The sequence below is a fragment of the Peromyscus maniculatus genome, chromosome 22 (assembly GCF_049852395.1).
Source record: "Peromyscus maniculatus bairdii isolate BWxNUB_F1_BW_parent chromosome 22, HU_Pman_BW_mat_3.1, whole genome shotgun sequence".
Classification (NCBI taxonomy): Eukaryota; Metazoa; Chordata; class Mammalia; order Rodentia; family Cricetidae; genus Peromyscus; species Peromyscus maniculatus.
In genome coordinates, this window is record NC_134873.1 from 57,793,473 (window position 1) to 58,081,830 (window position 288,358).

Genomic DNA, 288,358 nt, shown 5'->3' on the forward strand with positions numbered 1-288,358 from the left:
CATCATCTAATACAATAGAGGGATCTTTCGTCTGTAACAAGCTATACTTTGATTAGGCTTTTGATATTTTCCACAGCAAATAACAAATTTTGATTCTTTAGTTATATAGTTAGTGTGTGTTATTTGTATATGTGTGTGTCTGTTTGTGTGTAGATGCATGTGCTTGTGGAGTGTGTGTGTGTGTGTGTGTGTATATATACCCATGGAGGGTAGAGGTCAAAGTTGAGTGCTGTACTTAGGATCTGTCCTTGTGCTTTTGAGATAAGGCTGCTCACTGAGTGCTCCATGGGGTTTTTTGGCCATCAAGCCCAGAAATCTGCTTGTCTTTGCCTCCTGGCTCTGGAACTATAGGCGTGTATGCCATCCCACTTGGCTTTTTACGTTTGTCTGAGAATCAACCACAAGTCTCCAAGCTTGCATGGCAAGCATTTTAAAACTGGGCTATCATTCAAACTTTACACCAAGCAGATGTTTTCAAATTCTGATATTTTATATCAAATTGACAAATTTTCATATTTTCAAAAGTGAGCTTGTTTTATACAGTTAGACTATCATCAGCGGCCCCTGTGAGCCAGGGATCCAGAGTTAGGCTCTAAATCTTCTCTGCTTTCTGAAGCTGCTGGGGTTCCCAGCTTGGTGGTGCAATGTGAGACAGCTCAGCATGGGTTTGCGTGGAGTACTCAAAATGCAGAAGGCTGTGTGCAGCGTGCAGCGTGCAGCGTGCAGCGTGCAGCGTGCAGTGTGCAGCGTGCAGCGTGCAGTGTGCAGCGTGCAGCAGAGCACTGTTTCCTGATGTTCTCACAGACCCTGGCCTGGATATGACCCTTGGATACCCAGTGTGAGAGGTCAAGCAGTGGAAAAGAGGTCTTCCTGAGCACATAGCTCAGTACTCACAGTTTACAGGTAACAAGACAAAAAACAACAAAACAAAACAAAACACCCTCCAGAACTGATAACTTAAGTAGGGCCACACAGTTTGGTTACAGCTGAGTGGGACCTCAGACTCCTTATGCTGAGTTCAACATTAGCAAGAAGATAATGTGGCATAAAAGGCCTCACTGTGTCCGTAGCTGCCCATCTGAGTCAAATATTCTATTGCTGTGAAGAGACACCATGGCCAAGGCAGCTCTTGTAAGAGAGAGCATTTAACTGGGGACCTGCTTACCCTTTCAGAGGTTTAGTCCATTATTATGATGGTGGGGAGTATGGGTGCATTCAGGCAGGCCCATCCCCAGTGACACACTTCCTCTAACAAGACCATACCTGCTCCAACAAGGCCACACCTCCTAATTCTTCTAACCCTTTCAAACAGTGCCACTTCTTGGTACTAAGAATTCAGATACATGAGCCTATGGGAGCCATTCTTTTTTTTTTTTTTTTTTTTCTTTTTAAATGTATTTACATACTGTTCTTAGGTTCTTTTAATACTAGTCTCTGATATTATAAAACTTCAGCATTGTTTTTTGCCCTTTGAGAAATTCTAAATACAAATTGAATTAAAAGATTGTTCCAAAATCTGCTTCACCAAAAGGCATTAAAACATTTCCTAGGGCAGGGAAGCGTTCTACTGTCTTTAGTTGTTATTGTCTGGGATGAACAGGAGGAAGTGGTTAACACACCGGAGACACCTGCACACACCAAGACACTGCTATTTCCCTTCCCTTGCACCTACACAGTCCTAGGAGGCATCCCACTGTTGGCAGCTGCCAGCTGTGCACTATAGACTGGCTCCGGTGATCTGGCCATTATATTCTGCTGTCTCCATCTTGAGGATGTAGGGAATTATGCTGTCTATTGAAACATTGCCAATGAGACCAGTAAAAAAAAGTTCCTCTGTTATGTTGGAGCTCATGAGCCTGAGTGCTGGCAGGCGGACAAGGATCCTGGCCAATCTGTATGTGTCTTCTGAGTAGGTTTTCTGCACATAGTCCTGTAGCTCCATCTGTGCCTTCTCCTGAAATTTCTCAATCTGGTTTGTGCCTGTCAAACCTGGATGATCGGGGCTAAAGAGAACTATAGCTTTAAGGTATGCGTACTCATAGCCGTCTATATCCAGTTTCGCCATGCTGTTACAGAACTCCTGCAGCTTCCAGATGTGCTCCATGACTTGCTTTATCCGGTCACCAGAAAGCTTATCTTCCTGGATGCTGTTCTGCAGATGGTTAACAATGGCTGCCAGGATGGTGGAGAGACTCATGACCTGGGCGCACTGGGCCAGGCCAAGAGTGAAGAGCTCATTCCAGCAGGCCCGTACCAGGCTGGTATTGCAGTCCTGTCCAAGTGCCTGGAAGGCTGGGATTGACCTTGCCCAGTGCATGGAGAGGAAAAGCAGGCGGGATGCAGACTCGCAGATGTAATGCACATTGAGGTACTCTGGCATAGGGCTGGGCATCGTAAGCTTAAATGTGACGTGTGTATCTGAAAGGAGGGGGCCTTCAACTTCAATGATGGGTGTTGACTGGTCTCTGCTGATGACATGGATGCTCCCTCCTCCACTAGCATCCATGCTATCTGCCAGGCTGGGAGGTGAAGCACTATCTGTGGTATTAAGTGCTTTAGCTAAGGTGTCGAATGCCCGAGTAATCTCACTTGCAGATTGGTCCTCTGGCTGCATTTCTGAAGTGTCACCATTGTTCAAAGATTCACTCAGATTGGCCAGAGAGGTCACTACATTTGCCAGTGTACCCAGAGCTCCTTGACTTGTTTCAGCCTTGGAATCCGTGGCCAGGAGAACCGTACCATCTTCACGAATCAAAGGCTGCTGGATGTTCACAAGCATCCCTGGATCAAGAAGACCTGTTTGTCTTGCTCCATCCTTGTCTGCCACAAATGTGGGAGTGGCTATCAGAGGACTTCTCAGGTCTTTCCAGATATAGATCTTCTCAGTCGAAGCAGCACAATTGCTTGGTTTCTCCCGTTGCACATCAAAGGGCTTCCGTTCACTTTGTACAGATTCCATTTTCATGCCCATCTCCAGGCACTTTTTCAGCCTGCAGAACTGGCAGCGGTTTCGGTGATGCTTGTTGATGATGCAGTCTTGGCTGCTCCGGCAGCTGTAGGTCAGATTCTTCCTCACGCTCCTTTTGAAGAAACCTTTGCAACCTTCACAACTGACAGCCCCATAGTGACGGCCAGAGGCTTTGTCACCACAGACCACACAGTACTCCACCACCTGGGGCCGCTGGACGTCTGCCTTCCCCAGCAAACGCTCCACAGAAGCAGAATCCGTGACGATCTGGATCCTGCCAGGGACAAGGTTGTCCGAGGTGGTGAATATGAGCTGTTTGGCACTGGATGTCTCTGGAGACGCCAGGATCACCTTCCCAGTTCCAGCTCCATCTGGGCTGGTCAGGATGAACTGCTGTTTGGAAGACCCAGAGGCGTCCACTGCGGTGACTATCTGGATCTTCTGTCCTGTCTGCTGGTCTGTTACAATCTGAATGCGCTGAGGTGAGGCTACCGCAGAGTCGGTGGAAATTATCTGGATGCGCGGGGAGGGGCTGGTCATCCCTGGAGATTCCGGCCGAGAGGTCTGTGTACGTGGTACCAAAGGTGAGGATCAACGTGCTGAGTGGTCACCTGGGTACCTCCAGGAATGAGTCTTCACAAGGAAACATGCATGGACTTTCCTGATAAAAATCCTTGCTCAGGGGGCTGGAGAGATGGCTCAGCGGTTGAGAGTACTAGCTGTTCTTCCAGAGGTCCTGAGTTCAATTCCCAGCAACCACATGGTGGCTCACAACCATCTCTCAGCCACCTGCTGGGTCCCCACTCTGTGCTGAACCAGCCCCTCCATATTTGTAGCCATGGTGAAGCAAGATCATTAGAGAACCTATTCAGAGGGCCTGATCCAGCTGGGAGCCCCTCAGTCTTTGGTTCATAGTTCATGTGTTTCCATTCATTTGGCTATTTTTTTTTTCAATAATTGAGTAAAACTGAAATTTATTATATGCCACAGTCGTCCTAGGGACCTCCATGCTATATATATAGCCTCTATGGTTCTATGGGTTGTGGTCTGATTGTTCATTTTATATCTAGAATCCACCAATGAGTGAGTACATACCATAACTGTCTTTCTGGGTTTGGGTTACCTCACTCAGGATGATTTTTTCTAGTTCCATCCATTTGCCTGCAAATTTCATGCTTTCATTGTTTTTCTCTGCTGAGTAGTACTCCATTGTGTATATGTACCACATTTTTTTCATCCATTCTTCCGTTGATGGGCATCTAGGTTGTTTCCAGGTTCTGGCTATTACAAATAGTGCTGCTATGAACATAGCTGAGCATGTATCTTTATGGTATGTATCAGCATTCTTTGGGTATATGCCCAAGAGTGGGATGGCTGGGTCTTGAGGTAGTTTGATTCCTAATTTTCTGAGAAACCGCCATACTGATTTCCATAGTGGTTGTACAAGTTTACATTCCCACCAACAGTGGAGGAGTGTTCCCTTTGCTCCACATCCTCTCCAACATTGGTTGTCATTGGTGTTTTTGATCTTAGCCATTCTAACAGGTGTAAGGTGGTATCTCAGAGTCGTTTTGATTTGCATTTCTCTGATGATTAAGGATGTTGAGCATTTCTTTAAATGTCTTTCAGCCATTTGTAGTTCTTGTTTTGTGAATTCTCTGTTTAGCTCTTTAGCCCATTTTTTAATTGGACTGTTCAGTGCTTTGATGTCTAGTTTCTTGAGTTCTTTATATATTGTGGAGATCAATCCTCTGTCAGATGTGGGGTTGGTGAAGATCTTTTCCCAATCTGTTGGCTGTCTTTTTGTCTTATTGACTGTGTCTTTTGCCCTGCAAAAGCTTCTCAGTTTTGAGAGGTCCCATTTATTAATGGTTGTGCTCAGGGTCTGTGCTGTCGGTGTTTTATTTAGGAAATGGTCTCCAGTGCCAATGCGTTCAAGAGTGCTTCCTATCTTCTTTTCTATTAAGTTTAGTGTAACTGGATTTATGTTTAGGTCTTTGATCCACTTGGACTTGAGTTTTGTGCATGGTGACAGATATGGATCTATTTGTAATCTTTTACATATTGACATCCAGTTATGCCAGCACCATTTGTTGAAGATACTTTCTTTGTTCCATTGTATAGTTTTGGCTCCTTTGTCAAAAACCAGGTGTTCATATGTGCATGGATTAATGTCAGGGTCTTCAATTCGATTCCATTGGTCCGTATGTCGGTTTTTATACCAGTACCAAGCTGTTTTTATTACTATAGCTCTATAGTAGAGTTTGAGGTCCGGGATGGTGATGCCTCCAAGGGTTGCTTTATCGTATAGGATTCTTTTAGCTATCCTGGGTCTTTTGTTTTTCCATATAAAGTTGAGTATTTTTCTTTCCAAGTCTGTGAAGAATTGTGTTGGGATTTTGATGGGGATTGCATTGAATCTGTAGATTGCTTTTGGTAAGATTGCCATTTTTACTATGTTAATCCTACCTATCCATGAGCATGGGAGATCCTTCCATTTTCTGATATCTTCTTCCATTTCTTTCTTTAGAGATTTAAAGTTCTTATCGAAAAGGTCTTTCACTTGTTTAGTTAGTGTTATCCCAAGGTATTTTATATTATTTGTGGCTATTGTAAAGGGTGATGTTTCTCTGACTTCTTTCTCAGCCCTTTTATCATTTGTGTATAGGAGGGCTACTGATTTTTTTGAGTTGATCTTGTATCCTGCCACTTTACTGAAGGAGTTTATCAGCTGTAGAAGTTCCCTGGTAGAGTTTTTGGGGTCACTTATGTATACTATCATATCATCTGCAAATAGTGAAAGTTTGACTTCTTCCTTGCCAATTTGTATCCCTTTGATCTCCTTTTGTTGTCTTATTGCTCTAGCTAGAACTTCTAGTACTATATTGAATAAATATGGGGAGAGTGGACAGCCTTGTCTTGTTCCTGAATTTAGTGGTATCGCTTTGAGTTTCTCTCCATTTAATTTGATGTTTGCCGTTGGCTTGCTATAAATTGCTTTTATTATGTTTAGAAATGTTCCTTGTATTCCTATTCTTTCTAAGACCTTTATCATGAAGGGGTGTTGGATTTTGTCAAAGGCTTTTTCAGCATCTAGGGAGATGATCATGTGGTTTTTTTCTTTCAGTTTGTTTATATGGTGTATTACATTGACTGATTTCCGTATGTTGAACCATCCTTGCATCCCTGGGATGAATCCTACTGGTCGTGATGGATGATTGTTTTGATGTATTCTTGGATTCGGTTTGCCAATATTTTGTTGAGTATTTTTGCATCAATGTTCATGAGGGAGATTGGTCTGTAGTTCTCTTTCTTTGTTGCATCTTTGTGTGGTTTGGGTATCAGGGTAATTGTAGCCTCTTAAAAAGAGTTTGGTAGTGTTCCTTCTGTTTCTATTGTGTGGAACACTTTGAAGAGGATTGGTATTAGTTCTTCTTTGAAAGTCAGGTAGAATTCTGCACTGAAACCATCTGGTCCTGGGCTTTTTTTAGTTGGGAGACTTTTGATGACTGTTTCTATTTCTTTAGGGGTTATTGGTCTATTTAAATGGTTTATCTGGTCTTGATTTAATTTTGGTATTTGGTATTTATCCAGAAAATTGTCCATTTCTTCCTGGTTTTCCATTTTTGTGGAGTACAGGTTTTTGAAGTATGATCTGATGATTCTCTGGATTTCCTCATTGTCTGTTGTTATGTCTCCCTTTTCATTTCTGATTTTGTGAATTTGGGTGTTCTCTCTTTGCCTTTTGGTTAATTTGGCTAGTGGTTTGTCTATCTTGTTGATTTTTTCAAAGAACCAACTCTTTGTTTCATTGATTTTTTGTATTGTTCTCTTGTTTTCTATTTCGTTGATTTCAGCCCTCAATTTGATTATTTCCTGGCGTCTATTTCTCCTGGGTGAGTTTGTTTCTTTTTGTTCTAGAGCTTTCAGTTGTGCTGTTAATTCATTGGTATGGGATTGCTCCATCTTCTTTATGTGTGCATTTAGAGCTATGAATTTTCCTCTTAGCACTGCTTTCATAGTGTCCCATAAGTTTGGGTATGTTGTACTTTCATTTTCATTGAATTCTAGGAACTCTTTAATTTCTGTCTTTATTTCTTCCTTGACCCATTGATGTTTCAGGTGGGTATTATTCAGTTTCCATGAGTTTGTGGGTTTTCTATAATTTTTGTTGTTATTGAGTTCTAACTTTAAGGCTTGGTGGTCTGATAAAATACAGGAGGTTATTCCAATTTTTTTGTATCTGTTGAGATTTGTTTTGTGTCCAAGCATGTGGTCAATTTTTGAGAAGGTTCCATGGGGTGCTGAGAAGAAGGTATATTCTTTTGTGTTAGGATGGAATATTCTGTAGATATCTATTAGGTCCATTTGAGTCATAACATCTGTTAGGTCCTTTATTTCTTTGTTAAGTTTCAGTCTGGTAGATCTATCTTTTGGTGAGAGTGGTGTGTTAAAATCTCCCACTACTAATGTGTGGGGTTTGATGTGCGTTTTAAACTTTAGTAGTGTTTCTTTTATGAATGTGGGTGCTTTTGTATTTGGAGCATAAATGTTTAGAATCGAGACTTCATCTTGGTGGATTTTTCCTGTGATGAATATGTAATGTCCATCCTGGTCTCTTTTGATTGATTTTAGTTTGAAGTCTATTTTATTAGATATTAGGATAGCTACACCAGCTTGTTTCTTAGGTCCATTTGCTTGGAAAACCTTTTCCCAGCCCTTTACTCGGAGGTAGTGTCTGTCTTTGGAGTTAAGGTGTGTTTCTTGTATGCAGCATATGGATGGGTCCTGTTTTCTAATCCATTCTGTTAGCCTGTGTCTTTTTATAGGTGAGTTGAGACCATTGATATTGATGGATATTAATGACCAGTGATTGTTAATTCCTGTTATTTTTTTGGTTGTGTTGTGTTGTCCTTCTGTGGTGTATGTTGGTGTAGGATTATCTATTGCTTGATTTTTCATGGATGTGTTTAGCTTCTTTGGGTTGAATTTTCCCTTCTAGTGCTTTCTGTAGGGCTGGGTTTGTGGACAGATATTGATTAAATCTGGTTTTATCCTGGAATATTTTGTTTACTCCGCCTATGGTGATTAAGAGTTTTGCTGGGTATAATAGTCTGGGTTGGCATCCATGGTCTCTTAGTGTCTGCATGAGGTTTGTCCATGATCTTCTATCTTTCATAGTCTCTATTGAGTAGTCTGGTGTTATTCTGATGGGTTTGCCTTTATATGTTACTTGGTCCTTTTCCTTTGCAGCTCTTAATATTTTTTCTTTATTCTGTGTGTTTAGTGTTTTGATTATTATGTGGTGAGGGGACTTTTTTTTTGGATCCAGCCTATTCGGTGTTCTGTAAGCTTCTTGTATCTTCATAGGTATTTCTTTCTTTAGGTTAGGAAAGTTTTCTTCTATGATTTTGTTGAATATATTTTCTGTGCCTTTGAGTTGGTATTCTTCTCCTTCTTCTATCCCTATTATTCTTAGGTTTGGTCTTTTCATGGTGTCCCAAATTTCCTGGACGTTTTGTGTTAGGACTTTTTTGTCTTTATTGTTTTCTTTGACTGACGAATCTATTTTCTCTATCGTGTCTTCAGTGTCAGAGATTCTCTGTTCCATCTCTTGCAATCGGTTGGTTATGCTTGTTTCTGTAGTTCCTGTTCGTTTTGTCAGGATTTCTATTTCCAGCATTCCCTCAGCATGTGTTTTCTTTATTGTCTCAAATTCATTTTTCAGATCTTGGAATGTTTCTTTCATCTGTTTAATTGCTTTTTCTTGGCTTTCTTTGATTTCTTCCCATTTTTTGTTCGTTTTTTCTTCCATTTCTTTAAGGGAGTTTTTTATTTCCTCTTTAATGGAGTTTTTCATTTCCTCTTTAAGGGAAGTTTTTATTTCCTCTTTAAGGGAGTTTTTTATTTCCTCTTTAAGGAAAGTTTTTATTTCCTCTTTAAGGTAGTTTTTCAATTCCTCTTTAAGGAAAATTTTTATTTCCTCATTGAGGGAATGTTTTATTTCTTCTTTAAGGGCCTCTATCATCTTCTTAATGTCATTTTTAGGGTTGATTTCTTCTGTTTCTTCTGTCATGGTATGTTTAGGTCTTGCAGGTGTAGAATCACTAGGTTCTGATGTTGCCATATAGGTCTTTATGTTGTTGCCTGTATTTTTGCACTGGCGCCTACTCATCTCTTCCTCTGTGAGGTGCAGGTGGTGTCTGTGTCTGAGAGTGCCTCTCTTGTTCTAATTTTTAGTCTTGGTTTAGTAGGGGTTCTTGGTTAAATTGGTGCTTTTGGGCTATTTCTTCAGGGGCAGCTGATTTCGATCGGTGAATTATATACTTATGATTCTGGTGATCTGGTTTGGTGTCTGGGTAGCGCCTTCTTCTGTGTTCTCAGGTCACTTTTTGTTCATTTGTCAACTCCTCAGCTGATCTTGTTTCTTCAGACTTTAAACTGTAGGCATCTGAATCCTCTCCCAGATGGTTTTCAGCTGAGCAGGGTAGTCTCACCAACACCTCCAAGTTGTTGGGTTTCACAGGATCAGCAGCTGGGCCCTGGGTTGTCCTCAGACGGAGTGTTCAGATTCGTTCTGGTTCTGACCCACGGGGATAGCTTCTTCCCCAGATGTTGGGGTTAGGGGCGTCCCTGTTCCAAGCTGTGTCTGCTTGTCTCCGTCCCTGGGCCTGTTTACCTCTGGGGGCCGCCACCGGGCCTGTATGTCCCTGTCGGCCGCTGCACGTCTACCTCAGCGGGCTGCTGCTGGGCCCGTCTTCCTCCACAGGCCGCCGCCACAGGCCTACCTGCGTCTGCTTGTCTTCGCCGCAGGGCCTGTCTACGTCTGTGGACCGCCGCTGGGCCTGAATGTCTCTGCCGGCTGCCGCCGGGCCTGAATATCTCTGTCGGCTGCCGCCGCTGGGCCCGTCTACCTCAGCGGGCTGCTACTGGGCCCGTCTACCTCCGCGGGCCGCCGCCGCAGGCCTACCTGCGTCTGCTAGTCTCTGCCGCCGGGCCTGTCTACCTCTGTGGGCCGCCGCTGGGCCTGAATGTCTCTGCCGGCTGCTGCCGGGCCTGAATGTCCCTGTCGGCCACTGCCGCCGGGCCCGTTTACCTCAGCGGGCCGCCGCTGGGCCCGTCTACGGCCCGTCTACTTCTGTGGGTCGCCGCTGGGCCTGAATGTCTCTGCCGGCTGCCGCTGGGTCTGAATATCCCTGTCAGCTGCCGCCGCTGGGCCCGTCTACCTCCACCAGCCCCCGCCGCAGGCCTACCTGCGTCTGCTTGTCTCTGCCGCCGGGCCTCAGGGTCGGGCGCCACAAGAGCCGCGGAGCAGGTCCCGTGTCTGCGGCGGGCGCCCCCGGCACGGAGGGCCAGGCGCGGGCCCGGGCGGGCGCCGGAGGGCAGGAGCCTGGGGGGCGGCTCGGGCGGCCGGGACGCCGCGGCGGGCCGGTGCAGAGCGGGGCGGCGGGCCGGGCCCTGGCGCCGCCGGGGTCGCGGAGGGACCGCGCTTTGTTATTGTTTTTGTCAGTGAAAGGTCAGAGTTCGTGACCCCGGTGCCGCTGCCGCCGCCGCCCGCGCGCTGGGAGGAGGAGCTGGGAGCCATTCTTATTCAAACCACCACATGCCCTGACAGAGTACCTCTCCTGTGGGCTCCGCTAGCTTACTTTGCTTTCATTTGGCTGTTAACTAATCCTCGGCCAAGGCCTGTCAGCAACTCAAACAGCGGTGGATCCTATCACGGCTCTCAGAGGAAAGGCTGTAAGCACAGCGGAGGCCTGGGGACAAAAGCGGCTCGGGAGCTGAGGAGCGAATGAGCCGCGTTTCCCCCTAGGTGCTTCCTTTGCACAGGGTCTTCCTCTTTCTGGCTCAGACCCGGCTCTGTGCAGAGAAGCCCGCATGCCTCCCTCCAGCCTCCTACCTCCACACAGGGGCTTGCATGCTGTAAGAGGTCAGGAGCGGCTTGTAGGTTAACTGCAGGATCCTCAGCAGCTCTCCCACAGCAGCTGCGGTTTTCAGAGGATGCTGAGTTGAAACTTCAACTCAAGCTGCTGTCGCTTTCTCTGGTTCCCGTGTCATCAGAGAATGGATCAGTGACTGAACCGTCAAGTGTGCCGAGTGAGCCCCGATTCGCTCATCCCACGCAGTTAAAATATCAGTCGGACGATGATGCTTCTCTCACAGCCGTGAAAAGGCCTCTCCATGCTACTGGAACAAAAGGCCAACTTCTCTGCTACCCTCAAGGCTCTGCAGGTGGGGCCCTGCTAGGCTCTCCTTTCTCCATTGTCTTCTTTCCCACGGTGCTTCTTAGCGACCGAAAGCCGTTTCCACCTCAGCGACTTCCCATATGCTCTCTCTGTCCCATGCACTGCTTTCTTGACATTTTGATGGACCGAGGACACTTTTGCAGGAAAGCACTCTATACCAGACCCAAGTTTGATCTGTCTTTAGTGAGGCTGTATAACATGTGTTCCCTTCTGCTATACCCACCATGTGTATAGGCTTGTTTATGTTTTGGCTGGTTTAATATTTTTCCCATACATACTGCTGGTACCATGAAGACAAAGTCCATGATTAATTATTAAGTACCCAATCCCACCACTGTGCTTACCAGATACACACAGAATGAATACAGGAAATGTTAGCTCATTGTATTTTTCCAATGCCTTGTGTCTGTCTATCTATCTATCTATCTATCTATCTATCTATCTATCTATCTATCTATCTATCTATCTACCTATCCATCTATCTACCTATCAATCACCTACCAATTATCTATCATCTATCTACCTACCTGTTACCTATCTTCTATCTATCTATCTATCTATCTATCTATCTATCTATCTATCTATCTATCTATCTATCTAAATGTCTCATTATCAAGAGTGCCTCATACTGTTTGTATTTATAGATCAGAATTTCTACCTCTGCTGTTTGTAGAGTGAGCCATGCATAGAGATCATTTCATTGCTCACTGTAGCCCTCTTCTCACTATGTAGAGACAGGAATTTCAGGATCATGGTTCAGGGACAGGATGTTCCTCTGTTTCTAAAGTTTTCCTGCTTAGAATATAAGGGAGTTTAAAAAGCAGGTTGATTGATGTAGGTTCTTTTTCTTTAGCCTACTCTGCCCTGGAACTAATAATCCTCCTGCCTCAAGCTCTCCAATGCTGAGATTTCATGCCTGGAGGAGCCTTTAGTGAAACGAGCTTTGATCTCACAGCAAACTCCTTGGTGCTCTGGCTCTTTCTACCCCCTCTTCTGCCATTGTCTCTGAGCCTTCGCTGTGGGAGTTGCGTTGTAGATGTCTCCGCTGGGGCTGAGCTCCACGACTCTGCATTCTGACTGGTTGTGGGTTTCTCTAATGCTCTCCATCTATTGCAAAGAGAGGTTTCCTTATTGAAGGGTGAGGGTTACACTTGTCTGTGGGTATAAAGACAAATATTTAGTGTGGTTGTGGTGGCGCACACCTTTAATCCTAGCACTCAGGAGGCAGAGACAGGTGGATCTCTGTGAGTTTGAGACCAGCTTGGTCTATAAAGTAAGGTCCAGGACAGCCAGGGCTGTCACACAGAGAAACCTTGTCTCAACCCCCACCCCATGACAGATATTTAGAGTGTAGTCGGGGTTATGCCGGTTTAGGAAAGTGGCAGTTTTGGGTTCTGCTCCAAGATCAGTAACTTCACCAGCCCTGGATAGTTGGCTAGGTTTCCAGTACCGGGCCTGATTTCCCTCTTGTTGATATACAAGTAGCACTATGTACACTGATGAGGCTGTATTTATACCTTTAAGAATACACAGACGGACAGACAGACAGACACCCCAAGTAAAGAAAAGGAGGCCATGGATTTTCAAGGGGAAAATATATGGGGGCAGCAGGATAGAAAAGAGGGCAATGATGTAATTATAATTTCAAACAATAAAAATATTATATTATTACTTTTAAAGTAACCCATGGCCAATTAGATTGGAACCTGAGTGTCTGTTTCTCCTTCAGGGGAGTCAGGTTCATAGTGGCATTATTAGTATTTTTTTAACCTATTGTTGCCTCAGAGACGCTCCAGTTAGAACTAGTAGTTACTTGCTCTGGGCAGAGTCCATGAAGCCCTTTCCTTACATGCCCCCCATCTTACTGTGCTGACTCTGACTCACCCACCCGGTGGCTCTGCTGGGTTATCTTTAACTCTTGGTGGAAATAGTATTGTCAAGTGCCCCACAAAACGGACCTTTTCTAGCAGTACCACATGCTCGGTGCCAAATTTATCCCTCCATATGTTGCTGTGGTAACCGCACAAATAGTCCAACACCAGATAACGCAAACGGGCAAGCAGAATTTTCTTTTAATGAATTCATGGCTGCTGTGGAAAACCAGGCACACTCATGCTCTGTTAATTTAAGGCCTTAGAGGGACTGTGGAATGGTTATCTGTTTGGAGTCGATTCGTACATATGTCTGCCCATATTGTACATATGATCTTTGGCCATTTGAGTACATGTCCAACAAGCTGGGATGGGAAACTGTCTGACATCTGTTCGTTTTGGGAAAGTGTGCCACTGTGTTGATAATTGTGCTCATTCGAGAGCAGGATCACTCTCCGCTGTCTGGAGTGGGGGCTCCTACATTTCCATGTGTTGGAACTTGCTTCTGTGGGGAGTGTCCCATTCTGGGGGCACGTCTTTCTTTCTATCTGTCATACTGTTCTGTAATTCCAGCGGGGGCACTCACAAAACCCCAAACCCAAGCTGAGCCTCTTTGTTTGGTGAAGTTTGTCTGGCTCCCACCTGCCCCGTTCCACAGAACATTCCACACAGAATCTCATCTGAATTTCTATTTATACTTTTCATCTCTTAAGATTTCACAAATCCTTGTTATGCTAGGGTGCAGATTTCTTGAGGACAATTATGACATTATGTTTCTATACTCCGAAGTCCATCCATGCCTGGCCCATAGGGGACTATTGTGCAAACAACCAGTGAGAAATAATGGATCAATCAACCAGTCAATCAATAACTTATATAAAACCTTATAAATTAGCAATTAATATTGGGACTACGACTAAGCACAAGATTTACTGATTGCTTTTTAGGCTTCATAAGCATCAATTTGATGAGCTAATTCTTCCAAGTATAATAAGCATAATTTAAATTTTTAGGTTTCTAGCAAAATGATCAAAACAGGGCTGCATTGCTAATTTGCCTCCTAGTAACAAAAGCTGGTTTTTGTTTCACAGTTTTAGCTGTGGCAAGGCACACGGACCATTTTTATTTTGCCTAATTAGTTCTCTTTCCCCTCAAAAGTTTAGGAGTTGTTAATTTATGAAAATGACTTTAAAAAGTTAAGTAAGACCTGAGGTTGAGGAAAACAATTAGGTATTTGCCTTTCCTTCATCTGAAATCAACCACATAAAACTCTTCTCGGGGTCTCCGAGTTTCACTATAACTTGCTTCTTGGGTAGCATGGAATAGGGACAGAGGATCTGATTGTGTTGAATAGAGGGTGAGAATGCTCAGTTCTTTTTATTCTCTCTCTCTCTCTCTCTCTCTCTCTCTCTCTCTCTCTCTCTCTCTCTCTCTCTCCCTCTCTCTCCCTCCCTCTCTCTCCCTCCCTCTCTCCATCCATTTTTATTTCTTATTCCTGTAATCGCTCCAAAGCTCTGGCTTTTCAAAAGGTTATTGTCTTGATGGTCTCTGTCACTCTCAGGACCCAGCCAACACCCGGCACGTGAAAGGCTCCCACCAAGCACATTGAGAACAAATACTTGCTGGAAGCCCTGGTCAGAGTGGAAGAGGAGCGGATGCTGGACCACTGTAGTGATGGGAGGCACTAGGGGATGGATGGGCGGGATGATGAGTCCTTTGTCGTACACGGCTGGCTGCCCTTGGGTCTGGCTAGGGCGAAGGCACCTGGGGAGAAGGAGTTAGAGTCACTGCTGAGTGTGGGTTTGGACATGAAGGAAGGAAGTGGACTTTGGAGGTGAAGTTGCTCCTCTCTGATTTAGCTGCAATGACTGGGAAGCCACAAAGGGTCTAGGTAGTTGAAAATGTGGGATGAAAAGCCTAGAGACATTTCTCACAGATGAATGTTTGGTGAGCAGAAGCAAGGTTGCTAGAGGACTGTTTAAGTATTATCGGAACAGATGGGTGGACTTTTTGTAAAAGCCACCTGTCCCATTGGGAGAACTGTGTGAGTCTTCCTGTAGACAGAGTAGAAGAAGGGATGGTTGAAAGCGGAGAGGAAAGAGTGCTATAGACTAGTGCCTGCACATGTGTGCACACAGATGTGAGACCGTAGGAAGGCAGAGAGAGAGGAAATGCCCATTATCACTAAGGATTATCTTAATGTTAATGATCAGTCATAATCTTCATGCCATCTTTGTAATATAATGTTTTTATGTATAGAGTTCCACACATGTATACCATGTATTTTGATGGCACTCACTTAATCCTTCTCCAGCTTTTCCCAGACCCGCTTCATGTGCCCTTCCCAATTTCTTGTCTTCTTCCATTTAGTAATCCCCACAGCCAGCATCCAGTTAGTACTGCTCCTCTGTGCACCGGTGTAGGGCCATCCACCGGCCCATGGACGACCTACCAGAGGCCACACCTCTGAAGACAAATGACTCTCCCCAGCAGCCATCAACTTCCCATAGCTGTGAGCCTCTTCCCACACATGCTGGGATGCTGACTGGCTCGAGTTCATGAATGTGCTAGTCCCATTACGTCCACAAGACACGGTTTCCCAGCTGTCTTCCCCAACCTCTGACTCTTATAGTCTTTCCATTATGTTCCTCCAGTTGTGCGTGCGTGCGTGTGTGTGTGTGTGTGTGTGTGTGTGTGTGTGTAACAAATAATCATGCTATTACCATCTGTACCCTGTAATAGGTGTTCAGTAAATACTTGTTTGAGAGAAGAACCAGAATTCACATAATTTACAAGCAGCTATTTTCGCCTGACATGCGTTTCTCAGGAACTCGCTAATGTTGACTCTAGAGCCACTTTAATGAAAGCAGACTAACATTTACCTACAGATTTCACTTGCTGCAATTATCTGCAGCGTGGTCTATCTGGAAGCATGAGGCTGCGGAGAACTGTTGTAGTCTGCTGGCAGGGTAAGAAGTGTACTGACTTAGTAAATGCCTACATTTAAAAATAATTTAAACTTACTTCATATCTTATATAATAGGAAAATCTTGATTAGCTTCAAAAATTATTTTTGGAAATTTGCTGAAAATAAGCTGTCTGGGATAAGTGCATTTAGGGATGGAACTAGGGGGGTGCGGAAGAATCTAGGGCGTGCTGGGTAACCTGCAGTTACTGCATTTGCCGCTAGATGGTGATCTTGTACTTGCTTGGTGATCTGCCCACTGACAAAGGATGGCATTAGTCAACTCTAGGTAGTTGAAACCCAGGAGAGTGAAATTGGGAAGCTTTATTGGAGTTGTGAAATGAGATGGTTGATGAGATTTGAAGTAATAAAACTTGAGGGACTTTAGTATCTTTCTGACCTGTTCATACAGAATGTGATGTGTTGAGAATATATGAGCATGGGTTAAAAGCCTATGGTATGGACAACGTGGTTTCAGGAGCGTAAAGCACACATTTGGGGTCACCTGCTCACACTTGCTTGTGATGTATTTGGCAAGGCATAGACCTTTGCAGGGTGTCGATAGCTTCACCTGCAAAACTGGGAATGTTAGGACTGGATTTGTTAAGATCTGGGTGAGTTTCCCCCACAGCCCTTCTTTGTTCTATCTGTGATTGAGAACAGTTCTTTGGTCTGAGGGCACCAAGTGTTCTCAGTCGGTCCTTGTCTCCATTAAATAATTCACTTTCCAGGTTGAGTGGACAGAGTGTTTGTAAAAGACATCATTCCCTTTGGGAGAAGTGTGGGTACCGGTGTTTGCTGTAGACAGAGCAGAGAAAGAGATGGAAAAAGTCCTATGTGATGCATGCATGTCTACATGTATGTACACCCAGGTCTATGACCATGGCAAGGTGGAAGGCAGGAAATGCCCATTATCACTAAGAATTGTCTTAATACTGTTGATTGATCAGTCTTAATTGTCCTTAAACCCAACAACTCATGATGATGGTCTTGCATCCCAGAGAGACTTAGTGTAGGTCCTATGACATCAGTATAGTTAGTGTGAGCAGTGATTTGATCTCATACTTAATCCAAGGGCCTTGCACGTAGGACACTGCTATGCATTTACCCAGAAAGGATTTGCCTTAAACATTGACGCTGTTTTCCTCAGAGAAAATAATATCCCTGGAAGGGTAAATTGATTCTGTGGAGATGCTGAGCCGCTGGTGGGACAGGAGGGACTCGGTTCTTCTCCCGCTCAGAGTTTCCCTAAGTGTGCCACAAGAAGTGTCTTGCCTTATTTCAGAGTAGTTATCGATGACTCAGCATTCACCGAAGCAATGGAAGGCTCGCTTTCCGGTAGTAGAACTTAGTAGAACTTATCACGTGTCTTACCCTGCTGTTACCCGCGTCCTTGTACTGGCACAGAAGAAAATAAATCGAGAGCAGTGGGGAGGTGGGAAGGTGAAGGAAGAGAGAGACGGAAGGAGGGAAGAAGGGGTAGAGAGTGTGTGTGGGGTGACCCGAGAGAAAACGTGAAGGGGCTGGAGAGATGACCCCGCTCTTGAGAGCACCTTGTTCTTGCCGAGGACTCAGGGTTACTTCCCAGCACCCACGTGGCGGCTCATCACTTCTGTAACTCCACTTCCAGGGCATCTGACTCCCTCTTCTGGTCTCTACAGGCACTGCATACACATGGTGCAAACAAAATACTCACATAGACAATAACTAATTAATGTTTTTTTAAAGGAGAAAGATGAACTAGATGAGACTGGGGACTGTGTCCGGGGGGGGGGGGCATCTGTCTATGAATACATATTCAGTCCTCTCAGGGGTTAGTGCTTCTGAATAACTGTCAAAAGTAGTCAAATATTCTCTCTCTACCGTCCCCTGTGAGTATCGATTAAATGAAGTCGATTCTGAAAATCTGTCTTTGCTTTGAGGATGGTCAGGAAAGCTGTGCACTCTGAGTTGAGAGCCTTTATATGATTTGACTCCCCCTAGACACATCTCCTCTTGCTTATAATTTAATTTAAAAATTCTTGACTAAGTATTTATTGTATAACCTTAGTGTTCCCGAAGTTCCATGTGGAACCATGGTATTGGTTTTCTTTTCTGAACCCCACAATGAAAATTTTTCATTAACCACCCAAAACAGGATCCTCCAGACATGTTTGGATGAGGGAGATGTCAGACTGGAGATGAGAAAACCAGAGATACACAGTGATCGGCTGAGACAGCCTTCTAGTACGTCCCTTCTTTCCTTTGGGTTACTTTTGGGTGTTGCCTGTTTCTTGCAAAGGAGAGCAACAGTACCAGGTGGGGTACCAGGGAGCAGCCCAACCCAGAGGCCAGTGTCAAGATAGCGGGATGCAGCCGGGCGTTGGTGGCGCACGCCTTTAATCCCAGCACTCGGGAGGCAGAGCCAGGCGGATCCCTGTGAGTTCGAGGCCAGCCTGGGCTACCAAGCGAGCTCCAGGAAAGGTGCAAAGCTACACAGAGAAACCCTGTCTCGAAAAAACCAAAAAAAAAAAAAAAAAAAAAGATAGCGGGATGCTCCTGAACATTCTGTTATCCTGCCTTCCTCTTCCTCAACATCAGTCTTCATAGAGACTGCCCATCCTTCTGAGAGCCTGAGAAGACACCAGCAGGAGTCCAGGGCAGTGCTGGGCAGTGGTGGTTTGGGAATAACAGTGCTGTACCTTTGCAACCTTGAGACCATCTTCTTTCAATTCATCCGAAGAAGAAACAGAGCAAAAGCCCCACCCTTCTCCAAGGCAGATGTTACTTTCGAAAGCAGTTGATAGTCCTAAGGGAATAAAAGATTAGCTAATAAGAAAAAAAATTAACTAGACACGAGAGGAGGAGGAATTCTTTGGGAGAAATACATTAAAATAAACAAGGTAAAGCAGAGGAAACAGAATGAACGTAATTAAAAAATAAGCCTAGCAATTATCTTTAAAGAGATAAGAGACCACTGAAAAACAAAGCGAAGAGGAACAGACACAAAGAAAAGCCGACTGGAGTCACTGGGTAGCTACAAATAATTTACACAGTAAAGAACTCTGTGGATGGGCTGTCTGTCAGAACGATGATAGCCAAGGAACATGCTAGCAGTTTGAAATTCTGGAACAAGAAACTTTGTTGGAAGGCCCTGGAGAAGGATACAGAAATGCAAGGAGTGTGGCGAGCATCTATGGCGGGCTGAGGTAGCTATAACATCCATCTAAGAAGATCACAGAAGGAGAAAAGGGATCCTGTACTGAAAGGACACAGAGCGTGCCGAGCAGCGGAGGTGACCTCACACAGAGACATTCTTCAGGAACATTAAAGGATATCAAAGGAAAAGAGGAAAATTTTACAAGCTTTCAAAGATAAAAAGCACATTACCCAAAGGAACAAGAAAATCAGATTACAATCATCCTTTACAAAATGGCACTAGATGTGGTAGAGCAGTGAATTAATATCCTCAAAATGTGGAGGAAGCAGATAGTAAACCCAGGATTCTATAGTGAGGAAAATTGTTATGTACAATAGTTGGGCTTTTTTGATAGTCCCGGGGCATACCAGACCAGCTTTCACTGTTTCTTGTTGCCGTGACAAAATACTTAACATGAAACAACTCAAGGGGAGAAGCGTTCACTGTGGCTTCTGGGTCTATGGCACACAGTCTCTCATGGTGGAGAAGGCTTGGTGCTGTTGGCAGGAGGCATTTGGCGGTGTTGTGTCTACCATCAGGAAGCTGAGAGATGAACATGGTGTTCAGTTTGCTTCCTTGGTTTTATCTAGTCCTGGACCTCAGGCCATGGGATGGTTTTACCCACAGTTATAGTGGGTCTTCCCACTTCAATTCACTCAAACTAGAAACTGCCCCACAGATGCGCACAGAGATGGGACTCCTAGGTGACTCTAGATCCTATTCCATTGACAAAATTAACTGTCTTAGTCTCTGAGCTACCAGCAGTCCACAGCAAAGTTATTATTCTAATGTGGGGTTGAAACAGGCATTTGGGGGCATGCATGGTCTCATGTGATTTTCATACCAGGAGTATTTCCTAACATTTGGAGAATGTCTGAAGGTCATATTCCAGAGAGTAGGGAAGTGAGAATTGTGGGATGCAGTTACATAGACTGGGGTTCAGTGATTCCTGGAGTAAAAATAAGTGAAGAATAAACACAGAATGCATATTGGAGCACACAGCGATTACTTAAAAAAAAAAATCAACTGTGAGATTGGCCTGCAGAGAATTTATCATTACATCCTAAAGATCCAACATCATACAGACTAACTCACCAACTATAAAACAGTTCAGTACTCAAACATAATTAAAAGCAACTTACCTATTTATTGGTGTCTTAGAATAGCACGGCTGGGCATGTTAATGTGTCCTGTAATTCTAGCATTTGGGAGGCAGAGACAGGAGGATCACAAATTCAAGGTCAGTCTACATAGCATAGTGAAACTCTGCATCAAAAAAAAAAATCAAGGGATGTAGTTCAGCAGTAGAGCTACTTATTGCCTAACATGTGCAAAGGTTTGATCTCCAGCAGAACACACACACACACACACACACACACACACACACACACACACACACACACACATACACACACACACACACACACACGAACGCACGCATGCACGCACGCACACACACACGTAAAATAAGTCTTCTTATGCGTGAAAATGAGACTTTTCCTTGGGGTATGCCCCTAGAAGGGAAAATTGTAGCCAAAATGATCTCCAAAAAAAGTCAGCCATCTCTCTATTCTGAGAGATTCTATTAAAGTTGGGAATTTCATTGACATTGGATTGAATTTGTGCATTCACTTACATGGGGAGTAGTTACCTGGGCAATGTTGATCACAGATGATCACATTGGTCTCTCTCTCTTAGGTTTTATTTTGGGTTTTCTAATTGCAGAAGTCTTGCTGTCTGTCTGTTGTATTTACTCTGTTACCTGAGAGTTTCCATGGCTGTTGTGTGATTCCCTGTCCTCTCCACTTTAGAGATTGAAAAAAACACACAGATACAATGAATATGTAAATAAATATCTCATAGTATAAACATACTGCAATTCATCCACTCACTTTCTGAGTAAATTTCATTTACAGTTTGGGGTTTTTAGAACTATGGGTACTATATTCATATCTGTTTTGTGATGTATTTCAAAACTTCCCTTGTGTAAACTTCAAGTGGGGTTTCTGGATCAAAGGGTAGATGGGGTTGCCCTCCCATTATTGTGTACATTTTTTAAAATAGTGATTTTTATTTACATATATACATACACACATACATACATATAATATGCTCATGTGGAACTGGAATCATAAGCAGTTGTGAGCTGCCTGATGTGGGTGCTGGGAACTGAACTGAGGTCCTTTAGCAGAGCAATGGGTGCTCCTAACCACTGAGCCACCTCTGCAGTCCCTGTTACACGTTCTTCAGTGTCCATTTGTAGGCATTCTTTATGTGTCCTGGATATGAGGTCACTGTCAGAGATGCACCTTGGGAAAAACCTTTCCTAGGGTTTAACTTGCCTTTTATTATTGTAGCTGTGTCTGTTGAGGAGCAGACGTGAATTTTTACTATGTTTATTTTCTTCTTCTTCTTTTTTTTTTTTTTTTTAATGACTAGAGCTTTGGGGGTACTGACCAGAAAATTTTGTCTTGCTGGGCGTGGTAGCACACACCTTTAATTCCAGCACTAGGGAGGTGGAGGCAGGTGGATCTCTGTGAGTTCCAGGACAGCCTGGTTTACAAAGTGAGTTCCAGGACAACCAGGGCTACACAGAGAGACCCTGTTTCAAAAAACAAAACAAAACCAACCAACCAACCAAACAAACAAACAAAATGTCCTACCTAAGGTCAATTTTTTGTTTCATTTTAAAATTTTGCCTTCTCTGGTTGAGCTGGGGAGGGATGGAGTGGGAGAGCAATGAAAGAGATATCTTGATAGAGGGAGACATTATGGGGTTAGGGAGAAACCTGGGGCTAGGGAAATTCCCAGGAACCCACAAGGATGACTTCAGATTAGACTACTGGCAATAATGGAGAGGGTACCTGAAGTGGCCTACTCCGGTAATCAGATTGGTGACAACCCTAAGTGTCATCATAGAGCCTTCATCCAGTAACTGATGGAAGCAGATGCAGAGATCCACAGCCAAGCACCGGGTCAAGCTCTGGGAATCCAGTTGAAGAAAGGGAAGAGCGATTATATGAACAAGGGGCATCAAGATCATGGTGGGGAAACCTACAGAGACAACTGAACCAAGCTCATAGGAACTCAAGAACTTTAGACCGACAGCTGTGGAACCTGCATGGGAGTGGACTAGATCCTCTGCATGAGAGAGACAGTTGTGTAGCTGGGTCTGTTCGAGGGGCCTCTGGCAGTGGGATCAGTATCTATCCCTGGTGCACAAGCTGGCTTTTCAGAGCCCATTCCCTATGGTTGAACACTTTACTCAGCCTTGATGCAGGAGGGAGGGACTTGGTCCTGCCTCAACTGAATGTACCAGGCTTTGCTGACTCCCTATGGGAGGCCTTACCTTTTTGGAGGAGGGGATGGGGGGGCTGAGGTCTAGGGGAGAGAGGCTGGGGGGAGCGGGAGGAGGGGTGAGAGGAGGATCTGTGGTTGGTACGTAAAATGAATAAAAACATTTTTTAAAAATAAAAACTTGCCTTTTAGGAGCTCAAACCTGTACATATATTTTCATACCTAGTCAGTGATTTCTCTTTGATTTTAAACTAGAATTATTATTTTTTATTTAAAATCATTTCATCTATCTTACCAAAAACATCACAAGGGTCTTAATATTCCATGCAGTTTGATCATCTTGGTATTGTTTGTTCAGCAATTTATTTATTTATTTATTTCGGGTTTTTCAAGAAAGTGTCTCTCTGTGTAGCCCTGACTGCCCTGGCTGTTTGAGGCCAGCCTGGTCCACAGAGTTAAGCAACTGATTTTTAAAAGAGTAAGAGTAAGCACACTGACTCACATGTTGTTTTTCTGTGTAGCCTTAGTCCGGGAAGCCCCGCCCTCTTTGCCTGCCGAAAGGCCTCTGTTCTGGCGCCGGTTGGCAGGGTTCACAGTTGCACACCTAGGGTGATCGCTGTGGTGATGCTAAGCTGATTGTCTCTGACAGCCCTGCCCGCCTGTGGATCCCCCCTCATGACTGACTGTGAGGGGGCCCACACTGAGCTCTGACGTTCTCCTGGGGGCTGCTCGGCTGTTGCTGGTGGTCTCTACACCAGATGTTTCCTGGTTTTGGGCCTCTTGCTCAAAGAATTGAGGAAGCACACAGCAAATTCAGAGCATCGAAGGATTTTACCCAGAAGCTAGGTGAAGCACAGGATAGAGACACAGGATAGAGACAGGAAGCAGCCCTGAGCACGCATAACGCTCTGGAGTGCCGGGTCCCTGACCAGGGCTTCTTCCTTTTGTGAGTCCAGGAAGAAGGGGAGTTGGTTGCTAGAGGCAGAGTACAGGTGGTTTTCCGTTTGGTTTGTTGGGCTTGGATTGTGTGGGTCTTTGTTCACTGTTCATGCCCTTTTCCATGATACATTTGATTTTATTTATATGCACGCTCGGTCATGCATGGTTGTAAGACAGTAATAAGGAATTTTCCCCAAAAGTCCATTCAGAGACACATTTTGCATTATTGAGTATGTACCCTAAACCAGTCCAGGCTGGATCTTCAGGACGTGTTTGATCTTAAAAGGGGGGGTGAGGGGTGGAGGGCGTTTCTAAGGCTAGCTAGGGAATTATAGGCTGGAGTGATTGGTTCTTTTGTTTGGAGAGGGGTGTGTGTGTACAGTGTGATTCAGGGAGGACTCAGGTTTCTAAATGCTTTGTAGGGAGAGAAGTGTGTGTGTGTGTGTGTGTGTGTGTGTGTGTGTGTGTGTGTGTGTGTGTGTGTGTCTTAAGGTAACTGGGGAACTGGGGCCCTGGGCTGCTAAGGCTAGCCCTGTGCTCGAATTCGATATTTCCACGGAAATGGTCTAAGTCATGTGACCTGAGCTAACCTGATCTTCAATGCTCTTTCACCTTTTTTTTTTTTTGGCTGCTTCTCAAGTGCTCACAAAAGTCTATGCACGCCCCAGCAAGGGCTGATTCTGTATTTCCAGCCTGGCTCTTGGCCCCTGCCTTCCTTCCTGCACCAGACAGCCTCTAAGTTCTATTTTCCCAGGGTGAAAAAGCAGCAGTGGGCGGGAGGAGATCCGCTGATTCCACCCCACGAGTTGACACCTTCCCGAGAAACCGTTGCCTTTCAACGGGGCCAATATTTACAAATAGGCAGTTTCAGACACTCTGACTCACACATCCTTCCTTAGCAGGGTGTCGTCCCAATTCACAGTCACAGAAATTGAGTTACATAAGCGGCCAGTGACTTCTTCAAGGTTGTAAGTCCAAGAAATTTCAAACTTTAGACTGGCTCTTTGGGAACATTATATTGTGTTCTCTGCGGCACAAGGCATTTGACTGATAGGCTAATGCCATACCTTGTCCACATTGAAGGCCTCATCCAAAGGGCATGTGGGGTGCTACCGGGAGTAGAGAACCTTTAGGATGGGGTCCATGGGAAAGCCTTAGGTCATTGGAGGCTAGCCCCCAAAGCACCCTGTGCATACCCATCTCCTCCTCTGCCTTTATGCTCCCTGGCTCATGTTATAAGTGGTTTTCTCTGCAACAAGTTCCCACCAAAACCTTAACCAGACATCTGAAGTAGACTCACCTGGTCTTGTTATGGAAACTCCAAAATTTTGAGCCAAATGTTTTTTTCTCTTCAACTTATTTTTTTACGTGTGTGTGTGTGTGTGTGTGTGTGTGTGTGTGTGTGTGTACTGGATGGCTTTGTGTGTCAACTTAACACAAGCTATAGAGTCATCAGAGGAAGAAACCTCAGCTGAGGAAATGCCTCCTTGAGATCCAGCTGTAAGGCATTTTCTCATTTAATGATCAGTGGGGGAGGGCCCAGCCCATGGAGAGTGGTGCCATCCCTGGGCTGGCAGTCCTGGGTTCTATAAGAAGGTGAGCTGAGTAAATCACGGGAAGCAAGGCAGTAAGCAGCACCCCTCCATGGCCTCTGCATCAGCTCCTGCCTCCGGGATCCTGCCCTGTTTGAGTTCCTGTCCTGACTTCCTTCAGTGATGAACAGCACTGCTGAAGTGTGAGCTTAATAAACCCGTTCCTCCTCAACCTGCCCTTTGGCCATGGTGTTTCCTTGTAGCAATAGAAATCCTAACTAAGACTGTGTGTGTGCGTGTGCGTGTGCGCGTGCGTGTGCGTGTGCGTGTGTGTGTGTGTGTGTGTGTGTGTGTGTGTGTGTGTGTGTATTGGTGGCCACAGCACATGTGTGGAGGTCAGAGGACACCTTGCGAGAGTTAATTCTCCCCTTGTACCTTGAGGGGCCTGTGAAAAACACCCATCTTCACATAATAATGTGGGAGACTCGGAGCAGCAGAAGCGAGACAGATGTGTTTTTGGCTCTGCAGAAGCTGGGCTTCAGCCAGGACAAAACATAAAAATGACTGGTATGCTGATTTGGAGCAAAACAGTGGTTTTTACACTCCTGTTTGCGTTTCCTTGATCCTAGTTCCCCATTGGCTGAGTCTTTGGAGAGGTATAATCTTTACGATGTGTCTAGCACAGGCCTTACCCAAGACTTTCCATCTACCCAGGGATGAAGATCCCGCACCCTTTTCTGATTCCAGGTCTTGAACTCTGGCTGTTAGGTTTGGTGGCAAGTGCCCTTACACGATGAGCTATTTATCTCACTGGTCCCTCTCTAAGTTATTATATTGTAGTGATGAAAACACGATGGTAAGGGTGCAGGCTTCAGGTACTGGAGAACACTGACAGCTGAGCTAGGGAGAGAGGAGAACATGCATTAGTGATCATTAATCCCTTTCCATCACATCATGCAGGAAGGGCTTGCTCCTGCATAGACCTGCAACCGGAGCATTCCAGTGCCCTAACTGACTCACAGCCGGTGAAGCATGCATTCATCCTGACTTGCCCCATGACTTCTCCACGTTACTAATGCACTGACACAGACGCAGGTGTCCTTTACATCCTCTTCAAGATAAGAAGCATTAAGTGAATTCTGCAGCATTTTAGAAGAAAATATTTGAGAACCAATGGACACAGCAAGGTTTGTAAACCTTTACCAGACCTGGAGCATGTGGGAGAGGAGAGGGGCCAGGATTGGTTGTCACATAAAGTCCTGAAGCATGGCACAGGTGCAGTAGGGATTCTGGAAACATCTGTGCTTCCAGACTGCAACCAGACAGATCCTTAACTACCCTGTCTCAGACAGCATCTACCTCTTCCCTCTACCCTCTTCCCACACCCCTTGATAATACTTATTGATAGACTGTCATATGTCCATTTTCCTGACTTGGTTACTTCTTGTCTTTGCCACCAGAATGCAACTTGGGGTGACGGCTGTCTTACCTATTGTGTCTATATCCACAGAGGCTTGCATAGCATCTATACACACTGTGAGCTCCTAAATATGAAGGAAGGAAGGAATGAAAGAATGATGAATTCCATTGTTGTGGTTTGAATACAAAGGAGCTATCAAAGCACATGTATTGAAGATTTGGTTCTTCAGATGGTAGATCCAATAACTGAGAAGGTATTGGATCATCGGTGCTCTGACCTGACCCATAGATTAACTCATTAGTAGATTCATTTTTGTGGGATAATGCTTTTGTACATTGGTTTAATAGAATGCTGATTGGCCAGTAGCCAGGCAGGAAGTATAGGTGGGGTGAGCAGACAAGGAGAATTCTGGGAAGGGGAAGGCTGAGTCAGGAGTCATCAGCCAAACAGAGGAAGCAAGATGACAGGGCAGAACTGAGAAAAGGTACTAAGCCATGTGGCTAAACATAAATAAGGATTATGGGTTAATTTAAGTGTAAGAGCTAGTCAGTAATAAGCCTGAGCTAACAACCAAGCAGTTATAATTAATATAAGCCTCTGTGTATTTATTTGGATCTGAGCAGCTGTGGGATCTGGCAGGACACAGGGAAAGTTATGACTATAATTCAATTCATAATTAGCGTTATTGGGAGGAGGTGAAAACTTTGGGAAGTGGGGCCTCATTAGAGAGAGGAGGTCCCAGAGGAGGTGATTTTTGCTGCGAATATTTTGACCCTGGCCATTCCCTGCCCCTCTCTGTTTCCTGGCTGCCTCAAGGTGAACAGCCTCCTCTACCACATGTTTTTGCCATATTACATTCTGCCTCAGCAATGGTCCTCAGCAGTGCAACAGCTGGTTATGAGCAAAAACGAAGCTTTTTCCTTTAAGTCATTTTTCTCAAGCATTAGTCACAGTGATGGCAAGCATGTTACATCCTCATTGACCAGTTACTCACCATGACATGTTGTTAAAAATCTTCAGTTCTTGAACACATAAAATTGAATAGTACCAAAATTCTTGTGTTGTAGAATTACTGGAACAGCTACCTGAAGTCAAGGTGTAAGGTCATAGAGTAAAGTAGTACCAGACAGAGAACCAGCCCTGTATTAATATGAATTCCAGTGTTTAAGATAAAGTTCTTTTTAAAATTCATTTTTATTATTTTTAATTATGAGTATATGTATGTATCTACATATGGGTATGTGCATGTGATTACAGATGCCTCAGAAGCCAGAGGCTTCAGACCCCTCTGGAACTGGAGTTAAAGGCAGTTCTGAGCCATCGGATGTGGGTGCTGGGAACTGAAATTGGGTCCTCTGCATGAGCAGTACATGCTCTTAACTGGTGAGCCAACTCTCCATCCCCAAGATAGGCTTTGTTTCAAGTAGTTTAATCAATGGAAGAAATCAGACAGGATGATCACATCTTGCTTGCACACACACACACACACACACACACACACACACACACACGCACGCACGCATGCACGCACGCACGCACGCACGCACGCTGTTCAGCCCATACAATATTACTTGTATATATGTTGTCAGTGCTGACTGTCTGGCACTGGACCATCAATTGGTGTACTTTTCTCTGAAGGGACCACCTTTCAGGCTCCTGGCTTTCCTCAGTTACCTATAGATTGTATGTAGTGTTGAGGCATCCTGGGATTTTCTAGGTCCGGTATGGTGTGCTCATCAGCGTGATCCTTGGTTAGTTCACATGTGGGCATTGACTAAGCTTTGTAAAACTGCTGCCTGACATAATGGCTGCTTTCTAGTAGGTGCTTAATTGGTGCACCTTGAGTGAGAGGCGAAGCTTCAGCTGAATTTGCATAGAGCAGGGGTTCTGCCCAGCACACAAATGCAGGGAGAGGCTTTGGGCAGGGAGCATGGTGTGCACAGAGGTTTGACAGCTGGAAACACATCATGCTCAGGAGAAAAGCCTGAACAGACGGCAGAATGAAAGATTGGGGGGGGGGGTTTCTTGAGACAAACATTTCAGAAGGGAGAGGGCTGTTTCTAGAAGCTTCAAGATCAGGATTTGGTCACAGGGTACCCAAGTGTGTGGAAGTGCAGGGCTCTGGGAATGAGTAAGTCATAGTACTAGGAGGCTGGAACTGAGTTTGGTCGGAAGATGCTGAAGACACCAGGGAAGAGTGGGAGTGGAATAGGAGGAGATGGAGGCTGAGTGAGTCCTAGTCACCCCCTTTCCCTCTGACAGAATGCCTGAAAGGTTATAAAGAGAAGATTTTGTTCTGGCTCACAATCATGGAAGTTGCAGTGCAGGCATGATTGGTCCTGTTGCTCTGGGTCTGTGGCAGGGCGGCATGCCACAGTGGGAGCACACAGCAAAGTAGAAACCACTCACCCTATGGTCGGGGTTTGGGGGTGAGAGGGGGGAGGGAGAACAAGGAAGTGGGGCCCCACTGTCTCCTTCAAAGGCACTCTTCCGAACATTGAAAGGGCTATTTACTGTTTTCCTTTTCTTTGAAGTTTTCATGGCCTCCCAATAGCACCACCCGCAGGAGCAAGCCTCTGTCACCTGAATTTTTGGGAACTGAATTAGACTCCTTTGGAAGTGCAGAGTCTACCATCAGTCACTGAGCCATCTCTCCAGCCCCCACTTGGGTTTCTGGGAACAAATAAGATCTAAACCAGAGCACGTGGTATATGATAAATATGGTGCAATGAGAGAAATATGGGCGGTATGGTGTAGGAGCAGGGGCAACATGGGTGTGCTTCAAGAGAAGGTGACCCCACAGACCAGACCTGCCAGCTGTGCTCAGCAATGGGCAGGAGAAGATGGGGTTCACATCCACTCCTTCGGGAGTTCCACCAGTAAGATCTGCCAGACTCAGGCAACCGTGGGAAGGAGGTCCTAACCCACAGCATTCTCTTTCCACCCAACTGCATCCATCATCCGTGGGCCTGGCCCAGTCTCCCCCTCCACATTTTGTAACAGAGTGTGTTGGGTGGGCCGTTGGGTGGTCATGGTTCCTTGGCTGCATGGGCTTTCAGAGTCCTTGGTGGCTGGGGGCAATACAGTCACAGAGGGCCAGGGTGGGACTCTCTACAGTGCTAGGCCTAGCTTCTTAGGCCAGAGTGCCTCTGCTCCTGTTCTGCTTCAGTACCTACAAGCACGCATTTGTGAAATGCGTGATTGCAGCGGAAAAACAAAAGGCCGCAGGATTGTCTGCTTTCTTCCAATCAAGGGGCTCTTTAGAGATGAACAAAGATACACTTGAATTAAAGGTTATTCTCCTCTGGAGGGAACACCTCAGAGCTGGCAAACGCTTTCTTGACTGTGTCGGCCCGGAGCCAAGCTTGGCCCCGGAGTTAGCACTCTCCTGGGCCAGAGCCTGTTTCATGGCCTTCATTTTTCTCTCTCCCTGGCTTTTGCTGAGCTCAGCTGCGTGCCAGTCAGGGGGACACTCAAGATCAGGAGAAATGATATTCTAGGGAATTAGTAAAAACGCTGCCACCCGAGTGCTGTGTGGTGCCTTTTCGACTGCATTTTCCTTCTTCACTTGATTAAATGTAACCCTCAGAGGCCTCAGCACCACCAGGGAGCAGGGGCCAAGCAAGCACACAGCCACTGCTCTGCTGTGGGCCCAGTCTCGCTGTGAGTCGTGTCCTATCGAGGGCATGGCTCTTTCTTTCTGCTAAGGCTGGTGTTTGTGACTCTTTCCAGGGGTATCAGTTGTGATAGTCACGAAGGAGACAGTCTAAAATGGACCCAAGGGACTCTAACTGTTTTCCCATAGCTCAGCGTCACCACCCTAGCTAGATGAAGAGGGGATTTAACAAGGCAACTCCATGTCGTTTATCTGGTAGTTATAAGGTTTATTTCGGGGTAACTTATAACCAGTAAAGGGATCGGTTACAGGTTCTGGGAGAGGTGAGGTGCAGTCCAGCATGGTTCTCAGAACTCTGACTTGGTCTGTAATCCAGCATCCAGGATCATAAGGAGCCAAGAGGACTGGCACATTCAGATCTTGAGTCTTAAGAACTCCTGTCTTGGCCACGCCCCCAGGGCAGGTCATAGGCAGGCGTGGCAGTTACGGGCTGCCTCACTAGGGGCAGTGCTTCAAGGTCAAAGCTGGAACAGCTACCCATTACAGCTAGGTCACTCTGTCCTACCTCAGTGGGGTGCTTTAAGGATCTTATGAGCCATTGCAAGGCCAAGTCTTCCCGTTGGAATGTAATAGGAGAGCATTATCCCTGTAGTGTGAGCCATTGACAGTTCCATGGAAAAGGGCTTTGCTTTGGGAAGGTGGAGAGATGAAGGTGCAGAGGATTAAGATGGGGATCGGTAAGCCGGTAGGATGGAGGAGGGTGAGGAAGAGGAAGAGGTGGAGCAAGCTGTTGGAAGAAATGACTGGACTTCAAGATGCTCTAGTAATAAATACCAGGTTAGGCAAGGTACACATCAGCATAATTAATGCGGCACCATTCAGGAGGGTTTTGTTGTTGTTGTTATTGTTTTCGAGACAGGGTTTCTCTGTGTAGTTTTGGTGCCTGTCCTGGAGCTCACTTGGTAGCCCAGGCTGGCCTTGAACTTACAAAGATCTGCCTGGCTCTGCCTCCCGAGTTCTGGGACTAAAGGCATGCGCCACCACCACCCAGCTTTTTTTTTTTTAAATTAAGTTTACTATTTTACCATTCATCTCCCACCTTTATAGATACAAAGAAACCCAAATGATCTAGCTTTCTGTATTTTGTCTCACTTCTGTACCCTCCTTGGCCTCTTTTCCTTAGTTCTAACTGCATGATGTTTTTCCAGGACTCCCTAGACCTGCTCATCTGAGTCTGAGAGCTTTCATGGTCCTTCTTTTTCCTCTGGAGCCCCCTTCTCTCAGTTTGCACAAATATCACCTCCTATTTTTTAATATCTGTTGATAGAAGTCCCATCCTTAGGGAAGCCGCCACCTTCAACAACTCCGACATTACTCACCATTCTGTTGGAACAGGACATAGAAACGGGCCAGGTGGGGCAGTTCTAAGAATGTTCTTGCTGGAGGCTGGGATTCTAAAAGAGAGTACTGGCTCCTGGTTTCATGTCGCTTCTCACCATGCCTGGAAGACATACACGAAGGCATGGTTAAAACGAAGAAGAGACACCTGGACACCTCGTGTCCAGGCCAGGGATACTGACCAGATCACTCTCTTCCCCATGTTTCACCCCAGTTCCTACCATAAGGTTTTTCAAGCACCCCCAGAATCGCAGCTTCCCCACAGTCAACATCCTTATTTCCTCCTGCCCAAGAGCTCTGCCTTCCTACTTTCTCTCATGCTCCTGTCTGTGACTCTACAGTGAACTTCTCTCTACAACTCTCTCTACAACTTACCCTCTGTGCCCTGTGAAACAAGAACTCAAAATCCTCTGGCTCAGGATGGTGTGATAGATTGAATTTTCTAGAACTCTAGTCACCTAAGTCTAACTCACCAGGAGCCAAGAAAGTCTCTATTGAACTCAAAGCCAACTCTGCATCTCAGTACCACTTTCTTGATTTATCATCATCATCATCAATTTTTTTGTCACCAGCCCTTGTCTCTACTTAGCATGAATGAATTTTAACTGTACAGCTGGTACTGCCTTTGCCACCATGGCTAGAATGTAAAGTCTTTGAGGGCAGAAGTGTTCGTCCACTTAACTATTGTACTTCCAGCTCTAGGAATGGCACTGTGCTTGTAGATACTCAGTAAATATTTACTGAATGAGTGAGGGAGTGAATGGAAAACAGAACTGTGTGGGCTTCTTCAGAGTTTGATTTGGTTTCTGGAGGTGGCCACCAATGATATAATTGAATCCCAACACCAAATATTTGCACAATTCCAAATGCTAGCCCTTATGTCTTTTGATTAGACTCTTTCCTGCAAATAATGTGTTCTTGAATTTTGATCTAAAGCTGTTCACTGAAGTACACAGAAATCTAAACCTCCTTGAGAACCATGAGTTTCCAGGGTTGGATAACCCACACCTAATGTTTCCCCAGTGGAAGACAGACTGAGCCCTTTATGGGTCCTTTCCTGAAGGAGTATCCCTTGGCTTGTGATACTGGGAAATTACATTGGAAGTAGATGCACGGGAAATTCCTAGTGAGGAGAATTTTGTGGATGTCTATGAATGACCCTAAGCTTCCTTTCCCCCTTTCATTGAAAATAGATTTTTTTTCTTAACATAATATATCCTGATTACGGTTTCCCTTTCCTCTATTCCTCCAGTTCCTTCTCACCCTCCCATCATCAAGATCTACCTCCTTTAGAAACAAACAGGTTTCTAAGGGATAATAATAAAATACAATAAAATAATGAAAAACAAACAACCTAATAACTCAGAATAGGAAATCAAACAAACAGAAGGAAAAGAGCTCAAGAGAAGGCATATGAACAGGTATAAATGCAGAGACTCACTCTTTTACACACTCCAGAATCCCATAAAAACACTAAACTGGGAGCCATAATACATACACAAAAGACCTGAAAGAGAAAAAAAAAAGAGAAAAATATATAAATGAAATAACAAAAAATAAAAAGCCCGACAGGACTTTATGAGACAAGGAACCTCCAATTATGCCGTTGAGTTCATTTCCTGTTGGCCATTTACTGCTGGGCATGCAGTTTTCTCCTAAGAGTAGTTGTGTCCCCAGTGAGAATCTCTTGGAGGAAACAAAACTTTCATTTGCAAGTGGTTATCAATGCTTCTGGGCTAGAGACGGGACATGTGTCCACTTCTCTTCTCAGCTCTAGGACTCCTTTGGTGCAGACCTATGCAGTCTCTGTGCACGCTGCCTCAGTCTCTGTGAGCTCATATGAGCATTGATCCTGTTGATTTAGAAGGCCTTGTTCTCCTGGCATCCTCCATCCCCTCTGGCTATTATACTCTTTCTGCCTTCTCTTCCTCAGGGTTCTCTGAGTCTTGAGAGGAGAGATATGAGGGAAACATTTCATTTAGGGCTGAGTGTTCCAAGGTCTCTCTCACTCCTTGCATAATGTCTGGATGTGGGTCTCTGTATTTGTCTCCATTGCAGCAGGAAGAAGCTTCTCTGATATCTAAGCAAGGCACTAATCTATGAGTATAGCAGAATATCATTAGGAATCATTTTATTGCTATTTTTTGCTTGTTTTAGACCAGCAGTATTTGGGTTTACCATAGTCCCTGTGCTGTGGGCCTTAAGTCAAATCAAATATTGGGTGGTTGTTCCCGCAAGCTTTGTGCCACCATTGCACTAGCGTGTCATGATGGCAGAACACTAATGTAGAGTTTATGGCTGGGTTGGTAATGTGCAGAGTACCTTCCTGTACCAAAGGTGATAGCTAACAGGGGTAAAGGCTCTATGTAGGCACCAGTTCCACTTCCCTGTGTTCAATCAGTTGTATGGGTGTTGTCTTCAGCAATGGAGTCTTGCTGTTAGTTTGGGGAGATCAGCCTATAGTCTTGGGAACAGCCTGGTTTGTTTGAGCATTCCCATGGGACGCCTTTGGCCAACAACTCAATTAGATGTAACCCAATCCTGGTACTGGATACTTCATTTGGTGACAAGAGATGTCCAGTTGAGACTCTGTCTCCCCCATTATTTGGCAATTTTATTTAGATTACCTTCATATATGTGTATATTTTATTAAGCTTTTACTGTATTAGGTTATTATCCCTTATATGGCCCTTAATTTTAGTTGTCTCTCTTTGCCTCCCAACCTGAGCCTCCTGTGCCAGTCCACCTTGATCCTTTTATAACTATCTATTCTATTTCCTTTACCTAGGGAGATCTATCTGTTCCCCATTAGTCCTTTACTGTAAACCAAACCTTGGTGGTTCAGTGGATTGCAGCTTGGTTATCATTGAATTAACAATTAATATCCATATATAATCAAACACGTAATATATTTGTCTTTCTGGGTCTGGTTACCTCACTCAGGATGATTTTTTTCTAGTTCCATCCATTTACCTATAGATTTCATTTTTTAAACAGCTGAGTAACGTTCCATTGTGTAAATGTACCACATTTTCTTAAGCTATTCACTATTCAGCTATTGAAGGGTATCTAGGTTATTTCTAGTCTCTGGCTATTACAAATAGAGCAGCAATGAATGTGGTTGAACAAGTATCTCTTTCATAGGATAAAGTGTCTTTTGGGTAGATGCCCAAGAGTGGTCTAGCTGTATCTTGAGGTAGATCAATTCCATTTTCCCCAGGAACCACCACACTGATCTCCATAGTGGCTGTAAGGTTTGTACTCCCACCAGCAATGGAGGAGTGTTCCCCTTATTCCACATCTTTGCCAGCTGAGCTGTCATTTGCCTTATTCACCTTAGATATTCTGATGGGTGTAAGATGAAATCTAAAAGTAGTTTTGATTTGCATTTCCTTGATGACTAAGGATGTTGAACACTTCTTTAAGTGTTTTAGTCATTTGAGTTTCATCTTTGAGAATTCTTTGTTTAGATCTGTACTCCATTTTTTGAGCTATTTTCTTGATATCTAAATCTTTGAGTTCTTTATATATTTTGGATATTAGCCCTCCACTGGCTGGATAGTTAGTAAAAATGTTTTCCTGTTTAGTAGACTGCTGCTTTGTTCAAATGATGATGTCCTTTGCCTTACAGAAGCTCTTCATTTCTTGAGGTCCCATTCATTAATTGCTGATCTTTGTGCCTGTGCTAATGGTGTTCTGTTCATGAAATATTTTCTTGTGCTGGTTAGTTCAAGGCTATTCATCACTTTTTCTTCTATCAGGCTCAGTGTATCTGGTTTTATGTTGAGGTCTTTGATCCATTTGGAGTTGAGCTTTGTGCAGGGTGACAAATGTGGATCTATTTGTGTTCTTCTACATGCAACCATCTGGTTTTGCCAGGACTATTTGTCTTTTTTCCAGTGTATATTTCTGTATTCTTTATAAAAAAATATCACATGTACATAGGTGTGTGGATTTATGTCTGGGTCTTCAGTTATATTAGATTAATTGATGTGCCTGCTTTTGTGCCAATACCATGCTGTTTTTATTACTATAGTTCTGTAGTATAATTTGAGATCAGGGATGGTGATACCCCCAGAAGTTCTTTTACTATTCAGGATTGTTTTAGCTATCTTGGATTCTTTCATGTTTCCATATGAAGTTGAATATTTTCCTTTCAATTTCTGTCAAGAATTGTGTTGGGATTCTGATGGGGATGCATTCAATCTGTAGATTGCTTTTGGTAGGATAGCCATTTTTACTATATTAATCCTACTGATCCATGATCATGGGAGATCTTTACATCTTCTGATAGCTTCAATTTCTTTCTTCAGTCTTAAAGTTTTTATCATATGAATCTTTCACTTGCTGGGTTAGAATTACCCCAACATATTTTATGTTATTTGAGGCTATTGTGAAAGGTGTTGTTTTCCTGCTCCCTCACCACCCTTAGTCTGTCATTTGTGTATGCGAGGGCTACTGCTTTTTGAGAGTTAATTTTGTATCCAGCTACCCTGGTGAAGGTGTTTATCATCTGTAGGAGTTTCCTGGTTAAAAAATCACCTACAAATCAAGATGTTTTAACTTTCTAATTTGTATCTCCTTCAGTTGTCTTATTGCTCTAGCTAAGGCTTCAAGTGCTATATTGAGTAGATATGGAGATAGTGGCCAACCTTGTCTTATTTCTGATTTTAGTGGAATTGCTTTGGGTTTCTCTCCATTTAAATTCATGTTGGTTATGGGCTTTCTGTAAAAGGCCTTTATTATGTTGAAGTCTGTCCCTTGTGTCCCTAATCTCTACAGAAGGCCAAGTCTTCCCATTGGAATGTAACAGGAGAGCATTATCCCTGTAGTGTGAGCCATTGACAGTTCCATGGAAAAGGGCTTTGCTTTGGGAAGGTGGAGAAATGAAGGTGCAGAGGATTAAGATGGGGATCGGGAAGCCGGTAGGATGGAGGAGGGTGAGAAAGAGGAAGAGGTGGAGGAAGCTGTTGAAAGCAATGAAGGGTGATTGAACTTCAAGATGTTCTAGTAGTAAATACCAGGCTTGGACAATCAACACATCAGCATAATTAATTCAGCACCATTCAGGAGGGTTGTTGTTGTTGTTGTTGCTGTTTTTGAGACAGGGTTTCTCTGTGTAGATTTTTATCATAAGGGGTATTAGAATTTATCAAAGGCCTTTTCTGTATCTAGTGAGATGATCATGTGGTTTCTTCTTTCAGTTTGTTCATATGGTAGATTTTATTTAGGGATTTATGTACATTGACCCATTCATATGTCTCTTGGATGAAGCCTACTTGATCATGGTAGATTAGATTCAGTTTTCAGGTATTTTATTGAGAATTTTTGTATGAATGTTCATAATGAAAATTGGTCTGTAATTCCATTTTTTGTTTAGTCTTTGTATGGTTTATGTATCGTGGTAACTATGGCTTCAGAAGATAAATTGGACAATTTCTTCTGTTTCTATTCTGTTTCTAATTTGAGAAGTATTGACATTAACTATTCTTTGAAAGTCTGGTAGAATTTTGTCCCTTTGGCCCTGGGATTTTTTTGGTGGGTAGGATTTTAATTACTGGTTCTATTTCACTAGGGGCTATATGTCTCTCTAGATTGATAATCTGATCTTGATTTAATGTTGGTAAATGGTTTCAAGAAAATTATCCATTTCTTTTAGATTTTCCAATTTGGTGGGGTACAGGTTTTTAAAGGATATCCTTATGATTTTCTGGGTTTCTTTGGTGTCTGTTATTATGTCCCCCATTTTGTCTCTAATTTTGTTAATTTGAATATTTTCTCATTGCCTTTTAGTTAATGTGGATGTGGGTTTGTCTGTCTTACTGATTTTTCTCAAAGAATGAACTTTGTGTTTCATTGATTCTTTGTATTGTTTTATTTTGATTCTATTTTGTTGATTTCAGTCCTTAGTTTGATTATTTCTAGCCATCCACTTCTTTTGGGTGTGATTTCTTCTTTTTGTTATTGTGCTTTCAGGTGTGTTGTTGAGTTACTAGCATGAGATCTTTCTATCTTTTTATGTAGGCACTTAGTGTTATGAACTTGGCTGTTAGAAATGCTTTCATTGTGTCCTGTAAGTTTGGGTACATTGTGTACTCATTTTTATTTAATTCTAGAAAGTATTTAACTCCTTTCTTAATTTCTGTCTTATCTCATTTCTCATTCAGTAGAAAGTTTGTGGGAGGCCAGCTGGGAGACTGGCTCCCACATTTAACCCCAGGGTACTCTTGAGGGGTGAAGGGTAAGAGACTTAGATAGAAGGATAGATGGGAGAGAGACTGATAGAAACACAGGCCTTGGGAGGGCCTGGATCCTTATACACTGGCCCCTCCTGTCTCTTCTAAAGGGCTATTTATAGGAATGCCAAAGGATGGAGCAAAAGATCTCCCCCTAGCTCAGCCAAGTGTAGACCCTTCCAATCACCTAGAAACCATGCACATGGTTAAGCAATCCTTTAATGCAGCTATGCTGGGTAAAGCAAGCTCAGATTTCACTAGGAAACCTTTGTGGGCCTCCACAGTTTCCCTTCTTGATATAAAAAAAGCCCCACCACCCTCTGCCAGGCCCCTCAGAGAGACTGTGCCTGTATTAGGTCATCCTTCTTGATTAATTTAAATTCACACATTCAGGGAGTTGTCAAGAAGAAAGTTGGCTACCAGCCTCTGGCAAGAGGGGATAGAGAGCTTAACTCAGCTCTGGCCCAAGTCCCTACTAAGAGCTTGCAAACATCCACAGTGATTTCCATAGCTGTCACACCTCCCAGTAAAGGAGTAGAGGATAATAAAAGTGGAATATCCTAATTGGAATGGGTCTAAGGTGATTACAGCAGTCTTAGCTACAACAAGCCCTTTTCCTGGATCAAAACTCTCCTAACAGATGTTCAATAAAACTTTCAAGAGACTATTTTGATTCCCAGGAGAAAACAGTCATTTCAAATCATTTCAAAGTATCTACTCAAATAAACAAAAACCCATACTAATTACACACAAACACACACACACACACACACACACACACACACACACACACACACACTTTTAGCTGTTTAAGTAGCTCATCTATACATGTGTCCCTACCACAGCAGTAGAATTTCTATATAAACTAACATTATTGTGAGAGACCTACCTCTTTGTGGGAGGCCTACCCCTTTCTAAATAGAAACAGAAAGAGTAGAAACTTCTAGGAAGAAGACAGAAAAGCTCCCCTAATCATGACACCTTCACTTAAGTTTTCCAGTGGTCACTGAGATCATAAAATTATATTGTAAGCTATCATAAAAAGTACTCAAATATATCTGAAGGCAAAGAGTAATAAAAACTTCAAGATGCTTCTAATGTGATTGATTTGGTTTATCCTTTAAAAATTAATGTTATCTAATTTGTCTGGACTAGACAGATATTGATGGAGTAATAAAAACAATTTTAGTATAAACTTACATTAAACATTTGACACTTTTTATGGACTCACATTCAACATTTAGACTTACATTCAACATTTACATTTTTATAAACTTATATTCAAAAGGAAACTCTATAGGACTATTTTTACAGACTTTAGCATATATCTAGAAGCGATTTCTTAGAAAAACTATTTACTAAACTTATATTCAAGAGAAAACTCTATTAGCAAACATTTAGAAAGAATCTGTTAATACAATTAACTTATTTTCTTTCAACAAGACAGAGAGTATGCAAATCATTCGTTATCATACTAAAAATTACAAGTGAACTCAACATTGCTTTATTTCTGAAAGTTCGGAGTTCAGGATCAGCTTTAATATTATTCTGAAAGTTATTCCAGTTCTTCTAGAGGAGCGTCACTGGAGCTGACATTTCTATGTTCCACACATCATACCAAACTCAGGCAGCCAGCAAGCTTCTGAGGTTACAATGTCCCCCTTCTTAATTTTTTGAAGCTGTTTCTTAAGATTTCCCTGGGCTCTTTCCACTATGCTTTGTCCTTGAGGATCATAAGGAATGCCTGTTTTATGTTCAATTTACCATCTTGCTTTTTCATAGCAGATAATTCCCTCCTGACAGGTAAGTTGTTCACCTGTTTTACATTCCCAGGAGGCAAGCTAACAAAGATTGTGGAAAAAATGGTGTTTTGAGTTTTTTTTTTTTTTTTGGGGGGGGGGTGTTTATACTGGCAGTATTTCCCTTGGGCATTTTTCTGCTATGTTATCAGGAAGGAACATTTGAAAGTTTTTTGTCCCTGGAGAAAATGTGCCTTTTCTCCAGGTCTGCTTGCCTATGCTGCCTTGCTTTTACGCACTACATTTCCCAAGCTGCCTTTCTCTATAGCATCATGCTGTTATGTTGTGGACTACATTTCCCAAACTGCCTTTTGGGTCTGCTGCACTCCTGTTTCCATTTGCACAGTTTGTTTTCATACTGAAAAATCAAGATCAAGCAAGCTTCTTTTCACCACAGGTTTCTCTTCCCCCTGAACTGGCATTGACAGCTGTATTTCCTTCACCTGACATTTTTCCCAGAGTGGTCTGTGCCCACCCATGTGCTCTTATTGATTGGCCTTTGTCTCCCACCTTACTGGGTCAGTGAAAGAAAATGAAAGTACTTAAAATAAAGCTTTTTCAATAAGATTTTTTTTCCCTGGATAGATCCTCTTCTTGTCCTTGTTTGTCCCCTCCCCCAAGATGTAGAGTCCCTGATGCCTTAGCCGAGGCTCAGTTTCTCTGCTAACTGCTTCCACACCAGCAGCCCCTCCCTGGGTCCCACACTTCCTCTGCTGTAGCTCCACCTTGAAGGATGCTGTCCCTGCTGGGCTTTCTGCCTGCACTTTCTCGGGCATAGGCTCTGGCAGCAGGGGATTTTGGCTGCTGTTTTTCTAACACTAGCTCAAGGGAGAGACAGGATTAGCAAAGAGGATTTGCCATGTTTTCAAGAGGCTTTTTGTTTTTTCTAGAGCAATTACAGTTGATTTTCTCATTCAGATAGATACTATCTCCAGATAAATCTAATTTTGCCCTTACAGGAAGAAAAGAAATCTGACAATGAAAGACTTGAAAAACTTTGTTTTTTTTTAGAGAAAGATTACTAAGTTTTTCCCAAGAAAGCGTTCAATTTTTGAGAGAAAGATTACTAAATCTTTCCCAAGACTTCTGTTCTCTATTCTTGGCTTCTTGGTCAATAGGAAACTAATTCTGATGGTACGATGTTTTCATACAGTGGTGATGCCAGCAAAGTGAAGAGTTTTATTTCATCCATATCTGCCTCAGAGAAAATTCTTTCCTTGTAACTCAGGGCTTAGATCTAAGCTTTCCACAGGCCAAAATCTTCCACAGGAATCTTTTTCTGCCCATTTTCCTTCATAGTATTTTTTTCATGACTCAGATTCTTCTCAGGAGTTTGTGTTCATAGTCCCATAGCTAGAAATCAAGGACATAGTTCCTCTGTATTCTTGCTTATCTTATTCTAACTTACCCTAAGTTTCTTTTTACCCAATATTCCTAATTCTACTCTTATTCTAAATTTCTTCTTCAATATATTCCTATATTCTACCCTATGTTTTATGTTAATTTTTATAGATGGAAATTAAGAGAGAAAGAGAAAAAAAGAAAGAAACCTAGATAGAGAGAAATATATGGTACAACCTCATCTTTCATTGTCAGTATTCCCCTGCCTAACTTTCGCTCCTGAGGATAAAATACTGTTGCTTTTATATTTCAGTTCCTTATCAAGCATGCTTCTTTATACTCAAAACATCCCCTTATACTCCTTCCGCCAAGTCCCTGGTTCCTGTTCATGGCTCCATCTGTGGGAGCCCAGCTGTGTCATCGGCTTCCACATTTTACCCCAGGGTACTCTTGAGGAGTGAGGGATAAGAGATTTAGATTGATGGATAGAGGGGAGAGAAACAAAAACACAGCATAGCATGGGGAGGGCCTGGACCTTATACACTGGCCCCTCCTGTCTCTTCTAAAGGGCTATTTATAGGAATGGCAAGGGGTGGAGCAAAAGACCTCCTCCTAGCTCAGCCAAGTGTAGACCCTTCCAATCACCTAGAAACCATGCACATGATCAAGCAATACTCTAATGCAGCTCTGCTGGGTAAAGCAAGCTCAGATTTCAGTAGGAAACCTTTGTGGGCCTCCACAAAAGTTGTTCAGTTTCCAAGAGTTATAAGCTTTCTGTTTTTGATATCCAGCTTTAATCCATGTGGTCAGATAGGATGCAGGGTGTTATTTCAGTTTTCTTATATATGTTGAGACTTGGTTTGTGTTCAAGTACGTGGTCAATTTTGGAGAAAGTTTGTTGAAGTGCTGAGAAGAAGGTATATTATTTTGTGTTTGGGTGAAGTATTCTGTAAATGTCTATTAGGTCCATTTGGTTTATAACATCAGTTAGCTGCAGAATTTCTCTACTTAGTTTCTGTTTGGATGGCCTGTCTATTGGGGAGAGTAGGGTATTAAAGACTCCCACTATCAGCGTGAGAGAGTCAGTATGTGATTTAAGCTGCAGCAGTGTTTCTTTGACAAAGTTCAGTGCTCTTGCTTTTGTTGCATAGATGTTAAGAATTGCAATGTACTCTGGGTGGATATTTCTCTTTAATGAGTTTGTGTCTTTCTCTATCTGTTCTAATTAGTTTTGATATGAAGTCTATTTTGTCAGATATTAAAATAGCTACAACAGCTTGCTTTTAGGTCCATTTGCTTGGAATATCTTTTTTCCATCCTTTTATATTGAGGTGATGTCTATCCTTGATGTTGAGGTGTGTTTCTTGGATGAAGCAGAAGAATGGATCCTTTTTTTGGGGTATTTATTCTGTTAGTCTGTCTTTTTATTGGAGGAATTGAAACTGATGATGAGACATATCAGTGACCAATGATTGTTGATATCTTTTATTTCACTGGTGTGTGTGTGTGTGTGTGTGTGTGTGTGTGTGTGTGTGTGTGTGTGTTTGTGTGTGTGTGTGTGAATGTGCATTTCTCCTCTTTTGGTTTGCTGATCAGGGATTATTTATTACTTGTGTTTTCACTGGTATAGTTAACCTTTTTAGGTGGGAGTTTTCCTTCTAGTACCTTCTATAAGGCTGATTTTGTAGATAGTTATTGCTTAAATTTGATTTTTATCATGGTATGTCTTTCTCCATCTATCTATTGTGACTGAAAGTTTCGCTGGGTACAGCAGTCTGGGCTAGCGTTTCTGGTCTCTTAGAATCTACAGAACATCTTTCCAGGCTTTTAGAATCTCCATTGAGAAGTCAGGTGTTATTATAAGTCTGCCTTTATATATTACTTTGTCAATTTTTTTTTTTTACAGTTTTTAACATCTTTCTTTGTTTTGTACATTTATTGTTTTCATTATTATGTGCCAAGGGGACTATCTCTTCTGGTCCAGCTTATTTGATGTTCTGTGAGCCTCTTGTATCCTTCTTTAGACTATTGAAATTTTCATCTATGAAAATATTTTCCACATCTTTGACCTGGGTTTCTTCTTCATCCTTTATTCTATTGTTCTTAGATTTGGGTTTATCCTGGTATCCCAGATTTCCTGAATGTTTTGTGCCTGAATTTTTTCTTTATTTAGATTTATCATGTTCTCTAACGGAGGCATCCATTTTTTTTAATCTTGTCTTCAGTGCCTGAGATTCCCCCTGCTATGTCTTGTACTCCGGTGGTAAACCTTGGAAGAGAGGAGGGAGCGTGAAGAGCTGAAGCTAGCCTACCTGTTTTGCTGGCCTGCTTTTTCCCCTGGCAGCTTGCTGGAGAATTCCTAGGGAAGGCTTGCTGGAGTTGGGGACTGGGGTCACAGGATGAGTGGGGAGGATGGTTGGTGGAGAACATCTGTAGGATCCTGTGGAGGGTGGAGGAGAGAGTGGGGAGAGGCTGCAGCAGGTATTCTGTTACTGAGCTGGGGCAAGTCTGGAGCTTGGATCTGGAGGAGAGGAGAAAGAGAAGATTTGCAGTTAGCCTACCTGCTTCCCTGTCCTGGACTGTGGGCTCCCACTTCTTAAACAGGAGGCTGCTCTTCATGGTGTCTTTCGCATTGCTTTTTCTTCACTTTACCTTCTCCCCCTTTCTTTCATTTCTCTCCTCATCCCTTCTTTCACTCAGTCATCTCTTATGCCTTTCAATGGATGAGGCAAAAAGTCACTGTCACCTTAGTAATTCTTAGTATTCTCTGTTACCATGGCCCAGGAACACAAATTTAGTGTACCCCCAAATACTGCGTTCTGATGTGTTAACAGTTTCATGGAGTTTTTAAAGAGCAAAGAACATTGTAAATCCTGATACCTTACTGAAAATAGCAGAGCATTCTCTGCTACAGGCTTCAGATGCTCTCCAATGACATTCTTAGCTTCTCTGTTGGTGGAAGTTAGGGTCCTATTTGTATATTGCAAATGAATTTACCTTGTAGGCACAAGGATTTTATATCACACAGAGGTGGTCAATAAATGCCTATTTATGTAGCTAAGATAGCCTGATAATTTGGCTCTGAGTCTTTGGTATCCCACCTCTCCTTAATCACAGAAGCTCAATTCAGTCAATCAGGCTTGTAGACTATTTAATGAGTTATAGCTTTCTTTCTGAGAACTTCAGTTCACATCATTCCATTCTTAAATTTGATTTTATCATGGAACATCTTTCTCCGTCTATTGTGACTGAAAGTTTTGCTGGGTATCGTAGTCTGGGCTGGCGTCTCTGGTCTCTTAGAATCTGCAGCACATCTTCCCAGGCCCTTCTGGCTTTTGGAGTTGCCACTGAGATGTCAGGTGTTATTCTAATAAGTCTGCCTTTATATGTTACTTGCATCTTTTCTGTGTAGAAGGGATGGCCTAAATATATTTGGATGTGGAGGGTTTGCGGTTGCCTCAGGGAGACTTACAGGCACTTGTAACTAAGGAGATAGAATTAGTATACCTCCTTGTAGCTCTCTCCAAGGTCAGGGCACCTGACTTTTCAGTAAACAAAACCAGTAAATCATCACAAATGGAAGGGGAGGACCGTGAATTCTTACAGCTGTTTTAAAATTACCCTTGATACTTAGTAACCATGAATAGTTAGCTTGAAAGGCCAATTCCCTCAGTTCAGAGAAGTTGGTTTTTGTTCTTTCTAAAAAATACTTATTATTTTTATTTTATGTGCATGAGTGTTTTGCCTGAGTGTGTGAAGGTGTACTGTGTGCATGTGCTATGCCTGAAGAGACCAGACTAGATTCCCTGGAACTTTAGTTAAGGACAGTTGTAAATTCAGTGCTAGAACAGAACCCAGGTCTTCTGCATGAGCGTCAAGTGAGCTGAGGCTGGGCCATCTCTCCACTCTGAAGCTGGCTCTTCTCAAGTATGGAGTCACTTATGCATGCCTGTGGGTGTTCATGCTTCAAAGTTCCTTGGTTTAAGGAGGGATTCTGAGGAAAGGGCTGTAGCTGGAATATAGCTGAATTTGACAAGCCTCTTTCTCTTCATTTTCTCATTTTTAAATCAAGTTTTTGGATAAATAATTCCTTGGTCTCCATAGCTTTTCTTCCACAACTGCACATAGCAGAAAGGGAAGCTGGGCCGTGCAGTGCGTGCTGCTGGGCACAATCTTCACACTGCTCAAGTCCCTCCTCCAGCCTGAGCTGCAAGGCCAGAAGGTAATGACTCATCCAATCCCAGGGATACAATGCCTTCTGACTTGGCAAATGCACAAAGCAAGGATTTTGGAGGTACCCAAAGTCTTCCTAGGAACCCTCCCTGCCCTTGGCCTTGGCCTTCTTTCAGCTTCCAAATTTTAATAAAAGGAGCAAAGCTGCCTGGTAGGTCCATTCTCGGGAGATGAGAAGCCCATACTGCTTGGGAAACAATGGCAAATCTTCCTTGGCCAAACAACATTTTTATGCAACACATTAATACCTGGTGGTTTAAATGACCCCAGCTAATGATACGTGGGGGGAAGACTGCCTGAAAGCTTTCCAAATGCCAAGCTGGAAATGTTCTTTGCATCTTATTATGTAGCGAATATCACTAAAAATAAGATGATCTTTAATGATATTCTTTTTGTGTGTGTTTGTGAGAAATGTTTCAAGATTCAGTTGATTCTGTGCTGTAAATAAAACAAGAAGAGGAAGCAAGAGGGAATAGAGGAATACTCTCACAGACTTTGGGATCAGTGTATCATGAGGCCCATCTGCTGGAAAACAGCATGCTTGGGCTGTGGCCCCTGCTGTTGGGGGGGGCGGGAATAGAGAATATGGTTAAGATCTTGGGCCGTGAACAGGACTGATCAGGCTCTGCAGTATCTGAGGTGAGGAGGCTTTGATGAAGGCCTTCAGCAATATTTCGCCATTACCCACCCTTTCCTCCTGGAGACCCACTCCATGGCATGAGAGGGGAACCTGGAGCATCACGGTCCTTATGACTTTCTGTGAAGTGGGGCTGAACTCTTTCAATCCTGGCCACCCTGCAGCAAGTTGACAGAGTTTTCTTAAGACTGAGATGAAGAAGTACTGGAGCAGAGGAACAGAACTAAGAGTCGGCTTCCTTCCACACCGCCCCTTCTTTGATTTGCCCGTTCATTCTCTCTCTCTCCACTCCTCAGGCCTTGCCTCTTCCTCTCCTAGTCTTTTTTTTTTAACAGCTTCTTGTATTCATTACTTCATTTTCCATTTATATCTTTCCCCTTTTCCTTTTGTCTCACACAGGAAGTTTCTTGGGCAATATCTGCCTCAAGTGATTATATTCTAGGGTTTGTTCGTGGGGGGATGGAACAAACTAACACAGGACAGTGGAACTGGAGGGGACAGCAGGACATGAGAGGTGTGAAGCTTCGGTGCCTTGACCTTGAACCTCACTGACTTCACCTCATGAGAGAGGATTTGAGATGATCCAGGTTGGAGGATGAGGATCCATCCATTACCCTAATCCACACCCCCCTTCCACCTTCCTGGCTGGAGAGCCTTCCTGCCATGACGGAGGCTATATGGTGCAGGGGCTTATTTTGATATATACTTTGCAGCCAGGGTATCAATCTTGGATACTGTGTGGGAAATCACACTCCCTTAGGGTCTCTAGAGAGATTTTTTTTCCCTTTTGAAAAGAGATTTATAGAAAGATCCTGACTGGCATATGGACCTGCTGCAGCAACCTTGATGCAAGGAGGGAGGACATGCCTGCACTCTTGGGATGACAGAGCTCAAGGATGGAAGGATCTAGAATGGACTAGTTTATATCTTAACCAAATAAAGCACTATGTGTTTGTCTCTTCTCTCAAGTATCCCTTCCTATGATGGAGCATGTGCCTTTAAAATTTTATTTTTATTGTCTATTTATTTTCTGTGAACTTCATGTATTTTTTTTAAATTATATCTTCCCCATCCCCCATCCCCTTCCAGGTCCTGCTCACTCCATACCCACCCAAGTTCATTTTCATTCCCTCTCTTTAAAACAAAAATAAAAATCAAACACACAAACAAGCAAACAAAGGACACTGTACATGGCCAACTTCTTCTGAGCACAGAGCCTGCACTGGAGTGTGGCTGATATACTCAGGGTCTCTTAATTAAAGAAAAGGGATTTTTCTTCTCCCAGGGGCTATCATTTATGAATAGTCTCTTGATCAGGGGTGGGAATTTTATGTCCACTTCCCCTCTTCTATGCTGGGCTTTTGTTTGGCTTGAGCTCATCATGGGATCTGTGAGTTAATATGTGCATCTGCCCTGCTCTGTCTAGAAAATGGCTTCCTTAAAATCATCTATTATCTCTGGCTCTTATCATCCTTCCACTTCCTCTCTCACAAAGACCTCAGAGCCTTGATGTGAGAGGTTTGATAAGGACATCCCATGCAGGGATGAGTGCTCCAAAGTCTTACTCTCTGCACTCACCCAGGTGTGAGTCTCTGTGTTAATGGCCATCTACTGCAAGAGGAAGCCCCTCTGATGAGGGCTGAGGGATGCACTGATCTACGGGTACAGTGATGTATCATCACGAGTCTTTTATTGCTATGTTCATTTATCAGAATGATAGTTGTAGGTTTTCCCCTAGGGCCTATGACACGTCTAGCCTCGAGTTCGCGGCTTCATTAACAGTGTTAGGTGTAAAACTTTGTGAACCCAAAGCCTTGAGATCATCAGAGGCAACATTCTCTTCTAACGTTCTAATGAATACGGTGTGATGTCAAGCCAAATAAAGCAGGTATCATGTGTGGCAAGAGCTACGGCTTCTGGGCAATGCAAGATTTCCGCTGGTGGCTCTGAAGGTTCTGCTGTCCCCTGTCGCAGCTTGCTGGCAGCCATGGTCAACCTCACTGTGTTTTTAGATTTCACTGTCAATGAGCCCCTAAGGCCATATGTCCTTTGAGCTGTTTATAGACAATTTCCCAGAGAGCAGGCAATGTTGCTGCTCCAGGCAATTGGGAGAAAGGATTTGGTTACAAGGGTTCCCCTACTTACCTAATTATCCAGGATTCATGTGCCCCAGGGGTGACTTCATCTGTCATAATGGCACCCACCAGTGGTTAAGTCCATCTGTGGGGTGAATTTTGAGGATGAGAACTTCATCCTGTGTGTACAGTTCCTAGTATCTTGTCCATGGCAAGTGATGGGCCAAACATGAACAGTTGCCAGTTTTCAGTGTGAACTGCTGAGGCTGAATGGTTGGGTGGCAAGCATGTGGTCTTTGGGAAAGGCACGAGCATTATGGAAGCCATGGAGCACCCTGGGTCCCGGAACAGCAAGTGTGACAAGAAGCTTACTGCTGCTGACTATGGACAGTGCTGAGCGTCCTGACCGGCATGCACCTGGACCCTCCCGTCTACAGCCCACAGCCCAGGAGAGCACATCTGCTCAGGAAAGTCTATGGTCATCAATATGCTCTCACTGCAGCTCGATGGCTTCAGATTTTACCGACTCCTCGTCAGCTGGATTGCAGAGCTAAGTTTATGGCTACGCATAAAAACTAAATATGGGGGAAAACGTTTCTTTTTCTATATTTTTTTTCTCTTCCCGCTGGAACAGGGGTCTGAAGGGTTCCCTCTTTCAGCACACTCTTGGTGAAACATCGCCATCAGTTTCCTCTCCTCATCATTGCTGGGAGTGGCGAGGTAAACTCCAGCGCCTCAGCTCCCTCTTCGCCTGCCCTGTACAAGCTTCTGTGGTTGCCTAGTCTCTAACTGCATCTCTCCGCGATGGCTCCTACCATGTCTACCTCCTTCCTGGTGTTCGCGAAGGGAGTATCTGAAGGAGAAAGGACAGGGAGAGGGGAAATAGAGGCCTGCCGTGATGGGACTGAGGGAGTTTAAGGGGGTTAGCATTTGAAGACATATGAGCAGTCCCAGGGTAAGTTTCAGACAGCATTGAAGCATGCAGAGTTGGATCTGTTGTGTGTCAGGATGTCAAATCGAAGGTTCACGGTCAGTATCTGTCGGCAGAGGTTGGCGCCTGGGCTGTACCAGTTGTTTCATATTTCAAATAGCAACCCCAGGCATGTGGGGATGTTAAGAAGTCTCTGGAAGCAACTAGTCCTCTTCATGGCATGTAAGAATCAAAATAAAACCTTAAAACAATGAACCAAAGCAAACTTGTAGTTTATTGTTTTGCGATTCCTCTTCTCCCTCCTCTCCAGCTCTTTTTTGTGGTGTTAGATTGAAGCCAGACTCTCAGACATGCTGTTCAAGAACTTTGTGATTGAGCTACAATCCCAGCCCTATTTCAAAAAGCTTTTAAAAGAAGAAAAGGTAAAAGGTATGGTTTCCTGAGTCACTCTGAAACCTAGCAGGCTCTGTAATGATGCATGCACAACGGAGACTCTGCGAGGACCCGCCCCCAGATGACGAAATTCTTCTGCGGAATTAGACTGAATCCAGCTCAATGAGCTATGCTCTCAGCCCCATTTGAAACTCCTCTGGGTTGTGTGTGTGTGTTCCAGGCCTGTTCCTGGGACTGAACCCCAACCCCAGGGGCAGAGCTTCCGAAGGGCTGCCTGAATACTCTTAGCAGAGGAATGGGTGAACTGGGTTCTAACCTGTTCTGTTGACATGCAGAAAGTGTAGCCACGTCTCTTTCCCTTGAGACTTGTCTAAAGGGTTTAGAAGGACTGAGTTTAGTGACCCCCAAATATGTTGGCTTATTTAAGAACTGTCCCATCTCTTGGCAGCAAGTGCTGTGTTGACAGTGGTAGGTGGAGCATCATTGGAGCGTCTCCTGCTGTGGGTTTACCTCTGACAGTCTTCGTGCCTGTCAGAGCAAGTCTTAGACCAGGGTATCATTAGCAGCCATGCTGTGAGGTGATTACCCCTCGATCGTATTTATAATTCAGCTTTCACTTTTGATTCTAAATTCAGAAATACACTGCCTCTGGCCACAAACAAGGAAGAATAATGACTGTCGATGGCGCTGGACAGCCCAGCAGTGTGACGAACTGGTGTGCTGGGTGGCAGTGTGGAGGGTTGGAGGGGGGTGGCGGGCGGAGAGGGGGGGTACAGGGGAGGGATGAGGGAAGCGCCGCGCTTTCTTAGGGCTTTAGATCAGCTCTCCCACAGAACTTGAAAGCAAACCACATGTGCAATTTAAATTTTATAGAAGCCACCATAAAAATGTAAAAATAGCCGGAATTAATTTTTAATTGTGCTTGATTTGTCCCAATACATCCAAGCACATGTAACCAATATAAGAATTATTAAACTATTGCTTTTATTTCTCTCTCTCTCTCTCTCTCTCTCTCTCTCTCTCTCTCTCTCTCTCTCTCTCTCTCTCTCATTTGTTTGCGGTCCTTGTAATGCAGAGTGTGCGTTATACTTTCCAGTCATCTTAATTCAGGCTGGCCACATTTTAAGGGTGGTGTAGTGACATGCAGGCTAGCGGCTGCTGCCTCAGACAGCAAAGGTCTCGGCACATATATGTTGGAAGACTTATGGAAAGTTGCATTTGATTTTTAAATATTATGTGGATGATAATGATGACAATGATGATTGTGTGTGTGTGTGTGTGGTGTTAATATAATAGTGAAAATGGGAACATATTAGTATAGCTGTGTCTCAAACATGGAGATGAGGGGAAACTAGAGGGCTTCGCACGGACTTTGTCTTCTGCATCATCTCACTGATGCAGACTCAGTTTTCAAAGCGGATGCCTGTCTTCCTCCCTCCCTCCCTCCTTTCTTCTCTTCCTTCCGCTTCCTTTCTCTCTTTTTGCCCCCTCCCCTCCACCTCTTCTCCCCCTTCTCTCTTTCTTCATGCTCTAAAATATTTGCAAGCAATACTATTTTATCTTTTCATTTTCCACTCACACTATATTGAAAGAGTGCCATGGCCGAAGGACAGAGATGACTTGCATTTTTGTCTGGCTCCAACAGAATGTCTTTGTTAATGCATTTAGGAACAACCTTTAAAATGTTTGCCAGGGCATTCTTGCACGTAGGGGTGTGGGGGGGGCAGCTGTGGAGCCAGGGTGCAGCTCGCTTTGCCTCTCTATTACTGGGGTTCAGCTCCATCCCTCAGCCTGCTGGCTCATCCCCACTGAACTATCCCTGTCCCAGGAAGCTCTGGGACAGCTTTCCCTAGTAGACCCCCCACCATGGGCAGCCAGAGCTCCAAGGCTCCCCTGGTGATATGGCTGCCAGGGAGAAAGTAGGGGCTCCCCGTATACCAGTGAGAAGGCCAAACCATAAGGTCACCACCCCAAACAGGCAGCTCAGACCATCAAGTCAACACCATCTTAGTTAGCCAAGGAGCTGAGGCCAAAGGGGAGGGTTCTCCCAAGAAGATCCCTGAGAAGAAGAAATTCTCTTTTAAGACGTCTTTCAAATTTCTTCAAACACTGTGCCACAGTCCGTTTGCAAAGCTCTGAGGGTCCTCCACAGTGAGAAAGACAATTCTTTCCCCTCTTGCTCTTTGGCAAACATTTATTTTTAAGGGACAATGTTTATTCCTTTTTCAAATGTTACAGCACATCTATGTGCAAGAGAATGATTTTTAGCAAGAAACAAGGCAGAATAAAACAGCCCCAAGTACAAAGCTGGGGTTTGGCTATGGAACGTTATCTACAACCGTGGTAGGAAAAGACACAGGTTGTTTCACATTACAGACCTCCAGCCCGCCCCAATGCCTGATACTTGCTTCCTGAGTCAAAGGGACGCACTTGATTCTCAAGCTGGAGGTTTGAACTTCAGAAAGACATTTATAAAAACCCAGACAGGGCAACGTCGTCCCCAGCCCCCATGCCACTAGGCATGGCACCAGAGACTGAAAACTCAACACAGGGAGGCTGGGCACCCAGGGATTGGAAGTATTAACCCTCCACCCCCCACTTCTGGCTCAGAGGTTTAGGCAGTAGGAAAAACAAACCTAATTGAAAAAGAATTGAGAGGAAAACCAACAATTGCCTTTTGCAGGGGTGGATCCCAGGAAGGAGGGAGAAACAGGGGTATTTCATACCATTAATCTAAACTGGGAAATCCTAAAGGACCATATTCAACTGGCCTTAAGAGAAAGACCAGATTGTTAATGGGAGAATCCATAGGAGGAAGGGGAGAGGAGAGGAGAGGGGAGGGGTGGGAAGGGGAGGGAAAAGGAAAGGAGAAGAGAGGATGGTAGGGGAGGAGGAGAGGAGGGGAGCCGAGAGGAGGGGAGGGGAGGAGAGGGGAGGAGGGAGGGAAGGAGAGGAGGGGAGGGGAAGGGAGGGGAGGGGAAGGGAGGGGAAGGGAGGGGAGAGATGACCTGATTGGGAGGGGCAGCAAGCCCCTTCCTTCCTGGGCACAAGAAGGCAGCCAGGGAACCAGCTCCAGGCAGTGACCTCACAAGGACAGCCCAGTTTTTAATCCTTAGAGGTCACCCTAGCCCCTACCCAGCTATTCATGGTGCTCAGAGCTTTGTGGACCAGCCCTGGCACCACCTGGAGGAATTTGTGGTGGTTCTGTATCATCTAGTTATTCAGGTGGGCTTATTTCTGAGAACATGTGTGGGTAACATATTCATTTTTCAGAATTGATGTAGTATAATGGACCTGAGGGTCTAGGGGTTAGACAGATCCCCTGATAGGCAGACAAATAGGAAAAGGGGGCCTACTAATAGACAATAAAGATGGTAGACTTCCAGCTTCTTCATCATATTCCTAATGGGAAACAAAGGCCTGGTGGGATTTTTCTCCTGACAGTAGGGTCCTCTGCCTCTGGACCAGTCTCACAAGTTCAAGGTTGGATCAGGACATGCTTATTCCAAAGTCGTGGGCCTGTCAGCCTCTCTGTCTTTAGCTTCGAACTAACCAACACTAAATTAGGGAGGAAGACCGTTCGAAGATCCTTAAAACCCCAGGCCCAAGGAGAGAGCAGACCCCAGGCTTCCAAGTGTCCCCTCTCTTCCCCAGAGGGTCTCTCTGCTTGTTTGCTGTGTGTGTTTTCTCCCACCCCTATTAAAAGCCTTTCTTCACAGGCTGGCTCCGCTGTGTCCGAGACTTCCTCTGTTGCTACCTGCTAATGCTCAAGATTTTTCCTGCCTTTTTTATCCTTTCAGTGGGAGAGGAAACGAATTCCATCAAGACCTTAGAGGGTAACAGAATGAATTCTAGACTGAGGGCCATGAGAGCTGGTTACTAGGCCTGGAACTGGTCTGAGTGGAAAGACATAAACTAATGTACACTAAACTTGCTACAGCACGAGGCATTTTATAATGGCTCGTTTCCTTCTCACTGGCAGCCTAAAGGTTAGAGACACAGCTGGTGCATCTGTAGAGGAAGAAGCCGAGCCTGAAAACCTTGAGCCCCGGCTTATTACAGAATCCGAATAAAATCTTAACTCTGATTTCAAAGCTGCTGCGTCCTTAACATTGTAATCTATATGCATGCCATATAATAGGTGTATTTTCCATTAGAGTTCAGCCAGAGCAGCAGAAGCAATCATACATATGTATGAATGCAAATATGTGTAGGTGGTAAATATTTGTTACCGGGAATTGTCTCTCCCACGTTTGGGAGGCTGGTTAAGCAGGATGTGTAAGGATGTTGTTGTCCTCACATCTGACGTTGCAGCTCAGTGTCCTCAGGGCATCTGTCCTCATAATGGAAAGATCATGAGCATATGCTCAGCAAACACAGGGTGTTACCCCAGGGAGACGAACTGAGCCCCGTTTCTATTCTGGTTGCTTCCGACCTTGGTGATAAAGCATCCTACCGAAGTCTTGTGCTTCCTCATGGTACTAAAACCTCACAAGTGGCCCTGAACTCACTCAGAGAACCCAAGGGAGGATCCAGGGGGAGGGACAGTGATCGCCCACCATGTGGCCTTGGCAGCCTTGAGTGGAATCAGCTACAGCAGTGTCGTGCTGATCACAGCAACAGCCGTTGCTTATTTTATTTTATTTTTTTGGATGTTATATTTTCCTAAGAATTCTCTGGGTGGCCCACCCTAACTGAAAACACACACGGAAGGGGTTTCTGGAAGATGTAGCTGAGTCTGTACATGTTGACCCATGACAAAGCTGTCATGGGCCCTCAATAAATATTTGCATGATGTTGTGACATTTCTCTTGGAAATTCTTGCAGAGCTGGGTTACTCCATCCTGGCTCTGCCTCTCATACACCAGGCAGTCTCAAACAAAGTCACTGAGCTCTTGGAGTCTGTTTTCCTCATTTGTAAAGCTCCAAAAAGAAAAAAAAAAATCCCTGCTCAGCCTACTGAACATGAGTTTTACCAAATCAGTTGAGACAAACCGAACAGAAGCATAAAACAAGCATGCTGCTGTATTGTTTTAATTGCTGTTACCAATAATTCAGTTCTTAAATGAGTCACGTGAGAGATGAATAGTTCCTGACCTATTTGCCATGCACACAGCCAGGAAGAATAGGTAGGTGAAAGTGTAGAAACGCTGTCAGCCATTCCATGGCCTATTCCTCATTTTCATTGTCATTCAAGGTGATGGTCCATTTTCACATTACTTTTTAGCTCCGGGTTGAATGACTTAGACGGACAAGCATGTAGCTGGAGCTATTGGTGGCTTTGGAAGCTGAGGGGCAGTGGCCCTTCCTTGCGTGGAAGTTGTGGGCATTGGAAGAGGTTTCGGTCCTGTAAATCTGGGCTTGCATTTCATAACAGCCGAACTTGCTCATCAGGATGAAGAAATCCCTGCGGAAGTTCTTGGTGAAGATGGCGTAGAGGAAAGGATTGGCACAGGAATTGATGGGGTAGAACAGAACCAGGAGGATCTTGGCCTTGGACACAGTGATGAGGGGCACCTTGAGTGAGGCGGAAATGGCAAAGAAAGAAATGGGGGCCATGCAGAGAAAGTCGGTGAAGATGAGTGTGGCCATGCGCTTGGCGATCTTGGTGTCGCTTGATGAGGACACAACGTTAGGGTTCCTCACTGTGAGGTAGATATGGGTGTAGCAGCCGCAGATGACTACAAAGGCCAGAACATTGAGCACAAGGAGGGCCATAACATACAGCTGTGACAAAGGGCTGTCAATGTCCATGGGTAGGCAGATGCTCACTTTCATGTAGCTACTGATTCCGAAGATGGGGAAGAGAGCGGCTGCAAAGGCAAAGATCCAGCCCATCACCATGACGCTGGCAGCATGGCGGAGCTGCACCTTGCATTCCAGTTGCATGGCATGAGTGATGGTATGCCACCTTTCCAGGGTGATGGCTGTCAGTGTGTAGACGGATAATTCACTGGCAAAGACAGTGAAAAATCCAGCGGCGTCACAGCCCGGCCCCGTTTGCCAGTCAATGGCGTAATTGTGGTACTGGCTCTTGGTGTGGATATCAACTGACGCTATGAGCAGCAAGTAGATTCCAATGCAGAGATCAGCGAAGGCGAGGTTACACATAAGGAACCGGGGCACGGTGAGTTTGTACTGGCTGGTAGTCAGGATCACCAGCACTGTGATGTTCCCAGTGATGGCCAGGATGCTAATAAACCATATCAAGACTCTGAGGATGTTGTACCCCATGATATCTTCACATGGATTGAAGGCATCTGGCTTTGGGGAGCAGGTCACGTCAACAACTTCATTACATAAGTCATAGTCAAATTCACCGTACATCATGTCAGATTCTTTTCCATAACTGGGTTCATCATCTATCACAGAGACACTCCGATCCCTAGCCTGAGTCACATAATCAGTATCTTGCCTTAAAATAGATTTGTTGCAAATTGGATGAAGTTCAGAGCTAGAAAAAAAAATACAAAAAGGAACAGAATCAACATCCGGGTACAGAATGGCAAATATATTATCATCTTTGTACAGCACCTTCTTGAGATTGTTTTACTTTCCAACATCTTGTCTGCCCTTGAGGCTGACTCATGGGTTAAGGCTGCTTACTGTAAATGAGCACAACAGTGTGTGTATATATATTCCTAGAGTTGGATAGCCCACGGGGGAAACCATCTGGCCACAACCTGAGTGTGGGGAGGAAGGCGCCTGGGACTAGCTAACCTTTGCTGTTAAGTGCAAATAATTTACAGACTTGATATTATCTCTACTTCATTCCTTCCTGTCTCCATTCAGGTATCTTCTAGCCTGCCTGGGCGGACATACTCCTATTTCTCTAGTCTAATCACTGGGAGATTATGTTCTCTGACATGAATGAGAGCTTATTTGCTAGTTTTATCTGCACGAACCAGAGCATGAGAGTCTGGAGTTAATTCTTGGGCAGCCCCATCCTTTGGCTCTTGGGTCCTCGGGCTATTGAGAGGCCAGCTAATTTTCCCGAAATGCTACCAGGATCTTGCGTTTTATCACCTCACTCCCCAGAGGTGACAATAGGTCTCAGGCATTCATTTGCCCTGCAGATTAAGCCTGGTTCTCTCATATGAAATAGTTCCCTTGGGGGCGGCCAGCCAAGCAAATGCAGGTCTTAAAGGAGCCTCGTTTATTCACAGGTTGTAACATCTCCCAGCAGCCATGAGTCCTCTCAGGGAAACTTCCTGTCTTTTCTTTTTCCTTTTTTCTTTCTTTCTTTTTCTCTTTTAAGCCCAAATTTATGACACCTTGTCATCAGGATAGAGGCAGTTACAGAAAGAATTGAATGAGACCCGGGTGGTAAATATTCAACCTACAAGTGTATGCATAAGTATCTACTAAGACTCTCACGTGGACAGAAGCGATACTTCGGTAATGTAAAGGCTTAACCAGTGTGACTCTTTCACACGGGAGAATTCTTGATGGAAAAAAGAAATCAAACATACGTCTTTTTTTCTTCAAAAATATATCTTTACTCTTCCTTCCCTTCCTGCTCCAGGGGAGAGTTCACAGGAACGTTAAATGAGAGCGTTTTCTCAAATTTAACATGAGCTCAGACAGCAGGGAGGTGAGAAAGAGCACCAAAGCCCCTCAAAAGCCCCCCCCCTCTCCCGCCAAGCAGAAGCAGGTGGCTGGGGGAGGAGCAGCCCTCATTTGCTTCCACAGGACGGGAGCTTGTGTGTCCAGTGCGGTAGACTGAGCTTTTCCCTCACCCCAGTGAGATAGGGCATCCTGGAGAAAACCACTCTTTTCTCTCACTGGGAAATGAACTAAGTGGCCAGAAGTCAGTTTATCTTGACCTTAGAGATTCTGTCTTTCTTCTTTTCTTTTCGGAGTGTCATCTTTTATTTTAGACACTGAAAAAATCTCTCAAATCTGTCCCAGCTACGCTAATGAGTACAGTTGACACACATGACTGAAAATGGCTGGAATGGGAAGCCGGGGAATCATTGCGTTTAGTCAGTGAACCGAAGTGAGGTGAGCTCCGGGATAGGTGTAGAGGAGACAAGAGGGCCATTTTGTGGTGCTTAGTTTGAATCCTGTCTCTGGGTTAGTGGGAACCCAACTCTAGGGGCAGAAAGGAACTTCTCTGGTGCTTGTGGATTGCAGTCTGGCTCAGTGGAATCGGAGCTGATATCACTGTGGAGAGAAAGTCTCCCCTTCCTGGGGTTACTGGCTTTAGTAAAGAGGATTCTAATCACCGGTGCTAACACTGATCTACTTAATAGTGAGCTCTCCTTTTCTTGAAACAGAAGTCACCCACTGACACGAGGTACTTATGAGATAACAGTTGAAACCAGAAGAGGCAGGTGGCTGGGGGAGCAGCAGCCCTCATGTGCTTCCACAGGATGAGAACTTGTGTGTCCAGTGCCGTAGACTGAGCTGAGGAAAATCAGTATCTTGGCGAATCCTCAGTAGACTAAGGAATGGGGAGTTAGCACAGCAATGGTTTAAAAGTGGAACTTGAGGATGCCAGCCACTGATGGACAGATGCTAAGTGGACGGCACCAGGGAAAACCCTGGAGCCTGAGCTCTGGAAGCAGGTAGAGCTGAAGTTTGGGAGCTTCATTTGGTCAATGCTGATCCAGTTACTCAGTAGCTCTGAGGCCCAGTTTCTGCCTTTGTCGGAAGGGAATCATGCTGAGAATGATGATTCACTCTGCAATGTTAGCAATAAGGATGGAAGGTGCTATTATGTGCGGCAGGGAGTGCTCTGTTCCGCCAGCAGTGTGAAGACCAGCTGACGGTGCTCACCCGGTTCAAGGTGGGCTCTAGGCCTGTGTGGCTATCTGGAAGCGTGTGCCACTGTGCACCAGTTTCAAATACAGTTGTAAGAAAATGGCTTAAACGCAAGGGAACTCAAAGGACAGAGGAGAAACAAAACAGAGCTAGATGAGTGTAGAAAATACCTGACTCAGTTAAGGGGTGCGGTTGACCCAGGACTTCAACAGGAGTCCAGGAGGGCTGTTAGCCCAAACCCCGGGGCATCATGGGGCTTGTATTTATATTGTGGGTATTATTTCTTAACCAGGACCAGAAGCACAGTTTCATGAAACAGCTTAGAAGACAAATCTTATTACCAAACCTCCGTTCACATGATAGGTAATGAAATGACACTACATTCGGAAGAAATTCTGCTATTATCTTCTAGACAGCACAGTCATTTTGTGTTTGTTGGTGTGTGTGAATCTGTTGGGTGAAGAAATAAATAAACAAACAAACACCCCCAAACACCTGCACTTGGGTACATGGTGAGAGACCTGTGGGCCACATCTTTGGTGTACCCCTCCAGGCCTTGATGAAAGCTATAACAGGGACCCAGATGGTACAAAGACCAAGTGACCTGGGGGGATCAGAGAAAGCTTGATGGCATGCAACACCTAAGGCAAATTTGAGGTTTCTGGTTGAGAGAGTCTTAAGGTTTGGTCCACATAACCAGGAGGTGGCAAGGTCAGGGGTCTCTTAGCAACAAAGTTAAGAGCCTTTCCTATGGTTCACAGGCATAGGGCCATCGAGCATACCAGCAGCCACTCCTACAGTGACCTTAATATTCTTTGAAATTTCTCCTGACGGTGCTCTATTGTAGGGTCTTTGCAGACAATTGGCTAGAAGAATTTTTGTCTGGAATATAAAGGGGCAAGCCATTTGCCTAGGCCAAGGCCCTTAGAGCTCTAGCTGTTGGGAAGAAATTCTCCAGCTGTTGAGCCGATCTGTGTGATGCCTCTAAACCCGGGTAGTTTCCCAGTGATGCTCACTGACTCTGAGGAGCAGCCCCCTTCCTGCTGGACCCTCATGTGGGTCTAGGTACTTTCCACTACTTTGGAAGCATTGTAGGGCACGGACTGTCTTGATGCTCTTTTCTTGCCTTTCTTTTGATTTGAGCAACTGAACTAGCTACTGCAGCTTGGTGTATGTCAAAGGCTGGCTAACTGACGAGAGTGCATTAAACAGTAAAATAACCTGTCAGGGGTGCTGCCTCGGTGCTGATGCTGGGCTCCTGCTGAAGGACGCCGGAAAGGCCTTGTTCAGCTGGGTAAGACTGCATGGAGCGGCTCCCATTGGTAAGTTCAGGGGGAAATGAGAGGGCTGAGAACAGCTGATATTCAGTAACTTCCTCCCTCCAATAGACACTTTTAATGTCTGGAGTGTATGGACTCTTTCTCCGAAATTGCCATGTCTCTCCCCTTTCCAGATCCTGTCTATGATTACTGCAACCTTTAAAAGAGTTACCACCGGGTCCTGGCTCTGTTTTGGTTATCCCGTTTAGGTATGTGCCTCTGTAAAGGCCAACTTTTGTGCTCTCTGTGAGTTGCTGAAGTCTGGGGGTGGATCCGAGGGGCTTAGTGTGCTTGCGAGATGTTACAGGTGTGCACGCACTTTTGGGAAGACATTTTTGCTTCCCTCCTTCCCAGCAGACTTTGATGTCAGCAGGACCGAGCATTTATTTATTTTATGGGACAGGACATTTATGAGGTATAGAGTTTGACACTGGAAAGACAAATCAATGTTGATACAAAGCAAAGGGGGTGGGTGGGTGGGGCTAAGTATCAGTATGAGTCAGGGACCATGCTGGAAGTTTTTCATGCTTTCTTGTTTAATATTTGGTAGACTCTCCACCATGTGACTCAGCCTTTTCTCTGCAATCATTTTTCAAAGAACTCAAGAGCCCAGCCTACTCTTGCCCTCCACAAGACTGACTCTTTGATCCAGAAAATGCCTCAGGCCTCCCTTCAGTCAGAAACGCCCCCTGTGTGCGGATTTTCACACCACCTGTCTGTAGAGGTTCTCCGAGGCGGGACGGCCTATGCCAGACTTCAGGGATGGCCATGGAAGGACTCACGTTTGCAGTCTCCAGTTCGCGAAGGCGCAGCAGTGACTGGGGTAGGTGAGGCTGGCCTCCACGAGAGTGACAAACTTTTCCAGACTAGGAAGCTTCTTTAAGCTGTAAGTTGATCTGGCCTTCAGCTTCTTCAGGTTTTCTAAGCCATGGCTGGGCAGGGACTGGACCTTTGTCCTTGAGATGTCTCTATAAGGAGAAAAGGTAAAAATATAGCACAATCACCTTGGGTCAAAGATTTTCTGCTTCCAGTTGATAGATAAGCTAGCAGACATTCTAGTAAGGCGAGTTTTATTTTTGTATGGGTGAGAAAGGAGATGCCAGCTTAGCAGCACACCTGGGCCAGGCCAGTATTCAGCTTAAAAAGGTGTTTGGCTTGCACAGGAGGAGTCCTGGTCCTTTTGGTCCTGATGGGAGGGTTTAGTTAACGGGCTGCCCAGATAACTGGACAGACCTGTGCATCCTGGCTGGTTTGGGCGTAATCCTGGCTGGTGAGTAGAATCAGTCATCTCTCTTCTGTAGTTGATTTGTGTCCAACCAAGATTAAGACCATTATCATGGTCCAAGATTAGACCATGAGGGCAGCTATAAAAATCTCTCTGGTGAACTGTGCTAGAATCATAGAACATGATGAGAAGGGAGCATGCCACACAGGGAAGAGGAGTCTGGCAGGCTCAGCCTCAGCCTCAAGTCCAGGTAGATAGGAGGTGTGAGCTGGGCTTTCATGGCAGACTTATGTGCATCTATAGCTTGCCCCTGTGCCTATTAGATCTGTGACCTTGGTCAAACTACGTGTTTTCTGTGCCTCAGTTTCCTCAGCTGTATAGTGAGAGGATAGAAACCATAGCGATCCACAGTGAAGGAATACACAGGCAGTACTCAACGCCTGGCAGTTATTAGGAGTAAACATCACACACATGCATGTCCGCACGTGCACATGCTCACGCAGGGGCCAGCTTGGTAAGCGTGTCTCTGGCTGAGTGAGCTGGCAGAGGTTTGGTGGGAGCTGGTACAGTAGACTGCTTAACCTGGTTGCTATTCCTGGAAGCCCCTGAGACCCGTCCTTTCTGGCTGCCCCGCTAGTGATGGGGGTACACTTCTGGTAACAACCCTGGCAGATTAACCTTCAATGCCAACACCACCTGGTAAGGCCAAGGAGGTTTAAATGACATCATCTTAGCCCTGTAGAGACCACGGCTTGGTTGTGAGTGGGGGCTCCCGATGGGGGCTGCAGGGCTTGGATGGTTCCTTTCCGCACCTTCAGGGGACCCTTGGATGGACTTGAAGAAGAATCTTTGAATGCTGACTCTCTCTGTAAGTCAGAGCAGTAGGCGCTCAGAGCACCAGAGCGCCGAGTGTGAACATGTCTTCGCTGCCCCGTATGTTCTCACAGGCGGGTGAAAATGGCAATCTCGCAAAATCCCCTCCTCCCTTCCGCGCCATTCTCTTGCTCAACAGTTTACCATGGCTTCCCAGTGTCCAGTGGGACCTGCTTGACTGCTGTCCCCTTGTCACCTCTCTCTCCCAGCCAAACTTAGGTCGGCTGTCTATATGTGATGTCACTCGGCTGCGTTTACCGCTAATCTGCCTCTTCATTCTTATAGGAATAGTGCTGACCAAGGCCTCCTCGGGGTTCCCACCGCCTTGACCCTTTAATTGTCTTGTGAAATGCTCTATTTTGCACTCTGTTCTCCTTAATTTCTTTCTGATTTTTTAATTTTATTTTATTCCTCTTCTGTCATTTGAACATTGGCATTTATCCAAACTTGTCCCTCGTCGCTCAGTTTCACACTATCGGGTATGTGGCTATGGCTTCCAAATGCATATGCCGGTTCAGAGCTCCAACAAGACACCCCCCTTCTCCATTGGAGCCCATGAATTTGATGATGTGCCTGAGCATCAAAACTGGACTTTTCTTGTAAACATGTTCCTCTTATTCCCCATTTCAGCAGGTTTCTCCTGTGTTTCTTCCCCTGATATTCAGACAGAAACCTGGGAGTTGTCATTGATTCTCCCCTCTTCTTTCCTTGGACACCAGTGTATCTTCTCAACTGGCTTTTAGTTTGCTTTTGTTACTTCAGTGACGGTCACCAGAGTTTCTGTGTGGTCAGATGAAATGGACCATAACACTTCTTCCACGACCATCTATCTACTTCTCTTTCCAGTACAGTCTTCACACCATAACTTGAACAAAAATTTTAGAAGGCTGGACAGATTATGACCTCAAATTCTTCAACAAGTTCCTGTGGTTCTTATGACAAAGGACAAATCATTGGGTGTCTTATGCCTGTCCCCTGCCTGGTTTATATCGTATCTATTCCATGCCCTTATCTGTGCTCCGCTCAGCATGGCAGGAGGGCTGACCCCTGCCAGGTCTGTTTTTCACACATCACCTTGTTAACTGTGGGTGAGAAGCCTGGGGGTTGGCAAGAGAGCATCTCCTCCTATTCCTTCTTGTCTTAGGCAGCATCTGAATTACTTCTAGACACTACAGAGCAGATCAGTTGAAGATCTAGTTCTTTAACTTTCTCTAGTTCTTTGGCTACAGGAAGTCTATTCGTCACTTGCTCTTTGAGTCCTGGGATCAGAAGTGGCTATCTACTACTAATGATCTCCAGGCTGTTGATCCCCTATTAGATAGTCAGGTAGAAGCAGCAATTGCCTTTTGGTAGTACTTAACTTTGAATATTTTTTTTTTTTTGAGACAAGGTTTCTCAGTGTAGCTTTGGAGCCTCTCCTGGAACTCACTCTGTGGACCAGGCTGGGTTTGAACTCACAGAGATCCACTTGCCTCTGCCTCTTGTGTGCTGGAATTAAAGGCACGTACCACCACCACCTGGCTACTTAACTATGTTATGTGTTTCCTCTTGTCAATTAAATCAAATTTGCTTATTCCAATTCAAATCCTCTATACTTACTGATCTTCCCGCCCCCATTCTGTCATCACTGAGGGAAGGATGCTGCAGTCTCCAGTTGTGATTCTGGATTTAAATGCTTCTTGTTTTGCTAATTTATGCTTTTATACTCTTGGTTATTTTTAGCTCCATATAAATTTAGAGTTATCTTCCTCATGATTTTCTCCATATCTACTATTATCTGCCTCTTAAGTCTGAAACTTCTCTTATTTTCAAGGTCCTCCTGACCATCACCTGTTGGGACACCCGAGGACTCAGTACCTACAGTGTTCTTTTCTGTCTTCCCTTATGCTGTACATGAGCCTGGCAAACCTTGGGAGTCAAACACTGTGTTCCTGTTACTTCCCTAAGACCACCCCTCACTGCAGCCTCTGCTTGGATGCCCACTTAATCAGCATCTCAAGCTTTAGACACTAAAGATTAAGCTCTGGATTTTTCAAAACAAACAAACAAACAAACAAACAAACAACAACAAAACCCCTGCTCCACTTGCAGCAGGTTGAATGTTCCAACTTGTCGTAGACAGATTTTGATGGCATTCTTGACTCTGTGTTTCAGATCCCGTATTCAAGCTTAGAAAGACTTCTTGGTACACCATGTCTACAAACCTAACTGTTAACACTTCTCAGTCATTGTTATCACCAGAAGGAACAAATCCAGGGGTTCCAGGTATGTTTTCTAGTCTTCATCTTCGAATTATAATTTCTCAGATCGGGGGTTCCTGTAGATTGCAAGTCTGGAGCATCAACTGTTGCCCACTGAAGAGCCTTCACTCTGCCGCTAATGAGTCGGCTATGCTGGCCTGCTCCCCATTTCTCCTCATTGTTTTACAGCTTTTCGGCTTCTGTGCTGAGATCTTTCGGTTATTTTTTTTCCTTTCTTTAGGCAAGCCCTCGTTTGAGCAGCTCTGCTACAGACATAGGCGCTCCGTTCTCAAACTCCCACCCCCTCCTTTGGGGTCTTCCTTTTTCTCTCAAGTGTAGAAGAGGCGCAAGTGCAGGGACCTATTCTTTATGTTCCAAAATCTGTCCGTGGAATAAGATGGAAGCATTAAAATTGATCAGGGACAATTTAAACTGGGCTGCTAGTTTAAGGACATTTCCCCAAAGCCGGCAATACAAAACTGAAGAACAGTTTTTTTCTTAGTTTTGCCTTCCTACTTGAGTTTGGAATATGTATGTAAATCAGATTAATTTTAGATAGCCAATGAAACAAACTTCCATATTCCAAAGAATTCTATCCTGTTACCTAATGTAGTTGCTGGTAGATTAAAGATTATTGCAAACTCTTTAACTGTCTTTCTATTAACCATCTATTTGCCCTTACCTGGAACCCGAACTGAATTGTGAGGCTTGGAGGGAGCAGAATATGAAAATGTTGCTACTTGAGTTCTGGACACAGATTTTAAGAGCACCGTCAGCTTCTGAATTGGTTCTGTAGAGTCCTGTAAGGTCCTGTTAGAGAGCTCTCAGCATTCAGTGGCAGCACATGTGTCTAACTAACCTTTAGACAATGCCACATTGTTGCCTACAAAGTTCAAAATCACTCAGAAAGTCTCATAATGTTTTAAGTAAGTTTATATACATTTCTATCAGCAGGATCAAAGTAAGTAAGTCTTGTTCAGTGTTGTTTGAGACATAACTACACTACTATTCCCATTTTTGCCCTGTTCTTCTGCACACACACACACATACACACACACACACACACACACACACACACACACACACACACACACACACGTGCGCACACAAACATTTCCTGACTATGTTTTGCTATGGGATGTCTTTCTGTATGCTGTGAATATGTGTTGCTCTGATTGGCTGATAAATAAAGCTGTATTGGCTAAGGCAGCTTAGAGGCAGGCAGGAAATACATGCAGATAGACAGGAAGAGAAAGGCAGAGTCTGGAAGGAGACACCAGCCAGTTGCCCAAGGAGCAAGATGCCAGCAGACCGTTAAAGTCATGGAACATGTGGCAAAATAAAGATTATAGAAATGGGTTAAGTTGTAAGAGCTAGCTTATGAGAAGCCTGCCATAGGCCATGCAATTGGTAATTAATATAACCCTCTGAATGATTATCTTATAAGCGACTGAGGGACCACGGAGCCAGGTTGGACTGGGGAAACCTTCATACTACATTTGGCTTCCCAAGATGGGATAAGAGTTTCCAGCTAAAACCTGAGAGAAAGCTTTAAAAAAAAAAAAAGATTCTAAAACGGAGCTATAAACAGCTTCCTAGTTTTGTCTCTCAGGCAAGCTGTGAGCTACAGTATGGAAAGTTCACAGCAGCATGTGGGCTTGACTGCATCATGGCAGATTCCCACCTGGGTACACAGAGGTGTCTCCATGCCACTCAGTATGCTGAGTGCTGGTTTCTGGGCGACACTCTGCTTTCGTAGAAGCATAGACCCACTGCCTCCCAGAGTCAACAGACAGCATGGCTCCAAGAGCTGGTGGTGAATTATCTCTACCATATTGAAAAGCTGAGATGGGCGGAGTCAGCAGCCAAGGTTGCTGCTTCATTACTAACCACTGCAGTTTAAACCAATAGATTCACAATAAGGCAGATTCAGATGGAAGAAGACTTTACATGGTCTACAGTGTGCGTAAAAACGTATGTAGGCTTGAAAGAGAGAATAAAATGAATATAGACAGTTGTATAAAGAAGTAGTTTTGAAAAATAAAGTCTTTAAAGAAGCAGTAAAGGTAATATAAAAATAAGCCACATAAAGATGGAAATCAAACAGAGAGGATGGATTATATTGTCTTTGGGATTTTTAACTGCAGAGAGACATTTGATTGTAAAAGCTACTAAGTTAAACCAATATGTATATTTTAAAGGTATCTTGACTTCAAAATTTGTGTCTAAGGATACGTTACTTTGCAAAAGAGGTTCTACTTTTGTTTCCACAGAAGATGAGAATCTGTGGATTACTTCTAGGCTAATATAGTTTGATCAGCCAAGACCCCCTGAGAGGTCTCCAGATGATCCAACATCCAAAACAGCTTCAAAGCAACTGGCTGAGACAATGCAGCCTCACAGACTACTCCAGTAAGGACTTGAACATAATTCTTAATTTTCTCAGGATCCCCATAAGATTATCAGTGCCCTCTATCAGCAGAGAGTAGTATGAGAAGCTATGCCCAAATTCCCAAAATATTATTTATGAATGTTTATTTTTATTTAAAGCATGTTGATTATAAATGCAATCTCCTTCTAAAGAAAAGGGGATATTATAGATATGATAGGATAAAGAGTAACAACTTGTTTAAAGTGCTTTACATTGCTATGGATTTTAGTTTATTGATACAAATTAAAAGTTAATTTTGTTATACTGTATATATATTTCTACTCTTGTTTAAGGTATGTTTGTGCACCTCACTTGAAATTGAATGTATAATTAAGAAATACAGATTAATAATTAGTCATCTATGATAATCAAACTTACAGTCATGTTAGCTAAGTTTTCTAGATATAGATATATTTCAGATAGATAGGTAATCTTCAAACACTTCAGAATATAGCATTTAAAATGTTTTAAGAACTTAGATTTTTCTGGACAATGAGAAATGTTTGCTCCTGGAAGCACCAATTGTTTCAAGGAGGAGATGGACATTGAAGAAACTAATTATGGAGTTTGCCTTCTTTGTGGCAAAAATTAGCCACTGGGCAAAAAAGTGCCCTTGCATCAACTGATTGAGAGTATGTTGTATAAATTGGACATGCAGGACCCATTGGAAGGTGACCACTGGACTTTGCAAGATGAAATGGTCCTTCAGATTCCAGCTTTACAGAAGAGACTGCCAGACATTCTACAGGTCACAGAGAGAAGTGATTGAGAGACTCTAGGCCTACGGACTGAAGATAGGTGCCACAATGTTGCAGAGGAACTTTGGATGACTGTCCAGGCAGTCAGCTGTCTCTGTCATTTCCAGAGTTTTGGAAATTGCTTATAATGCATTTCCTATTTACTTGGGTAATATTCTTTCCTTCTGATGCCTTTGATGTAGTTGAAAACTAGATAGTTATAATTTTTCTTGGTTATGATAAAAGATAAATTAGATATGAAACTTTAGACTCACAAATATAGGATAGATAGCCGGGCGGTGGTGGCACACGCCTTTAATCCCAGCACTCGGGAGGCAGAGGCAGGTGGATCTCTATAAGTTTGAGACCAGCCTGTTCTCCAAAGTGAGTTCCAGGAAAGGCACAAAACTACACAGAGAAACCCTGTCTTGAAGAACCAAATATAGATATGATAGATAGAATATTTTCTTTAAATTTGCCAAATATAAATAGACTAGATATTTTAACTGTAATTCTTGCTTGATAACTGTTTTGTTATATATAATTTTACCAAATTTTGCCAGGTTAAAGTTAAAACCTTCCTTTTTGAAAAAAAAGAAAAGGGGAAGTGCTATGGGATGTCTTTCTATATGTTGTGAATATGAGTTGCTCTGATTGGTTAACAAATAAAGCTGTATTGGCCTGTGGCGAGGCAGCTTAGAGGCAGGCAGGAAATACAAGCAGATAGACAGGAAGAGAAAGACAGAGTCTAAAAGGAGTCACCAGCCAGACACAGAGAAAGCAAGATGCCAAAGTAGAACTGAGAAAAGGTAATAAGCCACATGGCTAAACATAGATAAAAATTATGGGTTAATTTAAGTGTAAGAACTAGTCAGTAATAAGCCTGAGCTAATGGCCAAGCAGTTGTAATTAATATAGACTTCTGAGTGATTATTTTATAAAAGGCTGCAGGATTGTGGGTGAGAGATTTGTCTTGACTGTGGACCAGGTGGGACACAGGAAATCTTGCAGCTACAATGATTTTTCCAGATAACTTAGAAATATGATGTTTGATTTTATAATTCCTTTATAAAAATGCTTTTCACTTCTCCATGGCAAATATCTATGGAATGTAACAGAACAGAAGCCAGTTATTCACGTCTTTATGAAATAAGCGATTGTGACTGAACTGGCTCATTTTAGCTCTTAATCTGGAATGGAAGGATACCCAGGGAGCTGGGAAAGCATTATTTCCAAGCTTCTATAGGGATATTCCAGAAGATTGCACTTGAATCAGTAGAGTGTAAGGGGAGATTTGCCTCAATCAGTATGTGTGGGCTTCATCCAGTTGGCTGGTTTCCTGGCTTGAGCAAAGAAAGGAAAGATGAATGCACTCTTGCCTCTCTCTTCTAGAGCTAGCATAATTTTCTTTTCCTACCCCAATACCCCATACAGCAAAAGCCCAGGTTCACCAGCCTTTGGACTTGTACCAGTAATTCCTTGAGCTCTCTGATCTTTGACTGAGGACTCTAATTTGGACGATGCTATGCCACTGTATTTCCTGGTCCTCCCTGCTGCTGATGGCCTACAGTGGACTTCTCAGCTTTCACATTCACATAAACTAACTCCCTTGATGAGTCTCATCTCATGCATCTCTGCATCTGTCTATGTCATAGGTTATGTGTCTCTGGAGGATTGTGATTAATGCCATCACTACATGCTTAGTGACATTTTGGTTAGTATTTCACGATAACTCAGAATACAAAGCAAAACACAATGAGGGCCATTCTGGGCAATCATGTTATAAAGAATGCAGGGAACCATGGGATAGGATTAGAACTCTGAGCTTTGAAAACCAGACAGAAACTTAGAATTTCTAAAGATGGAAAAATGACTCACTGAAATTTGGAGTTTTTTAGTCTCGAGTACTGGAGACTTACACACATTATGTACTCAATAAATTGTATATTAAATAAACTGTAAAGAAAGGGGATTTCAGACAGAAAGGACATAGAGTGACTATTACAAATTCAGGCCTGGATTGAGGAACTCTGTCTTTTCATACTGTTACGTTGCTGGTCACTGTTGTCAAGTATGGTGGCCCACGCCTATAATCTCAGTAGTTGAGTGGCTGAATCAGGAGGACTATTTGAATTTCACGGTAGCCTGAGTTACACAGTGAGTTCCAGGCCAGCCTAGGCTACAGTGTAAGACATGTTTCAAAACTCCAACCCGAAACCAGAGTCATGGTGTTACATTTAGCAATCTGTTCTGTTACCAAAGCCTACATTGAAAATTCCCAGCGTGGTTATTGAACTAGCAGGTACCACCTATCCTTCCAGCAAGTACTTCAGGGTAGGCACTGTTTCAGTTCAAGTCTCTCTGTTCCTTACACCTAGCCTAGTGTTAGACGCACAGTAGGAGATTTTCTATTGAATCCTCAATGAGAATATTCAACTCTGCCCTTGTTCCTGGTGGCCGGACAAGGTGGCAGGAGCTGTGGGCTGGTTTGTTTAATCCTTGTCTTTTAGTCTGGTTGGGTTGAATGGCCATAGTTTTTCATTTTAAAGTATCATTTTGGTTAGTATTTCAGCACATGCTGTATTTTGGCAATGAATGGTCTTGAAATTTTAGATCCTTCCAAGTAACAACAGAGATACCACAGGCTCATGGCTGGGTCCCCAGAGACTGAGTCATCCTTAATTGTTTCAACTTTGTTGGGATTCTTGGTGTTGAGTTACAGAATGGCAAGGGAGAGAGCAGCTGGTACTGACACCGAGGCGGGACACGCAGGAGTTAAATGGCGCCCCGTGCCCCTTTAATAAAGTCTGTTAGCCACTGCCACAAATTCGATGTCAACAATTTCTATTTTTCCCAGCAAAGATGTTATTACAGGTCAATCATTTCCATAAGTGAGAGCACATTTCTGGTATATTCTACATTGACAGATGGCTAGAAGACCGCTCTTTCATGATCCCAGGCGGGATAAAAAGGCAATTTACTATCTATAGGACTGTGGGTACACTGGTAATGGAAGAGAATCATTCTTATACAAATAACTCAGTGTTTGAATCTGAACTATCAAATGAATCTGAGCTATAGCCAAATCAATTTGATAAACCATCAGAATATGATTGTACTGGCTCCAGCCTGCAAAGGCAATACATTAAATTTTCCCCACAGGAAACTCTTTCCCAAGGAAACAGCAATTGCTTGATTGCTTTAAAAAAAAAAGAGAGAGAGAGATAGAGAAAGAAAGCTCAAGTGAGTTAAGAATATCAGGTGAAAACTTAGATGGCTGCTGATGTTCAAGGTCAAGATTTATAAGGGGGATTGGGGCTGCTGTGCCTTTGAAATGTGATGGAGCTTGTCGGCACGCCCCCGGCTTCCCACACTCTTTCCTCTTCGCAATCAAACAGCCTAGACTCGTGTGTTCCGACACTCACTGTTCTTCACGTAGCTAGAAATTTCACCTTCAGGAAAAAACAGCCAACAGTTTGGGTGAGCTCTCCCAATTCCCTTAGAAGCTTTTGGACTTATCTGCTAGAGATAAAGGAAAAGGCATTGGGAGAGGAAGATCCACCATAGCCGGGACTGAGCAAGGCTTTTTCGGTTCTTTTCACTGGCTCTAGAGCAGGGATGTTTAGAGTCATTCTGGGTCTACCTGCAACAGCACTGTTGGGGGACATTGTTAGAGATACCAGTTCTTAAGGTCTGGCCCCGAAATGCTGAACCACATCCTTCCCCACTTTTGAGCCAGGGTCTCCTGTGACACAGGCTGGCCTCCAACTTGCTATGCAGCCAGGGATGAACTTGAACTTCTGATCCTTTTGCCTCTACGTCCTCCTTCTATTTCAGCCCTGGTTCAGCAATTACAAATGTGTGGCACCATGCCCGATCTCATGGGGTGCTTTGTACTTGGTAGACAAGCATTCTACTAACTAATCTATTCCCAGAGTCAATGAATCAAACATTTTTAGGGTGCAAATTTTCAATCTTTGGTTTAAAAAGCCTCCAGATGGTTGCAGTGCTCAATCATATTTAGAAAGCCCACTGCAGCTCAGTTGAAAACCACTCACAGCTGCCCTAGGCTGACTCACATAGTCTGGCTCCTTCCCAGGGTCAACTACACTCAACAACTGCTTATGTAGAGGCATGCTTCCTTGCTGTATTGCAGTAGAGCTTGGAGGACCCATCTTCATTCTAGGGCTCCCTGTGGGATCCACTGACCTGTTAGAGATGCTTTGCCAGTCAGTTACCGACTCAGCCAGATTGGGCTTCCTTCCACCGGGTACTCCCCATCTACCCAGAGAGCACTTTGTAGTGACCCTCCTGGATCCAGAAGCCTGTAGCACTCTTGTTTGAGGTGGGAACTGGGTATCTGACCCAAGACACAGCTCAGGCTGTGGCCCGAGCAGCGGCTGCTGGGCTGTGGGCCGTCTGTGCCTAATCCTGTTTCTACTCCCTTGTTTAAAGCACTGGAGGAAGCTGGCCATCCAAACGAGGAGCCCACTGGGCAGGTTTGATTGGGTTGCTGCACAACACTGCAGAGGTGGGAAATGAGACAGGCTGCCATCTGCCTGAGTCCAAGTTATCGGGCAGAGAGGCTTGAAGGGCATCCGGAATAACCTGAATGCCCCAGAGAGGGAGGCTCGAAGTGAAAGTGATAACGTGTCCTTGAAGGGACAGAAGGAAATGAGCAGTTACATGCTGGGGTCTTACACACATATCCTCATGCATTGACACAAAAAGGCGTGGGGTATGTGGAATATTATTCTTGCTTAATGCCATTTGGGGCGTGCTTTTTGAGACAAGGCCTCACTCTGTAGCTCAGGCAGGCCCCAAACTTACTACGTAGCCAACCTGGGCCAACTACAGCTCATGGCAATCCTCCTGTGCCTGCCTCCAGAGTTCTGGTCACCATACCAGGCTTCCCGACCATTTTGAGTCAATCAAAGTGTTTTTGAGTTCCCTTGAATTTTCTACAAACATTGCTCCCTTTGTCCTGTGCATCTACGTTACAGCAGTAGTGGGGATGGAAAGAGGCCTGTGAGGGCCCTGCGGAGTTGTGTTTGCTGGTGCCTTCTCTCCTGCCTGCTTTCACAGCAGGCATGGACAGGAGACTAGTATTTTGTGATCTCTGTTAAGTTCTGAGGAGACACAGTGTCAGTGCCTGGCCGGGATCCTGGTTATGCAACCTCAGCACATGGTCATTTGTGGCGTGTTTCCGTATCACTGACCCGTGTTCCTTTTTACTTTAGTTGGACACCAGTTGTCGGGGGTCTGGTGACTGATTTTCAGACGTCTCAGTAGATGCATTTATGGTGCGTACACATGGAGATGTGAGAGGTCAAGGCTAGTTTATGCTGCAAGCTATTATGTTTCTGTCTAAAGTACGGCCTTCAGTGGGCCACTTTCCTCCTCCGGTCCTGGATGTCTCAGCTGGATGATGAGCCAGCTGTGGGTCACATCCAATGCTACATTTGCAGCTGTGTGCAGTAGGTTATGGCTCTACAGATCTGACAGGTTGCATATTGAAAGCATATCCCACCACTGACATGTTCTGCCGAGAACAGCTAGCAGTCCGCATGTAAGAACAGCCAAGGCATTCAGGGCCATTAGCTAAGTGAAGTGGACAAACCTCTCCCCATCCACAGAGCATCAGAAGTTCTTTGTCAGAGTCCACTTGTGTTCCCAGAACTCTCAGAACAGAAAACATTAAACGTGATGGCTTCCGAAAACTCCATGTGCTTGAGCTCTTCGGCCACATTCCTGGTTCTCTCCACTGTGTCCCGCATTGTACCTCAAACCAAATACCATCATCTGATATATTAAGCTATATGATTATTACCTGACTTCCCTTCCATGAAAATAGAATGTCCTTGGGATGAAGAACTCTGGTGTCCTGTAGTACACCAGGGTGGTGCTCTGTTAAATACCACCAGTGAAAGATATTCATCCATGCATACACATGCATATGGACATATCTGTGGATCTATGCCTTTAAATCTCAGACAGTAATAAGAAATAGATACCACAGGTTTTTCTGCTTTTTAGATGAGGCGGCTGAGACTTACAGAGGGAAAGGAAAACCTAGTTTTCACCAGGGCTGTCTGCTCTGACACCTCTGCTTCAGCAAGGCCATGCTTCCTGTGTTTGCTCAGGTTGCCTGTCGCCACTCAGGCACTTTGGATTAATGCTGGAACTTCCTCGGGAGGATCGATCTATCTTAACACATACTTTCTTATCTTCCAAGGGGAGAGCCTCTTTCATAATGACAGCATACCCCTTGTCCTCAATAACAAACATTTGTGGAGTTACCGTTCTGCTGCCATACAGAACAGGATTCTGGGAGTGCAAGATTCTATCACAGTAGAGAGCACAGGCCATTTGTGAAGGTGAGAGTGACGTTGGCGGATGGTAAGGAGGAAGGTAAATGACCATGCGTGGGAGCCGCAGTGACCGGCAAATAAGACGACAGGTGTGTGACCAATGTCTGCATAGAACTTAGACGGGTGGGGGTGGGGTGGGGGTGGGGGTCGCCTTAGGTGTGGTAGAGGTATGTTTATTTGTTCATCAGCCTTCCCACACCTCTTTTCTTCTTTTTAAGTGGCTTTCTTCCTGAGGAATATCCTTTAGTTAATTCAGTGGATCTTGCGTAGAGTCCAGGAAAGCATGTTAAAAAATACCCTTGGTAATTGTGATACAGAGTCCCCATGCGCTCCCCGCCCACACAGGTAATGGGAGTCACAGGGGGAAGTTACTGTTGCCTGAGGTCTTTAGAAAGACTTGGACTGGAGGCAGGACTTAGAAGATCCTCAGTGACGGGGGCATGGATAAGAAGAGAAAAGGGCAGAGCCACTTTTTGTGCAGGTTAGGGGTGGGGAAGTGCTGGTGGACAAGACGTTCCCATGCAGCAAGTGAGGTACTGATGCATCCCACTGGATCTGGAAAGAGGATCCAAAAATAATGTGTACATATATCTCACTGCACTGAAGACGTGTAGATACATATCCTGGGTCCTGAGCATAAGGTAGGAGAATCAAGCTTTCCATGTCACAGGAGAGATAAGGAGCAGAGTGACTGGTGTGTGTTGTGAGTCAGACAGTTTGTTTTGAAATCCCTTCTATAAAAGTTGCATTACTGTTGAGTGAGTTGGTTGACTCCTCCAGGTAATCCAGTTTTTCTCTCTTCAAAATGGCAATAACAGCTCTTACCCCAGAGGGTTTTGTAAGGATTGAGAGCACATTTTAACCTCTTAGTACACTGGCACTTGGGACATGCTCATTACATGTTATTATTGTTGCCACTTTATTTAAAGTCATATTGGAGAAAACCCTAAATTGTCCCCACACATCTTTGCAGGTATCGTAGATCAAAATTGACCCTGTTTGCCTCCCCTTCTTTAAGCTGGACTAAGCTGATTTCTAATTTATATAAACTGAGCTCTTCTGCATGGAAACAGACGAAGTTACTCACAAAATGACTGGCCCAGAGGCTCCCCGGAAAACATCATTAGGCAATTCTTCCAAATTATTGTTATCGCTTAGATTCCTGGGGATGGAGTTGGAGACAGAATAAGAAAAAGAAAGCCACATAAATATCCCTGTTGTAAGAGCCATTTCCCTCTAAATGGCCTGGAAGAGCAGCCAGGGCTACTTACAGCTCATCTAGCTGGGTTCCGTTGAATGCACAGTTGTGTATTTCTTGAATCCCATTCTTATTCAGCCATCTGAAATAAAAGCCCATTAAAAACTTAATAATGTCAGACGCAGACGATACAGGGGGTTTGTAATTGGAAACGCTGGAGCAAGGTCAGACAGCACGGTGGTTAGTGCCATAAATAAGATGCAACCCTTAGGCCCAGGAATGGGAGGGAAGGGAGACCGGGCCTGGTTTACTGCTCTGGAACCTTTAGTAAGCTCTGAAATTTGTATTATGTCTGCACATTATCTATTCACAGGAATAACTGAGATTCACAGAGAAGAATGAATAAATGGAATTTAGTTTTTTTTTTAAAGGCACACTCTCTGGATATTATACTTAAAAGAACTTTGTACACTCTGTCCAGGTATAGAGAAAATTCTATAGGAAGATCAAAGCTCTCCCCGGCCTTGAAGGACGGAAGTCTTAATTAATGAGCAAATATTTCTTAGAGAAAGAACATTTTACGTCACCTTTCTCTAAGGCTTTATGTTTTTCACCCATGCTCACCCACAGCGGCAGGCCTGGCTGTCATCAAAAAAATGATCTAATTAAGTTGTCAGACAACCTGAGCATCTCCAGTGACCCGTGGGGCCCTGGTTATTGGAGGTTTGTGGAGGTGGCTCCGGGTTAAGGAAGAAAAGAAGAGAAATTAATTATAGCAACTGTGGGCTGTGGCAGTTTGAGCGTGTGTGTGTGTGTGTGTGTGTGTGTGTTTGCGTGTGTGTGCGTGTGTATGTGTGCACGTGCGTGCGTGCGTGCGTGCGTGCGTGCATGCGTGCGTGCGTGCGTGTGTGTGCATGCGTGCGGCTGTGGCTAAGCTTTCGGGGAGGTGGGATTGGTGTACATAGTTGTGCTCACCGTCCTAAGATGCTGAGAAGCGGGTTTGCTTGGACAGGGGTGTCTCAGGTCACCTTGGGCCATTGGCTCTGCCCTGCTCTCCTCTTGAGCGGACTTTCAAACAAAAACAACTCCCCAAGGTCAGGAGTGGCCCAGCTTTGAGCCTCTGACCACGCGCCCTTGTTTACTTACACCTTCTTTCCCTGCTGGGTTTGGTGGGTTTACTTAGAGTATTGTCCTGAGAGCTGACCCAGAGAAACTACTTGGGGACTCCAGACATTTCTTGGGCTGTGATGAGCAGCTAGAAGATGTTTTCAAAAAAAAAAAAAAAATCACAGACTAACAACTGTGTGTCTTTTTCTTGCCTCTTCCTGAAATCCAATGAGCTAAAAAAACCTAGAGAGAAGAAAAGTAAATCTTTTCGACCATCAGCCAACAGGTGGCTTCTTGTGACAAAGGGGTGACTGCATTCCATGTTGCTCCCCAACCCCCATTCTCTACCTGCACTACCCCAGAAGGTCTCTACCAGAAACATTTAGATTGCAGATACATCAGCCTGTCCAGGGTGGCCACAGTCACTGAGACAGCAGCCTCTACCCTGTGGGATGTTTATCCCTGGGGTTTTAACACCAACCACAAGTGTCAACAAACTTTCTCTACTTTATGGACCAAGAGGCAAGGGTAAAGATGTCATTTGCTTTAAAATGTTGCTACAAATGTTAATGAACAAATACAAAATACAGTAATTAAATAAAATTGGTTTTTTCCTTTTAAATATATATCAATTATAAATGCCAGTCTTAGCTTCAAGTTGGATTTGGCCTGTATACTTTAGTTGACTGATCCTGCCTCTTTGCCCAAGACTCTGAAGGCCTGCATAGGCTCTACCTACTTGTCTGTAGATTAGATAACTAATCTTTCCTGCACAAATTGCCCTATGAAAAAGTAATGACATAATGAAGTAATATATAGACTACAATAATTATGGTATTCAAAGAAGTATATTGTCTTTATTGTTTTCTTGATTAGAGGGTCACAACATGAAGGAGAATATGGGTATTTTTATGTAAATGGTATATCATCACACAAAATCAAATTATGTCAAAACCCCTTTCCCTTGGCTTCATATTATTAGGCTGTTGGACTCTACTAATATGGAGAAACCAACAACTATAAAGTGTATTCCTAATCTCTTTCTTTGGTTATTTTGTGGTAGACTCAAGGCCTTGGTGATGTTAGACATGTTCTCTACCTCTGGGATAGATCCTCAGCCATTTATAAATATAACAGATATATTTAAATATTCATGTCTTTAAAATTTGAGATAAGTTGCTTCTGCTACCCTTGATCTCACCCTGCAATCCAGGCAGGCTTGAACTCATAACCTTCCTGTCATAGCCTCCTAAGTAGCTGAGATTATAGGCCTGTATCACTAGGCCTGGTTCCTAGTTTCTTAAGAAGGAGTGCTTGCTTTAAAATCCAGCGATAATGATTGTGTTTGTGATGATGATGAGAATCACAACCATCTGTGAGGTTGTCCTGCTGAAGAAAATCCCTCAGAAAAATCCTGGGTCCTGTGTCATCCCTAGAGTCAAAATGGTTATCTCACTCAGTGGAGACTTCTCTTGTAAGCATGAGGCCTTGTCCATTAAAACTCATGAAGGATGGGAGCCAACTAAGGAAGAGCCACAGAACGCTGGGAACAGTGGCCCCAAACAGAGCCTTAACTCGGGTCTCCTGAAGCAGGCCATTCTTCTGGAAGGCCATCATTAAGTCCTTTCTCCAGGAGCCTCTCTGCTTTTTGTGACAGGTGGATGAGAAAGGGCTCAAAGGCCATAGAAAATGTGTTTTTATTGCTCATTTTTTTTTCAAGTCAGTTGCCAAGGGCCTGATAACCTTAGGATTTTAGAAAAAAATAAATATGTACATTTGTCTTTAGAATAGGACTTCTGAAGTTTTGAAGATGTGATGAAGTAGAGAGCTTTTCAGTGCTCAGCACGAGTTTGTTATATTTTCCCCGAGTGCACTGAATGGCTCTCTTAGGAGAAAACATGTCTGTATTAAAAGTATCCTGACAAAGAACAACCGGAGACCTTCAGCTGTGTTGAGTAGGAATCTTCTGACTCTATTATCTATGGATTAAGGAGCAGACAACGTAAGAAAATAGATGCTGTCCTCACAAATGTGGATTTATCTCTCAGAGACACGACTGGAAAATGTTGACTCTCAAGAGAAAGGTATCCTCTCTTAAAAGTGTGTTGTTGGGCTCTGGGGAGTCACACAGTGCCCATAAACAAAGTGGTGAAGAATCGGTATCTGTGTAGCTTTTACTGCTTTGGGAGAGATGCACACAGCGAAGTCCGTTTACAAAACAAAATCATGAGAAATCACGGTATAAAGCGAACCCATAGCAATTTATCAAACAGGAAGATGAAACTCTTTTCTCACAGGTGTAATCGCAATCAATGATTCTCCAGCTGTCACTCAGTGCATCCGAGTGGCAAGGATTCTGTGAACACTTGGGACGCGTTCACAATCAATGACTATCCTGAGGAGAGAGTGGACTGCCATACCAGCTACCAACACAGAGGATTAGAAGGCCACTCAGTGATGACTCTGAGTGCATTCAAAAACTTTCCCGGAATTCAGACAGATTAACTCAAGCTCATTAGCAAGTGTGATTATTCCAAGCAAAGAAGACCATCATTGCGAGCTCAGCATGGGCCCGAATGGGAGCTGCTTCCTGTGATTATGAGGAAGAAGTCCTATCTCCAGAGTCCATCTCCTTCCCCATCATTCTCTTTAGGCACCAGAAGCCTTGCCAGGCAGTAATGAGCTTTATTGACACACAAGCTATTCTGTCCTTTGGAGCAGATGCTGCATCACGGGAGACCATCATTCAAAGAGCAATTTTAAATACTTGAATCACACTACAGAATCATGAATTATTAACATGACTCCATGTTGTGATTCTGAGATATAAAAATGAGAGGAACGCACGGGAACCATAGAATGATTTAGATGGTGAAATGCCAATGTTATTGCACAAACAGACAAAGGCATGGGCTGTTATGAGGAAACCGGAGATCAATAAGCAGACACTCAAGTGCGAGGCCATTGGGTGTCCCCTCTTACTTACAGAATCACACTTTCAAAACTCAGCCCCATGAAGGCATTCCTGGCAATGGTGTGGATGTTTATGTTATCTTGAATGTCTCTAAGAAGAAAGAGCAGACAAATTAGATGTTTGTGTGGGCTCCACCTGGGTAACCTTTGCACATTGAGTTTGCTGGCACCAAATGAGCTGCAGCTGCAATAACATTTTGATAGAATTGTGTTCACAGGACAACAGCTCAAAGTTTGGGCAACAGATAGCCTGTTTATCTGTCGTGCGTCAGTTCTTCTCGAAGACGAAATTGCACACCCATAGAACCTCTTCTCTTTGGAGGATTCCTCAGAGGGGGTCACTGTGTCAAGGTGCTCTTCAATCCAGTTCTTTTTTAGCTTCCTTTCCAAAGGGGGTCTCCGCTCAGTAGGCCAGACCCAGGAACGGACCTGTTCCTTACAGACCACCCACTCTATTCATTTTGTGTCATCTCTTCCTTTCTCATCCTTCTAGTACTTTCTTTGTATGTGTGTGAAGGCCAGAGGACAGCCTCAGGTCATTCCTCAGGTCATAGCAGCCACCTTTTTCTTGAGACACCATCTGCCACTGGCCTAGAACTAGCCTAGTAGTATAGGCCGGCTGGCCAGCAAATCTCCAGTGTCCTGCCTCTACCTCCTTAGTGCCGGACAACAGACATGGCGGTGCATGCTTGGCTTTTAAAAAGCAGGGATTTGGGGTGGTCAAGCAAAGGCCCTCATGCTTATAAGTCAATCACTTATATCTGAGTTATCCCTCAGGTCCTTTTCCTTTTTCTTACTTATTGTTTTATTTTCCCATCATTTTTTTTTTCTTGAGCCACATAAAAAATTTCTTGCTGACTTTTTCCTTCTCACATTAAAGGACAGAGAATTTTTTTTCTGTTTGTTTTACTTCTCCTACACTCAGACTGACCTATTAGGTCTGGTGACCATATAACAGCAGAAGTGCTAACAACTGGAAACAACTCAAGAGGTCTGGAGGACTCTCATTGTCCTCCATCCTCAGCTCCTTACACCCTCCTGCCCATTGCCTTTGGGACCTATCTGCTCAGATTCTTACAAGTTGACTATTGGAAATAAAGTCTCTTCCTTCCTTCCTTCCTTCCTTCCTTCCTTCCTTCCTTCCTTCCTTCCTTCCTTCCTTCCTTCCTTCCTTCCTTCCTTCTTTTCTTCCTTTCTTCCTCCCTCCCTCCCTTCCTCCCTCCCTCCCTTCCTTCCTTCCCTTTGTCCCTCCCCCTTCCCCCTCATCTCTCTTTCTGTGCTGGCAATAAACCCTGATACTCATGCCTACTAGACAAATACTCTACCATGAGCTCTGTCTTAGCTCCACACACTGTCTTTTCTCCTCCTCTTTTAAACTACAGGTTTCATAGAAAAAGGGAAAATAGTTGTTACTAATCTTTAGTAAGACACTCTCAGGCAGGGAAATATAGGGACTCTAGAAGTGAGGGGAAATGATGGAGGAATATGGGGAGTTGTGGGGATCTCACTGTATGATTTGGTTCTAAGGCTGTTAACTCCATACAGATGGGACTTTGCCAGCCCAGAGCTGTTTACCTTCCTCCCTCTGGTCACCCAGAGCCAGGTGTTTGGAGGAGGCACTATGAGATGGATGTTAGGGATCCAGAAGGCCACAACAAGTCCAAGGCCAGGGACCAACCAACCATTTACTCAAACTTGGGAAAGTGAACCAAGGCAATCTTTTTCTCTTTGTAAGTTTGTTATCTCAGGCGCTGGTTAGATGGAGGGCTGATTGACATCCTGTCAATCAAAACTTACAATAGAACCTTTTGAAGAGACTGAATCTTATGAACCACTGGCAAGTGCTTAATGCCTGTGTTGGATATTAACCTAGAGAGAGAAAGAGAGAGAGACAAAGCAAGAGTGAGGGGACATAAAACTGTAATATAAACATTTGTCAGAGCCCGGACCTTCCAAATGTAAAATACCAATTGTAGACTGTCAGAAAAACCTGTTAGAGTACGCCAATATATCTAAATTATACTTTTATTATCTGCTTTATGTTTTAAGAATCTAACCAGGAACTAGTCAGTGTCGATTCCTTGGAGCAAAGAACTTTACATTGTTTTGTTTTGTTTTTTGTTTTTGTTTTTTTTACAAGGTGGAGATATCCTGCTGTCATTCACATACTGTTTTATTTTTGAACATTGATAAATTAGCACTATTCAGACGTAACTTACAATGAGATAACCAAATTACCCCAGTTTCCAGCCTTGGTATACTTGATGAAGAACTAGCATTTCCCCTTTCAAAGAAGTTCTGTTGGGGTTATGGTGTGAGAGTTCCACACTCTTTGACTGCAGGGTACACAAGTAAGCTAAGAAGGGTCAATTCAACTCCCTCTTGGAAAGTGGTTGTTGTTGATTGGAGACAAGTTTTCTGCTCTCACTAGTAGAGAGATGGTTCTAAAAAAAAAAATCCCTCCATCTGATGACAGCAGACCTACCCTGGATCCTTCCCAGTGTTAAGCTTTCATGAGAATCAAAGCCTGAGAGTCTGAGATGAAATCTGTCCATGGCTGATGGAATGGATGCAGTAAATTCAGAGCATCCAAGGCAGGAAGCAGGAAGCAAGGGAGAAAGCCAGTCAGTGCCGGGATGCGTGAATGGTCTTGGCCACTGCTACTGGTGCCGGTTCCTTAATCTCAAGGACCTGATTTAGGAGATCTCCTGAACCTGCATCAGAATTATTGCTCTGATGGAAGAGTGTACAGTGAGGGAAGGGATTCGTATCTCCTGATGGTCAAAGGCAGTAGCATGTTACTAATACCCTACTTCTAGCTGAGGTATTTGTGAATACCCAGTGAGTTTTGGATGGGTATATCTTACCATAGTGTTGATGATCCTCCAGAGTAGAAAGTGAGTCAGAGGAAATGCTGGGTGAGGTGGTGGTGTCCAGCTACACCTTCATTAAGCTGGGTGACATTTTGGAGGAAGTGATTGCTATGAGTTGTCTAGTTGCTCAAAGCCTTGCCAGTACAGCTCTGCTTCCACATCTTTTTCTGTGTGTTTCTTGGCTAAATGACAGCCTGTCTTTGTTGCTTGCATCCTGAAGAATCCTTATCAATATCCACATCATTGTGAAGGACCAAGGCTCTACACTAGATTTTGATGTTTTGTTCCCTGCATCTATATTTGAGTCAGTACACCCTGTCTATAGATTTGCAATGATTCTCAGAGGCTGTGTTCCTGCTTGGCTCCTAATGTTTCATGGAGAACTCATTTTTGATAAGCTTTTCTTTTGAATACTTCCATCAAAATCAGAATGACCTCTTGCCTTTTACTGGACCAAAGGGGTTATTCAAATAATCGGTTGGAGGATTTGTTATGACATTAATTTTCCTTTAAAAATTAAAAGCTGAATATGATGGCACAGGCCTGGAATCTAAGTCCTTAGAAAGCTCATGCAGGAAAATTGCAATTTGTGGCCAATCAGGGTTACATAGGTGAGACCCTGTCTTAAAATAAATAAGCAGAGGTATGGATATTTTGGTGTTGAGGTCAATGAGTGAAAATAAGTGCATAGAGACATGTGGTCGCCACCACATCCCGGATACAGTGCAATGCCATTGCCCTGGTTCCTTCCCCTGTGTCTTCAGCTTGCATTTAACCTCTTCCTAACCTCCAGATCCCAACCACCAGTCACCAGTTTTCTGTGGCTGTGATTTTGTCTTTTCTACAAGATCACATTTTCCAAAATAGAATCAGACAGTGGATAACTTTTGAGGCTGGCTGGCTTTTCACTCAGCGTGGTGTGTTCGAAACCCTCCCATGGTGTGTGTTTTCGTAGTTCCTTGCTTTTTGTTGCTAAATAAGGGTTTCTTTGTATGAATGCTTCTCAATTTGCTTATTTATTCCCCAGTTGAAATTTCAGGGTTCTTTTTTTTTTTTGGTGTGGAAAAAAATATGTGGTTAAATGCATTAATGTTCCTATGTTCATATAGTGTATCACATACATATAAAAGGTGCTTTAAATGCAAGTAAATGGCTGATGTCTGTTGGGTAAGGGAGAGGAGAGGAGAGGAGAGGAGAGAGAGAGAGAGAGAGAGAGAGAGAGAGAGAGAGAGAGAGAGAGAGAGAGAGAGAGAGCTCGAGTGTGAAAGAGTGAGAGAGCGAGAGCTAGAGAATGAGAGAAAGAGAGAGAATATAGGCTTCTTTTTTTTCTTGGGTAAATGCCTTGGATTATGATTTCTGGGTCAGATGGCAAGCATATGTTTAAACAGGAAGCAGTTTAGCTTTTTTTAAACAAGTGGACCATTTTGTAGTCAACCAGCAATGTGTGAGAGTGCCAGTTGCTCTACATTCTTTGGTTATTCAAAAGCTATACATATTATTTCATACTAAAGTAATACATATACTTATTATGAGACTCATGAAAAATATAGAGAGACATTTACAGGAGAAAATAAAAGTCACCCCATGGCCCAATGTCAGCTTCTGTTAGTATTTGAAATCAGAAGTGTCCGTCAAAATAGCTTTCACCATTGCTCTCCAGTAACCCCTGAGATTCTACTCAGTGCTGCCAGGAGTACTGGAGTAACTTTAAGACCCACGACTCAACACAGTCCTCTTTCATCAGGTCCAAACTTCTCTATTTTTAGATCTCTTCCCAAATGTTCTTCCAGTATTCTCCAAAGGAGACATCAGAGCACCTACCGTATTTAAGATTTTCTGACAATCTTCCTCTGTGTCTAGGTCTGGAATGCACTGTGTGCTCATAAATACCGGGATAATTGCTTGATGTTTGTGAAACATTGCTTGTTTCTGTCACCAGGACTAGATCAAAACTCTAGTTTGGCTCATTTGCTTGTCAGGTACCTGCTGTTTGGGGGTAATTGGTCCTAAGCAGAGGCAGGGAGGCCTGGAGGCCAGTAGTCATGAGAACCTGAGCGTCAACTCCGGCAGGAAGGAGACACGAGTCAGTTTATCTCTCCAGGCCAGGGAACTGCGGACTGTGATCAGCAAGGTAGACACTCTACCAAACCCTTCTTTGCCACTTCACCTCCTCTTAGCTCAACTTTTACTCTAGCTGTTGCCATGGCAATAGGCGGCTGCTAGATTTAACATGGCAGATGCTTGCCTCAGCTGTACTGAGTGGCTTTCATTTTCTGTCCTGGAATTCTATGCTGCTTTTAAGGTTGGCATTTATAGAAACCTGATAAGACATTCTGAGGCCTTGACAAGTCCAGAAACGCTTGGGAGTTAACACTGAAGTGGACAACTCCTGGTTGGTGTGGAGCTCTCCTCTTCTGTTTCATGTATGAACAATTCTACATATATTTTACACTGTATCTTAGAGGGCTGCAGCATGACTGAGGCCCAGCTGTCTGCCACTACACTACAGCATATAGGTTTGGGGCTGAGCGTGCATTCTTTCCCCTCGTCCCTTTAGAGTACTTGGCCTTGACCTTAGGGCATCATGCATACAGCTGTCCTACCACTTAGTAATACCCTGAACAATTTTTCACTTTCTATTTTGAGGCAGTGTTTCTCTAAATTGCCCAGGCTGACTTTGAACTCATGCTGTAGTCCAGAAAGGCCTTGAAACTGCCATCCTCCTGCCTGAGCCCTCTGAAGTAGCTGGAATTCTAGACCCACACCACCGAGCCTGGCCGTGATAATACATTCTTGATTTAATGTTTCCCTTTTCTCCATTTCTTTCGTGTTTTGCCATCCATATCCTTTCTCTGAGTTTGTATGCATACATAAAGCACTCACATGTAAGTCCTTGCTCGGGCATTTTTGGAGACCCTAGGTTAAGGTAGACACCAACTTGCAATGAAGTTCACATTCCTCATAGATTCACAGGTAGTTTACTCTGTCCCCTGACTTTATGTCTGTCTTTAAGTGCAGTCCAGTCATGTTTCTCTTCCTTCTTTCTCAGCAAAACTTTCAGAGAGGATTATCTGCAATACCATTTTTGTTGTCTCTTATCTCTCATCTATATGGTCCAGTCTGCTGCAATCTGATTATTCAACCTCCGTATCTTCACCTAAAACTACTATTGTGTCCCAAATTCACCCATCTAACAACTACCCAAACTAGCAAACATTCAAGTTTATGTTTTGTGAGAACTTTCCAGATCATCCAGTGCTCTGGGCCAGTCTCTCTCTTCCATTTCGGTTCTGTCACACTCGTTAGTTTTCCCTTTTCTCTAGTACTCCTTTGGATTGGATTGTTTTCCTTCTTTTCTTTGTCAGTTTTTGGAACCTTCGTCTTCTTCTATAGTTATAGCTAAGTAGCTTTTGTTTCTTGTGCTTTCTGACTGCGATTATGGTGAGTTCTGAGTTCAGACCTGCAACCTGATCTATCTAGTCTGCCAGAAGTGAGATTTTACTTCCCACAGCCTCCTGAAAGATCCATTGTCATAGCTGAAGTTTGTCCCTCACAGTCACCTCTGTCAACCAAATCTGTCCTCCGTGGTTCATTTCCAAGAAGTACATTGGTGTCTGTCAATCATTCATTGAAAAACTGATAAAAATTGGCTGCTTATTCCTCATCCTCCAATAGCCAGGCCATCTCAAAGCCTTCTTAGAACCTTATCTTGATTCTATGTAATTTTGTCTACATCCATTGATAGATTCTAAAACAAGCTACTCCCACTTCCCGGCATTATTAAATAATAATTAAACAAGCTACACCGCCGCCGCCCAGCTGTACCTTTTCTTTTTAGCTGTTCATCAAAATTCCAAAGCAGGGAGTAGAGAGATAGCTCAATGGCTAAGACCACTTACTGCTCCAGAAGAGGACCTGGGTTTTATTCTCAGCACCACATAGTGTTGTAGAATATTATTTTAAGGTGTGTTACTTTTGTTTATGTTGCATTTGTTTAACTCTGTGAACCTGTGTTACTGTGCCTGTCTAAAACACCTGATGGTCTGATAAAGAGCTGAACAGCCAAGAGCAAGGCAGGAGAAAGGATAGGTGGGGCTGGCAGGCAGAAAGAATATATAGAAGGAGAAATCTGAGAGGAGAAGGAAGAAGTAACCAGAGAAGGAGGAGGACTCCAGGGGCCAGCCACCCAGCTACAGAGCCAGCCAGAGAGTAAGAATAAGATTTACAGAACTAAGAGAACAGGAAAGGACCAGAAGCAAAAGGTAGACAGGCTAAGTTAAGTTAAGGAAAGCTGGCAAGAAACAAGCCAAGTTAAGGCCCGGCGTTCAAAAGTAAGAATAAGCCTCCGTGTGTAATTTATGTGGGAGCTGGGAGGCGGGTCCCACAAAAGAACATAAACAAACAACAACATTGCTGCTCACAATGGTCTGTGACTCCACTTTCTGGTAACTTGATACCTTCTTCTGGCTGCTGCAGGTACAAGGCATGTATGTGGTACATACACATACACGCAGGTAAAATACTCATACAAATGAAGTGAAAATAAATTTAAAAAAATTCCAAAGCATATATTATTCAACCACATTGTGAATGGTATAAAGGCAGAATCTGTGTTTGCCCAGAAAACTTAACATTTCCACCACACTGGATGGAACACAGACTGTGCTTGATGCTTGTCAAGCTTTTTTGTTTTGTTTTGTTTTGAGATGGGGTTTTGCTGTGTAGCCCTGGCTGTCCTGGAACTCACTATATAGACCAGGCTGGCCTTAAACTCACAGAGATCCGCCTGCCTCTGCCTCCTGAGGGCTGGCATTAAAGGTGTGTGCCACCACCAAACTTTTAAGGAGGTATGTGCTATGTGCTGTCAGTAAGGTGGGCACATGAGAAAATTATGTCCCACCTGTAACCAAAGCACACAGATTTGACATGGTATTAGCATCTGCAAATGGTTATGAGTTTTGTGTAGTTGAAGAAATGAGAAATCATGCTTTTCCAACGAGGATGACACAAGAGCAAAACATTTAGCTAATGCCAACAGAATGAGCTCCCATACCCATGTTATGGAATACATACAGACATCCGCAGCAGCACACTGAAATCTTTGGTCTTTATAGAAAAGAAAATACACAGTGAAAGTGGCTGAAATTATTCCAGTAGTGCTGGGTTTAAGACACTTAAAAAGATCTAGTGACCATCTAGCTGGATGGATTATTGCTTATAACTCTGTAGCTGAGATTCTCTATAACCCCAAGATAAGGCAGGAAATGGAGTTCTGATGAACACTTAGTTTTCAATTCATTTTCCCCCTTCTGATCAATAAATTCACGTCTGATGGAGTCTGGAAGTGGGTAATCAGCTAGGAGCCCTGTGTCTCAATGGGTTTGCTTTGGTCAAATGATTGTTTGCTGCAAAATTATTTTGATTCACTCAACTGTGGTTTATCTTCTGGAACAGTTAAAGGCCTAAGGGTAAAATGTCAGCAAATTTAAGCTCTGCAAATGAAAGCAAAGAAAAGTAACCAGCTTGGAGCTCTCCTCCCTCAGTCGCCAGCTCCACACCCTGAGCTGGCGTTAGTGCCTTCGTATCCCGATTGCCCTTCATCTTTAGGTTATAATAATAAAATTGTCCCTCCTTTCAGGATAAACCTAGTGGGGTCCTTGCACTTGGTGGGAATCATCGCCACCTCTACTGCCACAGGAGAATATACTTGCCTTTCACACACAGACCACCCTGTGACTCTGAAGCCCCTGGTATCATTGACACTTTCATTAATCTCCACTAGCACCCATGGGTTCCTCTTTCTTTGTCCCCCCCTTTAAGTTAACGGGATCTGTTACTTACACCTGTATAAGTATCATCCCCCTAACAAAGCATCATCATGCCCCAGAGACAATGTCTTGGTTTCAGAGAGTTGGAAGGTGAAACAGATTAACATGAACACAGGTGAAACATTCAAGGAATGGACTAGTGCTACACTGTATGCTCTTGATCACTAATGTCTTAAACGTTCAAAAGACTGCAGAAAGCAAAGGGAGCTGGAATGGCCAGTTAGGACAACATCTAGAAAGAACGACCAACCAGATGTTTATAGAGGGAAGAACCTTCATCTGAGCTAAGTGTGGTAGTGTGTAGAGTTGGGTCACGGGGTGAATATGGGAGGGTGGGAAGCAGAGAGGGTAGAAAGGGGAAGGGGGAGGCTGTATCTCAAGAACTGTTGACAGCGCAAAGAGAAGTGTAGGGTGGACTGGAAATACAGGAAGTCCCTTTAGAATACTGAAAGGAGAAGTCTTGAGGCTTCTCTGAGTAGAGCAGGTCCATGTTTTCACTATCTCATCACCTCATGTCTTCATAGTACTAATCAGGCCAAACTCGTGAGGGTCACTGAGATGCTACCATGGAAGCAAATACTTATCCTGCCAAACTGAGTAAAGCAGTTCTAGAAAAACGACAGGATATTCTTGACTTCCCTTTTGCCAACCAATTGTACATTTCTTTATATCATTCCCCATACAGCATAGTATAGAATGAGCAACTGTGAGACTATGTGATCCAGCCCTCTTTTAGCATAGGACATGAGGAAGGAACAGAGCTTAGGCCATGGCTTGAACATTCTACAAAGTGCTTTAGGGAATTTAATTTAGGGAGGGGATTCTGACAGCTGTGGGTCCCCCCCACCCCAGACAGGGTTTCTCTGTGTAGTTTTTGGTGCTTGTCCTGGAACTTGCTCTGTAGATCAGGCTGGCCTCAAACTCACAGAGATCCACCTGCCTTTGCCTCCTGAGTACTGGGATTAAAGGTGTGGACCACCACCGCCTGCCTCTGACAGCTGTTTTACAACTACTGATTTGGAGTTGGAAATAAATGTTAGCAAGTCAGTGAAGCAGCAGATATGGATTCTGCAAAGAAGAACTAAGTGTATCCAAAAGAAGCCATTACTTATGAAGGTTTCTGATGTCATGTTGAGTTTTAACTGCAAGTCTTTATTTTCTGGGGAATTTATATATAAGTAATCAATGTGATAAAAGATGTTGATGCATGTTTTCTGAATCACTCAATAAAGATTTGGCCAAGTTGAGTACCACAGAATCTTAGTGCTAGATGGAAAAATGTATAAGATGCTTTAGTACAATGAATAGGACCCTAGATTCAAGGATAGTGACCATAGCTAGTGACCATTTCCAACTAATGGACTGATTTTTGTAGAATCCTAGTTTCTCACTATAAAATGACTGTGCATAAAAAACGTTGTAGGAGACAGCCAGAGAGTCTCATTTCCTGCCATCCCAATTTTATACCTTCGAAACTGGGATTATCTAACACCCATGTTCAATTCTAATATGCCTTAATCTCCATGGAAACAAGGCTCTGTAGTAAACACAGGGGATTTAATTAGTTCAAGAGCAGCACTTCCAAGAGTTTAGCCCTCTATGGCTAGGGATTGTTCTGACCCAGTGTTCCAGGTAAGTAGCAAGCTTCTTCTTTGGGTCAGAGCATGTAGTATTGTCTCAAGGGAACTGACCAGCACCAGAGAATCTGGTAGAGGTCCGGCTGAGCCTCAGGGGTTAGCTTATTTCTTTCATAGGTCCCAGGGAATGGATTTGCCTTGTAAGTGAGCTTCATCTGCTTTCTCTGCAGTGTGACTTCCATGGTCAGCTGCCAGCCTTCTGTTCTAGTTGCCACACCAAGACTGTCTTTTTTTCTCTCAGTCTTAGCTTCCATTTCCCCAACTCCCTGGGAGTGATAACATGCTATTTCCTTGACCCCTGTGACATCCAAGTAGCTGGCCATACCTGAGTTTCTCAAATCCTTACTTGACTCCTTTTCTGCTATCTTCTGCTTCCTTATGCTATGCCTCACTCAATCACCCTTCTGCCTGACTGATTTTGTTTACTCTCTGAATCTTAGCTTTTGTTTTTTGGTCAGTACTATATTATCACATAATTTTTCAATGTATGCTGCTTAGTTTTTGTCAACTTGACACAGACTAGAGTCACCTGGGAAGAGGAATTCTCAATTGAGAAATTGCCTCCATCATATTGGCCTGTGGGGGCATTTTCTTGATTAATAATTGATGTGGCAGGTCCAGCCCATTGTGGATGGTGCCACTCCTGGGCAGGTGGTTCTGGGCTGTAAAAGCCAGCAAGCTGAGCATGAGACCAGAGAGCAATCCAATGAGTAGCTCATCTCCACGATTGTTGTTTCAATGTCTCCTTCTAAGGTCCTACCCTGAATTCCCTCAAGAATGGACTGTGATGTGGGAATGTAAGTCAAATAAACCCTTTTTTCCCCAAGTTGATTTTGAGCAGTGTTTTATCATACCAAAAAAGTAACTAATACAACATATCAAAGAATATTAGAGTTGACAAAGATTAGAGATGACTCACAAGACTGACTCATTTTAAGAGCCAAGTGACTCAAGTGTGACTTTTTCTGTGGTGATGAATGGCCACTGGAAATAATATTACAAAGCAGATACTTCTGAATTAGATACATTAAAAATTTTTCTTTAAGGGCAAAGAGTATATTAACAATGAATAATGCAATAGCATTTGAAAATAATCTATGTTACATAGGGAGTTACAGGAAAAATATATATGTATGTATGTATGCACGCAAATGGCTATTTTACTAACAAAAATGATGTATGTCACTATATGTGAACAGTCTCATATTGCATATTTTAAAAATAAGAAAAATATACATTTTCTAGCCAATTTAAACTTTTCCATGTGATTTTGAATGTTTTCATCAAAAACATGAAAATGCAACATCTCCCAGTAGTTTGAAAGAACATCTGATTGACATTAAGGAAGAAAATTTACTAGATGAATTTTGCAAAAAAAAAAAAAAAAAAAAAGACAACTTGCATAAAAGAGGTATAAGATAGAATACTAAGTGAGATAACCTAGGGGCTGCAATTACAGAGTTCTTCTTTTGGATCAACTTATTTTAATAGTTTGTTTTTGTTTGGGGGCAGCCATTAAGATCCAGTATTAATATGATTGGTGGATTGCCTTTCTTAGTGTTAAAATGTTAAAGTAAGCATTAGAAAAATGACAAATCACATCCCATGACACTGTTTCTCTACAGTATAGGTGTAGGTAGTGAGTAAAAAACAAACCAAAGAACCCACAAACAACAAACAAACAACCTTTGTACCGTGTAGAACACTGTATAAGCTAAAGTGTAGAAATCCATTAGTTTATTTATCTTCGTTTCAACCTTCGCTAGTTTTGCATATTTATAAAGCACATGATACTTTAGTTGTATGCATATCCACTGTATAAATCAATCAGCTTATTTTGGAACATACTTGTAAAGGGGGTGGTTAGGGGGAGGAATTAGGACCACCCATTCTAACGTAGGGTGTTTGCTTAGAAAAAGCCACCTGTAAATTCTGAAGAGTAGCCAAGTGGAAATGGCAATAGATTTGTGCTGTGATGTTCTGGAAAATAGGTATAGATTCATAATAATAATGGTCAGCATTTATTGAACACTTCCTATGAGCCAGGTACCACACCACGCACTTACCATTGATTATTTTATTTATTCCTTTATACCACCTTAGAAGACAGACCGAGAGAGATCCATGATGTTTCTCAAAGCCACACAAGGAGAGGCTGAACTGGAGGTTGGACCGGGTCTCTCTTAATCTAAATTAAGCTTGTACATCTCTGATGGGCACAGACAGAGTCTCATTATGACAGCTGTCCACCAGAAGAAAAGATTGTACTGATGAGTTCTGGGTTTCCTACCCCCGGCAAAGTGTCCAAATGGTGGCAGGGTTTCTTGGTGAGAGGGACCTGAAATATGATCTCTGAGATGGCTTCCATTTTAGAAAGATTGGAGGACAGATCTCCTTTGTCTGAAAATGAAAGGCTACAATGGCGATAAAGGGGAAATGCTGACTTAACAGGCCGAGCTTTTCTTGGCATCTCAGCGCCCTTACCATTCTCTGGAAATGCCTATGACAAGGAAAGCACCTGCCAGCTTGCTTTCTCTAAACTTTAGAGTCCCTCTTTTTCTGGAGTTCGATGTGCTCTACTCAGCCTTGTTGTCCTTAGTGGAAAGCAAAGCATCTCTACGAATTTCTTTAACTACAGGTTAATTGCTAAAAATACCATTACTTACGAGGGCATTAACTGATAAATCTGTCTTCTGCAAAGCACTCATTAGTCAGTTGGTCTGTTCCTTGCCCCGTGATGTAGATCTGAACTTGATAGCACAGAGAAGTAGAGCTGCGTGAGTGAGAGGGAGGACTCTGAGGTCCGGTTTGGGTTCATTTCTACCGGTGTTGGCGGACGCTGTATGGTGGCTCCTCTAGATTGTGATGAGGACAGGTAAGTCAGGAGCCTCTGCAAGTCACCTACAGCTGCGGAGACTCCCAGCCTTGGGAGGGAGTCCCACTCCTTCCCACCTCAGCAGCCATCTATGTTGATCTGGGTCAAAGAAAACAAACCATGGAGAACTGAGCCAAAAGAACTAACCCGAGAAGCAATCCCTGACCAGTGGGCCTGTTGATGATGTAATAATAAGACTGGAACTGGTGATGGACGGGTTACCTGCAGCTCTGCCTGTTGATGTCCCTTGACCTTTTATGTAGAGCCTGCTGCAGGGTACCACTGTCCTAAAGGCAGATTTGGTATAACCCAAGATCACAGTCAGAGTTCTGCTCCGACACAAGGGATGCTCTAGTCTAGGTTTCTGGAAACATCTCACACACACACACACTGATTATGAAAACTGAGTGAAGAATGGGATTCGGGATACATCTTTTGAGAAGCATTCCCGGAGGTGATTTTGAGTTTCTCCATCTTGACAGCCCATCCTAACTGGGGCTGCTTGGTGTTCCACATAGGCTGAAAGAGGGGATTTGAATTTAAATTTGGCCACGTGCCAAATTTTATACACTATACAGACTTGGGCCACGTGAAGAAGCTGCCTGTGGTGTCTAGAGATCAAGATGCTACTACTGAGGCTGTAAGTGAACTCCTAGAAGCTGGTTACACTAGTCACAGTCCCAAGAATTCTCTCAGAGGAATATATAACCTAGGCTACTTTATAATTCCCATTTTGATAGTTTAGGAGGGACAAGACTTAGGCACAGCTGAAGTTCTAGACTTGTACCAGGAAGAAACAGTTGCTAGAATGCACCTGTCATCTGAGCCTGTGACATGGCCCAGTGCAAATGTCTCACTCTCCTTCAAGCCAGTGAAGAAGGGACTATTATCCGCCACATTTTACAGATAAGGAGACAGGATGCGGGACTTCAAGGTGATCTGTCTGATAGAAAGTAGAAGGGGGGGTGATGTCTGAAGCCAGGCTTCATGCTGCCACCCTCTCGATTATATTCTTCCCAGTACACTTCATTGTCTACATAGAAACTCTCATAGCCTAAACATCCCTGAATTCAGTTCACGGCTAACGCTGTTGCCAAGCATCAACCTTTGGAGACCTTCTTGGGTGCTGAAGTAAGAATAAGTTTGATCAAATGACCAATTTGTGGCAAGCAGTTACTTTTACATCACATTTGGGAGCTGCCAAAACAGTTAATATTTTAAAGAGTTTGCACACCCTTTCCCACAACTCATTTCCAAGATAAATTATTTAGAATGCTATTTCTTCAGTACACTTCAACTTTGCTCAGGTGGGTGATCACACATTCTGAATGGCAAACACATTATTGAGGTGTCAATGTGCTTGGAACACTAGGCAGATTTACATTGGCTTCCTCTGTATTGTACACGGCCCTGATTGTGGGATGGACCGGGTGACAGTCACATATTGACGGCTTCGGTTCTTCATTCTACCCATTATATAATCTCTGGAGTTTCACAACCCTTATCTGTGGATCGGGAAAGGTACCTTACTCTTTCGGGAGAATCAAGGGCAAGACACACTGGTGTGATCAAAATGCCCATTCCAGAATGTGCCCTGTGATACATGCACAATAAGAATTTCCTTGGGCCTCCTGCTCCCCCAACAATTTGGGGAGTCCAGCTTTTGACCCTGTTCAATTCAGTCACTGTCTCAAAACCTCAGGCTTCCACCTGTGATGTAGATCTGTCACTAAACAGTCCACAGGACTTTTGTCAGCAAATGAGTGCAAAGTGTCAGTGTTTCCGGAGTCTGATTCTTGTCACCCATACTGGTGACCAAGGCCTTTTGACTTTAAAATGCTGCACTTCTTAATTTTTTTATCTCCCCTTTGTTACAGCTGTCTTTTGCAGGAGATGAGACAGCTATAGTTCTCCAATTTCCTTTTTTTGATGTGTATGCCAGCACAGTGTAGATACACAGTGCACGTAGATACACTTATATAGATGTGTCTTCACACCAATATGCATATGTGTGCTCATGTAAACATGTACGTGCAGAGGCCTGGGGCTGATGGGGGGAATTTTCTTCAGCTGCTTTCCACCTCGTTCTTCTGAGATGGGTTCTCTTAATGAGACCTGAGGTTTGCTGCTATGGCTAGTTTTGTTGGCCAGCTTGCTCTGGAGATGCCCTGTGTCCACACTCCAGGGCTGAAGTTCTCACTGAGCCACCACACCTTGCTGGCATGCATGTGGTGTGATGGTTATTTAAGTGGCAACTTTACACCACCTAGAATTACCTGGAAAGTCCGTCTCAATGACAGATTGTCTGTCTTGGTTTGGCCTGCTGTAGTATGTCTCTGGGTGACTGCTTTAATTTAGTTAATTGATGTGGGACGACCCAGCCCGGGGTGGGGGACACCATTCCCTAGGCAGGGAGTCCTGAACTGTATAACAGTGGATAAATCAAGCTGAATACAAGCAAGCAAGTGAGCACGCATGCATTCCCTGATCTCTGCTCTTGGCTGCATGCGGTGTGAGAAGCTGAAGTGTCAGCATTGACTTTCTTTCCTACAATCACGGGCTGTCACCTGGAGTTTTGAGCCACAGTAAATCTCCTTACCCCTCAGTTACTCTTCTCTGAGTGTTTTATCCCAGCCACAGAGTGGGAATAGCGTAGGAGGGCCTGGGAACTCTGACTCTGCTCCTCTGACTTGTGCTGCAAGCCCTTTCATCACTGAGCGGTTTCCCCAGCTCCTTCTCTCCATTTCTCTAGAGACCCAGGGAAGTTTCTGTTTTCCTAAGTAAGGCCAGGGCTGGAACCTGGCTCTTGGACTCTTCTGTCATGGAAAGGGTTTTTTTTTCTTTCCTTAGCATCTGGTGAGTGAATCTGTGTGGTCTGGCCCTTACCAGGGAGATGGTGACGAATGAACTTTATGAGGAGATTGACAAGATCCTCCTCTGACAGGCCCACCAGCCATCTGCTCTCTACCCGCATCTCTGCATCCCAACTAGGTGAGGGAGGAGCTCACCGCCTCTTGAACTAGGCATTATCTGTAGGTTGATCACCGTGGGTGGGTTTGGGATGAAACCGCAGTGGAACATTTATGCAAGGTCTGCGGAAGATGAAAATAGTCCTCCTTAGAGCGTTTGTCACTTTGGTGTTCACACTCTGCAAAGCCCCAAGATATTTCCCTCAAAACAGCAGCTGCTGCTCTCTCACCACGCAAACACAGAGCTTCCATGCCAGGCCCATACTCCCATGAAGGGCCTACTGTGCACTGATCTTGGCTCCATGAAGACTCAGCGATGTCTGGGACGACAGTGTTTGGTCTAGCTAAGTGCGGGTACAACCCAAGACAGGCATCATCTGCCGATTCACTGCTCTTCAGTCGTGAGCCAAGCAATTCTACTGTCTGATCAAAGTATGCCTTCTTCACATAGTCATGCCCTCATAGAGGATATCAGCCTTCCCAGGCAAAGCCAAGGGCTTGGGGCCCTTGGCTAGAATACTCCTGTTGTAGGAGCTCACAGCCTAACATACTATTAATGTTAATGTAGATGACAGGGGTGAGTATTTGGAAGCAAGGAGAAAATATAGCTCTCCCCCCCAACAAGTACTACAGAAGGAGGTGAGAGCCTAACCAGTGAGCCTTCATCACAATGAGGCTGCTGTTGACAGAATGATCTCCCCCTTTCCTCCTTCCTTCCTTCTCCTAGCCTTCCCAACTCTGCTACAATGTACTGGGGATCTATCTCCTTAGGTGTTGGGGATTCGGTGCTCAATTCTTATCCTGGAAAAAAGGAAAGGAGGAAGGCAGGCAGGCAAGGAGGAAGGGAGGGAGGGAGGGAGGGAGGGAGGGAGGGAGGGAGGGAGGGAGGGAGGGAGAAGGGAGGGAGGGAGGAGGGAGGGAGGAGGGAGGGAGGGGGAGGGAGGGGGGAGGGGGAACCAACTCGTCTGACTCTGTGCCTTTGTTCTATGTCTTGTCTACTTTCGCTGCTTACACCATCCTCTGGCCAATTCTTATGGAGATGCTGGCATGATCCAGTGTCCTCTCCAGGGATAACTGCACGTCTAAAGGTATCTTAGAGTAAAGACACTGCCGGAGCTGGAGTAAGAAGCAGTAGTTTATAGGTCCTTTGGTGAGAGCTTTGCTATGGTCTCTGGTTCTACCTGAACCCGAGATAGGCCATATCAGGCCACCTCCAATGGCTGCTGGGTGCTATCTGCTTCTGACAGGCTTTCCCCATAGCCAGTGTCCCCCAGGGCTTTGGTGAGGCAGTTTTGCTTATTTGTGAGGGACCAATGTAGCAGGAATGCATCCTATGGTTGTCCTTTAGCACAGGAGCCAAGCTTCAGCAGGCTGGAGTCTCCCAGTGCACCTCCAAGACTGTGACATTTATAGCCCAGGGAAAGGGAGCTTCATATGAAGTGAAGGAAGGGGTCTGTCATGTTCTGACAAGGGTTCCTTGTCCTACAGAGAGATTCTGCCCTTCTGGATTCTGGACAGGTGTCACATTGAGAGCCCCAGATTTGTGACACTTACAGGTGTGGAATCAAGCACCTGACACCTGAAAGAGATCTTAGGGGAGTTAGAGGCATTTTCTCCCCAGGCCAGCCTTTTGAGGCACATTTTGCTCATTCTGTTCTTTCAGATGGAGAAACATGGAAGGGTTAATGTGTCACTGCCTAGGGGTGGGGTGGGGAAGATGGACCTGGCAATGAGGAAGAAACTGAGGTTAAGCTCCACTCAGCTAATCTGAGACTTGTGCTCACCGTGGACCTGTTCCTGAGTCTGATTTTTAGTGAGGAAAGAGAGAGAGAGAGAGAGAGAGAGAGAGAGAGAGAGAGAGAGGGAGGGAGGGAGGGAGGGAGGGAGGGAGGGAGGGAGGGAGGAGAGAGAGAGAGAGAGAGAGAGAGAGAGAGAGAGAGAGAGAGAGAGAGAGAGAGAGAGGCTATACTCAAATGTAATGAGAGGAGGACGCACCTGATTTCTAAGAACTATCTTGAGCAAATTACATTACACAGAGTCTGAAGGTGTGTGTGTGTGTGTGTGTGTGTGTGTAGTCAAATAGATAGTTGAAGCACAGAGATCACTGGGCAGTCTAGCCAAATTGGTGAATCGGGGTTGCGAGACCCTGTCTCCAAAACTAAAGCAAGATGTTAGACCTCTGGATTCCACACTCACATGTGCATTAACACACATGTACACTTGTGCACATACATATACACTCATATACCTACACTAGAAACATACAGCAGACACAAACACAGAAAATGCTAATTACTCTGGGAAGAATGTAAGGCCTGAGCACATTGCTAGGAATGCTAGATCAGTTGATTTCCTCTCTAATGGAAAGGGCTCAAGCACTTGCAGAAGAAAGCTTTCTGCACAGGGAGGAGAGGTTAGCAGCATAAAAATATCGCTCAATTTACAATCACAAGGGGTCCTTGTCTGTGGGAACAGTCATGCTCAGATGGAAATCTCACCTCGAACAGCTGTGTTATCCCGGAGTTGACAGCGCTAACGCAAAGTCAAATTTGGAAGACAGGTTACTGATAAAATAAGCAATCCTGGAGTCTTCATTGTGTCCAAGCATCTTGGTAGTCATGGCAACATCCTGAGAAGCAATGCTGACAGCCCAGAAGATGGCTAATAATTTCATCTTAATAATCGCAGTCCATGTAAGATGACTAGCTTCTTGATGAGTGTCACCTATCACATGGCTGTGTGGAAGGTCAGGGTAATGAAGTGAGTGGACTAAAATACTCTCAATGACGTGTGGCCCCAAAGTTAATGACAGGCCACCATGATTTTCATTGACTTTCAACTGTGGTCACCATAACTCTCCCTCTGGCTTATGGCAACAGGCCTCCTTTGAGTACAGTTTGCTGTAGGATGTTCTACAATCCAGTCACTACCATCATGCTAATCTGCTGCCCAAAAGTCTTGAGTAGCTAACTGCTTCCTACTTTGTTAGGACTAACCTTCCCTGCCCCAGGTTCCCCTCCAATTTTTCTCAGCCCCACACACCAACATCTAGTCCCATTCCTTCACGGTGTACAGTCTCTTTCTCATGGGTTTCAGCTTCTCCCTACCTGTGATCTTTGCATGTTGCACGTATTTACTTGCTCCCTTTCCTCACAGGACGCTTCTTCACTCCTTCCTCTTCGGTCTTTGTAAAGCCCATGATTGTCCCTCTCCAATGTGTCACTCCATGGCACTTGCTTAATCCTCTCAAGTATGACCCCAAGCTCTACAGATGTTGTCATGTTCCGGAGTGCAGTCTTTTCCTTAAAGTAAGAGCGACCTCTAGATAGCTCCTGTATCCTTCAGAGAGCTGTTCACTCCATGGTTTCTCAGCCATTCATCCCCAAGTATTACTTTCTTTGATATATACATTCTCCAAAATATATGTTTGATAGCACCATCGTTACCTGGTCTAATTAAATATTATTTAATCTCTATAATGAGAATGTGAGCTCCAGGAACCAGATGTTTCATCTGTCTTGTCATATTTGGTATACACAAGAAAGTCTTGTATGTAGTATGGCCCCACTTATTTTTTAATGAATTACTGAGTGAGTTCTTCCTAACTGGACCATTCATAACCCAAATGATGGAACAAATGGAGAGGGACCATGCATATGCTAGCCACCGTTTCTAAAACTGGATCTTTGTATGGCTCTTTTCCAGCCACCATCGAGAGGAAAGCATGGCTGAGGACCAAAGGTGATCTGTTTTGTGGGAACAGTGCATATTCATGTCAGAAAAGACCTCTAACCAAGGCTGGGCTAAAACAGCCTGGACTGCTGAGGGGTGTCTCTGTAAGGAATCTCCTGGAATGGTAGAAAGTGAATGGCCTGGAAGCATCAGAAGGCATTTTAGAAGGTTCTAATGGCTTACACATCTGAGTGGAAGGTGGTTGTCAGTTTTGGCTTGGGGGTGGGGCACACTGCTGTGTAGCAGTGTGACATGCTTACTAAATGGAATTATAGTTTATTGAGTAGCAAAGAACAACACCCAGCTGCCTGGGAATTACATTGACAGGATGAAAAGGCAAGAGAATATTGTATAAACCTTATTTACAGATCAATAGATAATCTTTCATACATAAAAGGTCAGCTGCAGGAGGGCAAAGCAGAAAAAAACTATTGCCTGCAAATAAAATATTGACTTAAAAAAATCCATTCAGATGAATCCTTTGGTGCATATTCTTCTGGTTTAAGAATATTTCTTTATTTATAAGCTTTTTCTTAACAACTTCAGGTTCCTCTGTGAAGCATGAAGGCATTGATGAGGAGTGCTGATTTCTAGTTGTCCTGAACCCTGTGCTATCAAGTGAACAGCATGAAATGGAATCAACACGGAGAGCTTCAGAAAAACATTTCTAAGCGTGCATGTGTGCAGCAATTAGGATGCTCCAGTCAAATGGGGCCTCATCCCCGCCCCCTGGTAATTTCCTGCTCTTGGTTGCTCTGATGCTAAATATTTATCCTGGCTTACTAAAGCAAAAACCAAAACGGACGAAAACAACCTTGGAAACACACCACCAGCAGCTCATCACTACTGAATTTCTTCATCCACTTTGTGCCTTTCCTGTGTTCTGAAACAAGTTTTCATCATCCCAGAGAACATGTGAACTTCTTGTCTCTGTCTCTGTCTGGCTGCTGAATCATAAAGCTGTATGGATGGCTATAAGAGGAATAAGCATGGGGGAGGTGTACAAGCGTCTAACCGGTGTCCCTCTCCTGCTTATAACATCAAGTCCTAATTCTCCTGCAACTGTGTCTGGAGAGAAAATGTTTAGGAGACAATGTTTATGTGTTAGTAAGGTGATAAAAGTGGGACCCTGAACCTACTGGGTTAGTCTCTGTCAGAAGCAACACCAGAGGCTTACTCTTGCTCATTCTTGCTTTGTTGAGTGCATGTCCACTCTCTCTGCCACCTGAGGATGAGCAGAAAGAGGACGTCTGCAAGCCAGGAAGAGACTTGGTACAGCAGCATAATCTTCCAGGCTCTTGATTTTGGACTTCCCAGCCTCCATCTTTAAAATAAACTTCTCTTTGTTTAAACCGCCCTATCTTAAAGAGTTTGCTATGGTCACCAGATCTGACTAATGCAGAATGGGAGCTTAATCGGATATTGCTTCCCTGATAGAACATTTCAGATGAAGAGATCACTGTGCATTTTGTGTGCTCTGTCTTGGTGGCCTGGAAAATATTTCAAAAGAGCAGCAGTCTGAGCCGTGAACAGGTGTATTGCTGGCTGAAATGCTGTTGGAGGGCAGAGTTGTTTAAACCTCCAGGGAGTATCATCTGCTGCATGCTGAAGTGGTATGCACATCTGGGGAAGGCTTAGTTTTGCCAGAAGTCAAAAGGCTTAAGATATACAATTCCTATTCTCAGTCTCCTTATGGGGGAGCTGCAGGACTCCAGATGTGAGAAGATTCGGGACAGTATAGAATTACGTCATTACTGTGCACTGGGTATTTTCCCTTAACTTATGTTGAAACCCTAAACCACAGTATGATACTATAAAAGCAGGTGTAGACATGGGATTTTCTCTTTTTTCTTTAAGTATATACTCCTAAGAGGTCATGTGAAGACACAATGGGAAGATAACTGTCTACAAACCAGGAAGAGGACCTTCTCCAAGAACTCAACAGGGAACACCTGATGTTAAATTTCTAGCCTCCAGACAATTGAGAAATATTGACTTGTGATTTAAGCTACCCAGCCTAAGGTATTCTGTTGTAGCAGTGTGAACTGATCAAGAAAATAACATTTTGCTGTAGTTTGACAATAATGAAATCTCTCCCAGTTTCTCACCATTTTCTTTCCTTAAAAAGCAGGTTTAAAATATACTGAGGAAGCCGGGCGGTGGTGGCGCACGCCTTTAATCCCAGCACTCGGGAGGCAGAGGCAGGCGGATCTCTGTGAGTTCGAGGCCAGCCTGGGCTACCAAGTGAGTCCCAGGAAAGGCGCAAAGCTACACAGAGAAACCCTGTCTCGAGAAACCAAAAAAAAAAAAAAAAAAAAAAAAATATACTGAGGAATAATCTCCCTAAACACAATGTGACTGGAACCAGCTACTGCTATCTCTCTGTTAAAATCTCAGCCACAGGAATCAGGTAGGATCAATATAGAACCCATTTGAGCATAGAGATTTGAGCAAATTCCCAGACTGTGTGTCCATGAAGCCAACCTTTTCCTGATACTGATTGAAGAGAACTGCTCATCTCAGTGTGAGAAAGGGCACACAGAGAAGGCTGGATTTGATGAAAACTGATACAGGTTTCATCTTTCTCCAAGGTCAAAGGCAGAACTTGGTCTTTTCTATTTTACTGAAGGTCCCCTTGCTCCATTCTTTTCCTGTACAGTGAATTCCATATCTACATTCTCCAAGTTCCTCCTTTGTTGAGGGTCCCCATTATGATGAATGAATGGTGCTGGCCATGATGTGTGGGCCAAGACCAGTCCAATTCTAGTTTTATTTTTTATGATACTTAGGATCAATCCAAGACCTAACACAAGTTAGGCGAGCACTCTACAACTGAGCTATATTCCTAACCCTCGAGTCAAATTCCGGATGTGATGATCCTCTCAGGCCTCGTTTATTTGTTATGCTGTATTCTTTTTTGGACAGGCTATTTCGTTAAAAAGTCATGAAATGTGTGCATGAGGCTTTGTTCATGAGTCTATCCTCTGCAGTAGAACTTGGACTAGGGGTAGTTTGCCAATGGATATATCCCAGAAACTCCTTTCCATCTTCTAGAATTTCTTTGTTCTGTTATAGAAGAGTCTATGACCCCGTATTCTGCTCAGATATCTTCTAAAAGGAAGAAGGAGAAAGAAGAAAGAATAAAGGCAAACAGCTACGTAACTGCATGTGCTGTGTGCCCATGAAGCTGCCCCGCCTGTGACACGAACTCAGAAGTAACCAACCTTATTTCTTCTCCAGAACATCCTGGGACTCTTGTTATAGACAAGGCATGGAAGGTAAGATGGACTCTCATTTGCTGAATCGTATTACTTAGTTCCCACTCAGAGAGCTGAGGTTCACAAATGGCTCAGTGCCTCTTATCATACTCACTAACTCTAGTTAGTATGGAGCAAAACTTAGGGCCAGAGAATGATATTATTAACAACTAATATTGATTGAATATCTACAATGATAGGTGATATGGGACCTTAGAGTCTGACTCAGAACTGACACCAACCCCACTCCCCTCTCCCTTACACTCCCTTTTGTGGGAAAGCCCCTTAGAAAATTACCCAACCCTGTCCCAGGGACTTGAGTCAAGCTGACCCAGCTAATCGCTACTTTATGCTTCTGTTAAACTGCTTGCTTGCTCCCCTTCCCCTGAAACTGCCAACAAGAATATGGCTTTTGTCTTCCAAAGCTGCCAGCAGAAAGCAGTGAGGGTGCTCCATGAGGACTGTTTCTCTCCAGTCAGTTGCCGGCTGGCCTTAGAAAGACTCTCGGATTCACTCTGGTTTTGTTGAGTGGTTCTTGGGGTTTTTACCCCATGATAATAGAAACAACGAAAAACTTCTGATATACTTTGGATTGACGGTCTCAAGCCTATTTTCCTTTTCTGTGTCCACACCCCTATATCATGACTACAGCTTCTACTGTCAAGAAGTAACTCATATTTCTCTACCTCTTGAATTCAGGCTGGTTCTTTGAACTCCTTTGTCTTAATCAAATGCTCCAGAATAGACAATGCGATATTCAGGATGTATGCTGAAGAAGCTTGTACTCTTCAGATATCTCTCTTGGAACTCTGGGGTCTCAGTGAAAATAAGCCTACACTAGCATGGTGGAGGTGATCATCGCAGGAGAGCTGAGTTGCTCCAGCTGGGACCATTGAGACTGCCCCACCCCAGATGATTTGCTGACTGGCTAGAGATGCATTAGTAAGCTTAGCTGCTGTCAGGCAAACCAAGTCGTGGTCAGCATATTGATTTGGCCGAACAACTGAGACAGGTAAAAAAATGATAGATGGTTTTTTTCTTTAAGCCTCTGTGCAGCATCATTACATTAATAACCTACGTACATTATTATTTCCATTCTCTTGATGAGGAAACAAGCTGAGAGGTTAAGTCCTTGCCTCTGATAAACAGCTTGTGAATGGACTCAGAAAGATGAACTCCGGAGTCTGGATTCTTGTCTGCTACTTTGTAAGATCTCATCATAACACTCAAGTATCTGTCAGCCCTTGGCTAATGTAAAGTCATTTGAGGGTAGGAAACTGTTTCTGCTGGTGTGGACAGGTCATAGGATGGAGTTCAGACATCAGAAATCTCTCTGCTGATAAAATGCCATGACAGCTATTGACTAAAACATACAAAATAAAACATTGCAATCTATCTGAGAAAAAATACTTAAATGCAAAACAAGAGAGACAAACAATCTCTTTGAAGTCAAGGTTGCAAAATGAAAGATAGCAGAAAGTTTGATTGCATCTCATTAATCCTAAGTTATGACCTCGTTCTATAAGAGGTCTGCATGACAATCCTGTAAATGCGAAAGACATCCTTCACTTGAAAATGAAAACAAAATGCAATTATGTTAGTGGAAGAATTTTCTCATTAAAGAAAACTAAACTTATGACCATCTGTCTCTCCACCTTTGTTTGGTAACCCTTGCCCATCCTTGATGAAAAAGTGATTATTCCCACAGTAGCAACTGGAGATTTGACTAAAATAAGAACGCATAATTTAATAACAGAAGGAATGCCATAATGTATGAGCTCTTACAGATATCGTAGATTGGGAAGGTTCTGGAAGGCCTCGGGATTGATGTACAGCAGAGAGTTGGCCTTTTCAATTCTACTGTAAAAGAGGAAGGTACGTGTAAGTGACTTGAACAGCAAAGAGTGTCATGGTATTTTTCATGTCACGCAGAGCATGTCAGTAAATAATCAAGCCATCCATCCATCCATCCATCCATCCATCCATCCATCCATCCATCCGTCCATCCGTCTATCCATTTATTCCTCTATCTAGCTATCATTTCAGCAAACACTGAGCAAGCATGTAGGACCCTTTATTGTATAAATCTGTGTAAACTGAGTACCAACCCTGTCCATTTAACACTCATCACTTGGTACCCGTCCTCCAGTCCATTTTTAACCACAAGGAGAGCTGAGGATTTTCCTAATAAGATCTCCCAGAACCGGGGTACACTAAGAAGGGGCAGGCGACACTAACTTGGGGGAACTGAGCTAGTGAAAGGTATGAAGACAAGAGGAGGACACTCAGACCAGTCAGAAATGGAGAAAAGAAGAGGGGCCGGAAAGGGATGCAGGTGAGGTAGCAAAAAGACTAAAGAAATAGAAATCAATTGGCAAAGAGAAAACCAAAATCTGGGAGAAAAGCCACTTCTGCCTCTGATTTAAAGCACCAAGTTCCAGCCCCTGGCAGGAGGTCCCTCCCCTGTCCCCTCAAGCCCTGTTCTGCTGACGGAAGTGACTCCTCGTGGCAGATGGGAAATGGTGACTTCTGCCCAGTGGTTTTAGCCTTGTGCTGTGTCCTGATCAATAGTCTGGAAGTGAGACGGTTCACATTCGGATTCCCGCAGAGAACCTGTCTTCTTTCTCATCTCCCTGGATCAATGTATATTTGCAGAGATACTCTTGTTAATTACTTCCTTCCTGTTTCATTAGCTTTCATGTTGCCGTAACCTGTAGCTAACCAGAGCCAAGTACCAGGCAATTAATCGTTTTGAACACAGCCAGTGTTGCATGAGGATGAGTACTTCCCCATGCAAGAGAGAGATGCAAGAACTGTTTCATTAGCCCCACTGCCCAGTGGACGGCGCCAAGGCGTGCTTTACACTGGGCCGCTGGGTCGTTTCTCTGATATCCTTCGTGGACCTTCAGGCCCCATCAGGTCTCTTTCTCTAACTAGGGCAAGGTGAGGGCAGGTGGAGAGAGAAAAAAGGAACAAGACCGGAATGAAAATGAGGAGGAATGAGGTAGGAGGCAGAACGGGTTGACAAATATGCAGGCTGTTATTTCTTTCTTTTTTTTTTTTTAATTAAGAAATTTTTTATTCATTTTACATACCAACCACAGATCCCCCTCCCCCCTCCTCCCACCCGCATCCCCTCCTCCAACAAGGTAAGGCCTCCCATGGGGAGTCAGCAGAGCCTGGTGCATTCAGCAGAGGCAGGTCCAAGCCCCTCCCCCTGCCTCAAGGCAGTATGAAGTGTCCCACCATAAGTAGTGGGCAAAAAAAAAAAAAAAAAAAAAAAAAAACCAGGCTGCCATTTCTAAATAAACTCCTTAATACACACCACACACACACACACACACACACACACACGCACGCACGCACGCACGCACGCACGCACGCACGCACGCACGCACGCATGCACTGGCATGTTGCTTACATTTCATGCAACTTGGGTAGGTTGGAGAACACATCTGCTTCTATTACTTCCAAGACATCATTCTGAGAGATCTCTCTGCAGCAAAAGAAAGATAATTCAGGTTAGTTCCATTTTCCTCCATAGACCTTTCAAGGATTCAACTAGAGCCTTGTGCCTAGGAGGATTCTTAAGACCCCAAACTGCTTTCTTTTCCTCAAGTCAGCGATAGTAATAAGTCTAAACCAACACACTAGATGCTAATGTTTACACAACAGTGGGAAAATAAATCCGAGGCAGTGGGTCGTTAGGTGATTAGATACTCTTCAGCTGTAGAAACCCAAGCCTGAAGGAGACTTGCTCGAAAGTATTTAGGGAAATATACAGGATGAAATAAAACCAAGTTCCTTAGGTCAGGGGTCAGCAAACTTTCTCAGGCCCAGATAGTAACTACCTATTGGCATTGCGGATCGCTTGATCTATGTTAAAGCAGTACAAGCAATGAAACTCCAAAGAAACCGTAGGAAATGAGACGTGTGCCAATGACACTTTATTAAAAATGGGAATGAACTCAGCCAGTGGGCTGTGTGTCATTAAACCTGCTCTGGACTATGGAGCCAGGCTCTCTGTTAAACTGGCTGTGGAGTTGGAGAATGTAGACGCTCATTCTTGCTCCCCACCCCCCTCTCTCCCTGATTCCCCCTTGTCATTCTTACTCTCCTCCTTAATTAAAAGTATTTTTACAGTTTTTGTTAGAATAAAATAAATGGCATTTTCAAAATGGCAGTGTGATGCATATATATCATTAGATACATAGGATATATATGCGTATGTATCATTCTTACTGCATTCCCACTACCCTTCACTGTCCCACCCCGTTTCTGACAGGTCCTCTTCCCTCCCAAGGGAGCCCACTTTATGTTTTCATAGCACAAATGTCCCACCACCCTCACTGCCCCTCCCTCCTGCTCCCTTTAGACATTTTCTCTCCTCTCATGGTCCCATTTGTCCTTTCATGTCCTACAACTACACACACACACACACACACACACACACACACACACGCACACACACGCACGCACGCACACGCATACACACAGGTACAGACACGACACAGATTTAACCTATGCACTACGTGTGAGGGAAATCATGTGATATTTGTCTTTCCAGGTCTGGTTTACTTCCCTTAGCACAGTCAACTTTAGCTCTATCCATTTTCTGGTGATTTCTATAATTTCACTTTTTTTTTTTTTTTTTACAACTGAGCAAAATTCCACTATGTATATGTAGCACATTTTCTTTATCCATCACTGGACTCTAGGCTGGTTCCTGATCTTGGCTGTTGTGAATACTGCATCAATAAACATGGACAATTGACTATCTCTGCTGTATGCTGACCTAGGATCTTTTGAGTATATCCCAGGAGTGACTGGCATCTTTGGACCATACTGTATTTCTATTTTAGTGTATTTCCATTTTCAATTTTTTTGAGGAAACTATATATTGATTTGCATAGTGATGGTACCAGTTTACATGATCATAGTGATGTATAAGGTTACCACATTTTCCATATCCTTGCCAGAATTAGTAAATTGTTTTTTGAGGATAGTGATTCTGACTGGGGTGAGATGGAATACTAAAGCTGTTATAATTTGAATTTCCATGGTGGTTTAAGATTTTGAATATTTAAAAATATTTATTAATCAATTGCATTTTTTTCTTTAGAACTATTGTAGTCAGAGGATTTCTCCTGTCCTGCTCGGCACTGAGGTCCTGCAGCCGATTATAAAATAATCATTCAGAGGCTTAGTGTTAATTATCAATTTAATGGCCTATGGCAGGCTTCTTGCTAGCTAGCTCTTATGACTTAACCCATTTCTATTAATCTATAACTTGCCACATGATCGTAGCTTGCCAGTACTTTTAAATCTTGCTTCTCATGGCAGTGGCTGGCGTCTCCCCTTCCTCTCCTTTCTCTATCTCCCTTGGATTTTCCCGCCTGGCTCCATCCTGCCCTGCCATAGGCCAAACGGCTTTATTTATCAACCAATCAGAGCAACACATATTCACAGTGTACAGAAGGACATCCCATAGCAATCTGGTTGATTAGTCTGCTCATTGACTGGAGGTCTCTTTTTTAGTTCTTATTTGCTTCTAGATATTAATCCAATGTAGATGGACTGGTGGCAAAGACTTTCTCCCAGTCTGCAGTCTCTCTTCACTCTGGCTATTGTTTCCTTTGTCGTGACAAACTAATTTTTTTTTTTTTTTGGTGGGGAGGTCAGTTTTGTGGGTTTCTTATGCTATTGGAGTCCTATATCTTGATGTGTTTTACCCATGTTTTCATGTAACAGTTTCAAAGTTTCAGATCTGACATTCAGGTTGTTATTGGCTATTTTTTTAAAAATTGAATTGGTTGTTATGCATGTTGTTATGGATCTGTTTTTATTCTTTTAATGAATTACTTTAAAAATAAGCATGGATTAAAACCTGCCCTCTCACTGGGTGGTGGTGCCACATGTCTTTAATCCCAGTACTCTGTGAGTTCGAGGCCAGCCTGGTCTACAGAGCAAGATCCAGGCACCAAAACAACGTGGAGAAATCCTGTCTTGAAAAACCAAAACCAAAACAAAAAAACAAAAACAAAAAAACCTGCCCTCTCCATGCTATTACTAAAGTGAAGCTTGTCTTTGGTATTAATGATGGCTTGGCATAAAACACTCTATGTTTCAGACCCCAGCTTTTCTCCTTCTGGAGAAGTCTGAAGGTTGTGTAGAATAAAGCCCACTATGCAGAAGCCAGAGCCTGTGAGGAGACAGGGTGGTTTGATGTTTGTACTGTGTCTCACAGATGAAACATGCTATTATTTGGCCTCCTGGGAAGACGCTCATACAGCTTTAATGCTCAGTTGACTGTCTCAGGAAATCTCACAGGCAGCCAGCATGCATTCAAACAGGCTGAGGTAGAAATGCTGTCCGCTTACCTGGGACTTAGATGTAGAGGTCTAAAAGTGCCGTGGAGGATGTCTGTAGGGTAGAGGCCAGAGCAGTTGGGTGAGGGGGGTGAAACAGCCATCTCAGAGAGGCATGAAGACCTCAGGGACTTGTGGATCTGGGGTGCAAGCATCCTTTCTCACAAGCTGGTGAATGGGGGTGTGTGAGTGAAAAGCTCTTACTTGGCAAACCCCAGCAGGCATGTGTGTGAACATCTAAAGGAGTTGAGCGGAAGAGCTCCATGAAGGGATGGACTGGACAAGGGGGCTTTAAATCTGGTGAGACCCACAAGACACTTCCTCCAGCTGCATTTCCAGGTTCATGACTAGGTTTGGTCAGCACTCATGCTGATATTCTGTCTAATGTCAGGACACACCTCCTTAACCAAACTCAAGTCTGGACCGTTTGATATTGTTTAAAAAAGGAACCCTAGAAATCATTAGGATGAGATAGCTAAGAAACAGTCCTAATTTATTTCTTTCTGTAAGTAGTTCATATGTCATAGTGTCAACTTCAGAGATAGGTGTGGTGATTTATTATGTCCCCCAAATTATTGTGTACCCTAATAAACTTATCTGGGGCCAGAGAACAGAACAGGCACTAGATATAGAGGCCAGAAAATGGTGCCACACATGCCTTTAATCCTATCACTTGAGAGGCAGAGATCCACCCGGATCTCTGTGAGTTCAAAGCCACACTGGAAACAGCCAGGCGTGGTGACCCACGCCTTTAATCCCAGGAAGTGATGGCAGGAAGCAGAAAGGTATATAAGGCATGAGGGCCAGGAACTAGAGCTGGTTAAGCTTTTAGGCTTTTGAGCAGCAGTTCAGCTGACATTCATTCTAGTTGAGGACTCAGAGGCTTCCAGTCTGAGGAAACAGGATCAGCTGAGGAATTGGCAAGGTGAGGTGGCTGGTCACCTTCTCTGTTCTGTTTCTCTGATCATTCAGCGTTCACCCCAATACCTGACTTCAGGTTTATTTTCATCAATAAGACCCTTAAGATTCATGCTGCAGATAGGAGCGAGTATTAGGACTGGCGGGGGGTGGGGGGCATGTCTGTAGCCGGATGGGGTTGGGCAAAGAGGACAGGGTACAATAGCAGAAAGCATAAGAAATTCCTAGGTCTCCTTGTTTTCCCCCTTCTGTCTCCAGTTATTTCTATGGTCATTTTTGAGTGTTTACTGTTTATTAGACATCCTTTTCAACTTATTCCACATGACTGTGAAGTCATCATTTTGGTTCTGTATGCAGAAACAAGTCTTGGACACTTTCTTTTGCTTTCTCGGGCTGTGATAGGTGTTTCTCTGAACCTTGGGTTCCTCACTGTAAAATGAGGAGGTAGATGAGATAGTTTGCTAAGTCCTTTCCAGAGCAGTGCAGGAGGGTCACATCAGCAAGCACAACTCTGCAGAAGGTTAATTTTCGGAGTTGAGGAAGCTCAATCACTTCCCATTAAGGCCCACCTCTCCTTGTTACCATGAGCATCACCAGAACCAAATTTCTAGCAATGAACCTTTAGACAATTGAGCCATATCTCAGCCATAGCATTGAGCATTTGACTTCTGATTAAAGCCTTTCCTCTAATTTCTTTGACTGTGAGGCTTTTAGCTCCTAGTCAGAGGCCAGTATTGTTGTTGGTATTGTTATTCTGTAGACCTGTGATAATTCAGCTCAAAATGAACAGCCCCAGCATTTTGCAAATTCATATAAGCTATAATGGTGGGAATGTTCACAACACTGTCACGTCCAAGGACTAACCAGACACAATCCGGCTTAGCTTCCGAGATCAGGCAAGACTGAACACACGTGGCCTTAGACACATTAGTATCACTCTATGACAAGTTAAACGTTCATGCTGGATCTCTAATCTAACTACATTCAAAATGCTCGGTGATTCCCTTGCATTCCCTCTAGTAAGGCTGGCAAAACAACTAAATGGTTAAGAGCACTTGCTGCTCTTTCAGAGGACTGGAGTTTGTTTCCTAGTGCCCATGCCAGGCAACTCACACCCTCCTGTAGCTCCAATTCTAGGGGATCCACCACCCCTTGTAGCCTCGGCATGTACCTTTGCTCCCATGCTCTCATCCAAGTACAGACACACAGGCATTCACAAAATTAAAAGTAATATAAATAAAAAAAATCTTTTCTTAAAAAAGTTTGTCTACTAGGCATGTTGATTGAACCCTACCTTTTCCTTCAAAAGTCCTGAACACGAACACCACTCCCTTGACCAGAAAAACATGATTGCATTCTGAAATCTCTAGAGCACGTGTCCTGTCTCCTCCCACACCCATGCTGCATTCAGGCATATTTCCCCTTACTTTATACAAACATGCATTTCCTTCAAAGTGAACTTCCTTAATCCCCAATCAAATGGTTCGTAATCTCTGATGGTCACCAGGCTTTCCTTCTTTCTCAGCTATGGCTGTTCTGTCAATTCAAGGACCTCATCGTATAAACATGATGTCTAGGGAAGCTATGGAGATGAGAAGAATGGAGACAAGTACCCTGAAGCTTTAGTACAGCGAAACAAATACAATCAAGTGCTTCTTCCATGTTGTAGATTAGAAAAACAACAACAACAAAACTCTGGGACGAAGGCTTAAACCACGGACAAGACAAGACTTATTGTCGTTTGCTAGGTTTGGTCATGGTGCCAATATAGAGGCAGATGAAGAAGATGATTTCCAGAAGCTCAGTGAAACCAGCCTGGGAGACATAAAATGGAAAATGACAAAGCAAAGCAGTGGCCCAACCATGATGTGATAATTGCTTCAAATGCAAAAAGTCTCATGTGACTTTAGGGACTAGACAAGTTGAAATGGCTATAAACATTTCTTTTTTGGGGTACACATTTTTAATCAAGAATAGCACCCCCTTGAGCTGATATAATCGGATTACTCTCTCATGCTTTTCATCCCTACCATGTGTGTGAACGTCAGAGGTTAAGCCTGGCAGAGTGCTGTGCTCTAAAGGAAGAACGTTGCCGTCTCGACACCAGCACTGGGATGCAAGCTTTTAGAAGGGTAGAGCCCCAGGCTTATTCAGGCCTTCCTAATGATAACTTGTAGTTTATAAGATCCCTGGGTGACTGCCAGTGTGTTAACATTTGAGAGACTCAGAGCTATGGCTTTGATAGGTTCAAATGTCCAAAGCTTCCTATGCTGGAAATTTGGTTCCCATTATGCTCAGGGTAAGAGATGATGTAACTGAAAAGAGATGGGACCTAATGGGGAGTGATTGACTGGGTCAGAATTGCCTGTGTGAGGGATTTAGTGCTGGTTTCAACTATATTCAATTATATATTCAACTTTAGATTGATAGCTTCTAGCGGTGACTTGGTATGCATTTAGAACTTAGGAAATGGCTAGTGGGCAGATGGAAAGATAGAAAAAGGAAGTGGTCAGCGTTAGGAGTGGCATCTGACGAATTGTATCAGGGATGAGATTCACCCACGGTTTGCCTCTGTACCTTTGTTGATTGGCACCATGACCAAACCTAGCAAACGACAATAAGTCTCGTCTGTGGTCTAAGTTGAGTGCATCAGGTCTTGTAAAGTTGGATTAGCTTTCTCCAGAGTGGGTTGTTAGAACACAGAGCCTTGCTCCTCCCGTCTCTTCCTGGAAGGCACGCCCCTTCTGAACATGAAGGGTTCCCTTTCTGCCCCTCTGCCATGTTGTGAGTCAGTCAGATCATGGCACAGATCATGGTGCCATGATGGCTTTCCAGTCATCAGACTTGTGAGACAAATATGATTTTATAGCTACTCATGTTAGGTGTTCTACTTTTTTCCTTTAAATATAGGGGGTGTTCTCTGGTGAGAAGTCTTTGTGTTCCCTCCCCTACCACCCCATTGAGGATCTTTCTCCGACTTATGTAGTTTGCTTTTCCTTGATTGTGTATGTTAGGGCACTGAATGGCACTAAAATATAATAACCTTATAATTTATTTGAAGAATAAATTTAATCATCTGTCCCTCCCATAACCCAGGGGAGCATAGATCCTCTGTCAGTAATCCTCACATATTACATTGGATCTGCGTTCTGGAGATGAATTCCATAGTTTAAGCAAATAAGTTTCCCTCTCTCTGCAGAGAACTTCTAGAGGCAGTGACCCTGCCTTTTGTCTTAGCATTCCTGCTCCCAGCCCACTGTTTGCTAAGTGAATGAGGTAGCTCCGAGTGATTAGGGAAGAGTCTCCCACTCTGCTTTGGAGCAGCAAGGCTGTGCTCTTGAACACACGCAGCAAACAATCTTTGCAAATCAAATTGCATGTTAACACCGGAGGGAAGCTTCCTGTTCAGCAGAATCTCAGAGTGAGGTTGTTAAAAAGTAGAGAACTGACTCAACACAGGCACAGCAATGTCTGGCTGAGCAGCTCCTGTGTTTTGTGTGCTGACATGGGTGACAAAAATCTAGAGATAAATAAACTGGGTCCTGGGTCATGGCAGCCTTCTGACAGTCTAGTTAAATTTGTGTGTTAGGCCTCATTTAGGTTACTGGAAAAAATAAAATTTGTTTTAGTAGATTGTACTTAAATATAATGGTGTATATAGTTACACATGTTAACATATAACATACCCCATATGTAAGTATACAGTAAATACCACATATGTAATATACAGATACTTAGCTACAAAGCACATTTCTAGAGGAGTTGCGAAAAAAGCCACACCCAAAAACGCAACATATAATGCATGCTTCATAATGAAAGACATACAAAAACCCACATATTGCATACTCACATATACAATACTCAAAGTATAGTATAAGTGTTATACTATATACATCATGTTATAAAATACATGATTATAAATGAGTATCATTATGTAATGTTTAATGTAATTGTAGTATAATATATATGGTGACATATATTAGTACAAATATAGGCTTCATATCATTCATGATAATGTGTGTATGGTCCACACAGCCTGTCATTTCCTGTACTGTTTAACTCTCTCAGTTCTGGACACACACAGCAGTGTAAAGTTAGGAAGCATCAGTGAGAACACTGATGAAAATACCTTCCAGAGAAGTTGATAAAGCTCTTCAAATTCACATTCATACCCTGTTAGAATCTCTTAAGGCTGATTCAGAGGCTTTAAAGTGAAGAGGAGGATTTGAACAGCTCCATCTGACTACTGGAACTCTACTGAGAGTCTCTGTGTGTAAGTGGTTGATAATAGCCACCTCCTGGGGTTCCAAAGGGACTGAGTAATCTGTGTGAAAGGAAATGCTTGTCTGATAGCAAATTCAAATGCCATCATGCTGCTGGACCACATACTTCCCTCTCCTGGTGTTTAAGGCTGAATTCATCTAGGCTGATGAATTCGTGAGGTGCTGTCCTGGGAAATAGCTGTCGACAAATGTCCTTGGAACCCTTCTTCGGGCCCTACACAGAGAAATCCAGGTCATGTCCACTCCCTTCTTCAGGTCATTTGCATTCCTCAACTAGGCTATGGTATTATTCCAAACCCCAGCTCCATTCTGACTAGCACAGTGAGTCACTGGCCACACCCAGGAGGTTAGGTAGGACAAGGAGGGTGCCTTGGCATGGGTGACCACCCCTCCTGAAGCTATAATCAAAGAAGGATGCTGTTTCCTTAGGAAGTGTAGCAGCTTTCTCGGACTACCAGCCCCCAAATCATGACAGAGAGACTTAATATTAGTTACGAATGCTCAGCCTTGTCTTATGCTTGTCCTACTGGCTCCTATACCTTAATCTGCTTCTCTTTATCTATGTTTTGACTTGGGGCTTCTTACCTTTCTTTCCTTCTGTATGTCCTGCTTTCCTGCTTCCTCCCTGGCTGTCTAGCCCTGGGCGTCTCCCTCTCATTCTCCTTTGCTCTCTCTCTCTCCCTCTCTCTCCCCATAGATTCCTCCTCCTACTTATTCTCTCTGCCTGCCAGCCTGCCTATTCATCTACTACCTAGCTATTGGCCATTCAGCTTTTTATTAGACCAGTCAGGTGCCTTAGGCAGGCAAAGCAACACATCTTTACACAGTTAAATGAATGCAACATAAACAAATGTAATGCATCTTTGCCTAGTTAAACAAACACTCCACAACAAGGAAGAGGGTGAGCCTAGGTGCAGCAGGTTATTTTCAGAGTGATTTAGGAGCATTGCCAAAGGGCCTCTCTGACCCCTCAGATGACAGCAGGTAAGTCTTTTTGCTTCCTAGCATGTCAGGGACAGCCCTTCCTTCTCAGAACTCTTTCCTTATCTGGGGCATGGCCAGTTTTTGCTGAGGCTGCTCTAAAGACACCCCAAGAGGACACAGAGATAAAATCACTCTCAGTGGCCCCAGCCTAATTGTACCCACTTTGATTTTTATCTTGCATATGGTCACGAACATATTAGCTTATTTCTCATGCTTCTCCCAGCAGAGGAAGGATTGAAAAAATCATAATCATAGCAGTTAATATCTATCGAGTGTTTATTATGTATCAGGCTCTGCCCCCTCCCCATGTTTGAAGCTTACAACAGCCCCAGGAAGTAGGTGCCGTCTTTACAGAAGAGCAAAGAAAGGCACAGGGAGATTACCTGATTTCCTCTTACTGCCCACATAACTTGTAGCGTCAACAGGGATTATGGCTCCCTCTTCTACGAAGTCTCAGAGAATGGCTGGAGCTAGGGGGCCGCATTTCCAGTGCCTAAAACCTTTCTACTTTAGAAAATCCTGTTACTGCTATTTTAATCTCTAATAGAGCAGACACTTTTGGGGGGCAGCTACAGGCCTATAAACCAACTACACATCCTCCCCTCCCTCCCTCCCTTAGGAAGGGCACTTGCGTTCTGACAAGCCCATAGACAAGTTCACATGCAAACTTCCCCTCTCCAGATAAATCAAAGTTTCAAGCAGCAACCCATATAATAAGTGCTTTCTTAGTACATTTTTATGCAAGTATAAAGCATATAAAACAGTAAAAAGATGCACCCTTGTCTTCCAAGAATCTGAAATTTAATTGGATGAAAGTCACATGTATGAAAAACAGAGTGTGCAAAGTGAGTAGGGCGGAGGTGGGGGAGAGAGGAAGGGATGCCAAGTGCCCAGCACAGAGCTTAGGAGGGAGCGTTCTCCCATGTTATTAATTCTCCACCACTCTCTCCTTAAATCTTAGCATCTCTCAAGCTGTGACCTGAATTCTCTCAGTCTTTTCCTGTTAACGTCCCCTTGGACTGGTCCATTCCCACACTCTTTTAGGCACAGCCTCTTTGCTGATGAACCTCATACCATTGGGATACTCATCCATCTTGGACCACCTTGGCCTCATGACTGCTGCTGTCCAGGGCATGCTGTACCATTTCTCCTGTGAACTGTTTGTTCTGACAACTAGTCCAGTGCAGGAGGTCTCCTTCCCCTGTGGTCCCCCCCCCCTCAATCCCAACACCAAGCTAACAGCCCCACCTATTATCATTGCTGGTCCATTGGACCAACTCAACCCTTTAATCCTGGGCTTGCTTATGATCTCTCTTTGTCACTTAATATCCAATCAGACCTTAAGTCCTTTTAATTGCATTTTTTACTGTTTCTTGTAAATATCCCCCATTTTCTATCACCATTGTCCTCAGTATGGCTCTTTGCTATTTCCTTCATCCAGGTGTTCTTAAAAGTCTGTGCTAACTCAGGAGTGATTTGATGGGAGTCATGGGTAACTGTTTTTCAAACAAATCAAGTGTGCCCATTTGATTGATTTAAGAAGTTGGAATAGACCTGGGGTTAGGTATATAATGAGCATGGCAGTATAACAGGTCCACAGGCCTTAGCACAACTGACACCATGTTGGACGCACGATTCTGAGCTGAGAACCCAGAATGTAGGCGCCCACACCTGCCAAAACAAGAACAAAGACCTAATCCATCAAAGGCCTTGTCCATAGTTCCAGAATCCAGGAAATTCCCTAAATGTACTAACATTGCTTTATGGCTCCTACAGTTCTGATTCTTGCCAACTGAAGTGTGTCAACCAAGATGTGATTTCTGTGCATAAAGACAAAGAACGGTGAGACTCGGGAAGCATGCTTTGGGCAAATTCCCCATGCAGCCACTGGTTGGCAATCCAGACTTTGTATTGGGCTTTAAGAGTGTGTTGTGGTCTTTTGATTAAATTACCTCCCAATGATAGTAACAGCCGAGTATTAAGTGGAGGAAAGGGTAGAGCAGAAGTTGGTGCCGGAGTTGCTGTCCACCTGTGAACACGAGTATGGATGGTGCCTGTTTTGGGAAGTCGTGTGTGGGGTTGTTTGGGGAGAACAAATGAGCTTAAGGTAGAAGTTAGACTTTCTCCAGGTAGAACCAGATTAGATCTGGAAGCTAGCGAGGGTGACCATGATTTCATTACTGTGTGTGCCTGTCAGAAACGGTTTAAACAGGAATCCCGAGTGTTCCTAGTGATGAAAGGTGAAGGCAGTAAAGGAGACGACTGTGCAGAGCCAAAAGGAGAGGGACATTGATTAGATCACTTATTGCTACTGTGGCTTCTCCGCTTTATCGGAGGCCGAAGCTGGGGGTGGGAATGGGAGACTGGAGCAGCCGGGCACACATGGGCTTACAGAAAATTGTGTTCAGGTTCCACACTTGTGAGCTCGAGCTGTGTATCCCAGGCTGTAGGACAATGGTGCTGTTGATAATAATTAACCTTCATTAGACATTTGCTGCATAGTAAACACAGCACTAAAGGGTCAACACAGGCAATCTCACTGAATGCCTCTGCTGCCTTGTCCTTGTCCAGCTCGTAGTCAGCGGATGTGAGTGACAACATGCACTGGGAGGCCAGAGATGGGTCTGGATTCCGATTCTTGCTTTGTAGTCATTGCCTAGTGTGTATGTGACCTGGGAAAATTTGGCTAACACTCACGACGCTTATTGATTTCAAGAGGGACAAATAGACAGGCATTTAGAGATTTTGTGGGAATTATGGAGATAATATATGTTGTGGTATATATTTCTAGCTGTCTTTGAAAAATTTATCCACTCCCTCTCATTTATTGAAGCTTAGCTACATAATACATCCCTCCTTATCTTTCTCTCTCTCTCTCCCCTCCCTCCCTGTTTTTCCACCACCCAGTAGGATTGGAGATGGAATACTGTACCAGTAAGTTATATTTCTAGCTTCTTAAACAATATATACATCTATCTACACTATATATATATATTTATATATATATGTATATATATATGCAAGGTCTTGTTAGGCTTCCCACACTATTTCAGCTTCCGGAGTAGCTCAGATTGCAGGAATGATGTGTCACTATTTTAAGCCCAGGAATCTATTTCTTAGTCTACCTTGCTGTCAAGTTGTTGCTTTGAAGAGGAACCCCTTCCTGCTCCCTATGAACTATGAACAGAAGAGACCATAACTTCTTACTCTGCCTCCCCTCCCCCTGGCACCTGGAGGTGGCAGGGTCCAGAACTGAAGCTGCCATTGCCCTGGGATTCTAAGTAGAATGCAGAGGGACCACCGTGGGCCACGTGACAGGAAAGAAGTGCTTGACATTTTGATGCTTCTTCTTGTTGTCTACTGTGCCTAAGGCAAGAGGCTAGCCACCAGGGGGAAACGCGGTGTGTGATCAACCGGCGCTCCTCCTGTGAGGGCTGGGGAAGAGTTCAGCATCCACCAGCTAGTAAAAAATGAACACACCCGTGGCGTTGAACACAATCTGACTCTTTCGTTAATTACAAATCATACAGGAGGACTGTTTGGCCAATTAGGCGAAAACAAACAATGGCAAAATCCTCTTGACTAAATTTGTGTTTGACCTCATTTAGCCAGAAGCCACTCTCCCGTAGTGACGACAGTGCTTTATACAACCTGTGACTGAGCTGCCTGGCCACTTCAAATGAACACCGGAAGTGGTTGCTGCTCACTGAAGTACTTAGCGGCTCTTGGCTTCTGTTCTTCCCTTTTCAATTATTTCACGAAAAAGCAAAGCAAAGCAAAACTGTCTGCAACTTTTCAAGAACTGGGGGCTACTAAATTCACTACCGAACAGCCTTGGGGGGTTGTTCAGGTTAAGAGACCCGAGTGCCCAGCTGTCTAAAATCCAAAGATGCAGGGCTGCACGAGGCGAGGTCTCCGTGAGCGGAAGCTCTTCATCACGTTGGCAAATCACCGGAGCTGTCTCAGGTCCATTTCCATCTGTAAAGTGTTGCCGAGGTCCTCTATCCCTCAATGCATGTATCTTTAATCCTCTTTATTGGCAGGGCTGGGCTATTGAAGATCCCATGAATAATGCATACGCGGCACTAGAACAAGACACATGGCGGCATGCAGAGGTCACGTTGCTTCCTGTCACTTCCATTACTTCACAGAGTCAGGAGACCCAGGCTGCACTCCTGCCACTGCCACTAATTAACCACCTTCCTGGAGTCAAATCAGTTATCTTCTCTGGGCCTCTGCTCCTCATCTATAAAACAACACTGTTGATTCAAATAATCTCTAGGGTCTCTTCTTGCCTCAGAATTTTGTGATTTTAATTATTTCTGTTATTAAAAGGCAGCCAGCCACATCGTGGGCAGTTCTCCATGACAGCCAACTTCCATTTCTAATGGGGCTGGAGCGAGGAAGGCCTCCAGGAAGCAGCCTTTCTCAAGGGCCTGCAGCTGTTCTCTTGAGAGCTCTCATGAGGCAGATCCGTGAAAGAATAGCGTCCGGGTCTCAGCAGCAGCCAGTCTTTCAATTCATTCAAAGCCCTGGGCTAGGTGAGAACCCATAGCATGAACCATCATTCTCTTGAAGACTGTTTTATTGTCAACATAGCGGGTTTTCCACTGATGCCTCTAGAAAGGCAGTGTTGATCTCTTCCTCCATTGACACGTAGCCAGGGCCTCTTTACCAGAAGAACAAGTGTGCAAATGTGTGTGCCTGTGGGCGTGTGTGCATGTGTGTATGTAGTAATTACTAAAGGCTATCCTGTTCACTGCTCTCATCTCACAGCACCCCAAAAACTCCCTTAATCGTTTCCTGTTTGTGGTGTCCTCTTGCCCCCCAGGCCACACCCGAAACACTGCCCCCTTCACCAACTGCCTTCCCTCCTCTTCAAGCCTCTGCTTTGGCTCTGTAATTCATAATTACTTCATATTTTATGACCTTCCATTTTCTACCTCATTAACTCTTACACTTGGCATGAAAGTGCTTCCTTTATGAGTCACAGTGAAGGAGCTGTGTTCGGCCACTTCTGAATTTGGGTCACACTGACAGTCTTATTTCCTCTTTGGAATGCTTATGTAATGTTCAAGCTGTCCTTTGTGACCCTTCAGAAACACAGAGGTTATTTTGGTCCCTATGCTGAAATGTGTGTGTGTGTGTGTGTGTGTGTGTGTGTGTGTGTGTGTGTGTGTGTGTGTGTGCAGGGAAGGTATGTGCATGTGAGTGTAGACGCCTGCAGAGCCCAGGAATGTCAGATCCCCTTGAAGTTGGAGTTATGGGTAGTTGGGAGCTGCCTGGCAGGGTGCTGGGAACAAACCTCAGGTCCTCTGCATGAGCAACAAGCACTCTCTCTTAACACTGAGCCATCTCTCCAGCCTCAGCCCTGGTATTTATTGCCATAATTATTGGAGTCTAATCTAAATCCAATTCCCAGGGTGACTTTGGTGTAGTCATAGGGTGGACCTGTATAGTCCCCAGGCATTTCGTGAGTATGTGTGTTGGCTGGGCATTGGCCATCTGCAGGGCTAGAAGCTCTTTGGCATTGAATTATGTGCAGTAAGACTAGACTTTCTCCCTCCTCTTGAGCAATGGAGTGAAAGGAAATCCTGGGCTCATTCTGAGGCATCTCTTCAAGTAATTTCCAGGAGAAACTTCTCTAGTCACCCAGAATTAAGGCATTCCATCCTCCCAGCTTCCTTAGGACATTGCTTGTGCCTTTATCAGAATAGTTTATCCCAGTGACACCAGTGGTCACACCAGCTGCACCACTGTTTGTAGGTCCCTGACTGCTGAGGATCCCGCTGGTCACACTCCTCTTGTACCAGGCTGCCCACGTCATACTTATCAGACTCTCCATGTGCGTTAAGTTGGGGGAACAATGAGGAAAAATGATTTGGTAGTTTTGACACCAAATCTCAAGTTCCATTGTCCCTTATGTCCATACACAAGAGAATGATTTCTGACTTCAGGGAGCTTAGAATCCATCAGGAAGAGACACTGCCTTCTGCAATTCGTTTCCAGCAGGGATGGCTTCCTGCAATCTGCTTGATTAGTGGCTGGTAATCACCGATTGTTGGTAGACTAAAGGAATTGCGAAAGCACAGTTTGCCATTCATTTACCCAAGAAGGCTGGCAGAGAACACGAAGGCCAGCAAATTACAGAAGAAAGGAGGAACAGTTCGTCAGCTAACTCCATGCTGGTTTTCTTTCTCAGGCACAGTGCTGTGTCCCAATGTTACAGGCTCCCTGGGTGCCTGGCTTATCAGTTTCACAGGTCCTACTTATTCATGGGATATTTTGTCCTCTTCTTCTCTCCTTCCTTTTTTCTTTCTTTTCTAAAAATGTTTATTCTATTATTTGTATGTGTATGTGTGTATCTGAGTGTATGTGTCCGTGCAGTGGATGCCCACAGAGGCCAGAAGAGGGCATCGGATCCTCTAGAGCTGGAGTTACACACTGCTGTAAGCTACCTGACAGGGGCCCTGGGAACTGAATTCTGGTCCTCTGCAGGAGCCACAAGTGCTCTTAGCAGCTGAGCTGTGTCCCCTGCCCACTCTGTTCTTTGTTGATTTCTAGACAGGGTTGACTGACGTCCACTTGCTGTGTGACTAAGGGTGGCCTTTAACTTATTCCCCTGCCTTACCGCCTGAGTGCTGGGATGACAAACGCTTACGACATGCCTGACTCATACAGCGCTCTACACTGGACCCAGAGCTCTGAGCATGCTACACAAGCACTCTACTAATGGACTCCATCAATGTCCCAAAGAGAGCAGCTGCCCCACATGAAAAGGAACTCCTACAGGATCAACCCCTGACTTGCTCTAACCAGCTGAGATAACTGGCCATTCTTATTCCTTTTTCTTTTCCTTAAAAAATGTGAGTGTTTGGGGGAGGGGAATAAATATAGTCAGAACAAATGTGCTTTTGGTAGAAATTGTGGGGCCAATTTATTATATCAAATCCCGAGTTACATTTCAGAATTCATTTAAATACATTAGTTTTATAATTTGCATATCTAATTATGTTTTTCTCTGTCACTGACTACACACAATCCCCTTCCCCCACCTTAGGATCACTGTGTCTTTAAATGTAAGACATAAGACACGGGAATTACCATAGCAACTTGCTCTCCCATTAGACTGCAATTGCTGACAATCAATAGGATTAGACAAGGTCGGTGATGGGGTAAGTCCCACAGTGTGTAAAGAGTGCGGCTGGTGTGCAGTGAGGACATGGGAACCTACTGGAGATTTCACCCAGAGTTGCACGTGATTCCTTTGCTGCTGTCTGTCTGTGTAAACTAAAGATACCTCTTCCAGGAGCAACAGTTTATAATCTGCCAACAGGAGGCTGGTCCTCAAACGCTTCATAAACTGAAGATGGAAAATCATCCATTTGAAAGGGAAGATAAATGGCAGCAGAAGAGTGGTTAATGAAGAGGCAAACGCAGGCGAGTTGTTTTTGTTAAAATGGGGAGAAAGCTAGGAGAGGAAAGGGGTGGTCTCTACTCAGCTTGCCTGGGCTGTCAGTCACAGCTGGCCTCTAAGCATCATGGGAAGCACAGTTGACTTTGTAGCCTGCATCTCTGGGCCTGCTCAATGCCTTCCTCTCTTCTCTTTCTCTCTGTAGTTCTCTGTTCCAAAGCAGAGAAACTCATTCACACTCAACCAATTATAGTTAGTGTCTGATAACCAAGGGAAGCTTGGCCACAGTGGGGGAGGTGTGCCTTTTTATAGGGAGAGGAGCTTCAACAATGAGATTCTGAGGTACAAGGGAGCAGGTAGAGGAGATGTTCTGGGAACCTTTGAAATTCTTCTACCACACCCTAAGTCACATCTTTGGCCTGCTGTGGTGTCATAACCAGTTAGCTCTAAGCTTCAGGTACTTATCTACCACTGTAGGAAAATAGACATTGAGATCATTGTCCTAGGAGTCAATGTGTACATGCACCTTGGGCGTGGTGCAAACCTATGGTAGGCAGATAGACAGCACGCTGTCTGGAAACATTTGTGTTGAGAATACAAGACCTACAGTTTGGAGCACTGACGTGTTTATTTTTATTCAGTAGAGAACTGAGCGTGATTGCCTCATTATACGAACACACCTCCACCCGTTCTCTTTCTCTCTCTTTTCTTCTTCCCTGGCTATTCTCAATGAGTGGGAGAAGCAGTTCTCACACTAAAGAATATGTCTGTCGTGGAGTATTTTGATCGCACTCTGACAGACACTCTGGAGACTGACAGTAATCAGAGGGCAGAGTCAACACTCAGCTGGCCAGAATGAACCATAGAGTTTTTGGTGGACCCAGATGAGGATGGACTCTAAGGAAGGAATAGGGAGGGCTTAGAAAGATTCTTCTGTCACTTTTTGGATCTATTAGGTTTTTACCTGAATATCTGACTCCTGAGTTTTATTTAATAATAGTACCGTATAAGTAATCGCTGCATCTGGCATATCATCTGGTATCCAGGCGGGGTAAAATCATGAGGTGGCTTTTAAAGCTGCTGCTTTTCTACCCTGCTACAGGTCACCTGCTTTTCCCACCAGGGCCTTTTCCTGATGCTGTCTTTCTGCAACAGCTGTACCTTGGGCGGTCCACCTGGGCCCCAAAAGCTGTGGTCGAGGCCATCTGCTTGCTCTGCAGCTGCCTGAATCAGCCACCCATCACCAGCTCTGTCATTTAGGTGGCCTACTGCCCCACTCCATGCCATGTCCTAGCCATGCAGGCTTCTTCTACCCATCTCCCTAAGTCTGCTTTTCAGGCATCTCACTCCCCCTCCCCGGGCAGCATGTGAGTAGCTGTAGTTACCCTTGGCCCAGGCCTGCAGGACAGTAACAACAGCCTGCTGCATCGTGCTAGCCCAGCTTTGGGCACCCTGTCATGCCTGCCCTCCATGCCCAAACAGCCAAGCATCATCCCTGCAGCAGGCTGGCCCCCCTTTCTCTCCCCCCAGCTCAGCCATTGCTGCTGTGGAAAAACTGGAAAGTCAGCAGATTTGGTGAGACACCTGGAAATTCTTAAGGGGTGGGATTAGGTTTTATTAAAAAAGAAATCTTCCCCACATTAGGAATGGGGAACAATATTATGATGCAGGGAGTTATGACTCTGTACGGTTCCACAATGGATGATTTGAAAGTGGAAAAATTATATGAAGGGATGATCAACTTTGCTGGGATTGACATAATGCCAATTATAGTTATTATCAGTTGGGTAATTCATGCTTTATCCTTAAAAAAGTGTTTTGATATCAATGCCAAATATTAAAATTTGACTAATAAGACACAGTCCTTAGAAAGACCTACTAATGAAACTAAGAAAAATATTCACACACAGAGGAAAAATTTAGAGCAGAACCTACCTCATCATTATATTACAAAAATGAGGAGGAGTGGTCCAAGGTTATTGGAAAACCAACCTTATTTTATCAAGTTACCAAACAAGACTGACCACCAGATAATAAGCAATCCCAAGGCTATGCAGAAGTTACCTGAGATTCTGTAATAATGTTAGACTTGAAGAGATTTAAGGAAGCAATAGTTTCATTTGGTATGCATTCACCCTTTGTGTGAAACAAATGTTAAATTCATGGGCACCTTAGAACAAAATTATTCCACAAGACTGGAAAGATTTAGCTACAGCAATATTGGAAGCTGGTCCTCAGTTACGATGGAAAACAAGGTGGAGAGAGAAAAATGAAGTAGGGCTAGAGGTATGGAAATTTACCAAGTTCAGCTCCTTGGTGAAGGCCAGTATGCTGATTTGAAAAGCCAGTTTAGATTTGATGATCACACCTTGGCTCTATGCTGTATAGCAGCTTTGAATGCTTGGGACAGGGTTGAAGAGTCGGGAGAGAGGACCGAGTCCTTTACTAAAATTCTGCAAGTCCCAAAAGTAGCCTTCACTGATTTTTTTTTCCCCCAAAGATTGGCTTCAGCTATAAATAGAATGGTATCAGATCCAGAAGTTAGTCAATATTAATTGAATCTTTGGCTTTTAAAAATGTTAATTCAGAATGCAAAAGGTGATTAGGCCTTTAAAACAAGATCAGCATCCATAGTTGAATGGATCCAAAATAGCTCATATTGGATCTCATACCTATGATGATACTTGGATAGGAGAAGTGATTTCTAATAATTTTAAGAAAAACCAGAAGGCGTTTTAATTGTGGTAAACAAGATCACCTGAAAATGGATAGTAGACAAAGTATTCCTAGAAACAATTTTATAGAGATACTCCAAACAGAAGGCCCCAGCCTTCTGGAATATACAGAAGATATGGCAAAGGCTGACATTGGACTAATAAACACAGATCAACATGAGGCAGGCAAAGTAACTCTTTGCCATCAGGAAATGCCTTAGAGTGCCTCTCACAGGCCCCAATGTCAAATCTGGTTCAATCATTTCCTGGAGAAACTCCTCCACAGAGCAATTAAAAGACTTAATGCCTATTGTTAAAAAACAAACTGCTCTGGATGACAGAACAGCTTCAGTAGATAAAACAAAAATTTCAGGATAGACCATGAAACAAGTATTTTGGCAAACTTCTATAAATGATCAAAGACCACAGTTAAAAATATGAATAGGTGGCATTATAACTGAAGATTTGTTAGACACAGGCATGGATGATTCTGTTCAAAAGTCAAAATTATATGCTAGTCTCATGGTATTATTAGATTTCCCAGAACTTCTTAATATAGTTACTGACTCTAAATATGCAGAAAGTATTGTTTTACATATTGAAACAGCTGAACTTACTACAGATGATTCAGAATTAGCTTTGTTATTTATTCAATACAAGTAATAAACAGAAATAGAAATCATTCCTTATATATAACATGTATCAGATCCCATAATGGCCTACCAGGCCCTCTAGCACAAGGTAATGATGAAACTGATCAGCTATTTGTAGCTGGAGTTATCTCCAGTCCCACTGGGGCCCGCAGCTGCTCAGAACCAAGTAAACACACAGAGATTTATATTACTTATAAACTGTATGGCCGTGGCAGGCTTCTTGCTAGCTAGATCTTACATCTTAAATTAACCCATTTCTATTAATCTATAAGTTGCCATATGGCTTGTGACTTAATGGTACTTTATATCTTACATCTCATGGTGGCAGTGGTGGTGGCTGGCAGCATTACCTGACTCAGCCTTCCACTTTCCAGAATTCTCCTCTCTCTTTATCCTGCCTATATTATGCTTCCTGCCTGGCTACTGGCCAATCAGCATTTTATCAATCAATCAGAGCAACATATTCATGGCATACAGAAAGACATCCCCAGCAACTATTGGTAGGAAATGTGCTAGAAACCTAAGAATTTCATAAGAAACACAATGTTAATAGCAAAGGTTTGAAGAAAGATTAAGATTTTTCCAACACTTGGCAGCAAGCCAAGTAAATTATAAAGAAATGTCCTACTTGTTTTTTGTATAACAAAGTTCTACTACTTTCAGTAAGTAACCCCAAAGGTACTCAAAGAAATGAAATTTGTCAAATGGATGTGTTTTGTTTTATAGAGTTTGGAAAATTAAAGTATGTGTACCGCACCATAGATACATATTCAGGATTTCAATGGGCAACTGCTTTGAGTTCTGAAAATGCTGATTCTGTAATTACACATTTGTTAGAAGTTATGGCCATCATGGGGATACCTGTACAAATTAAGACTGACAACACTCCAGCATATGTCTTTAATAAAATGAAACAGTTTTTTGGCATATTACAATATAAAGCACATTACAGATATACCACACAATCCTACAGGATAAGCAGTTACAGAAAGATCTAATTACACTTTAAAAGCTATGCTTAATAAACAGAAAGGGATAATAAAGACCCCCCAGAGATATTTATTAAGTTAAAATTTTTTAAATGCTAATGAGACAGAAACAGCAGCTGCAGAGAGACATTGGATAGTAGAAAAAACTGCTGAATTAAATTAGCCTGTATATTTTAAAGATGTATTGACCTCAGAATGGAGACCAGGATATATGTTACAATGGGGAAGAGGTTTTGTTTTTGTTTCCACAGGAGAAGAAAAACTATGGATACCATCAAGATTGATAAATGTTAGATTCAAACAAGAGAGATCTCCTGATTAGGAGAAGTGATAGTTCATCAAACAGCATGGCCATTTAATCTAAACAAACTAATAAGACTAACAAATGCCTTTCACTTGATCAGTTATAACCTGTCAAAAAGGGAAACGCCCCAAAGTTAGGGTTTGGGAAGGGTATTGTATTTGTCTTCCCAGGAGAATAAAAGCATCTAACTAAGAAATCTGAAAACCACTGGACAAATGTGACATCTGAAGAAGAAGGACAAATCATCCAGAGAAAATATCCTAAGAAAAAGACTAAATTCATCTAATGGTATAGCACTTTTCCAACAGGAAAAAATTTCATAAATCTTCCCAAATTCTTGTTTCTGCTGTTCTCTACAGATATATAAAGCAAATGGTCCATTTGTAGTCCCAATTCAATTAAAAATTAAAGCTGACTTTGGAGTTGGATCATGGTTCTCTCCTCTAAACTCAAGAATACTTGTTAAAAGAAAACCCCAAATCTCTGTCTCATGTCAGAAGAGCCATTGGTATGGGACAGAAGAAATAAAAAAAATTAAGAGACTATTCTATTGTCACTAATTTCATAATCCTTTGGTTTTATTTTGACTCTTTAAAATTTTTCTTAATGTATAAATATTATCTCAAAATATAAGATTAATATATATGTGTATACACACATATATATGTATATATATATATATATATATATATATATATGTATTCAAACTTTATATGGAGTACTAATTCTAGAAATATGCTTCATCTAACTTCCTGTATATGATTTCAGGCTTGAGTCTGAAGTAGGTAACTAGGAATTAAGCTTCTGTACCCCAGATGTATTTAATAGATTGTGGTCCTTTAACCTCTCAGAGATATACAGCATTTGAGATTTAAAATGTTTTAAGTTTTCTGCATTGACCCATGACCATTCCTGGGAATGACCTTTGAGGTCCCTAAGATGATGATGAGGCCACACAGATGAATCCACTTGGATCATGGTAATGCAACTAAGGTGACAAACACCACCAAAAATTGGCTTTGGACTCCAAACTGCTGAAGACAACTTCAAAGCATTAGCTACAATGGCCCAGCCTCATAGACTACTCCAGTTGGAACTTCAGATAAGTCCTGTATTTTCACATCACACTGAGACTGGACAACAGCTAGCTTTCCCAGGACTTGATCATTAGCTCAGTTTTCTCAAGGTCCCCTAAAGCTTCCCTTGCCCCCAGAATCAATTTTAAGAACACAATGCCCACATTGCCAAGAGGTAGTGTGGGTGGTTTTTGGCTGTTTGGTGGGTTATGTTTGTCATTGTTTAGGGGTGTTGGTTGCAAGTTGTTACTGTTATGGTCAGGGAAAAAAATTTAGCAAAGGAGGTTAGATTCAGGAATCTCTTTCTGAAAAGATCATAGAAGTTATACAGGAATGATAAGATAAAAGGTTAGATTATTGAATCTACTTTTAAATTAAAGAAGCAACTACTAATCATAAATATTTTACATTGTTATGAATTTTTATATATCAATACAAATTTAAGGTTTTTGTTTTTTGTTATATTGTATATATGTTTCTCTTCTCCTTTAAGGTACTGTACCTATGTGGCTCATATAGCAATGTAATGTAAATTTCTGGTCCTTGTTATTATTATAAACTATTTAGAACAATTAAAAATACAGGTTAGCAGTTAGTCATCTAACAATCAAATTTGTGGCCATGTTAGGTATGATGGGAACCAAAGAACCTCCATATGGAGTTTGCTTTTATTGTGACAAAGTTAGCAAGAAACTATCCTTGCTTCAACTGCTGACAGTATGCTGTCCAAATTGTACAAACAGGACACAAAAGAAGGTGACTACTGAACTTTACCAAGACAAAGTAGGACAGTCCTTCAAAATTCCTGCTTCATAAAAATGTCTGTCAGATATTCTAGACCTGTAGGCCAAAGATTTCCCCAATATTTCAGAGGAACTTTTGGTAACTGTCCAGGCAGCCAGATGTCTCTGTCATTTCTATAGTTTTGGAAGTTGTTTGCTTTGCACTTCTTGTGTCAGGTAATATTATATTCTTCTTGGGTCTTTGATGGGGTTGAAGACTAGACAGTTATAGTTACGGCTTTCCTTGTTACCAAATTCAGAAAAGAAACTCACAAAGATTTATAAAGTGTATAAGGTTGAGAGACATAAAATCTTGATTTGCTTATCTAAGAAAATGTTTGGAGGTCTAAAAAGATAGTCTTGGGTTTGTAATACAAGTTAAAATAGAAAATGAATTAGGTACAAAACTTTGGACTCACCAAGATAGGATAGATAATGGAGTATTTTCTCTGAATTTACCAAATGCAAGTTGACTGGACATTGTGGATATAATTCTTACTTGATAATTGTTCTTATTGTATATACTTTTACTGTGTTAGAGTTAAAACCTTCTCTTCTTGTTTAGGCAAAAAGAGGGAAATGTGGGATATTTTGATCACACTCTGACACTCTTATGACTGCCAATAAAGTTAATCCTTGAATCAGAGGGTGGAGTCAACATTCAGTTGGCAAGAATTAACCGTAGATTTTTTAACCAACCCACATTAGGATAGAGAGACACAGGAAGGAGCAGGGAGGGCTTAGAAAGATTTGAGGGCCTTTTCAAGCTGGACGTGTAGAAAGGCAGGATTACCTGACTGTTCCTCTGTCACTCTTTGGATCTGTCAGGTTTTCACCCCAATATCTGACTCCTGAGTTTTGTTTAATAATAGCACAATATAAGTAATTGCTTCATCTGGTGCACCATATGTCAGTGGGCATCATATAAGGAAGGCCTTGGAACATCAGAGCGTTCCCTGCCCCACCCCCAACAAAATCCTTATCGAAGTTTGACATGTGGAGCCTCTGGCTCTAGTCCCCAAATCTCTGTCCCCTAATCCAGTGTCTGTGCCTATCCAGATACTGTGTATGTGGTATCTGCCACATAGCATAATCAAAGCAAGTATGAGGCAGTCAAGAGCTGGCATCTAGTTTACTTTTTAAAAAAAATATCTTGTAGCCTTGTTAGATAAGATCTTTTAACTTCCCAAATGTCATGTGTAATGTGAAAAAAAAAACTCTTTTATGTACTCATGATAAAAATGGCATCTATGACAGCATCCCACGAACTGTAGAGCATTTAACATGTGATTTAGAATGGCTAAACTGATTATTATAAGAATCCTGTTACTATGGTGGCCTCGCATTATCAGTGGTGAGTATGCCTCTAGACACTTAAGAGGATGTCTGAAGCTATAGATAGTACTGAACCCTGTGTATACTTTGATTTTTCTCTACATGTGTATTTATGATGAAGTATAACTCATAAATTAGATGCAATAAGATTAACAACTGTGATTATTTACAAAATAAATTATAATAAATGTTATATGAATTTCATCTCTCTGTCTCTTACTCATGCACACACATACACACACACACACACACACACACACACACACACACACACACACACTCACCCCTACTATAACAGTTGATCTGATAGCAAGAGTCTACTACATGACTAACAGGAGGCCAATATATACAGCATGGATACACTGGCCAAAGGGGGGATTCAGATCCTTGAGAAGACTTAGTGGGAAAGCATGAGATTTAATCACATTACTTGAATAACATAAACTTTAAAATGTATGAACCATTTGTTTCTGGATTTTCCAATTTACTAATTTCAAACTATATTGACTATGGGCAACTGGAACATAAGAAAGAACTGCACACAGCAGTATGTTAGGGGGGGATTTTCATTATTTTTCTTTGAGGATATTGTTATTCCTTGACCTTTTATGTGTGGTGATATTTTATGTGTGCTGAAATGTGGTGATATTCTATTTGTGCTTTAATAAAGTTTGCCTGGAGATTAGAGGTAATAGCAAGCCATTTTAAGTAAACACAGAAGTTAGGCAGTGGTAGCACATACCATTAATCTTATCTCTTAGCAAGCAGGATCTGTGTGTGTTCAAGGCCACACTAGGGAACGGAGCCAAGCGTGGTAACACAGGCCTTTAATCCCAGTACCAACTATAGAGACCTAGAGGTCTGCACAGACAGACAAAAAGTGACAGAGCTGTGTAGGAAGAGGAAGTGAGGTAGCTGGGCTAAGAGAGCCAATGAGAGGGCAGAACAGCAAGACAATAAAGGCGTGGGTAGACAGGAAGTAACTCACATTTGGAAGCTGCAGAGTTGGTGAGTTAAGGTTGGCTGTGGCTTTCCCTATTTCCCTGATCTCTCTAAGGCTTTCACCCCTATATTTAGCTCCATTTTTTTTTTTATTTAATAAGGCCATTTAGAAATTTGTCTACAGTTACGAGCCTTTCTTCCTTTTTTCTATTATGCTTTTCCCCACAATATACATTTTTAAAAAGATGGAACTTACAAGTAGCTTGATAAATTCACTCCTACTTATTTCTGTAGACCTAGCATTTTTTTCTCTATTAAAAAATAGTTATGGATACAAGGTGATATTTAATGTGTAAAAAGGTGCTGGGAGGAAGAATTTAGGCATTAGGGTAAACTAGAGAAACATTTTATTTTAGAACTGTCTCATGGCAATGACCCTTTACAGCACTCTTCAGATAATGCTGCAATATGGCTCTTCCCTCAGCATACACAATCAGTGCCACATTTTCATACCTCAATGTTCTTCAACATCAAGGCTGGTCTTCATTGGCTGTATACATCATACAAAGCACTGTTCTTTCAGAAGTGGGGATGACAAACATACTTTGAGTTGGTGAGAGGGCTCGGTGGATAAGAGCACTTGTACTTCCAGAAGCCTGGAGACTCACAATTTCAAGCAATTCTAGCTGTACATTCTTTAGCCGTAGCAAGTACCCAAATACATATCACATACATCCACACAAAACATACATACGTAAATCAAAATAGAAGCAAATCTTAAAAAAAAGATATACTGTAACATGGGCTGGTGATATGGCTCAGTTGGTACAGGTCCCCATTGCCAAGCCTCAGGAAATGAGTTTGATTCCTGGGAAACAGGTAGATAAATAAATAAATCTTTTTAAAAATTAAGAAAGATTCACTCTTTTCTGCAATGTTGTGGAGAAGACAATCACTGAAAATTATAGGAGAAGGAAGGGAACAGAGATGCTACCGGTGGCCTGTGGAGGTCATCATTTCTCAAGTAGGCATGGCTGTCTCAAACTTTTTCTGTGATCTCACACTGCCTTTCACTTCTTAGGAGCCTTTGCTAGTGACAGAAGGGAACAAGGGCAACGAACATTGTATATACATGAGCAGAATACCCTCTAGGGGCAGAGCTGTGAAGGGTCACTCCACAGTGGTATCCTCCTCTGCTTCCACCAGGGAAGAATCTTGGACAGAGATTTCCACAGACAGGCTTACTTTGTTTCTTAAACTCTTCTCCACCTCAACTGCCTCATGAGACTTCGAAGGCTCCGGGTCCTCCCTGACTCCCGGCGCTCTGTCAAAGCTTACCTGTGCTGACATCATGTTGCAGGATTAGGCAAGTGAATGAGAGGAGAGATCTCAGAGATTTTCCCCTCTAAGGAATCTGAGGCCACAGCAGTGTCCCCAGCTGTTCAAGGCATTCACAGGTGCTGGTGTTTATCCATTACTGTTTCTAGGCAACAGCTTTGTGTTTTAATAAGAAACTGCCATCCTTAAATTATGAGCTAGAGGAGAATTTCAGACATCTAGCAGGCCAGTAGAAGGAACGATTTCAGAGTGAATAGAGATTTAGCTACATATTCCTCAGGTCACAAGTCAAAGAACTTGATACCCTTTGCTCTTGATGAATATCACTAGTAAGCCCAATCATATAGATCTCATTTGGAAAGGGAGCTTGTTTTCCCATTGCTCTCTCTTTGCATCTCTATAACCAGTATGTGGATAAAGAAATATAGATACTGCATATGCTAGATTCTAACTAAGAAAGACCATAGATATAGACCTGTGCATTTGCATCACCTACTATGGACATTTAACCAATATCTTTCACCACAGTTATTTATACTACCTGACATTTAAGTATTTCCTTTTTTCCCATGGGAATCAAGTTAGTTTCTTCCTCTTTTCCCCATTGTCAAGAAAGGATTAAACCTCTTCATCATCTCCAGCTATCCCTTATGTTCAGTTTTTGTTGGTTTACACTCTTCTTTGTACTTGAGCATTGCATAACTTTAGCTCTGAACATCCCGCCAACTTTCCTCAACCTGGATAAACTATGTCTCTTACTAAGGGTTCTTGTCAATGGCCATCAATTCAGAGCGGTCTTGCTTTGAGGCTTCAGCTCATTAGAATCTGATGGGATAATGAGTTACGTACTGAATCATGACTCTGAACTTCTTCAAATAAAAAGTCCTCACGAACGCAACATATCAGCTGCCCGTGGGAGGGGGAAACTGGAAGGAGTTTGGTTCTGGGAACACTGGTCTGACACTTCTTCAAGCTTAGAAGCAGGGGAAGCAGAAACTCCCCTGTCCAATTTCTGAATCAACTTTACTTCAGTGCTGCCAGTGTGTAAACTGGTGAAGGCGGAATAGTAGGAGGTGTTATACAGGTGCAGCCAGGAGACCACCTTTGAGTCCCGTCTTTCCCACACGCTAGCTTTTGGCTCGTGGGATGCCAAATTAAATGGATTGTAAGTGGCTCATGGTTTATATGAAGATAATACCTATTTCATTACTTTACTAGGATAATGAGAAAACCAACTTAGCAACATGCGCTGAGAAGATAAGTGAATAGAAGGCAAGAAAATGCTTTGAAAAGTTAACTATACATTTTGCACAGATAATGTATGTGACTAATGTGGTTATAATGCTATTACCTGGTTGTGGAGCTGATGTGGTGGTATGAGTTGTTTTGCATATGGTCAGATTCACTTGGTTTTTGTTCTTAAAGACATTATTCTACAGTTCCTTTGAATCCTATAACTTGAAGACATTTTTCTATACTATAGTCAAGTGAGTGACCAAACTTAACTTTATTGAGTTTCTATTGTTGGATACTACATTATGTGTAGATACTGCTTACTTGGAAGCTTTCCCTTCACATATTTTATATAACATAAACATCTATATTCTGTATAGATATGTTGTATCTGTATATTATACACGTTTCTTTATGTTTTTTTATTTGAACAGTTGTCTTCTGGGACAATCTTTTTCTATACTATGAATATGTATTACTATTATTGGTTAATAAAAAGCTGACAGGCCAGTAGCTGGGCAGGAAGTTAGGCAGGAAAGCCAAACTGAGAATGATGGGAAGAAGGAAGGTGGAATCAGGAGATGCCAACCAGCCACCGAGCAAGCAGGACATGTAAAAAATGATACTGAAGTCTTAGATCAGAGCCTTTCTACCTTTTTACTTCTCTAGACATGGATCAATGATAAAACATGTCATTTATTTAGAACATATTTAAAAATGCATGTTTATAGTGTATGTGTACTTTGGAATCAAAAGACCTAGAAAAACATTTAATTGATATGATGGCTTCAGCTTCAGCTTCAAAGACCCATTTGGGAAGATGAAGTCACGTTGTTGAGTACTGTTGGATGAGTTACAGATGAACTACATGCATAAGGTCATGAGTCAGGAAAGGAAGCCCACCAGACAAACATTAAAGGAAAAGCCTGGACCCAAGTCCAAGTGACAGCCATGCATGAGGATTTGTAACATCAGGTTCAGGACATAGGATTATGTTGGGTGAGAATTCCCACGATCCACTGGGTACAGAGGCCTCAAGCCAAGAAAATAAGACATTATCCTTGAACTAGGGAACATGGAAATGCTTGACAGCAGCAAGAAAGAAACTGTGATGCTTCCTAACCGAGAACAAGGGTTCCAATGACCACACCCAGCACCTGAGAAGAGGGTAAATATTATCATCTGGGCTGGCTGGTTTTAAGTCAACTTGACACAAGCTATAGAGTACTCAGGGAGCCTCAATAAAGAAAATGACTCCATAAGAGCAGGCTGTAGGAAAGCCTGCAAGGCACTTTCTTCATTAATGATTGATGTGGGAGGGCCCAACCCATTGTGGGTGGGGTCACTGCTGGGGAGAGTTCTGGGAAGCAAGCCAATAAGCAGAACTCCTTCATGGCCTCTGCACCAGCTCCTGCCTCCAGGTTCCTGTCCTTCTGTAGTTCCTGTCCTCACTGCTTTTGATAGTGAACTGTTATATAGAACTGTGAGTGAAATAAACCCTTTCCTCCTCAAGTTGCTTCCGGTCACTGTGTTTCATCTCAGCAATAGTAATGCTAACTAAGACATCATCTGCATGATGAAATGCAACCTTTGGGAACATGTCTATACCCCAGTAAGCAGAGAATAAGATAAAACTTCAGGAGATTTAAAAGTAAGCATTTTCAAGTACTCAAAGAGGTGAAGAAAGATGTATATATAATAACGTGAGAAGGAGGATAGTGTGAAAGAAATAGATTTAAAGAGAAATATTGGGAAGTACAATAGCAAGAATATAGTCAAGCCAATTAAATGTGTAAAGCAGACTGAATAATAAGTTTAATCTAAAATGATAGGAAAGGCTATGAAATGGATGAGGCATTGTCTGTACCACAGCTCATAGATAGCATGTTGGAAAGTAGAAAGGCTGGTGAAGAGGCATAGAAGATGCTGTGGCTTGAATGTGGACTGCCCTTCACAGCCTTGTGTGTGTGATCCCATGGTCCTCGCTATTTATCTTGTTAGGGATGCTGTGGAACCCTTAGGACATGGAGTCTAATTGGAGGACATAGGCGACTGAAGGAGAGGGCTTCTGGGTGATAGCCATGTTGGTTCAGGCTTGCTCTGCTTTCTGAGTACTGCCTCAGGTTCTTGCTGCCACAGCTGGGAGCCAAGCCTGGCACCATGCTTTCCTGTCACAGTGGCCTGCATTCCCTGAAGTGTGAGCCAGTCTGAATGCTTGGTCTTTCAACTTGTTTCTGTCACAGTGAATAGAACAGAAAGACAGAGGCTATTATAAAAAATTCCAACACAGGCCCAATAGGAGATCCAGGAGGACAGAAAAGAATAATGAATTGACCATAGACAACAACAACAACAAAACCCATTTCATAATCAAGAAAAGTCCATTTGTGTATAAGGAAGCCACCAAACCACGAGAATGAAAATTAAAAACAAAACCATCCTGAAAGACAAGAAAAATCACAAAAACCCTATCAGATAGGAAGAATGGAGGGCCAAACGTTAGATTTCTGCTGAATAATTTAGGCAAGCAACAATAAATAGCAAAAGATAATAGCATTATCTGCTGAATGGAGATTATGGTCAAATAATATTTATAAACTTACCTAGTATGTTATTAGTGTATCAGGAGGGGAAGGGATGACCTCGTCAGATGCAGGAAGACTGGAAGGTGCTTATCATTAGCTGCTTTTATTGTTTCTTTTTGTCATTCGACAATTTCATGTAAGTGTAGTATGTATTCTGATTAATCTCACCATCACCCCCATCCCTGTCAACTCTCTCCTCTCACCACCATCCCTGTCACCTCCCATCCCTGTCAACTTTCTCCTCTCACCACCATCCCTGTCACCTCCCATCCCTGTCAACTCTCTCCTCTCACCACCATCCCTGTCACCTCCCATTCCTGTCAACTCTCCCCCCTTCCCACCATCCCTGCCTGTCTCTTTCTCAAATCCGTGACTTGAGGTTTTATTTTGTGACCCATTTAGTTTAATCAGAGCAATTTCTGTGACAGTTGTACTGAGACGATCTGTTAGAGTGTGATGGGGGCCATCAGTGGGTACACAACTGAAGGCGGTTATTTCCTGTCTCTCTAAATCTACTGATGGCAAATAGGGAAGCCATGAAGTGCAGTCCCCGCCGCCCCTGAATTTTTCCCCCATCCGTGCCTGCCTACTGATGGGCTCCTTCTTGGGCAGGCTCATTTTAAGCACCTGCAGCTGGTGTGACTTTGTGATTACATTGGCTGTATCTTGCCCAGAAGACATTATTTCACAACCCTTCTCCTTATTTCTAGCTCTTCTATTCTTCCACTATGTTTTCTGGGTCTTAGGAAGGATGGCATAAATGGCTTTTTTTTTAGGGCTAAGGACTCATTCATCACATAGTCTCAACACTTTGTATAGTCAAAAATCGATGTATTTACTTACTCCTGTCCACTGGAAAGAGAGATTTCCCTGATAAAGACTCAGAGCAGTGCTTCTCTATGGATAGACACATACATATTTAGAAGACAACTTGATGCTCCATCAATTTATCTAAACACTGCTATTTGGTTTTTTCCTAGGGCTGTGGTTGATCTGCCCTTCCATGGCAGGGCATATATTCTTTCTTGTGAAACAGGTTTCAGATTCATGCAGAACATAGTGCTACAAGCAGGCGCATCTTACTTGGCAGGTTGGTTTCACCTATAGACAGATTGTAGGATTGGCTGCTGGGTAAGACCACTGACGCCTTTACCACTCCAAGAGCCTTCTGGGACTATGAAATCAGCTCAGAAGGAGAAAGCTTTCAGCCAAGTGCTAGCTTGTTTTCTCTACATCATGACCTTAACTGAAATCATAACTAAATGATTTCTTTAGCACGAAGAAATTGAACTCAGAGAAAAAAAAGCAGAATTGAAGAAGCAAAATCTTTGGTAAATAACAGTAATCCAAACTGAGTTGAATCGAATTGAATTGACCTAAAATGAATTGAATTGAATCCTGATTTAATTGAATAAGAAGTTCAAGCACAGGTCTGATAACAATTTGGAGGAACTTAAGAGCAAAATAGAGATGAAGTACTAAGCAAAATTAACATAGAGAATTGCAAGTGGAGACCAGAACAGACATGTTGTAAGGTCTCATATTGTTTAGTAAGAGTAATGATCCTAATCGTTAATTTGGGGTTCCATGAGAATGGTGCACAGTGAGAGCTAAGAACTAAAGGTATTCTAATACCATTTAAAGCATTGCCAAGAAAAGACTCACTGTATGTAGATATGTGTGTATGTATGTATGTATGTATGCATGCGTGCGTGCGTGCGTGCGTGCGTGCGTGCGTGCGTGTGTGTGTGTTTGTGTGTGTGTGTATAAGCATGAGTAAGTGCTGGATGACAGAGGCTTTTGATTACCTCCAAATTTCTGTTGTTTTTTTTTTAACATCTTGTACCTGTCCTAGCCACAAATATAAACAAAGTTTAAACATATTTATAGACCAAGAATGGCACTTTTTCAGGTTATTCTGTTGCAGATACCATTGCATAAATATGTATCCTCAGCAGATTCTTCATCATTGTAGGGGCCTTGAAGGGGTCTTTCACATCCTTATTTCTGGTCAGTGTTTGAAAGGGTCCAGGGTCTTCTTATTCTTGTGTTGCCAGACTTGTACTCTAGTGTCCTGGCATCTTTTATATCTGCTTCTCTTCAGTGATATCCAGTGCCACTGGCTATAAAGATAATCGACTGAGTCCCTTTCAGAGAGGACTCAGCTTTCATTGGGGACAAAGTTTTCCTTAGGAAAGTGTCTCTTCATTGTCTGTGATGTGTGGGGGCTGGGTTAGGGCATTCTGCCAGTCTTCTGGTCTAGGTGACATTCCTTGCAGCATCCTACTTTTTCTCAACTGGTATCTGGTCCCTTCTGATCAGTCATGGACAACCTCTAGTTTTCTTAATCCAGGAGTTCTTACTCATTGCTTTGACCACTAAGAAATAATAGGGCTAGTTATTTCCTCTAAATATCTTTCTGAACATGCAGCTGAGTGAAAAATTTAGGTTATAAATGAACATGCTTATTATAATCCTACTTTATTTTTTTCCTTAAGTGTAGACAGAGAAAAGGTTATGGAAGGCCACTCATTTAAATGTTAGCTACAGATATCTCATTGTAGAATTAATTTGTTATTTAGATTTTCAGTATCATTTCTCCTTTCCTACTGTACCATTTCCTTAAGTATTATTTCTCCTTTCCTCCCTTCCTGCATTCCTTTCAGAAGCACAAAACTTCTTACCCCAGTTCTGGGAAACAAAACCCGAAGCACCTCGAACAGGGGCTGCTTTATTGGTTCCACAGCTTCGGGAAGTCTCGAGGTTTTCCCGGCATCTAGTACCTGCTCTCTGAAGCAGTATGCAATATAGTGGGAGAGTTACTGGAAAAACGGTTGTTGTATGCTGTGTTTTTCAGTTACAGTTAGGAAACTTTAATCTAGGAAAATCCCTTGAAGGTGCTGCTGAAGCGGCCACAGAGAATCAATGTGAAACCATCATGGACTTGGAGAATGTTGTACGCTGTAGACCTCAGGCTGACGGAGGCGGTTTAGAAGAGGTCCTCCCCATCTCCCTCGCCTGGCCCTGTCTTCTCAACCACCTCACAGCTCATCATTTTACTCTCCATACCAGTCACTTGATTTTTTTTTTTTTTTTACAAAGCGTTATCTTTTGTTTCCTGCTCCAAATATCTGCACCCCACGAGGGCAAGGCTCCTCGTCTATTTCGGTCAGTAATGTCTCTATAGCAATTGACGCATGCGGAAGTCAGGAATGCATACGCACAGCTCCGTACTTAGGGAGAGAACTGAGGTACAGTGCAGTGCAGAAGGCGTAGGAGTAGAAAGGAGGAGGTGACAATGAGGATGACATTGTATGTGGGGCTTTGAGGAAATGTCACGTGAGCAGCCGCTAGAATATCCAGAAGAGTCACTGTGAGCAGCTGGATGATTGGATTGAGAAGAAAAGACAGACGAGGCTTGAAATATGATAAGGGAATCCAAATAAAAGGTGAGCGTCCCAAGAGTGCCTGGGGGAGCCAAACAGGACTTCCTGACAGGCCACTCAACCAGGCTCCAGCGTGGATGCAGGCAGGGCAGCGATCCTCTCACCCTGATCCACAATGAGGGGAATGTGTACGCCTGTCCGAAATTCATGACAACAGAACCTGGTTCCTCATCCTCTGTCTGGGATGGCAGCACCTCTGCTGAAGAGTTGGATTTAGAGGCTTTGCACTTGGCATCATTTCATTTCCAACCACCTGATGATATTGGACAGCTACACTTAAGGAGACACTGATCTTTCTCTTCAGGCTTCTCTGAAGCTCTAATGAAATGAAATGGATCTGTGCCCTGTGCTTTCACTCTCTTTCTTTTTTCTCCTACAGCGCATTTGGGAAGCACACTGTGAATATGTATTTGAGTGTTTGGGTGGTGCTCATTTGTGACGAGGACGGATATAAATGGAATTCACTTAGTATAAAATGTTTACACGCTACAGTGAGCGCGCCTTGGCTGTGTCTGAAGAGAGATGGCATGCTTTTGGCTTCGTCCAGCTTCTGAGGGTGACATGTCAGGGGCTCCTCCTGCCAGGCGGAAACCATGAATTATACTAGAAAATTGAAATTGTAATTAGGTTGGGCAGAACCGAGCCCTTGTACTCCTTCCAGATAGTGTTGTTTGATTGATGGCCCCGGGGGATTTAATTTTAATATTTCTAGATTACTCCAAGGAGACACAAGAGAAGTGTCATTGGCAGACTTGACAATGGAATAATCTAGAAACATTAAAACAAAGAATGGAAAGGCAGTCTGAGGAGGACTAGACTAAGAGAGGCACTGTTTCTTTGTACTCATTCCCTTGTCTGAGAATCAAAGGCCAATTCCTTTAGTCCTAGAAGGAACTTTCCATCTCAGCATGGGACTGAAGAAAAAAACCACAAGATGTAGGCAATGGGGGCGGCTCACAGTACCTGCCTGACTGCAGTGCCCATAGTCATTCACTTTGAGGATGTTTCAGGGGGCATAGATGCGGCAGATGTACCCATACCACAGTTGCTAGTGCGGTTTACAGCTGGCGCTTTTGAAATCCTACCTGCCCAGTTTTGGCTCAGTGGTCTGGTTCTAGAATGTTGAACCCAAGGCTCAAAGGTGGTCAGCCATCCTTGCCCTTAGCCCTTTTAGGCGTAAGAATAAGGCCAGACTAGATGTCGGGCCCGAGGACATCTTAGGTGTTGAATAGAGAAGTGTAGCTAGAGTTTTCCTGCCTTGCCCACAGTCAGGACAAATCTCTATCACCAGTCCCACAGCCGCTCAGACCCAACCAAGTAAACACAGAGACTTATATTGCTTACAAACTGTATGGCCGTGGCAGGCTTCTTGCTAACTGTGCTTATAGCTTAAATTAATCCATTTCTATAAATCTATACCTTGCCACATGGCTCGTGGCTTATCAGCATCTTCACATGCTTCTTGTCATGGCCGAGGCTGGCAGTGACTCCTTCTGCCTTCCTGTTCTTTCTTTTCTCCCCTGTGTTAGTCCCGCCTATACTTCCTGCCTAGCCACTGGCCAATCAGTATTTTATTTATTGACCAATCAGAGCAACTTGACATACAGACCACCCCCCAGCACAGCCAAGTGCAGACCATCTCAGACATCTGCACTCAGGCCGGTGCTCCTAATCATCCTCTATGTGGACCTGCTGGGTAAAGCCACGAGGAACCCAAGAACGGGCTCCCACAGGACATACAGAGCATCCCTCAGCAGAGAAGACAGAACCAGAGCAAAGAACTATAATGACCTCTTAACTGGGTCATCCAGGCTGTGTCATAAGTCTCAGGTCAGAGGAATTTTAAATCGACCGATGTCTTTGATAATAAGTTAAAACTTTACTGCATTGGCAGTCTTACCTCTACCTTGATCGCCACGAAACCTCCACATGTTTGCGTTGCTGAATCTTTGAAGTCCTTCAAAGGATGAAGTTCTGCTTTTAAGCACACATTAGTGAGCACAGTTGCAGAGATTTCCTTTTTTCCATGGCTTCCAGTGTGACATGTAAAGCTTGAAAGGGCCAAATGTGTCAATCATGCTGGTCATTTCTCCACTCCAGGGGCGGGAGAAGGTTAGGACCAAAGAGGCAGAGTTAATGAGGAAGGCCAGTGGTTGTGGCTTATTCAGTTCAGTCCAAAGCTGCCTTGTACATTGTTTAAGCCGAGGACTGCCAAGGGGCAGAGGCCAGCTGTAGTGATGCGCCATCCGTGAACTCACTGACCAGACTACTTATTTCCCACGTCTGACACTGACAGCAATTTGTGGAAAATGATGGAACATGGTCAGTCTCAGAAAACTTAGAAAACCATGCCAAGCCCTTTCCAGATCGCTCCATCTGACCGGGGCCAGCAGGCTTGAGAACAGTGAGCATTTACTTTGCTGTCCCTAGTGGAGAGTGGAGAAATTGCTCTCATTGCGTTCTGGCTCAAGTACAATATTTCCATTTCTGATTTCATTCCTATCCTAGTGAATGGGCGTTGAAGAAACTTACTCTTGTCAGAAAGGAGGCTACTTCTTAGAATCAAGAGCGACTGTGCCAAACTACACCAGAGATGATTTACTTCTTCAACATAAGGTTATGACGAGAAGTAGTTGGTGTATGAATTCATCACGTGCACAGTAAACAGAATCCACAAAGGCAGAGGCAGGAGAGAGATAAAGTGATTTTTATACTTGTCTTGATTTGGCTATGAAATTTACACTGAGATAATATGGGTGTAATAAGAGATAAGTGGGTACATGCAAATCCCTGTTTCCTCTGGTTCTTGTAAGTTCTGTGTGAAGGATACCTATTCTATGGAGAGCCATCTTTTTAAACACCAGCTTGTGCTTTATCCTGAAATCAGTGACACTAAGTGCTTTTAGATGTAATTTAAGTCTCTCTATTCGATACAAGTTTCTATGCTATCAGGACATTGATTGATAACATCCCTGTATCTTACCCACAGAATCTAGAGTGGAGCACAGACTCAGGATCTGTGCCTTCTGACGCCATGATCCCAGCGTGTGGAGCTTGTTTATTTCAATTTCTCTTTGAACTTCCAGAGCTCAGTGGGAGTTCATTGTGTATAATGTTTAACACTGTATAATGTATAATGTATAACATTGTTTATGCTGAGGAAGACCCAATGCCTATTATGACTTTGAATCTCTTTCATCAGTATCTGCTGCACAAAATATGTTCCCCATGCCTCTAGGTTATAGAAATTCTATGTTCACTGCAAAGGCCCTCTTCTATCTCTAGCCCCCACATGTCTAAACTAATTCAGCACCTGGTATTTGAACAGCAACTTTTAGAGTCCTGGTTGTTGTTTCACCCAAGTTCTTATTTCTACAAGCACGTTATGAACTTCCTTAGACGCAAATCCCACCTTTTCTTTTCACTCTTAACATGGAAGGGTGGCTGAAAAATGAGTAGACAGGTAGATTCATAAAAACAGCTTAGGAGCCACTGATAGGAATGGGTCTGAGAATGTAAGTGATGTGCTGTTCTTTCTGATTATACCGAGTCATAAATAGGCGGGGGAAACTCACATTTCCAGTTGGCAAGGAACACCTATTCTGTTTATTACTGCTCCCTCCAGGAGCCCTCTCACCCTCCCACCTCCCCTCATTCATTTTATATACCACACTTAAAATTGGAGGCACAACCTTGTTCGAGAATGTGCAAAACAGGAACATGGTAATGAACTCCTGTGGCTGCCATAAACTTGATGAATGGCTTGTGGAGGAAGGGCACGGAATGGCAATCTCAGGCCAGTGATTAGCTCTGCACATTCCTCCTTCAGAACTCATGCAGACCAGCAGTGTTCAAGGTGCTCAGGGTTCTCTTGGGGCTTTGTTGCAGGAATGTCACTGGGCCGTGGCTTCACAGGGAGGAACAAATAAGGTCTCTTTGTTTCTTTCCAGCAACCCAAGTGCCTTCCTCCAGTGTGCCCTTCCAAGCCAAGCTCGCTCACAATTCTAGCTGTGTTCTGCCTGGAAGAAATTCTATGGGTTACCCCAACTTGCGCCATCCCTCTGACTTCTGCCCACTTCAGACTTCAAGGATACAAGTGATTTATTCAGTGTCCATTCTTGCCTAAGATACAGATACCCAGCCAGAGGGAGTGCTTTGGCCAGTGTGCTCAGATGCTCAGACAGTGGCAGGCTCTGGGGAATGCTGGATGTGCAGGAAACACTTTGGTGTATGTCTGGTTCTGGAGCACCAACAGAGTGCCTTTCAGAAATGGCAAGGCACTTTTAAAAGTGACTAATCAAACTTGGGACTGTTTCAACTATTAGATGTTCTCCGACATTGGCAAAAAGAACATATTTTTCTTTGCCTCATAGTCTATCATTGGACTAATAACAATGAAGCATGTGTTTCTACACACATTCTGTGCTTGGTTTCTAACTATTTCGTGTATATTTTATTAGCTACCCTGGAATAGAGTGATCACCGTTTGTTTCAAATGGCATACCACACTATTCCTAGTGTGGGACTAGTATTATTATTCAGTGTTATTTACTGCTCCTGGACCAGGAGCACTGGCTTCACCTGGGTTCTATTGAATCTTAGGTCACATCTGGGCCTCTTTAATCAACCTTTCTGTATTAGTTGGAGCTCATATAGTTGGCATGCTCATTAACATTTGATGTGTCTCACTGTAGGAGCCACTAAGCAGGAGCTCAGGAAGTCCTCACTGAAGTTAACTAGAAGAATTCTTTTCTGGACATGGTGGTACATGCCTAGAATCCAGCACTTGGAAATCAGAGGTAGGAGAATCCATAGATCAAGGCCAATCTTGTCTGCATAGCAACTTTGCCGTTAGCTTGGGCTACATGAGACTCTGTCTCTGACACTAATGGATTAACTATCCTGTTTCTTTAGGATGAAGTATTATGTCTTATAGTAGAATGTTCATTTTAAGAGGAGGCTGAGAGAAGTAGGGGAAAAAGGACAAATCCAATACATTTTGTTGACTTAGGAAATTTTCCTTAAAAACACATTGACAGCTCAAGTTGTGTGTGTGTGTGTGTGTGTGTGTGTGTGTGTGTGTGTGTGGTATGTGGGTATGCATATGTGTTCATCAGCGTGCATGTGTGGAGACCAGGGGTCAGTGTGGTTGGTGCTCTACCCTATTTCTGAGACAGGGCCCCTCACTAAACCTGGTGCTCACTGATTGGCTAGGATGGTTGGTCAGTGAGCTCTGGGAATCTCCCTGTCTCCAGGTCTTCCCTGCTCCCTACCAAGCTGGGCCAATTTTTAATAATGGATGTATTTACTGAGGCATTGGATTATTCATGGTTTGCATGATCCATACTCAAGGGCATGTCCCATGCTGAGAAAACCACTATCTCTTGTCTCAGCTTCTGTTAATGGGTTGGTGTGGGAAATTAAGTAGCTAACAGGTGCAAAGGGAATTGTAAAGGAGGTGTGAATTTGTGTTTATATGCATCCAACTTCTCTCCATTCCAGATCAAAGGTAGCATCCTTCTATACCAGGTGTCACCTGGTCCTCTCTTGTTAGTTTCTCAGGTGGCACCCACCCATCACTGCCTGAAATTTGGAATAAGAACATCTGGGTCCTAATCTTGGCCTCATCATTTATTAAATGTATGATGCTGGAAAATGCATATAATCACTTTCAACCTTCTCGCTATAAAATAGGGTGATAGCAGAATTGTTGTAGGTAAATAAAATAATGTATGTAAAGTGGCTCATCCAATCTTCTGGTAAAAAAAAAATGTGTCAACAAATTGGTTTTTGTTTGTTTGTTTGTTTGCGTTGTTGTTCAGCTATGGGGTGGCTCCTGGAGATCAGGGATGACACATTTCCTGTAGCAGCCAGCACTGACCAGCGCATTAGCCTCGTCAAATAACTCTCTGATTTACTGAATTCATTTTAGGGTCCAAAAGGATTTTGTTGAATCATTGCCTGATGGGTGGATTATTCTCTTGGTGTACATGGTTTCTCTTAGAGTTGCTCACAAGGAGGGCAGAGCAAACACACAACATATGCCCGAATCAGAAGCAGGTGCACACAGCTTGAAGATGCTCCTTACAAGCCTCATGCTCACAGATGAACATGGAGTGATGGAAGTCACATCATTTACTCCATGAACCCTAAAGAATCACTTGATGGATTAGTTGATGTCATCCATCGCTCTGTACTTGTCTCAAGCATTGGACTGGAGTCTATAAATCTCCTGCCTTCAGAAAGCCTCAACCAGTGATCTCTGAATTGGCCTAACTTCCATGAAGTTCGTGAGAGGCTTACTCTGTGCAGGGTATGCATTTGTTATAGGGCTTGGTACTGCATTCAACACACTACCTTTCCCTCCCCCAGCAAATGCTAGTTTTACTAAATTAAGAAGTCACATTGTATGTGACTTCATTGAGTGTTATGTGTCACACAGACAAGCAAGGAAGGGGATTTAAAGGAAGGGATTAGGTTACATTTTAAACAACCGTATGAAGACTGGCAGCAGGCAGTTGGGTACTGCTCTGCCCTTTCTTGATGGAGTGAGTCGTGAGAACACTATCAGCATGATCATGGGAAGAACATCCTTTACCATATGTAAATTCTCACGTGGGTGGATGGTCAGTCTGGAAATGTCCCACACTGATGAAGAGCCTGCAACTAGTAATTCAGCCCTTCAGAGTGGCTATGGCCTCCCCTCTCTTTTCTTTTTCTTTTTTCTTATTCTTACTCTAAAGGCAAGTTGTTTTAGAGGAATTAGTGAGGAGCCTCTTCGGCTCCAGAGTCATTAAGTTCTTCAGACTGTTTTCTTGACTGAGAAAGAAAAATTAAGAAGAAAAACCATGGAGGATCTGACTTCTGAAATGCGTTTGACTGTGATAATCACTCATGGTATATATTCATGTATATTATATCTACTGCCACTTTTTAAATGACATACATATAGTATCACTTTAAATATGTACTTTTAAAATTCATTGATCATATTTCAGTATGGCTGGGGAAATGTTTGGGAAAAGGATAGTGAGCTCGAAAGTGGTTTTCTTCTTAAAACAAAACCAAACTAAAATGTGTGTGTGTGTGTGTGTGTGTGTGTGTGTGTTTCTATGTGTGTGTATGTGTGTTTCTATGTTTGTGTGGTTTTTGTGTGTGTGTTTGTGTGTATGTGTGTTTCTATGTGTGTTTCTGTGTGTGTGTGTGTGTGTGTGTGTGTGTGTGTGTGTGTGTGTGTGTGTGTATACAGCTCTGTAAGATGGAAAAAGGAACCAAGAGGTAAGGATGACAAATTGACAAACCTCCTGTTATTCTCATTCCACGGAGCCCAGCCTCATCCTAGGTGCTTGGGAGAAACAGGGGAGGAGCAGAAGCTCGAAGCATGCAAGGCTGGGCTGAGACGCCCTGAGACAACGGAGCCCGTGTGCTCTCACTCCTCTTACTTTGCATTTGCACGCACTTTTAATTTATCAAAGAACCCTCACATCCAAGTACAAATTACATGTTTGCAAAACATTTGGCACCAAACATTGCTATCGCTCTGCACAGACTCTCTTTAGAGCTTCGGAGCCACTGGGTTGGTTGACTTCCACTATATTCACACGGGCTCCTGTGGTATTTATCCCTCATTGTTGTGCATTTCTTTCCCTGGCTGTTAAATTTCTGAAATGGACTGAGCTATAAAAACACATCCCTGGTCATTTGATTTCTGTGTGGGCTGCCCAGGGTGAATCTGAGTGCTGCAAGGGAGGTTATGAAGTGTTAGACTCAGATAGTTTATTTGCTGAGGGGTGGGCAGGTGAGTGGGCCCAGAGTCCGTCTGAGTCTTTTGCTGTTTAAAGCATCTTATTAAGTTATAAATTCCCCAGATGGATATGCGGCTGTGATGGGCATGGGCTAAATGAGGAAATAAAAATAAATAGTTTGTGCATTGATTGAGCTTGCCTTTAGATCACATCTTCTTTATTTTAATACTACCCTATTAAAAAATAACTAGCAAGAGTCTCCGGAGCAGAGCCATGAGAATGTTATTAACTTGAGCATCATGCTGCCTAAACTGTATCTTCTCTGGGTAGATACTGACAGGGAAGAAAAAGGAGGCCAGTTTATCTCCTTGTCTATCTGTGAGTGCTGTTTGAAAGTCTCTCCCCCAGCCCACCTTACCAAGAAAGGTCAGAAGAGCAAAGCGTGCTGATACAGAAATCTTAAAAGCTAGAGATGTCTTGGCTGTTGATCAGAAAATGGAAGCTGACTGCACTTTCTGGCAAGCCAAAAGTGCCTTGAGTAGTACCTGTCAAGTGTCTCTACTTAGAAGGCTTAGGAGCTGAGTGGAAGACGCCACGAAGGAATCACTAGATCATGAACGTGTCGGAGAATGAATTGGCAGAGGAGGTGGGAGACCTTAGGGTGGAAGATGTGATTAAGGGAAATGATGCTTTCCTAAGGGAGAGATGTACGCGACCCGCAACTTGGCCATCGAGACTAAATAGTCCACAGTGGGGCTCTCACCTCTACCCTCCCCCTTTGCAGTCCTTCCCATCCCAGGACTTCCCACTCGGGCCTCATGGATGAAGTATAAGTGACTGAGGTGTGGGAAGTAGTAATGAAAGAGAACTGGGATTTTCTCCAAAGTTATAGATTTTAGGAACTCCGTTTTCCCTTTCAGATCTACTCATTCTCCTGCCAATATGTGGAAGAAATAAAAGCAAAGCAAACAGGTAAAACCACCTGGATGTGAATACAAAGCTAATAAATTATTACCTTCTGAACTTGGCAGCTTTTAGATACTGTAGGAGTAAATTTTAAGGACCCTCTTAGAAACAGTTGAAAACAAGGAGACTTATGCGAAACTCTAAACCACAAGAACAGGAAAGGTGGCAAGAAGAGAGCATCTGTGTTCTTGATCGAAGCAATAAATACAACAAACCACTTATTTTCAGAACATTTACACAGAACAGAAGTGAATTAAGGACTCATTTTCTGCACACTAACTCATCTTGACCTGACTTAATAATGACAACTTAATGGATCCCACTCTTATTTTTCCCAATTGCTAACTTCATTTACAACTCCCAGTTTGCAAATTCTTAGGCCTAAGTTACTCTCAGTGGAAGCGAGTTAGTGCAGTAGGTCTAGAGAGCGCAGCACTCCAAGAAGGGCCTTCCTTTGTTCTGAAGCTTGCTCGGCACAAAACCACTTGGGACTTGGTTCCTTGGGGGTCCAGATGTGCAGGAACAGGAAGCCCTCTCCACTAATAAGTTACACATGACACCAAGGAAGTTTCAACCGTCTTTGGTTCCCCCCGAGTTCTCTTACTTTATAGAGTAACTCTGTGAAATGATGGTTGCCGTGCTCGTGATGTGGCTGGGTCCTTGCTACCCATCCTGACAACCTGTTGAGTTCAAGCCACTGAACTAACTTTCTGGACCCCACATGTGTGCATGGCTCATGTGCACCTACATGAATACATAACCACAATAAAGAAATGTAGTAAAAAATATAAAATAGTGTTTTCCAATAGAATAGTCCTCTTTTTAATTGTTATTTAGAATTTATTGTATGGCTATAACTATTCCAGAGGTACATTAGCATCAGTAAAGAAGCATTAAAAGGGTTACTGTTGCTATTTGTCAGAGAAAGTAGAATCAAAAACATTTCCAAATATTCAGATATGTCGATTTCCAAAGCTCCGTGGAGGTGGTGGTGATAAAACGCTACCTGCAACCTAGAGGCACTGGATGCCTCTCCCCACCTGGAGTCAACCCAATCCACACCGGCCTCCCATTTTCCACAGACACATATGGACTTGCCGTTCTCTCTCTTGCTAATTTCAGCAAGTGGGACCCAAGGCTTTTCTTCACTAATTCTAAGAAGCATAAAGGGCTGGGCAGGAAGGGCCTCGAAGCCCTTTGCATAGAAGTGTCGAGAGGGCAAAGCGATGGGACTCCGTGGCCATCACTGCTGTGGTTTCTTGATTTGCTTCCTTTCTTTCATCTGTCCAGAGTGAGTGCCAAGGACTCTGAATCAGGAGGAGCCTCAGCTCTGTTTGGTGTACTTGCAACAGTGCTCACTCTGATTCCCTCTGTCAAATCAGCTTTTCCCCCACCATGATCTGGAGGTGGAGGCTGCCATGTCAGGCCAGTGTTCTGGTTTTTTATATGCAAATAAATCACTTGATTATATTTCTTGTCCTTATGTTATCATGAATATTTCAAATGAATTTTATATGGTTCATATTTATGGTTTGGGAGCTATTTCACTTTTTGGCTCTCTGCCGTCTCATCTGCATATACCATATCTCAGCTGATGTTGATTGGTCTCATTTACATATTCATCATGCTCCTATTTTCAAAGATATTTTGTTGTAAACTGGCTTTTCTTCCCCCCTCCAGTGTTATAATAGCACATAGATGTGTTTTTAAATTGTGCTCATTTCCATACATAATTTTTCTGGTTACCATAAATCACCACATTGTCACCTGCTCCCCCCACTCTATTCAGCATAATCTTCACACTTTATACCATGCTGACATATGGCTCCAAAGTAATTAAAGACAATGTAAACAGTTTACAGTGCGCTTTGCAAAGCCACTTCACATTGCAGAGAGTTTAATGATTTCCGTTTTCTCCCAGCAAGTCCCAAAGCAATGAAGAGTTGGGAGGCTGGAGATAAGGATGCTGATGAAGGCTAGAGTGTGAACAGTGGCCCTGTCATCTTTAATGGAGAAGCTTCTGTTTTACCCAGAAGACTCTCCTGCTAACTGTTCCCCAAAACAGAACTGGGTTAATGAACCAGGAAGACTCATCTGTGAGGGTTAGGATGTACATACAATTTTCCTTTCTTTTTGGATGGGAAAAATCATGGCCCTTTTGTAATTTTAAGGAGGAAGAGATGAAGATCCAAGCCCATCAGTGTTTCAGATATTGAGATGGGATGTTTAAGATGCTGGACAACATTAGGAAAGGGGAGGTACCATGAACACTTTTACAGCTGATGGATAGTTAGATACTCTTACAGCACAGGGGTGGGTCTAAGCAATGAAGGAAATAAAGATGTGCAATCTTAGAATCTGGGCAGTCTAGTTAGGTCCATATGCACAAAGCACATCCCACTCTGGAGTATCCTTTTCTATGGCTTATTCACTGTTACCTTGGGCAGAAAGTCTGATCTCGGCAGACCTGTTTCCTAATCTGCCAAATAGCAATGATGGTGAGACCTACGGCCTGTGCAACAGACAGGGAGGATGAAAAACCACAGCTTTTAACAACATCAAGGTTTCTCCCACACTGTCCCTGTCCACTGGCTTGCTTTCTGTCACCCACCACAGCACAGCAACCAGAGTAAGAGTTTCTGAATTAACATCCGATTGTGTCATCCCTCACACCTGCCCTTATGTGCACACACACACACACACACACACACACACACACACACACACACACACACACACACACCACACACCCCTCCTTTATCCCACCCAATGCTTTTGCTTTCCCGGTTTCTTTAATAGCCAGGGGGCCCCTTCACGCAGGAGGCAGCCCTGCTTTGAAGACAGAAGCCTTCTGCTTGCTCATCTTGGCTCTGCCAGCCCTCATTCAGTCCGCACAATGTACTGGGTCATAGAGCTCACCGTGAGACTTTGGTGCACGAGAATTTTCTTTCTAGGCTGTCACTTTCATTTAGGTGGCCACCCCTCCTCCTGCAGATTGCCACACCAATGTCATTTCCCTGGAAAGATTCTCCTTAACCTTTCCAGTAGGGAAGAGCTACTACCATAAACCAACACACTTTCCAACCCCTAGTGTCTATAGCGACTATCAGCATACAATTTCACATTTACTAATATGACATTTAATTTCTCACAAATACTATTGGAATATAAATTCCACAAGCACAAGGGTATGTTTGTCTCTACACAGTATTGAATCCATGGTGCCTCACAGAGCCAGGTATATGTCATCAATATATAATAAGCACAGACATAAAATGAGTGGACATAGCCAGTCATTGGTGGCACACACCTTTCTTTTTTTTTTTTTTTTTTTTTTTTGGTTTTTCGAGACAGGGTTTCTCTGCGTAGCTTTGCGCCTTTCCTGGAGCTCACTTGGTAGCCCAGGCTGGCCTCGAACTCACAGAGATCCGCCTGGCTCTGCCTCCCGAGTGCTGGGATTAAAGGCGTGCGCCACCACCGCCCGGCGGCACACACCTTTCATGCCAGCACTTGGGAGGCAGAGGCAGGCTGATCTCTGAGTTTGAGTCTAGCCTGGTCTACAGAATGAGTTCCAGGACAGCCGTGGCTACACAGAGAAGCCCTGTTTTGATAACCATCACCCCCAAAAATAGTGAATATAGTCAGTATAGGGTGACAAGAGAAGACTTTTAAATATGAACAGAATATACAAAATAATAAAAATTGCTATGGTCCATAGGGAAGAAGTGGATAGGCAGATAGATGGGCATGAACCTCTACGGTGACACAGGTAATTATAAAGTCAAAATTACAATACAGTTTAAGATAAAAATACATAAAATATTATGTTCACAACCAGTGATATGAACATTTGTTAAACTCCTTTCTGTTCTGAGAGGCAGAAGAAAAACTCCCAGCAGGCTTAAGGAAAGGAAGGGAACTTAATGGTTCATTTAACTTGATGGCCAGAGAGGAAGAATGGTTTTAGAAGCAGCTTTATTCAGGTTCTAGGGGCCTTAGGACTCTGCTCTCTCTCCAAGCCTTCCCTTCTGTTATGTGAGTTCTGTCCTCATCAACACCCCTAGTGTCCTGGCTTTGCTTCTTTGAGGAGTTCTATTCCTGAGGAAAGAGCTGACCTTTCCACTACCTAATCCCATAAAAGCCTCATGCTTTGTGGCTTGCCCAGATTACAGAACCAACCCTCTAGCAGCCACTGGAGCTAGGAGACATGGTGTTCAAACTGCCTGCCACCTCAGTGAGGAGCTCATCTTTGGGGCTGGAAATGTTTCCCCCAACCATATGTAGTGTGAGGGAGAAAAGCCCCACAGGCAAAACTGAAGCCCCTGAAGAGGTGCTGTGGGTGGGGGTGGGGTAGCAGGGACTCTGATAGTTGGGTAAACAATGTCTGCAAAGGAGCAGAGTCTCTGTGGTTGGGGAAGGTTTCTGGAGTAGAACTGAGAGTTGAAAGATAGCAGGAGTTATCCTGGCAGGAGTTTCTTATTAGCATCCTCTTTGCAATAATTATCACTGTAGTTAACATTCATTGAGGACTTCACTGTGTGCCAGGTACTAAACGAAGCCTGTTAAAGCCATCACTTTCCCCCATCCTCCCCCAAAGTCATTAGATCTCACAATTACAGTTGTTGTTTGAGACCTTTGATAGACTAATTAGACAGTTTCGAAGAATTTGTAGCCAAGTCGCAAGTGGGTGCAGGTGAAGAGGTGACTGAAGGGAGGAAGGCGGGAGGGCGGGGGAGAGCGTTCTTTCCGTGGTGTTCATGAGGAAGGAGAGGAAAGCGCATGGTGGGGAAGGGCTGTTTAAGAGACAGTGTTTCCTTTTTCTCCTTTTAGTGGGATAGGGGTGAAACTTGGTCATATGTAGGGCAAATTAAAGAGACTGAGGGAGAAGGAGACATGGAAAATGAAGCCAGTATTTATTAAATGTAGGAAACGGGTTCAAAACTGAAGGAAGAACCCAGGTGACAAGGAGGGATGTAGAAAGGAGATGAGAACTTGGCAGTGGCTAAAAACAGGATGTTGGAGGACGGAAGGAGGGCACGCCTGGAGACAACGACGGGGAGCTGGCGGTTTCCCGAGAGTCAAGGCCTGTGGGATTGAGGATGACGCTTCAGGGTGAAAAGAGTTAAAAGCTAAGTGTAGTTTCGCTTCATATCTCACTGCAAGCTGCTCAGCTAATTGATAAAAGTACGAGGCAGGAACGGATATGCTGCGTCTGGAGATGCTGCGGTACCGAACCAGCTGCCTCCTTGCTCGTATTATTGTCATGTCAGCTCGCCTTGGCCAGCTCTTTGACCATATGATGCTCTCATCTGATGCTGGGTGCCCTGTGAGGGGCCAGTTACATCTGTCAGGTGAAATTTTATGGGTGGATTATTTGTGATAGCCGTTATTTCTGTCTCTATGCAGACAGAAGGATGTTGGGGGGACCCAGGAGTATCTTACAATCATCTAGCATATGTTACATCATTGGCAGGGCATTGGCCAATCTCCCAAGGAGCATACCTCAGCCCAAATCTCTCCCGCTCTATGGCTCTCATGGTAAGCTCTGTTCAGATGCGTGCCTGACGTTGTGTTGAGTATCTTTACCAGGTAAAAACATTGGAAGTCAGCACATTTTAAGTTGAGTTCTCATCTGATAAGACGATGAAGGTCTCTTTCTCAAACACAGATAAGGAAGTAAAGGCCTTAAAGGAGATTTCAAGGCTACATAGTCAGTTTACATGGAAACTAGCAGTCCACCCGTGCTCTGCCCACTGGCTTGCAAGCAGGTGGTTTAACTGTGGAAGCACAGCGCTTTTCTCACTGTGTTCCTTTTGGTAATCGATCACTTTCCCTCTTCCCTAGACACCAGCAAGAAATACTCTCTTTTTTTTTTTTCTTCGAGACAGGGTTTCTCTGTGTAGTTTTGGTGCCTTTCCTGGAGCTCACTCTGTAGACCAGGCTGGCCTCGTACTCACAGAGATCTGCCTGGCTCTGCCTCCCGAGTGCTGGGATTAAAGGCGTGCGTCACCACCACCCGGCCAAGAAATATTCTTAAAGGAAAGGGGAAGGACTAAGTGGAAAAATCCCACAGTTTCCAGGAGAAACACATGAACTGGAGCGTGGCTTCCACCTCATCACCGTAAAAATATTTCCTTTTCTGAATATTCCGCCATCTCTGTACTGACTGCCGTGTAGATTCTGAACCCCGGCTGTGTCATTGTGGAGAGCATGCCTCCCTTCTTAAATCCTAGGAGCGGAGGCCAGAGGCCTTCAAAGAAAGGGCATGTTACTTGTGATGTGAGAAGATTCACTCTGGGTTGGCTTCTGCACCCCACTTTGAGAAAACTCATTTGGAGCCAACTCTAAATTAAACCACATCGATAAAAAGGCTGTGTTTGCGATAGCAGAGGAGACTTCTTGGCCAGTCCTGCAAATGTTCTCACTACTTTCAAACATTTGCGTATCAGAGACTGATTGTTACTTGTACAGATGACTCAGGAACCAGAGGTCTAAAGGACACAGATGTGAGGCCTTGCTGTTGATTCAAAGCTAGCCAGAACTAGTAGAAGTATATCTTTGAAAGAAGACTGTAAGCAGAAAAAAAATGATTTCTTTTCTGAGATGTCTAGTTGAAGCATTCTGGAAAGCAACCCTTTCTACAAAAACCAAACAAGAGTGAAATGAAATGCTGACTGTGACCGTCACACTAGAATCAGCAATTGTCCCTAAACACCATTGGCAGGAAGCATGATAGGGAGAGGGAACAGGAAGCCATGCAAAAGATGCTCGGCACATCAGGTGACTTCTAAGTGCAGTCCTTTCCATGGAATAGAGGTTCTAGGATGTATTCCTAACCACTACATTTCTAGGTGCTCAGGACTTACATACAGCATGTAGGTCTTGTATATCCCACGTATAATCTTCCCATATATTCATGTGTATTGCAGCATAAATCAACTCTAGCCTACTTGTAATATCTAATGCAATGCAAATTTATATAAATGGTTGTAATAGTATATCAATTATGGAATAACAATAATAAGAATTATACACACACACACACACACACACACACACACACACACACACACAGAGCAGGACATTTTTTTCCCCTAATATGTTTAATCCATGCTTTGTTGAGTCTGCTGACAGGGACCCCTTGGTAAGGATGGACACATGTATAGAAAGCCACGCTGGACATGACCCAAGTCCACCCAAAACATTTACACAGTAGCATCAGATACCTACATTTTCTCCAGGTCCTCAAATCCAGAAAATGATCCTTTGGGGATGACTCGAAGCTTGGTGAGCACAAACCTCCTGAAAAGAGAGTGGGTATAAAGCATCACAATCTACCTGATCATAAGCAATTGAGTGATTGATGACGACACCAGCTAGCAGACAACACACATGGGGTGCCTGTTGTGAGAATAAGGGCTGAGTATGTTCCCTCCCTCTCAGAAAAGTGCTAGTCCGGGTTCTATTTGCATGATGAGATGAATTTAAGGCAGGTAAGGTTCTTAGCATTGTATTTCAAGAAACGCTGAGTAGCCGAGATGAACAAGGGTCACAGCCAAGGCCTGCCTATCAGCCACGAGACCCTTCTATTTCCCTGTATCAGCCACCAGTACATTGTCCTCTGTGGTCACACCGAGCTGACCTTGCATCCCGTTCCTGGGGTGGGGTGGGAGTGCAGTCAGGAGAAAAGTTCCTGCTGCTCTCACGTGTTCACTGCAGTGAGCTCACCTGCCTGGCTGTCCCCACGCCACCTCCTGCTCCTGAGCCGTCCAGCATCCTGCCCTAGAAGAGCCCCTCCCATCCCCACTCCACTTTTCCCCCTCTCTTCTAGGGAACCACTACTGCAAATTCCCTTCCTTTCTTTCATGTATCTCAAGCTTCTCTTTCCCCTCCTCTGCTGAATTCCACCGTTGATATAAAAGCATGACATCGTTTTCCCTGCTCATGAAGTCTTCTCTTGGCCACAACCACCTCCGGTTTTCTGACATCTTTTTTTGTCCGAGACATCTGCCTCACCCTTGCTATAAAACAACTACCACAGGGCCCTGCTCCTCTCCTCACTCAGGGAAAAATACAAATTGTGTACAGTAGCATTCAGAACCCCCAGGGGCTTCCTGCTCTCTGTTCCCTAGCTCCTCTAACCTCTTTTTTTGTTTTCCTGTCCAAAATTTGATAAATAGCTTAGTCAATAGTAAGAGTTTGCAATGCATGTTTTAAGTAACATTTTCAGGTTCATCATCTCTTGACGTCTACAGACAGCCTCCTGGCTTGCCCCTCATCTTCCATTTTCTCAAATTCACTTTTTCAGCTAGGTTTTTCCCAACCTCTCTATGTAAAATGACAACCTTCTTGACATGTCCCCTCATCCCCTTTCCTGCTTAAAAGTTTCTTCATGTTCCTTCTGGCATGTTCTACATTCTTCTTTCTTGCCCACCTGTTCACGTAATCGTCTCTTCCTCATGAGTAGCGTGAGAGCTCTACAAGGGCAGAGACTGTCCTCTGAGATGTCCCCGAGCCTGGTCCCAGGCACGTTACAGCTCTCTGAACGGGTTTTAAAACACTCCTACCTGACAGGAGAGCAAAGCAATGAATGTCTGTGGAATTCTCCACGCTACATTGTTTAGTTATCATTTCCTGCTCACAGGCTGCCTCACAAGGTTAACGTGGGCCTGGAATTCCCAGATGTTCTGTGGCTGCAGTGGGGGCACACAGGCCTTTCATCTCCCTTTGTTTGAGCTTGCTTATCCCATGCCCCAGCACTGTGATGACACTGTGATAAGGAACCATGGGAGAGAATCATCATGATGCTTTGCTCCAAGGGACCAACTCTTCTGTTTCATACCAATTCAACTCCTGTAGCTCTAGTAACAGACTTATTTTCTAAAAGTTCCAGAGACCATGCCTGTATTAAATGGTTCAAAGTTATCAATGTAATTAATTTTTTAAAAACTCTATAAACTTTATTATAAAAATTTGAAAAAAAAAACCAAAATAAAACATCAAAACAACTCACACAATAGACCCCAAGTCTATCCATCTCAATGAAGCTCTCTATAGTTGAAGAACCGTTCAGAATGGAAGCTATGCAGGTTCACTCTGGAGTTTACACTCTCACTTTTGAACATATTTTTTTTTATGGACTTTTACACTTTAAAGCAGTTTTTTAAAAAAAGATCAATTTTCATTTCCCCCAGAAGTCTTAAATAAATCATAACAAGTATCACTTTCACATGTATGGCTGTGCTTGTACAAAAGTGTCAAAAATTCTCAAAAGCCCAAAGTAAGAAACTGAATCCCAGATGTTATTCTGAGCCACAGTGATTGCAAAAGAGAATCTGAAGAGAGATGGGGGGATGAGTGTGATTTCCAGATTTGGTAACCAGGGAATTTGTGTATGGATGCCGAGCTGGTCCACCAGGTAACAGAGGGTAAATGCAAAGGCCCTGTCAACCTCTCCTCTCCTCCCTCTCCCCCTCTCCCCTTCTCCACCCTGGATGCTCCCCTCCTACTCACCCCTTTTCCTTTATCTTATATGCATTCCAGAAAGAAATGAACAGAAAATAGAGACCAGCCAACTTTCAATGAAATAACACCCAGGAAAAACCCCATAATTTGTGAAAGCTGTAAATCCTCAGATTCAGAAATCTCAAGCTGTCCCAGAAAAGGGAAGTACGTTTCATTGCTAGAGATCTGAGAATGAAAGCTGTGGATCTATAGGAGAAAATATTTTTAAAGCATGCAGAGAGAAAAAGACAAAATATCTTGAAATGGAAAAAATTAGAAAAGTTTGTAAAAATATCTTCAAAACGATCAGAGAAGAGTAATTGCTAATTTAGAATTATATGACTAGAAAATTGCCATTCGAATATGAAGGTAAAATAAAGATACTGGTGGATAAATTTAATTAGACACTAAAAACCTTTTAGCAAAATAATTCCTTTAGATGATAAGAAAATTTAATTCAGTAGAAAGAGAGACAGACAGACAGGCACATGCACTCACACACACGTACACACTCATGTCCATACATACATCACAGAGTAAGAGAGGGTAAAGAAATTAGTACCCTTCACTGACTAGGTAGGAATTCATAATGACCAGAAAACCCACCAAGTCAATAAGGAATGCTAAAAAATATCGACTCTGAACCAAGTCACAAAGCAAATTAGTGTAAAAACAAATAACTTTCTTTGGCAAGAATGCAATTACAAAGTCACTTAGAAATCAGTGGTAAGATAATTAACTCCTTTACCTCAACACACATACACCCATATGGAAAATCAAAACAAAAACAAAATATTAGCACTCCTTTAAATCATGCATAAGTCAAAGAAGAAATTACAATTATAAAAAGATTTTGGGTAATATAAGAAAATACAATATAAATAGTCAAGCTGCTACTTATACATAACTTTCAGCTTTAAGTTATTATTAAAGAAAGAGGAACAAAAAGACAGACGATTAGTGAGTTAAGCTTTTAAAGTAAGAAGCCAGTAGAAGATTAATTGAATTATTGAAACAGAAAAACCATAAGGCAGTGTTTCCTCATTCTATTCCTGGTTAGAATTTAAAGTGAAACTCAAGCAATATAATAAGAAACATTGGCACGATTATTGATATTGATTGTCAGCTTGACAGGACCTAGAATCATGTAGGAGATCCTTTGCACCTGTCTGTGAGGGAGTTTCTAGATTGTGTTAATTGGGGTGAGAAGACCTTAATTTAAATGTTGGTGCTACCATTTAATTGACTGGGGTCCAAAAAGAATAAAAAGTAGCAAGCAAGTTGAGCACTAGAACTGATTTCTGCTTGATTCCTTACTGTGGATGCAATGCAACAAGCTGCCTCATGATCATGCCGCCTCATGGTCCACTGATACCATACTTGGTGTCCTAGTTCTACTGCTATGAAGAGACACCATGACTACAGCAACACTCAAAAAAGAAACCATTTAATTGGAGCTTGTTTAAAGTTTCAGAAGCGTGGTCCATTATCATCATGGTGGGCAGTATGGTGTCATGCAGGCAGACATGTTCCTGGAGAAGTTACCCAGAGCTCCATGTCTGCAGCAGGGAGAGAGAGAGACTCTGTGTTTGGAATGGGCTTTTTGAAAACTCCCAAGCCCACCCCCAGTAATGCACTTCCTCCCACAAGGCCACACTTCCTAATCTTTTCAAATGGTGCCGCTCCCTCTTGACCAAGTATTCAAAACTATGAGCCTATGGGGGCCGTTCTAATTCAAACCAAGACCGTAGACTATCCCTTCAAACCAAGCTTAGTAAGCCCTTCTTTCCTTAACTTGATTTCGCCAGGTATTAGATCACAGCCATGAGAAAGCTAATTATTAGTAATACAATTGGTGAAATGAGAGACTGTCAATGGAGACGTTTGGGGGAGGTAAAACACTCAGGAGACAGGACAACTTGGTAAGCAGTCCTTAAGTGAGCATAGCTTGACTTAAGAATTTACACTTTGTGATGATGTGGAAGCAATATGCTTTCAGTAGAATCTCTAGTTCTAATTTTAAATTTTGAACTTTTCCTGGCTAGCACTATGAGCCGCAAAAGTGAGCTACAGTTCCCTAAAGAAGCCACGAGGAGGAGAGGAAACAACAGACACTTTACAGTGTATGTTTGTTCCTGGGTATCATTTGGGGGTTGTTGTTAGGCTAGCTCACGCCCTTGAGGATACCAGAAGCCATGAATGCTGAAGTAAATACCTTCTGTAAAACGGTATAGTATGTACATATAGCACATGTATGTTCTGCCGTGTACTACTGTATAAACCATCTCTAGGCTACTTATGATGTTTAATACAATGTAAACAGTTATACTGTATGATTGAGGAACATGACAAGGAGAGATCTGTATAGGTTTAGCATTAAAACATCTTTCTGGTCCAGGGTTGATTTGGTCTGTGGATACAGATGCCAGATTGTTATGTGTTGTCGCTGTTCTTCTGGATGTAAGTATTCAATAACTGCACTAACCATCATTTTGTCATTAAATAGGCTTTGTGTTCAATGGCTTTGTCCAATCACTGGCCAGTGTAAGTGTTCTGAACAGGCAGGTCAGGCTAAGTTGTAGTGTTTGGTGAGGTAAGTGGGAGAATGAAATTATTGTTTTTTGAGTTTTTTTTTTCCCAGACACGGTTTCTCTGTGTAGTTTTGGTGCCTGTCCTGGATCTCGCTCTGGAGACCAGGCTGGCCATGAACTCACAGAGATCTGCCTGGCTCTGCCTCCTGAGTGCTGGGATTAAAGCCATATGCCACTGCCGCCCAGCTATGAATGAAATTATTTTTAATTGAAGGTAGATTTTTTCATAAAATATATCTGATTATAGTTCCCCTCCCTCAACTCCTCCCAGACCCTCCCCATTTCCTCAAATTAAGTTTTAACTTTCAATATTGTCAAGTTATTAATGGATTTATCTAGATGTGTCAGTCAACAAGCATCTGTATTAATAAAGCTTAATCTTTATATAAACTTCTCATTGTACAGTTGTAAAGTTAAGATTTGCTCTGTTTATTGCTAAAATGGACAAGGAATTATTTTTGTACTATTGAAGGTTTAGTGTAATGACTTTAAAATCTTATAATTCTAGGGGCTGGAGAAATGGCTCAGCAGTTAAGGGCACTGGCTGTTCCCCCAGAGGTCTTGAGTTTAATTCCCAGCATTCATATAATTGTTCACAACCATCTGTAACTCCAACTCCAGAGGATCTGATGCCCTCTTCTGGCCTCTGCAGGAGGTATATAGACATACATGAAGGCCGAACATCCATACACATAAAATTAAAATACTTTCATAATTCTAGCATTAATGACAATTATTAGAGGCAATTTTATTTGCTTGACTATTTATTGAAAACAATTGAATTACTAACACTGTAAATTTTATTATCATACAAAGTTTATTTGAACCAACAATTTCTGATAATTCATTCTAATTTTGTTACTCTAATTATATTCAACTAATTCTAAAGGCATGTGTAGATTTTTTTCTAAGTCAAGAGCAAAGAAGTTTTTATTTTAGGAATAGGAACATGAGACTAACTGAATAACTTTAAAACACATTGCAACATTTAAGTTTGTCTTGAGAGAGTAAACAGAAAAACAATGCAAAGAAGTTAGAGTAGCTGGGTGGCTGTGGCACATGCCTTTAATCCCAGCACCTAGGAGGTAGAGACAGGTGGATCTCTGTGAGTTCGAGGCCAGCCTGGTCTACAGAGAGAGTTCCAGGACAGGCTCCGAAGCTACAGAGAAACCCTGTCTTGTAAAAACAAAACAAAACAAAAAATGAGATTAGTAAGAACTGACAAAAATCACAAACTCATTTTGTAGAACAATTAATAGAATAGAAAAAAAAATGTATCCATGCTGCACAATGAACACACACACACACACACACACACACACACACACACACACACACGGGTGAAGAGATGACACTACAGACATAATAGACTTTAAATGAGACAACCCTAAGAATGCTTTTTTTATATATATTTTATTTTTTTAATTTTTCCTTTTCTTTATTCTTCTCTCATACAATATACATCCCGACCGCAGCCTCCTCTCCCTCCCCTCCCTCCCTTCTTCCCAGTCTCCGCCTACCTCCCCTCTCTCCAAGATCCACGGCTCCTTCTTTGCCTTCAGAAAACAGAGCCGGGTGGTGGTGGCACACGCCTTTAATCCCAGCACTCGGGAGGCAGAGCCAGGCGGATCTCTGTGAGTTCGAGGCCAACCTGGGCTACCAAGTGAGTTCCAGGAAAGGCGCAAAGCTACACAGAGAAACCCTGTCTCGAAAAAAAAAAAAAAAGAAAACAGAAGGCCTCTCAGTGATATATATATATATATATATATATATATATATATATATATATATATATATATATATATATATAAACACAGAACGTTTTCACAGAGACAGAATCAGGAAAACTGTCTCGGATACACACAGACACTGCATAGTTTGGTAGTCACTAACAAATCAGGTTGAGAGTTTAAAAACTTTTCACCAAATATCAAGGTCAAGCAATATGATTTTGGAAGTGTATTCTGCCTCTTCAGAGCAGAAAAAAAAAATGTCCAATTTTGTAGAAACTACCCAAGACACCACCATAGTGGGAAAGAGATTCCTCTTTAATCCATCTGGTGTGGCTGGTGTAACCTGGCAGCAAAGCCAGACAGGGAGAAGACAAAGAAGGAAAAATTTTAAGTTAAAAATCTTATTAGTATAAATACACAGTCTGAAAAAGCAGCAATAATGTATGGCCATACAGCCTAAAAAATAATAAATCGTTATTCAATTGGGTTTTCCCAGAATTCCAAAGTTGCCATATAGTAAAAAACTGTCAAATAAAATTACAATATTAAAAGATAGAAAAATATAATTTAATAGGCATAGAAACTATATTTGATGAAACTGATGTGAACCATGACAAAAATCTTATTTTAAAATTCACTTTTCTCTCATATATTACATCCCAACTGCAGTTTCCCCTCCCTCCATCCCTCCCAGTCCCCGCCCACACACACCTTCTCTCTACCCCAGATCCACCCTTCCTCTGTTTCCCTTCAGAAAAGAGCAGGCCTCCACCAGGAAGAGGACTATTTTTATCTAATAAAGGCTAAAAATCCTTGAAATGTTCTAATCTTATCAGAAGATCAGAATGTCCTGTGTTTACCTATAACCGGAGATATTCTAGGTGTTTTGTTTTAAATCAGGATGCCTAAGGAGGAACAGTTGTGATGCCCTTTCTGGTGTGACTATGGAAATGGGCAGGGCTCAGAGTTGAGTTGGGTTCACTCTCCATGGATTCCAAGGCTTCCTTCTTTTGATGAGACTCTGTGTGTCTTCTGTTGTCTTGGGATTTGTAAGTGTAAGGGAGCCATCTTTTAAATAATAGATTTCTTCACACCTGTTGGCTTCACTCCATCTGAATACTAAAGCCTGTATTGCAAAACCTGTAGAGAATGCCGACATACTTGTTAAAATGAGGATAGCCAGTAGTGGAATCAGAACAGAATTTATTTCTGTAACAAGAGGTAAGCAGTGCTCAGCGCTGTATCCAAAATATCACATATTTGAACAAAGAACTGAACAAGGGTGACCAACTGTAGAGACCCAGCAGAGCTGCCTGATGTTTGATGGATATTTTTGTATCATTCTGTATTCCTTATGCATGAAATATTTCACTGTCAGTGTTGGAAGACTGAAATCCCCAAGCATCTTCTATTCGTTTGTATTGTTTTAGAGCAGGGTTGTTATAAGTGTCACTAGCCTGCCATTGATGGGGGAGGTCACACCTTTACCTCACTCTTTCAGGGGCGGAATGCACACGAAAGATTTCTAAAAGTGTGCACAATTCACCCAGATGCCTCCTGAAAAGAAACCGCTGGTTGTTACATGTTACTCCGTGTTCTTCTGTGATAAGTGGGGTAGGTGGCTTTCACATTCCTTCTCCCCCATGTTAGGAAGGTTTTTCTTGAGCTCTGTCTCTGGTCACAGTGAATCATATCTTGGGCAGAGCATTCACCCTTGGCCAAGTTTAATTTTCCTTTCTGGCTAAAAGGAGAATGGTTTAAAAGATTCCATGAAAAGCTTCCTGGCAGCCTGGAAAACAGCCAATATTCCTTTTGAGAAATCTGCCTTTTTATGATGGCCCCAGTGTAAATGACACTCGGCTCAGTGTTCTTTGAATTTCACACAAGTTTAAAAATTAAAGTGAGAACAGCTTGGTAAAAGGATGCACTGGGAAGGAATTGATCACTAGCTTGACCTCGTAATGCCACGAGCTCTCACGCCTCACACACTTTAGGTCAAACTCCTACCCTGGTTGACTTTCTGAGCGTGTTTTTAGGGACACTATGTAGAAAGAACTAAGTCAACAACACAATTAGAAAGGAAAACAGCACAAGCCACTGGAATGAACTACTTTTCCATGACCCAGCAGATGACCAGCCTGATTTTAAAATACTTTGGGTATCTGATTGGTTATATTTCTTCTGTTGTTATCCATGAGCCTTAGAACCACGTGGAGCAGGGGCTGAGTAGGAATAGATAGCTTGCATATGTAATTTGACTCACAGATGCAAAGATGGATGGATAGATAGACAGATGATTTATGATAGAGCATACGTGCGTGCACACATGTGTGTAAATGTAGAAATGCATGCTAGGTGTGAATGTGGGGGTCAAAGGGCAAACTCAGATGTCAGTCTTCACTTCCCACCTCATGTATACAAGATTTCTTATTGTTCATGGCTATCTATGCCAGGCTAGATGACCCATGAGCTTCTGGGGATCCTCCTATCTCTTCCTCTCACCTCACCACTGGGGAGCTGGGGTTATAGTGGCATCCCAGTGTTCAGATTTGTGTGGGCTCTAGGGATCTGAACTCAGATCTTCACACTTATATAGCCAGCATGCTTACCCACTGAGCCATCTCCTCAGCCTTCACCTGAAATATTTTTTATAAAAACCCATCACGTTTTTGTACAAACTCTGGCTGACAAGAATAATAGGATAGTTGCATTGATTCATCAGTTGCCTTCAAGGTTGGATGAAGGCCTTAGCATCTCCCAGGGATGGCTCTGAAGGTGTCAGTGTTCTCTGATCTGTCTTCATGGTGTGGAATCTTGTTCAAGCCAAGTGTGGGAGGCAGCAGGAGAGCTACTTAAATGGATTAACATGTGCTTCCTGCTATTTGAGGGATAGAACTAGAACATGACTCATCTGTGACCTGTGAAGTAGCTAGCTATTTTGGGGAGAAATTTTCTGGTCCACAGACAATTGGGCAAAACTATGAGTTTTCTCATGAGGGAGACCTGGGTTCAAAAGAAGGGAGATCTGAGAAGGCTTAACCTGAGGAAACGGGACTTTCCTGTAAACTGAATTGATACTGATGCGAGGCTGTGAGTAGTGGATGCTGGAGGAGAGCTGGAGAGAGGTCTTAAGTGTCAGGAGAGTCCTGAGCCCACACAGCAGCTCCCTGAGAATAACAGTTGACATTTGGATCCCTGCCACACCCTGAGGGGCCATCATGCCCTCGGTGATGTGGATTGAATTTCTTTCCTTCCAATCTTTCTCCCTCCACAGCCCAACTCATTTGAGACTAGAAACTATAGCAACCAGAGCAAGAGGAAAATAGGGCCTTATTCACCAGGTTTCGGTTTCCAAACCTGTAGCAGGACCATGTGGTAGACAAAAGGTGCTTAAGTTGATTCGAACAGCAGAGTTTCATCATTAATGGTGGCACCAGGCTTTCACTGTGTTTACATTAGTGGGATAGCAATGGCGTTTACCTATACTTTATCTGGTAAAAAGAAAATAAGAGGCAAAAGAGGAAGTTGGTCTCTCTGTGTTGATTTCTTGGTTGTTGAAAATCATCCCAACACCCTCCCTTATTAAAAGATAAAAGTTTCTCCTTCTAAATTTTTACATTTAATTATATTTATTTATCTATTTTGAGACAGGGTCTCTCTCTTGGTTGTCCTGGAACTCACTGTATAGATGAGGTTGGCCTCAAACTCACAGAGATCCACCTGCCTCTTCCACCCAAGAGCTGGGATTAAGGGACGATGTCACCATGCCTACCTGAAAACCAACCATCTCCCAGTCATCCTCTGGAAAGCCCTGCCTGTGGGAGAAACAGTATTCTGAACTTACGCAGGAGAATGAACGGGAAGATATGAAAGCGTGTCTCCTTCTTGTGTTAGTCAGGATGATGGCTGGGCAGAGCATGGCACCCATTCAAGCGTTTTCTCACAGCTGTTCTGAACCTGCCATCCTGTTCCTTCCTTGTCTGTGGCCTTATCTCAACATCTGTGCTGCTTTATAACAGAGGTGGTGGCAGCTCTGCTCATCATACCTGAACTGATCTCCTCCTCCATACAACCTCCCGGCAAGGCTGGACCCTTTCCCTTTGTTTACGCTGACTGGCAACAGAGTTGCCCTCCTCACATTTTATCACGAGCGTCTTCTCTCTTCTTGCCTGTGAGTGTGGTGTGTAAGCCATTTATACATGGATGTTTTGAATAGAGAAGCACCATGGTGAGGAAAAATCTGACAGGCAAAAAACTTAGGACTCTGAGCCCCATTCTGCCTCTGTTTATATGGCACATAAATCCCATCTGTAAAATGCAAAGTTGGACCAGGTGAAGTTCACAATATGGTTGTACAATGGGATCGTATTCACGTTCTTTTCATCTCGGTCCCCTTGTAAGAGCAAATGAAACACTTTTGTGTTAATTGCTTATCACAGGAAGAATCCTTTCTAGGACATGACGGAATGGTATTTCTTTTACTGTAGTGAGGTCAGAATGTCTTCAGTCCAATTTCTCTGCCATCACTCAGGACACTGTCTCAGCCCCGTCATCCGCAGACATGGTCAGGAGCCATGCACACGTCCCCCTGTCTGGCGTCTTGTGGCTAGTGGGCCTCGCCTATCATATTCAGGGAGCTGTTCCTAATCACGGCTCGCCACCATGTTCTTCTATCTAAAGAAAGACAGAACAAAAGCCAGGAAAATGAAAGAATGCCAAAGCCCCATTCAGTCTGCTCACCGTTGCCTCCATGAATCCAAGTTCACTGGTCACATTCAGCTTCTCCTTTACTTTTAGTTCACATCCAGCTACAATTTTTTCTAACCGAAAGCTTTAATGCAACCTGCAGTATCTCCTGTGGGTAAATTAACCTCCCACTAAACTTCCACCACTTCTTGGCTTGAACTGTATTTGTTCCAAGGTAGCATAGACTTAGATCCTAAAGCCCCCGAGTATCTGGGATGGCCCCATAGAGCAGGAACTTGTGTGGAAGCCAAGCGGCTCGGTCGGTCAGTGTCTTATGTATTGCAATTCCAGGTGAATGCTGGTGGATGGGGGGGGGGTGGTCATGTCAGCAATTGTTCTATGACTGAGGCAATTGCCTGTCTCATAATCTAAACCACAGAGGTTTCTAGACCCCTTAAAACTAGTCTGACTACAATGATTGGTTATCTCTATATAGCATCAAGGACATTTTTAAATTATGAAGGAGTTGAGCTTTCTAAGAATTTAATACAGATATGCTAGAAATGTAAAAGTATTTTTATGATATGGTGGAGCAGTTGGTTTAAAGTAAAAACTGCACATTAATGGCCCACGAATGGAATCCAGGCCAAGAAGTGTTTTTATTCATCCCAGACAATATTTTAAAGAAATTTGAATCGGTTGCCAGTACTTCCAATTGTGAGAGTTCATCTAAAAATTGCAGATTTATGGCTTTTATTGAAGACAGAGAAGATGTAGTGGTCCTGGCCCGCAGCCTACAGAATTGTGGGTGGGATTGGTTAAATGATGGCTGACACCTTACACCGACATGAGCTACTGTTTGGTTAGCATTTGCTGAGTCTCTGCTCTGCGCTTTAAGACTCTGACTTTGAGATTTCTGGTGTCTGGAAGGCTGTGTTCTGAATAAGCCAGAATCCTTCAGAGCCCAGTGATTCTCAATCCTGGCCACATAATCCTCTTATGGAAATTTTTACATGCTACCTGTGCCTGAGCTTCAAGCCTGGAAGGGGTTCGGCCATCAGTCTTCCTCAGTTTAAAAGCTTGCTGGGGGACTCGGGTGCATAATTAAGTTGAGAACACCTGCTTTAAATGAACGGAGGTATCATAGCAAGCTGCTCTCCTCGGTTGTTAAGGAGTTGGCAGAAACTGGGAGCATGATGGGACAGGATTCATCAAGCTTCCCTTATCTCTGATCTCTTTTCTGTTAGAATGTGCTTAAGGAACAATCTAAACAGTTCTTGACAACCTGGGAACAGCAAGACCCTTCAGTTAATACACTCTGTGACTGACACACAGATAGCAGCATAAGTGAATAAGTCGTATACACCTTGCTGTGGGAACTGCCTTTGATGGACAGATTGGGGTTTATGGGTAATGGGGTCAGGGTCACTGTGAAGAGGACTCTATGTTAGGGCCACAGTACTGCTACTAGTAGTAGACAGCATAACAGAACAGGACACCCCCTGGAAGTAAAGTCACTAAGCCGGAAAGGGTAATGAAAAATGTCTGGTCAAACTTCTATGGCTTTTCTATTCAAATATCAGACACTCCTTTATATGCTGTGACATGGTTGCAAAAAAAAAAAAAATCAAAAAAAATCTAAGCTAAATGCCATAATGATCTTATGTTCTAGTCAGAGACAGTAGTGATGAGAAAAGAGGTTAAAACAGAGCAAGAATGGTTATGAAGCAACTGAAAAATATATAGGCCCAGTAATGCATAACATAATAGGATAAGAACAGAAGCGTTCTTTTAGAATTATATGAATACCTATGTGTGCAGAGACGGAGGGATGCGAAGGAGGGAGGTGAAAGGTATAGCTACCCTTAATTACTTTAAAATTCTTTTTGAACATCTACCACGTGGCCCACAATTTTTAAAGTTCTGGGGGAAACTAGGAAGTAAGATACACTTCCTTCTCTGCCGGGTTTAATCCTGTTGTGTGCCTACGTAATCTAACAACGACAGTGCAGAGCAGGAGAGATGAACAAGGGTGACAATACGGTGTTTTCCGTGTCGGGTGCCACGCTCAACATTGTGTTTACATTAGCCATTACAAAACTTAAAACTACCTTATGAAGTGGGTAACTATCTGTGTCCACTTACAGATGAAGGCACCAAGTTTAGAGTTGTTTGGCCACTGACCAACGCCACATAGTAAGCGGCAAATCTGGTTCTCAAATAGAAGTCTGTCCCCAAAGCCAGGTCTACACGCCTCTGTGTGTCTATAGAGCAGAGGGATGGAGGATGCGATTCAGGGATGGTGGGGCTTTGATGCAGGAAACTGGGGTGCCTAACAAACCTGATGAAACTTTGGAATTTATAAAAAAGGGAAATTGAATCAAAGGGGACAGCGGTCTTCTGCTGTGCTTGGAAAAGCACAAGGAAGCCCCAAGAATATTAAAAATACGATTTCACTGGAAAATTCTTCACAGAGACAGCCTTTAAACAATTACACTTATTCATTCCATCTGTGCGGTAGGGGCATGAGCGCCAGGGCATTGTATGTGGAGGTCAGAGGACAAGTTGCAGACCATTGTTCTTTTCTTCCATGACATGGGACTTCAGGGTTGAACTCAGGTCATCAGGCTTGGTGGTAAGTGCCTTTCACCTGCTAGCTATCTCACTGTTCCCAAAGTGATTTTTAGGGAGTCTTTTTTTTTTTTTAATCAAATTAAGTCAGGCATGAGTTTGCGCTGCTATAGCTCCCGAGTTTTGATCTGGATAGAAGTTGGGGCTTCCCTTTGTGGAATCTGTCAGAGTGAATAAATAGAATTTCCCTTTAATACTTTACGGTCCCTATAGACAGGTGAGATACATGCAAACACGCTTGGCCTCTGAGGAGTTCCTGTGGTCTTCTCAGTTGATGCCAACCCAATTTAACTGTTATTCTTATTGACAGCATTTAGCTCAAGATGCAGAAATGAAAGACAGCTCTCCCACACAGGTCAGTCTGGGGTTCCCTCTGCTCAGATAGGAGGGGATTAGCCAGGAATCAACTTCCTTCCAGAATCTGTGGCTCTGGCTGATTGACAGTTGCCAATGAGATGGGAAGAAAAGCTGGTCATCATTCTGTGAACCAAAGATAATTTTTGGTATTTCAGAATGCACTTATAATCAGTTTCTGTTTTCGGTGTAGATGTTTCACACATTTAATCAGAAAGCATAATGTCTTTTAGTGACGGTATAGAACACAAATGTCAAACACTTAAAAGAACACAGTAAAGACAAGAGCAAACACATTAAGCTTCTTAAAATCCATTCAAAGAAAAGCCCAGGTTTGGTGCTCAGAATGCAGTCCTGTCTCCCAGTTCACTTCTAAAACAACAAATGTGTTATAAGACTTGAAGAATGACTACTCAATTGTTTAAACTCTGTGGTGATCACCTCACAGTAGCCACATATTATCCTTAAAATGACATGTATGTTGACATCCTAAACTTCGTCTGTAGGGATGAAAGTGAAGCATCTTTTAAAATATTGTTTCTTCTGATACAGATCAGAGAGTGTTAGCAGAGACTGAGCTAAGTAAGTTTGTTTTGCATCAAAACATGGACTGATTACTGAGCATATATTTTTTTTCTCTAGGTTCTGAGCATGAGCAGAGCAGGTTCCGAATAAATAGCTCACATACTGAATACAGATAAAACAAAGTCTATCATTTAAAAAGTAATAAAAGGAATTTATTTATTTATTGAGACAAATTCTCACTAGGTAGCCCTGGATGGAATGGAACTTTTATGTAGACCAGGTTGACCTCAAACTTACAGAGATCCAGTTGCCTCTGCCTCTTGAATGCTGGGATTAAAGGTGTGCACCATTGCAGCTGGCAATGTTTGTCTTTTATAGTACCTCACTGGTAGAAATAAATAGACATGGTGAAATGAAACACAAGGACTTTTCATTAAAAAAAAATCTACATAATAATTGCTATCACCTGGGTGACTGTGTGCGACTCAGAGCTCATCCGGGCTGCAATGCATCAAAGTACAGCAGTACATGCAGCAGCACAGCAGTACATGCAGCAGCACAGCAGTACATGCAGCAGCACAGCAGTACATGCAGCAGCACAGCAGTGCTAAGATCACACCTAGACATTACCAAAGAGGGTGTGGCCCTGACTTCTGGAAGGCACAATTGTACCGACTTCATTCTAAGAAGGAGATCTGCATCTGGCTTTTGACATAGCCTATTTCTGACAACATCTATGGATATCAGGAATAAATGGTTTCATTAAAAGAGCTCTTTCAAGCTGGGCGGTGGTGGCGCACGCCTTTAATCCCAGCACTCGGGAGGCAGAGCCAGGTGGATCTCTGTGAGTTCAAGGCCAGCCTGGGCTACCAAGCGAGTTCCAGGAAAGGCGCAAAGCTACACAGAGAAACCCTGTCTCGAAAAACCAAAAAAAAAAAAAAAAAAAAAAAAAAAAGAGCTCTTTCAACTAACTTGACTGCAGCATGGTCTGAGGTGTGGTGCAGATGCTTATTCACAGGCTCCTTGAGACTTTTCTAGTTCCAAAGGGTACAAAGCACAAGGGTTCTGGTTATGGTAGACTCTGGCCACTTACAAGGTGCTGGCTCTTGACTCAGGAGGAAAGAGCTGGAAAGGGAAGTAAAAGGAACCGAGTACCCCATATGGACAGTCGTTAGCCAAGGCTGTTGATTGGGTTCACAGTACAGTATCACAAGGCAAGTTTAAAAACTAATGATGTACAGTAAAATTGATGTGTGTGTAGGTGTGTGTATCGGTGTGTGCAGGTATACATACGTGTGTGCAGGTATGTTTGTGTAGCCATTGCTACAATGGAAATGTAGAACAATTTCATCACCATAAAAACAGCATGAAGGAATTCTGCCCCCACCTTAGCCACTGCCAATGCCTGAACTCATCACTCGCTATTGTTTAGTCTTTAAAAATATTTACATGCATAGTTTTATACATACCTGTCCTTTGAGTCTACTTCCTTCCAGGCAGAATGTATATAAATGTGTCTGCATGCTTGCATAAGCAAGTGTGTGCATGTGATTGAGGAGGCCAGAGGAGGATCTTGTATCTCCTGGAGCTGGAGTTACAGTCAGTTGGGAGCTGCCTAATGTGGGTGCTGGGAACCGAACCTCAGTCCTTGGAAGAGCAGCAATTGCTCTTCACTTCTGAGCAGCCTCTCCAGCCCCCAGATCCTTTCTTAGTCATAGAGTTCGCATTTTCATTAGTCCCATAAAGTTCTCCTATTCTATTTGACCTATGTATCCATCTCTCAGCACAAGCATTTTATATTATTGCAGTTTTGTGCTGTCTTAATGTGATCCAATACAAGTTATTTTTGTTCATCTTTGTCAGAATTATTTTGCTATTTTAACTTCTTTGCATTTAATATGCTATTCTGCACAATAAAAATCCTGCTGGGATTTTGGTTGGAACAGTGTTAACCTACAGATTGGTTTGGAGAGAATTGGCTTTATAACTACTGTGAATTTTTAAAATTTGGACACAAACTTAGTGTGTTCTCAATTTTCTTTTATTTCTCTCACAGTTTTGTAGCTTTCAGGGTACAGATTGGTGTCTAGTTTGAAGTTTATACCTAATTATTAATTTTTGATAATCTCTAACTAGTGCTAAATTGTACTTGTGTTTTCTAATCGTCCATCCCTAGTTGAGAAGTCAACTGTGTTTTCACATGTCTGCTTGCACCCTGCCACTTTATTAAAGCTCAGTTCACTGGCTTAGAAAATATCACCAGGGTCTTCTCATGAGTAGTCTAGGTACAGATGAATAGAGACAATGTATTTCTTACTCTTTCTTCTCCTCTGATCTGAATGGAATGAATCCTCATTGTCTTTCTTGTCTTGTGCTAGTGAGAGCTGCCAGTGCCTAAAAATAGAGGTGGAGAGAGTGGGTGTCTTAGTTAGGGTTTCTATTGCTGTGAAGAGACACCATGACCACAGCACTCTTATAAAGGAAACCATGTACTTGAGGGTGGCTCACTGACGGTTTCACAGGTTCAGTTCATTCTCATCATGGTGGGGAGCATGGCGGCTTGCAGGAAGAAATGATGCTGGAGCTGAGGGCGCTGCATTTTTGTAGGCAACAGGAAGTCGACGGACAGTCACACTGTGTGGTATCCTGAGTATAGGAAGCTTCAAACCCTTTCCCTCCACCCCACAGTGACCATGATGAGAATATATAGAAGGAGGAATTTGGGAGGAGAGGAAGATCGAGGAGCCAGAGAAGGAGGAGGACTCCAGGAGCCAGCCACCCAGCTACACAACCAGCAAGCCACAGAGTAAGATTTACAGATGTGCGAGAATGGGAAAAGCCCAGAAGCCAAAGATAGATGGGATAATTTTTAAGATAAGGAAAGCTGGCAAGAAAGAAGCCAAGATAAGGCTGGGCATTCATAATTAAGAATAAGCCTCCATTTGTGATTTATTTGGAGGCTGGGTGACAGGTCCCCCCCCCCCAAATAAACAAAACAAAACAAAAAACCAACAACACATGTATGTAATGTATTATAATCAAATGTACCCTAATTCCCCCTCCAACTCAACCTGGGACCCCCAAAATGTTCCCTTCTCAATTTCACATCATATATAAAATATCGCTGTATCCAATTCATGTTGCCTGTATGTATGGTCATTGGTTGTGATCATCTACTGGAGTATGGGAAATCTACCAGTGGACACAATCCCAAAGAAAAATGACCATTCCTTCCCAGCCACCATTGGTTGCCAGTATCTCCTCAGCTATGGTGGACCAATCTATTAATAATAAACAAGCAAACGAGAAATTCCCTTCTCTTTCCAGTTTGGTGAACGCTCATCTGTGAGTAGAAATGATCTGGCTTTCACTATTAATTAGTATATACATTATATAAATATTGCTTCTTTAGTCTTTCAGTTACTTTCTGTGGATGGTATCACTTTATTTCCTAGTATTCCCACACACTTGCACTCCAGAATAAACTCAGCTCGGTCATTGTGCCTAGTTTCCTGTCACACACTGTGGGTTCGATTTGCTAATGTGCGATTCAAGCTTTTACATCTGTGTTCAGGAGAGATGCCCGACCTTTCCTTCTTGCCGTCCTGCCACTGTCTGGTTTTCACGGTGGAGTAATGCCGTCTTCATAAAATGAGGTGACGACGACATCAATTAGAGGCACTGGTGGTACTGTTCATTCTTTGATATTCTTACTTGTGGATATTCTGTCCACTTGTGTACTTGTTTTTTTTTTTTTTTAATCTTTTTTTATAGGCTTGCTAAAAATTCCAAAGATAGCTGTCAATTTGTCCAAAACCTTGTTCATATCTTTGAAGTTCTTGTGCCCTTGCCATGTCTTTCTTTATTCCTGGTAATGTTCCTCGTTCTAATGTCTGTTTCATATGATGCTGATATAGCACCTCCACCCTTATTTTGATGAGTATTTCCATGATCTTTCTTAAATTATTGTATTTACCTTACTTATAAATAGTGTAGGGTAGATTCATTTTAGAAAACATACAGTTGAATTTTGGAGTTTTTGAATAGCTTGCAAAGAACTTATGTATAAGATAATTATGAATACATTTAGATTTTGGTGGACTATTTCTAACTTGTTTTCTGTTTCTTCTAGTTTTTATTATTTTGTTCTTCCTTTTGTACTATTTCATTTTTTTCTTCAACTTGTATTTGGATACATATGGCATAAATTTTTAAGCGGTTGTTTTAAAATATTCACACTTAAAATTTCAGAATCTACTTAGGATGAATATTTTATGAATTCAATAGGAATGCAGAAGTCTTCCACCACCTAGTCTGTTTAGCCTCCTCCCTTCATGTTATAATTGTCATGTGCATTTAATTTACAGACATTGAAAATATCGTCAGGCATGGCTTTGATTTTCCCTTTCAACAACTTCATACATATTTAAAGAATTTAGAAGAAGGAAAGAAGCTGTTATGTTTTCCCAGATACTTTAGATATCTACCACTTCGGTGCTTTTACTTCATTGTCAATATTCTAAGTTTGTTTTTGGTATGATGTGCCCCCTTGGTGACAAATTTTCTTTACGATTACTATGCAATAAATTTTCATTTTTTTCTGAGAATGTCTCATTTCTTCTCTTTGCAGACCTGCAACTAACTATGTAGTCCAGGCTGGCCACATACTCACTCTTCCCCTTCCTACCCTCCTGAGTGCAGGGCTTACATGCACATGTCACCACACCCAGCTCTTCTTGAATCTCTAGTCTTGAAGGATATCCTTCAGAACTTTAAAACATTGTTCTTTAAATGAAACCAAAACCACAACATACTAAAACATATTGGATGTCATGACAGCAATGTTTGTGTGAATTTGTAACTATACATTCTTTTTTTAATTGGGTGTAAGTTGGTATTTTTCTGGTATGCATGAAGTTGTGGGTTAAATACCAGTCTCACATAAAGCCAGGCATGGTAGTGCACACCTGAAAACCCAGCACTAGGAAGATGGAGGCAGGAGGTTCAGAGGTTTAAGGTTATCCTCAGATACATAAGAAGTCTGAAGTTTGCCAAATCTACATGAGGCAAAAGAGTGCTTATTAAAAGTAAGATATTAAAAAAGAATAATTGAAAGGTAGATAATCAAAAGAACTCAACAACCTAGACTTTTACCTTAAGAAAGGAGAGAAAATGGAGAAATAATAAATAGGAATAAAGATTACAACCTAAATATATTAAGGAGGAAATAGAAAAACAATCTAATAAAACTTAAAGGTAATTCTTTGAAAAGTTCAATATGACTTGATAATTTGACCAAATTTCAGCTAGAATGACTGAGGAAAGACAGACGACTTAAAATACTAAAATTGGAATAAAAGGCATTGCAGATGAATATTACATAGTAATGTTATCAAAGAAGGTGCTCTAGGTGAGACAGATAAACCCATAGAAAGACCCAAACAGAAGTAATGAGTAAAGTCTGAATTGATTTGCCAAAGAGAGCCCAAGTGAGCAATAGAAATAGAAAAACTTCTCACAAAGAACATTCCTAAACCAGGTGGCTTCAACAAGAATTTTGCATTGTTTTGTTTTTCTAGAATATCATCTCACCATGTAGCACAGGCTGTCCCAGAACTCAAAATTGTCCTTCCCTGCCTTTTCTCCTCAGTTATTAGGATTGTCTGTGTTTACACTACACCTAGATTCATGGAAGATTTGCACTGAACATTGAGGAAAGAATTAACATTGATTCTTATGAGGGTGTCCACACTTTTGACTTGTGATGTGATGTCGTCTAAAATTGCATTCAGCAACATTCATAGCTATTCTAAGCTGCGTGTAGCCCATGAGTTGTAGGATAAACATTCATGTGTGAAGAAAAGAAGTGTATAGTTAGTAACTGGTTCTCTGAGATGCTGATTACACTGATTTTAATATCAGGCAATAATTTCATAAGGAAAGAGAATCACACATGAATACCCATAGGAATGTAATTGCAAAACTTCTAACTATACTACTAGAAACTGGGCTGGGATGTAGCTCATTGATAGTGTGCTTAGCATACAAGAAGCTCTTGGTCCAATCCCTAGCAACACATAAGTGGAACATGGTGATGTACCTCTTTTATCCTATCACGCAGGAGGTAGAGGCAGGAGGATCAAGGGCTCAAAGCTATCCTTGACTACATAGTGAGATCAAGGCCACCTTGAGTTATCTGGGACAAGAAAACCAAATTCAGCAACATATCAAAAGAGATTACACAAAAGAACATGATTAATGTAGTTTATTCCACAAATTCAAGATTGGTTTGACATATAAATACTAATAGAAGACAGAATATTATTCTTTCAATAGATGTTGAAAAACATTAAAAAAAACCCACTTTATAATAAAAAAGAAAAAACAGCAGTGTCAGGCACGGTGGTGCATGCCAGAGGTAAAGCATGTGGGAGGTTGAGAAAGAAGAAATAATAATAATAATAATAATAATAATAATAATAATAATAATAATAATAGGTTGCCTGGGCAAATTAGTAGCAAGACCCTGCCTCAAAACAAAAATGATAACAAAAATAGCAACAACAAAAATATTCAATATATCTGATGAATACTCTTGATAAAAGTCATTTATGCAACTATGTAGCTACAAGCATTTGTAGTGGCTGAAAACTACAAGCTTTCTACTGATGATCAGAAACAAGACAAGGATTTCCATTCTCAACATTTCAATTTAAAACTTTGCTGGAGGCTCCCTTTATAACAGTTGTGTGATGAAAAAAAAAACCAAAACAACCCACATTGAAAGATAATAAAATGATATCCATTTGTAGGTTACATGATCTTGCATACACAAAATTTTAAAGAATTGGCAATCATAAAATTTTAGAGCTATAAGTATGTTTACCAGGGTTATGCAATATGAGCTCATCATACAAAACCCAAGTGTATTTCTATATGCTGGTGATAAGCACATCAAAAAGAAATGGGAAAACTAACTTTATTTGCCACAGAATGTAAATGAATAAAGTACTTAATAATAAATTCAATCATGTAGGCATTAAATTTATACTCTGAAAAGCTGTTTCACATTGATGGGAGAAATAATGAAGACCTGAGTAAATGGAAAGGCATCCCTGTTTTGGGAGTTGAAGAGTTATTTATTGTTAAAATAGCAATAATACCTAAATTAATCTATAGTTCCCATGGAATTCTTGTCAAAATTCCATCTACATTGTTTACAGAGACCAAAAACTCTTGAAGAAATGCAAGGGCAACGTAACAGCCAACATAATCTTGTAAACAGAGAACAGAGGTGGAGGATCAACACTTGCTGATTTCAACAACTCAAATGAAGCCATAGCAGCACAGACCACAAGCACCCGACAGAAAGATGAACACATGAATCAGTGAAACCGAATGGAGAGACCAGAAGTCAGTGCACGCTTTTGTGGAGACTCGTTTTTGACAAGGATGCTGAGACATGTCAGTGTAGTAATCAACCAATTGGATAGGACAACTGGACAAGCCCATCTCTCAGAACTGAATTCAACCTGCATCTTGGATCACTTATAAGTACCAACTCGAAGTGAATACAAGATTAAAATGGGCAAACGATTTGAAGACATGTTTCTCTAATCAACTCATATCCCTAACAACTGAAAACAGGTACACACACACACACACACACACACACACACACACACACACACACAAGCACACAAGCACAGGTTCAAAGAAACGTTATTCATAATCGCTGAAAGCTAAAAGAACCCAGAGACAGACAAAATAAAGCAAGCTCTTTTGGTGGAATAGTATAGATGTAGCCATAAGAATAAATTAGTGACAAAATGATACAACAGAAAATCTTGCAAGCATACTAGATAAAAGAAATCACAATAGATGACACAACAAATGACTATATTTTCATGAAATGCTAACAATAAAGCGAAAGTGTATCTGTGGTTGTAGGAACAGAGAGAGAATTGGGGTAGGGTGGAATGGAGAATGGTGGGTAGTGGGCTCCCTTGGGGGATTAGATAGAAATACACAGGACTCAGATACTGGACTGGTTGCGAACCTTTGTGAATATATCCCAAAGCTCTGAATTGCTCACAGTGAAAGAATGAATTTAATGGCGTATGGATTGTTATTATTATTAACGAATACTAAAATGTTCCACTTCTCTCCAGTGAACTGATTCTTAGGAGAACGTCAGTCATTGGTGTCATTTTCCCATATGAAATGATTTTTTTCTTGCACTTGGTAAATTCTATGTTATTTTCACCAGAAATTTTCTATTTCTCTAGGCATGGGTTTCTTTCACTTTTTCTTGTTTGGGTTTTGCTGTCTTGAACCTGCTGATTATATCTTTTATTAAAATTGAGTGAAGATTGAATAATTTCCTGTCGACCTATCTTTTTTTTTCCTTTTTTTTATTTTACTTTTTTTAAATTTTATTTCACAATACTATTCAGTTCTACATAACAGCCACAGATTCCCTTGTTCTCCCCCTTCCTGTCCCCCTCCCCTTCTCCCCAGCCCACTCCCCATTCCCACCACCTCCAGATCAAGGCCACCCCCGAGGACTGAGATCAGTCTGATAGATTCAGTCCAGGCAGGTCCAGTCCCCTCCTCCCAGATTGAGCCAAGCGTCCCTGTATAAGTCCCAGGTTTCAAACAGCTATCTCATGCAGTGAGCCCAGGACCTGGTACCACTGCCTAGATGCCTCCCAAACAGATCAAGCCAATCAACTGTCTCACCTATTCAGAGGGCCTGATCCAGTTGGGGGCCCCTCAGCCTATGGTTCATAGTTCATGTGTTTCCATTCGTTTGGCTATTTGTCCCTGTGCTTTATCCAACCTTGGTTTCAACAATTCTCGCTCATATAAACCCTCCTCTTTCTCGCTAATTAGACTCCCAGCGCTCCACCCGGGGGCCTAGCTGTGGATGTCTGCATCCAGATTCCTCAGTCCTTGGATGGGGTTTCTGGCACAACTAATAGGGTGTTTGGCTATCCCATCACCAGAGTAGGTCAGTTCTGGCTGTCTCTCGGCCATTGCCAGCAGTCTTTTGTGGGGGTATCTTTGTGGATTTCTGTGGGCCTCTTTAGCACTTTGTTTCTTCCTTTTCTCATGTGGTCTTCATTTACCATGGTCTCCTATTCCTTGATCTCCCTGTCGACCTATCTTTATGGTCATTAATTCATTTCTTTGTAATTTTCATTCTTCTATTAAGCTCACCATGGATTTCTAAATTTCGGGGGTTTTTTTTGTTTTTGTTTTTTGTATAAGGTCAAGATGATAGACTCTCCCAGCATAGGAGGAGGAGTGAACCATCTCACTTGAGGATAATGGGACATGAGCTGCTGGTGATGGAGATCTAAGACACAGCTAGGTGAGGGTCTTCAAACATGCCTATCCACAGTTTGGGTAAGAAGACAAAACTTACAGAAATGTCCCTTGAGCAAGTAAGCAATACAATTAAGTTCGGACACAGGAAGCACCCCAGAAGCAGATTCCTGCTGACCACTGCCAATGGTGATACACTAGCTTCTGAAATCCAAAATAGGTCCTAATGAAGAGAGTAAGCAAGCAAGCAAACAAACAAACAAAAAACAGAAAATAAGTTAAATTGTGGGCTAGACTTTAAACTTTAATTGATAAGTTGCTATACTGTTGGGCAGCTTTACGGATTCATAATAGAGAATACATTCAGCTTTAACAATAACAGAAATTCTTTTTATTTGTATATTTATATTTTATAGGGGTTATAAATTTGAATTTATATACCATTCCAAGTTTCTTCTCTTTACATTTTCTTAATAGTTGATAGCTACCATGGCTTATCTACATTATCACTTTTTCATCCAATACACTTTTAGAGAAGCACATATTTGGACAAGTATATTACCAGCAGTATGCAAAACAGAGTTAAGACCACCTGAATAACTTCTGTTTTTGTTGGTTTCTTTAATTATGTATAGATACTTAATAAGACATATTTTCATTAAAAATGACTTCTTCTCAGCTCTAAAAGGGGCATCTGTACTACATGCCCTTCCTTCAAGGATCAGGGATCATTGCAGAAAGGGGTGGGGCAGAGATCCTAACCAGAGGAAGTTGATGTATGTTGGAAAACAGTATTTGTTGAACATGGCAACACATCCCAGCATGGACAGGGAAGGTTCATAGAGTCCTATCTCTATCTGGAAAGCTATTGGCAGCTGATGGTTCCTGGGGGAGGGAGAACCAGTTTTCTTCAGCGGTGGGGTATGCTCTGAGAGGCCACCCATGTTCCAGTACATGGTCCCCCACACATGCACATATGGTAAATGGACTTTGTGGGTGTGATAAAACAGAGAAAGAGGATATGAAGTTTCAAGAGAAGCGTGGGGGGAGGATAAGGGAGGAATTGGCAGGAGCTGAGTATGGGAGGATTTGAATCAAATATATATGCATGTATGAATATGAAATACTTTTTAAAATCAACTGTTGTGCTAAAGAAATGCCTCAGTGGATAAAGCACTTGTTGCAGAAGCATGAGGAAGGGAATTTGGAACCCCACAATACATGTGAAAAACTGAGCTGACGTGGAAGCTGCCTATAATCCCAAGACTAGGGAGGTAGACACAGGGGAGCCCCAGGGTAAGTTTGCTACCTAAATTAGCAATTGGTAAGCTGCATGTTCAGTGAGAGACCCTGTATCAATCAATCACATCAAAACAAAACAAAAACAAAAAGCCAAACCAAAAAACAAAAACAAAAACAAAACCTAAGAGTGATGGAGAAAGACAGTTATTGTAAACTCTGGGTCTTCACATTAATGTGCACATTCACCCACACATACATCCACACCAACAGATACACAAATACACGGGCAAAAAATTTGCTAGGGGGTTTTTGAAATTCAAAATTTTAATGGAATCTATATTTTACTTAATCTGACAAGTTCAGAATGCCCTTGACTTATGATGGCTATATTTATGATTTTAGAAAGTATTACGGTCATATACAAGAGTGCTCAGTAGAAACCATACTTTGAGTTTTGAATTTTGAACTTTCCCCAAGTTGGCAGTCTTTGGTGTGATACTTTCTTGTTCTGCTGGTCATCATCATGGAGCCAGTGCTTCTCCACTGACTTGAGGGTAGGTAACTGCTTTTCCATACCCAGTAAATTATCCAATAGATTTCATGGATTAGGCAGAACCTTATTATAATAAACTTTGTGTTAGATGATTTCCCCCTCCCCCAAACTTTAGGCTAGTGTAAGTATTCTGGGCGTGTTTAAATATGTTAGGCTAAGGTATAATATTTATCAGAATAGATATATTAATTAATGATAAGTCTGTCAGAATATAGTCTCATAAATCAGGGAGCATTTGTACAAAGAAAAAGATGTATTTTTGTCCTGAAAATGTATAGGTTAGTGGAGGAAACATGTGCAAAATAATTTTGAAGGAACATGAAAAAAAAGCATCGGTAGAAATAAGTATAAAATGTTATGAAAATATGGGGATTAGATACTAGATTTGGTTTTGGAAGAGAGGATGGAGGAGGGGAGGGAAGGAAGGAAGGAAGAAGGAGGAGAAGGAGGAGGAGAAGAAGAAAAGGAGGAGGACAGTAAAGAGGGAGCAGAGGGGTCTCTAGAGGAAGTGATGCTCAAGTTGCATTTTGACCTTTTGAACAGGAACAATGGATAAAGATGTCAAGGAACCATTTGGTAGAGGTGGGAGCCAGTAAGATGAGGTCTAAGGGTCTGGAGGACACAATAGACACCAGGCCACAGGGATTTGATTTTACCACTTGAATAGTGAAGAAAACTTGAGAATGAATGGGCCAGAGGAAGAATAGATTAAAAGGAGAGACTGATGTAAGTTATACTTAAGAGGAGGAAATGACGTGCATGTACATAAACTCACGTAAGTATAACATATATGGGAATACTGTACCTCCTCACATGAGTACTAGGACTAGAACTGCCCATTCCTTTGACTGTCGGGAGTGTTAGACGAGGGAAGGATCAGCAACATTTGTACATGTGAGTGGCATCTATAAACTCTCGGATGGGAATCCCCTGGGGTTGAAATAGATCCCCTTTAAAGGGGCGTGTTGAAATACTAATCTCCCAGTCCTGTGAATGTGACCCGATTTTAAAGTGAGGAGTTAAGATTAGGTGGTAAGGGTAGGTATTGATCCAATATGACCGGTGGTCTTCAGAGAATAAAATAGAAACGGGAAGGCGATTGTCACACGAAGACACAGAGACTTACCAGGGAAGGAGCAGAGAGGAAAATGAGCCAATGAATGGTAAGGCTTGCTGGCTGTCACCAGATGATGAGAAAGAGATGTGGAACCAAGGCTCCCTTAGGGGAATCCCAAAGAGGACTTTCAGCTTCCAGAACCATGGGAGAATAATGTTCTGTTATTTTTAATCTACCTAGTTTATAATACTGTGTTGTACTCACCCTAGGAAACTAACACAGTGTCCGAGGTTCTGTGAGCAGTTGGCTGTACTACTAAGGGACAACGGGGAAACGCTCTACACAGGAGTTAGCATGCAATGAATTTGATTATTGCTTCCCTAAAGAATCTTTGTAGGTAAGAAGGTTTCCTCTAATCTCCCCCTACTTGTGTCTATGAAAAGTTAATATCATAGATATGCTTTCTACTTATTTGCATACTATATGTTATTCATATCTGAAATGAGTAAGAACCCATCCCCCCACCCCTGCAAGTCCTGGATCAAATTTTGCCTTCTTGGAGGCAGTATTGCCCTACTGAGAGAAAATGCTCTAGGTAAATAACTGGATTTTCCTTGGGAGGAAACGGGAACCTCTGAGGATATCCGAGAAAGGTTGGATGTAGAAATGTTGCCATGCTCTTTCTTGTGCGGAAATTAAAGGATTATAGATTAATTCTGAATCACATTCAAGTAGCATTGGCAAATTCTCACAAAACTAGACAGAGACACAAAGGGATCATTTCTGGTGAGAACAAAGAACTAAAGAAAGTCTCCCCCGACCCTGACCCCCTAACCTCAGCACCCCCTTCCCCCTATACACTGCTCTTCTCAATGCCAGGAACTCTCAATTTGCTTTGTGGAGCCCCATGTGAAAAGAAATGGGACTCACTCCAGATCGAGGATACGGTCACATTCTGAGATGGAGTCTCTACAAAAGCAGCAGCTTGCCTCTGGCTGGCCCGAGCAGTGTGAGGACCCTCTTCCTCCGGGTCTTGCCAAATAAGGAGGGGCATGGCTGAAATGCCTAAGCAACTGTCCTTGATCCTCTTGATTTTACTGAAATACCAGACTCCATACGATCAGTTTCCTTCTCAGGAGGTTCCAGATGAAGGGTCCAGGAATATAGAAACATAATTATAAGCTTAAGAGATAAAAACTGACCACCATCAGCTCTAAGGGTTAACTGCTAACAATGACTCTCTGCCTTACAGCCAGCTCCTCTGTCAACAGCCAGGGGTTAACTTTTAACCCCCTTACCCCTTACAGCCAACAACTGCATGGACCAAAGTTAACTTTTAATAGTTGTTTTTATGTGACTTCTAGCATGCATGCCATGCCTGATGGTCGTACTTGATTCCTAGCATGTACCCCGTGCCTGACACTATAAAAGGGGACCAGTACCTGCCTCCATTGCCACAGCCCCCAACATTGGCTATGGTCTCTGCTAGCTGATAAGTTTTTGTACCCTGCAGTGTTTTATTATTTTTTTAATTTTTATTTTATTTTTTTATTTTTCTGGAATAAGGTTTGCTTCTGGTTTAATAGACTTTGGTGGTCTGTCCCTCATTATTGCGAGATCCCAGACCCAACACAGACAAGGCATAAGAAAACTTGGTGCCTAAGATAAAATGCAGACTCAAGATGAGCCCAGGGCAGAGTCAGGACAGCAGCTTTCTTGTTTCCTTTTGTGTGACAAGCCTCCACCAGCTCGTCCGCAGCCTAAAAACAGTGGACTACTGAGAATGTGTGGGTTGTGGCTTTCCTTGTCCCTTAACAAGACATTGAGAAAACTCGCCATTACCCTTGCAATTTCAGTTTGTAAAGGCCCGGGGAAGACGATAGTATCAGTAATCATGCTGGACAGGGAAACGGGGAAGGTCATTAGCCAGCCAACCTTTAGCTGTAGAAGATTAGGGTAGATTGAATCTTTGTAAAATGCCTCATGGGCCTAATGACCCCCGCCAAGAAAAGGTGGCCATGAGGGTGGCAAACGGCTTTCCTCGGTGTCCTGCTAGGCTGGTCAGATTAACACGTACCCATTGTCGTTTGTCTCCAGTTCAGACAGAGGATTGTCCTGTGCTGGCAAGGAACACCACTGATCTGCAGAGACCCCCTGAACCTTGGCTGCTCGGGAAGGAGGGAGCAGTCCTCCAGTTTGGAACAGTTCACCATGGCAAGTTTCAGAAAGTTTGTTCAGAGTTCAGAACAATTCACCATGGAAAGTTGTTCCAAGAAAGGCTCTGCTCCCCTCCCCCCTTTTTTTTTCTACCCATCAAGGATTTTTTTTTTTAGTACAGGAAATGGCAAAGGCTTAAAAATGAGACAATATTTCTGCTCAGTGTTCCCTTTGAATTCTAGACCAGTTGTAACTCAACAGAAGCAGGTTGATTTGCAATATTAATAAAGGAAAAAAAAACAGTTTGTAGAACAATGCTGTGTCTCAAAGGGTGTAGTAGAGCATGGGAGGGTTTGGGCGGACAAGAAAGTAATGAGGAAGGAAGTCTCTTCAGCTTGGTCTTCTTGCCCCGCCCCCTCCTTTCCTGACTGTCATGCCACGGAGCTTGGCAGGGAGAGAATGGAGCAGCTTGGCCCTGTCAGGCTATGGTTCCCAACCCCCACACTCCCAGGCCTGGAGGTACACCCCCTCCACACAGAGCACACCAGCAGCAGAGGAGACCTGATTTCAAAGCACTACTTGGGGCACGTGGAGAGTGAGAATAATGTGCCACTAAATATGCAAGAATTAAAGGGAAGAAAACCCAAGTCATGGGTCGGAATAAATGTTCCCAGTTAAGAAATCTCTAGGAGCAAAGTCCCTGCTGGAAGATGTCACAGCAATCAGTTCTGGACAAGTGAGGGCAAGTGGAGAATGTCGGGGGCTAATGACATTAAAATGTGACACAAAGTGCAGAGACGGTGCTTTTCATCAGCGTAGTCTAGTTTTTAAATTATAAGGACCAGCCTGGAAGACCAACATGAGGGCCCATGTTGAAGGCCGGGATGTTCCTGCCTACATCCTATGCTCGGATGTACGTGTCTCAATGGGGCCATGATGAGAACCTCATCCCTAGCTTTCTCCATCACTGGCTACCACCATGTTCACTATTGAGACCTAACTTCCTGTGTTCCAGAAAAAAGTGGAGGGTTCTAAGCAAGCTCACTTTAAGTTATTTTATATAATAGACTAACAATTAGATGGACTCTGTCTCTGTCTCTGTCTCTGTCTCTGTCTCTGTCTCTGTCTCTCTCTCTCTCTCTCTCTCTATATATATATATATATATATATATGTAATATGTATGTGTATGTTTTATACTACCAATCACACACACACACACACACACACACACACACACACACACACTCACGCATACACATATATATTACTAGAAATTCATATTTTATTATGTCTTTAAGAGCCAGGAGGCTGAGATAAAAATAAATGAGAAATACTTAGGGAAAATTAGGCAGGCCTCTGTTTTCTAGGGAGGCAGCCTCTGCTGTCTGTCTCTGCTCATTCAAGGCCTTGCGAGGTCCCATCCCCCAGACAGCCCAGCTCAGTCTCAACACTGATAGATACATTGGGTCTTTCAGGACAATGTGCCTCTGTCCTTGCTAGCTGCACTCCCAGGCCAGATGGCCAGGAGACACTGACTCAAGGCCACTAGGCAGACAGACAAGCACTGGAGGAAGGTCACTGGGATGCGTTGACCTTGCTTCACCATGCGGGCGGGCTTGGCTGGATCTTCCAAGTGAAGTCCAAATTGAGGAATGCCAAGTCAACAGGGAATCCATGGCAAGCTGAGGTTTCCTGCTCATCCCCTCGTCAGCCAGCCCTGGCTGCATGGTTGATGATCTTCAGTGGGTATAGAATTCTGGATTATAGGTTCCTGCTCCCTAATGAGCATTTGCTACCCACTCTGCCTTCTGACCCGGTGGAGGGAAGACCAAAGGGGCGACACTTGGGAGCTGGCATCTTGTGTGGCGACAAAGGTCTGGGTGTGCATCTCTCCTTCCTGAGCTCCCAGGGCTGGAAAGCCTCTAAGAGGAGACAGGTTGTCATGTTAAGTGACCCGGTGGTATCTTAAGGGCAGAAAATCCAGAGATGTGCTATGACACAGTTATATCAAGTAGCTGTATGTAGGTGCCCCGTAAGTCACATTTGACAGGGGTCAGGATCCTGTAGTCGGCCCCGACAGTGGCAGTTATAGTGTGGGGGAGTATAAGGAACGATGAAAGACAGTTCCCCGGCTCAAACGAATCAGCTTTACTGTTTGGCTGAGGACTGACCTGCCACTCAGAATTTAGAGGCAGAGATTGAAATCAGGGGAGGAAAGGAAAACCCCATGTTTCATGTCATCCTGCTTTTTAGGGTACATGTAGGGACGCTGTATTAAACCTCAGGCTCATGGAGAAATACTGTGGACACTATGTTTACATCAACATCACCCACCTAGACTTTACTCACTCATTTTTCCTCCCTCTAGAAAAACACCTCAGTGTAGTTGAGTCACCAAACTTCACCCTTGCCTGATGAATCTCATGTCCCTAGAGGGCAGAGCTCCCTAACCTAGGTGTCACCCCACACCGCTGAGCTGCCACAAGGCTACCTGTGTGAAACTGAGACTTGTCTTCCGGCCTCCATCCACTGCTGTGAGTCCTTCGGGCAGCCTCTCTCCCTAAACAGGACTGTAAGAAGCCATCCTTGACTAGCCTCGTCTGCATGTGCCAGGATGTCAGGGAGCAGCACTCCTATACATTTCCTACAGTAGCTAAAGAAACTCGGAGAATACAAAAGCTCACGTCTTACTGAAGGGAATGAGTGCAAATTACCCATGCAATAGAGTTCCTTCTCCAAGATGGCTGCTGTGAACGCACCCTGTATGGTTGTCTGTGGGTTTACCCACCTTGGTGTCTTCTGGTTTCCTCTCAAGCTGCTGCTGTTTCTGGAATGTACCGTGTGTTCATATCTCTGCCTGTGTTTTTTTTTCTCATGATGTCCCCTCAGCTTGAAATGACCTTCCTTCCTGGTCCTCCTGGGAGTTTTCTCTGTTCTTCTGAAATAATTTGTCTTCATTCGCACCTCCTCTGGGCAGAGGCCTCTGGCCTCCTGAGGCTCTCCCGAGCCTTTGTTCTCCCGGAACCAGCCTGCTTGCTGCCTTACACATGGCCATCTTACAGGGCTTATTCCATCGCTGTGATTTTTTGCTGACCTGACTGTTTTGCTTCATTATAATTAGCCCCAAGAGACAGGCTCTGTATTTCACTCATCTGGTGTTTTCAAAATTATAGGTGTTTAGGAAACGCTTACTGGGGAATAATTGATCTATCTATAGTGGTAAAAGAGAAGCTACCTGATTATAAGATGAAAAGATTGACAATGGCTAATCACAAAATTATTAATAATGACTACCTTTTATTAGGAACCTGCGGTGTGTCAAGATCTACTATGAGGCTTTGTAGGCTCATTTTCTAATCATTTTTAAAATAACCCTACAAAGTAAGAATGATGAGCCTAAATTTTTATAGATGAAGAAAGTGAGGTTGAGGGGACCACGTGACTTCCACAAGTTTATGCTGTTTCTGAGCAGCAGAGATGAGTTTCGGGCAGGTTATTTCTGACTCTAATGCTGGATCTCTTTCCTCTCTACCCCCACGGCTTTCAGAAGTGCACTGAGATGTGTTTGAGACTGTATCCTTTACCTGAGTACATCAATACTGTTATGGCTAATTTAATGAGTCAATTTGACTGTATCAGGAAGTATTATTTCAGAGTGTGCCCCCATGGAGGGGTTTGAAAATAACATTAGCATCGGATTTAGTAAAGTGGAATTTCTCCTTCTAATGTGGTGGACACCATCCAAACCATTGCACAGAACCAAGAGTTAGAGCAAGATGAAGTCATGTCCTTTCCTTCTTGCTGGCCTATTGGAACTGGAAAGTTGGTTTTAACTGTAGACTGCAATTTTCTTAATCAACTGCATTGGTTCACTGGTCCAGAAATTACTACACTGTGAGTTTTCTCCTGAGTCTCTTCCTTAGAGATGGCAGGTCATGGGACTTCTCAGTCTCTATGATCATGTGAGTCAGTATCTCAGAACAGACCCTGATATCTCTCGCTCTGCAAATATATGCTCTATTACATAGCTACCTAATATATCTATCGCTATCTATATAACTATCTATCTATCATCTATATATGTATCTATATCATCATCTATCCATCTATCATCTGTCATCTCTTTATCATTTATCTGCCTTTCATCTATCTATCCATCCTATTGATTCTACTTTACTGAAGAGTCCTGGCTAATAGAAATATGTACACACACACACACACACACACACACACACACACACACACACACGAGCTCTGAGTTGCACCTGTCTTTTATTCTTCCCTCTTCTTCCCATGCTTCACTCTGAACACTCAACCCCACCTTAGAGCTTTGGTGCCTTCAGATCTGATTCTAAGGTAGGCAGAGGGCTGGAGGCTTACATAGTGTTGACTATATCTCATCTATAATTCTTCTGCCAACTGCCTCTCATGAAAAGCTATGCAAGGGTCTTTTCAGTGGTTGAAGCAGAACTGCACAAGGTATTCTGTAGAAGGAGAGTAGAGAGACTTCCAGTGATATAGAGTGCTTATGAAACTATACTGGATGGCAAAGTGTGTATGTGGGGGTGCTAGTGCCACAACCAGGTTTTTGTGTTTCCACAAAGATGTTTCTGACGATGATGTAGGAAGAAACTGGAGTAGATGGGAGCTGGTAATGGAGAACCCCTCAAGGTCACACAGAGCCATGATTAGTGGTCTTCCTTGGGTTTGTGGGGATGAGTCATAGAATGAGGTGAATCCAGTTTTAGCTACTGGGACAGAGAACTGGCCAAATTCAGAAAACTGCCTGCCACAGGAAGCTCCCCAAATCTCTCTGACACTGTTTATGATAACAGAAATCCTCCTATTACCTCAGAAAACAGTGCATTTCTCCCCCTGATCTCCATGTTGGAGAGAAGGAAAGCAGCTGCTACCTGAGGATGATGGAAAAGAAATTATAAATTAGGAAAGAAAAATACATTCTTCAAAAAGAGATAAATTTTTACAACTTCAAGAAAAATTCAGTTAAATGAGAACTGTCAACAATTAAGGGGAAAGAGAAACAAACAAACAACAACAAATAAACAAACAAAACCCCAGCCATCCAGGATGACATTTTTGACCCCAAGCAGTGGATCCCAAGGAAACTTCTAGAGGTGGGGTGGGACAGGTGTGAGAGGAGGTGAAGAAGGGGTATGTGGAGCGAGATTGGTATGCTAGAATTCTGCAACCAATAATCCTGTTTGTTTATGCTCCTTATATGAATGCATCTGTTCCCTGCCACGACAGCTAACGTTACCATCATTCTTCATGCCAAGCATGGTTCTAAGGATGTTACCCTTTTCTCAGCCTGCATAACCATCTCAATCACTGACAAGACAGGACGACTTGCTTCCTCAGTTCACAGAGGAGCAGAAAGGCACAGAGCAGATCGACTCCAGGAAGCGGCAGTCCCAGATCTGAATGCGCAGTCTGGCCCTAATGCTGACTCTCTTAATCATTTAATATGCTGTTGTGCACAATAAGCTCCTTGATAAGAGCTTCCGTTTCTGAGCACCTGCATTGCAAATGACTTGTTTCTAAGTAGAGACGCAGCACTCCTCCATATCCCACAGAAGAAAATTAGCTCACACAATTCAAACACAGTGGGATCGGTAGCGGCCCATCACCACGGCAGTTGTTGGTTGATTGCATAGTTGTCCTGCTCACTAGGATTTCAGCTTTGGGGGCTCAAGGGTCTTAGCGCTCTCTCTCTCAGAACAACTAGGGGAAGACTTTGCACAGGGCAAGGATTCAACAGACGCTTTAGCCTGTTTGTCACAGCACATAACACTCCCCTTTAACAGCCCCGGCCCCAACTACTGAAACACTCAGAGTGGGTCCCATCTGCACACTGTGCTCTCTGCCACACTTCCAGGGCTTAGGATTGTTGCTGGCCAGTGGTGACTCAGCCCAGGACAGTGTTCCCAAACCATCCTGGGTAGGCTGTTCAGAATTCTAGCAGTAGAACTGAGTAGAAGAAACACTGAGAGAAATGGAGACTTGACTAACAAGGGATATGTACACTTTGTGTGTTAAGCCACTGTGACTAGGGAGGTTGCTTGCTATGCTTCCTTTATGAATACCTGTAGCTGAGGTTTTCTCCAGTCCTGCCCAGCCCCACGGTCAGGACAAATCTCTCTCACCCGCCAGTCCTGCAGCCGCTCAGACCCAACCAAGTAAACACGCAGAGACTTACATTGCTTACAAACTGTATGGCCGTGGCAGGCTTCTTGTTATCTAGTTCTTCTATCTTAAATTAACCCATTTCTATAAATCTATACTTTGCCACGTGGCTCGTGGCTTACCGGTACTTTACATCTTGCTCCTCATCATGGCAGCTGGCGTCTCCTCTTCAACTTTCCTGTTCCCTCCATTCTCCTCTCTGCTAGTCCTGCCTATCCTTCCTGCCTGGCTACTGGCCAATCAGTGTTTTATTTATCAATCAATCATAACAACATATATTCACAACATAAGGACATCCCACAGCAAATACATAGTGACATATGATGATGATGATGACGATTTTTAAGACAAATTCTTAATATGCATCCCTGACTAGTCTAGAACTGTCCATGTAGATCAGATCGACCTCAAACTCACAGACATCTATCTGCCTGTCTCTGTCTTGAGTGCTGAGATCAAACCTGTGCACCCCAACACCTGGCCCCACAGCGATATTTTAATGTAATAATAACAAATGTGATATTTATCTGCATATGCTTATGGTCATGTTGCATGGAGGCAGAAACCCCTCTAGGGGCTTGTTTTTGTCCTGATCAGCTCAGCTGTCACCATCTTGTCCTCAGTGAACTATTAAGATGTGTGAGAACCCATGTTCTGAATGTTGGGAGTGGAGGTGGTGGTCCCAGCATGTGTCTCTGGCAGACAAAGAGCCATTGTATAACTAACCATTATTTTATTCCTTCTCAGTGGTCACTCTGCCTCCTGTTCTTTTTTTGGCTAGCCCTATGACAGAAATTTTTGTGTTGAAATCCACTGTCCATTCTTCTCACCGGGTGTTTTTGCCTTTAAAACGCATTTGGTCTTTCAATTCAGATGGATCACAGGGTTTTTTTTTTCCCCTCCCCAAAAGAATAATCATTTATGCGCAGTTCAGCTGGTCCCTTCGTTTATCTGGGCAGCTGGGAAAAGTATTATTATCAGACATTTTTTTCTTCCCTCTAAGGGGACAGAGCAGTTGTTTGTTCCTCTGCTCGGGTCTCAAAAAAAAAAAGGTGAAAAGGTAGTTTTTCCGGTGGCATTTGTAACTGAATAGCGGAGGAGGAAGCCTGCATGCCTGGGATGGCAGGTTTATTGATTGAGATCATATTGAGGAAACCTCTCCTGACATTGCTCTGCAGCAGGTGCCCTCCGGGGCTTCTCAGCATGCCTCCATTATGAGCTTTCACTGAAGGCACCAGGAACCATGGCAGCAGAGCTGGCAGCGAAGTCTCCATCTTCTTTAAACACCCCTGCTGAGCGCTGCGGCTGCAATGCCTGCCCCACGCAGTAATTATTTCTTACAATTGAAAGGCTCACTGTATTTACAGGGATTCCACATGGATCACCCTGTGGGATTCTTACAAGGTTTTGGTGAAGCCGATGGGGCAGATAGTATTACCCTCAACCCATGGGAAAGGATACGGAGAAAAGAAAGCAATTTACTCAGCTTCCAAGATATGGTGATAGTTAGATTTGCTTCCACATTGCCTTCACATCAGGGTGCCACTGCTCATACAAAGTGAGATGGACACTTTGGCTATGTCTGTGAGCTCTCTTTGATTGATGTTCTGAAGTTCAGCAAACAGAAAAAAAAAAGCCAAAAACATTTAGTCATCACATTTCCATTCACAAAACTACATACATTCAGGTATGCCTGAGGAGCTTCTGAAGGATATGTATGTGTTTAATAAGAAGGCAAAGTTCTGCAAGAGAAATATCATTTTGTCCTACCAGAATATATAGAAAAAATATTCATAGATGAACTAATGATGCCTTGGACCGGCTTTAAAATATTACAGTAAAGTGGGAGGTGGAGGTCACAGGTGAAATAAGGGTAGCCATTTATCCATCATTGTTGGTCTTAGGTACAATGGGGTTAATACGTTATTCTCTGCATACTTGGAAATCCTAAGATTTTCAGAACAAAATGGTGATGCTATAAAGATAGACTGGTCAGGTTGAGAAGTGCTTATCTTTGGAATCTTTAGGCAGAAACAATAGACCAAATTAAAGAGAATATTAGATAAGACAATTCCCGAGACCACTAGAGCCAAACACTCACGGTTCCTTCGTTTCTACCCTGGGGATAGAAAATTCTCATTATTAATGGAGTGAAGGGCCAGTCATTCCTTATTGTCCCTTAAGCTTCCATTGTTGCATATAATGCTTTATTTATATTTATACGTTGCACCAGATGTGCTGGTGAGAGGATGTTGCATATTTATTTGGATGGAGCATTAATGTGAAATGGGCTACTTGGGATCCAGCTCTGAGAACCTTTATTCCTGGACTAAGTCCCAAATACCCTGTTAGCTGAAAACAATTGGGTCGAAATGAAAAGCCCTTAGGTGTGTGGAGAGGAAGGAAAGAGTACAGTTAGCAGGTCATATTAGAACCCGAGCAAGGGGTGGAGTCAAGGGAAAGCTCTGGGAATTAGAAGCAGGATTGAAGGTAGAGATGCTGAGAAGGGTCTTTTACCCTTTCATTGTAAGCTCTCACTGCCGTGTGTCAGTATCTTAAGACTTCATGTTCTCAGAGTCAGTTCTACCAGACAGCGCTAAGCTATTTCAATGCATTGTTTACCCCAACGGCAAAACATAGGGTGGAAATCTCTGCAGATGTTCTCATGAGGATCCCTGAGAGTCTGGTCCCCAGTGGGGGTTAAAGGATGTACCCTGGAAAAGCTACATTCTGGACCTCCCATGAACTCTCCTCTCCTCTCCTCTCCTGGAACTTGAGTGGATGAGTAGTTATGTAAGCAGACTATCCGGCAACCTCCCATCTTCTGTGCTGGGGAGCTGAACATATACAGACACGGGGAGCAGGGAGGTTAACTCAGCAGATTAGGAGGGAAGATTTAAGTAAGAAGCCCTTCCAGCCTATTTTTCTTTTTCTTGTGTCCTAATGCATTTTTTTTCTCTGTAACTTAAACCCATGGACATTATTTCTTCCATGTCTTTTCCCTCAGAGAAACTACTTCAATAGTATTGAATATCCCTGCCAGAAACATGGCTTTGGGTTGTCTACCTTGGCAGTGGCATTCTAGTGGAGGCGTTTTTCTGAGCAGGACTTAAAGAAGAAGGACTTTGAACACTCAGAGGGAAGCCTTGGCGTCTGGCCAACCGGAGATGACAGTCGTGTGGCGGTAAACTCTGCCTCCGTTGATCACATGCAAACAGCCCTGAACCCGTCCACACCCTTCATCTCCTATCATCATCAAATTCCTGATGCTGTCTCCAGTAAGCCTTATCCTCCAGTTCGGAACACAGAATCATTAAACTGAAGGAGGCATGAGTCAGCCATGAACTTTTTCCAGATCCTGAGTCACACCGTGAAGCACGCTGCTGTTCTGATCTACAGGAGAGCTATGCGCTGATGCCTGCCTGCCCCACTGCAGACTTGCTCTCCAGCAAACCCATCCTTTCGTTCTCCTCTGTGGTATCAGAAGATGGCTTCCGACGGTATACAAATAAACAGCTTCTCATCGCCAGTTCCCAACCACCTGCACTTACAGAACCTCTGCCAAATGGGTTTCTCGTCATAGAGATGGATGTTCCTGAAACACCGAATGTGGTGGTTGGGGAAAAACTTACCCTGTCCCCTGCAGAGCCCTGCAGACTCACACATTCATTCTAAACCAGCACACCATTCTCCTAACGTCACTTAAGATAACATGTTGGGGCGAGCCTGGTATGTTTTCCTGTGTTCAAAAACCTCTGCTCAGGCTTTGGTAGAGCGCGTCACACATAACACAAACGGTGAAGGAGAAGGCTTGTGTGTTAGCTTGGAGTGTTGCCTTCAGACTTCGGCTCTGATACCTGACACCTATGTAACCCAGAGTGGGTTAATTTTTGGGGGGTCTCAGTTGGCCCAAGTATAAAAAAACAAAAAGAAGGATAGGAACCTTTATGTGGTTGCCATGGCACTCAAAAGAGGCAATGCATGTGAGATGTCCCAGAGTATGAGGTAGATCACAATTTCAACATTCACTGTTGTATTTCTGAAGATGTTGGACACTGAGATGATTTCTCTCACTCTCACACTTTGAGAGACTGAGGCAGCGGCCTGAATTAAAATAAAAGCATAAACATTTTGGTGGGAGGGAGGGAATGATGAATCCATACTGGGTTTAGAGAGCTAAATATTGTTACAATCATGACTGTACAATTGTTACAAGCACTGATTGTGATAAAATGAATGCAGCATGAAGAAATAAGGATCCTTTGAAAGACAAGAGTCACACAGAAAGCATTGCCTGATACGGAAAAACAGAGGGTGAGAAATTTGTTTATTTGATTGAAAGTTTGGGGCTGATTATTATCTACCGAGAACGTTCTAGTGCAAGGCCCTTCCTGGAGTCTCAGCAGAGAGCAGCCTCCTCAGCCCTTATCACTGAGCAAACTTGGCCTGTAGGGAAAGTAGAATGGTGTGGGTACTGTGTGGCCCTTCACAGTTAGTGAACATATTTGAGGAACAAGAGCAGGAGACCTGGAGGAAAGAGAGAGATGGCCATTTCTGATACACCTTGTTTATGGGTCTAGAACATTCTGCACATTGATTCTACACCCAGCATTATATATATATATATATATATATATATATATATATATATATATATATATATTACACAAACACCTACGGAGCTTATTATCCTATGACAGGATCAAGATCACTCAACACATCTACTTAGCACCTTCTATGTAGCAGACACTGTAGCAGATGTGGAAAGAGTGAGCAGGGCCAGCATGGTTCTGATTCCTATGGATTATATAATACGTTAGACTAGTTAAAGTATGGGACTCAAGTCAAAAAATAGGAAGCTGCTGGGGAGAGGCTGAGCTGATCACCGGAGAAACGTCTCTCGGAAGGAGCATAATTAAAGGAATTGCTAGTGATGGAGCTCGGCTTTGAACCTGGGGGCACATACCGCTAGAGACACAGCCTCATCCAACTGTGCTGTGCTGTACCACGAGGAGGTAGAGGAGGTCAGGTCCTCATTGTCCACCCGCCTTGTTTCAACATGAGTTGTATGTGATGCAGCTCCCAGTTAGGGAGGCCCCGGTTTATGCTTGTCATGATGTTGAGTCCTGGGGCTTAAACAATGACTAGAAACACAGTCGCTGCTGTCAAGGATCTCAATCTAGAGGACGAACAAAGCTTTCGGTGTATTGTTACATGCGGTTCCGTAGGTGAAGAGAGAGGTGCGCAGGAACCTAGAATGGTGGTAGCCAGCAGCCGTATGAAGCTGGAACATTGCTGAGAAGAGTGACTGCACCTGATCCTGTAGGAGCGCTGGACTGGAATAATATGGAGTTGGGAAGGAGCAAAGGCTCCTTGTGGAAAGAGATGAGGTATCTCTTACCAAACCCCACAAAGAAGAGGCGTCTCCACATGTATTTGTAGGCAAACTATCGTTAGGAGGCTGAGGATGGGTTGAGTGAGGACTGGACGAGATGGAGTCTGATGTGTGAGCCAAACCAGAAAGACCCTCATTGAGCTGGATTAGGACCCTAACTGGGCCATGCTGGGAAAATTTGAACCTTGTTCCTAGTGAAAGAGGATAAAGGATCCTGAACAATCTAAGTGAGGTGTGAGGAAAGGGTGAGACAGACAGACAGTGAGTTCAAAGGCCTTGTGGTCATGGGGAGAATGTGGGTTTTAACATTAGACAGATCAGGGCCTCTGTCTTTGCTGCTTAGAAGATCTGGGACATCTGAGCCTCAGTTTTCTCCTCTATAAAATGGGGCTTACATGCTGCTACCCACTAAGGCACTAATGGTATGAAGAGAATGCAGGTGAAGTCTCCAGTTTAGTGCTTCTCAGAGGTTAACCCCTGAGTTTGAACCCCTAGAACCTGTATAAAGCTGGGTTGCAATAGTCTGTGTCTGCAAACCTAAGCCTCAACTGCAAAGGGGAGGTGTGCATTTTGTGTGTGGGCGTGCGTGTCTCTGTAGAGTGTCAATATGGAGATCAGAGGACGTCTTGAGGGAGTCAGTTGTCTCCTTCCCCCAGGTGGGTTCTCAGGCTTGTCCACAAGTGTCTACTGCTGAGCTACCTTGTCGGCCACAGCCATAGCTTTTTATGTACCCACGACCTTTCTTAGACTAATGGGTTTAGTCCCAGATTCCAGACATATCTTGTTTCGTTGATACAATAAGAAGGTCAAAAGAAGACGAGGGGCAGTTATCCTCCTTGTTCTATTTCTGTATAAATCTGTGATAAGACGGAAACATTTATGCGAGGAAAGCAGAACTTTGGGGAGGGGAAGAACCTCTCCTCCCCTTAGCTTGCCTGTGTAAACAGGCCTTGGCCTGGGTCAGCTCCCTAGAAATGCTGGTGAAGGTAACTATAGTTATGGTCATTGTGGGAGACTGCTCGCTCTTAAGTAGACAGAAAATAGAAGAAAAGAAAATGAAAGGAAAAAGAAAAAAGCATTCAGAGCAAATGCCTACTTCTGCTTTATATTTAAATTAACCCCCGGGGGCAGCTGTAAAACATTCAGCTCTGAGGTGGAAGTGTCAAATACCCACTTCTGCAGGCTTCAGCACTCCTTATAAATCAAAACAACCCTTGCCCTCGCCTTTGGTGTCAACACTGCCCTTAGGGCAAGCCCTTTAGTGAATGGAACAACAGGTCAGGTGACCCCTGCATACCTTTCATTTGTATGAGGTTCCGAGCGTCTGTGAGCATCCACACCATAGTCACTTCCTGGTAAGATAGTAACAAAGGAAAGCGAGTAGATAAGTAGACAGTTATTTTCCCTTGTGCTTCTCTGAAGCTCAGCCTGACTCGTAAAATGTAGCAGATTCTTGGGTTTATGCTGAGGACCCATAGGAGTCCCCCTAGAGAAGAATTTTATTCCAGGTCAACGAGGTGTCTTGTTGGATGCCTTGGGCAAAGAAACTGAAGAGGAAGAGAAAAGTTCAATGACGTCAAGGGTCTAATCAATGTGTCCTGGTGGATAGAGTGATGACAGTGTTGAGAACTATTTTAACCTCCTCATTCCTGTCTGTCTGTCCGTCTCTCAAGTTTCTTCCATCTGTCCTCCTGTCTGCGCCTTTGCTGCTTATCTTGTGGGATCATTCTTGAAAAGGAGTTCTTCCATGGTGACTTCGTCTGGCCACACCCTAAAACTTCTGTCTGTTTCAAAGGTTTGATTTTGCACCATGGTGATGCTCACTTCTTCCAGCAAAGGGGCAGGAAACCCAACACAAAAGAGCATTGGGTTTCATTATAGGGAACTGTGCAGTATCAACACACAACTTAACCACACGGCAATCCTTCTCCCTGGACTAGCAACAAGGGTGAGGTCCAGGGATTTGCTCAACATTTAGAATCAGGAGTGGCTAGGCACAGGCTGTTTTGGAAATTCTCTTTGAAAATGTGAATTTGACAGATGGTTGTATGAGCCAGAATCCCTCTGGGACTAAGATTTGTGTGTGGAACATCTGGAGGGAATACGAAGAGCTGGGAAAGTGTCTATCCACACCCAGGCTGTGGGCTTCTGCTCAACTGCCGTGAAAGCAAAGGGAGAAATCTCCTTCCCAGGGGCAAGGAGCACAACATCTTCAAGACAGGAGCGGGCTGCAGGGTAGTTCTTAGAGGCTGCAGGGAGAGGGCAGGGCATGTTTCTGTGCCAATCAAAGCAGGAGAATCTCCATAGGTGGCCCGCTCAGTGGGACCAAATGGGAGAAAAGGGGTTTCCTTCAGGCCTCAGCTCAGCCTGCAAGACAGAGACAGCCTCACGTGAAGTAGCTTCGGGGACAGTGGAAAGGATATAGGAACACATCTGGGCATATGTGACCCATTCCAGGACTTTCATGGGATGGTCTAAGGATGAGATTGTTGGAGACCAGAGAAGAGAGAGAGGAGAACAAGTAGTCATAGGTCTCTGATCTGCTATTATAGAATCGTGTGCTGGCATTACGCTGGCGGAGTGTGAAAAAACTCAGGTTGTGTACATGAGTAGCTGGAGTGTTCTATTAGCAAATAATGCACAGCTTGGCCCAGCGTTGAGAAAAGAAACACCTGGGTTTTTGTTGTTGTTTGTTTTAGTGATTCAGATTAAATCATCATCTCTTTTCTAGAAACTTCCACACTAGAAGTCTCACTTTGATTTCCCTTTCAATCCCATTGATGTAATTTACTTCACACCTGCACAGTTTTGTTCCATTTTAGTTTTTCAACTTTCAAATAACTGATTGGTTTTGCTTGGTGTGACCAAATCTTTGAACACTGAATTATCTTATAGGATTCTTGTGTAAATATTATATAAACATTTATAATGGTTTACAAGTGACATCTACGAAAAACTTATCATTCAGGGATGCACTCTTTCTGCAGCTTAAGATGTAATTTTCAACATTAAGTAAGTGAACCCAGGTATAAAAATGAATCAAGAGCCCTGAAGAACTACCATTCTTAGACCTCACACTGCCAGGTGGCACAGGCTGCACCTCAGTCTTTACATCCACAGGCTGGGTTACTACTGTTCTCCACGATATGATGTTGCTGTCAGGGTTAAAGGACAGAGCACTACCAGATAGTGCAAATGGATGGGATAGGCGCACAGGAAAGCTCGGCGGTAGCTCTCAAAAAGGAAAATGATTACAGCTCAGCGATCTAGAGACAAACCGAATCTCCCAAGTTAGCGTGGTGGTAAAATTCACTGTGAGTCAAATTTGGGGGTACATGATTTCCTTATTGAGGAGACTGATGGATTCTAGTTTCTAGCCTTAGCCAAAAGGGTCTTGTTGGTGGTGGTGGATGCTTACAAAGAAGCAAGGGAAGAACATGCAGACAATCATCTACATCCCGGAAACAGCCTGGACTCGGTGGCTTCAGTTGCACCCCACAGCCTTCTAGTGATCCCTAGACTAGAGAGATCCTGTGCTATGTTTAAAAGAGGAACTATTTAGAGCAGACACACTGCTGGCATCAAACCCAAGCTCGGTGACCTACAAGCTGTACTTTGGATATTTATAAACCCCGTGGAGCCCCGCTCTCTTACATACACAGTCCCTCTAACGCAGACACCTTACAGGGCTCTTACGAAGGGCTTGTCATGGTAGCTGCCGAATGTGGGTGCAGCGCACACATCAATTCCCTTTGTGCTGTACTTCTATGTTTTAAATGGTGAACCGGCATCACAACAGTGTAAATTAGCCGAGCTTTAAAACAGGCCAGTGAGCTGCGCTCTGGCCAGCAACGTGGATGGTGACGGATTTGGGTTTTCTCTTATGACCTAATTCATTTCCAGGAGCCAGGAGTCCCTTTGAGACTTCCAGAAAGTGGGTGCTCATGTAGCCCATCATTCTGCATCTCACAGTTATGCTTTTAAGGAGACATTGTTGAAGATGCAATATTTGTCTCAGGTCCTATGTGGTCAGGAGGGTGTTTGGGCATCAGATGTTATGGTTTTCTGAGCAGTTCCTATGTGTCATTCACCACTGAGTGATTTCCGTGATCTGGTCTTATTTATTTATTTATTTATTTATTAATATTTTTGGTGTTTTGAGACAGGGTTTCTGACTGTTCTGGAACTCATTCTATAGACCAAGCTGGCCTTGAACTCACAGAAATCCACCTGCCTCTGACTCCCAAGTGCTGGGATCAAAGGCCTATTTCATCATTGCTCCGCTGATTTTAGTTTCTTGAAGCAACCTTTTGGCTTCAATCTGCTTTATCACTTTTGAAGTGTACACACACATTTGAACAAATCACTTGACTTTTCTGACCTCCAGCATTCTTGTCAGTATAGAATAATAACCTCTACTTTAGGCATTATAAAACCCAAATGAGGTAATGCTAAATTGCTGTGTAAATGTTATCTATTGTTAAGCTGAAAGAACTCTTAACAGAAACCCTGACTGTTTTCAAAGCTTTAAGAACCTGCAGTCATGGGCATCTCTGGGGTTGGGTGTGGTGCAGTGGAGGGGGATAGTCATTTTCTTTGCTGCCCCTTATCTACCAGACATTCTCAAGAGGCTTTCACTTCCGGGCCAAGGAGCCTGGGTACCAGAGGCTGACTTAAAACTTCCCATGCATTTAAGTCATCTCCAATGCCACCGTGCATGTGAGAGAAGCTCCAGAGAGCCACATGCATAGAAACATTAACTCCAGTACCCTGGAGTCTGTCAGAGGAGGGCCTGGGACCACAACAAAGTCTCCAAGTCTTTCATTTTTAATAACTGTTTTTCTTAAGAAATAGCCTCAAGAGGAAGCAACTTCTGTCTGCCTTCCCCCTTCATGATGAGGACCAAAACAAACACCTTTCTCTTGAATGTGATGTTGTCCCAGATATTTATTTATTTATTTAAGAAAATTGCCCTCCACAGCACTTCAATCAAATCCCCGTCGCGTCCCCCCTCCCCCCCCAATGTCTGCTCAGCCAGGCGACATGCATGTCACTGCAAATTGCTCCTAACTAAAGAATCAGGTCCTGTTGGGTGGCGTGAGAGGTGAACTTATTTATTTATTTATTTGCTTCTCAGCTTTGAGATAAAATATGCTTTGCCTAAAGCGTGCTCTGAGCGGTTTCCCTTTGTGCCTCCAAGAAAGAAAGAGTGAGCTGGAAGCAGATTGGCAGACCCACCCGGCCATGCTCTTGGCTTTCAGGGGAGTGAGCTGGTCCCACACTGATTCGGCTGACAGAACTGTCATTGTCCTGGAGCTTGGGTGGGAGATGGCTCTAGCTACTTTTAAGAATGGAACCAGGGGGTGAGGAGAAGCTTTTGAAGCAGCTCATTCATTTCTGTCGTCGCCATAGCTGGGATCTCCTTTGACTTTTCCCTTGCTCTCAACTCTCACCATCCAGAAACCGGAGGATAACTGCTTCCTTGGAGATACATCTTGGAGTCAGCCAACTTTTCTATTCTTAATTTTACTCTGCTCAAGTCTAGCTTGTCTCATGACTTCCTAGCTTACAGAGGCTACTTCTTTGTCTCTGTTTTTAGCAGCTTCTCCCTGTTAAATCTATCCTGGACATGTATCTCCAGGAGAACATTTTGGAATCACAACTTCCCACTCCTAACCCAGGCCTTGCCATGGCTTCCCACCATTACTTATAATGAACATAACAATCCTTTGACAACCAAAAGGATCTTTTGATGAAGAAGCCATTCCCATAAAAGGCTAAGGTCCCCTCTTGCATTCTGTTCTTGGATTTGCCAAATCTTATTTCTAAATCCCAGCTTCTGCTCTAAAATAAAGAGTGTAGTGGATACATGGAAGTCTATTTGCCTGGTTCACAATGTTGTGCATTTCTAAGAATTGCAATAGTGCTCTCTATTTGTCTTTTTCCCTTTTTATCTATTCCTTCCTCCACCTTTCAATTTCAGATGAAAACAAATTCAGAGTAAGGCTGGGGAGATGACTCACTGGGTAAAAGTACTTGCTGTGCAAGTACAGGGACCCGAGTTTGAATCCCCAGTGACTCTGTGAAAATCTGGAGGGTACTTTGAGCTCTGTAATCTCAGTGCTTGTATCAGGAGATGGAAGGGCAGACAAAGGAACCCCCAGAAGCTTGTAGGCCAGCTAGCTTGGTATACACAGCAGGAAAACACAGAGCTATATTGCCTTCTGACCCTCATGGGCATGCACGGCATCAGCGCACAGCCCCCTTCACCTGCCTCCACGCACCATGCAGGACATGAAGAAATGAATGACTTACTTGAGTCATGCAGAGTCTACCTTCTTCACTGTATCCCTAAAGTCTGATTTAAGAGGAATCATGTGTCCCTAACAAGATTCAAGTGTCAGAGTCCTCCTCTAGAGTTGTTCCCTGGAAAAGCAGGTGAGGAAGGAGACAGCAGCTAAGGTATGTAAAAGGGGGTGACAAGCAAAGAAGAAGAATATGGAATGCTGATGAAAAAAGGAACAGACCCAGCTTTTTTCAGGTCCTTCCTACATCATCACCAGAGGGGCCAGGACACATGGATTAAGTTTGGAGCTTAAAGAAAATTGCTTAGCCATTAGGAGACATGTAGCACTAATTCTAATTGGTCTTAACAATAAAAACCTGGAACCAGATATGGGGTAAATGCTGAAAGATAAGAGAGACAAAGGAGCAAGCCATAGCCACCTCTTACCTCGCCAGTTCCTCAGCTGAAAAGCGGGGTGAGCTCCTGTCTCCTCCTACCTTATATTCCTTTCTCTGCCCAGCCATAATACTTCCTGTCTTCACCTCCCTAGTGCTGAGGTTAAAGGTCTGTGCTGCCCAAGTACTTGTATTAAAGGTGTGTGCCATCACTGCCTGGTTATTGTTTTTAATTTTTAAATATGTCTGTGTGTGTATGTGTTTGCACATATATGTATGTGGCACCATGTGTGTGCAGGAGTTCATAGAGATCAGTAGAGGTATTGGATTCCCTGTAACTACAGTTATAGACATTTTTGAGCAGTCTATACATGGAATAATCCCCTTATACACTATAAAGATTTGTCACTCAAACTGGTTTAATAAAACGTTGAATGGCAGTAGCCAGGCAGGTGGGGCAACCAAACTAAGAATGATGGGAAGAGGAAGGACAGAGTCAGGAGTCACCAGCCAGATGCAGAGGAAGTGAGATGAGAATGTCATACTGAGAAAAGGTACCAAGCCACATGGCTAAACATAGATAAGAATTATGGGTTAATTTAAGTGTAAGAGCTAGTTAGTGAGAGGCCTGGGCTACCAGCTGAGCATTTATAAATAATATTAAACCTCCGAGTCTATTATTTGGGAGGTAGCTGCTGGGCATTTGGGAGTTGTTGGTGGGACAGAAACTTCGGCCTACAGAGACATGGATAACACTTCCAGTAGGACATAATACAACTGTTCAGACTTTCTTGAATGAATGTTTTTAATTGTAAATTTTATTTGTAATGTTCTATGTGCAAGTGATGAGTAAGTTCAGGGTGGGTGGCATCAGATGACAAGGAGGAAAGTTAAGTATCCAAGCCATAATCATCTTTGGCTTGTGGATTTATTTATTTATTTATTTATTTATTTATTTATTTATTTATTTATTTATAATAGAGCTGATGCTCTGTCTCTTCCAGTGTGAAATCTTCCCATGCCTTTTTCTCCATACAGCCCCATTTCCTTAGACCAGTGGTTTTTAATCTGTGGATCTGGACCCTTTTGGGGGAGGGGTCAAATGATCCTCTCAGAGGGGTCACCTAAGACCATCAGAAAACACAGATATTTACATTGCAATCCATAACAACAACAAAATTACAGTTATGAAGCAGTAACAAAAATAATTTTATAGTTACGGGTCACCATAGCAGGAGGACCTGTATAAGAGGGTCACAACATTAGGAAGGTTGAGAATCACTCTCCCAGATTCTTCCTAATCCTGGGAAATAGAGTTCCATTTTTCTAGGTGTTCAGGTTCACAACTCTACAGTCATCTTTGACAATATTTTCTCCCATGCCCCACACTTATCATCACGCTGTTGTTTCTACTTTCAAACTTTGCCCAGACACTGACTATTTCTTATTATTTCTCCTGCTCCTGACTTCTTGAAATCTAGTCTCTTCGATTAATGGTTTATTTTAATACCTTCCTAAAAGGCCTTCCGGTTTCTGTCTTGTCTCCTTCATCCATATTTTTATATTTAACTTTTTGAGACAAGGCCTCTTTCTGTAGCTCAGGATAGTCTAGAAATTAATATGTATCCCAGGCTGGTCTCAAACTAATGGCAGTCTTTGTGTTTCTATTTCTCAAGTGCTAGGATTACCAGTGTGGGCCAGCACAACTGGCTCTTCTTCACTGATTTTTAAACTTTTCATATGAGTATGTATTTTACATTGAGCATATTTCCCCCATCACACCTCCTCTCCCTTCTCTTATCCTTGTTCATCCTATTAGGAACCCCTACAGTAAAGGCTTAGGAATGATAACATTGGTAAAGAATACCTCACGGCTGTACAAGGGGCCATAGGCTCTTAACTAAACGAAGCCTCTTGCTCTCTGGGATTTACTGTGTCTCTTCACATCTCAGTCCCAATTGTTGGCTTTTCTGATGTTTCTTGTCTATACAGATATGCTCCTGCCTCTTCAATAGCTCTTGTTTCTTCTTCTCCTGGAACATCCTTTTCTCGGATTTACGTAATTTATTCCTTAACTACCTTTGGGCCATCAGTGAATTCAGCTCTCTTCTGATGGGCTTCCTGGTCAATGCCATCTACCACTTCTGAGCTACCTCTTTCCTTTCTCTATTCGTTTCTTGTAGTGGGGTATAACACCACCTAGAAAATTAGACAGCTAGCACATTCAAGTCATCTGATGAAGAACATAGACTCCAGAGAGCTCATCATCTCTTCCTTTTTTCTTTTGTTTTTCCATTTCTTCAGAACACAGAGCAGTATTGAGTGTACAGATAGCAATCAATAAATATTTTTTGAATAAATGTATGAATTGGTACCAACCAATATTTGTATACTTCTTTTCTTTAGGAAATAACATTGAATGGCTCATAACAAGAATGTTTAAGTCATTAATGACCTTAAATTTGCAAGCCCGCTGGTCTCCAGGATTGCATTTAGATAAGAGAAGCAAGGAGTGGTTATATACACATGCTGGAAGTGGCCCTCACTCCCTAGTCCTGCCTATAGCAGTAGTGGTGTGGATAAAAGTCAGTTGCTAACAGATCTAAAGACTAGAAAACTGTGGAAGGGTAATGAGCTCAATTAACCTGTGGACTTCCTCTTCCCAGAGCAAGAGCTGAAGGGCAAACTGTCAATAAAAAGACAATGGTTCTTCCGGCTTATTCTCCTGCTACTTAGTTCCAACGAGTCAGAAGAAAAGAGACTGGGGAGGTACGCGAGTTGTTCATCATTTGCTCTGGGTTTCTAGATTCACAAATGACAAAGCTGTAAAGGGTCTCTGGAATGGTAAACCGGGAAGGCTGATGGACTTAGATCGGCAGCTGGCTCTAACGTTAAATGATTGAATAACCTCCTCAGTCAGAGTTCATTCCCAGCGCTCACATCCTCCTTCTGTTTTGCATGACTGAAGGGACTTAAGGGATCGGTATATTCAGTTTCCTGACTTGACAGAGGGACAACTTCAGGCCCAAAGATGTACGCCATTTTCCTAGTGTGTGTAATAGCATACACTTGGTGCTGGGACCACACCCAGGACTTCTGACACCCATTCATGCACTCATTGCACCAAGATGCTTGACTTTCTTATAACAGCATACATTTGGTGCTGGGACCACACCCAGGACTTCTGACACCCATTCATGCACTCATTGCAGCAAGATGGTTGGCTTTCTTCACCTCAGAGGGGCTGGAGCTTGCTGCAGCCTTCATACAGAGCCAGCAAGTGACCTTTGTCACATGGTGGCCTTTGTCTAATGTTTCTGCTTCCTGATTCAACAGAAAAAAGGACGGCTTACTTCTGTGGAGCTGTCTGAGAAAGGGTAGGAAGATACGTTTGGACCAGTGTGGTGGAAGCATCCATGGAAGATAGGGAATAACTAGCATTGGGTGAAATAGAGTGCTAGTGGCAACATAATTAGAATACCTGATCATGGAAAAGGGCACAGATAAGAAACAACAAGAAAAGTTCATTATGGAGAAGTAAAAGGATTAAGATATGGGATAAGTGTTTTATGTATGTTTGATGTATTCATTAAAAACTGATACTTGATAAAATTATTTTTCTTAGAACACTATTTTTCCCTCAATGACCACAATCATAACACCGTAGCACTATAACACCACACATGCATGAGCATGATACACACACACACACACACACACACACACACACACACACACACACACACTTCCTCTTCCCTTACCTACATTAGCCAAGGCACAGATCTCTGACATCGATATCATGCAGTTATTTTTTTATCTCCAGCTCTCCCAGTGATCCTCCCAACACTGTCCCTGATACCTCTAAATTTACCCAAGACTTATATCTCTCTTATGACATGATTGATTTGTATAAGACTTATTCCTGAATACCCATCAGTATCCAGTTACCCTTTCTGTGTTTCAGACTGACTACCTCTGAGCATGCTCAGTGGACATTTATTGAGCAACTGAACACCCAAGAATACTTTTGTAGAATAACGAAGATAAAACTATAAGCATTTATAATCAATATGTGCACCTATAAACCGATGGGGTAATACTGAGAAAGCAGTTCACTAGCTAATAAACTTATACTATACCCAGAAGAAAGAAGAAATATATTAAGGGTCAAGACAAAGAATATCATATGCTGAGTGAGATTACCCAGACCTCAAAAGACAAATTCTACATGTTTTCTCTCACGTAAGCATCCTAACTTCGAATCCTTGTTTTGTATGTTTAACAGGGAGTAAATTGGAAGCTAGGAAACTAGAAAATGGCCATTGGAGTGTCAAGGACACATTTAGTGAGGCAGTAGTAATAGAGGCAGTAGCAATATTTGAATATAGGTGAAATGTAGGAGGAGAGTGGGAATCCTAAGGGCGGAAAGCATGGAATAGGGTTATGATGATGGACAATGAGGGACCGGGGGGTGGGGGGGGTCGAGGCTTTAAAAATGAAATGTGTGTAAAGAAGCTCCTTAGAAATATAAGATAAAAATGTAATAGTATCTCTAGAGAGTAGAACATATGTAATAATAAAAATCATGGGGGGAATACAAGGCCAAAGGTTTAAGCAGGGACCGAGGATGGGCGTGGGGAGAGGGAATAGAAGGGGTCGGTTAACCAAAGCTAAGGAATCATGAAGAAACTTCACAAACCCCCACTAGTTTGTAAGGTAATTAAAATGTAATAAAAATCTGTGTATGTATGTAGTTTTTTTTTTCTCCTAGGGGGCCCACCGCCCAGCTCCCAATAAGTACAAGAACACTTATTTTTACTTATGAATGCCAGGCCTTAGCTAGGCTTGTTTCTAGCCAGCTTTTTTTTTTTTTTTTAACTTAAATTAACCTGTTTCTCTTCTTCTAACATTTTGCCTCTGGGCCTTTTACCTTTCTTTATTCTATATATCTTTCTTCTTCCTCTATGACTGGCTGTGTGGCTGTGTGGCTGTGTGGGTGGCCCCTGACATCCTCCTCTCCTCCTTTTCTTGCTCCCCTTCTTATGTTTAGCTTAGATTTCTCATCCTGTTTATTTTCTCTGCCTGGCAATCCCACTTGTTACACTCCCCTGCCTAGCTATTGGTCAATCAGCTCTTTATTAGACCAATCAGGTGTTTTAGACAGGTAAAGTAACACAGCTTCACAGAGTTAAACAAATTTAATGTAAAAGAATTAAACACATCTTTGAATCATTTTAACAAATATTCCACAGGATAAACAAATGTAACACATCTTAAACTAATATTCCACAACATATTTGTGTAGGTATATTCAGGTACTAGCAGAGGCAGAGGTATCAGACCTCCCTGGAGCTGGAGTTACAGAATTCTGGGAACTAAACTTCAGTCTTCAGCAAGAGCTACATACTCTTAACCACTAGGGAACCTCTCAAGTCCCCAGATATATTATTTAAAATGTGTTTGAATAGAAGGATTATGCATTAGTGAACAAGGCTGCCTTCAGAAGATGTGAATAATTAAGAGAATATCTCATTGCTACGCATGGGATATATCTTTGTAAGTTGTTGGCCAGACAGAGCCCAGAGACATCTATAACAATACAGGATTTTGCCATTGCTCTTGATTGCCCACCATAACTAGATTAACTTTATTGATGAAGACACTATCCACTATAGTTTGTGGGACATAGAGATATCAATCTTGAACTGACGAGAAACTCCATGTTTGCTAACTTTTATAATGCCAGAAGGCACTATGCAGAATTCTGGAGAGAAAAAGACATTGGTGGCCTTATCCAGCACTGGGTCTGGCATGCTGCAATACTGACTGCTACACAAGATGTGCCCACTGTAACAGCAGTGGCAAGATGCTTATGGGGGTAACCAATGCACTCTTGTTTGGATTTAAGGCCCGTTATACAGGAGGGAACTAATGTATGTCATTTTAAACATGGTCAAAAAGCAGAGCTAGGCTTTTGATGCTGTTTTCTAGCTGTTTCCATTATCAAACTGTCTTCTAAATATTTGTGTTGATAACCACATTGGTGCTGCTCCAAACTTTGAATAGTTGCGGTGGGTAATGGTTACTGGAGAAATGCATTACCATTCAGAGTGTTGAAAATAAGCGACTGGGAGTGCTCAGCTGTAGGTAGGACATCCATATTAACTGCCCCTCCTCACCAAAGCTCAGGGAACATAGTGGGAGAGGGTACAGAAAGAACACTAGAGTCCTAGGATGGGTAGGAGTGCTGTGAATGCTATTCTCAACTTAGCATGGGTATTGCACACATGAATTTATAGCAACTTCAGGTATTTACACAAGATCTGCATGGACTGGGAAGAGACTTCTCAGACCTCCCACCTCGAATTCATTACCTACTGGCAGGCAGTTAGGTTGCTGAGGAGGAGAGCCAAATTTCTTTAGGATTGTGGCTACTGGTAGGTTATCTATGCCCCACTGGATGACTCAGTGACTATGTATGTGCATATGGGCAGCACGATATGGACTTGGTGGGATATGTATATGTATATATATGTGTATATATGCATATATGTATATATGTAATATATCATATATACCATATATATGATGAAGAGAAGACATGAAGTTTGGGGGGAAGATTTGATAGAGGAGCTGGGAAAGGTTAGAAGCAGGAATGGAAGGTATGTATATGATCAAGATACATTATATACATGAATGGAATTTTAAAAGATTAAATAAAATTAAAAGAAAAAAGAATGGCATAAACTTAAATCTTAGAGCAAACTGAAGCTTAGGAAATAATGCAAATAAGGCCTCCAGTGATGTCTCATTGTACATCCATATGAAAAAGGTAAACAAAGGATGAGCATTCTACTCAGACCAATGCTTACAGAAGACAAGAGACGTATAGTACCTGTCATTGGTTGTTTTCCTAGTTTCTGAACCAAGAATACCTATCCTGGGAAGCATTGCACTGTCTTCTGCTACTTTTCAGGTAACATTCAAAGTGTGGCTATCTACTTCTAGATGCATATGGCTTACAGGTCAAAGTTCTGGAACAACTTATGCAAATGGACAGGAGACTCCTTAATCTTTGAAGAATTATAATGAAAAATGATATTAAATTAGAATGTAATATGATATTACCCAGTTTTTCAGAAAGATAGAGGGCATCTGGAAACTCCAGATCACAAACATTAACTAATTAATAACTCCTTCATAGTCCTAATTTTTCACTCTCATTGAAGATAATGGTTTGAACACATCTATCACCCTAGGTCCTTTGACTGACTTTCCAGTGATCTTCCAATGCATCTCATATTTGTGTCTCAGGCTGTACTCTTGTTTTTATTGTCCTTCTCTTCCTATCATTCTATCCCCCATACAACCTAGAAAGGAGCATCACCTCCCATTTGACTGCTGAGGACAGAGTTGGGTTTGTCCTTGAAACAGCCTCCTCTTCCTCGCTCACATCACATTACGAACATCAGAGGACTCTGAGCTGTCTTTTGCCTCCTTGTTGCCACCACCAGGCCAGAAAACCCTACTCCTCAGTAAAGGATGCCAAGCAACGTATCAAGGAATCACTTCAATGTGCTCATAACCTGAAGGAGCTTGGGCCTTCATACTAATTTTAGTATACTAATTTAGGTCAGAGTCACTTGATTAGTTCTGATTCTGGCAGATGGATGAGGATCCTCTATATGGCAGGTTCAGTGGAGACTCTCATCAGTCCTCACTGGTGGGTAGGCCTTTTAGTGAACAAGACAGGTCACTAGTTCATAGAATTCCTGAGTGGGATATATATATATCCTTATCAGTGTTGGACACTATAATATATATAGATAATATATAATATTAATTATATTTTTATGAATAATGTTAGCATATAGTATATATAATATATATTATAGTGTCCAATATTGATAATGTCTCTAACCTGAGACAACAATTGAGCATTTGATTATCATGAAGTTGTTTAGAAAATAATGGATAAATACAAATGAGAGATTATGTATTACTCCTAGAAGCTTTAATTTTATGGTATCTCCAGAAATGGGAACCCAGTGCAAGCTCTAAGACTCTGGACAGCATGAGCTAGCAGATTCCAACGAGGCAGAACTCCAGGGAATTGAGACATGCGAAATCTGGATATTCTAAAAAGTTAAGTTCAGGAGACTGGAAAAGTTTACAATTTCAAGTAAAAAGAATTTCTTTGGTTTATTCATTTCCTTCGCCCTTGTTATTTTCTTTTGTAACAAATCATACATTCTTAAGTTGCCACGCTATAAACTCCTCTTCCACTGCCCATGATGTCTTCAAAAGTTTAAGGGAAACATCTTCTAGTCTTTGTCACTGGCTTCACATCCCGGTTGCTCCTCTTGGGTGAGTCAGTTACTTGAATGTATCATGCCTCAGTTTCTTCAGCTGAAAACAGGGTTGAGAGTCCTGTCCTATGGGTTACTATGAGGACTCAGGATGAAAGGGTGAAGTACTTGGAGCTGAATCTGACACACAGTGTGTTCTCAGAACTATTGAGAACAATGAGTTGCTTGCATTACTAGGTCCTTAGTCTCAGCTTGCTGTGGGATGTCGTTCTGTATGCTGTCAATATGTGTTGCTCTGATTGGTTGATAAATAAAAAGCTGATTGGTCAGTAGCCAGGCAGGAAGTATAGGTGGGGTGAGCAGACAAGGAGAATTCTGGTAAGAGGAAGGGCTGAGTCAGGAGTCACTAGCCAGACACAGAGGAAGCAAGATGACAGGGCAGAACTAAGAAAAGGTACGAAGCCACATGGCTAAACATAAATAATGATTATGGGTTAATTTAAGTGTAAGAGGTAGTCAGTAATGAACCTGAGCTAATGGCCGAGCAGTTATAAATAATATTAAGGCTCTGAGTGATTATTTTATAAGTGGCTATGGGTCTGTGGGGGCCAGGCAAGACCCAAAAAACATTCGACCTACATCAGCTAGCTCTTGCTTTCCGGCCTGCCCTTAACCAAGTCACTTAAAATCAGTTTCCACAAGGTCCTAGAAGTCTGACACCCTGGCCATTCCAACTTCTGGCCTTGATTATATGGTGAATAGACAACACTCTGGCCTTCCATTTTGGTTATGTTTTCATTTCTGTGATAAAACTCCATGACCGAAAGCAACTTACAGAAGGAAGAGTTTGCTTTGGCTTATGATTCCAGAGGAAACATCAATCAGGGCAGGAAAAGGCATGGCAGCAGGTTGGAACAGCTGTCCAGACACATCTTCTTACACAGGAAGTCGAGAAAGCAGCTTGGAAGTGGGGCAAACCTGTAAATTCCCAAAGCCCACCCAGCACCCATGGATGGACTTCCTCCAGCATGGCCCAGCATCCCAAAAGTCCTATAACCCCCTCAAACAGTGTCACCAACTGGGGAGCAAGTGTTCAAATATTTGAATCTACAGGGAACATTTCTCATTCAGACCACTCCACCTTCCTTCTATGCTCACAGTGGATACCTGTCAGTTCATAAACACACACTTAAAATTCACTTTAGTGCCATCCAATTCATTATAACTCATCAATTCACTGTGAGTTGTTAATTATACTCATTCAGAATAATCTCCTGTGATTTCAGACTTGTATAGCATTTGGCATTCCTCAGACAAATAGAAGGGAGGCGTGGGGATCTTCGTCTCTGAGGCTCTTCCAAATCTGAACACACTCTGCCATTGTACATCTTTTTTAGTGGAGAGAAAAAGACACTGTCCCCTTGGGGACTTAAAGGGCTCTTTCTTTAAATCACGAAGAAAAGAATGTTTAGCCAGTTGCTGGAAAATTCACTTGTAGTAACTAAGTGGTCTAATTATTCTGTCCTTGAGGGGGAGTTCCTGAATGCTGGCAAGCCTTCCCTGGAGGATGCAGCAGACAAGCTACTCGACTTTGGTGAAAACAAGGTTCAAACAACAGCGGAATAAACAAAAACACCAATTATGATTCCAGGGAGGTAGACAGTCTTTTCTGTTTAGTCAAAAGTAATTGATTTCCCCTGGAGTGTCACTTATACCGTAATGATTATTGGAAGGGAGAGAACTTAACAGCCTGACACAGACATAAAATGAGATGGGCGGCAGATCTTAGCTGATGTGGATGGCCAGCTTGGAGGCAGATCTGGAGAAAGACAATAAATGGAGGCAGGGTATTTACAGTATTTTTCTTTATATTTATTTCTTACGTCAGTATATTTGTTTTGAACTTTGGAAAAGGTTTTAAAAACAACTTTTAATTATGTGTTATATGTGTTTGTGTATACACACAAATGTAGATGCTTCTGGGGTCCAGAGGCCTTGGATTCCCTGAAAAGAGAGTTACGGGCAGTTGTGAGTTCGCAATATGGGTACCAGAAACTGAACTTGGGTCTTCTTCAAAAATGGTATTAGGTCTTAACTGCTGAGCAATCTCTCTAGTCAATGATATTCTTTTTTTCTATGCTAATTCTTCAATTTATTATTCTATTCTTTGTTTAAGCAAAAAGAAGAGGCAAGAGTGGACAAACAAAATAATAAATTCAAGTTAATTTGGGGGACATTTTCTATATCTAATTGAGGTTGATTTTGTAAAAGACTGATTAACTCAATGCTGAAAACTCAAAGATTTATCTGGAAGTATCCTTTATTTCAGAAACTTGTGGTCTCACATTTAAATTTTTAGGCACAATATAATCTCAGTCAGTTCCTATAGGCAGTTGAAATATGAATGAAAAAAATTTTCTATATTGAAAGATATGTGTTGACTCCAGTCAGCTGCAAACTTAGGCAGGGCCTAACTTATTTAGTTTAGTCATAGAGATTTAAAAAAATCACATTGTTATATTACTCTGAATATTATCTTCGCTCCTTCTACCTAAACCTCTGAAAACTTAAAAGAGAAGCACATTCCATCCTGCTGGGCAATCTTTAAAGATATGGGATGAAAATGCTTCAGTTTCTTCAATCTCCACCACAAGTCTGGGCAAGAGAGCAGGAGCTAGACTGAAGCAGCAAGCACAGGGCCTACATGGATCTACACCAGGTCCTCTGCATATATGTTACAGCTAGTAGTTTAGCCTTTTTATGGGACTCCTGACTATGAGAAAGAGTGGATCTTCAACTCTATTGCCTACTCTTGGGACTCTTTTCCTCCTGTTGGGTTGCCATGTCCAACTTTGATATGAAAGTTTTTGCTTCATATTATTATATTTTATTTTGTCATGTTTTGTTATTATCACGTAGAGGCCTTTTCCCCCTTTCCCCCCAGTTTTTCGAGACAGGGTTTCTCTGTGTAGTTTTGCAGCCTATCCTAGAACTTACTTTGTAGCCCAGGCTGGCCTCGAACTCACAGAGATCTGCCTGCCTCTGCCTCCTGAGTGCTGGGATTAAAGACATGCGCCACCACTACCCGGCCTCTCCTTTTCCTTTGTAATGAGTGAAAGAAAGGAAGTAGATCCAGAGGGGAGGAAAAGTGGGGAGAAGCTCGGAGGAGTAGAGGGAGGGGAAATTATAATCAGGATGCAGTGTATGAGAAAAGAATCTATTTTCAATTAAAAAAAGAGGAAAGAGTTTCTTCACAGCAAGGTAACAATTAAAATTGAAATGCTGCTTTTATTCAAAATTTTAAACATGACATTTGAAAACAGCATATCTAAAGAAAAAGTATGCTTTAAAATGCTTTCTTATTCATGAATAATCAATCATATTTTACAAATACACAGAAGATATGATAAATATATCTTCTGACATCTGTATGCATGTTTGTTTAATAATCAGAATCCATATCAGTATTTGTGCATCTGTTATGTTATGTGTGATATCTCTGCTTGCATGCATATAAATATGTATATATATATTTGAATATAAATGCTTTTCTGTGCTAGTAGAATGAAAAACTAAAGAGTGAGTAAAACAATGGATATATGTCCAGAATTATTGAAAACTAGGAATGCATATGGAAACATTAAAGTAAAAAAGTGGGATTAATAACTTGATTGTAATAATGTTTTATTTCCCTCTGGCTTGCCCAACTGCTCTTTTGTACAAAGGCTCAGCAGGAATGCCAAGGATGATTGATCTTGGTTCCTTACTGATTTGCTTTCTGTCAAAACACACATTTCCTTTGCTTTATTGGTTGGAAACATAGTAGTAGGGTTGACCTCAAGTATGACAATGCAAGGAGACTAGCTTGTCTACCTCATGGTGAAACCTAAGAAAATTATTAAGGTAACAACAAACCATTTGGGGTCTCTGAAAATGACCCTAATGGTAAGAATTAAGTGAGAAAATATATCTTCAAAACTTTATGAAACACACACACACACACACACACACACACACACACACACACACACACACACACACGGTATTTGAACCAAGCTCACTGCTTCTTTCCCCTCCCTACCTCAGAGAGGCAGAGTTTAGATTCTGTCTAGTGTAGCAAGTATCTTAACAGGTCTTACTAATAAAATCAAACCTGATGCCAGTTATTGGGGTGAATGTTGGAAAACCAGAGAAGCAGAACAAGCCACAATCACCTCATCTTGCCAATTCCTCAGTTGATCCTGTTTCCTCAGACTTGAAGCCTGTGTGTCCTCATCTGAATGGATCTCAGCTGAACTGCTGCTCAAAAGCCTAAAAGCTTAACCAGGCCTAGTTCCTGGTCTTCACGCCTTATATACCTTTCTGCCTCCTGCCATTACTTCCAGTGATTAAGGCATGAGTCACCATGCCTGGCTGTTTCCAGTGTGGCCTTGAACTCACAGAGATCCAGATGGATTTCTGCCTCCCAAATAATAGGATTAAAGGCATGTGTGCCACCATTTTCTGGTCTCTATGTCTATCTAGTGGCTGTTCTGTTCTCTGACCCCAGATAAGTTTCTTAGGATGCACAATATATTGGGGGACATGATATCACCACAGTCTAGCTCTGTCTAGTTCCAAGCTGAAGCTTCAGGACTTTAGCATTTCTCATCATACTGCCAACTCCCTGTTGCTGAGGCTGTGTGGGGCAACTTTCACTCAATTATATCTTGGGTATGACCCGGAACTAGTGAGACCTTGACAGCCTGGACCAGTTCATGAGGCAGTGTTCTATGCCAGCAGAGTCAGGGTAAGGAAATCTCAAGACATTACCTTCCATGGTACACTCAGCTCAAAGAGTGGCGGACTCAGAGAGAATCTCAGGTAGACTCATGCACTTTTCAAATTCTAATGTAGGCTGATAGATTTTGCAGGAGGCAGTTGGAATACAATTGCAAAGCAATTGGAAGGAGCCATTCTGGGTTCTGAACAAATATTCATCTCTGACCTCTGAAATGACTTCTTGGAAGGAGCCATGCTTGAAAGAATTTGTTTGTAGAGGAATTCACTTCCCAGAGGATTGTTGGAAATATTCAGTCTGTCTACCATTAGTGAAATTTAACAGCTTAAATGAACCTTGAAATTACTATTAAGTGACAGATGCAAGCATCGAAGGAGTCCACGTGATTCTACTTGCCTGAGAGTCCAGAGTAGAGAAACCTACAGAGACATAAGCTGGATTAATGTGCGCTGAGAGTGAGTAGAATGGCTGGTATCACCTTTGGAAGTGATAAAAATGCTTTAGGATCTGGAGAAGGGAGTCAGTGGAACAACCACTGACTGGGATGGGATGTCTCTGGTCCTGGGATTGATCCTCAGCACCGCAAAGTGAAACCAAAGTCTTACGATCTACCACGGTCATGGTTGTGTAAACCTGCACAACTGTATACAAACAATCGTTGAGTTATACCTGTTAACTGGATAAACAGTATGCAGTCTAAAGTTCATCTCAAAGCTTTCTTTTAAAAAAAAATCAGGCAAAAGTGAAGCAGGATGGCAATGGAATGCTAAGGAATGCTATTATTCATAGTATCAGTAAGTTATTTCTTGATTTGGGGAGGTAAAGAGTACAGGTTACAGCAGGAGACTGTTTTGTGGGGAAAGGAAGGTGTGTTTCATCTACACTAGGCCCTCCACAGAAGTTTGGGTATAGCACACTCAAAGGTTTTGGCTTTGGGAATAGAGGATCCATGTACATGATGCCTGCAGTGACCTGCCTGGCCTCAGCTAAGTCATCTCATTGCATGGGACTTTATTTTTCAGTCTTATAACAAGGGAAGGGAAGTTGTACCTGCAATGTCAACTTCATCTAATGAAAAATACAAAGTAGGTTTGCAAAGTAAAAGACTTGTTCCATACAGAATTTAAAAAAGGATTTTGGATGTCGGGCATAGCAAAACCTGTAACTCTGGTATTCAGGAGAACCGTGACAAGTTTGAGACCATCCTGTGCTATGCTGAGAGTCCTAAGCAAGTGTCTGGTAGAGTCAGAGACCCTGGCACAAGAAATAAATAATCTGAAAGAAAACAAAATAAGGTAGGGAGAATGGATCCACTGCCCGCTTTGTATTGTAACCACCTTCCCATTTCCCTTTTCCCGCCTTAAAAACTCTTACTTTTACAGTCCCCCTCTAGTTTCATGACCTAAATACACCTGTGCAGGTGTATGCGTGTGCGCGCACACACACATGCACACACACACACACACACACACGTACACACATTCAACCAACTAGCTTCTATGACAGGCATGGTCCCAGCTAACAAGGGTTAATTGTACCTATTAATAAAATTCACTGTGGCATTTATACACATGTGTAGAGAGTGCATTGATAAAATTCAACTCCCTTTATCTGGCTTGACATCCTTCCTGTCTCTTTTTGAAATTAATCTTTAAGTTAGTATATAAAAATACAGAGCAATGGGTTTCATCACGGCATTTGCAGACACAGGTTGTTCTTATTGATTCTCCCTTTATTCTTCCATTTTGTTTCATGGCCTCCTCAGGATGGTCTCTTTCCAGTTTCCCAATAATGTTTTCAGTCACAAATAGTTCACTCTTGCCCTATCTTCCTCCTCAAGATGTCTTATTCCTCTCTCATGGTCTCCTTTCTAGTGTCATGACCTACACCATATATATCTAGCTGTCTGTCCACCTACCTATCATCTATCTACTTACATATGTACATAGATATATACATAACTGCATATCTATAAATTGAAGTCTAGGATATGCACCTAAGATTAGAAAATGGTATTTTTTGAGTCTGTCTTATTTTCTTAACAGTATGATTTCCATTTCCATCCATTTCCCAGCACTTGATGTTGTTTTTCTTTATGAATGAACAAAATTTCATTGTGAAGATGCACCGATGTTTCTTTAGCCATTCATATGTGGATGGACATCTGGTCAGATGCTCCATCTTTGCTATTGTGAATAGTGAAGCAGTAAACATGGATGTACAAGGATCTTTGTAGTAGGAGTTTGAGCTCTTTGGTATACCCAGATGGTATAGTTGGGTCATGTGGTAGTTCCACTTTTAGTTTTTTGAGAAACCTCCATACTGATTTCCATAGTGGCTGCCATCAATTTACATCACCACCTACATACTACCTTTCTCAACCCCTCAGTTCCTCTGAGGACATATGGAAGCTCATTTGGCCAAGCATATTCTTGGTTAACTACGTAACTATCACAGCTTCTTCAAGTGTTGTTCTATGAACCACTTAAGAGTTATTTGAGTTGGACTTCCTTTGAGAGTCCTAGTTTATTATGTGCATGTGAATGCCTAGAATCAGAGGCATAGCCTGCAGCATTTTCAAAACCAACGTGATTTTTAGAAAAACTTCAATACATTTAATTCCTATAGAATGTCTGCTGAAACTAGGGTTGTGAGGAGCACACTTTGAAAACCGATAAAGAGTTGGGCATTAGCAGGTTGTGATCATACATGACTGCAATCCCAGCACTTGGAAGGTTGAAGCAGATGGAGTGTCACATGCTAGAGGCCACAGCCTGGGATACATAGCAAATATCAGGGCAGCCAGTTGGAGCCAAATAGGAAGGCTACCCCCAAAAACAAACAAAAATGTTTGTGTGTAGAGCCTTATAAGTTTAGTAAGTTTAGGTTTTTTGTTTTTTTTTGTTTTTGTTTTTGTTTTTCGAGACAGGGTTTCTCTGTGTAGCTTTGCTCCTTTCCTGGAACTCAATTGGTAGCCCATGCTGGCCTCAAACTCACACAGATCCGCCTGGCTCTGCATCCAAGTGCTGGGATTAAAGGCGTGCGCCGCCACCACGGCCCGGCAAGTTTAGTATTTTTAAACTAGAGAGATAGCTCAGTTGGTAAAATATTTTTTGTATAAGTATGATGATGACCTGAGTTCAATCTCTAGAACCCATATAAAAAAGCCAGGCATCATGGCCTGTGTCTGGAATCTGAGTACAGGGAAGGCAGACATGGGTGAATCCCTGGGAATTGCTGGCTAGCTAGCCTAGACAAATCATCAAGCTCCAAACCAATGAGACTGTAAAACAAATAAACAAACAACAGCAACAAAAACCAAAACCACCACCAACAAAAAACCAAGGTACACAGAACCCGAAGAATGATAGCTGAAGTTGACCTCTGGCCTCCATTCCTGTACACTTATGCATATGAGTGTGTGTGTGTGTGTATGTGTGTGTGTGTGTGTGTGTGTGTGTGTGTGTGTGTGTGTGTGTGTGTATTCGCGCGCATATGCACACATTTAGCACGACTTTATAGTTTTGTATTTCAATCACAGAGTCTTTTAAATTTTGGAAATCTTTAAGGTTCAAGAATTCATTAATGATGATATTATAACAAGTCATGGAGATGATATTTTTGGGGTGACTGAACTTGATGCTTCTCAAATTGTGATGACATGGTGATCAGTGAGCTTATTGGAGCAGCCATGGCCTAGGCTTTGATCACAGCCCAAATGAGAAAACAGATATGCACTTCCCAAATCTAGAAACAAGTCTTAGAAAGGAGGTGGTGAAGTCATAGTAGATCAATATAATTCTTCCCTAAAAGCTGGAGTGTTGTGCTTAATTTAATTGTAGGTGGATCACTTAGAGAGCAGCTGTAGCAATCCCAAGTCTTCTCCAATCTCTCTCCTTTACCTGGTGTTCACTTCCAGCAGAAGTCTCTATGCCTGCAGAAAATCAACTACTCCACCTGCCAAGAGTTCATTCTTCTGGGATCTGCATTCATAAGAAAGGTGTAAAAGCCAAAAGAAAGTTGCCAAATGCTTCCCCCCCACACACATATATTGGTTCTTTAATGTTAAAGAGCTATTTGACAACTGATTATTTTTGCAATTTATTGCAAATTTATTGCCAGAAATGTCTATCACATTGACCTTTCATTCCTCATTCTATTAATTCATGACCCCACTGACTTGTTCTTCATTTGTCTTTTCCTCTCTTTACTGGGTAGTACCTACCAGAGCTGGGTATAGTGGGGGACGCAATAGAGGTGGGCAGTGCTAACACTCAGAGAGATTACTGGATGCCAGGAACAGGACAACATGTGCATTTTGAATATAAGTAACTCTAGCCTTGAACATAAAAATAGAGCGTTGAGACTTTTCCTTTTTGATTTCAGGAGAGAGGGAGGTCATTTGTACTTCTTTATGCTCAGCACAAAGGTATTTTAAAATCAGCTGTGTCCATGATGCCAGTTTTGGTTGTGACACCAAGAAGTGGGATGTCTTTGGTCTAGCTGTTTGGTTTCATGCTTCTGCCTTCCAAACTGGAGAGAGTGATAACATGGAGTAAGATACTGTTGGAGGCCAGCTTAACCACTCCCTGGGAGTTAGTCAATACTGGTTGCCTTTGATCTTGTTTGATTCTTTGTTTGAAGGAGCCTTTGACTTACTCATTCAATTCATGAACATATTAGGTTTCTAGTCAATGCCATGGACCATCAAGCATGGCAACAATTCTTGCCATCATGCAACTTCAGCTCTAGTTTCTAGGGGCAGGGCTGGTAGGAGATAAGAGAAAAAAGAAGCATTCAGATTACAGTGAGTTTATGAAAAGATCACAGGCTAGAGCAGAGTGGGATACAACTGTGATGGAGTGGTCAGGAAATACCGTTTAATGTAGAGGTTCTCAACCTGTGGGTCGAGACCCTTGGTGTTGACTAACCCTTTCATAGTGGGGGAGGGGAGGGGGTCCATACATCAGATATCTAGCATATCAGACATTTACATTACGATTCATAACAGTACCAAAATTACAGTTATGAAGTAGCAATGAAATAATTTTATGGTTCACGGTCAGCATAACATGAGGAACTATATCAAAGGGCCACGACATTAGGAAGGTTGGAAACCACTGCTTTTGGGAGTAGCTTTTGGGTAGAGTGGTGGAGGGGTGAGAAATTATCCAGAGGAGCAGGAGAAGTTTTCTTGACAGGAAAGGAAGGGAAAGAGCTACAGAGTAAAAGTGTGGGCTCAGGGTGGGTCTAAGGCATCTGGAATGTGTTGGTGATGGGAAGGCAATCCACTAAGGGCATTGAGCTATGGAAGAGGCAGACAGAGCAGTTCAGGGAGTGACTTTGTACTCAGGGCAAAACACAAGATCTCCAGACAGAAGGAATTTTGTGTTCTTCCTCCTGTTGGCTCTCTAGCAGCTAGAATGTCAGTCACAGTCAGATGTCATGACATGTGCACTCGATAAACTTGACTCCAAGGGAAATCCTATGTGTCTCTCTGCTGTGATATTTGGAAAAGCCTCTCTTGCCGCCACACTGGGCTGGAGTCTGGATTTACCTGAAACTGGAGAATGGGGAGTGCTGGGAACTTTCTCTGTAGCCCGGATGAAATGGATGGCGGCTGGAGCTCTGGTGGTGGTGAGGTTATGAAGAAGTGGAGACTTGACAGCCATGTTTCAGGGGCTCAAACCCTAGCACCAGGTGATGGGTTGATTCTGGAGACTGGATTTAGTGACCCTGGGAAAGTGGAGTCTGCTGTGGAATAATCCTTTTGCACATTGTGAAAATGTGCTCCTCTCATTGTTAATAAAATGCTGACTGGCCAAGTTAGGCGGGATTTTTGGGCCAGAGAGAATGCTGGGAAGAAGGAGGATGGAGTCAGAGAAGTCCCAAGGAGATGCAGAGGGAGCATGCTGGAGGAGAGCTAAAGCCAAGAGCCACATGGCAATATGTAGACTAATAGAAATGGGTCAATTTAAGTTGTAAGAGCTAGTTGGTAATAAGACTGAACTTTCAGCCAAGCATTTATAATTATTAAGTCTCTGTGTTAGTTATTTGGGAATGGCGGGTGAGAAAGAAAAGTCTGCCCAAAGGAGTCCATGAGGGCCTTGGGCTAAGGAGGTTAGTTGTTTGGGAATGGCGGGTGAGAAAGAAAAGTCTGCCCAAAGGAGTCCACGAGGGCCTTGGGCTAAGGAGGTTAGCACACTCCCTTTCTGCTTGTTCATCTTGAGACTCCAGTGAGGGATCCAAGTGAAGGTGGTCCAGGCTTTCGGTGGGTATCCCATGCCTGGGACTCCACGAAGCAGCGGAGCACAGCACAAACATTCTGAATGTGTGTACTATGTAACGCTGTAGATGGGCTCACCCCAGAGCACGCAGATGCCTGATGGCAAAGAGGGCCAAGAATAAAGACTGTGCGCTCCAGCATCTGAGGCGGGGCCGCGGTACACAACTTGGCAGGGATGATGAAGGCTTGGTCTGAGATGTAAGGGAAACTCTAGCGTGGAGTGAGTCGAAGAGGTTTGGAGTCAAAAGCAAATAGCGCTCCTAACCGGTGACTAGCTCTGCGGAGTCTCCCGGGGCTTTGTAACCTGAGGGCAGAGAGGGGTCCCTGTATCTGTTACTTGAATCTCGAGGCAATCATCTGACCCTCAGCTTTGAGTTTCGATCTGAAAACTAATTTGGCCACAGAATTAAAACGTACCGAGAATGAAGAGAAATTTGCCATCCCCGTAACAAGAAGGGTTTTCAGTGGAAACATGAAGAGGGAGCCAGATTGAGGTAACTGAATAATGAATGGGGATTCCAGGGTGGGAATGAGATGTTAAACAAACCATTTGTTTCCTCATGAAACCCCACTGAGGAGCCAGGGGAATTTTATCCTCAAGTATCGAGCTACAAGGTTGTAGAAAGAAGAGCGACAGAACATTAGTGTGGTACAGTCGGTGAACAGGATGCCGGGACCACTGCTGGGGGGTCTCCTGGGGGCTGGCTAGTGCTGCAGAACCTCACCCCCACCCCAAGGTTGCACGATTAGAGCTGAGCCCGTTCACACCTTCCCTTGTTTGGGACCTTCTGCAGACCTGGCAAACTTCACATAATGGTCTCTTGAACCATTATCCAGTATCCATCCCTTGCAGTTTCTCGGTAACTCAGGGAAGAGGTAGAAATAATGTGAGTTGGATAAAGATTGGCAGAGTTTAAGAAGCCAGGTGTGGTGGCGCACACCTTTAATCTCAGCCTAAAGGATCAGAGGTAGGCAGCTCGGTGAGTCTGAGGCCAGTCTGTTCTAGTCTGTTCACGGTGAGTTCCAAGTCAGCTGGAGCTACATAGTGAGCTCATGTCTAAAATTCCCGAATCCCTGCCCGGGGCAGTGAGAGATTTGGGGATGCAGCTAGACACACACATTTAGACATGTGGATAAGGCAAGAACCCTTATCCACATCAGCAAAATATCAAAGATTTATTTATTCATGTATCATTGTGTGTGTGTGTGTGTGTGTGTGTGTGTGTGTGTGTGTGTTTTGTACTAAGGATCGAACCAGAGTTTCCTCAATATTAGGAAAGTACTCTGACACTGAGCTGTATAATCCAATTGTTTAATTAAGAAAGAAACCGAGACTGAATCTCTCTCTGTCACTCAGGGTGGCAATCCTGTTTCAGCCTCCAGTGTATCTGGAATTATGGGTACATGCCAGCAGTACAGGTGCTGAAGACATAGTCTTTAGAGATCATAAATAGAATTTGTGGATTTATGGATGCTAGGCACCAGTTATGAATGCAGATGCTAAGTTACCCTCCCACAGTCCTTACTCATCCTTCAGAATGCTGACAGTAAGGGTTTCACCTTACTGAAGACGTCTGGAAGATTCTCTCCAGGGAACCTGACCTGCCTGAGGCTGAGTCTAAACCCAAGATTTGATGATCTCTCAACTTAATGACCCAGCTGGGTCTTCTGCTGAGATTATTACAGTTCCCACACCACTGTTGTTCTCTCTCCAGAATCTTCCCCGAGAGAGCTGCTCCCGAGAGCCGCTCTGTAGGTCTCCTATCTGGCTATCAGAACTGTTTGTTCTTCTTCCACTCGTCTCTAGTACTTGTTTGGGGGAATGAAATGCCTTTCTAAGACTGTGTGTTCTTCTTGAAGGGGCTCTGTCACTTCTCATGCTCAGGGGTGTGATAAGCAGCATGGCCACTACTGGCCAGATTCCAGATGACTCCTCAGCTGTCCATCAAAATACTCCTAGGTTTTTTTTTTTTTTTTCTGTCTCAGTTGTCTAACTTAAATCAATGTTTCTTTTTTTTTTTTGGTTTTTTTCGAGACAGGGTTTCTCTGTGTAGCTTTGCGCCTTTCCTGGAGCTCACTTGGTAGCCCAGGCTGGCCTCGAACTCACAGAGATCCGCCTGCCTCTGCCTCCCGAGTGCTGGGATTAAAGGCGTGCGCCACCAACGCCCGGCTAAATCAATGTTTCTTCTTGCATGATTTGCTCCCTTTCCCAGTATGCAGTCTTAGGGCAATGCCTCACTGTATCCACAAAGGTTTTCCTCCCCTGGTCAAAAATCAGCATTAGCAGGCATATGGGAGTGGCTGTGGATACAGCTCATGCTGTGGCCTGAAGATGGAAAGTGCTTGTTTTGTTTTGCATTTTCTTTTCTTTTCTAGTCTAAAGCTAATACAGCCATGCAAAAGAGTTTAAAACTGAGAAGAAAGAGAAGTTCCCCATGCATTCAGGGTATACAGTGTCCCTTTGCAGCACCCCTTTATATTTTGAAGGTATATTACTTTTGGAGGCCCATGGACTCTGTTAGGCAAGTTCAGTGCCACTGCCAGCTCTGAAAAGAATGCATCCATATGTGGTGGTGGTGGTGGTGGTGGTGGTGGTGGTGGAGGTAGAGGTGGTGGAGGTGATGACGGTGGTAGTGGTGATGATGGTGGTGGTGGTGGTGGTGATGATGGTGGAGGTGGTAGTGGAGGTGGTGGTGGAGGTGGTGGAGGTGATGATGGTGGTGGTGGTCGTGGTGGAGGTTGTAATGGTGGTGGAGGTGGTGGTGGTGGTGATGATGGTGGAGGTGGTGGTGGAGGGGTAGAGCAGATCTGGCATACATGGTCCACAGACAGGCAAACTTTTCCCAGCAGACATATAGTAGCATTTAGGAAGACAGTGGCTTTGGAGGAAAATATGACTTTGGAAAAGGAAATGCAACGGTCCACTCTCCTCCCCTTGCTGCTCCCCCCGAGTTTTGTGTCAGTCTCTCTCATCCAAGCTTGGGGGCTCCAATCCTGTGATTTTCATAATTTGAAACCTTAAAGTCAAATGTAATTAATATCTGAACACATGCCAGTTAAGTCCTACCATTGATGCTGGTGTTCATTTGTTATTATATTTTATTTCTTGCCTGTGTTCTCCTTTTCATTATAAAACACAGTAAACATTCTCCAGCCTTGTACACAGTGATACTTTGAGAAGTGGCTTCTAAAATCAGCCTTGGCTGGGGGCGGGGAGGGCAGTGTCAGTAAGAAAGATGTCGACAGGCTGATGTCCCTCTTCCTTAGCCTTCTTTCTGTGCTAGGCAACAGCCCTGTTCTCGCTGAGTTTCACCGGGATCCATTTCTTCTAGTTTTCATGGTCTGTCATTTCCCATTACATAAAGCAACATTCAATAAATCATAAAGTTCATGGTTTCCACAATGATTATTCTAAGGGGGTTTTGACTGTCGCGGGTGAGAATGAAGAAAACTGTTATTGTTGTTACTTGTTTTGTTTGTTTTTAACCTCATGGGAGAGGGGAAACCACTTCTCCTGATTGTTTTCCCAAGTGGCGAGTGTCTCACACACACATAACCCACAAATACTTGCTGTTAAAGAACATGTGAAAAATGAGCCTCTTTCTTGTGGTCTTAAAATTGAATAATATTGGAGTAGAAGAGTATATTTAGATGAGGGAAAATAATTGTGTTTGGGTGGGGACATAGAAGATATATCTGGGGGCTAGAGAAGAAAAAATAGTGTGGGCATCACAGGGCTGAGGTCAGAAAAGACGAGAGGACACAGGAGTGTTGACGTGAGTCCAACACATGTCTGGCTTTGTGCCCTGAATCTGAGAGCTGAATCACAGTGAGTAAATAAGTCAGGGCAGGAGTTAAGTACAGGGATTCAAGAGACGAGGGGTCAGAAGGCTCAGAGAGCTACTGTCAGACTGAGTATAAGGCAAGTACAGGTCACACCGTCTTCTAGGGATGCGATCTTGTCTTTGAGCCAAATCTCACAGACTTTCACAGAGGTGACAGAGTGGTGGAAGCCACTTCTGACAGTCTGGAACCCCAGACGGTGACCCTTCTGTGGCAGGAGTTTCTCTTTTCTATGCTATCTTACTCCAAGAGGGCATTAGGGGAAGGCCACGCTCAGCAAAGTTCAGCCTCTGTTTATTTAGACACAAAGCCACTGTTAGAACTGAGATACTTAGCAAATTCTTGTTCAGCATCCCTGTCAACCTGTAACGACAATCTAGGTGTCTGTGTGGGGATTCTCCATGCTGCTTTTCACATGACAAAACTCTGTGAAGCCCAAGGGAATCCTCACCTACTGGGTCCAACAAGTAGAATTATTTCCCAGCTTTTGGAATCTGAGGCCTAAGAAAATCCCATTGGTTTTGTTTGGTGCCTGGATGGAATTTGTAAAATGAAAGCATTTCAGAACTGAAGGAAACTCAGAGTTAATCTACATCAGTCTCCCAGCAATCTACTTAGGAATTTTCTCCAGGGTATCCTCAATCAGTTGATCCTTTTTTCTTCATTGATGTTTAATGGAGCTTTATGGGGGTCTCTATTTTTGTGGAGGTGTTTCATCAAGTATGGCATTATGGAGATGTTATACATTTCTCAAAACTGCTGAAACAGAACTCAGTGTGAGGGCTTTATGTTGCTGTTTGATGAAAAAGATTTTGGAGAACAGATAAAAGAGAATGAACTCAAATAACTCCTAATACTAAAAATATAATTGAGTTCAAGTTCCACGGTAAGGCTCAGTTGGTTTATTTGAAAAAAAAAGTGTGTGTGTGTGTGTGTGTGTGTGTGTGTGTGTGTGTGTGTGTATTCTTTGAAGAGTTGCAGATCAGTGGCATATTCCATACAAAAGAACAAGGTAATGGCATGTCCAGGTCAGAGACAGAAAGCATGCTTTCAGATATTTCAGGGAGAGGTCAGATCAGAAACAAACATCCAAATCTCATTATAATCATATCCTAGGCAATTAAAAATAATTACTCTCTTTCCTAGTTGACCTTGTGGGGATATATTAGCTAGAATCTAGTCTAAATAAAATGAAGTTGGAGAGTCTAAATCTAACAGCTAAAAGAAAAATATCCATTCAACTTTAGTGACTTCATAACCCAATTAAGTGGTTTGGAGAAGGATAATCAAAAGTGAAATGAATTTCCCATCTTCTGGCATATGTCCTTTTGCTACGATGTAGGCTTCTTCAATGGACTGCTTGTTTGAGGAAGGGAAGCAGGTACCTCTAGGGAAAGCAGTGGCATTTTATCCTCATGCAGCAAGTGGAGTTCTGTGCTATCAAACCCCTACTCTTCAATTGCTGATAATGACTCTGTAAATTACAGCTCTTAGCCAATTCTCAGGGTAGAGTTCATCTTCTGCTTTAAAAGATTTTTTTCCCTAGGAATGTAATTTCTACTTGTTCAAGGTGCTGTATTCTATAGCTATTCCTTTAGTCATTTCCCCCTGATTCTTCTGTAGGGAATACAAACCTCTCCTGCAGCCCAATTAAATTTCAAACGCTGGCCATAGACAATTTTTGCTAAAGTAGGTACAGGGGTTTTTGTTAGGAGAAAGGATTGTCCATGCATTAGCATGAACACAGAACAACTTGTTTCCTTTAAAGGAGCATCTAAATAAGGCAGGGCAGGGGGGTGATCCTGCCCTGGGCACCCAGACCAGTCTGCACAGAGAGTTCTTGGTTTTTTGGTAATCAGACAGAGCTACAATTAAAGAATATCTAAGAAATAATATCACAAGATTTGAGATCCGGTCTTATTTGGCCACATTTCTGTCTGGTTGAAAGTGATTTTGTTTAGGCAATTTCTTTCATCTTTTCAATATTCATGGGTATAGAGAGGCAGACACTGTTAACGTAAGTCAAAAGAATTGAACGACGTATCCAGTGTACAGAATATTCCACTTTTAACTCAGGCAACTTGTTTTGCTGTTTCTGAATAAATTAACGGATTCAAGAGTGATATACAGGCATTTTTGTAAAACAAACACATAAAAAAAGCAAGGAAACAGGAACAGCCTCAAATGCTATCCTAGTTCACTGCAGGAGAGAGCAATAATCATCCTTTATAGAAATCTCTTCCTCAATACCGTGGAGCAGAGCAAATAAACAGATGTAATTCTGCCTGATTTATTAAATCATTTGTTCAACACATAATTGAAGACCTGGAATGCACATTGCATTGAACCAGGCGCAATGAGTAACACAAGGGAAATTTTCACTGCAGTCGAAGAAATAAGATACACATGAAAAATTAAATGCAAAGCAAGATTAAGTGTGAAATGAGCTGCACCCGGGTTCAGATGAAGGGAAGATTAAATAAAGAGTGAGTAGCAACAGATGACTTCATGAAAGACACAAACTTCGAGTGTGACCATGTTAACTAGTGTGCATAGCAAGAGGCCAAGAAGAAGAAGCTAAGGGCAACTGAAGAGTCAATATAAAGACGGAGAGGTAGGGATGCAGTTTGAGGGAACCCCTACAGTCTGTGAAGTACTCTCATCCACCAGAAGGTGGGGAGCTATAAGTCTGAAAGGAAAGCTATTGAGCTACTGGATTATTTTTGAACTAGGGCCTCATAACATGGTGACAGTGGCGTTTTGCAGAGGAAATGGAATGACAATTGAGCAGGCTGGTTTTGGGAAAGGAGAAGGTTTTATTAGAGGGGGTAAACGAGGAAACAGAAAAGCCAGACTTTGGAGAGCTATTCCTTCAATCAAAGGGTAAAGACAATGAGGATGGAAAGAGGACACTTGCTGTGAGCAACAAGAAGTTAGTTTGCAAAATGATAAACTAGTTTGAAACTTCCATGGTGGTAAGAGGTAATGACTGTTTCCCACATGGTTACAGTCTATGGATTAGAGTCACCTTGTTTATAAGAGCAGACAGCCTTCAACTGCTGCTTCTTGGGCACAACACAATGAAAACCCACTGAAGGTTTCCTCTCTATTAGTACTGAGTCAGGAGCCAGGAATCCTGCTTATGGTTCACACTTAAGGAGTTCTTTCTGGCACTGGCAGTTGAATAGATGAACTTTTCCCAACATATCTTTTATGGAATCCTAACCCCCAACCATGCTCCCAGGGGGGAAAAAAAAGCTCCATAATTGTGTTTGAAACATTAAGAATTATTTCACTTGGAGATCAGAACTCATTGGCATGGCGAAGGCATCCCTCTGCACAGAACACCGAAATGCCCCTCAGAGCTAAGACTAAGCCAGAAAAACCTGTTCCTAACTGAAAAATAACCTAGGGCTGTGGGGTACTGAGAACAAGCTAAGCCAGGCAGTCATACAAGGAATCTAAGGCCAAGAAAGAGATAATTAGAGAATTCAAAGTCAATGCTAGTCAAGTGAGTTTGCAACCAGTTACGGGATACTGTAGGAGAGGGTTTAATCCAGTCAGCTTACAGTGGAGTCCAGTTCGACATCCCCCAAGCCAGGAATGGTGCCAGTGAACTCCCTTTAACTAAAGTCATCTGACTGTGCTGAAGAAAAAGAAATGATTGTATCTATAGTGTCTCCTAGATTTAAAATCTTGGATCTAGAATAAGTATTTATTTATTCTTTTCCCCAGGAATTTCATCTCCAGGAAGAATGAAGGATGATCAGAGACTTTTCTGGATTCGATGGCTGCCTCCAGCTGAAGCGAATTCTGAGATAAGGCAGAAATCACAGCTGCTTTCATGGTGATCAGAATGAACCTGCTTTCCGAGGGCTTGGCAAATACTGACAGGCTGCAGAAACACTGTTTTTTTTTTTTCACTCAGTGTTTGAAGGTGAAGTGCTGCCCCCCCTGGAATGTGATCACTCCCAAGCAACAGGGAGGTTACAGACTAACTATAAAAATCAATCAGTTTTCTAATGCGTTCTCATTCCTTTCTGCTGACTTGATCTTCAGGAGAGCCTTGTGCATGAAAGTGGCTTTTGTCTAATATTTTACACTTGCTAACATCACCAGTATTACCAAGAACAGCCCCGGAGACAAGCTGCTGTTTGTTACTGGCATTGTCTCATTTAGTCCCCACAACGATTCCGTGAGGTAGGCACACACTGTTATTTCCTTCATCCAGCCGGGAGCACAGATGATAGAGTAAGAAGATATTTGCACAGCTCTGGTTTAAACTTGGGTCTTTCAGTGTGAAGACACTAATATTCTATCCTTGTCAGGATCAGTTAGAAGATGACCCTGTAACTCTGGCTCTGTGTGGCCCCAACTCCTGACTCTCCCTGCCTAGTTTAGTGCTCTCTCTGAGGTGACATGCTTCAAGTTCCTAGACCACTTATATTCAATTTATTCTCTCAACTCAGAAGAAACTCTCAGTCAAAGCAAGAGTGGGTGGCAGACAACCTAGATTGGGCCAAATCGGTTACTGTACAACCAAAGTAACATTTTTGTGATTTTGCTTTTTCAAAGACCATGAACTATAAATCTTTTTCACACCCCACATTTTTTTTTACACATTTGGGAAAAAAAATCAAAAGATTTTGTATTGTCAAGATGATATAAAATTTAAATTTCTGCATGGGCACAAAAAGTTTTGTGAGGGCAAACCATTTCCTTCATTTACCTGCTGTCTCTGTCTGCTTTTACACCACCACACTTGAGTTGAATAGCGCAAAAGAGACTAAGTGACCCATACAGCTGGCCCCTAGTCCAGACTCTAAGAACAGCATATTGGTATTTTTTCCCCAGAAGAACAGAAAGGAGTCTACATTTCCCACACAATGCAGCAGAGATACAAAAGCAGACTTAGATTTGGTTCTTCTCAATGTCACAGAGGAGCAGCATTGAGGCTTTTGCTGAAGCTGTCCAGGTTTTCTACGCTTTTGCAAAAACAACTGTGCTACCCTTGAACTTGCATTGTGAATTTTTAGTGAAGCCCTACATCCAAGGCATAAAGCACACAGCAGGAGCCATTTGGAAGACGGAATCCACTTGCTTGTCCGTGGACCTTCTGAGTTCTGTTCATACAAGCACGTGCATATTCTAGGGGATAGTCATCTTTGGTAACAGTGGCACATACGTGAAATGGAGTGGAACTGCTGCAAACCTGGGGGACCACAGGTGTTTCCCTCCAGGTGAGCAGTGCAGCTTTCCATGTTGTTGGGTCAAGCCATTGTCGTCAGTGAATCTCAGTTGGTTGACCCAGCCTTCCCCGACATGACAGTCCCTGACGTCATTACCCCAACTCAGAACACTACCGCCAGGTGAAAGAGAAATTCCAGGCAGAGCCCACAATTTCACCTCTTTTGCCAAATTTCCAGTTTACCCCAAGTCTATCCTTATAAGGATATTAAAAAAAAAAACCCAAAAAACCAATTGTTCGTTCACACAGAATGTCAGTTTTTGACACTTTATCTTCTTTTCTGCACGCACGCACGCACGCACGCGCGCGCGCGCGCGCGCGCACACACACACACACACACACTCCTCAAATAATAGTTCTATTTTAGCTTCTTTTTCTCGGTGCCCTTTGGCAAGAAGACTGCTAACCTACTTAGTAGGTTGTGACTTAAGGCCTCCAGAGAGGATGGATCTTACCACAGTTCCCAGAGTTTCCAAACAACCAGGCTCATTCCTTAGCAATGGGGGCAGGGAATGCCAACAGCCAGCATGTGTTTGTCTTGGCCCTTTCAATTTTATGCATTCCCTCTATTGTGTACATGTAATTAGGGCTGACCAGAGTCAAGAGTACAAAGTTTGTTTCTGCTGTTCTGTCTAACATTCTCCCACTCTCTATAAAATTCCAACACCTCATGCTTTTTCCTCAGCTATGAAATGCTCTTGAAAAAGGATGTATTTTAGTTATTTATACCTTAGTGTAAGAAAAAGAAGTCATATTACTGGTCCTTCTGAATCATGCACATGTATTTTCCCCAGTCTCCCCTTTCTCCTTTCCTTTTTTCTTTCCTTTATTCTCATCCTTCATTCCTCCCTTTTTATTTTTCTTGTTATCCAACGTTTTCAATGCAGAAGGGGAAAAAAGTCCCTCTTCTTAGGACGAAATTACAGCCAGAAGACATCGAGGCATGGGAGGCAGTCTGGAGGGCAGTGGAATACTACTGACTCATCAATTAAATCTGTAGGGGATGTTTCCTTCAAAACTTGGATGCCACTGCTTGGCCCACGGGGGCACAGGGAGGCAGTAGAGGAGACCCAGAGAGAGGGGACTCGGTGTGGAGAGGAAAGGATCTATGCCGCATGTCACAGTCACCCAAGCGAGTGTTAAAATCACTTTAGAAGTAGGAAGTCGAGGTTCAGGGAAGGTAAGCGCCTGAAGCCTGAGCTGCAGATAACTTGCGGGGCTAAGGGCGCGTTGGCCTGCCCTGTTTTAGAGTGACCTCATGCACCAGACCGTCTGTGCACAGCACATCCTTCAGTGTAATCAAGACAGCTGCCTCATCTGGGCAGGGTAGCCAAAACACAGAGCCGGGCAATGTTTTCTTTTCTCCCAGCCACTGCTTCTGCACAGTTGCTGTAGACTCGAGAGGTCACCCGAGAGGGCTGAGTTCCAAACATTATCCTAGAGAGATAATCTGAGAGGCGCAGTCCTGGCTTGGAGTGAAAAACCTGAGGTGGTTCGCTATCTGAGCCGCGCTTGCGGTTCTCAGTACCTGGGCAATCACACAGCCCGGGGCTGGGGCTCCAGGAAAGAACGCGCTGAGTGGGTGCGCCCGAGCCCCAGTTTCATACGCTCTGGCTCCTTCTCAACAGGCTGAAAGAGTTTGGAAATTTCTTTAGTGTGTGGCCACTGGATTCCCCATTGCAAAGCAAAGAGAGAGGCTGAGATATCTGTCCCAGTTCTTGCCCAGTTCTAGGCAAATGTCTACTTCCTGTTTAAATACTTTTTATTTAATATTTAAATAAATTTTAATGAAATTTAATTTTAATTAATTCATATTTAAATGAAATTTAAATGAATTTTAACAAAGAATCCAGACTTGGCATCACTTTCCCTGTTGTTTATTATTCTGCTTTCTCTCTCCCTTTGAGCGGTTCCTCTTTTCTTCACACTCTTTCCACACGTCTCAAGCTTCCCTTTCTCCATTAAGAACAACCCTGGAACCCCAGAACTCCGGAACTACCTGCTGCTGTCTCCAAAGCCGCAAGCTTGGGCGCCCTTGCCTTGAGATCCACGGTGTGTGTACAGCTGGCCTCGGCTAGCTCTTCTTGCCTCCAGGTGAAGGTCTCCCAATTCTTCTACTTTCCTTTCCTTTTTACCTGCGTCTGGAGGGAGTGTGGAGCCCTAGAGTAAATGTGTCCCCCAAACTACTCCCCTTTGGTTTCCACACTGGCCTTCCCTGACAAATGCCAGTATAAACTCTCACCAAGGTGCCTCGGACAGCCACAGGACAGAAGCGTCTGTCTGGGGGAGTTTGTTTTACTGTAGCTTTTGGTCGGGACAGAACTAGTTCAGCCCGGCAGATATCAGTCTACTAGGAAAATAATAATAGTTCTCGGCGCACAAATGGCAGCCGCACAGCTGTCCCCGCGGTGATACTCACAGTTCCACGGCGATCCGGGGGAGGTCGGACGGAATCTCGGTCACCTTGCTGTCTTGGCAGAGGAGGACCCTGTTCGAGCAATAGCACAGCCAGTGGTGACATCCTGTCCCCGAGCCCAGGAACGCCAGCAAGGAGACGAGGAGCAAGGCCATGCTCATCTATCCATCCACCTGTTTTCTTCCTGCAGGCGCGGTGAAAACCTCCACGGATTTCGCAAGCTCCTCCACACTGCTGGACAAGAGAGATCTGTCTGCAGGACAGGCAAAGTCACATGACCCACCAAGGGATGCTTTTTTTTTTTTTTTTTTAATTATTTTTTGTTTTGTCACTTCCAGGCAAGTAAAATTAATGTGTGTCAGTAGTGATTTCTGAAGCAACTTAAGCTTATTGTTCAAGACTTTAGTTTCTATTCCTCGACCCAAGAATGACAGCAGATGGACCCTTGGTGCACATTTGGAGTAATTCGCATTGTTTTTCTGCACAAGGGATCCTTGCTGGCCACCACTCTCTTCTCTTCTGTGACATAATTGGCCCTCATCCTAAAGGACATCCATAGGACACATCTCTAAGAAGGGACGGGCATGAGGGGGACTGGAGCTATCTTCAGTATTTGGCATCACAGTGTTCCTGTGACCACCCCGACACAAACCAAGCATCTGGACTCTGGCCATCGATGCTCTTTCTTACTTGATTAACAACCTGAACTAGCATTATGCAGACTTTGGGGAGGCAGGTTAGGAAGCACCAGGCCTCTGCAGGTGGGAGACACTGGTGACAGACAGTTCTCTGCAGAGACAACTTACCTTGTGACCTCAGGCATGGGCTGCTTCTTACAAGGCTATGGAAAATGTCACGGTGTCCACCAGTCATGCCTAGTCTTTCTGGCTTCTCTTGTCTTTCCTTTCCAGACTCTGAAAACCTGTCCTTCCTTTTTGGGCTGCTGGCACTAATAAATTTATCGAGTCTATATTTTTAATTTTAGGTGTTCCTTGTGGGTGACACCCTTGATATTTGCAGTGGCATTTTCAAGCTCAGTAATAAGGGGTTTGTGGAATATTTGGCAAGAGTGAAGTGGCTTTCTACTTTCAACAAAAAGCAAACACGTCTCTAAGATCATGCCTACAACTTACTACCTGCTAAAATTACCTTCAATACTGCGGTTGTATGTATCAAGCTTTGTCTCATGAAAATGGTTACACACACACACACACACACACACACACACACACACACACACACACACACACACATCCTATCCTTCCTTCTATCTTCGTTCCCTGACTTACAATGAATGGATTAGATCACTTTCAGGTGAACCCATGCAAGGGCTGATAAAGGGTGGGTGTGATCTGGCTTCCAGCTGAACGGCTCTAATTTTGTGATAGGACGTTGTAGCAGTATCAATATGGACCCTATACTATTAACAATTTTGACTAAGAAGAATAGTTAAAAGAGTTCACTCAATAACTCATCCAATTATCATCTTTCAGATGTAGAAGACAGTTCTGTCAATGAAGGCTTGTATTTCAACTATGTCCAATAACTTCAATGACAAGAAATAGTATTTGTCACATCTCACCTGTTCCACTGGCCAACAACCTCTACTTAGATTTTTAGAGATGTCCAGTTGTGACAAAATCAGTCTTTGTATAGTGAACTGAAATGCTGTTAAAATTGAAATTTGATTTTAAATTCCACTTTGTAGTGGCAATGTATAAATAATAGTGTAATAAAATAAATACTTTATCATGCATGGCAAGAAACAGTGTGAGCTGAAGAGGCAGAGATGTCAGACTCTGCTGTATTTAGTTGATGGAGCCCTTCTTATCGGTTCTTTACAACCTAATGCACGGAGGTGCCGTTAATCTGAATTTTGAGCTTGTCATTCACTTTATTTATAAAAGTTAGTGTTGTCACTAAAAGTCTGTCATTTAACTTTTGCTCTTTGGGGGTTTATAGGAACTCTGTGAGTAGTTCTTGTGCTATGTGACATTTTGCACTACCTCACATTGCAAAGAGTCAGCTGTGTAGTTAGGCATGTCTCAAGTCATAAAAATAGTCTCCTAGGTTTTATTGTTTTGAAAAAGTTTCATACTTTTTCCTCTATAGCTTTTAGCCTTTGACTTATCTGGCTTCAATAATTGTGCATGATGAGAAGCAGAGACTCAGTTTCAGTTTTTATTTAATGGCATAATATTTTATCACACAAATCACCAACGGTGCTAGGGATTTTTATCGAATAGACTCTTTCCTAATTTATAAAGCTATCTTCTCATGTCTCAAGTAACTTTTGTGTGGGTCTGTGTGTCCTGGTTCATCTATACTGTTAAAATTAGCATTCTACAATGTCTTCATTACTCAAAATTTAAAGTAAGCCTTAATAAATCATAAGAAACACCTCTAACTTAGTTCTTACAGGAGAATTTGGCCTAATTTTATCTTTATGAAAGAATTTTAGAATTAATTTATTTGACTACTTGAAAAAGAACTCATAAAATTTTATTAGAAATTACGTTGATTGGCATTTTCACAGAATTACTTTCCTATCTAGAAATATGATGTATTCTCCATGTTCTTAAAGGGTTTCTTTCATGTTAATTCCATAAAATGTTGCTGTTTTCCACAGTCTTAATATTTTAAGCTTATTTCTATTATGATACTAATATTCAAATCATGTTTCTCTCTTTAAAAAAAACACAAAATGAACATCAGAAAAGACCAATAAAATGAAAAAAAATGTCATAGCAAAATAAAACTTCAGAAAGTTCATTTGTGTTGGCCAACTACTCCTGGTCATGGACCTGCTCTGGAATGTGACTGACATACATAGTGACACTCGACTGGAGGACAGTATTGCCAGTGAGTGTCAATTATAAATCCTATGGTGCCTTTTTTACTATACCTCTGTAATACAACTTGAAGTCTGGGTTAATGATACCCCTCAGCAGTACTTTTATTATTCAGGATTGATTTAGCTATCCTGTTTTTTTTGTGTTTCCATATGAAGTTGAAGATTGATTTTTCAATGTTGGAATTTCGATGGGAATTGCATTGAACCTGTAGATTGTTTTGAGTGGGATGGTCTTTTTCACAATATGAATCCTACTGATGCATGAGGGATCTTTCCATCTTCTGTAGCGGTTTCAATTCCTTTCTTCAATGTCTTTAAGTTTTTGTTAAGCAATTCTTTCATTTTCTTGGTTAGGATTATCTCAAGATTTCTTTTAGGCTATTATAAAAGGTGCTGTTTCTCTGATTTCTTTCTCCACATTTGTCATTTTTATATAGGAAGGCCACTGATTTTTGTATTAATTTTGTATCCTGTTTTATCAGTGGTAGGAGTTTCTTGGTGAAATCTTTAGGTTCTTTCATGTATAAAATCACAATATTTGCAAGTAAAGATACTTTGACTTCTTCCTTTCCAATTTGTATCCTCTTGGTCCCCTTCAGTTGTCTTGTTGATTTAGGTAAGACTTCAAGTACTATATTGAATAAGTAAGAAGAGAGTGGACAACTTTGTCTTGTTCCTGATTTTAGTGGAATTGCTTGTGTTCATATCACTTGGAATACCTTTTTTGTTCTGTTTACTCTAACATGATGTCTATCCTTCATGGTGAGATGTGTTTCTTAGATGCAGAAGAAAGATGGCTCATGTTTTCTATTTCAATTTGTCAGTCTGTGACTTTTCAGGGGAAGGAATTGAGACCATTAACATTGGGATAATAATGAGCAGTGTTACTTATTCTTGTTATTTTGCTGTTGTGTGGGTTCTCTCATTTTTCAATGAACTTTTCTTGAATAATTTATTTCTTCTTGTGTCATCTTGAGTGTAGTTAACCTCTTTACACTGAAGTTTTCCTTCTAGTGCCTTCTGTATAGCTGGATTGGTAGGTAGAAAATTACTCAAATTTGGCTTTTGTTATAGAATGTCCTCTCCTCCTCCTCCTCCTCCTCCTCCTCCTCCTCCTCCTCCTCCTCCTCCTCCTTCATCAATTGTGATTGATAGTTTTGCTCAGTATAGTAGTCTGAGCTGGCATCTGTGGTCTTTCATAGCTTATAGAGCATTCTTCCTGGCTCCCAGAGTTGTCACTGGGAAGAAAGGTGTTATTCTAATGGGCCTGCCTCTGTAAGTGGCTTAGTCTTCTCCTCCTGCAGCTTTAACTGTCCTTTTTCATTCTGTACATTTAGTGTTTTGATTGTTATGTGTCCTGGGAACTTCCTTTTCTGATCCTGTCTCTTTGGTGCTCTGTATGCTTCTTGTACCGTGACAGGCATCTCTTTCTTTAGGTTGGAGAAATTTTCTTCTATGATTTTGTTAAAAGTATTTTCTGTACCTTCGGCCTGAGTTTCTTCTTCTATCTTCTATATCTATTATTCTTAGATTTGGTTTTTTTCGTAGTTTTCCAGATTTCCTGAATATTTTGTGCCTGGATTCAAAAAGTATTTACCATTTTCTTTGAGTGATCTATCTATTTCTTCTACCTTGTCTTCAAGATCTGAAATCCTCTCTTCTAGACCTTTTATTCTTTTTAGTTTTACCTCTAAGGTTTTTATTTGACATCTTAAGTTCATTTCCAGTTTTATTTCAGTTTGAATTTTCTTCAGTGATTCCATTTCTTTGTTAAATTCTATTGTCTTGTCTCGAATTATTTTTATTGTTTCATTCCACTGTTTTCACCGTCTTCATGAAGGCATTTATCCATATCCCCTTTAGGTTCTTGAACATATTCATAGCGGCTATTCTGAAGTCCTTGTCTCATGCTTCAGCTGAATTGCTTTCCTTGGAGCCTATTGCAATAGGGTCTCTGGTTTCTAGAGGAGGAATGTTGTTCTGGCTGTGTTTGCGTTTTCACACGGAGATCTTCTCATCAGGAGTAGCGATGTTTAAACCGTTTCTTGGTATAGTTATCTGTTTCCATCTTTGTGGGTTAGTGTTCCATTCTTTGATCACTGCCGCCCAGTCTGGATCCGAGGCAAGCGTGTCGGCTGTGGGGTCCCTTGTCGACAGTGCTTCTTCAGATGGCATAGCCGGAAGGAGGCTGGTTCAGAAGAAAAGACTGATAGATAGGGCTGCGGGAGAGCTCGGAGGTCCCTGGGTTCACACGAGGAGGCAGAGTCCCCAGTGATGAGGTTTGGTGGGAGGAGACGCTGTGCAGGTGGGCTGCAGCAGTACGGCGATTTCCTTCTTTTTAAAAGACGAACTTAGTCGTTGGCATTGTATCACAACTGCTGACATTTGTTCTCTCCGGTTTAGCTCCATCGGTGCATTTGGAGGGACTGGAATGTGTTTAAGGGTGGAAATATATGTGGCTGGCTCCCTAAAACAGCTGAACAGAGTAGCATTCTTCTCAGAGTGGAGACAAAGCCTGCTCCCAACAGTCAGAGGAGGGGGATAGCTTTTGTGGTAGCAGTGTTTGGCACTCTTATTGCAAGCAGAAGGAGAAAAAAGAAAACCTCCCTCCAATGTAAAGGGGAATTGGATGTGAAATGGTGATGAACCTAAATTAAATTCTTTATTACTGAGATTTGAACTCTGAATCCCGAAGGAAACAAATCTCATTTCCCCCACCGTAAATGTCTCCCTCGACCTTCTTTATCATTTTCATTCTGTCATCCACTTTCCTTCCATTTATTCTGTTCCATGAGGATCCTTTTGTAGAGCATGTTTACTAGTTCCTCCTTTGGTCAAAGGACACCGTATGTATGGGGTCTCCTCCAGGGTGTTCAGGCTTCTATACAGACCTCTTAGAGAGGAGGAGATATAAATGTAAAACCGTCATAATTGTTACTATTACCTTCATAATCATCTTTAAGGGTTTCTCTTAGATTTTAAACAGCGCCACAGTGTCACAGTCCTGAAATCACAGGAGTCATTCTGCAGGCATTGCTCTGCCCTGCTGAGCTTTGGGACTAAAGCAGTTTCTGCAGGCAGATTTGGGTGGTTTCACAAAACTGCACCTAATGCCTCACCAGGAAAGGTCTGCCACAGGTCGGAGTTTGCCAAGCTTACAAATACGTCTGAAGGAATAATTTCCAAGGCAGTTTTCTCTTTTCGGCATAGTCATGTGAAAACAACAGCTCTAGCGTCCTTTGGTGAACTCCCGTGTGTCTCCGGCTGGAGATAAAGCCAACCCACGGCTTTAAGCAGCTGCACAATGGATACAATTCTCTAATAGAACCACAAATGGAGTGGAAGAATTTCTCTCAGGGACTCTTCCAGCAAAAGGACACAAAATATGAAGAGCATACAATAATGTTGCTTTCACTTTTGTGAAATTTTGAGACAGATTTAGTATGTACCAGGCACCCTCAAAGTATTATGTCTTAAAATAACCATTTAAAATAATTCACTATTCTAGGGATTCGCAGTTTGGTCTCAATTGGGTTGAGTGTTTTGAGACTTAGCCATGTTTATAGTCAGCTGTGGCTCTGTGGTGGTCTGATTGGCCTATCATGGTTTCAGTTGGGCTGACAACCAATCAAACAAGCTGGTTTGGTTTTGTTCACAGAGTGGTATTCCAAAAGACTCCAAATGGTCACATCATCAATTTTGCTGTAGCTTATTAGGTCATAATGAAGAAACAAATCCATACTAGATTCAAGGTTAGGGGAGCAGGGTCTACTTGGTGATGATAAAAATCCAATACTGCCTGGTAAAGCAGGCTGCAAATAGAGGTATAAATAATTGTGACCATCTTCACTACTGATTTGTCTTGAGTACGGAAACATTTTAGGACACCATTGTCCATGCTTTGTAATTTTAACTGGTTTTTTCCTTCCTATTGTTTTTCAAAGTCCACATGCAAGTTACTAACACACTGACACTGATAATGTTGTAGATTCATTTTCATATTTTATCAGTTTGTTAACTGATACTACTAAGTATGTTGCTATCCCAAGAAGAAAAATAATATGGGCCAGTTTTTTAAAATTACAACATTATAAATTGACCCAAGACATTTATTTTCTGTCCAAAAAATTATTTTCTGTTTCTGCTTAATAAAAAACAAATTCATTTTTACTTCACTATATTATTATAAAAGTAAGAGTATTTATTTATTTGTTAATATATACTTGATTTTTAGATATTAGTCTTTTTAGGTGATATTCTATTTATGTATTGGATGATAAGGATTGAAAGGATTATGTACAAATAGGAAGCTACATATGTAATAATATATCTGATGTATGTATAATATTATATGTAATATAATCATACTACTCCACAATACTAGCTCCACAATAAGCCACACATGACTGGTGGTTCATGGCACAGCTTTTCCACAATGAGACAGGACCACTATATAAGTTGTGATATTAATGAAGTCTGTTGAGCTGAGCAGTGTATAGCATACAACTGTACCTGTCAGCTTTGCCACAGGGACTCATATGGGAACCAGCAATGAGTGCTGGATGCTGGAAGGGCAAATTTAGACTCTTCTATGGAGGCTGAGGAAAAGCACTGGTAGAGTATGCAGTATGGGGAGGTGGTCAGGATTGTCATTCGGACTGAACTCAAGCCAATGTCTGTATTTCAAAGGAGAAGCAGTATGCTGGTATTTGCAGACCCAGGCTCTGGTCATAACTTTGTCACTATCCCGACATCTCAGGATGTTTAGAATCATCTGGAAGTCAGTTTCTTTTGCTCTGAAATGGAGGTGTGAACACTTATGGTAATACAGAATGATAGCAGGTGTTAGTGCTGTGAGAAAGCCTCATAGGAATGTATGATATTCTCCTCATAGCTGTCATGATGAAAGAGAGAGGCAGCTAGCCCATCACCATGAGAATAAAGCTTTGCTTTTATTGTTTTGATAGTGCCTTATGTTGTACATGCTGGTCTTGCACTACTATATAGTCAAGGATGACTTTCAACTCTGATCTTCCTAATTTCTGTAGTGCTGGGATCACCAGTGTGTGCCACGATACCTAATTTTACGCAGTGCTGGGACTGCACTTGGGTTTCATGCATGATCTGCAAGCACCTTACCATCTAAGCTACATCCCCAGCATTTGTTTTGCTTTTGTTTTAGTGAGAGTATCTGACATAGCTCAGATTGGACTCAGACTCATTATGTGGCCAAGGCTAACCCTGAACTCTTGATCCTCCTGCTTCTACTATGCAAGTGATGTGATTACAATCATGTGTTACTATGCCTAGCAGAGAGTGAATATCTTATGGAAATTTCGTACGTTTTATGAGGTAAAAGGACAACTTTAGGCACATGGCTTTTGGGCTTCCATACCCTGACCCTTTGAATGACAGCATATGCCTCCCCTGACCTGCAATTCCCCTTTGGACCCATTCTCTACTGAGGACTTGAGGAGGTTAAGGCAAAGCTTTATTGGCAGCTGGTGGGGGGTGGTCATTCAAGACAGGGTCTCATCTTGTATCTCTGGTTGTCCTGGAACTCATTATGGAGACCAGGCTGGCCTTGAACTCACAAAGTGCTGCCTAACTCTGCCTCCTGAGTGCTGTCTTGGAATTAAAGGCATGGGCCACCTTTCACAGCCCAAGGTAAACTTATGTGGACAGAGTGAAAAGACACATTCCCTAGCTTGTCCTTGACTGCTATGGATAGCAGAGTGCACAGGAAACTCCATATCAACAGAAAGAGTTACTACAACGGCTAGTGATAAGCAGACGAAGGTGATCTTTTCAACTTCCTGGGGAATTCAGTGCTCCTCTGAGTGAACAAAATAGATTTTGAAATTCATGATTTGCACAAGGTCTCATGGAAAGTCTCAGTCTTCTTCAAAAATAGAGTGAATGTGAATGCATTTGAAACAGAGGAAGTCATCTCTAGGAGAGTTCACGCTTGACATGCCGAGGCTTTATAGTAAGCAGAACTGGGCTGAGGGGTGGGACATCCATATACCAGTGAGAAGGGTAGGAATCATGGAAAGTTTCACTTAAGACCCAGGGTAGATGGAAACTCCCCACAATCCTTGTAGTGGAGCTAACAGTAATATGCATGTTCATCCACTGTCTACCAGAAGTCCAGCCCTAGGAACTTATCCATACACCCATTGTCTGCAAGAGGTCTAGGTCTAGGAACTGATTCATACACACATTGTCTTCAAGAGGTCCAGGTCTAGGAACTGATCCATATACCATTTGTCTACAAGAGGTCCAGGTCTAGGAACTGATCCATACACCCATTGTCTTCAAGAGGTCCAGGTCTAGGAGTTGACACATACACACAATGTCTGCCAAAGGCCTGGCCCTAGAAGTCAGCATGTACCAAAACCTAGTGTGCTGGCCTTTCCTTTGAGGAACCCAGACATTTAGCTTTGAAAACATGAATGAAACACATGGCAGTTCTTATTTCATTGCAGTATAATGAAATAAAATGATAGAGGCATGTGTTTTTAATTTTTCCAGCATATTTAGTTCTTAAACCCACCTACACCTCCAGTAACCCCTTACTTAAAGTGTTTTCAATATATTTGCAGCTTCAGTTAAATAAATCAGTTTACACTCATATTCAAAACATATCAATGTCCTGGGGTAGCATTTTCATTAGTATCAATTGTCACCACTGTGACTGACCCTATAAGCCAATGATGCTAGGCCTATTTTCTGTTTTTTACACTTCAGGATTAAGAATAATAATGTGTTGTCTCTGTTCCCCTAGACCCAATTGCTCAGTCTTGTCCCTAGTGCTGCAACAGATCACACCTGCATCCTCCCCCCCCTCCCCACATCTCCTGTGGATCCTACAGACCACCTCCTTCTACGCCCCATCCTTTCACTCATCACTATATCCCAACCCTGGACTCCAGAAGGCACTCCCTGCTAAACAAGCCAAACCTACCAGAAAACCAGGTAAGCTGCCTGCAAACCTTCTCCTCTCCCTCTGTTCACAGACCTTCTCCTCTCCCTCTCTGTGACCAGTGGTTCTCAACCTTCCTAATTCTGTGACCCCTTAATACAGTGCCTCATGTTTTTGTGACCCCTAATTATAAAATTATCTCATTGCTACTTCATAACTGTTCTGTGCTACTGTGATGAATCATTCTGTAATATCTGATTACACAGGAAATATGATATCCTATAAGAGGGTCATTTGACACCCCCAAAGGGTTTGGGTCCCACAGGTTGAGAATCACTGCCCTGGACCCAACCCTTCAGTCTTGCCCCAAGTGCTTCAGTAGAAGACCCACTGCATCCTCCTTTCCAACTGCCCACATCCCCCCTGGGTCCTGCAGATCTTCCTGTCCTAACATCAACCCCCTCCTTGTCACTGTATCCTTGCCTCCAATATCAGGAGGCATTCTCTGTGAACACACCATCTCAGCAGGCCAGTAAAAACAGGCAATATACAGGCATCACACTCTCAGAAAACCAAGAGAGGAAACAGAAACAAAAGAAAAAAGCTCCTACCCAACAAAGACAAACCAAGAAATCAGAACCTAGTTCTATACTCATCTCAAACCCAGGCGCCTAGATGTTAGCTTAAGAACAAAATCAGTAACAGCCATAGGAGTCATATTGGAGGCAATGCAACTCCACAAGAGCCAAACTATCCCACCTCAGCAGGGCCCGGATGTGTCAGTACAGCAAACACACAAGAAAAAGACATTAAAACCAACTATACGATGATAATACAGGTCCTTAAAGAGGAAATGAACAAATCCCTTAAGGAAATGCAGGAAAACACAAACATAAAAGGGGAGGAAATGAATAAATCCCTTAAAGAAGGTTAAGAAAATATAAATAGTTGGAGGAAATTAATAAAATTATTCTAGTTCTGAAAATGGAAAATGAAACAATAAAGAAAACACAAACTGAGAGAATTCTGGAATTGAAAATTTTAAGAATTTGAGCAAGAACTACAAAAGGCAAGCTTCACTAACAGAGTACAAGAGCTGGAAGAGAGAATCTCAGGCATCGAAGATACAATAGAAGAAATGGATACAGAAGTAAAAGAAAATGTTAAATGTAAAAATTCTTGACATAAAATTGCAGGAACTCTGGCACATTATGAAAAGACCAAGCCTAAGAATAATAGAAATAGAGGAAGGAGAAGAATCATTGTTCAAAAGCTCAGAAAATATTTTCAACAAAATCATAGAAGAAAAATTTTCTAACCTAAGAAGGAGATGTCTGTAAAGGTACAAGAAGCATACATACATCAAATAGCTTGGATCAGAAAAAAAGTCCCCTTCCCATATAATCAAAACACTAAATATATAGAACAAAGAAAGAATATTAAAAGCTGCAAAGGAAAAAGACCAAGCAACATATAAAGGCACACCTATTAGATTTACACCTGACTTCTCAGTGGAAGATCTAAAATCCAGACGGGCCTGGACAGATGTGCTACAGACTCTGAAATACCACAGATGCCAGCCCAGACTATTATACTCTGCAAAGCTTTCAATCATCATAGATGAACAAAATAAGATGTTCGATGATAAAGTAGAATTCAAACAATATCTATCTATAAATACAACCCTACAGAAAGTGCTTAAAAGGAAAATTCCAACTTAAAGAGGTTAATTACACCCATGAAAACACAGGAAACCATCTCACACCAGCAAAACCAAAAGAAGGGAAGCATGCACACACCACCACCACCACCACCACCACCACCACCACCACCACCACTACCACCACCAAAATAACAGGAATCAACAATCATTGGTCATTGTTATCTCTCAATATCAGTAGTCTCAGTTCTCCAATAAAAAGACAAACTAACAAAAAGGATGTGAAAACAGGATCCATCCCTTTACTGCATCCAAGAAACACACCTCAACATCAAAGATAGACATCACCTAAGGGTAAAGGGTTAGAAAAAGATATACTTGAAAAATGGACCTAAGAAGAAATCTGGTATAACCTTTTAGTATCTAACAAAATAAACTCCAAACCAAAACTAATTAAAAGAGATGGGCAAGCACACTACATAATTATCAAAGGAAAAATTCACTAAGAGGACATTGCAATTCTTTCTTTTTTTTTTTTTTTTTTTTTTTTTTTTTTTTTTTTTTTGAGCTGAGGACTCAACTCAGGGCCTTGCACTTGCTAGGCAAGCACTCTACCACTGAGCTAAATCCCCAAGCCAGGACACTGCAATTATTAACATTTATGTCCCAAACACAAGGGAACTAAAGTTTGTAAAGGAAACACTACTACAGCTTAAATCACACATTGACCCTCATACACAGATAGTGGGAGATTTCAATACCCACGTCTCACCAATGCACAAGTCATTCAGACAGAAACTAAATGGAGAAATAATGGAGTTAACAGATATTATGAACCAAATGGATATAACAGATATTTGCAGAGCATTTCAACCAAACACAAAAGAATATACCTTCTCCTCAGGGAACTTTCTCCAATCTGACTACATACTTAGACACAAAGCAAGTCTCAACAGATGTAAGATCACCATGGATTAAAGCTGGACATTGACAATAGCAGAAACAACAGAAAGCTTACAAATTCATGGAAACTGAACAGCTCTCTATGGGATGAAAATGGGTCAAGACAGAAATAAGAAAGAAATTAAAGACTTTCTAGAATTTAATGAAAATGAAAACATAGCATACCCAAACTAAGTGGCACAATGAAAGTGGTGCTAAGAGGAAATTTCATAGCACTAAGTGCCTACGTTAAAAAAAGATAGAGAGATCTCATTCTAACAACTACACAGCACAAAAAGCTCTAGAACAAAAAGATATAAGCACACCCAAGTGAAGTAGAGGGCAAGAAATATTTAAATTGAAAGTTGAAATCAATAAAACAGAAACAAAGAGAAAAATACAAAGAATTAATGAAAGAGTTAGTTCATTGAGAAAATCAACAAGATAGGAAAATCCCTTATCCAAACTAACTAAAAGATGGAGAGAGAATATCTGAATTAATAAAATCAGAAACAAGAATAGCAACAGACACTGAGGAAATCCAAGGAAACATAAGGATGTACTTTAAAAATCCATACTCCATCAAATTGGAAAGTCTAAAAGATATGAATATGTTTTCCAATAAGTATCACTTACCAAAGTTAAATCACTATCAGGTAAACAATTTAAGTAGACCTATAACTCCTAGTGGAACAGAAGTCATCATTAAAGGTTTCCAAACCCATAAAGCCCAGGGCCAAGTGATCTTGGAACAGAATTCTACTAGACATTCAAGAAAGAGTTAACACAAATAATGCTCAAATTATTCTATGGATTAGAAGCAGAATTGTCCAATTTATTTTATGAGGCTACAGTTATCTTGATACACAAAACACATAAAGGCTCAACAAAGAAAGAGAATTACAGACCAGTTTCCCTTACAAACACACAAGTAAAAATATTCAGACCAAATCCAAGAACACATCAAAAAGATCATCTACCACAATTAAGTAGGCTTCATCCCAGAGATTCAAGGATGATTCAATACACAAAAATCAGTAAATGTAACCCACCATATAAACAAACTTAAAAAAAATAATCATCTCATTAGATGGAGGAAAGGTTTTTGACAAAATCCAATACCTTTTTATGATAAAAGTCCTGGAGAGATTAGGGATATAAGGGACATACTTAAACATAATAAAGCAATTTACAGAGAACCTATAGACAACATCAAATTAAGTGTAAAGAAACTCAAAACAATTCCACTAAAATCAGGAACATAACAAGGCTGCCTACTGTCTCTATAACTATTAAATATAGTACATGAAGTTTCAGCTAGAGCAATAAGATAACTGAAGGATCTCAAAAGGATACAAATTTGAAAAAACAAGTCAAAGTATTGTTACTTGCAGATGATATGATAGTGTAATAAATGACCCTAAAATTCCACTAGGGATTCCTACAGATGATAAACACTTTCAGGCAAGTGTCTGGACATAGAAGTAACTAAAAAAATTAGTAGCCCTCCTATATAGACAGACTAAGAAAGAAATCAGGAAAATAACACCTTTCAAAATAGCTTCAAATAATATAAAATATCTTGGGGTAACGAAAAAAATCAAGTAGAAGTCTTCTATGGTAAAAATTTCAAGTCTTTGAAGAAAGAAATTGAAGATACCAGAAAATGGAAAGATCTCCCATGCTCATGGATTGGTAGGATTAATATAGTACAAATGGCCATCCTAACATAAGCAATCTACAGATTCAATCCAATACCCATCAAAATTCCAACACAATTAATTATAGACCATGAAAGTACAATTCTCAACACCACATGGGAAAACAAAACAAAACAGAATAGATAAATCAACTCTGAACAATAAAAGAATTGCTGGAGGTATCACCATTCCTGATTTCAAGTTGTACTACAGAGCTATAGTAATAAAAACTGCATGTTATTGGCATAAAAACAGACACATGGATCAATGGAATAAAGACACAGACATATATCCACACACCTATGGACACCTGATTTTTGATAAAGAAGCCAGAAATATACACTGGAAGAAAAGAAATCATCTTCAACAATGGTATTGACCAAACTGGATGTCTGTATGTAGAAAAAATGCAAATACATCTATATTTATCACCCTTTACAAACATCAAGTCCAAGTGAATCAAAGACTGCAACATAAAACCAGATACACTGAACCTGATAGAAAAGAAAGTGGAGAATAGCCTTGAACTTGAATACATTTGCACAGGGGAAGCCTTTCTGAACAGAACACAGATAGCTCAGGCAGTAAGATCAACAATTAATAAAGGGAACATCAAGGGACTGAAAAGCTCTGTAAGGCAAAGGATACAATCCATCAGACAAAGTGGCAGCCTACAGAGCAGAACATTTTTTTTGCCATCTCCACATCCAATGAAGAACTAACATCCAAAATATATAAAGAATTCAGGAAACTAGAAATCAAAAAGCCCAAATAATCTAATTAAAAATGGAGTACAGATCAAAACAGAGAATTTTTCAGTAGAAGAATCTCAAATGGCTGAGAAACACTATGTCCTCAACAATCAGGGAAATGCAAATCAAAACTACTTTCAGATTCTGTATTACATCTGCCAGAATGCCTAAGATCAATAACACAAGTGTCAGTTCATGCTGTCAAGGATGTGGAGCAAGGGGAACACTCCTCCACTACTGGTGGGAGTGCATACTGTACAGCCACTATGTTCTATGTACTATCAATATGGTAGTTCCTCTGAAAATTGGGAATCAACTACCTCAAGACCCAGCTATGCCACTCTTGGGCATATACCCAAAGGATGCTCCATCTTACCACAGGGACACTTATTCAACCATATTCATTGTGGCTCTATTCATAACAGCCAAAAACTGGAAACAACCTGTATGTTCCTCAACAGAAGAATGAAAAAAACAAAATGTACATTTACACTATGAAGTATTACTCAGCTGCTAAAAATGATATCATGAAATTTGCAGGCAAATGGTTGGAACTAGAAAAAAAAATCATGCTCAGTGAGGTAACCCCTATCCAGAAAGATAAATATTGTATGTATTCACTTATAAGTGGATATTAGCCATTAAGTAAATGATAAGCAAGCTACAATCCATAGATACAGAGAGATTGGGTAAAGAGTAGGGGACTAGGGGTGACACACTAATCTTCTGAGGGAAGGGGGGATAGACTAGATTTTATATGACCTGGGAATAAGAGGGGACAGGAGTGGGAGGAATATTCTAGGGGGTGGAATGAAGAGAGAGAGACAGTTGGAATTAGGGGTCACTTGGGGTGGTGGTGTGGAAACCTCGTGCAGTGGAAACTTCCTGGAATCTGTGAAGGTGATTCTAATGATGATTCCTAGTAATGGGGGATACAGAGACTCAACTGGCCATCTCTTGTCACCAGGTAAGGCTTCCAGTGGCAGGACCCAGGTGCACTTAATTGAGTTGTTGGCCAAAGGAGTCCCATAGCTATCCCCAATCCAGGCTGATGCTAAGACAAAGGGTTGATTTCTGCAAACTGACCCTTTGCTGAGGACAGCATCCACACAACTTTTTAAACATGGAGAAGTTGAGCTGATACCTACATGGAACCTTCACCCCTACATTTTAGTCTCTTTGGTGCAGGAAGGCACTCTGTAGTCTATTGAAATAGAAATGTGGAAATCAACTTAGCCACAAACCTTTGACCTACAACCTGTCTTGTCTGCAAAATACACGAGGACAATGGTGGTACAGAGCGGTTGGGAGTGGCCAACCAATATCTGACTTGACTTAAGGCCCACTCCCCGGGAAGGAACTCATAATCAACACTGCTTATGTAACCAAGAACGAGAGACTAGATAGCCCAGAGACAGGGTACAAACAAACACAACTGATCTAAAAAAAAAACCAATAAAGTGATTCCTAATAATATTCTTCTACACTCATAGATCAGTGCCTTATCCAGTCATCATTAGAAGCTTCCTCCTGCCAAAGATGGGAACAGATGCAGAGACACACACCAGACATTCCAGAGAGATAGAGAGACAGACAGAGAGACAGAGAGACAGAGAGACAGAGACAGAGAGAGGCACAGACAGAGAGAAAGAGTCAGAATTGGAGGTTTCCATCAAATCCTTCAGAGAATCCTGTGGAAAAGGAGATGGAGAAATTGAGAGTCAGAGGGTATAGAGGACACCAGGAGAACAAGGTCCTTTGAATCTGCTAAGCAAGACTCATGTGAGCTCACAGAGACTGAAGAAGTAAGCACAGGGTCCTCAAACATCAGGCCCTCTGCATCTATGTTACAGCCATTAGCTCGGTGTTTTTATGGATCTCTGACACTATTTGAGACTCTTTTCCTCCTGTTGGATTGCCAGGTCCAACTTCAAAATGATAACTTTTGCTTCATCTTATTATATTTTATTTTTTGTCATGTTTGGTTGTTATCTCTTAGAAGCCTGTTCTTTTCTAATGAGAGACAGAAAGGTAATGGATCTGAGGGGAGGGGACGTGGGGAGGAACTGGGAGGAGTAGAGGGAGGGGAAACTCTAATCACGATATAGTGCATGAAAAAAAGAATCTATTTTCAATAAAAAAGAAGAAGACTGCTGATTGTGTATGAATATCCATTGCGTATAAATACAGTTAAAGTGAAATTTTCTTACTTTGAAAAGACACTTTATTGAGGTTCCTCACAGAGTCTTTTGCCTTGGCCTTGTAGCCATCTCCCCTGCCCTGCGAACACTTCAGAATTTCCTGGCAACTGTGACATCTTGACCCTGTTGGGGCAGGAAAAGTAAACAGAGGGTCTTGAATGGCAGTAGTCCCTGGACTTGGGACAATGCATCAGGAACATACCGAGAGGTGTATCATGGGTCGCACTGTGAAACACTGGGTGCTATACACAACGCTGAGTGAGAACGGAAGCTTTTGTTTCCAATCTCTGAGAGGAAGAGCCTGTCAGATAGGGAGGTAAGGGTCACCTGCACAACTGGCCAGGATTTCTACGATGTTTATAAAAAACAGCTTCTATTTATGTGGTGCTAACTTCGTATTAAAGTCCTTGCAGAGGTGAGCTGTGGTCCCTTTTCCAATCCTGGAAGTTGGCTCTGATTATTCTCATCTTGTGGGATGGAAAGACTCAGGCTAATGGCGGTTAGAAGTACTCCCCGATCAGGGGCAGGACTGTCCTGGAAAGCAGGGCACTTGGCGAGAAGAGGAGGAAGCAGCTGGCTATAGATGGCTGTCTGGGTACTGACAGTCACTTCACTAGGCTGTGTCCCTGTCCTCTTTCTGTGGTCTCATGACCCTGGGAGGAGGGGATTTCTCATTTTTTCCCTCCAAATAGACCTGATAAATCATTTCAACCCCACTGTAGCCAAGTTACTTGCATGGGAGCTGTGTTTTTTTTTTTTTAATTTATTTTTTATTTTATTTTTGTGGCTCTGACTTAGCTGGACTAGCTCAACTTCAATGCCAGCTTTTAGAGTGAAGTTTTCAAAATAATAACTAACTCACTACATAAGCCAGCATAGTTCTGGAGGTGAAGGGGTGCTCTGCAATAATTATGCCAGGACAATGCCAGCACGCCCTTCCTGAATACTTAGCGGTCACTCTACCAATGAGATAAAAGGGCATAATCAACCCAGAAATAAACCCACATTTTCCAGAAAAGAACTTCCGGATAAGGAGCAGCCAGATGGAAGTGAACTTTGTTTGCTCTGGCAGTGGTTATCTACTGCGGGATGCCAGAGCACAGGTTTAGATGACTTTCTCTCAACCTTCACTGACCTCATTCTAAGCCAAGTCACTGATTCACTGTGTCAAGGCGACAGGGCAGACGGGGAGGGGAAACGGCTTGCTTCCCGCCAAGCAGTACATTTAGACTATTCTAATTCAAACGCTTATTCTTTCCAATTCTTAAAAGCCTTTAATTTGTGCTTGAAATTTGCAAATTGTGCTGCAGAAGCAGCGGTTTCTCCTAAGAGGCAGTCTAGCAAGAATGTGCACCATGTCACATATTACTGATCTGGGCCCTAAAACAAGGCAAGGAGATAAGACATGAGGGCGTGGATGGTGGCAGATGAGCTGAGGAGATGAGGTTTAGGGAGAAAAAGGGATCCCAATGGCTTTATCCAAAAGGACCCAGGAACAGATTCCAATATGACAATGACCTGCTTTCCTACCCATTCCCCTCTTCAATCCTTCACCATCCTGTCCTTGTTCTTGGTACTGGCAAATGGCTGTTGGTTTATGATAACACTTTGATGAAATAACACACTGCCTTGTGTTAGGTCTTTTATAAAAGGGAATAAGGAGAGCTTCTTAGTTAACTTGACAGTTTAGGTAGTAACTTCCAGTCATGCTAATCTCTCTGAAATGAAAATCCTTTGTCCTAAATGTTATTTTTCATCAGTAAGTGAAGCAAATAGTAATGTTTGCTCTGATGAGGTTCTTGATGAGGCCTCTTCAACCACCCCTAAGTAGGCTGCCATTTCTTAGGAGTCTCTTATATTATGCAGATTTTACATTCTACTTACTATGACATTTCCTATCATTCTACTATACTACTGACTTTCCTACCACAGCTCTCAAAATACCTTTAGCAATAGTTGTGTGCACAAAGCAATGAAGAAGACACACTGTCTTTACTCTGCTCCCCCAGGCTTCCCTTTGGTGTAAACCTGGAGGTGCTGAAAGAGGGGACAGTGCATTGTTTGGAGAGCTAGAGACAGAGAACTGTGATGTTATAGTAAACCAAAAAGCTGGACATACTAATTTTATTTCCCAGGCTGTCTCAGAAAAGTTCGTTAACCAGAAATACATGTAATGGAAGGAATTTCTACAAGGGATCCTGGGAGAGTGCACGGGAAAGAAATGTCATACCTACTTCCTGTGTTGGCCGAATGGAGAGCTCATCAAGGTCAAACAGGGCATTTGGCTCCTCCTTGAGGAAGAAGCAAAGCAACAGGAAGAGGGTGTCTGTGTTTTGATGTGAGTGAGCATGAGAGAACTCTGACCAAATAAAAACATGAAGTGACTTCTCTCGAAATTCTCCATTATCCCTACATGTTCCATTGGTTTTCATTAGAATCACAATTTGTAAATTCTAATTCCGGGACACAGTGGAATTGAAATCAACTCACAAAATTTGATGCAGATTTACTTTGAGAGAGTCTCATTATGTAATTCAGGCTGATCTTGAAATTTTCATCCTCTCTCTTCCTTGAGTGCTTCTATTACAGTTGTATTGCCATACCCCGTCAAGGCTCTTTTTAAAATGTTTTGATTTATTGTTGGGGAATTTAATAGAGTATATTTTGATCACGTTTATTTTCTTCGATCAGCTACTCCCTGATTTTCCCATATATCCTTACCCATACAACTTTATGAATTTCCCCTCTCTCAAAACAAAACAAAACAACAACAACAAACAATAGAATAAAACAAAACAACAACAACAACAAACCCCACGAAGTCCTGGTTGTGACTACTCCTGAGTTTCGGGCCTTCCTTGGGATGTGACTAATATCTCAAAAGTCATTCCATTGAAGAAAACTGACTTTCCCTCACTCAAAAGCAATGCCAACAGATTCTTGGTTAGGGATAAAATTGTGTTCCCCCCTTCCCTCTCAAGGCTAGGATTTTGTCTGGCTTTGAGTACAGGTTTGGAGCATGCTGTACAGTCTCTGTGAGCTCATATGTGCATTTGGGCTGTTCTGTCTGGAAAACAATGTTTCCTTGAAGTCATCCATCATCCCTGACCCTTTCCACCCCTTCCACCTTAGGTTAGATAGGCATGTCCCCTGAGATAAACCTACTACTATTCTTCTTTCAAAGGAACACATTAATAAAGTGATTCATAATGACATTTGCTATACCCATGTATAGCATGCTCAATTGCTCAACCCTTGTCAGAGAAGGTTCTCGAAATCATTGGCAATTGACATAAAAACCCATAACGGATCAATGTGCGAACAATAAGAGGCTTTGCTCAGCCCCAAATGGGATGTCTGTATCATTTCCTGCCCTGCAAGCATCTGGAATCTATCCAGTCAAGGCTCTTAATGTCAGAAATCATCGTCCTCTTTTTCCTGATGGAGAAACTTGCATTTCCCTCTGTGATGTAAGACAGACAAGGAGGAACTTTGGCATTCTTGGGTCAGACTTTCATGCTCATTTTGACTTATGACAAGGACAGTTGTCCTCAGGATAAACCTATCCACATAATATGATTCTTCATTATAGGTGTTACCGTCAGCACCCTGAAAACATCAGGAGCAATGAACAGAAAACAAACAAAAGGGAGTAGCCACTCTAAAACCAACCCATAAAAGAAAATTATGGATGCTGATAACATAAGGGTGAAAGGTAAAATTTTCTTTAGAAAAACATTCTCTATTTTTTAAAATTACAAATAAATTGATGAGCATAGGTAATTAATTCAATTTACCTTCTGCACTAGAGCTATATATATATATATATATATATATATATATATATATATATATATATTCTTGAAGTCACTGAAATTTCATCTTGGTACATGAGAAATTTTGAGCCCATGAATGTACAACCCCATATCCACCTATGCTCTGAGAATGATTAGAGACACAAATCTGTAACAACCACATACACACTCAGTATACTGCTCACACATTCATTGCTTCCCATGTCATAGGCCTAATAAAGCACACAAACCACATTCTCTGTCATTTACTCTCATAATTTAGAGCACGGATTGCCAGAAAAGATGTTTGCTGAATATGGCCAAAGCTGGGAACTGTTATTTCCCTGGGTAACTTTCTCTACTGGCTTTCCAAAAGAATAAATTGAGATTTGATTGGCAGGAATGCAGCAGAGATCATTACTTGCAGAATCTGGAATCTATCACCACCAACAGCCACCATCAAATGTAATGAGAGAGATGCTGAGATTCTGAGGCACTCCAACTTCTTTCCTCTTCCCCTTATCCAGCTTTATTCACCATGGCCCCAGGTTCACTCTCCTGCTAAGGAATTTACCAACTCTCCAAGGCAACTTCTTCTTCATAAGGGACAGTTTTTGGGTCCATCTCCATATGTTCTTCTTTTGTGGTCCCACTCTGATGGAATCTTGGATTTCCTTCAATGATCCAACAAGTCTACTCACACTATCCCTACAGGGAGCTTAACTATTGACTGCTTTTCTGACCTTCTACCCCTGCTTTACAGAATTGCTCTTCCTCGGCTTCAATCATAGTTGCATAACATTGAAGTCCTACAATAAATCCTTAATTCAGAGGATACTTATGGAAAATTATGATGAATCTATTCTACTACAAAAGGCTGTTATAATAGAGCTAAATAGTGGACACAAAGGAAAATCAGAAAGGAGCACTATCTCATCTAAGTTGGATGATGCCATGGGCATGGGTCCAGTAATGGTAGAAATGGGACCAGATTCAAAGAGTTGCTGATGGACTTTAGTAGGACATCTACTTGAGTCAGTTAAGACACCGATCTGACCAAAAGCAAGTGAGGCCAGCAGCTCTCTAAACAAAAGAAAAGAGGACACTAACACAAGAGTTCCCATTCAGGTTCTCCACGCCATGACAACAACAACAACAACAACAACAACAGGCAATGAGCTCAGTGGGAAGCAACAGCACATTGATAAATTCTGACTAGTAGGCAAGGCAAGGTTTCTAGGAGGGTGGCCACTGATTGCAGCCATTGTCCTTTTAGCACCAGGGCCACTGTCAGTAAGCTCTGGGTCCTTATTAATGCCCTTGGTTTTTGCTCTGAAAGTATAAAATATTTATGATTCCTACAGGGTCCTATTATTCCACTGGGCAGTTTCCAGTTACCTCATTGCCAGGGAAGGCCTGTGGGACTGGTGAGGTCAAAGAGCATGGAAGAATGTTGAGGAGAGATGGTTGGATGTTTTGGGGGTACAGATAATTCTGTGTGTTGAGAGCATATGATGCATGTTGGGGGCTGTAGAAGGTAGGTTTGGAAAGGTTAGGCAGGAGTCAGATCATAATATTATTTTGTACCTGGCCAAGGAACTGTGTTTTGTGGACAGTCGAAAGTCTGGAATGCTTTGAAGTAAAGAGCAATTGATAAGATTTAATCTGAAAAATGTTGCTGAGAGCTTTATAGAAGTTGAATAGGAAAGTGTGATTATGGGCAAGAGGATCAAGAAGGATTTTGTTGCATCAGTTTACATTGAAACAAAATGGAAAGTAAACAATTCAGGCATCAGTAGTACAGAAGAAGGGAGACTGAAGACATAGAAGAGGTACGGCTGATGATTGGCTGGGGGAGAAACTTGTGAGAGATGATTTACAAAAAGGTCAGAGAGCTTATAGGAGAATCAGAATATTGGGAACAAAATGAAAAAACATAAAAAGAATGATTTGTTGTCTCAGTGTTTTTTCTCTTACTGACGGTGACTTTTACCTTCTTGACCCTGACATTCTTCTCAGACACAGCAATCATACCAACCACATTGTTCCAAAGTCTTAATCCATAAAGACAAATTCCAGTTTCATCCAGGATGAAAATATGAGCTGCTTACTGTCTATGAGCCTATGAAATCCAAACATGTCACATGCCTACAATATAGGATGGTGGGACAGGTTTAGAGTTTATATTCTTATTTTAAAAGCAGATAGACAAGTGTAGAAAGAAACCTAGCTACAGAAAGTCTGAATCAGAAAGTCTGAATCTGGCAGTGAGAGTATCCTAAATCTCACAGCTCTAGGTCAGCATCCATTGTGTGCTGGTATAGGTTTGGGTTCCAAGTCCTATGGATTTCTGGCCTCCAGACCTTTCTGTTCAGCCTATTGATTATGGCTCTTCCAGATTGGTGTTGCATGCTGGTAGTTCTGTAGTTCTGGTTTTCAGTAACTGCCCTGACTCTAATAAGCATTGACCCATTGTGTGACCTCTCTGGCATTTACATCCTGAAAGACCTATACCTGCACCTTTGACTTTTCTTTGAAATCTTGCTGGAAGCTCCATGCACTCATACCTTGGCATTCTATATGGCTGCAGAATTAGAGTCATGTGAATGCCAAGGTCTGTCACATGCTCAATACAGAGCAGTGGCACAAGCCATTCCTGGACTCACTTGAGTGATGTTCTCGGATTGAAGCTAACCTGGGGAGTAGTTGGGGAAAGTTTCCAGGATTCTCTGCAACAATTTTGCCTTTATATTCATTAGGATTTGTTATGATTTTAGATATGATTTTATTTTATCTATGTTCATCCTTCTCTTTCTTCTCCCCACCCCCTCCTCCTCCTTCTTCTTTAGTAAGTGGTTTCAAGGCACAAGCTTAAATGCCTATGATGATACAAGTTATCACAAGGTAAGAAAGGCTGTTCATGTGCTTATCTTTTGGTTTCACAGCTCTCTCTCTCTCTCTCTCTCTCTCTCTCTCTCTCTCTCTCTTTCTTTTTTGACTTTCTTATTTTCTTGATTTTTTATTTATGAATCTGTTGAGGATGGAACCCAAGGCATCATACATGCTAGTCAAATGCTGTACCCCTAAACTACTTCCTAAGTACCCACTCTTTCTTCATACAACGCCATTAGCAGTTAATCACAGGGGCTCCTCCCTATTGACCTTATCAATCTCTCATCTCCTGAGGGTCCCACTTCTACGCATTATGGTGCAATTTTGACCTCATTCTTTAAAACAAACTTTCTTCTTGAGGAGAAAAGAAAGTAGGAAGTTCAGAGGGTCACATGATAGAGGAGATATGGGGAAATTTGGAGGAGGAAGTAGAGGCACCCTTACTCTTCATACCTCACAATGGGCACATGCGTTTCAGAGGGGACAAACCCTAGTAGTGGTCAGTAGTCTAAGGGATTTTGGAGGGAAACTGGCCCGTTCCGTGTTAGGCCATGCTGTGGGTATCAGTGGTGAGCGCTGGTGGAGTGGTTCATGTTGCATTTGTTGTCTTAGTCCTTCAGACTCTTGAGACCCCAACTCTGCATGTCACACAGAGTGAATTTTGGCACTTAAGGGACCAAAGCAGCCTTAAAGGCCACCACAAGCAGGTAACTGCCTTCGTTCACAGAGTCTACCTCCTCCAAAGAGAGATAGTGTTGAACAAGATCTCAGAAACCTCATTTTTCACTATCCCACATCATGAGAACCTAATTCCCACCACAAATTTTGTAAGCAATGGAAAACCTTTCCACAACTTGTCAATAAATTGAATAGTGATGTCAGAGAGGTGGGAAGAGAAATGCCTCTTTCTCAACTGCATGGATTGCTTGGCCTCCTCAGGCAGAAGTCATATTTTCTGATTTCTCTTGGTTGGCCATTGTTTGTCACAAGACACAATGATGCAGAGGGTGTGTTTTCCATTGCTGTCTGCAACAGACATCCTAGGTGTTGTCCTCACACTGGATGACCCAGGAAGATGTGAAAGCCATGTCACATATCAATGGAGAGACCAAAGAGGTTGAAACCCAGAGAATAAGCTTCCTGTTACTTACTATTGAGAGCCGCTGGTAGCAAAAGTCCAACTAGAGTTCAGAAGGTCAGAACTAAGGGTTCTGTTAGAGGAAACCATCACACAAGGTGTTAGGGAATTACTGCCTTTTGAATGAACTGGCTGTCTCTTGTTGTAAACTTCTTGTGCAATAACAGCTATGATTCTCCCCATTTACCATGCATCTCCATGTTACGTGTACATGTAATCTCACGATTGCAGCTCAATCTTGGGTACAACTTTCCCTACACATTTGGGGTAACTGGATAACTGTCCCCAGCTGTGTTTATTTTTCATTAACATACATCTGGCCAGAGCCATTCTCCAGACAAAAGTATTTCAGCAAAGATACCTTTTTCCAAGGACAAAACTGAGCATAGATAAACATTAGCTCATCTCACTCACAGAAAGAGAAAAGAACCACTAACAAGTAAATCCCTCAACTCCTTACCTTCACCCCGGGTTATTTACACAAGACCCTAACTTAAAAGATTTACTGCTCACACTCCTGGAATGATGTTTTAGCCACTTGCTAGTTACTGAGTTAAGGCAGTTACTTCCCACTGACCCAAGGAGATTGCCCTCAAGGCCAAGCAGGCGATAGGTGACAAGCTTCTTTCTTGTGCAAATCAAGTTTTAATTCCTCCTCAGCCAGGTGCTATCCCTAGATTCCCCAATTGATCTTAGCCTTTAGTTGACCCTACCAGAGAACTCCCCTTTAGTCACTCCCCTATTGGGTTGTAATTGAAAGCTGACATTTATTGCTTTATGTGTGGATCCTTATCACCTCTCTCTGTGATCCTGAAAACTTCAAAGCAACTTGAATTGCTTTGCCAAAGAACTACTGCTTGTATATATATACCGGTTCTCTGAGAGCACTGGGGGGTGGGGTGGGGTGGGGAATTCATTGAGAAGAACTATGATGAGGACAGACATGGAAAGAACTCGGTAGACATGAGAGAACAGCAGAAGGGACTGAGAGCAGGAGGGACCAAGGGCAGCTAAGTATGAGAACAGAAAAGAAACTGTAGATAGAATTGATTGAGAAGAATGAAGGAATGGACTAACGAACTCAGTGTGCTTAGATTCACTTGATATCCCTCAGATTAGTATCCTCGGCTGGTTGTTAGACTCTTCCATTGACCTTGGGGTAAACAATATAGGCTGTACCTACTATTGTTTATGTTAACTTACCAGTTGATGGAGTTAATTACACACTTCTCTGCTCCTTTTTGGCATTCAGTTTATAAAGATTCTTCTTTTCTTCATTTGCATTCTCCTGATGTCTTAACCGAGTGCCAATTCAGTCCTTTTTTATTGTCTTAAAAAAATTGTATTTAGTTTTTAAGGAGTGGGATAAACTACAGCTCCCATGAAGGGATCTTGTCCTCCCAAGAGCCTGTGACTGAGAAATGACTTCTGGTGTGTGTGTGTGTGTGTGTGTGTGTGTGTGTGTGTGTGTGTGTGAGAGAGAGAGAGAGAGAGAGAGAGAGAGAGAGAGAGAGAGAGAGAGAGAGAGAGAGAGCTGTTGTTGTTATAGCTTTTGTTGTAGTTTCTCCTATTGCTCTAGGTGAACCTGTGACATATTGCACACACACACATGCACACACGCACACACACACCACCCACCAAACTTTAAGTTGCTTGAGCAAGAGTGGCAGTGTCTAGTGGATGTAATGACAAATTTAAGTAGGAAGTTTTACTTACTTTTCTCTTAAAATAAGAACAAAATATTTTATCATTGAAATTTTAGAAAAGTCTAATTTTCTTACTCAATTCTCTTTTCCATATGCATGCTTAGAGACTCCTCCAACCCAAAGATAAGGTCACTTGGGAGAAAGTGGTGACCTTGTCTGTCAGCTCAGCCCCAAGCCACAGCTTTCCCCACGTGCCACATTACTGTGTTGTGGAGTCACAGTTAAGTTCATAATCATTAATAGATAGCGAGTAGAATAATGGAAGAACAGCCCCATGTGTAATGGGCATGGCCATAACAGCAATCACTTCTGGGGCCCACAGGCACTAATCTTTGGAGAGGGTTTTATTCCCCTTTGAAACAGTGTGCTGGATTTTAATAATCCATTTGTTTTGAAGGAACTCCATGAAGAAGCAGTTGCAAGACTAAGCAACATCTTTTTCCAAGTCTGACATATTCTAATTTAAATCGTGTCATTTAAGGAGCATTAATTATTTAACTCGCTATTTAGAACAATTAGCTAAATCTTTAAGGGACTAGTCTGGTTCGCCATGGATGCACTCAATTGACTCAATTAAAACACACACACACACATACACACACACACACACTTTATCTACGCCATCTGTGCTGGTGCAGGGGAGTCAGTGTTGTTCAAGAACCGCTGTCAGTATTTGCATTGTCAGTGTGTGACTCAAGGGTCCAGACAGTTGAATTTCTCTCACCACAAAGAAATCTGCTTCCAAAAATAAATAAATAAAACAAAATCTAACAATCTAAATTGAAGTGTTTTTAATCAAATAAAGTTTTTACCAAAATAAAATGCAAACTTGTAGCCGGGCGGTGGTGGCGCACGCCTTTAATCCCAGCACTCGGGAGGCAGAGCCAGGCGGATCTCTGTGAGTTCGAGGCCAGCCTGGGCTACCAAGTGAGTCCCAGGAAAGGCGCAAAGCTACACAGAGAAACCCTGTCTCGAAAAAAAACCAAAAAAAAAAAAAATGCAAACTTGTAAAGTTTGTCTTCGCATCCTATTACGTAAATATCTATTGAATTAATAAGTATATTTTAAAGTCCTGTGATGAATAAACAAAATGCCCCAAATAATTACTGGCTTTTGAGCTGATCTCAGATCAGTTTAGTCAAAAGAGTTAATCTAAAATTATATACTATCAGAAGGGTTATTACCAATATGAGGTCCCAGTATTAACCAATATTGATTCCTATTCTTTTCTTTTTAAGTCAACATTTGCTGTCTAGCCAAGGCTGGCCTCAAGTCTGTAATCTTCTGGCTCAACTCCTGTCAAATATTAAATCTTAATAGAGCACTCAGGAGTTGGAAACAGGAGGATGGAGAACTTGAGGCCAGCCTGAGCTATACTACTAGATCCTGTCTCTATATGTGCTCTGACTAACAACATAGATCTTAACGGAGAAGCTGGATTGGGGGCTTTCATTCATTTTTATTAGTCATCTTGCTTCTATGAACACCTTACCAACATAAGAATCTTTACCTTCTTCAGATGTCACCCAAATGAAGCAGCGCATTGCTGAGAAAAGCATACACTGATGTGGGACAAGCAGATTCTGTGGGCTCCAATTGTTCATCTCTTCCCAAAAGATGGGGAGCCTCACCTTTACAGAGAAAGTCAGTGTGGGATTCAGGGAGACTGTTCATGGACCTACAGACATTCCTTGGGTCAAACCAGGTGTTGGGAAGCAGAAGTTTATATGTTTGTGGGCACAGCACGCACAAATAGAAACACGGATCTATGCTTATGGTCCAGTGGAAAAGGGCTGAGAATAGAGCCTCTGTGTGAATTTGAGGATGACCCCAGAACTACAATTTAAGAGTGGAGAATCATTGAAAGAGCTGTTCCCTGCCTACTGACAAAATTTCAAGTCCAAAAATTTCATAACAGATTTTAAAAATCTGTGCTATGAGTGGCAATCTGATTGTTTATAGGCATTCCATGAATCATTCTAAAGATTGCTGTTCTCAGGAGTTGCAAATAACTTTGTGGTGGACATTTAACTTTTGGGTTAGCTTAGATAGGCCTGGAGATCCTGAGCACTGGGGTTGCAGGCACATGCCACCTTGCCTGGATGCATTTGTTTTTTGTTATTATGACCGATTGGACACCAAATACTTTCTGGGAGATGCATTAATGAAAGCATCCTAGGAAGAAATGTGGTGGGGGAGTAGAGCCAGCAGCAGACCTTCACTCATGTACCATTCCAGTTCTTCACTCTAATCACATAAAACATCAAACTATAAATGTCCTGGGTAGGAACTTCCAAACTGTACACACATCATCTACAGGTCTTACCTTTAAGAGAACGACATTAGACACTGTCTGGGCTTCTTTGCCATCAGCACAGCGGGACCCATCAAGTGAGGAGGGTTTTTGGCAGTTGGCATTAATTTAATGGACATTACAACACTTCTTCCCATGTAAGACACCATTACAAAGTAATCAGCTGACACTTAATGAAAATTGACACTTGAAGACTGTTTGTTGGCAGTGTTTGGGAAAATGTGGTCTATTTACATGGAACTGGCAAGTAAAATCTTGAAATAATTAATAGCGTACCTTTGCTAACAGGCATTGTTTGAATTACTGAAGCCCAAATACACACAAAATTATTCAGTCTGACCTGGGGCTCAAATTTCTCCTCTTAAAACCAATAGTGACCATCTAATTTCAATAGAATAACATTCCTCAACACAGTGAATTGATGCTTTTAATTTGAATTTTATTGGTTTTATACCTTGGTTATTAAGCACTTTTAATGTACATTTGGCTTTGGCTTAATGGCTCTTATAAGGAGTTTATAACTAGTGTTAGGCGATACTGGAGACTACAAGTACTTTTTTCTTTTTTAAAAGGGACCTATACATCATTCAGATTTGTGAAGCACTGATGGAGAGACGTCAAGAGACCAGAGTTCAAAATTGCACCAGAGTACAAATGTGAATTTTTACACTTAAAACTGCACAAACTTGAAAGCATTGTTTAACTGAACTGTGCAAGAATTTCTTGGTGCTAAACAGTATCACCACCATCATCTTTGTTATCATCATTAGCATCATTGTCAACATCATTACATCATCATCACCATTATCCCATCCTAATTATAACGCCTGCATCCTGGGGTTATTGTGAGTGGATGGTTTCAAGTATAAGGATCTTGCTACATAGTAAGTTGATAGTATAAGTAAACCATCATCACTTTTTTCAAACACTTTCTCTTTTATTTTTGAGGTTATTATATTATAACATATAATATTCATTTTTCCTTCCTTTTTCTTCCTCCTAACCCAACTTCTCAGGACTAGTGAGGCCATGGACCTTGGAAGAGAACTTACAACAACCACTTTATTAAACTAGCATAATCCCTAACTACATTCTAAACACTTGTCGTTATACCCACATATAAGTGTAATTCTCATCCTTCATCAAGGAAACTTCTCTTTGCAATAGACAGAGACCATTACAGAAACCCACAAGCAATCATTAGTGGACACATAGATTAGTATATGAACTGCCATTGTCTCTTAGAAACTGAGAGTGTCCATTTTCTGAGATCTCATTGCCTGGAGGTCTTGCTCTCTTCTTGTAGCATGGGCCATCTTAGAGTAGGAAAGTGGTCGTTTGGTCCTTCCTGACTCTTTGACTTCTATTTCCAGAACTTCCTTGGCATGTTCAGCATGAATGTTAGCATAGTTTTCTTTCAATCATCCTTTGCATTTGGCCTTTCATATAATTTTGCTGATCTTGGCTCTTCATTTTTCCTAGACTCTCCTGTTAGCTCAGCTCTTCAAAGGACATACCAGCTCCCCCTTCCTGTGTCTGCCCCTGTGGATTTATCTTGCTTCCCAAAAGGGGAATCAGAAGCATTCGTAAGAAGAAGATGGCTAGTGGGTGAACTTCAAAGAGTTAATTGTATCCTACCATTTTTATCGTCTATTAACTTCTTGAGGTTTATTGAAATATGCCCCTGATACATATTTTACAGAACTAACAAAATTGCCTGATCTGATGCTCCACTGGGGTTACTGTGACCCTTGAATGATCACTCTGAGTGTAGCTGTTATTTTTTTACTCTTTTGCTCTTTGGGAGGCCCACCAACCAACTCCCAAATAACCACGCAGAGACTTATTCTTTCTTATAAATGCCTGGCCTTAGCTTGGCTTGTTTCTAGCCAGCTTTTCTTAACTTAAATTATGTCATCTACATTTTGCCTCTGGGTTTTTATCTTTCTTTATAACTTTCTTTACTTCTTATTCTATGGTTTTCTGTGTAGCTGGGTGGCTGCCCCCTGGAGTTCTCCTCTCCTTCTCCTTTTCTCACTCCTCTCTCTTCCCTTTTTCTCCTAATTATTCTCTCAGCCTGGCAGCCCCACCTAGCCTTCTCCTGCCTAACTATTGGCCATTTAGATTTTTATTAGACCAATCAGGTGTTTTAGACAGGCAAAGTAACACAGCTTCACAAAGTTAAAAAAATGCAACATAAAAAAGCAACCCATATCTTAGTATCATTAAACACATGTTCCACAGCATAAATGAGTGTAATACATCTTCAGCTAATATTGCACAACATCCAAGCTTTACAGGTTTTCTTCTATCATCTCAGAGATGTTGCCCAAAGGATCAAGGAGGCAGAGAGGGCTGGGTGGCAAGAATATGAATGAACACAGGTACTCTGGAGGGAAAGGAGACAGAAGCCTGCAAAGATGATATAATAGGAAAAGAAAAAGGATAGGCAGTTTCAGCTTGCAGCCTACACAGAAAGTTCTCTGTGTGATGAAATTAAAAAAAAAAAAAACATTTGGAAAGCTGCTTGAACTCCCACTGAAAGCCAGTATGATTCACATGGTTTATGATAAGATTTGCTGATCCAGATACCTGGTTGCATTAACATGTAGTACACATACCCTTCCCTCTGCAAACCCACAAACCCCTCTGGACAGATTTTTCTCCCTTCTTCTTTTTCCTAGCATCTCAAAGCCTTTTCTGTGATCCCAAAGAACATGAATTATTCACTATACACATCACTGAGTTTCAAAGTATACTTTTAAAAGCAAAACTGCTTAAATCACCCAATACTCTGATTCTGCCTTCATTTCCATTAACTGGTCAAGCATCTTGCAGAATGACTACACACCTTTCTTCTTCACTGTCTTTTTGTTCAACTGGTTCTATAGCCTGTTTCACCTTCTCTCCTGCCAACAATGTATCAGTGGGTCCTCCTGTCTTACCTCAAGCACGCACAGCCCAAAGATGTGGTTAGCACTGTGCTAATACTTTTCATTTTAAACATTTCCATCCAACACAGAGATATATTTAATAGTTCACTTGGTGTCCACTCATCTGCAAATTCTAGTGATGGAAGAACTCATTATATACCGTGTTTCCTTAGCTTTTCAATTTGTTTTGTAGTTCTAGGAGGAGAAAACACGTTGAGCATGCTACACAAATCCTCCACCACTGAACCTTAGCATCTTTCTTTTGTAGCTTTTGTTAGGGTTGTAGATTTCTCATTTAAATCCTGTGTTGGCCACTGTCAAAATGCATCACCCTAGGCTAACGGTGGCCCTTTCTGATCCTCAGTCTCATATGTAAAGGAGGACAGTGACAGTCCAACTGCATGGCAAAGCTTCAACGCATTCCTGGAACTTAGCATGAACAGAGAACACTCAAGCAATGCTGTAAATAACTTGCTTCATCAATAGCGGTTGCTTGCTTAATATCCAGATTCCAGGCTAAAGGCACCTGATAACTTCTGCTTCCAAGAAGTGAGAGAAGTCTCATCTTCTTCTGCTTCCAAGAAGTGGGAGAAATCTCATCTTACAAGCCTGCGTCTTGTTCTTTTGAGTTTGCCAGAGTACTTAGTTTATGCAAAGTGCATCATGTAAGCAAAGACCAAGGGAAGTGAGAGATGTGCTATTGTGGCATGTGATTAGGATGATCAAGACCCTGGGTTCAATCCTTAGCACCAAACAAACAAAATAAAAAGCAAGCAAGGGACATCAGTAACTTGAAAATGAATAAAGACCTCATAATCCATGAATGCTGGGAACTCAGACTTTGCTTCCCATCAAATATGATATTCACTTAAATCCTGTATTGGCCATTTGCGTAACCATGTGAATCTGGATTATTTATTTCATCAGTGATCCATTTTTGTCTAAGCTATTTTCCCCATGAAATATAAGGGACTATGAAAGAGCTTATTAACGTGCTTATGATATTTAAATAAGATACTGGATATCGTGATAAGGGGCTGTTCTTTACCTGATGTTTGCAGACTTGTCTAGCCATTCACGCCTCCTCTGTAGCTATAGACAAATGTTGAAAATGTTGAAAAGGGAAGAAAGAACTGCCCACGGGTAAGGTAGTCTGGTGTTTTCCAGAGCAATCTTTTCATTTCCCCCTCATTTTATTGTGGAGAATTTACAGCATAATAAACAATAACATGTGAGTTATGACTCAGAATTCTAAAAGGATTACCTATGAAAGTGACATTATGGGCTGTCAGAAAAGCTACTGACAGATGCTGGTGCAGATGTTGGTGTATGTGTGTGTGTGGGGGATCCTGATGCACTGCTTATGGGAGGGTAAACTAGTGCAGCCACCATGGAAATCAATATGGACATTTCTCATGAAAGAAAAAAATAGCTGGGAACACCACGTACCCCAGCTGTAGAATGCCCGGACACACCAAAACACTCTGAGTGGCACACCTTGGAGGTATTGCACATCCATGTTGATCACAACACTACAGATGCCCACCAAGAGATGACTGGGTAATGGAATATGATATGCACGCACAATGGCCATGAAGAATGAAATTATGTCATTTGTGGAAAAAAATGTGAAACTGGAGATAAGTATATTAAGTGAAATAAACCAGACCCAGAAAGACAAGTAATCTGTCTTTTCTCTTGTCTCCTGAATATACCCCCCCCACTCCCACCCCTCATCCCCCCGCACATAAGTATTTGTGCATATGTGTGCATCTAACATGAATGTAGCAGGAACATTGCAAGCAGGGAGGAGGAGGTCAGAGAGGAGGGCAAGCTGGAACACAAGAGGGCAATGTGTGGGAGAATGACTGAATGTCAGGTATCTTCTCATACGTGGTATCTAGCTTTAAGTGTGCACACAGACACGTACATGCACGTGATATTTGAAAGCAGAAGGAGATATTTGACAGAAGGAAGGGTGGCAGGGAGGGGGGAGAGGGAAGGTAGTATGTGTGGAGAAAAATTACTAATGTACCATGAGATAAACACACATACACACACACACACACACACACACACACACACGCACGCACGCACGCACGCACGCACGCACGCACACACGCACAAACATATGCTCCCAGGGGGCAGTGAGGGGAGGTCATAATAAAATCCTTTGTTTTGTGATTAAATTTAAATTTTTAATTAAGAATAAAGATATTTTAAAAAATACATTGAATAATGAAAACTTATTAAAGTACTTGACTTAGTTTGACTTAACCTTCCCTCCGTTCCCCTGCGTTCCTAACCACTGCCTCTGATCGTTTGGTTTTAGTGCCTTGCTTTTCTTCACAGTGTTCCCACATCTGTCTGTGTTCCTAAATGGGGGGAGTTAGTTCTCTTCCCTGTGAGGACCGTGAAGATGGTACTGCACTGTCTGTGTTTCTAGGAAAGTTGCTTTTCTGTCCCACATTAGTTTCTAAGATTCATCCTTGTGATTCATGACCACCATGCCTTTATCATAGCTGTTGCACAGAGTTCCATCATGTGAGCAATCTTTAATAGCATTTTGATTGTTTGTAGATTTTCTTGTTAAGAAAGGTTTCATTGTGAATATGAGCATTGCTGTACTTATTTCCCGTGTGTCTTGAGCTGGCCTGCACCAGATGGTAACTGTGAGTTAGATATATTTGGCTGTTGAGGGCTTGAACTGTCATAGTCTGAATTAATATGTTCTGCATCAAATACCAGCTTAGTCCAGAAATACAAAATATCTAGCTAATATCTTTCATAATGATTACACAATAAAATGATACTTTGGTTATATTGCACTAAATGAAACATGCCACGTGCTGAGAAAAGCAGTTTTTTACTTATATATTATTTTGAATGTTGTTATTAGAAAATTATAAATTAAATATGCATCTTACATTAAATAGTTTTGGCTTCCTTGGGTATAGCGAGTGTAAAGGACTCTGGTGCATAGAATTTCATTTATCAGCATTGTAAGGTGATGGTAACAGTACTTCCTATCAGTTGTAACAATTCTAATATATATCACCAGTGTGTAATACTTACTGTTCCAAATTCCAGTCACATACAGCATTGTCTTATTTCTAATTTTGACATATTGGTGGTCAGGTCTCATAGCTCGCTATCTTAACTTGTACCCTCTGCTTGCTAGTTGGAGTGAACATTTGTTTACTGTTGATGTTTCTTCTTTGAAGCAGTTTTTAATATTGTAGCTGGTTTGTGTCTGTTTGTTTACTTCTCACTTGTACAGCAATGCTCATATTCACAATGATACCTTTCTTAATGTGGGACCGAAAAGCAGCTTTCCCAGAAACACAGACAGTGCAGTACCATCTTCACGGTCCTCACAGGGAAGAGAACTAACTCCCCCCATTTAGGAACACAGACAGATGTGGGAACACTGTGAAGAAAAGCAAGGCACTAAAACCAAACGATCAGAGGCAGTGGTTAGGAACACAGGGGAACTGAGGGAAGGCTAAGTCAAACTAAGGAAACTTCAAGTACTTTAGTAAGTTTTCATTATTAAATGTATTTTTTAAAATATCTTTATTCTTAATTAAAAATTTAAATTTAATCACAAAAGAAAAGATTTTATTATAACCTCCCCTCATCCCTCCCCCTGCCCCCGCCGTGTGTGTGTGTGTGTGTGTGTGTGTGTGTGTGTGTGTGTGTGTGTATCTCATGGTACATTGGTAATTTTTCTCTACACATACATACATATTATTATCCTCTTCCTCTTCTCCTCCCTGGCTGTTTACTGTTGAACTCAAAGTTCATTTATTTGGTTATTTTCTAATGTTTTCAAAACCAAATGTTAGCCGGGTGGTGGTGGCGCACGCCTTTAATCCCAGCACTTGGGAGGCAGAGGCAGGCGAATCTCTGTGAGTTCGAGGCCAGCCTGGGCTACCAAGTGAGTTCCAGGAAAGGCGCAAAGCTACACAGAGAAACCCTATCTCGAAAAAACCAAAAAAAAAAAAAAAAAAAAACCAAATGTTATAAATTTTTTCATAAAATGAATTGTTCAAGTTTTTGTGTATTTTAAGTAAAATATAAATGCATGTGCAATATATGTTACATTATTTCTGTAAGTACGACTGCCTTTAAAATTGCATTTAAGAACCACTTTGAGTATGTAGAAATATAATCAATTGTATATTAATGCTTTGTTTAGTTGCACTTCAAAACTCTTTCTAATGCTGACATTTTGTCTATAGAATCCTTTTGATGTTCATTTTCTACAGTGACACAGTTATTTAATGGTATTTTCTGTCTTCCATGCCAATTCTGATAAAACTTTACTTTTTCATACTTACTGTGATGATTAAAGTATCCAATAAATACCCAGGCACAACATTCAATAGTGAGCCTTCTTGATTTTTTTAAAGAGATATCTCACCTATCTGAGTATTTAGTGGCTCATGGTTATAGATTTTGGATGCTACACAATTAGTTAAGAGTCCCTGGGCTGTTGCTAGCTGGTTGCAATTTTTTTTTAAGAGTTGATATTGAATTCTGTTGAATCCTTTCCCTCGTCCTCTGAGACCACTTGATTTTCCATTTTCCATGTCAGTATGGTAAATGCCATAACAGATCTTTAATGTCATATTATTCATGCATTCCTATGATAAATACAATATGGTCATTCTATGATTTTAATTCTAAACATGGCTCAATGTATTTTCTTCTTTTTTTTGCTGTATTTTTTTTTTTTTTTTTGCATCTATGTCCTGTGTTTCAGTCTTGTCCTAGTGGCCTTCCGAGATGCACTTAATGTATTACTTCTCCTTCAAATGTCTGCACCGTCTTTTCTCCTTAGCTTCAGTATTAACTGCATGCCACTGTCAACACCAGACACCTGGCAATCAGCAATGTAGTGGAGGGGAGGAAGGGTTTATTTGGATTTACAGCTCCAGTCCATCGTGGCTGAAAAGGCATGGTTGGGCAGGAGTGTGAGCAGTGGTTGGCCACAATGCTTCTGTGGTAAGAAGCAGAGTGTAGACAAGACAGTAGGGCCAGACTACAGGGCTTCAAAGTTCTACCTCTGGGCTGCCAGCGAGGCTCTTCCATGTTCTCAAGGTACTTCCCCCTTCAAAAATAATGTCAAGAGTTGGAGACTAAGTGTCTAAACTCTGCAGTCTGTAGAGTTATCGTTCATTCAAACCAGATCAGCTTTCTAACTAATTCAAAGTTGGCCCCAGTTGGTTTTTGAACCCCTTCTCCTTTCTATTACTACATCCTTCCTTAATGATCTCATTCAGTTTTTAAAAACTATTCATCTAGTGATTGTCAGGTGCATCTCTCTAGCCCATTCCACTGCTCTGAAGTCAAGTCTCACATGTCCACAGCCTGCATGGTACCTCTGATGAGTGTCTGGTTGATATCCAGGGGCTCCATGTGTAGCACATGGATTCTGTTCCTACTGCTTCCCCTTTGAGGACTTAGCCTTGCCATTCTTCCAGGTACTTAGGAAAAAAGACCTTGGAGTCTTATGTGACTTTCTTGTCATGAATTCAAGCTGTTAGCAAATCCCATCAAGGCCTATTTCTCAAGAAATCCAAAGTGGTCATTTGTATGACTGGCTGCTACTGCCAAGTTCTAACCCTCAGTGATTTGGGTCTTGTAATGGTCCCTGACTTGATTCCTTGCATCTGTTTTATCCTTTCAGTTTCTTCATATCACAAAAGTCAAAGTGGTGTTGTTAACGTACAAATCAGATAAAGTATTTGTAGCCGGAATTAATCTGGCTGCCCCTGTCCCAAGATCCTGAGACCTTCTTTCCTACTCCCTTCCTAGAGGTTTATTTGGGTCCAGGCTCCAGCCACACTGCTCCTCTTGCCTGGAATCATCAAGGTATACATTAACTTTCAGCTCTTTTCACTTTTTTGTTCTACTTGTTTATAATATTTTCTCTCCAGACACTGCATCCCCCACTGTAGATGAATTTCTAAACAGTCTTATTAAATAAGAAATACACAGCCAAATACAGGGATGATAGCCGAAGAGATCAGAGAAATAGCGAAGAGCCACGACTAACCTTAGCTTACCATCTTGCTATAGCTTCCCAAAAGAGAGCTTCTTTCTGTCTAACCTGCACTTTTATTGCCTTCCTGTTCTGCCTTCTCATTGGCTCTAAGTCCAGCCACATCACTTCCTCATCACTGCCTGTCTATACAGACCTCCAGGTCTCTATGGTTGGTACTGGGATTAAAGGCCTGTGTCACCACACTTGGCTGTTCCCTAGTGTGTCCTTGACCACAGAGACCCTGCCTGCCATGTGATCAGATTAAGGGCATGTGCTACCACTGCCTGACTTCTGTTTATGGCTGGCTGTGACCTCTGATCTCCAGGTAAACTTTATTTATTAACATGCAAATAAAATGTCACATTTCAGGACAAATAAAAAATTATCACACCCCACTTTATCACCTCTCCATTTTATTTATTTATTTATTTATTTATTTATTTATTTATTTATTTATTTATTTATTTATTTATTGCAAAGATTTGTTTCTCTAAATTTTAGCCTGATCTAACTGTAGTTTTTCGCTCTCTTTGTCACTGTTGTCAGATAACTGGAATAAACAAAATAAAAACGTACAGGAAGGAGGATGGCAGAGTTATGTACATCATGATGGGGAAGAGATGGTGGAGCTCATGGCAGTGGGAGCATGTGGCTGGGACTCCTCATGACTTGGCTGACAAGTGCAGAGAGAGAAGCGCATTGGTGTTCACTGACTTCCCCTACCCCTTTAAAAACTTTTTCAATCTAGGACCTCAGTCACATGGGATAGCACCACTCACACTTAAGATTTTTCTTCCCTGCTCAGCAGAGCCTTTTAAAAACCTTCCTCAAAGCCACACCAGGCTGATTCCAAATCCAGTGAAACTCTAACTGATTAACTATCAAATACCTGTTTAGAACTGATAATTTTGTTGTTGTTGTTGGCTGGCTAGAAGTTTCATTATGCACACATACTGAATTTTATCAAATTATTTTTTTTTTCCTTTCTACAGTACCGGGGATCAAATCCGGGGCTTTGCACATGTTAGGCAAACAAGCAGGATTGAGCTGCAGCAGACTTTGTTTGTTTGTTTGTTTGTTTGTTTGTTTTTCTTTTCTTTCTTTTTTCTAATTTTTACACAGGGTCTTATTTTGTAGTTCATGTTGAACTTGATGTAGTATAAGTCAAGATGGCCTGAAATTCTTCATTTTCCTATGTTATCCTCCTAAGTGCTGGGATTGTTATGCATGGGTCCATGTATACCTGTCTTCAAATTCTCTCTGATAAAAGTACTTCACTATAGGTAGATGCTGAATTTTGTAAGATGTATTTCTGTAGCTTTTATATGATCATTTGATCTTGAGATGGTCCCTTTTTACATTCCTAGATGCTTTCCTTTTATCTGAAACACACTATTGGGCTGGGGATGTAGCTCCATTAGTAGAATGCTTGCCTAGTACGTGCAAAGCCCCCGACTTTACCCCCAGCATCACATAAACTGGACATGGCCTCCCATACTTGCATCCCCAGCACTCAGGCAGAAGAGGTTCAAGGATCAAGAATTCAAGGAGTTTCTCAGCTACCTAGCAAGTTCAAGTTAAATACGTGAGGCCCTATCTCACAGAAAACAAAACAAAACAAAACAAAAATCAAATCAAATAAACAAAACAGAACACCTACCACCACTACCAATAAACCAAAAGCAAAAACAAAACAAAACAAAACAAAAAACACACACAACAACAGCAAAAATCAGAGCCCAAAACACAGTGTGAAATTGGCTGTCATTTGTTGTCTGTCTTCTATCAGGACAGCACAAGGTCTGTGGAGGAGTGGCCTCTTAATGTTAGTGAATAAGAATACTACGCATTTTAAACACTGCATTATTCATGTTTATATTTTTCATCCTTCATGTTTATTAATTAAGGTCATTAATATTTAAATGCCTCATGCTAACTTGTTGGTCTACTTGATCTACAGATAACTTGAACAAGCTACTAATACACAACTAGATATATTCAAGTTTCCCATGGTTCTTTCCTTCTTTATGCTGGACATATTTTGGGAGATTATATGGTAATGTAGTATGTGTCTTGGGAAAGTAAAGCTTTTCATTGATGATGTAGTTTTCTTCAGCTATAGCCTCATATGTACATTTGTGGTAAAACCATTTTGGCTGGTGTGGTAGAGAACCAGGAGACGTCTTTGGCTAATCTGTTCCATGTGTTTATGTCATTTCCTTAGCCGAGACGTCTGTCTATCTGTGATACTTGTTTCATTTAAATTGAATTTGCTTTGCTCTTTGTACCCAGCTCTGGCATTTCCTGCCATTTATTCAGAATCGTCAGCCCATTCTCATTGACTGTAATTCTTGGAATATTTTGATTTATTTTTATTCTTTGTTGTGGATACAGATAGCTCTCATTTTTTTTTGGTTCTTTAATTGAATTGATTGATTCCTCCTCCATTATGCCCCTCCTTATATATTTTGAATATGTCCTGGTTTTCAGCTTTGGGTTTTAGCATAAACATTTCACATGCTTAACTATAATGTTTTTACTCTTCTTCAAAAATTAAACATTTCTAGGATAATTTTCTGTGTGTCACTAAATTTTTGAAAATAGTACAAGAGCATGCGAGAGACAGATAAAGGAGTAAGATCTTTCTGTTTTTCTGCATTATTTGAATTCGTTCACTCATTCGTTTATTGCTGCCTTCCCCCACTACGATAGAGATTTGATAAGAACAATAATTTATAACTGTTGACTCCGGTCTACCCAGCGCAGCAGTTTCTCTTCATAGGAAAGGCTCATCAAATGTAGCTAGGCAAATCCTTTCATTGTAAAAACTTCAAATCTACAAGATATTGTTTCCTAGACTTTCTATTTAAATTCCGTTATTTTCCCTTAACAATTATTTCTTTATTAGTTTCTACAATTAATATCTGTTAGTTTAAACCATACATTTAGTATTTCTTTTACCCAGGATTTTATCCTTAAGGTAATTTTTTTTTTCTTGAATAACGTTCTTTAGAAGGCTTACATGGCTTCATGTCACACTCAGTTTTTGAGTATATGAATGCATTTTTATTTCATTCTTGTTACTTTTTATTTTATTTTATATTTTCTTATTCTAGCAAGTTCTTTCTCTGTAGCCAAGGTTGGCCTGGAACTCTCTAGATAGGCTAGACCGGCCTTAAACTCACCATCCCCCTGTCATTTCTGTTCTTATGATTTCTTTTAAACAGGATACACAGCAGATGCATAGGTCTTTCCTCATTTGAAAATACCAGAAGGTGCTATTGATGAGCACGCTGGTTCCCCATCCATCTTAATGTCAGATGCCCATCCCAGTGCTGCCCTGTGGACCACCAGTTCTTTCCTCTATGGCGTTATCTTTCCTATTGCTTCAAGTTGAGTCTGTGTTGTAGGGAAGGACAGGGCTTTAATATTTGGTGCTTTTTTTTTTTGGCTACCAACCAGCTTCAAAATCATGACATAGAGACTTATTATTAGTTTTGAATGATCAGCCTAGCTTAGGCTTGTTTCTTGCTAGCTCTTTTAACTTAAATTAACCTGTTTCTCTTTATCTACCTTTTGCCTGAGGGCTTATTACCTTTCTTACTTCTGTATATCTTACTTTCACTGCTTCTTGACATCTGTCTGTCTGGCATCTGCCTGGTTTTTTGTCCTGGGCCTGACCCTAGTTCTCTCCCCCTTCTCTTGTTTATTCTTCTCCCTTAGGTTTCTCTTCCTATTTATTCTCTCTCCCTGCCAGCCCCACCTATCCTTTCTCTGCCCAGCTATTGGCCGTTTAGCTTTTTATTAGACCAATCAGGTGCCTTAGGCAGGCAAGGTAAAACAAATGCAACACATCTTTTCATAATTAAACAAATGCAGCAGAAACAAAGTAACACATCTTTATGCAGTTAAAGTAATATTCTGCATCATAAACAAGCTAACATATCTTCACCTAGCTAAAATAATATTTCACAACAGAGGGTGACTTTCTGGTTCCAAGGATTCATGTTTTCTATTCATTTTAGGGAAGTTGCCAAAGTGTTATCTCAGCCTTACCTATCCAGATTCCCTGTAAACACCTTCTTAGGTAGAAGATGCTTTGCTGACTCACCATTTTAAGTTCGCTTTTCTGTTTCAATCTCTCAATTCTCAGTTTATTTATTTATTTATTTTTTATCATATTGACATTTGAGTTTCTTATTTTCTCTATAAACATGCCTGTTCCAATATTTAACCATCCTTTGGATATTTTTTAATAATTATATATTTCAGTTTTAGAAGCTCTACTTTAATCTTTCTCAAACTAATTTGTTTATTTTGATATTTATTGCTCTTGACAGTTTTTTAACTTCTTAAATATGAATGCTGTGTTTGATTTCTTTCATTTGTATTTTAGTCTTTCCTTGTTTATAGTAGTGTAAGAGTCTTGTGCTGAGTGCTTCTGTTCTGTTCTTGAGACCTTGGTTCTGCAGATCTTCAGGGGTACCACTATTGAACAACACTACTTTCAATTAAAAATAATAGATTTTATTCCACCCACATCCTTCTCTCCCCTCCCCAAACACGTACTTTTGTGAACCTTGGATCTCTTCAGTGTGGTCTAAGATCTGTTGCTCTGTTGTCCTCCCATATACAGGTTCAGTTAATTCTCCCCTTACCTGATGTCACTGTGCCTGAATGGAAGCTTAGATGCACCTCCAGTACAACAGAGCAACAGTGTTGGCTCTCCTCCAAATTCCCGTGTTTTCTGATCTCAGGGGACAGGAAATCCATGTCTGTTGTTCGAGATTATTCATAAAATTGCAAAGGCTCTTTAAAAATATTGGGAACCCTTCAGTTTTTATTATCAGTATAATGTGGGATTTCTGACCTATTGTGGAACAGTCTTCTAGGGTATTCTTTCCTGAAAAACCTACTCTACTACCATATCTAACAACAAAGGAGAAGACAAAGCAAATAGCCTTGCCTGTGTCTCTGCGGTTCTGGTCTCCTAGGATCAGATAAGACTGCTTACAGTGTTCCCTGTCGGTCACTGCTGTGTCCATCACTAAGATCTCAGCAAGCTCCAGCCATTGTTCAGTGCTCACCTCTGGTACATCACTCACGGCCCTTATAATTCTTATTGATGTCAAGAATGCTCTACTGTAATGCTATAGCCACTATCACTGTGGGAGACCATTGGGAGGCTGGTTTTCTCTTCTCCATTCAGGAGCTGTGTTCACACTCTACTTCATTGTAACTCATCTATGTATGGTTGAATCCCTGCTTTATCCATCCAAACAGAAAACAGACTAACATGGAAATAAACAGCAAACTGTCTGAGATTGTGTCAGAAAGATCACAGAAGTGACCAATAGACAAGAAACATAGTCAGAGGTCCCTGGGTCACTCTTGTCCGTAGATAGGGAAGAATAAGAGTATGCTCTCATCCTGAGGTATCTGTGACCTCTGTTCATACACAAAAGAAAAGTCTTTGGAAATATTTCAAAATGCGTGGAAAGCAATGCACACAATGAATTGTTGGTTATCTTATTCAATCTCTTTAGAAACACAACATTAGAAGGTGGATCTGTGTTTCATTCACCATGCTCCTCAAAAGAGCACTTCCGTTTTTCCTGACCAAAGAGGGTTAAAACGTTGTAGCTACAAGCATCACTGAGTCACAGCTCTAATCGTGTATTAGTTATCTCATTTTGGAGAACACAAAAAGCTGCAAAAGTTTGCGGTTGGAAGTGTGGCTAAGTGGTAGAAGGCTTCCCCAGCATTTGGGAGACCTTGAACTTGAGCCCTAGAGTGGGCCTGGAACCTAATCCATCCGGGCCCTGACTGTCTCTGCCCTAGGGTATTTACAGGAATGCCAAGGAGCGGAGCAAAGACCTCCCCCCCAGCACAGCCAAGCGCAGACTATCTCAGACACCTGCACTCAGGCCCATGGTCCTATCATCCTCTCTATGAGGACCTGCTGGGTAAAGCCACGAGGAACCTGAAAATGGGCTCCCACACCATATGATTATTATACTAAATAAAAGGAAGTTATAAAGGACACAGAACACATCTGGACATTCTTCTGCCAGACATGATGTCTCATGTCTGTGGTCTCAGCTCCTAAAAAGGCTGAGGCACGAGCATCATAAATTTAAAGTCAGTTTGGGTTGAGATCTCAACGTCAGGGCATTTTTCAATGTTTCCCTCCAAATGTGTCTTATTTATTCTTTTCCCAGGCTTCCGGTGGCTCCATTTATTTCTATAATTACTTGGAAATACTCAGTGTATATTTGATGTCTTAATTATTTGCAGAAAATTCCAGCCAATTTTCTTCCATTCTTACTGCGTTTCAGAAATCACTGTCAATGGAAGAAGAGAATAAAATCAGAGACAAGTTGATTTGATTGACAGATGCACAGGGAAATGATCATGTCAGTGTCAAGCCTTTGTGTAGTGCCTGGTGGCCTCAGAGCTGCCTTTGTTGTCTCTCTGTGTGCTTGATTCTGTGAGCCTATCTAGTTAAATGGGACAATGAGCTCTCTTAGTGTACGCTATTTTGTGTTGTGTTTTATACACACACACACACACACACACACACACACACACACATTTGTATATATATATCAAGAAAGAATTCCTGGGGGTGGGGGGGAGAAACAGCCTGAAACTAGAAATGAGGTACTATGTCCTAGAGTTCAGAACTGGTTCATTTCAGGTTAATAAGATTAGGATCACTTGTGTTTTGAATGTGGAATTAGAGTTAAGTGACCCCTGTGTGTGTGGGTGCTAAATGATTGCATACCGCTCCTTGATATTATGGACCAATTCCACATACCAAGCAGTTCCTTGGAGGGCTTGGAAGGTAACTGTAGGGACATTACAAGGTGTTTGCATCAATTGATTATCAGGGTGTCTGATGAAGGGGAAGTCTTATTATCAACCAGCATTGTTGTTGTTAGGACATGATCTGTTGATAACTTGGCTTCTTTGCTGCTGTTGACCTCTAAACATGGAGAACACTAAATGTAAGGCAGTTAAGGGAGGAGCCCTGGCTGTGTGAGAGCCCCACAGAAGCCACAAAAACCGAGAGACACACCTAGCAACGTGAACTGAGTGTCTCCAGTGGCCCTTTGACGTAGCATGCCAGGCCTTCGTTCCCTGGGGTGGGGGGTGGGGGGTGGTTCATGGCCTCCCAGAAGCACCGGTAAAGCGTCTATGTTGGGGTCACAGTGAGCCATCAGGAAACGAGCTGCTGGGCTTACCCACACAGGGTTCACATTTGCATTCTCGCTACGAAACAAATCAGGCCAAAGAAAATGATATATGCTGGCTGTTCAGGCAAAGCCAACGCCACAGAAATCTCTTTGAATAGACAGAGAAGCCTGTTTGCTGCTGAATAAAATTTGTTTGTACGATTGGTATTGAAACTCTCTCTATGCATGTCCTGCTTCTCCGCGCTCTCAGAATAAGATTACTTATACCAATTAAATTTGCTAAGCCAATTTGCAAATTTACTGCTTTACTCATTAGTTTGCTCATTTGTTTAGTGTTTGTTCCTCCTGGTACGCAGTAATGTGTATGCCCAACAAAGCCAGACAGAGCTGAGAGCTGGGGGTGGGGCAGTTGTGTGATGAGGTGTGCCGTACTCGGGCTCTGAGCCCCATTTTCTTCACTTGTAGAATGGGGATTAAAATCTGTACCTCACAATTATCGGAGGAGCCTGGAACACGAGTGGAATGAATACCCATGAACCCGAGGTGGGATGAATAAATTATCAAATAAACAAATAGCGGAAAGAATAGAGTGTCGGGAGTCCAAATAATCAATGGAGAACGAATTATATGAATGGAACCACCATTAGAAAGTTGCTGCAATCTAGCTTGTTACTGAGATCTGAGGTGCGTTTTGCTCACTGCTCTGCTGAAAGCGTGGCGGGTAGGAGTGGGTGGAAGAAACCCATATAGTCAAGGCTGAGCTGGAGGAGGTCCGGAGTCTCCATCTTCAAGGAGTCAGAGATTGTTAAGGGCAGCAGATTGTGAGGTACAGATTGTATTGGACACAGGGGTTTATAGTGAGGCAGTAGGCAGGAGTCCCTGGGCTGGGCGAGGCCTTTGCTCTTCAAATGACTTCTCCCCCTTCTGTGGAAGTGGAGTTAGATCTAGTTCATGGTCCAGCATTTGTAGATTCCTGTTAGACAAGCCAGTTCACATGGACATGAGCAGGTGAGAGGGGACCGTGGAGTATTCTATAGTAAGGATGGATCCTTGAAAGATTAAAGAAAGAAGAGAGAAAGCAGAAATGAAGCCTCTAGTTACCTACCCCATTTTTCTGCCAAAATAAACAGCTTACCACTGAGCTCTCTGTTGGGACATTTCTGTGTGCTCACTGTGTGCACTGGTTTCTGTCTACGCTGTGACATTCCCCACTGACGGTCCTTCAGTTCATGTCAATGGGATCGAGGGCAGCATTTTTGTTTGCTTTCTGCTGAGTGAGTTGAGGCTTGGGGGATGGGAGGTCTTAATGACATGAGCAGGTCCAGGCGGGATCTGGGGAGGGGGTAAGAGTGTCTCCTGGTGGTCATATCACAAGAGGTGTAACCATCTTGAGTTAAGGAACTGTAACTTAAGGAAGGACTTCTCTTTAGCCAACAAGATTAGATGGGGAGTGGGGTACGAGAAAAAAAAAGTGAACCCTGTTACAAATTGGACCCTTAAGTGGATGCTAAAACTTCTGCATGAAACTTTAAGTAGTATCTCTCCAGAAATGGTTATTGGATTTATGACTTCAACCTGTCTATAAACTCTTCAATGTTTTTATTTCTGTCCGGTGCAGCTCCCTTGAAAGCTGGTTGGACTGGATGTCTTTATAACAAATAACACGAGAAGAAAATCCGTATCCTTTTACAGTGGGGATGTAGTTAGCCAAGTGTTCACACCAGGCTGACGGCTACCGAGTCATGTCGACTCATCATCCACTCCTGAGCTGATGCAGTGAAGAGGGCACATCCTCTCACGGTATTCCTCCCCAAGTCTACATTTCCATCAATCCATGGGCAAACCTCATAAAAACAACAAACGGCCCGTGGCGCATTCTACAGCCATTTGACTGGCACTCCCCGCCCCCCCTCCGAGACAGGGTTTCTCTGGGTAGCTTTGCGCCTTTCCTGGAAGTCACTCTGTAGCCCAGGCTGGCCTCGAACTCACAGAGATCCGCCTGCCTCTGCCTCCCGAGTGATGGGACTAAAGACGTGAGCCACCACTGCTCAGCCTTGACCAGCACGCTTCGATACCCAGGAAAAAGAAAAACAAAAGACAAGGATTAGAGATTAAGGAATGTACGTGTCATATGGGGTCCCATGCTGAATCCTAGAACTGAGCACAGATTAGTAGAAACTAGAAAGTTTTGTGAAGTCTGAATACACTCTAAACTTTAGTTAGTGACATGACACCAATAATAATCCCTTCTTTTCATGAGGTGTGCGTTAGTTATGTAAGATGTTGGCGCTGGGAAGTTTTTCTGAATTCTCTGCATCCTATTTCCAGCTTTTTATAAATCGAAATCACGTCAAAAGAAGTTTGGAAAACTTTTTCAAAAATATTTAAAAATACAAAAGTATCAAGTATCATGTTTAGATTAAAGCAACAGAATTTCGTTTTTACTATGGGGGAAACAGAAACAGGCGAGAGTAGGGGAATGTAGGAAGGAAACATTTCAAGGACATTGTTAAAAAGTCTAAAGTCATTGTTCCTCCTGCTTCTTAGGGTCTCTCCCAAGAAGGAGTCTATTTTTATCTGTTTGCATCAAGACTATATTCTTAGCCCCAGAACTGTACCTGGAACAGGGCCAGCAAATATTGTTGAGTGAGCAGATCAGTGCTGTTCGCATGGCTCAGGTCGGGAGGCCACTAGCACGGCCAGCGGAAGTGAGGGGAGATTCTAACCCTCCAGCCCGAACCATGCTCAGGGTGGGCAGAAGAGCCCCGACTGTACCCTGGCAAGGGTGTGGGCCGAGGTCAAGGCTGGTCAGGGGGATGGGCCAGGGGAAGGCTTGAAGGGCTGGGGATTAGAATCAACCAGGAAACAGAATAGCTCAAGTGGAGGATTTGGCATTTGGAGCAACTCTCTGTGGACTTTGGAATTTCCCCGAAAGTCTAGGACCTACCTCTCCTTGCCCTGGTCTGAGTTTCTGCGAAGAAGCTGGGAATGGGGTGGGGAATTCATGTCTTTCTCACGGAGTATCCTCCTTCTCCTCCCTCCCTTGAAGAGCCTGCTGATTGGAACCAAGACAAGCTTGAGCTTGCTTCCCAAAGAGAAACAGGGAGATTCTGTTCTTTTCCCCTTTGCTTAGGTGCTCTGCGAAAGGGTTTTCTTACATAGTCTATAATAACTTGTAACGCTCCTGCCTCCGCTGAGCGCTTGAACTGGAGGAACTAGGGAAGCTCTCCTGTTACAACCAGACAGGGCCGGCAAAACAAACATCTCTCATCCAGAAGCCTTGGCTCCGGCTTAGCCCAGCTGGGGACCAGTTAGAGAGTCCACCTGCCTTCCTGTGTGTATCGAAAATTGTACAGTTCTGTCGACCGTAGGGCACGAGTCAAGTGCTGGGGTGCATGTCTGTAATCCCAGCACGGGGAGGCTGAAACAGGAGGGCTGAGAGTTGAGGCCAGCCTGGGATTCACAACAAAACTCCTTCTCAAAAACAGAAAACCAGACAGAGTTGGGACGTGTCATTTCTTGTGGCGAAATGATGGGCAGGGAGAAGGAAAGACCAACCAGAGTCCTAGACAGTTCCTTAATTCCCGGCAATCTTCAAACTGGCTTCTGGGTTTGACTATTACCCGCAGCTGGGGAGCAGGCAGGCGTTTGTTAAGCCATCCTACAAGCAGCTTCCTTGGTGAATTAAAGAAGTTTAGTCCCCCCACAGAGTCCGTTACAAAGTCTGAGGAGCTTGAGAGGCATCCAGGCCCCACAGAGTGCAAAATCAGCGGGATCTTTTTCTCCACTTACATAATTTAGAGGAATGAAGTCCTTCCCTGGCTTCTTCAGACTGATCTAGTTTTCCCTCGTTTCCCGGGATAAGCTGTGTAAATGGAGGCTGAAGCTAGCTTCTGGACCTCTGACCACGGCTATTGAGTGACGGTTTCCAGCCCCAAATCAGTTTTTCCCAGAGTTGGTAGCTCAGCTGTTTCATTTCACAGTGGGCTGGGGAAACGGCAGCTTGTCAAAAACCTGATGCAAATGATATTTTATAAAAAGTAGTTTAAATTGGCTGAAGCTGTTTTTAGAGTGATCAGTTTTTTTTTTTTTTTTTTTAGAAAAAAAATATATGTAGGGCATCTTTCTGGCTTGAAGGAACACAGCTCCTGAGAAGTAGATTATGCACGGAGACTTTGGGAGAGGTTTGTAGATAGACAGGTACAGTATAAAAAGCAGATGAGGACTGGTTAATGTGGGCATATGTAAATGAGACTCAGGTGGTCCTCGGTTAATAGGAAGGGACTAGAGAGCTACCTGGGGAGCAAGGCAAAGCCACATTGGAATGGATACACTTGCATGCCCTGGAGAAGTCAGCTTTGTTCTCTCCATCTCCCCAGGCAATGGAAGGAGTTGCAGGAATTCTGCCCCAAGACACAAGAGACAGGGTTCATTTAGCTATTTGGAATTACAATTTCTCTCACTTTTAGCAGGTACCCAAGAGGCAAATGATATTTTGACCCAATGATAAAGGGATTTCAGGAGTAGGGACATGATCCTTCTGAATTATGTGGGGACTAGTTCCCCTGAGATTAGATAAACCAGAAACTCAGAATTCCACGGAAGAACTTGGCAGACTGATTGTATTAATATCCAGGCTGCCCAAATGCCTTCTGTCTCCTCGATTCTAAACAGATTCTGCACTCTCCTGGCTCTGGCTTCGTCGTCTACATGCAACCACCCTGCAGGTCATGCCGCCTTTGTGGGGGTCAAATAACCCTTTCACAGGAGTTGCCTAAGATCATCAGAAAACACAGATATTTACATTACAATTCATAACAGTAGCAAACGTACGGTTATGAAGTAGCAATAAAATAAGTTATGGTTCCCGAGGTAATCCCAACATGAGGAACTATATTAAAGGGTCACATCATCAGGAAGGTTGAGAACCACTGCTCTAGAGAGTTTTGTGGAGGAATCAACCTGGATATCCCAGCAGATCCATGTCTAAACAGAATAGCAGCCTCACCACTATACATAAACACCCAAAGCCTAGCTCTAGCATACTTAAGATGAGATGCAAAACATTAAATATGTCCCCCAGTTTGGTTGTGAAATGGTCACTGGGGGCCCATGCACTGACAGCTCAGTCCCCAACATGGCTGGTGCTATTGGAAATTTGTTGAAACTTGTGAGAGGAAGGGCCTCTGGGGCAGTGTTCCAGTCACGGAGGGGGTTCCACTCTTTTCTCTTTTTTTGTCTTCCAGGCCTTGAGATGAGCAGCATTGCCCCACAGCGTGTTTTTGCTGTGATGTCTGCCTCACCAAAGTCTGGAAACAGGAGGCATAGACTATGAACGGAAACCTCCAAAAATGGTGAGTCAAAATAAGTCTTTCTCCTTCCTAGATTCTGGATTCATTTCTGGTGTCTGTTATGGCAAGGGACAGCTGATGAACATGTCCTTATCTCATTTGCTTAGCAGAGAGTAGATGGTGGAAGTTTGTATGAAATGGTTAACACATAAATGCCTACAAAATCTCCCTACTTCTTGTCTCAAGAATTTCCTATTTATTTGCTCTGTATTGCTTGACTTCATCCCAGGATTATTATTATTATTATTATTATTATTATTATTATTATTATTATTTTGGATTCGGCGGACTAAGAATTTAGAGGAATAGGGGGAACACAGGTCAGTGGCAGGTACTTGACTAGTATGCATGAAGTTCTTGGTTTAAGTTCTGGGTAGTTGGGGGGAAAGGTCTATGTACGGCTTTCCGAAGGGCTGGAACGATGGCTCAGCTGTTAAGAGCACTTGATGCTATTCCAAAGGACCCTAGTTAGGTTCCCAGGACCCAAAGGGGTGACTCACAGCCTTCTGTAAGTCTAGCTTTGATGCCCTCTTCTGGCCTCCACAAGTGCCACACATAAGTAGCGCATGTAACACATGCATACACAGAAACAAACATTAAGTAAATGTTCAGAAAAAAAGAATTTGGAAGGTAGAGAAAGAAAGGAACACAGAGGAAAAAAACAAAGTTGTTTTTTTCTGAAACCCACCCAGGTTTCAGAGATAGAGCTTTAATCTAGTATAAGGCCTTTTCAGAAGCCAGAATTTTCCCCGGTCCTTTGCATGTCTTTCTCCAGCTTCTTGCTTTATATGGTTCTGTAGTTAGGGTCATAGTTGGCCATCTCCTTTTGATTTGTCAGATGGGTGACTCAGCATTATCAGTGACATACTTTGAACACTTTAGATCACTGATGTGGAATCTGTATTAGCCGGACTTTAGTAGTTATTCTTAGTAGTCATTATTAGAATGCATCTAGAAGCCAAGTACTCCGACTCCACCTCACTGTACCCATTATAGTACATCATGCCTCTTCCACTAAAATGCTGTTGTGCCCTGTAAGCCCTGAACTGTGGTTTGACTATCAATGTCACCTTGGATACCCAGTTGGTGGCACTGTTTAAGGAAGCTCTGGTAACATGAGAGGCAGGAACTAGTTGGAGAAAAGAGATCTCTGGGAGAATAACCTCACAGAGTTTACTCAGTCCTTTTTCCCTTTGTCACTCTCTGCATCCTGACCCATGAGCATAATTAATAATAATATATTAATAATGAATAGGCCTGACAGACTTCTGCTGTCATGATGTTGTCCCCATATATCTGGGGCCGAACAAACATAGCCTGAAGCCCCGAGTCTAAATTAATTGCTTATCCTTTAAATTCCTTTGCTCAGATGTTTTGGCACAGCAATAAGAAAACTGATATATCTTGTCTCTCTGGCTTGAAGTAGGAGAGCAAGATTTGGACAAAAACATCACATATTCTACTATGTAAGAGCAACATTTATTAACATTGCCCATGAACTAAGATATCACTCTTAATATTTTTAATTAATTAATTAAATTGTGTGTGTGTGTGTGTTATGATAGATGTCTATGTGTATATGGGTACACACACATATGGAGGTCAGGGATCAACTATGTTATCTTCTGCTACTTCTATCCACCTTATTTTTTGAGGCAGGATCTCTCACTGAGCCTATTGTTTATTGTTTGGATGGAATGATTGAATATAAAACTCTGGGTCTGTCCCTGTCTCTGACCCTGACCCCTTATACCAGGCTTAGATGTGTGCACTGCCATGCCCCACAGTGTATGTGGTTGCTGTGGATCCAAACTCAGTTCCTTGTGCTTGCACAGGTACTCAGGAAGGCTAGCAAGACCCGGAAAGATTCAAACATGTTCCCCAAAATGTGTAGAGGCAATATTAAAATACAGATGTCTCTGCTTTTCTCTTTGTCTTTTACCATCCTCGAAGTAAGGAGGGCTTCTGTTTTATCCCACCACTGGCCACATTTTGCGATTAGTCACAGTGTTCTGTGTTATTGACAGCTGAGTCCTCCACGGGAAATCTCTGAGAATCCTTCTTTACTCAATGCACAATTGCCAAGGATGATCCATCCCACCAACTATTTTCTAATGGTTTCTGATCGTTTTACAAGAAAAGCACAATTGGTTAAAAAGAATTCCACATGCCGTGACTCTCTTAGGAAAGATGCAAGAATTTGGCTAGTGTTTTGAACTATTCAGTTGAAGTTACTCTTGTCATATAAAGGACAATTGATCTTGTATTTTAAATGGGCGGGTGCTGAAATATGACAAGCATGATGTGAAGTTGGAGGGGTGGTTCTGGAGCCCCAGCTGATGGACAGGTGAGCTCCTCTACAATTCACTACAGATTGTAGATCTTGTCTGCTTTGAATCTGCTATTGCACTGGTGGTGGTGATTTGGATCTGGCGGGACAGGGTTAGCCCAAAGGGTTCACTACTTCTCAGCCTTGTTTCTGTCTCTTTCAGATCACCTTCTTACAAAGTCTGTTCATTTTTCTCTGAACCTGCTTGGTTTGCTCCATCAGCTGAGATGTCCCACATTAAACAAAGTACCTCTCCAGAAATCTTACGGTATTTTCAGGAAGGCATCTACCTGTTAAGAAGAGTATTAAAAGAATACACCCTTGATCCTAATGAGTGAACATAATTTGTAATTTATTTTGTTGTATGTGTGACTGATGAGAAGGTTGTCTTGGCTAAATACCTGTGGATATTAAGTTGAGAAAAGGAAAAAAATATTCTTTTAGATTCACATTGTGTCCACTGAATATCGGTATTGAAAATCCACCTTAATTTGTAATGACAGAGTAGTGACTGAGAACATAAGAGATAAGGGGAAAAGGTTCAAATCACAGATGTTTATCATGACCTCTTCTGTGTCCTTGAAGACGGTACTCTTTATTTCCAGCCTCATTTGATTCATTAACTTCCATCATCACTGCTTAGCATCAGTCACACATCTACCTGACCTCTCACTGATACTCCTTACTTGTACTCTTTCTCCGATGACTCAGCTCGTTTTAACCTCCCATGGCAATCCACACGTTGAGAAATGACCCCTGGCATTCTGTACATATAACAGGTAGGCTTATTCAATTTTATCTGTCACCCCCTATCATTTCCCCTAATGGTGTGAGAGTCTATTTGCCAGACAATTGCAGCTTGGACTATAGTTTTGAATAATGTCACCATTGATAGGTTTATTCAGCCTCTGGGGATGGCATCTTTAATGGCTCTCCGAATACTCTAGTGTTTATTCCTTCTTCACTGCCAAAGTGCTTGCCCATTCATCTGAACCATCAACTTCCCCAACAATTTATCTTTCAAAATAGCAACCATCGTCTCTTTGAGTCCCCTGAGGACAGGAAGGTAAAAAGCAAATTTCTTTTTCTATAGCGGTGCAATGTTAGGAGAAGTTTCCTTGGCCATATCTCTATTGAAAGCGATGTTATGGAACTCTGGCTAACTGAAAACGAGCATGATGGCTAATGAATTCTTTTCTGATAGGTGGGAAGATGCATCCCACTGACATTTGTCACAAACCATTTATCCATAGCTACAGTGTTCTTTGCTCTGACTTGAAAGCTAAGTGGCGCTGGTACAACTTAAAATACACTCTCCCCCTTAACAAGTTCACAACCTAATCCAGACAGTCAACAAGTCTGCCATCAACCTATTAATCCCATCTGCTCTGGCACAGCACTAAATAATTAAGTGCAGATTATATTCTTGAGGGATTACAGTATAGTAACAGCATGTGGTCATAGGCAAAAAACCACTTGAGTGTCTCAGTGGCAAGACACACCTTGCACGCTCTCTACTTTTTGAATATTGAATTTCAAGTCTATTTTACGCCTATTTTCTCATTCTCATCTCAACTTGTTTCTCCTTTTGTCTTCTTTAAATAATGTCATTCGGGTCAAACATCATCCTTTACTTATTTATTTATTTTTTTTTGAAATGAATTAAGGAAGATTGTAAAGTGAATTTGAGCTTTGCATTAAGTAAAGGGAGAAAGGGATGTAAAGAAGGGCATGGTGGACACTCCAGAGGAGGAGTGGACTTCTCTCGAGAGCTGTTGCATTGAAGTGTTTTCATAACTGTGTTTAGGATTTCAGTGGCTTCTGATGTCACACCATTCAAAGGATTTAAAAGACCACGTGAAAATATTTTTATATGCTTTTACGTAAGGAATTACTTTTTAATGGAAACACCAGTCTTTCTAACTAGATTTTGTTAAGTTGGTAGATAAGCTGGTGTCCTCATTTTTGTGTTTCTCCTTCCCTCTGCTCCAAGCACACTCTCGTTGCACCTCTAATTTGTGTTCCCGTGATTAAACTCTTAGTGGTTTGTCTGTATCCAGGTGCCTCTTCATCTTACCCATCCTCCACACTGCTATCAGGGTTACACTGACAGTTTGGTTTGGCTATTTTATTTACCTGCTTTTGGACCATTTCCACCTGTGGTTAGCATTTTTCTCCCCTATAGAAAGTCAGCTAGGTGGAGCACAGGGTCTGTATGACATCATAGCGAGAGGCGTGTGTCATTCATTACCTTTATCGGAACCCATAGGATTGCAAGCTAGAATGAACCCGAATAGAAGTTCCTGACTGCAGCTCATAGCGATATGGCACTGTACGTTCATCTGTTGTAACAGATGCGCTACTCTGGTGGGGGATGCTGATGGTGGCGGAGGACAGCCCTACCCAGGGGAAAGCAGTAGGAGGAAAATCTTTCTATCTCACGCTCCATTTTTATGGGAGCCCAAGATTGCTCAAGAAATAAAACCTATTAAGTAGTTTATAAACCAAAAGTTAGCAAACTATGACAAA

At 42.5% G+C, this 288,358-nt stretch overlaps 2 protein-coding genes across 3 annotated transcripts; both read right to left on the bottom strand.

The window, feature by feature from the left end:
• Positions 1 to 1,372: 1,372 nt before the first annotated feature.
• Positions 1,373 to 10,536, bottom strand: LOC121825018 (nuclear receptor subfamily 2 group C member 2). The gene is made up of 2 exons (XM_076559268.1): positions 10,250 to 10,536; positions 1,373 to 3,587 (listed from the first exon to the last, which is right to left on the bottom strand). Exon 2 carries the CDS (start codon positions 3,506 to 3,508, stop codon positions 1,718 to 1,720), a length of 1,791 nt encoding a protein of 596 aa, XP_076415383.1. The 5' UTR covers positions 3,509 to 3,587; positions 10,250 to 10,536; the 3' UTR covers positions 1,373 to 1,717.
• Positions 10,537 to 54,093: 43,557 nt separating this feature from the next.
• Fshr (follicle stimulating hormone receptor) lies at positions 54,094 to 233,378 on the bottom strand. 2 transcript variants are annotated; one of them, XM_006985791.4, is made up of 10 exons: positions 233,091 to 233,378; positions 154,792 to 154,863; positions 104,908 to 104,982; positions 103,272 to 103,346; positions 80,113 to 80,184; positions 78,329 to 78,406; positions 74,309 to 74,377; positions 74,125 to 74,199; positions 59,943 to 60,128; positions 54,094 to 55,529 (listed from the first exon to the last, which is right to left on the bottom strand). In XM_006985791.4, the coding sequence occupies exons 1-10, from the start codon at positions 233,246 to 233,248 to the stop codon at positions 54,299 to 54,301; spliced, it is 2,091 nt and encodes a 696-aa protein (XP_006985853.2). In that variant the 5' UTR covers positions 233,249 to 233,378; the 3' UTR covers positions 54,094 to 54,298. The 2 variants fall into 2 exon arrangements, with proteins under 2 accessions (XP_006985853.2, XP_015859765.2); XM_016004279.3 differs by having other exon boundaries at positions 103,272 to 103,343; positions 233,091 to 233,333.
• Between the last annotated feature and the right edge of the window lie 54,980 nt (positions 233,379 to 288,358).

Bases quoted from the DNA above. Each gene is read 5' to 3' on its own strand.
- LOC121825018 (XM_076559268.1), bottom strand. From the start codon at position 3,508: ATGACCAGCCCCTCCCCGCGCATCCAGATAATTTCCACCGACTCTGCG.
- Fshr (XM_006985791.4), bottom strand. From the start codon at position 233,248: ATGAGCATGGCCTTGCTCCTCGTCTCCTTGCTGGCGTTCCTGGGCTCG. The intron at 103,347-104,907 runs GTAAGCAACATG...CCTCTTTTACAG, and splicing joins CTACCCAAGTTGCATGAAAT to TAGAATTGAAAAGGCCAACT. The intron at 60,129-74,124 runs GTGAGTAACTTC...TTCTCCTTATAG, and splicing joins GCCTCTGGGCCAGTCATTTT to AGACATCTCAAGGACAAAGG.